This window comes from Drosophila arizonae, chromosome 4 (assembly GCF_054131065.1).
Source record: "Drosophila arizonae isolate 15081-1271.41 chromosome 4, UAZ_ARI_1.0, whole genome shotgun sequence".
Taxonomy (NCBI): Eukaryota; Metazoa; Arthropoda; class Insecta; order Diptera; family Drosophilidae; genus Drosophila; species Drosophila arizonae.
This window is the reverse complement of record NC_142924.1, coordinates 10,048,783-10,337,140: the sequence shown is the minus strand read 5'-3', so window position 1 is coordinate 10,337,140 and position 288,358 is coordinate 10,048,783. Positions and strand designations below refer to the sequence as shown.

Sequence of the window (288,358 nt, the reverse complement as noted above, 5' to 3'; positions counted from 1 at the left end):
CCCACTGCAAATAGGTGTTGGTCTTCAGGTAGAGCCGCAGATCCGGGTCCAGCTCCTTCTGCGGCACCTCGCCGAGCACAATGACAATGAGGCGTCGCCGGCGATCGCGCAGCACCGACTGATGCGCCGACTTGAACTCGAAGCGGCACCACTCGGACTTGATGAAGTTCTCGGAGACGACCATGATGGTGCGTCGACTGCTGTCGATGGCCTGGACAATGGTCTCGGGCAGGTAGCCGCCCACGGGAAAGTCGCGCTGATGCAGGCACAGCTTGTAGCGGTGCTCGCCCAGCTCCAGCATGGGCGCCAGCTCCTCGTTCACGAACAGCTCATCCTTGGACGAGTACGAGATGAATGCATCGAAGAGCTTCTCCCGCTCGTTCTTGTCCACATCCTTCTGGCCGTTGTAGAAGAGGCGCACGCCGAACCGCGAGTGGCACCAGACGCGCATCTCCTGCCGGAAGATGAACACCAGCAGCGTGCAGATCATGATGAAGATGAAGGCGGTCAGTATGGCCACCAGAATGGGTATGTAGTCCTGCTTGGGCGGCTGCGTGAGTATCATCTTGGTGGAGGTCATATTGCCGCCAGCCGCTTCGCCAGCGCCAGCGCCCGCTCGCTCCGCAGCGTTGAAGCTGTTGTCCAGGCCCAGCTGCAGCGTCTGGCTGCACTGCACCACGGGCAGCGTCTCGCCGGCCGCCGCGAAGATCGCCATCTGCACGGCCTGCTGCTGCGTGCTGTTGCCGGGCATTTCGCAGCGCAGCTGCTGGCGATCCAGCACGTACTCGTGCCGGTTCATGTAGTCGCGCAGCTTGTCAATGAACTCGCACTGGCAGCTCCAGGGATTGCCAGAGAGACGCAGCTCATTGAGGTAGCTGGGCAGGAAGTTCCACACGGCGAAGGTGCCAATGGCATTGTAATCGAGCCGCAGGATCTTCAGATGGTACAGATGGGTAAAGGTGAGCGTGTCTATGGTCGCAATGGCATTGTGCTGCAGGTATAGCTCTTGGAGATTGTCCAGGCCCTGGAACTCGTTGCCGTTGAGCGCGCTCAGCTGGTTGTTCTGGAGCTGCAGCACCTCCAGCTCGAGCAGGCCGTAGAAGGTGCGATTGTGCAGCGTCTCGATGCGCGAGTGATTCAAGTGCAGCACCTTCAAGCGCTTGCGTCCGATGAACGCATGGCTCTGCAGCTCCGCAAAGTGATTGCCATCCAAGTAGAGCTGCGTGGCGTCCATGGGTATGTGCGAGGGCAGCGAGCGATCGTAGCTGGCGCGACTGCAGTCGACCACATTGGAGGTCCAGGACTGATCGTGATAGCAGGAACAGCGATCGGGGCACTCCATTTTGCAGTCGCAGGCCTGAAAGTCGCAGCAGTGGCAGAGGGCAAAGCAGTGCGACTCGTATTTGCATAAGAAGTCATTGGACTTGGCCTCGATCAGCGAGAGATGCGTGGCGCCGCGTGCATAAGACAATTTGCAATAGATCTGATCGAGATCCATGAGCTGCGGCTGCGTGCGTGACTCCCGATTGATCTTCTGCAGCCAATCGAGATTGCAATCGCACTGGTAGGCATTGTGGCCAATGTAGAACTCGGGAATCTCGCGATCCTCGGCAATGGGCGACAGTCGCAGGGCGTTCGGCTCCAGCGTGGTCAGCTTGTTCCGCACGAGATCGACGCGCGTGAGATTGGGCTTCTTGAAGAACGTATAGGGCTGTATCTTACTGATCAGATTGTCGTTCAGATAGAGCACCTCCACGCTGTTCGGTATCGAGCTGGCCGTGATCTCGCTCAGCAAATTGTAGCTGGCATCGAAGGTGCTCAGGCTCAGCTCGTTCTCGATCTCGAAGTAGTTGCCCAGCTGCGTGATCCGATTGGCACGCACATCCAGCCACTGCAGTCCGATGGGTATGTGCGAATAATCGAATTTCTCCAATCGATTACCCGATATATTCAGCCACACCAGATTGGGCAGCTCGGTGAACAGGCCGGCGATGCTCTTCAGCTGATTACCGTCCAGCCGTATGGCCTGCAGTTGGGTATTCCGCTGCAGCGCACCCGCCTCGATGGACTTCAGCTTGTTGCCCGACAGATTCAATATTTGCAGTGAGCTCATGCGTTCGAAGACGCCTCGGCGTATATGCGTCAGCGAGTTCTCCGTCATGCGCAGCCCATAGAGATTCTCCAGTTGAGTGATGCTCGTGTTCTCTATTTGCGTAATCATATTCTCGCCCACATCCAGCGTCTTCAGCAGGGGCACATGGGCCAGCGCCTCTGGCACCGTCTGCAGCTTATTGTCGTTCAGATGCAAATCCTGCAGCTGACTGCAATTGATCAAGGCACGCGCATCCAGGCGCGTCAGCCGATTGTAGTCCAGGGAGAGCACTTGCAGATTGTTCAGGCCCTGCAGCGTGCGCTGCTCGATCACAGAGATGCGATTGTTGGAGAGGATCAGCGTATGCAGATTGCCCAGATCGGCAAAGATGCCAGCGGGCAGCTGATCTATGTAGTTGCCCTCCAGCTTCAGTACTTGCAGACTGGCCAGCGGCCGGAAGATGTGCGCCTCCAGTCGACTGATCTTGTTCGCCGACAGATCGAGCAGCACCAGCTGCTTCAATCCCACAAACGTGGCCGCATTGATCCACTGCGAGTTGAGCTCATTGTTGGCCAGGTCCAGCACCAGCAGCTCGGCCAGCTCGCCGAAGATGCCCGGTGCCAGCACATTAATCGAGTTGTTCTTCAAATATATCTCCTGCAGCTGCTTGGTCTCGGCAAACAGCTCCGGGGGCAGCGAGGTCAAGCGGTTCGCCGACAGATCGACGACGCGCAGCGATATCAGGCCCTCGAATGCTCTATCTGCCAGAAAGCTCATGCTGTTCCGCGCCATGTTCAAGTGGGTCAGCCGGACCAGCGCCGACAGCATGGCCGACGGCAGGCTGACCATCTTGTTGGCACTCAGATCCAACGACTGCAGCGTCGAGCCGCAAACGCGCGACTTCCTCGAGCTGAGCGAGGCGCTGAAGTAGAAGTTGCTGATGTCCTGAATCTTGTTGTAGGAGGCATTCAGGTGCTGCAGCGACTTGAGCGGACAGACCATGCCATCCGGTATGAGCCAAATATTGTTGAGACTCAGATCGAGTCGCTCCAGCTGCCGGAACTCCACAAAGCTGTTGGAGGCCATCTCCAGCGACATGGTCGACCAGTCGCCGTTGTGCGTGCGAATGGTCAGATTCCTCAGCTCCTGCAGGCCACGAAAGGAGCCCTCCGTCAGATTGCCCAGCTTGCAATACTCGATGGTCAGATCCCTGAGCTCCACCAGCGAGCGAAAGCTGTCCGGGCTGAGGCTGCTCTGGAAGAATAACGCATCGTTGCACTCCAGACGCAGCCGGACCGTATTATGCGGCTGGATCACGCTGAAATTTGTGTTCTCCAGCTCCGAGTTGATGGTGCGCAGATGGCAGACGAGTGTGATGTCGTGCTCCCCGCCGCCGGACCAGCGGCATTCGTCTGGAGCCTGATACAATACCGTTTTGCTCAGCGCCGCCCCAAAGATGGGCATGACACAGCTGGCAATGAGGACGTAGAGCATGTGGCTAGCCAGCATTTTGTGTTTGGCTTATTTCTAGCTACAACTAGCTGGAAACCCCACTCGCGAACCTGGCTAGCTAGCTAGCTGTTTTATGTGCTACTACTGCTTCTTCTTCTCCTTCTTCTGTAGGGTATTCAGATTTTGATAGTCAGGGGGGGCTGCAGTCGCTCCGTCGTTATATGCAGCCCATTTTGTGAATATTTTGTAGATCTTTTATCGATGCTTGCACAACAATCCACAGTGTGTTGGATGTAATAATAATAAAACACAGCACACAACACATAAAAACTGCTCTTAATTTGCTTTATATATTTTTATCCATATAAATTTTTATTCAATTTTCTCGTTTCTTTGCTCTCATTCGCGCTGACCGTAATCCAAGTGGGGGGTGTGCGATCGCGATACTTTTTTGATTTTGTTTGCTTTTGCTTTAATTTGTAATATTTTTTTTTTTTTCAGCTATGATAAATATGTTTTCGTATAACTTTCAAGCACTCTTCGACTCAGCTTCATTACGCGACAGCGTCTCGTTTCGTTTCGTTTAACCGACAACGCGTGCGTTCTCTTCAAAGTCTGCTCAAAAACTGATCACACACTGCGAACGGCAGAGAGCAGCAAGTGCCGCTGAGAAACCGAGCGGGCGAGCGCGCCGAGTCGAACATTGAGTGAGTCTTCGTGCCGCTCAAATTATGCCTTTGGGCGAGCACTCAATGAACACGCACACGCTCACAAAGACTGTGACCGTGCATGAGCAAGAGTGAGCGAGCGAGCGGGCGAGCAATAGAAATGTATATAGAACGAGAGAGCGCGCAGGGTGAGCAAAACAAACAAAGCAAAACTATGCAATGCAAAGGCAAACGCAAAACGCAACGCATTGCACAGTGGGCTCAATATTGACAATGCAATCTTTTGCATGTTTGTGTATGTGTAGCTTGTAAAATGAAGGCAAACAAATATTGTGTGTGTGCGTGAGAGTAGGAAGTTAAGATTAGGCAGGCAGAGGAAGTGAGATCGAGAGATAAGCAGGTGATCTTACAAGTTGCGGATTAGTGAATGAAGAACAATGCTTAGATATGTGATATGACCAACTACACTGAACTCGGATTAGTATATCTTGTATTGGTATATATAAAAAGAGATCATTTAAGGTAATATTACGTAGTTAGGTAAACAGCTGATAACTGATATAGACATACATATTTAAATGTTTATTATTATTATTTTTCTTTTTTATTTATTTACTTTACTTTGCTCCTGCCATTTGATGGCACCCACAGCTTGGCTGCACTGTGCACAGTGTCTCCCCTGTCTGCTTCGTTGAGCGTCAACGCCAAACGAACAATTTCCAATGAGACATTGACACTCGTCACACCGGTTAGACGAGTTTCTTTTTGTCCAGCTGAGCCGAAAGTCAAATTGAGTGAGTTTCATATTCAGCGCCGCACTGTGTGAGCGCAAATCCGAACAAAGAGAGCCATTGAGCGAGAGCGATGCTGAATTACGGCGAACCGCCTTGAGTGCAAGCGTGAGAGACTTTAACGTTGATCTGCAACAGCAGCAACGGCAACGGCGACGACGACGGCGGCTTAAGCGACGAGAGCAAAAATAATAATAAAAAATTATTGAAATCAATTGTTAATTCAGCCAATGTCAGTTTGATATACGCGCCATATGTACGTAGTACGTACATACACGCACGCACACACACGTATGTGTGTGTATAAAAAATTGACTGATTTTTCTTGATTTATGAGAGCAGTTGGCTGGGCCTGGGCCTGGGCCACAAACTGATCGCGCTGATCGCTGATCGCGCAACCTGACCGGCTGCTCAATCAGCGCTCAAGCTGCCGTTGCTGTTGCTGTTGCTGTTGCTTTCTGCCTTGGCTAACTGGGCGATCTCTTCTGCTTGTTGTTGTTGTTTGTGCTTTGCTTACTCATTATGCTTGTTGGGCTTGAAGCGTTGTAGGCAGATCTCGTTGCATGATCATTGGACCCATATGTCTTAAGCTACACTTTCAAACTTTCCCAAAACAGAAACAAACCAAAATCGTTTCCCGCTAAGTTAAGTTTATTTTTGCTCACTGCTCACAGCTCACAGCTCACTATGTACCTGTGCGCTGACGCCGTTGCTCCGACAGGTGCTGATTAACCAAACACATCCCCAGATCAGAGTCCGCGTCGCATCGCAGCCTCTGTGCAAGCGATGCGTATCTGTCAGCCAGCCAGTTAGCAGGCCACGGCCACGGCCACTGCCACGGCCCGTTCTCAGGAAAACCCACACCGAAAATGCAGGTAGCCTACAAATTGTCGAAAGTTGACCGTGCAAACATCTCTTGGCGTGTTTCTCAGGTACATCTCATTGCGTACACCTACATACATACATATGTGCAGACGTGCAAGTGTGTGTATTTATCTTTCTTTGGCTAGGATTTTGTTACAAAGGAGTCCTCAATTGTTTGTTCCTGCTTTGTGCCTTTTATCGATCGTACGATCGATCAACTCGGGTGTAAGCCAGGAAGTACTGCAACAAAAAACTGGGCTTAGGCCTTGCCATTGCACAATATGTATGTCGGTTCTCTGTTTGGATTCTACGGGCACAAGGTAACTATATACGGAGCATTGATTCGATTTGATTAGATTAGTTGAGTTCAGTAACATTTGCCTCGATGCTCGATGACGGATCACAATTCCCACTCACTCCCTCTCACTCTCACTCTCACTCTCACTCTCACTTTGTTGCTCTCCGTCCCTCTCTTTCTAGTTTATTTTCTGCTTTAAAATTTGCGCAAATTATTTTTCTTTGTAATCGCTTTGCTTGTCTTGGGCTTTATTGTTGCCCAACCAACAAGACCCAAGTGTTTCTTTCGATTATTGTTGTTGTAGGTGCATATTGCTCATTGGGTCACACTCACAGACCCGAACTCCGTTCCATTATGACTCACGGCATCTGTATAGAGATTTTAATGCCAGCTGCTGTTGCTGCTGCTGCTGTTGTTGCCTGCGAATATTATTCGCTATATTGTAATTGCTTTTGCTCTTTATCAATGACAATTGCCGCACAATCGATAGACAACCCTAAAATTGGCTGCCTTTGATGTTTATTGTGGATATTTAAGTGTCTCTTATAACAATCACTGCTGCGCCGAGCCTAGCTGCTGAGCAACGAAGTCTAGCAGGAAATGTTCCAATATAATCTGATATGATGTTATCTTGCCCAACTTCCTTTAAGCTAGCTGCTGGGAAGGGCTGCTGCTGCTTAGCATTTTTTATTGAATGAAGCAAAGCGTTTCCATTGACTGTTAGAGATTAACTCTACTTTGCTGAAATAGAAAAAATCATGATTAATATGTAAGATCCCTGCTGAATCAGTTAGACCAGCACTTTTAGAGAAGGTCTCTAGTAATTAGCAATGTAATAGCTCCCTTCCTCTTATAGTGTGTAGTATGTAATATAACCAAGCATCGACTTTGGATGTAGGCCTAGTCTAATCACTCTTAGACTCGAGGACAGATCCCTCTCAATTCATCTGCACCTTCAACCTCTTCAATCTAAAGCTATGTGTACTGCTCGGCATATCGCATGATTTTCGAAATAATCTCAATGAAACTCAAATGGAAACTGCAGGAAAAACCTTGCTCGAACAATTAATATGTGTCATGTCAGTGGAATTCCTGAATGCCCAGTGAATGAGTGCCTACAACTCTATATGCTTAAGTAATCCATCTCTCTCTCGCACCCACACTCCTGCCCTCCCGCTCTCCCACTCTCTCGCTCTCCCCCTGTATGGCTCTCTTTGAATAAGTTGGCATTGTTCTTAATTATAAAGCGTTGTCATGTGAGCTTCCCATTCATTCAGTTTGGACAGCCGTCGGAGCAGCTCAGCTCGGCTCTCAGCTGTTCTTTATGTTCTTTATGGCTTGACGCCTAATAAAAATTAATTTAATTTGTCTGTATATGCGACTTCACTCTCTCTCTCTCTCTCTCTTTCTCTTTCGCTACATACATATATGTATGTGTGTGTGTGTGTAAGTGGGTGTGCAGTTAACGCTTATGTAAACAGATTCACTTGCAATTCTCGCGTATCGCTACGTATCTGCTGTGCAAAACATATTAATTAGCATTTCCAATTTTGTATGCATATCTTTTTAACTATCTCGTAATGCAACGTTGCACACACTGCACAAACACACACACTCACACACACACATGGAAGAAGGAACAGCAGCAGTGCAGAGCTGCCTCAGTGTGTGTCTGTCTAGTTGCTTTTGCAGTTCGTGTTGGTCAGCGAATTTTACTATATTTGAATTTCTTTCATATGTATATAATAATACCAGGTAAAAATATAAAGCGGGTATATATGTACATATTACTGAAGATATTTATATTTGTCTAGTGATCTATCAAAATAGATATTACAGATTATCATGATGATAATCTCATTAATAATATATATGTATAAGCAGATACATTTTTCGTCGTAAAACTTTCATTAAATTCTATATATTATACTACAGAGTATTGGTTAGTCCAGCTAGTCCTGCACATTCAAGATCGGATAGCAAGTCCTCTGGTAGAAAATGCTATTTAGGATATCATATATGTATTATGGAGTAACATATTCCAGAGATTTTAAGACTTCTTTTACAGGCACTAAATACTACTTAGCATATTATAACAAATTGTCAGCTTATAGCAAGCAATAATACTAGGTATAGTACCTACAGGGTACGAGCTGGTCTCGCACTTCTATTTTCTGAAACATTCATTCTTGGCTTTAGTGCGCTTTCATACATTTATCGTATGAATTTTCGCGATAGTTGTGTTGCTGGAACTTTGGCATTGCGTCTGGCGCGGCTTAACGAGAGCGTAAAAGCGAAAACATCAAAATAAATAGCTAAAAAAAATTAACAAGCCAGCGTCGCTTTTTTGTCTGCATCGACCTGGCCATGGGGCCCTCACTGACTGACTGCCTAACTGACTGACTGACAGATAGACAGACGTAGAGACGGACAGACGGACAGCCGTTGTGGCAACTAATCGAAACGCGTTGCAGCTGCCACAATTCGAGTCGAGTTGAGTCGCGTCGCGTCGAGTCGAGTCGAGCGGCAGTGGTTGCCCAAGTTGTTGCACGACAAAGAGCTTATAGATACTTTTATTTTTAGGCGCGAGTGTGTTTACCTACAATGCGCTCTCCAAAAACTTGGCGGCACGACTCGGCTACGTTCCAACTGGACGCACAGCAAACACAGAGTCAGAGAAGGAGATGGGGCAGCAGGAGAAGGAGTAGACGGAGAGAGGCACAGAGAGCTTGTCAGGCGACGCGTTGAGACGACACGGACAAACAGGCAGCTCGAACAGGGAACACTGCAACGCTCCTTCACTTGAGTCCATCATGAGAGAGAGAGAGAGAGAGCGAGAGAGAGCGAGGCGGGTTCGGGCCTGGGCTTTTGTGTTTTCGTTGAGCCAATTGTTAGTTGAGCGGTGCCGCAGGCTGGCAACGTGCACATATAGCATGCACAGGATACACAGAGAGTAGCTCGACTGGTAGCTCTATATAATTTGATGAACAAACAACGACAGCAGCAGCAACAACAACAACGAAGCAACATCAACGGCAAACAACCTTGAGTCCAAGCTGACCATCAAGAACATATGCAAAGCATTCGCCCCGCACACAGGGCATTCGTATATTTGCTGATCGTAAAAGACAGCCCACGATATTGTACGGGGCGTAACGCAGTTCCAAATTAGCATAAGAGAGATACTACGACTACTTCTCTGCGGAGCTGATTCATTTCGAACCCATTAGAATTTGTCAAATTATAGAACTGATTCACTAAATGGCAATGGCGAATGAATGCCAATTCATGTCCAATTAACAATGGGCTGGACACAAGTCTCGCACAGGAAACGGGCATGAATAAGATCTATAGACAGTTGCTCCTATGCGCAGAGAGCGCAAGACGGCATGTAAAGAAGTAGCTCAATGTAGGCATGGAATGCCAAAGAGAGAGGGGGCAGAGGAGGGGCAATTCAATTATGAATTCCATTGAAGATCAGCAGATGATGAGATCAGTTGGCAAAAGAACAAAAAACTCGACTTATGTTGCGTATAAATTCAGAAATTCAATAGTAAAACTTAGCCAAAGTGAACAAAGAATGCCTAAAAATGTCAAATAATAGAAATTCAAAGAGTTTCCTAAAAAAAACCTAAGCTCTTTAGCTTTACACACAACAAAATACCTACTCATATGCAAATTGAAGTCGACCTCATATTAATAATCAGCTGATTCAAAATAAATATATAGTTAGTTAGGTTCGTTTGCTAGCCCAGAAATAATGTAACTAATTACACGCGATTTAACACCAAGCCCAACGTGAGGCAGACTCAGCTGGCTCATTAAGTGTTTCTTCCACTCTGACCCAAATACCAGAAACTAATCAACCCACTCAATCTTGAATAATGAGCGTGCCCGATAGCCAAAGTGCACTATATCTCACTAATATGTCATCAATTTGCAACTAAAGACAATCAAATCGAAACAAAACAGCGTCAAAACTGTTAACGATCGATAAGAATAAGGCGGAGGGCGATCTAGAGAGAAAGATAGACATAGCGACAGAGAGGGAGCGAAACAATCAAGACACAATATTACATTTTAAAGTTGCATAGACAGCGCTTGATGAGTGCCCAAAGTGAATCAAGATTCCAAATCAGAATAACGAATCACAGATTAAATTACCATGTTTGTTCTTTCAGCTCACGATCAGCCCTATATACATATACCTCTCTGTCTCCGTCACTGTCTCCGGCTCTGTCTCTGTCTCTTTCAAGTCCAAGTGGACTGCTAATTAAAAGCGAGTAAGACAAAGTCGAAATCAAATAAATTTCTAGCCCAAAATACAAAAAAAAAGGGTAATAATTTCACAGACATTTCACATAAATAACATCAATAGAGCGCGCTGGTCGAAACTTCTTGGAAACGTGGGCCAAAACGTTTTCTAAAACATTCGTATTGTCTGGCTGCTCAGCTGGCCTGCTCTCTCTTCTACACTCTCCCTCTCTCTTTCTATTTTATTTTTCACTCGTTTTTATCAAACACCTAAGAAATAAAAAACAGGTATGATGATAGTAGTCGACTGCGTAATACTCGTTCGGGATTTAAAGGAAGTCAGAAATTAATTAATTGTCCAGAGAAGGAGAGAGAGAGAGAGAGAGTTTGTGTGTACGAGAGATATATATATATAGAGAGAGAGAGAGAGAAACGTGTTATTTTTTATCAACTTAACGAGCTATCAAAGGCCTAGCTGTTATCTAGCAGTGCAGACGTATCAGAAATATCCCAAAAGAGTCAACACAAGCATATATGTCTAAGAAACCAATATACCTTTTTTACTCGCATGCACCATCATCATGAAAAGAAAACAAAGCAAGAAGAAGAAGAAACATCATTAACATGTCGTAGATACGCGCCGAGATTCAAAGTTTGATTCTTTTGCTGTATTTTGTTTTATATCTAACTGATTAACAATCGACGGACTGTTGCGCGTTGTTGTCGTTGCTATTTGTTATTGTTGCGTGTTGCTGCTGTTGTTGTTGTTGTTGCTGTTGTTATTGTTGCCTCATATCAGTCAGTCAACGCGCCGCAGCTCAGTTTTGAGTGAGGTTGCAGCGTGGTGAGGTTGCCCCCATAGACTCAAGATCTACGCGACTTCGGACCTCAATCTCGATCGCTGTTCAATCGAGTGGTTTCCCCCTGCCACTGCCACTGCCTCTGCCCCGCAGCGCCCTTTGCCAGTTGATCGTGTGAAGCTGCAGCATCTCAGCTCGAGTTGTATCTAAAAATTTCAACTGTTGCGTGGAAAGACGCAGTCGCAGCAACAGCAACAACAACAACAACATCAGCAGGTTAACACGCCAGCGCAGGTTAAACTGACCTGCCGACTGGACCGCAGCTCTTTTGTGTTGTTGTTGTTGTTGCTGTTGCTGTTGGCTTGGCCCGAACATTTTTGATTGCTTTTTTAATGTTTCCAATTTATACGAATCATTGTTGTTCTTTCCCCCTCCTCAGTTCTGGCCTGGTCATGCCACAGAGAGCCAGAGAGTGAGTCCATAATTTAGCCAGAACACATGAACAGCGCAAATGTTAAGAAAAATTACAAAATAAATAGCCAACTGTTACCTCTACCTCTCTCTGTCTCCTCCCCCTCCCCCTCATCCGTCTCTCCGTTTTTCTGGTTTATTGGAGATGTCATAAAGTCAAATGCTTTGTCGGCGTTGCGACTCTCATCGATTTCAGTTACGCATTGCGCTCAATGTTTTTAATTAGACAGTTTTGATGTTGCGTCAATTGTCAATTGGCGACAAAAAGGGGCACGCAACAAGTTGGCTGCGAAATAGACGCCTGGGCCTAAAAAGGCGACGACGTTGTCGCCAACTTTGGCCAACAAATCTGTGTCAAGCCATGGGCAACATTCAACAGCACACATTCAATATCAAACGTTCAACTTGCAGCATTCAACGGGCAACTTGCAGCAGGCGGAGGCAGCAGGCGGAGGCAACAGGCGGATGATCTGAAGCGCGACAAGTGATTGCCATCAGTTGTCAGGCCGCTATCGTTGATCACAATGTCAACAGCAGTAGCAACAACAACAGCAGCAGCAGCAACTGCAGCAACAACAACAACAGGCAGTCAGTCAGACTGGCGACGGCATATTCCCGTGGGGAGCTGCATTTAAAAGGCATTTAAGCCACAAAATCTCAAGACCAGCAGCAATATCAACAACAGTTGCCGCAACAATTACAAAAACCAAGCCAAAAACTGAAGAGCCTAAGCGAATAGCAAATGCACTAACTGCCTGTCAGTGGAGTTAAAATATAAATATATTAATATATTTTTTCGTCTCAGATAAATATCATATTAATATATGTATTTAGTATTAAAATTTATTTTTAATTACTCCAATAAACTAAACTGAAAGATTGAAGAGATTAGTAAATATGTTTCTAGCAATGTTTTATTTTTAATTTTATTTTTAGAAAATATGTCATGTATATATAGAAGGCGCACATTAAATAATTTTTTTTTTTTTTTTTTAATACAAAAATTATGTTAAGCGGAAGTTTTCTAATATTTGTAGTTTATAAAATACATAAAAATTATATAAAATAAATTTGTTGTTAGAATTAATTTAAGAGAATAATTTGAGACAATATTGTAAAAAAATTGATATATAAAATGGATTATTATACTGATTAAGCGGGATTAAAATGATCAGTATCCAAATCTAAATGTGTTTCAGTTGTGAGCCATGAAAACAATTGTTTTTCTTTGTTTATGTGACTCATAGGTATATGTATGTAAGAAATAATATTTATCTATATGAGCTGTTTAAAATTAAAACAAAAATTTTGATTAGTCACCAAGATATCGTTAAATTTTACTCTGTTTCTTTAAAAAACAAATCTTATCAAATTTTATTTGGCTTATTTGGGCTATATATCAAATATATATTATATTTGATTATTTTAGTATTGATGTCTATAGATTTATTTTGCCAAAATGAGGCTACATTTCTTTGTGCATTTACTTCAATGAATATTAAATCATACATATATAATTATTGCTGCTTTATTCAATGACTAACTAAATCACAACAGCTTCCATTTATTTTCCGACCTCTGTATAACAGCGCATAAATTCTATAACTCAACCTCGCGTTTCTCGCAGTGTAAATTAAAACAATTGCCGCTAATGTTAATTTAGCTATTCACATGCAAGAGTTTGGTTCGTCTGATAGCTGAAGAGCATATCTGTTAATAAAATGCTTAATTGCTCGTGCGCACACACTCACACACACACACATACTCGATGAGAAAACGATGATGCCCCACCGGCAAAAAAGGGCTGCCTTGCGGCATGCCACAGACGCCGCCGCAGCCGCAGCCGCAGTCGCAGCCGCAGTCGCAGCTTTAGCCATAGCAGCTGGGAGCCAGGCTTTCGTGACATGACAATTTCGATGATGACGATGATGAGCCGCTGCTGCTGCTCTTGGTGCTGCTTCTGCTGCTGCTGCATCTTGTGGCTGATCAAGATCAAGGCAGCTTGCAGCGACTCCATGATGATGTTGTCGTTGACATTGACGACGACGACGCACATTGACGATATGATAGACGCACTCATCACATCAGATCACATCACATCATCTGGCGGGACGTGCGCGTTGATTGTCACAGCAACTGGAACTGGGATCGGCAACAGCTACTGCCACAGCAACTGTTGCTGCTGCTGCTGCTGCTGCCACTGATGTTGCTACTGGCATGCGGGTTCCACTCAACGTTCAACGAAAATTGCAATTTGCCGTCATTTTGTAATGAGGGAGCGCCGACGTCGACGACGCCGACGACCTTGACGTTGACGCAGCTCGAAATTATGGCAAATTGTTTATGGGGTGTTTAAATGGCCAGCAAAGTTGTTGTTGTTGTTGTTGTTGTTGTTGTTGCCGGCAGTTGGCTACGCCAAGGCGAAGCTATAATTTTATTTGTAAATAAATTCACGAAAAACCAACAAAAAGAGATAAAAAGGGAGAGAGACAGAGAGACAGAGAGAGAGAGAGTGAGAGAGAGAGACAGATGGAGCTAGAAGTGGACCCGCCTAACGCGCGCTCTGGCCATTAATCATTTGCACCCTGGCAGCGGACAGCAGCAACGCCTGCAGCCAAAGGTTCCACTACCTCTCTCCCTCTCTCTATCAGCCTCGTTCTCTCTCTTTCTGTCTCTATTCTAGTCGTTCAGTGCGTGTGTATTTAACTAACTCATTATAAATAAGCTGGAATCCCTAACATGCAATTAAATAACGTGGGTCTAATCCTAATGAGACGACAGGCACTATGTCATGTAGTTGTTGTTGTTGTTGAAGTGGTTGTTGTTACGTTGCTCGTTGTTCATTCGGTTGTTTGCTATTCGACGTTCGCTGCTGCAGTCTTTGGCTACCCAACTTGGCCATGCAACATTTGCGTTTGCGCATTTGCCCATTTCCTCCAGGCAGAGGGACCCAAACACAGCGCGCTACGCATGAGTGAAAGCTGCGATTTGGAGAATGTCAGAGCACAGCAAAAGAGAATAGAAGCAGAGAGACAGAGAGGGAGAGAGAAAGGAAGTAAGGCAAACAAACACGTGTTCCAAGCCAATTGCAAATGGGCATGACACCAGCCCAGGCACTACGTTTCGCAGCAAAACCCAAATATTAATCATACTCGCGGGACAGAGAATATTATGGCTTCACATACAACACACACATATACAATGTGTAAGTGTGTGTGCGTGTGACATTAGTCTTTTCAATATCTGGCGTTGGCGTCTCTGGTGGGCATTCTAGGAAAGTCAGCGTTGATTTCAGCAGCGTCTGCGCTGAGTTCAACGACAGCGATTCTTGTTTTTGTGTCGAAATACGCCGTATATCAGTTCCATTATCAGCGGGCGCAGAGGAAGTGATCGAATTTCTCATAACTCCGAGACTTGATGTAGAAAGTGAACGAATGAATGACTCGAATGCGGCGCTTGCCATGGCAAATCTGCTCTTAATTGATACATCAGAATCACATAATTGGATTACGATTACAGGCAGGCAAGTGTATACATATGTACATATGTATGTATGTATGTATGTTTTCATAGTTCTTCAGATTTCTTGTTAAACTAACTCAATTTGAGCAAATTTTAGGAAGGACAAAATTCTAAAGCTGTTGACGCCACTCAAGCAGTGTGGACTGCCTATGTATGTATGTATGTGTATGTATATTTATATGTATGTGTTCATAGCTCTTCAAATTTCTTGTTAAACTCACTCAATGTGAGCAAATTTTGAGAAGAAAAACTGCTAAAGCTGTTGAAGCATTCCAAGAGTATTAAGCAGTAAATGTATGTATGTATGTATTTACGTATATGTCTTCATTATATTTATAAATATGTGTATACATACATATGTATGTATGTACATGTTTATTTCTGAAAAATATTTTCCTAGGCTTGGCAGGAATTTTGTTTGCTTATTAAATTTGAATATTCGTGTACTTCCCCTAATTTATTTGTGCTCGAAATTAATTTCTTCAATGAAATCAATTGAGCTTGCCAATTCATTCACAATATTTATACTTTAAGGCCACCCAAAGCTCATATAAATATTGCCCTACAAAATGATTTTTATAAACAAAAATGGATAACAGTTTATTATGCTTTGTCTTCCCTCAAAGAATTCTACTCTGATAAATTCTATCTCTGCTCATACTCGAACTGTTCCATTTCATAATATTCCATTCTATTCCATTGTCTGCTCTTCTATTCTCTGCTTTCATCCCAGTGCAAATTGTTTGTTGATTTTAAAACTGAGCACTAAAAACGAAAGAGTTCTTGGTAAGCGTAGTCTTAGCCTGGATTGCATTCTGTTCTCACCTGTAATTAGGAGCTGGTCAACCTCTAGACAATGCAGACGATGATGCTGCTCAGTAGCCTCAAGTTTTGATCTTTAGCTAACAGCTTATCCCTCGATTTCCGAAGGCTTCAGCCCACGCACCTTGAAGCTAATGAACCGCGGCTCGACAGAGGCGCTCTTTCGAATTCCTAGGAAAATCTTTTATGATCTTGGAAAGAGAGAGGAACAGAGTGAGAGAGAGAGAGAGAGAGGGATGTAGCTGTATATGTAAACCCTTGTTCAAGCAGCACACACACTCTAATTGCCGCTGCAACCATTCCAAGTAGAGGCGAAGGGCTATAAAACTTATAACCGCAGGATTTTCACTGTCAGCACAGCCATTAATCCACTCGGACAGCAGCGGGCGGGTTTCTCTCTCGTCTTGCGTCTCTGCCCCTTCCCCTGCTCGATGGCTCTCTAACAACCTGGCAACGCCCTTGTAAAGAACAACTACACCAGTCCAATCGCAGCTCTGTGAAGTTCGAGTTGGAGTTGGAGTTGGAATTGGAGTTGGGGCTCTACAGGCTAGGGGGACCAGTCGTCGTCCGTCCATTGACATTGGTGGACAAGAGTTGGCTCTAATAATTTCGTTCATTATGAATTAATTTAATTTGAGCAACGGCCGCGGGATTGTTTAATATGCGAGCAGACGGCAATGGGGCATTGAGTGAAAAGGTTGCCCTCGAGAGCACAACGGGTGGGCGCCACGGATTGTGTCAAAGATATGCGACGCATGTGGCGCAAAGTTCCGCCAAATGCACAGTTGGTAGTCGTTCCCGGTTCGGGGCTTTTGGAATTTTTATATCCATACACATACGTACACACATACATACATATAACCCATTTACTACAGGTTTCTTAGAGCGAGAACCCTAAATGCTTCTTGATTTGCCTCGGAAAAGGTCAAACGCAACGCAAAATTGGCTCAGAAAGTTTCGTCAGATCAACAACGGCTAAAAGCTTATCGATAACTCGAGTCTCTGTTGCAAGTATTTTTAGAGTCTCAGGCCAGGCCAGACCAGACCAGATCAGGCCAGGCCAGGCAGGCAGGCAGGCAACGTTGCGTGTTTGGTCGGCTTTGACCTAAAATAAAGTTGGCATTTTGAGTGTTTTATTGCATGGACACAAGTTTCAAGCAATCAACAAAGCGACTGATCAAATGCAAGATCATCCCAATGGACAGACATGCCATACACACACACCAGCTCCAGCTCCACGTCAGTGTGAAAGAGAGGGAGAGCGAAAGAGCTCTGGCTGGAGAGAAATATGTTTATAAACATGCACATTTGGCACGCGATCATCAATTTTCGATGCCTTACAACTGCGTACTGTAAGTTACTTTTACCATTTTGGCCCTCAACAGCTCACAGCTCTCAGCGTTATCACTGTGCAACAAAGACGCTGCCACAACATCCACTTCTGGCCAGCAATGAATAATGAGAGGAGGTGTGCACACTCATATATTACGCTCGAGGGGCAAAGAACACGAAATCAAATGAACGCATTTAAATACACTTTACTTTTTCTTTTCATTAAACATACATACATACATACATATGTACATATATGTGTGTATATTTATGTTTGTGTGTATGTGTACTTATATAAAATAAAAGTATTGTAAAAGAATTTTGGCTGTTTTTCTTTATAATTTTTTCAACCCCCCAAGGAAAAAATTAAAATATAATTAAAGAAATATTAAAATAAATAAAAAAAATAAAAAATACATATATAAAATTATTATTATTATTATTATTATAGTTTTATATTATGTAAATACATATTCTAGAGAATCAAACGTTATTTCTTTTACAACGAACTGGCTGGCAAATACTTTTCTGCTTTACTGTATATCTTCTCTTTCATTTCTATTTAAATATTGCTTAAGGACTTTGTAGCTTTGCCATAATATTTCCTTATCATGTAACAGTTTTTAGTATCATATTGCTTAATCCCTATCCTGTTGTGGTCTTCGCTATGGTTAGTTTAGCAATCTTTCATGGTAGGGATTTAGGTAAAAACAATTCGTTCTGCTGTATTTGAGCCAAATTTATGAGGAAACCTTGAAAATATTTGCAGATAATTTCGGTACATTTGAGTGTACCTACTGTGATAATTTGCAGGGTGTGAAAATACAAAAATACATACATACATACATATATGTACATGCATTTTCATTGAAACGGCTAGCAATAGGTTTCAATGGAATTTACCGAGCTTGAAATTTCAGTTATACAGACATACATACATACATAGTACATACATACATATAATCTGTATATTCGCGCAATCGATAACTCTTATATCACATTAGACTTACATATATTTAGCAAATTCATCATTCCTACTTATCCCACTGGCTACTTCCTTTTGCTGTCCGTCGATCGTCTGTCTAGCAACATTGTTGCTGCTTAGGCTCTAGGGTTCTGAGGTTGCGTTTGCTGCTGGCCAGTGTTGATAGTTTACCTTAATTGTTACACAATGATCGCGCTGATTCTGCGCCTCGTTGGTTCCCAATTATAAAAGCCGATTAGATAACCAGCGTGCCCAAAAAGCAAGCCCGGACCAAACAGCAAGTGGCCCATCATCATGTTTTATTATGCCCAGGCAGCCGCATTGGCCGGCTGTCTGCGGCGGCCTCCTGCCTCCGGCCTCCTGCCACTGGCCTTTGCTCAGGTCTGTGTGTGTCGGTGCTGTTTTTGGATTATAATACCGAAGAACAACAAACAAGAGGGAAAAAAGTTTCGACTCATTCGCTGCCATTTAGAGCAACAATAGGAGACCGGCAAATGTAAACACCGATCGATACGAAAATGAGCAATAACCAAAAACTGTACCCAGTGTATCCAGTGTACGCGGTGCCCAGTGCTTGCTGAGGATCGATCGACCTTCTCTCCAACAGCAGCACTACCACCAGCAGCACCGCCACCACTACCACCAACAAGCAACAAGTATACCCAAATATGCGATCATTACTCATGCGCGATTTCACAATAAATCAACGAGACGTGTTCACAATAATTTTATTCAACTTATTTTCTTGTCGGTTGGTCTCGGCCCGGTCTGGTCTGTGGTCTGGTTTGAGCTCTGTTCTTATGTAGTATGCAATGTGCGCATGTGTGTGTCTGTGTGTGTGTCGATTGTTATACCCTGTAAGCAGCCGAGTTCTGGGATAGCAAATGAAAGGCTTGGCAATTGATTGGCCTTAACAAGTGAAGAAATCTAAATGAAAGATGCAATTTACTTAAATTACAGTTGGGTATTGAATTCTTCAGCATTATATATAGAAATGGTATCCAATAACAATTATAGTCACTCATAGGAAGCTAGTTGCAGCTTGCACTAGCATATACTATGATTAGCGCCATCTATTGTTCAGTAGACGCAAGCTGCTTGCATTCCATGTTTATAGCGTTTATATAAAGGGTAGCTTTTAGTCTTTAACTCTCTGCTGCAGCGTTCTAACTTGTTATTAACTGTATGAGTGTGTCTGTGTGTGTGTGTGTGCGTGTATTTGTTGGCTGCTCGTTGGCCCGGCCAACAGCTCTAAAGGAGCGCAGGCTTTTATGTTGTTGTCGGCGGCGTCGGCAACAATGAAACCGTTTTTCGTTACGAGCATCGGGAATGTGTTGCTAAATATGCAAAGCGACTTCGGAGTCCACATTGGCCAATGGTCGACTCACTGCATCGGCAGCTAGTTCAACCTGGTGGCGTTGGCGTCGGCGTCGGCCTCAGTTTTAGTCTCAGCCTTAGCTGCAGCGTCGGCGTCGTCGTCGGCGTCGACTTCGTGATGTGACGCTTCCCACTCTGTGGTCTTTGGGCTGGCGCTGTGGCCGTCTCTGGTCCGTTTCGGCAGTGCGGAGTGCAACTATTTTCATGTCGCGGATCGTGATGAAGTTAGGTGCATGGCCACGCAATGGGGCATCCAACCAAATGCCTGCCTCCGATCATTTGCAAATTATGCATGTATGTGTGTGTGGATGTGTTTGTTGGAAAAAGAAGAAGCTACACGATTTAATTGTTACGCACAATGACAGTCAGCAGAGGCCAGAGCAAGAGCGAGAGAGAGAGAGAGAAGGTGGGTATAGCTACAAGCAGACAGCGGAACTAGCATTGCATTGTATTGTTCCTGAAGTAGCAAAAAGGGTTATGAGGCCCAAAACATTTGCAAGCTGCGCGGCGGCTGAGCCAAGGCTTTGCTTAACCATTGCCCTTCAGCTGCGAACGGGTCCAGCGCTGAGATTGTTTCGTTGGCAACGTTTAGCGCAGGGCCCCGAAGCAGCTATAATTCAAACCGTACAATTGTCTTTTAATGATAGGTTTACCTGGTATATATAGGAGAGATAACTATTTGCTGTCGAGAGCTGCAGTTGTTGAAGAGTTGCAGTTGGAGCTGGAGTTTTTCACAAATTGATTTGCTAGAAATCATTAAGTAGAATTCATTTTATATATGTGTTTTGGCTGCTCTCAGGAAAATTGATTTATGATCTTCATTAGGGCTCAAAGCGTCCTTAAGGATTATTGTGTTTAAGAAAAATTACACTTGCATCATCATTTATCATTTCTTTTATAATAAATTTAATTTGAGCGTATTAGAGAGGCGCTTGAACGAGCAGATACTCCAGCTGGGGCGGAATTTCAGCTATGGCGATATACGCGCAATATTAAAAGGCAGCCTCTGCGTCGTCACCCCATCCTGAGTGCTACGGGTGAGTGGCTTACTGGAGATGAAGCGCAAGCCGAAGCCTTTGCTGACCACTTATATGAGCAATTCTCGCCGCTGCTAACTACCGAGCAATCAGATCTTAATAGCATCAGAAGGACTGTGAACTCTCCTACCCCAGAAGGTATCCCCATAGAAGCATGCACAAAGGCAGAGGTTCTCAAGCAGATGAAAGCTGTAAAAACAAAAAAGGCGCCTGGACACGACCGAATAGATGGGAAAGTTATCAGGGCATTGCCTGATTCAGCTATTGACTACTTTGTAGTACTATGCAACGCCATCCTTCGCACTCAGCACTTTCCGTCCTGCTGGAAACGTGCTGAAATAATCATGATCCTGAAACCTGGAAAACCCGAAAAGGAAATTGCTTCCTACAGACCTATCAGCTTGCTACCGGTACTCTCTAAAGTATTCGAAAGAATACTCTTGCGAAGAGTACTGAACGAGCTGAGTCGAAGAAGAATCATACCGGAGCATCAATTCGGCTTCAGGAGGCAGCACGGTACGCCAGAGCAAGTGCATCGTGTGATCAACCACATTCTCGGCGCGTTCGAAAGCAAGGAATACTGCTCCGCAGTTTTTCTCGATGTCAAGCAGGCATTCGACCGGGTGTGGCATGTGGGTCTCCTTGACAAGATTAGGAAAGCCTTACCTGTCTCCCACTTCAAGTTGCTGGCCTCTTACCTGACAGGAAGAAGCTTCAAGGTCCTAAAAGGACATGCAAAATCTTCGAGTCGACCAGTTAGAGCAGGCGTGCCCCAAGGTAGTGTGCTTGGGCCAACATTATATACACTCTACACCGCAGACATGCCGTTGCCTCCCAGTAACAGCGACATGCTTATAGCGACGTACGCGGATGATACAGCCATACTGAGTCGCAATAAATCGCCCGAAGTAGCCTCTAGTCAAATGCAAGATTACTTGCATGATCTCAATCGGTGGCTAACTCGCTGGAGCATCGGAATCAACGCCCAAAAGTCCACGCACATCACATTCGCAACCAGAAGGGGAGCCTGCCCCGAAGTGACTCTAGGAGCTCCAATACCACGGGCAAACAAGGTGAAGTACCTGGGAGTCACTCTGGATAAGAGACTGACCTATGGCCCGCACGTAAGTGAGACAGTCAAAAAGTGCAAGTACAAATTAAAAAAACTCGACTGGATGCTAAGAAGCGACAGCCCTCTGTCACTACGAAGCAAGAGGCACATATACAACGCAATAGTGGCACCTGTTTTCACTTACGCAATGCCTTTATGGGGTTCTGCTGCAAGAACTCACATAAATAAAGTTCAGACCACACAAAACAAAGCACTAAGGAATTGGACCGGAGCCGAATGGTACGTCAGAAATGAAACCCTGCACACCGACCTCCAGATGCCGACAATTGCTGAGCTCATTGGCCGACACAGCACAAGATACGCGGACCGAATATCCGCCCACCCAAACCAGCTTGCAGCCAATTTAGCCACCAACACTATCAACAGAAGGCTGAAAAGATCGCATCCCCTAGACCTGAGAAGTGACCTAAATTAAAGTAACTTTTAGCAATAAAGGCATTTAGCCACTCCATTAGTTAAGGTACCCTTATAAATGCGCCATAGAGTTTACGACAAAAGCTGCAATAAAACTATATTGAAAAAAAAAAAAAAAAAAAAAAAAAAAAAAAAAATTTAATTTGAAACGAAACAAAATGCTTACAATTCATCAAATTTATAAAGAGAAACCTGCTAGAAACAGAAAGTATTATAAATATCTATATATTCTCGCTCTATGCAATGATCTCTGCTCGTGCTCATAACTCAGCCCGAAATGGAAATATTTCAATAAAAATTTGAATGGTATAGCACATAAATCATATATCAAAATATGAACTTCAGTCGAGCGCAATTGCTATAAATCATTTCGAAAAAATTCGAACTCATATGCATATGGAAAACAGTTTAACAAATTTGTCCAAAATTAAAGCAGCCGGCCTCAAATGGGGTTAATTAAAAAATGCTACCGAAAAATAAAAAACGAACAGAGTTGGAGGGGGTAGAACAAAATTACTGGAAAGAACTAAAATAATCTGTCAACGAATCTGTGCTATGCGGCACTTGTGTAAAAGGGCATTGGAGGCTTCGTCGTGTCGCATAGTTTGCATTTCGAACATGTTTTATAAATAACGCTAAGCAGCTCGACGAACCGCCGACAAGTCAATGAAGTGCTGGGCGCTCTTTAATAAAAGGCGGAGAAGAAGACGCAGATGAGAGAAGAAGCAGAGGGGGAAGCAACAACAACAGCTAAAACAAGTAAGAAAGCTCTAGTCGAGACTACTCGACTACGAGATCCCCTGAACCCTTGGAGTAATAGCTATTTCAATAATTTTTCGCGACTTTCAGCTTACACAAGAAACACGCACACACACACACACACACACACACACACACACACACACACACACGCACGCACACACGGGCATACATACACACACATACACACACATACACAAACAATTACATACATATACACACACAAGCATATACACGCATGGGCGGCAGTGAGCGCTTACTATGAGAACTTAATTGTTTAATAACTTTTTTTGTGGACGTACGATCTTCATGAAACTTTTAGATTATGTTTATAACATGGATATGCATGTAATTGCTAAAGCACAAGTCTCTAGTATTTGAAATAAGCTTTTTACAAAAGTGAGGGTCAGGGGGTGAATTTAAGGGTGGGGGGTTAATTTTAACAAAAACCGAAATTGTATAAATTGCATATAAGCATACATTAAAAATTTGGAGACTCTAGCTATACAGGTGTAGAAGATATAATTTTATAACTGGGTTTCGATAAGGTTTTTTATCGATAAAAAAAGATCGGGATGAGTTATCGATTTTTAATGATAAACTTGATATGCGCGCTATAATTACGGACATTTAAAAAAAAATTTGAAGTCTCTAGCTCTTATATCTTCTGAAATCGACGCGTTCATACATACGGACAGACGGACAGACGGACAGACGGACGGACGGACAGACGGACAGACGGACAGACAGACGGACAGGGCCAAATCAACTCAGCTCGTCGCCCTGATCAAGAATATATATACTTTGTGGGGTCTGCCACGCCTCCTTCTCCCTGTTACATACATTTCAACAAAACCATTATACCCTGATTTCCCATTGAAAATGGGTTCAGGGTATAAAAAAGTGCGATCCACTCGGTAATCCTCATGGTAACTAAAGCGCAAAACATGGATTTCGTTTTAAAAATCGTGTCTTGTTCTTGCCACGGTCAGGCCAACAGCAACAGCAGCAGCAGCAGCAACTGCAACAACAACAAAAGCGGGGTTTATTCTGTTTAGAACTTGGCTGTCTCTTGGCTGATGGCTATGGCTAATATGCATGCAATCAGCCAGGAGTGCAGCCTATGGGCTCCACGAAAATATGTTGCGGTTGTTTTTGCTTAGTTTTTGCTGTGTAAAACGGCTGCCACGCAAAAACCAATAGATCAGGCAACAGCTCAGCTAGCTGCTTGCCACGCCCCGCCCCGCCCCGCTTAGAGGGGCACATATTTTGCTTAACGAATGTCACATAGCCAGCAGATGACTGAATGCCTGGAATGAAGAGTAAAAGAGAGCGAGTGTGCGAGACAGAGAGAGAGAGAGAGAGAGAGCGAGAGAGTGGCATAGGAGATGCTTCATTGCATTTACATTCACTCAGTCTATGTGTTGGCTCACGTACGTTTAGGACATGCTGTTGTTGTTGTTGCTGTTGTTGCTGTTGTCAAGCCAAACTGCTACTGTCAAAGTCACGTTTTAATGTAACGCTGGCTCTCGATTCGGCTGCCTGAAATATTGAGATTGAGTTACGAGCAGCCAACAACTTTTGTCAACACGCGAAGCTGCATAAATGCCGCTTAAATGGCATAAAATATGCATATGCATTTTGCCCAAGGAAGTCGCTGCAGTGCATCGCAGTGCAGTGCATTGGAGTGCAGTGCAGAGCCCGTTTGGCTGCAACTTGCTGCAAGTTTAGCTGCTGGCAGCAGGGCCCGGTGTTACCTGGCCAGTTATCGCAGCGCGTTCAACATATTTCAAAGTTACACGACTGACGACTCGACTTGCCTGACACGCCCTTAGTTAGTTAGTCGACTCGCCAGCGTCTGTCTGTCCATCTGTCAGGCCTTTCAGTCAGTCTCTGTTTCAACTATGTGGCCAGTTTCCTGCTGCTGTTGTTGTTGTTGTTGCTGCTGCTGTTGTGGCTAGTTGGCTGCAGGGCCTACGCTTCGCTGCTTGCCTTAGACAACTTAAAAATTCTTTGTAATTTGCGTTTTTCACACCCATTTGATGTAGCACCCAGTTTTAATCTTAATCCCTGCCACCGAAATTGCTAACTACTCATAAATGCCTCTGCCTTCGGTGAAGGGGTCGGCCCGCTGCAGATCCCTATCCGTTGCGCGAACAAAGGAAACAACACACACGCCATAAATCGATCGTGGCTTTTCCAACACACGCCGGACACTGGGAAAAACTGTCAAGTTTTTCATGTTGCTGTGAATGCCTAACTATGTATAAGCTAGCCATAAGGAAATGTTTCACTTAATTGTGGGTAGTGGTAGAGCTGGTCTTTCAAGTAAGTAATTCAATATAAATTTAAGCTGGAGTTAAATAATATTTAATGTTTAGATAAGGCAAGTAAGGTAACTGTACAACAGCTCGTGGCATAAAATATGATGTTTACAATGAAACACATATGTATTCAATAATCTTCTGCATAGTCAGAAAGTTCAGGGTCTTAGAGAGGGTGAGGAATAGAAAAAGATAGAGACATCAGTGGAGATATGCCGTAAGAGAGAGAAAAAGGGAGAACGAAAGGAGGAAAAAGAAAGTCTGCTTTTCCTTGTCATCTTATGTTTTTCCGTATGTGCCTGTCTCTTTCTTTTTTCCACTTTCTTTCCTTTTACCTCTATCGCTGCCTCTTTCACGCTAGCTCAATCTCTACCTCTGTCTTAGCATACTTACAATCATCTATCTCTCTCTCTCTCTCTCTTTCTCTCTCTCTCTGCCTTCGTCTCGCCACATATGTACATAACTCTGCTGTAATATCGACGTCAGACCATATCCGTATCCCAAAACATAATGTCTCGGCTCCATTTAGGTGTCAATTATCAAAAATGCCTGTCGCTGATTAGATGTCAACGGGGCAACAGTTGGCATGGCATGCCATTATAATTGCCATATGATTTGCTATAAAATATTTATGCATGTTGCTCATGAATTTATCTGGCTGAAAACCTTGGCCAATTTAAGAGGCTCATCAATTGCTTTGTCAAATGCGAACCGCAAGCTAAAAACCACTTTTCAGTTTTCAATCCGCGCCCGGTTATCAAAAGCAATTTTCGACGCTTCACTCGTGGATGGGGCCGAGGTGTGAGGGGGATGGATTTAGGCGCTTGGCTGATCTGCAGCACTCCATATAGCCCGCAGCTGATAAAACTCAATACTTTTGTGTGTTTATGGCCAATCAGAAATCATGCCCAGGCCCACCTCAATATAAACGCAAATATCTATGTGTATATACATATGTATATAATATATATATATGTATGTAGTATGCATAAGCAGCAGCTTCTGTCGCACATGGCTATTCCCCCCGCCTCTGCAATGGAAACGAGTGTCATTTTTAGCCAATTTCGCTGCGTTGCGTTTGCGTGGCATGAAAACTCAATGGAGTGGACACGAGCCCATGGCCAGGCCAAGCCAAGCCAAGCCATGCCATGCCGGGCCGGGCCAGACCAGTCGAGAGGACTGGCCAGGGAGTGTGGAAAAAAAAGTGCGAACGCGTTAACTACATGGCGTCGCCAATCTTAGCTGGAAAACGTACGACAAGACAAGACAAGCCAATTGCAGGCCCTGCTGCTGCTGCTGCCGCTGCTGCTGCAGTTAGAGGAGACTGCAGAGAGTCGGCTGCTGCCCACTTGGCATCGAGAGGCAGGCGAGGAGCGCACAGTAGCGCCTGCGGGCCAATAAGTGTGTGAAATAAACAATGTGCACACGTAGCTCTCGCACCGCCATCCCCATTCGACTGCTTCGTGTTGCTTGTACATTTTTGTGCTCAACCAGACAGAGCAACAGCAATACCAACAACAATAACAACAGCAACGACAACAACAACAACAACAGCAGCGACCTGTGAAGCGTGTATGAAAAAAAAAAGTGAAGAAAAATAAATAAATAAATTGCAACATTGGCAGCATATTTTTACACTTTGGCTTGCACCAAAAACCCACGGCCCTGGCACTGTCCCTGGTTTAGTCTGAAGACGCACTTTTTACCACAAACAAACATACATACATAGACATATATACATATATAAGAGACGATTGCACTTGGGCATACTGCATTTTAAATGCAGTTTGTCACGTTTTCCAATTCATTTCAATTGCCATCAAAGCAAACAATCAATCAAAATTAAATATAAATTGGGCAGCTGAATGATGCGCAGAGCAAATGCTCAAGACATTTCCGAGTTCTGTATATAGAAAGTATGTATCTGAATATGAATATGACATGTAGCTGAGCATATTCATATTTCTATTTATTTATATATGATACTTGATATATATATATATATATATATATATATATATATATATATATATATATATATATATATATATATATATATATATATATATATATAAAGTTAGCATAGACTTTAAAAAAAACAATTTGATTTTAGACAGATGTATTCCTTATTAATTTTCTGAATTTTTGTTAAATATATGTGATAAAAAAAATAGGAATATTTAAAAATTATATATGCACACTATTATTATCATACAGATTAATATCATAAATCATAAACAATAATAGAAAATAATAAATCAAAACAAATCAGATAAATTTACAGATGTTCTAGCCGACTACATTATTATTATTAAATAAATACATATGTATATTTAAAAAATATTTGGTTCAATTATTATTATGATTTACATTATTATTGCTAAAAAAAATATATTTTTTTATATAACAAATATATGTTTATATATTTTTTATTTATATACATTTTTTGTGTCTTCATTATTTATTTGATAATATAATATTATAAATTTGACATATTCTTCAATATATACTTTTTCTCTATATCCCAACATTACCTGCAATGCCATGTAATATCCACAAAAATTCTATTCCCAGAGTATTTACAATTCGACCAACTAAAATTAAAGCGCTGCTTAGTTGGTATTTTATTTTTGCAGCAACGTTTAAGTGGCGCGGCATGCCTAGGCGACGTGTCCAGCTTCAGTTCCATAACCCAAAACCCAACTGGAGCCCGATCCCAATCCCGATCCCAGTCCTGGCTGTCAGCGCGTCTGGCGTCAGCAGCGGAGTCTGTGGAGTCCAAGATCTGAAGGTCTGCTTTTTATTTTTATTAGCTGTTGTTGTTGGCATCCTTTTGGCTTCTCTCTCTCCTGCTCTGTGTGTGTGTGTGTGTCTCATCATCAGGCGCTGCCCTTTTGCTGATTAAAACTGCGAAATCCAATTTATTTCAAAATTTATTGTGTCTCACACGCGCAGCGACGTCCAGGAATTGAAAAATATCAATAAAGGCATATGAATTGTTACCCAATAATAAATCAAGTGCCCCAACTCCAGCTCCAACTCCAACAACAACAACACCAACAACAAATATGCTTTTTATTGTTTATATAAAAAAGAGCTGAAAGAGAAGAAGCTGAAATAAGACCCAACTCTGGCATTTTTCGCACCGGCCAACGAGCGAAATATTTCAATGCGAAAATCACCGAAAATCGTTGCGAATGTTGGTTTTATTCTCTCTCTCACTCACTCACTCACGCTCGATCTGTCCCTCTCTCTCGCTCGCGCTCTCCTTTGCTCTTGCTGCTCAACGATCGCGAACGTCATTTCATTTCAATGAGGACGGCAATTTTCTAAGAACGAAGCGCATACCATGGAATCAGAGGAACAGACAAACAGAGAGAGAGAGAGAGAGAGAGAGTGAGTGAAAGAGATAGGGAGACACAGCAGAGGCAGCCAAACAACGCCGGCAATGGGCAAATGGCAGCTTTGGTGTTTCAGAAATATGTGCAAACAATTACGAAGCATTTGCCAGATCGGGATCGTCACTCCGATACAGTAGAGAGACTGAGACTGAGACTGAGACTTGGGACTGAAACTGGGATGGAGATCTCGCGCGCTCTTGTCCGTCTCCTTGATGATATTTCGTCAATTAGAATGTACGAAACGAGCTGCGAATGTGCGAAGATACATTTTTGTTTTGCGCTCTGTTCGACTCGGTTGTATTTTTTATTTTTTTGGGAGCTACTCTTAGCCCTGGAAGCATCAGCAGGCAGCTCAAATTAATATCTGTGCGATAACTCAAAGTCCGACTTCATGATGAGGAAGAGAAAGAGGTTGGGTCTTGGTGGCAGAAGACGCGGCACTCTTCCCAGCGCCGTTTTGTATTTCGCTTCGTTTTCATCTGCTGCTGCTGCTGCGGCTGCCCCTGCTTCTTCTTCTTCTTTGCAAATTTCGAACTCCACGTTCCAACATCCTGTTTCGTGCCGTTCATCTTGTCTTTTCAATTGTGGGTCTCGCTTTGTTGTTGCCGTTGTTGTTGCCAGCTAGTTAAGCAGTTAAGCAGTTTCGCGTAAACGTTTTTCCAATATGATTTTGTTGTTGTTGTTGTTGCTGTTGTTGCTGCGGCTGTGTGTTTATGCTGTCTTCAGGGTTGTTATTTTAAAATTAGCACTTTGATTTAAGTTGTCTACACTCTTGGCGGCCTGTCTCTCTCTCTAGTTGGCTGCCTGGCACAGGCAGGCCAGCTGCAACGGCAGCAGCAGCAGCAGCAGCTAAGGTGTTGAACAGCTGAGTGAAGGGCCAAGCGGACAGCGGAGGCAGGTGGCAACAGGTATGTTGTTGCCTGATTACTGCGCTTCAGCGAAAGGTTGAAGGTTAGAGCAGATAAACTGTTGCTGTTGTTGCTGTTGTTGTCAGCAAACCTATTATCTACATATCATACGAACGATGAGAGCCAGCTTGAGAAATGCCCAAAATATTGTATTGCAAAATCTGTTGGCATGTTGCGCGGAGCTATTTACCATTTCCTGGTATCAAGCATCAATTTGGGAGACAATCATATGTACATATATATAATATATGATTAAATTTATGATTTGTTGTCTAAGCAAGCGTCAGTCAAATGTGAGACTGCGCAAAAATATTTTGATGACATGCCAAGTTTCTATGTACACAAAGTCAAAGCTAGGTTCTTCCCAAGCGGAGATCAAACCCTGATCAAACTTTAAGGGAAGGGCAGAGGGGACGGGAGCTTGAAGGGGAGGGTAGCTTGAAGAGTAAGGGGTAGGGGAAGGAAGCTTGAAGGGAAAGTAGTTTTAAGGGATTGGCAGCTTGAAGAGGAAGGGAAGTGAGCTTGAAATTAAAGTTAAAGTTAGTTTATCTACACATTTATCTAATCAATAAAATTTTTATTCAGCAATTGCAAAGCTTTTTTTGCCTTTGTTTAAGAGCGTCATTTATGTGCTGCTTTGGCTTAATGAAACACCTTGAAAGAGCTGTAGCCAGGCAAGTCATCAACTTGATTGGATTAGAATTCTGTTGCTAAACTTCCTCACTTGTGGCTCATAAGCAATTCATTAGGCCAAACTCTCAACAGGATTTATCAGCTGCTGCTGTTGCTGCTCCTGCTGCTGCTGCCCCTCCTGCTGCTGCTCCTCCTCCTGCTGCTGCTGCTGCTGTGTCTATGTGGATAAGTTAACGATAAGTTGACGCTAACTTTCACGTCTTTAGCTTTTGTGGCCTGTTTAGCAATCAACGTGCTTATCTGTCCGTCTGGTCGTAATCAATCATTAAGAGTTGCTTATCTGATGCGCAGCTGCAAGCTGCAATTCTTCATTTTCTTCTTCTTCATCTTCATTTTTATTTATTTTAACGGCCTTCGCAGCCTCCCAATGTCAACACGTAAGTGCTTCCGGCTAGCTCTTATCACACTCATTTATACCGATGGCGATGTTGTTAATTAAAGTCATCTTTTGAATAAATTGTGTGAATGCCATAAACTGCATTCGCTGGCTAATCAGACCACGGGCGCCCAAAGTTGATACATTTTTAATGCGCTCTGCGGCCGGAAGGAAGCGCAACACGTAAACGTGTTAATATGGACAGCACAATCTATTAATTTGTCAACAATAAAATGGGAACGAGACGAGACGAGACGAGACGAGACGAGACGAGACGAGTCAAGGCGATACATCAGCATCGACAGCGGCGTCAATGAGAGCAATAAGAGCGTTGGAGCCAGCGCCGCTGCTGAAGACTCTGGGCTGCAGATAACGCAGCTAAACAGCAGCCGGCATACGTCTCCAGTTGGCCAAGACGACAGCTTTAGGCCCGACCTGGTTGACTGGCTGGCCGGTTGACTCGTTCGCTGCTTGTCAGCACAGCAGGTACGAAATTAATATGCGAGCAACAATTAAGATAAGCGCGCAAAGTTGTAAAGCTGCGGCGGCTGCGGCTGCGGCTGCTGCTGATGTTGCTGATGGGAAGGGGGCACAGTCGGTGGCCAATGACTAAACTCGGGCCAAACCAAAACATTTTTTCTCTCATCTTGTATACTCGCTCATGGAGTGAATCAAGAGTATATCGAGCTGTCTGAAATTTGGTATATATAAGGCCGTTGACTCACGTCGGATATGATAAGTGGGAGCAACTCTTTCTTTGAGTCTGAGTAACATAGATCGATTACAGTTGCTCTCCTATTCGTCCATTCGTACGTGATGTTGTAGTCGAGCCCTGAGCGAGTATTGGCCAGTCGATTGCTGCCGCTTGTTGTGCTCTGAGTTGTTTTAATATCATTTTGGGCTGGCACCTTCGGTCCAGCAGACGCAGCGACGGCGACTGCAACTGCAACGGGGACTGCAGTAGCTCCGACAAAAACTTTATCCATTAACCGTTGTCTTTGCGGTTGTCGTTCTTGTTGTTGTAGTTGTTGTTGGAGTTGCTGTTGCTGCAGTTGCAAGGTGGCCTTGATGACAAACGGCGGCATGTTTTTTAAACGATAATAATATAAATTTCATATAAACATATACATATACACATACTTATACAATAATGTACATATATTTTATGAGCTTAAAAAAATATATTAATTGCGAATTGATTGTAAAAATTTTACGCAGGAATTTCTTTTTATTAAAGCTGTATTTTTATACCCTGAACCCACTGAAAAAGGGAAATCAGGGTATAATGGTTTTGTTAATTTTAGTAAATGTCATTCCGATAAATGTTAAGAAACTCGAATGGTTTAAATTAACCGACAGTAGATTAACAATTTTATTAAACTTAAAAAAAAAAAATAAAATAAAAAATATATTAAATATAAATTAAAACTTATGATTATTAAACCATGAAACGAATAAATTGGTTTGAATAGATTATAATATATATTATATATTATTATAGTAGATTATTTTGAACAGAGTTTAAATTTATTTATTTTTTTAAATTTATTGATAATAATTTTTTTACTTTAGTAATTAAAATATTATTTACATAGTTTTTCCTTGCAAAAATTAAATAAAAAGAAAAAGAACAATAAAAACTGTTTTTTTTTTTTCCCCCTAAAATATCCAACTGATTGAATAAATTGAGCAGCTGCCCCGCTGGCCCATCAGTCTCAGCATTTTTGCCCGAGTCGTCAATCAATCGAGGGGCCAGATTATTTCTCTGTTGCTCAAATTCATCAAATTTTGTTTGCCTATGTAATTGGTCACAGTGATTATATTATCAATTATGAAGTTATTAGTATATTGTTGTTAATTGGCAAACAAATTATTATAAATTAAGAAACTAATATTGATAAGCGAAAAACAAAGCCAAATACGTTAACAAGAGCTAAGATTTTAGCTGGAGCAGAAATACCAATAAAGACAAAGAAATTCACATATATGTATGCAATATGTATACAAACTAAAATTAAATAAATAAAAAACAACAAAATAAAACTAAAGTTCTGCCTGAGCTCAGCTGTGATGCGCTCAATTATGAGGCAGGCCAATCAAGTTCTACTAAATGCATTTATTTTTATCAATTATATGTGCCAATTTTTTATATGTATAGGTACATATAAGTATTTATAGACATAAATCAATCAGTCAACAATTCAGCTTGCAATAAAAGCAAATTATTTTGATCATAATTCGGGCAATTCCTCAAAACTCGTTTCGCATAACACGAGAACGTGAGAAATTTCATTTAATTTTTATATTGTGTTGTCGTCGTGTGTTTTTTTGCTTTATTTCTTTAAAAGTGATTTTCAGGTATTTTGTCATAAAACACCTGACAGGTGAGCGTAATTTGAGCGCTTTACGAGCTGTGCGAGCTGCTGTGCGGTTGACAATCTGTTGATTAATTGATTAACGATTTCTCAAATTGATGCAATTCTCACCTGTCTGCAATTCTCTATCTCTCTCTCTCTCGCTCTGTGTCTGTCTCTTTCGCTGTGCCTGGGCGTTAAGTTTAGCATTTTGACAACTTATTTGAGGCACGTCAATTACAGCTGCCCACATATGCTGACAGTTGCAATTAAAAGCTAAAAAGTTGTTGCACCATTTGCAACAACTACTCGAACAACAACCACTCGAACAACAACAACAACAATTCGTTGTTAATAGACATGTAAACTGCAATTAAAACACGCGCAGCCACCAAAATATTTTGAGCCGAGTCTTGTTCTTCTCCGCTCAGTTTTTTATTTGTATTTTCTTAATTAAAATATTTAAGCACGCAAATAGTGGGCCTGGCAGTTGGTTAGCTTTACAACCAGTTAGCCATTCGGCCAGTTGGCCAACTCGACTGGCTGGGCGTGGCTGGCGCTGCTGCGGCTTTAATCAAAGTTGGTTTTTTGTTGCTATCTCTCTCTCTCTCTCTCTCTCTGTCTCTCTCTTGCTGACTCTTAACTTTAGCCAGCGGGGAATCAATCATTTGAAATTTAAACGTCATCGTGCGTCAGAAAACTCATAAGACAGAAAAAATAAAGAACTCCAACAGCAACGGCAGCCAACTACGAGCTTCGAGCTGGAAATCCAAACTTGAAGACCCGTTGTGAATGCGAATGTGGCGTGTCCGAGTTTTTAGCGCGGCCAGCCCCGAAAGCCCAAACGATCCGCAACGAGCGCAGCCAACGCAATGCCACAAAACACAAGTCTTGTTGTTGTTGTTGTTGTTGTCTTAAATGAAATCCAGGCAAAATTAATGCGTGTGGCCAACGCCATCAGCAGCGCCCCCAGCTTATCACTGTCAAGCATCTCTTAGCCGCGGGGCCTCCAAAAACTCTTAACTCTTTGCCGAGTTCATCCAAACTGGATTTGAAACAGTATCCGCTAGAAAAAACCAAAGCCAAAACTGAAACTGAAACTGAATCAAAAAAAAAAAAAAAAAACCCCAACTGGAACTGGGCCGCTCTTTGATATTGCTCAAAAGGTTCCGCCTAATGACAGCTGGACGATGTTTTAGTCAAATTTATTTGCGGAATATCAATATAAATTTGATTATTTTAGTGCGAAGCTCGTTCAGCGCCTGTTCATGTTGTTCGATTTGAATAGATTTTTCATAAGTGATAAACATCCTGGGCAGACGACAATTTCAAAGTCGTTTAATTAATTAAATGCCAATTGAAATTGCCAACAACAATGACAACAATCGGCCATAAAATCCCAAATTGATTGATATTCGCTTTATCTATTCGCATTTTTTATATTTTGCTGTTCTCTCTCGTGTTTTTAGTGCGAATTTAATGAGAACATTTTGTAGTTTGGTTTGTGCATTTGCATGTGTGTGTGTGTGTGTGTGTGTGTGTGTGTGTCTGTTGGTATTATTTACGGGCTGTTGTCGCCAATGTGATGAGATGCTATCTGACAAAAACAAGTTAAGAGCCAAAGAATTAGAGCTGCTCCAGTTGGGTGGGATCGATTGGCAGATATACCGTATATGGTGTATAGAGATTTCGAGAACTAAATTGCTTTTAGTTTAAGCATGGAATGGGCGTGTGTGTGTAAAGTAGAGCAAAGGAGATTTATTATTGTTGTATATGCTTTGAGATAAGCTAAATATTGCATTTTTATGAACTTTTAGCGCTTCAAAATTTGCTATTTTAGACAGAATTCGAATAATTTATGCATGAATTAAAAGCTTATATATGCACATATGTATATATATTTTTTTTTGCTGTGTGGCTGAGGTAGCTACAAATGCTTTATAGCTGCTCAGTCAGGTCTTCATTTTGTACTGAGTTACTGATTAACTTCTTCTTCTTCTAGGACTGCCTCCCACCATGTCACCAGGATCTAGTGTCATCTCTGTTCCTGACTCAAGGTCATAGCTTAGCCGCCGTATTACCATTTCGGTAAAGCTCGTGACTTTTATCCAAACATCTATAATGCTACACATCTGATATACAGGGCTGTGCATATTCGATGGATCCTTCTGGCAACCCTATATCTTTTTGGGCAGCCTTCTAGTGTTGCCAGGGTCCGTCGAATATAAACAGCCCTTTACTATGCTCTCTACTTTCATTGCATTTTCACTGCAGACGCAGCCGGGTTCAGTAGCTTTCCCTATTCCATACATTTACTCTCCAGAGCCGACAAGGACTGTTACAAGGACTGCAAGGTCAGCGCAATATTCGATTCAAGAAACTTATACGGGCTAAGCAGTTGCAATTATAGCTCAAAAGCTTGGTCTGCCTTGTGGGGTAGGCTTTAATTTCACACACACACACACACACGTACATAGTTTTGGCTCACGCCAATTAGTCTTGCGCATAGCGGTCGAGTGAGGCTATCAATTAGTGCCGAATGAGAAATACGCCACATTAACGAGATATGTACTATATATATGTATATGTATAGCTATAGATAGACATAGTTGATGCAATGCTCTCAGGCTCTATCACGTCATATGCATTGCATGATTACGGCACATTCTAAATTTCTATCTCACGCCCCGTGAAACGATTTAAGTTCAATACTTGAACTCTTTTTAATTGATCTTGATTAATCGCACACCAGGCTCCAAAAACAACTCCCCAACCAAATGCCACACACACGCGCGCAGTCCGGCCATTAATTACAGTTTAATTGCCCCGAAACAGAAATAAAGAAAAATAAAAACCATATAAATAAAAAATAAAAAATAAACCAATATGGAGAAAGAAGGCAAAAATAACGTTAATAGTTTTTGTCTTATCAGCATAAACAGTTTCTCCTAATTTCATTAGTTTAATGGCGAAAGAAAACTGAGGCCAATCCCCCAGCAGATGGAAGACAGAAAAAACAAAAAAACAACAAAAGGCAAACAAACGAGCTACCAAGCTACGCAAAACGTGCTAGCGGAAGAAAAGCAACAACAACAACAACAATAACAAAAAAAATTGTTAACAATTGTGAGAATAAATTGCTAAATAATTAAGTGGATCAACGGCCCAGACCCAGGCCCAGGCCCAGGTCCAGACTTCAGACTCGACTCGAACGGCGTCTGGGCAGAGACAGCCTCAAATGCATATGATTAATTAAAGGAAATAAAAAGCTGACGACGCGAATGAGTAGCAGAAAAATAAAAAACCAGAAATAAAAATAAAAAAAAACTAAAACAAGAACTGAACAAATGAACAAGCGAAAAGACGAAATCTTTCTTTCTTTAATTAATATTGAAGTGAAGTAGCGCTAGATCTGAAGCCGAAAGACTCTACAAACCAAATGAACGAACTGAAAACACTGAAAACAAAGACAGGAGGCGTTTTTCAACTCATTAACGTTCAAACGAATTCATTTACATATCGCCTAGCCCTCGCGCGGCATTACCTGGCCCAAATTAATATTCCATGGCCATTTTTTTCCCTACAGCTACTTCTGCTTCTTCTTCTCTGCGACTTCTCTCTGGCGGTAATTCGGAAAATTTGAAACGCTTAAGAAACGAGCTGAGAAATGGTCTCACACACAATTTGAATGCACACGGTTTATTTATAGGTATATTATTTTCTGTTTTTTCATTCTTTTTTTTTTTTTTTCTTGTCTAAATGATTTTTATTAACGTTTTGCGCCAGGTACACTCAGGTGAGGGGCAGCAGCACCGGCGGTGGCAGCTCGCCTGCCCACATTTCCATTTGGCTGTGTCACTGAGAGACGCCGGCGCATAGTTTGCGCCCCGATCCGAGCCATTTCGTTCCGTTTCGATCGGATCCGATCCGATCCGAGCCGCAGCGAGCCCAAGCTAAAGAAAACCTCACCGAACCGGGCGTCAACTGCATGCCATGCGTAAATGCCAAGCGACCCTCGTCGTACCCTGTTGGCCCGCCTCTTATCTTCTGGTATTCATCTTGAAAATTGTTTCTAGTTGAAGTTTGCCTTTTAATTGTTAGGCGCAAACAGCCGACCGACTAAATTAAATTTATACACAGCCTAGCCTGTCTGTCCCGTGTTCAGTTTTGGTTCCATCTGGTTGCGTGTCTTGGTCAAAAACTAACCCCCGTCATCGTCATCATCATCACCATGATCGTCATGATCGTCATGATCGCCATCATCATTATTAAGCGTCACATGAGCATGTGCAGCCTTTGAGGTTACAACGCAGACAGTTGGACCAGCAGGTCAGCTCAATAAATTCCTCAAAGTGAATTATTATAACGTTTTTATTAAAGCCCAGAGTTCTACATCTCACATAATTAGCATATTTATAGGGGTACCTAGGGGTATCTAGTGGTACCTAGGGGTAGTGCCGCATTGCGGGGCTAGCAACTGTCTAATTTTTCACTCAACTGTCCACATTAGCGCATATCATGCGCATGAGAGAAAATTTATTAATTTGTTCAATTCCACTGACAAATGATAAAAAGCTCGAAAATTAATGAATCTATCTGCCAAAGGTGTCATTTTAATTAGAGCAACGCGGGGTGTACGACCCACAGGTCGACTGCGGGCTGGACAGCGAATCAACGGCCACGCATAAATTAGTATTAAGCTAATAAAAACTCTGGTTAACATTTTGTGTGTGTGATGTATGGACACTCAATATTAGGCCGCAATGTGCATAGATAAACATGCAAAATTATTGTATATATTTTATTTAGAATATTTCATTTTATTCACTGCAGTGTTAACCTGCCTGACAGGTGCACGATGTGTGGCCTTTCAGCTCTCGGTTCTATTTAGACATATTAATATGTTAATTGAGTGCATTTTACATGCAAATTGCTCGAGCGCATAACTATGATAAGTCAACTGGGAAACTCTTAATCAGCAGTTAAGAGTGTTTCGAGTTAAATACTTTTGTTTTACCAGCAAATACAGATATGAATATTTATGTTTCTCTATCATATAGAAATGGTTGCCTTTTCCTGTTGTTTTTAATATCCGTTACATATTATACAACTCTCATAAGTTTATCTTATGATAATATGGATTATCTCTTGTAATCGCTCTTAATAATGCTCTCTCTGCTTATGATATAACTCTTGGTCACTTTGCCTTTCTCTAACTCTCACTTAATCTATATTTCTTTTTTGCCATATTTTTTGCCTTTCGCTATTAATCGTTTTGTCTCCCTATGCATCGGTCTGATTCTCTCTCGCTTATTCACTCTTTTTATTTCTTCCTTTCTTTATATATTCTCGTTTTCCTTGGCGCTCTCGCCTTCTCCGCTTCTTCCGTCTCTTTCTGTGGCCATTTTTAGTTCTCTCTCTCTCTTTCTCCGTGCTTGTCTCTCGATCTCCTGCACTCCCTTTATATTTGTCTGGCGCTCTCTCTCTCTCTTTCTCTACCGTCCTCTCTCCTACTGTCTTGAGCTTCCTCTCTCCTGCAGACTTCCCTTTTCTCACTCTCTCTTTCTGGTATGTCTCTCTCTTTTTCTCATTTCTGTTTCTCATGTACTCAATCCCCTTCATATTCTCCATATCTCACAATATCGCTGTTTTGCTCTCTCTCCCTCTCACCCACCCGCTCTGTTGCTTGTGCCTGCACTTTGTAATTCCCATGCATTTTGAGTGTGGTAGATCTAATATAAACCCAACAAAGCATCTTCAGTCAGTTAAGCACACGTTTCATTAGTGCGCTCATAGATCCCCAAACACATTCGATTCGTAAGCACGTTTTCCAACACTATAAATTACCATATCAAATGAAGTTTATACATGTGTACGGCACAGTCATTCATTGCTTTTGTGGCATTGTTTCTCATAGAGCGCTTTGTACAGCATGTTAAGACCTTTTGGCCATTGTTCAAGGCCCCCACCAGAAAAAAAAGAAATAACACCGAAAAAAAAGAGCGCCATTTAAGCCGCTTGTTGTAGTTCCAAGTGCTGATGCTGTTGTTGTTGTTGTCGTTGTTGCTCTTTTCACAGCTCAACACAAAAGCGCACAAGTCGCTGCAAGTCGAATATCTCCAGCCGTGAGGACACGATCGACTTGCCTCAGCTCGATTCGTAATATGTTTTGTGGCTGTTGCCCAAAAAACTTTTCTTTTGAGAAAAGTTTCATTAGCGTTTTGAATGTATACACCTGATATTTGTTGTTTTCCCTTTTTGGATTTTTTGTTCTTCTTGGGATAACCCATTACATGTGCACAATGGAGCCCACAGGAGGTGTGCGCAACTATTTTGAATAACACCCCAGAGTCGCAGCGAGCAATCAGCGGCAAATGCAGCCCAACAATGGCCAGGGTCAAGTGAAAAATGTTGTTTGTGCCTCGGCTCAAGAGACGGATGTGCGTGCAGTTTAGGGTTCATTGCGTTCAGCACACCGCACAAGTTGTTCACATTCACATTCACATTCACATGACTCGGCAGATGAGGAGCAGCAGTCAAAAAGCAACAAAAATGCAAGACAATTAAACAAATTAACAAAACATAGAAAATGTTTGAGCATGTTGTACTGCGTGCGGCTGGCTCACAGCAATTTTACACATGAGAAAATCGAAGAGCATTAAAAGCCATTAGCCATTGGGCATTGGCCATTGGGCATCGACTCTCGGCCCTTAACTGCGCGGGTGTAGCCCAACTGTCAGCTGCTTTTGTTGCCAGAAACTTTCCGGTGCCAGTTAATTAAGTTTCGAATTTTTACTTTCGAATGGGCCATAATGCTGACCTGTCTGCCGCTCGGCGTAGAACCCTTTCGGGGTCACATGTGCGCCAGCCCGACTCCGAGGCAAGTTGCAAGAGTCGCATCTAATTTCATGGCTGTTAGCGAAAGGGCCACGGCCAAAAGGTCGCGCAAGATGCACACACCACGCATTCAATATGCACGTTGCCTGCCACGATAGAGGATGGACACATTTTTCTGTTGTGTTTTCTCTTTCTCTTTTTATTGACAACACAAACAACAAGTTGAATTATCAGCATGGTCGGAACAAGTAGAAAATGTTTGCCCGCACATTACATGATTAGCAACATGTGAATACTCTAACAAAAGAAGTTATAGTAGAGGGAATTGAATGATTTAATCCCATCAGCTTGAACTTGGAAATAAGCTGAACAGCTTTAATTAATTTTACCAGCATCAAACCTTTCTTCTGTGTGATTCACCAAAAGTGACATAGGTCTGCTGCTCTACGTGCCTTTATATACGGTAAGAAATTGATTGACGTATGTGTATGGGGCTGCTGACAAGAGAGAAGCTATCGCTTGAGTGTGTTTGTAAGTTTTGCCTTACTCTGTGATTCTCATAAATTCAAGTTTGTATGCAGACTATAATTATAACTCATCTGGTCTTTGCCTCTCTCTCTCTCTCTCCTTATTGATTCGTGTCCCCTCTCTCACTCTCTCTCCATTTTAATTTTACAGTCTCTCTGTCTTACTATTAGTCCCTCTCTGTCTGCCATTTTCAAACTCATTCTGTTGTTCCGCCTCTACCTCTCTCTATCAGTCGGTCTCTCTCTCAATCTTGCTCTGTCTCTCCCTGGTCTGTCTTTCTCTCTCTCTTTCTCTCTATCTATCTCTTTCTCTCTCTGCATATATTCTCTCTCTCTTTCTGCTCTGCCTCTTTGTGCTTCGCTATCCTTTTCTTTGTCTCGCTCAATCCTCTCTCGCTCCTCTCTCTCTCTTCATCACCATCAATTTATCTCGTTTTCTTTGCAATTCTAACCAACGCCAAAGCTCATCATAATTCGTCACTACCCTCAATACTCTCAGGCATCCGCACATCTTTTTATAAAGAACGCAGCCAAAGTTCAGGCACAAAATAGCGTCAAAGCAGAGCCATAAAAACGTTTAATGATGTCACAAACGCAATAAAAATGCAATAAAATGTCAAAATTATTGAATTTACGATACGAAACAAGTTCAAAATAACAATAACAACTGAACTGAACTGAACAGAACAGAACAGAACTTAAACAGCGCCGAGCAGAGAACAACAATGTGAATAAAAATGCGAGTAGGGTCGGAGACAATTTCGGGAACACCTCTGCAGCAGGGAGCAGACTCTTCAACTCTTTCACTGCCTGGATGGGTTATAACATTATGTTCCATTGTTATTTTTGTTACCATCGTTGTTGTTGTTGCTGTTGTTATTGTTCCTTGTTGATGTTGTGCGCTGTTGCGTTGCATGCAACGTGCGTGCTTTGGGGCAAGGTGTCGCACTGCGAACTACTCTACCATGACCTTTGCTCATTTAAATAAATTTTAGCTTAGTTTTTTGTTTTTATTTATTTTTTTTTTACATATTCTATATATACTTTTATTTTTGATATTCGGGCCAAACATGCGTGCATCTTTGTGCCGAAGAGCACCGAACCGATTGATTGTTATCTAAAGTGAAATCAAATTGAGTTTCCATTGCTGACCCGTTGACAAAAAGAGAAACAGAAAAAAAGAAAAAAACAAAAATGAAAACGTTCTCTTCGCCTTCCTGCAGCGCGGGCCACATGAAAGATGATTTTCGGTTCAGGCCATGGTTCCAGAGCGTCTGCTGCGGGCTTGTCCCGGTATCATGGTGGGGTTAAGGATCAGAAAAGTGTTTGAGTAATGGACTACATGCGTCGCCACATCGATAAGGCCGCCCGGTACCCAGGGCAATTAACATATTTATGCCATAGACACGGTGTCTGCCCAGGAGCCGAGAGCGCGCCGAGTGTGAGTGTGAGCCAGACAGCTCGACTGGCTCTGCCTTGATTTTGATTTCACATTTGGGAGCACCTTCACCATCATCGTCGGGATCCTTTTGGCATGCAGGTCGCCTCATCATCGCTAGCTGCTTTATATGCAGGCATGAGCGGGCATACTAATTAGCTCGAGGGTCTCTCTCGCTCCCTCTCTCTCTCTCCCTCTCTCACTCTCCTTCTCTCTCTCGAGGTATGTGCTGCAATACTTTGATTTACTTACCGAATCAATAAAAGTGTTGCTCGGGTTCGAGTTGGATTTCCCATCTCCCCCTGCCACTCTCCCTCTCTCTCTCCTCTGCGTGCCCAAAAGGAAGCATTAAACTCACATTGTTTATTATGGCCAAGCAAGTCAACTGACGTGAGTTTTTAGTCTTTTTTTAGTCTAAGGTGTAGCAGCTGCTCCATGGGAAGATTTTGTGCTCCCAAAAACTGAAATTTGAGTGCAAGGGCAGGTCTTTGATGCGTAGCTGAGAAGGCAGAGCAGATGGTATTGATATTGCTGTGAATATTGGATTAACCTGAAAGAATAACAACAAAGTGAAACATATTGAAGATATCGTACTGAATTGGAAGACTATCTAAATAGCTGAAGTATATATAGAAATGGGGCTATTCAAATACTGAAGTAGTGCTTAAATGGAAAGTGGAATAGCTGAAATTACTTAATAAGAGTTTCTCTTATTTAAAGCGTTGAGCAGAGAGTAGACTCCATCGGCGGACAATATAAAAATAAAGTAATATTCATATCTTGAAGAAAAAATTTAAATATTTAATAAGATATTTGTACAGTTTAGTGATTCGAAATGCAGGAAGAATAGCTTCTTATCATATACGACTGATAGAAAGAGGCTTAACTGAATTCATAAAACATATATACGCTTGAGCTAGACTTTTGATAGATCCTTTCATAGCAAAGGAAATTTGTGCCAGAGGCAAGTCAACTTCGTTTTTAATAACCACTAACCTTAATAGAATGATAAGAAACCTTAGCCATATAAATACCACTCAGAGCTTCTTAAGAGCTAGAGTTACTGTAGCCAAATCTTGATATAAAAGCGCACACATAGATAATGAATAAGTCATTTTCCGTATACCTGATTCACTCCATCTTTCAGTGAAGCATACCCGAGTAGATCACTCATATTCTCATAAAGACAATTGCTGCATCTCTGATTATTTGCTCTTATTAAATAGCATTAGGGGTCCTTAAATCATTCTCTATTAACTCTTAGCCAAAGGCTCTTTGCAGCATCGTCAATGTAAGACTAACTAAATAATGGAAAGACATTTTAATTAACAAATATGTTTACACAACTTATTGAATGAAATCCCATTTAATTTTGAGTGAAAACTTTTCATGTTGGCCACAATGGAATTGTGTTGTGTGTTGTGTTGGCCGGCTGATGCCGCGCTGCATGCCCCAATTGTAAATGTCAAGCTATCAGCAACAAATTAACTCAAAAACTCAAAACAAAGGAAGAAAGCGAGCGGGTTGAAAGAGGCTGTGTCCAGTCTATAAGTAAGTTGCCGCCTGCTGATTGCTGCTGCTGCTGATGTTGCGGCTAAGACTGTTGATGCATGCCACAGCTATGGAGTCAGAGTCAGCCTCAGAGTCAAAGAGCCCTGGCTAATATTTATGTACCACAAATGTCAACTGTCAATGTCAATTTATATTATGCTGCTGCCACATTGCGGATATGTCAGCGGCGAACATATGTATCTCAAAAACTGAGAGCCGACAACATTTTTTCCTCTTTTGTATTTGTTGTTGTTGTTTTTGTTCTCGGTGTGTTCGGGTTTTGTTTAAGCCCTAACCGGGACAGCTCGAGCTCTGCCTACGCAGACCCCAATCTGGACAACAACATATTTATAATATTATTTTCGCACTCGGCTCGATATTGATGTGTGTGCCCGTGCGTGTGGGTGTGTTGTACAAGTACCCAGACACACACACACACACACATATATATATATATAACCTATATATACCCAACTGATCCGATGCCATTTCCATTTAATTTGTGTGTTGTCAATGCTGTTGTTCTTGTCGCTGTTGTTGTTGTTGTTGTTGCTGTTGTATTTAATTTGCAGCACGTTAAACAAACAACATTTAAAGCGAGCAACATGTCTCGTTTTTTGTTTTTTTTTTTGGGGGGTTTCAACTTTCGGTTTACGGGGTTGCAGCTCCTATGGCATCAGGCAAATAAATATGTATACCAAAATATAAAGCAACAACAATAACAAGGCGCACATTAATAATCTTGTTGAACCCGGCAATTTCGACCCTATAATCAACGAGTGAAACGCATATGCACATATAGACAGCCGGACAGATCGGTCAACTGGCGTAGTCGTGGCTCGTTTGGCTGCTTGGTAGTTGGCTAACTGGCAAACCTCTGGCCTGGGTCTGGTTGGCTGCTTGGCTGTTTGGCTGCTTGGCTGACTGGCTGAGTTAGCCTGGTAAACGCCTCTGGGGCAACGCCTGCTCATTCCATTGTTTGTTGCTTGATATTTTTGTTGAAGACGTGGCTAATTTGAATCAACCGCCTCTCGCTCATTTGCGCTGCTCCCCAAAAACGAAACTGAAACTCTGCATCAGCTTCAGCTTCAGCTCCACTCTCCACTCGCCAGTCAAGGCAAATTAAACGCATGCGCAGCGCCCGCAGGCCACGACGCATTCGCTCTCTCTCTCTCTCTGTCTCTCACTCCCCGGCAGTATATAGTGGAAGCCTGGTGGCCAGCGCTTCCGTGGCCCGAGCGCCCCAAAAACAAGCATGTTGATAATTGTTTCCTGGACGCGGTAACCCGACCCGAACCCGAACTCGAATCCCCCCAACAACAAAATAAACCTGAACCTGAGCTGGCGGCTCTCGCGACGGCGGCTGCGGCTGCTGCGTCTGCGCCGGCGTCTCAAGACATAAATCCAACAGTAAACATATAAATTTAGCTATGCTTAAGTGCAGAGAGAAAAATTGATGATCGCATGGGCCATTTGATTATTCAATTATATATTAATAATAAATCACTTTAAGGCAACAGAAAATTAAGAAAAAAGCTAGATTTGATTGTGAGGAATATGATGGAGTAGCTTAAGTGAGATGAAAGAACACCATAGGCAATATATAGAATAACACATAGATATCATATCGATTATGCATTTGATATCTCTACTACATACACACAACTAAAAACTTATATTAAGATACATGCCTAAGTATATATATCGTATATCTAAAATTCCTAAGCTAAGAAATTCATACATATTCATGCTCCCATTGGCAAATTTGCATAATAATAGATGCTTAAGGGCATCATGTAGATCGAATTTTAACAGTTTGTTCATCTAGAAACCTGAATTTATAGATATATAGAAACTGATAAAGAAGACATTAGCATTGAAAACAACATTTCAATAATATAAATCATTTGAAGTTTTAAAATAAATCAATATAATGAGAAATAGAATGAGGTAGATTGATATCTAAGAGATGAGGATTATTAAAGACGAGAAAAAGTTTATAAATATGTAAGCAATTTATTTTCCAATTTATAAAACATAGATATGAATTCCAATTAAAAATATATTTATAAATGACAAACTAGTTGTGATATTCACTTAACTTTATAGATCCGATTTTTAAGTGTATGTCAGCTATTATAATATTCAGTTTAAATATAAAAATTATTCTTACAATTAAATGTATACTATATGGAAACACCCTAAGGAACAATATGATCTTCGCCTGTCTATCTACTCATGTTGTTCGCTCAGTGTAGCCATATCTTTGTGGCGCTGTCATATGAGCTTGTATTTCGGCTTGTTTAGAATGAAAATTATGCAATTATCATAATTGGTCAGCGAGGCATTTTTTGGCCAATTATGAGAAATATTTATGAACATTTCTAGCCATGCCCCTGCCTGGCCCTGTCACGCAAACTCTAATCACAAACGCCCACAAAATGAGAGAACCAAAATAATATATTTAAGAATAAGAAAAAATGTAAATAAAGTAGTCACAAAAAAAAATTAAAAAAAAAAAAAAAAATGTTGTCTGGCTGCACTTGTCTCCCGGGTCGTAAGTCGCCAGTCGTAAGTATTATCATTGTGCAGGCATTGTTCCAATTATGCGCCTCTGCACGCACTTTGGCTCCATCAATATAATGCCATATAATAGCTGGACTGCCTCTATTCTCTCGCTTCTCTTATTTTGCTTGTATTATTGTATTATTTTTATAGTTGTTGTTGCCCTTTTAAATGCCGATAACCTTTTATGCGCCCGCCGAGCGGCCATAAAAGCGAGGGAGACGGAGAGGGAGAGGGAGAGGGACAGGGAGCGGGAGAGTGAGAAGAGACGAAGACTTGAAATGCATTAAATTGAATTCTTTTCGCTGGAAATTGTTGACTGGCCAACGCGTTTTTTAACGCCATGAAAACTAATTTTATGTTTACACACACACACACACACTCGCGCACACAAACACTGGCACACACAATTCAATTACCGGGCCCGAAAAGTGTTTTTTGAATAGACGTAACTTCATTTAAATTGTGGAGCCCCAGTGAGTCGCCGCTTAGCAATGCATGACCAGGCCCCAATCTATTACCCCGCAATATCTTCGCGCAAATGTCTTGCACTTTTTGTGCATGCTAATTGGCATGGGGAAAATTACAGTCTTTATATATGTACAACTGCATACTTAGGGTTCAGCTTAGCATAAACCGTTAGCCTGTCTAACAACACTCACGACTCCGGCTGGCCATCTAATATATGGCAGCTATAACTATCGCACAAATAATCGTCAAGCCCCTATGGCTATAGCTCGTACGTTTTATCGATTGCACAAAACGCATCGCAGAACTCTTGCGAATAGTCGTAATGAGTTATGTTAAAGACGACTCGACTCGCACCTAGGGTGAATACTAAAGGAGTAACTTGCTCATGGGAATTTCGTTGAGAAGAATATATTTTATCAAAGGTTTTAGCGAAGTCTAAATGTCTTAGAATTGCAAAAAATACTTCAAATAGCTTGCTCAGTTTTATTTCATATTCTTCTCTCATGAGTCGATTATAATCGATCATGATGATGATCATCAGAAACAAATATTTGGAATTGATTTTATATTACTTTTATATTTTTATCGCCCTCTGCTATTAAACTTTGCTGTCCCATGGTTCGAGATGTCTCTACTTAGGTCACTTTTTGCTTGAATGAAAATTGCATAGAAAGGCGCTATTTGGCAATAAGCCAATTAAAGTTTCAGTTGCGTGTGGATTTTATTGTTTTGGATTTTTCGTATGAGGAAATAAAATATTTAATAAGCCAATTAATTTTATATTATCTAACATAAAGTTTACATACACACATGCATATATATGCATATATTTATATATGTAAATATACGTATCTCTATTTACATATTATTTGCCATTAATGTTGTGCTCATTTTATTATATAGTTAAGATAATATAACTACGTTTACGATGCCATAAAAAGTGAGTTGCAGTATCTGAATTATGCTATAAATTACAAAATATATCAATTGCATTGTATAGCGATGACAGACTCAAGTTTCGTTAGATGTGTAATATATATAACATATATCTTATATATGTATATGACCTAGTAACCATATCAAGATTGTCATGCAACTTCCAGCACTATCTGCAATGACATCTTTAGGCCTTTACTTAAGCTGAAAGTTTACAATGTCTTCGATCTCCTGATTTCAACAATCTGTTTCCAATTGGATCTCACACCAACACACACACACTCACACACAGACACCACTGACCCATGTGCCACACATCCTCTTTAGCGCGACGGCAAGGCCAAACAAATATGAGAATTGGCAAAACGCGAACACATGAATTATGAAATATGCAAAGCAATAAACAATTTAAAATCAAATAAAAAGACAACTTCATATTGGGCATCGATGCTCCAAAAAAAAAAAAAAAGCAAAAAAACAATATATGTGTGGTATATACATATATATACCAATATTTTATGCTTTAAGCATTTATTTGCTTAGAGCGACCCCCAAAACAAGCAGAGACGGATCGAGCTGGCGCAACCAGCAAAAAAGTCTGAAGTCAGCCGAGCACATGGACACGGCCACTGGAGCTGGGAGCTGGGAGCTAAGAGCTGAGAGTTTGGGTATCCGTTTGCTCGGCAGGCTGTCTGCCTACTGTTGGCGTACAAAAATGTTGCGGCTGCCGGTTGCCGGCGAATCGTCGTCATTGTTGTTGTTGTTGTTGTTGTTGCAGTTGTTGCTGTAGTTGTTGTCTAAATTTATGATTATTGCCCTGCCAAGCATCTTACGAGCAGCGGACTCAATTCGCCTTAGCCCAAATGGCGCTGCTGCTGTTGCTGCCGCTGCTGTTGCCGCTGCTGATGCTGCTCAGCTAGTGGGGGAGGGTGAGCCAAGTGATTCTGCAGTTATAAAAATTGGATTTTGCGCGCAACTTAATCACATTTTCGCCTTCAACTGGCGACTCGAGAGTCGACTCGACTCCACTCGAGTTGGCTTGACTCTTGCGACGCTCCGCCAGCTCTCTGCTCAGCTATTTTATTGCCGTCGACTCTTTGTGACTTTTTCCTTGTTTTTTTTTTTTTTTTTTTGCCTGACTTTACTTTGGTTCGGTGTGTGGTGCGCTCTGCGCCTGGCGAAAATTTACGATTATATCGAAATCTGATGGTTTATACGCGACCGCGACCAGCCAAAAATAAAAAATAAAAAAAAGAATATATAAGAAGAACCATAGCAAACTACTTTGTATGGAAGAGACAGGCGAGAGTCAGAGTCTGTGAAGATTTACGGAAAAAAAATTAATTTACGATTCTAGGGAAAATCAAATTACGTAGTCGTTCGTACAGCTGAAATCGGCGCTGCGGCGCTGCAGCCACCAACAAAGTTTTATTCAAATTACGATTTAGTAATTAATTTCCAAATAGGCCGTTTGCTAATCCGTGTGACTCTAACTGGACTGCAGATAACGCTGATACGCGAGAGAGCTGCAGGTGCATAGATGGGAGCAGTTGCAGTGGCAGAAGCAGAGGCAGAGGCAGTTGCAGTAGCTGTGACTGTGGCATATAGCAATGAGTATGTCTGCAGCTGATTAAGGCACACGATGATAAAACCCGTTTGAAATGCGCTGTTTGCTTTTAATGTTATGGCACAGCCAGCAATGATTAACCAATAATGATAATGGATGAACGGGAACGGGAATGGGAATGGGAATGGGAGTCCGAAATGGGGGCACGGGACACTAGGCCTGGGACACGGAGCGAAGTGTGGAAGGGCAGGGGCCATGGGACGGGATCTTCCACTGACTAACTGCCCCTGACACTGACTGACAGCTGAGCCTAGCGAGCTGTGTGTGTGTGTGTGTATGAGGGAATTCTTTACGTATGCAATTGCATCGCGTCTTCTTATTTATTTTTCTTTATTTTATTTTTTTTGTTTTATGGCCCTCGAGCAGTTGGGAAAGTGGAAAAGGCGGTCACACGACAGCAATTCTAATTAAAATTGAGCAACGTTACGTACGGGCAATCAAATCAAATGTAAATGAATAACTATTCAAATGCTAAAAGACGATTCACATTGGGTGTCGAGCTTGGTGGGAATTGCGTAGTTAATGTCGATCATAAAACCGCTTAAGTACTGACTGCTATCAAGAGTTACAGCACAGACCTTACTCAATAATCCTATACTATATATGCATAATAAATGTTTAGACATAGCGAGGTAAACGAATTCCAATCTTATGTGAAATGCATTTGAAGAGGTGAATCACATAAGTCATGCTGAGAAGCACTGAGAAGGGCATGTCAAATGAGGCGAATGTGTAGAGACAGAGAGAGAGAGAGAGAGAGAGCGACAGAGAAAGAGAGAGAGAGAGGCAGACAATGAGAGTCGTATGTAGATAGGTAGAATGGGACATAGACAGGATGAGGCAAAACACATATAGAGAGGGTGAGAGACAGAGAGAGTGAGAGAGAGAGAGAAATAAAAGAGAGACCTATTTGTTATGCCTAGTCCAGACAAGCATAGGCAGAGAGACAATTATGAAAGAGGCAGAAATCAGATAGACATACAGATTGCTTACATTTCATTCATATTCGCATTCTAGATCTTGACTTGATTTCTCCATCAGAGATTCTCGCAGTCGAGTTACGCATTTTTGATTAGACTTTGCCTTTAGCTGCAGCCTTAATGCAATTAGTTCAATGGCATTCATCAGATGCCACAGAGCGAGTGCTCTGGCCTTGCTGCAACTGCTGCTGTTGCTCCAAATATTTACCTAGGGGGGCCCTGCTGTCAGCTCATCTTTTTCTGTGTTTTGTTGTTGTTGTTGTTCTTGTTGCTGTGCCTAGCGCAAGGGGCGTTTGCTCCAAATTGGCTAAATCGGAGGCGCTGCCAGCTTATCAAAGGTGTTGTGTACACGTGTGTGTGTGTGTGCAAGTGTTGTGTGCTCGTCTGGGCCAAGACCCACCTCAGACACAGCCATTTGCCAAAACCACTTGGAATTTGTTGCAGCAACAACAGCAGCAGCAACAGCAGCAGCAGCAACAGAGATTGTATCGATGGCAAGGCAAACGACTGTCAGCCAGAGGTTCAAATACTAACACTTAATGAACTTAACTTGGCAACAACATCAAATTTCCATAAGAAAGGCAAAAGCTGCTGTTGTTGTTGCTGTTGTTGTTGTTGGTGCTGCGTGTTGTAAGTACGAGTATCTATTAGATACGCAGCGTTGCAACAAACTGCAATATGCAAGGCTCGTACGATTTAGTGTCTACCTGCCCCACACACTTGTTCTTGTTGCTGTTGTTGTTGTTGTTTGTGCTATAGTTGTTGTTGCTGGATGCTGCCTGCACAGAGGCATCAAGATACAGGCCCAAACAACATTGGTAGCAAGTAGCTGCCGGGTTTTGTGTGTGGCTAAGGCTGCCGCATCGGCATCGAGTTCGAGCTCTCTCGGGCTCTGGAACAGTTCGGGCTCCGGCACCGTTCTCTGTTCTCTGGCTCTGGTACTGCGAGCGACTTTGGCAATCAGCAATTAGCAGATATGTTAACTTCATGTTAACGAACCAATTTGAAATTTAAATGCGGCACAAAGTCGGGTGCTCATACGTCGTTGTTGTCATCACTTCTTCAACCGGGGGCCTTCCTGCCAATGTGTCCGTTTCACTGGGTATGTGTGTGTGTGTGTGTGTGAATGTGTGCGACAGTCTGAAAACCCGCCAACGAGGCTGTGGGGCTCAGGTTCCTTCTTGCCTACCGCTCCGCCAACCATCAACACACATACATACACACACACATTTTTTTAGTTTAGCAAAATTTTAATACAAAAACCAAATCGAAGCCGCTGCTTGCAGCGATCCCAGACGATACATATGCATAAAACAGAAAAAACAGAGCTGGAAAAATGAAAAGAAGCAGCAAAAACGAAGAAGAAGAAGAAAAAAGATGGAAAAATAAAAAGCAACCTTGTCATCATACCCGAGTTCGAGTACGAGTACAAATGAAAAGAGTTCGTTAAAAGCTTCTTCATGTTTCTTGGCGCTGCGACTGCGATTGTATGAGTGTGTGAGTGTATGTGTGTATGTGTGTGAGTGTGTGAGTGTGTGTGTAGCTGCAAATTCTTTTGGGCCCAACGAACGTACGTCGAAGAATCATTCTACCTTCTGTGTGCTTTTATAAATCACAGGAACGACGACCGGCTCTGGAATTCAGCGCTGACGACTGCGGCAACAGACAGGAAGGAATATAACGACGACGACAACTTAAGCGCGAAGTAAAAAAAAGAAGAGAAATAGTCAATAGCTGGACCGGCAGGGAGTGGGGTACAGGTGTGCAGGCCGCAGTCAGCAGCAGGGGGTGGGGGAGGAGCTGGCACTCTCTCTCTCTTAGCCATGCAAAAGATAACAATGCAAGTGCCTTGGCCGGCCATGGACATGTAATTGTTGCAGCTTGAAGCACGGCGCAAAATTTAAAGCGCAATTTCAGGCCGTATGACAAACAATAAATCAGCTAAAACCATCGGCTATATCCAGTGGCAGCAGCTTCGGCAGCAGCTTCAACTGCAGCTACTACTGCAGCCCCAGCTGCTGCCATGTGTGAAGGAAGTGGTAAATAGTTAAATAAGCCGAGCTGCCGCCACAACAGCAATAAGCAGCCAGGCCATACCCTGTGCCAAGCTGCGAGCGATCAAACAGTCCATAATGATATGCAGTTCTGCTTAAGGTAACCCGATTCTTCTCCATTCTCCTATCTGGCATGTGAAATCAAAACTAATTACTCCCGCCCAGTTAATTTGGTTAACTCGCATATCTGCAGCTCTGCTCTCGGCTGCAAGTACAGGGTATTTAAGCGAATTCAATGAAATTATCATACACATGGCAGCTATAGTCGCCATAGTCATTCATTGCATTGCACGTTCTCAGCTCAGCTCTGCTCTTAGCTCTCGCGACTCTCATGTGTATCTGTCGGATTAACTAATGCGATTTGCGGTGCTCATAAAAAGTGTAACGACTCCAGAGACTCTACACAGAGCAAGGCTGCGTCAGGTAAATGAAGTTTTACTCTAAGCGAGCTGAGGGTACTATGAATTTCAAGTATTACATGAAACGTGAAGTTTGCCAAGTTTATTATATTTGCTGATCTTTATCAGGCAAGTAGTAGAGTCTCCTACTACTATTACTATCACTACTACTATCCCTACTACTACTCCTACTACTACTATCCCTACTACTACTCCTACTACTAGTATTACTAGTATTACTACTATCCCTACTACTATCCCTACTACTATCCCTACTACTACTAGTCCTACTACTACTAATAGTACGATTCCAACTGCTACTACTACTCCCACTACTACTCCTACTACTACTAATAGTACGATTCCAACTGCTACTACTACTCCCACTACTACTCCTACTACTACTAATAGTACGATTCCAACTGCTACTACTACTCCCACTACTACTCCTACTACTACTAATAGTACGATTCCTACTGCTACTATTACTCTTACTACTACTACTAATCCTGTTACTACTACTACTACTCCTCCTACTACTACTACTACTCCTCTTACTTCTACTACTACTCTTACTACTACTACTACTACTACTACTACTACTACTAATACTACTACTACTACTACTAATACTACTACTACTACTACTACTACTACTACTACTACTACTACTACTACTACTTCAACTACTCCTACTACTACTATGTACTACGACTACTACTTCTATTTCAAGTACATGTAAGAGTATTACATATGCGACGTGCCGCTGATATCGGTTCAATTCTACATTTCTTTTACACCCAGGCAGGCTCTAAAACTTGGCCATGGGGGGCATAGGCATAAATGTGTTTACAGGTAGCCGAACAGTTGATCGTTGATATTGCCCGGAATAATGGCCGATTCGGATGGCAATGATTTCTGCTGACTCAAATTCAAATTCGATTTGAGAGCTGCGCCCGTGCCTGTATGCTTGGCACTAAATGCGGATAGCCACATACCGAACATACCAAAAGGGCAAACCTTTATGACCTACCTCATAAAAACATAATCGCCTAATGAGTTTTCATATCAAGTTTGTGACATATTAAATTTTATATTGCCAGTCAAAGGAACCAAAACAGAGAGTACAATAAGAATCTCTGTTGCTAGTGATAACTCAATTAACAAAAACAAAAACTCAACTAGAAACTGGAGAACTTTTCATAATCACTGGCCGAAAAGTTGTTCGGTTTTCGTGAAAAACTATCCGAAATGAAAGAAATTGTGCACTGTTGCTTGCAGGCGCATTGCATTCATCATAAATGCCACACGCATTGCCACAAGAGATGGAATTAAATTGCAATTCAGGCAGTTATGCACAGATGGAGGACGCACTAAACGAACCATAAATGTCAGTTAAACTAGCAAAATGTCTATTATGGCATTAGCACGAAATTTTTTAATTGCTCGACAAAAAATACAACTGCAAAATCAAATACAAACAATGAAAACACATCCTGTGTCTGTATGTGTGTGTGGTTGAGCGATTCAAGAGCAAAAGAGAGCTGACTGGATGACGTGCCTTAATTTGAGTTGCAAAATATGGCTAAGAATATGGCAAGGTTGACTCAATTAGGTATGCAGATAACTGACATAGACAGATAATCATGATGCTGATAATGTTAGCAATGGTAATGAAAATGATTATGATAATGCTAATATGCAGGACAAACATTATGATTGTGATAGTACCATGATCATGAGAGTAATAGTAACAACTAATGCTAATACTAATGCTGATTATATTAATAATGATGCTGCTAATAATAATGATTATCATAATTAAAGTTAATGTGGCCATGAATATAATAGAAAAAGTCCTAATGCTATTACTATAATGATGATGCTAATAAAAATGATATAATTAATATAAAAGTGAAAGTCATGCAAATAATAGTAATAGTAATAGTATTAAAACTAATTGCAATTATAATGCTAATTATAAGAATGATGAACATTCTGATGAAAAATGTGATTCTGATGACAATGGTCCTTATTATGCACGATCATCTGTCTGTTATTATTATTCTTCATGATCATAATATAGGCAACACATATTTTAATATCAATTAATCTATCATGATTATTAATAAAATTTGCATGAATATAATCAAATGATAATGATTCGAAGATTGACATTATAATATTGAGCTGGTAGTAGTCATTGTAATTCCTAAGGATATAAATAAATAATATATACAATAAGTTAACATCTTAAAAATTTATAATAATAATAATAAGCACAGTATAGCTCTCATCTCTATTTGTAACGGCACTAGATTCAATACAAAAATATAATTTACTTTGTCATTGACCAGAAAACATGAACATGGACATGGTTTGGTTTGATTTTGGCGTTTGGATCTGATTTCATTTGAAGTTTCTAGATGTACATGCGATGGCGATGTGGAGCAAAAGCCGTCGCCACTGATGGGGTCCCCAGGTTGAGCGAGCAACAAATAAAAACAGTTAGTTCTTGGCTAGGTTTTCGATTGTTCGGGGGAGGCCTGTGGGGTCCACGCAAGTCGAAAAACATTTTGTATTCACGAGTTTGCACAATTTTTGCATTGAATACGAAAAATTCTTTAGGTCGTTCGTTGTATTGTTACGTTTGATGAAATCACGTACCAACACAAACAACTCATATGCGCACACATAGACAGATATGCATATATATGTATTTGTGTATATTGTATAGGTAGTTGAGTTCTGTGCATAGTTGGGTAGGTGCAACATGCTCGTAAAACAAGCCAGCTGAATGTCTGGTCTCTCTGGCTCGTTGTAGTGCCAACTGCTGCCAAGCTCCAAGCTAACGTGTCAATTGCCACAGTGAGCGGTGCAGGGGCGAGGTGTTGCTGGTGGTGGCGGTGGCGGTGGCGGTGGCGGTGGCGCTGGTGGTGGTGCTGGCGGTAGTGGTGTCGGCTCGGACGTCGGCTGTGCAACTATCAAATCAAATTGGTGGCACAGGATAATGTTTTGAGCTGCGGTTGAAGTTTTCCCCTTGTTGTTTGCATTTTGTTGTCCGTTGTTCGAACAATTTTTCTCTCATTTTTTGTTTTTTTGTTGTTCGTTGTTTTGTTTTGTTTTTGCTTTTTAGCTTTGTTGTTGTTGGTTTTTATTGCTTTGTGTTGTGTTTGGTTTGATTTGGTTTGGTTTTGTTTTGTTGTGTTGTGTGTGCTGTGTGTGCTGTGCTGTGTGTTGTTGCAAGTTGTCATTTTTCGTATTTGGTAATTGGTTGCTGCTTTGTCACACCAACACCAAGAGAAACAGCAACAACAACAGCAACTGAAGCTGGAGCAACATGCAAAATGGCATTTGCTGCAGCACATGGAAGACCAGCTGCGCTCTCCACCGTTGCCTCCACAGCTCCCAGTTTGTCTGTCCCCCTTTTGGCGCTATTGTTGCTCAACTACGTGCTCTTTCATTTGTTTTTATTATTATTAAACAACTCTCGTTGCCCGCTGCCCGCTGCCCGCTGCACGTTATTTGTTGCTGGTACTGGGAACTGGGAACTGGACAGCGCCGGGTCCAGCCATGTGCACGTGTCATAAAAGTTTACAGACACTGAAATGGCACGAGTTGTTACCGTTACAGGTCGCTGGGTCACTAGATGTATATATATAAGTGTGTGTGTGTGTGTGTGTGGGTGGGCGGGGCTAACACACACGTGTGATAAGTCGTGGCCCAATATGTCGCGCTTTTTACGAGCGCACGAATCACTGAGTTCTGATCTAAATTAAGTTGATTCAATCAAGATTTGCGTGTGGCTGTCCGCCAATGGATTTGTTTAATGCCCTCGCACAGCGCCAACAATAACAACTCAATATGAAACGTGGTCCCGATTCACTGCGAGCTTAGCTCCAATTGTGCAATGCTTGTAAGCACTTAATTCGTAGCTTTGCGCCAACTCACACAATGCTTAACTCGACCTGAGGCTGGCATTGTGCCTTTAAGAACTCGATGTGCTCTGTGGTTGCAAATATTAAAGCCGAAGAATAGCGCAAATAGGCTTATGGTAATTAAAGTTCTCTTTATTATATGCCTCAATTATCGTTTTCAATAGGCTCTTGATGAAATCTATGCATATTAATTTTTGATTGGCAATAACAGCTCAGTCGGTCTAGCTCTGTCCGTCTGTTGGTCATTCATTCTCCTATCCATTGTCGGTCTGTCCTTCGACTGCCTTTTACCCATCTCTCTCTCTCTCTCTCTCTCTCTCTCTCCCTCTCTCTCTCTCTCTGAGCACCTAAATTTGTGCAATTGTACTACTCTCATCTAGCCTTACTCATCATACCAGTAAAAGGCTACTAAAGGTAAATCTTACAATTTTTACTATCTACATGTACCCACATAATATTCATTGCTCTGCTATTTAATCTACAACTAGTTTAGGTTACCAAAAGGCAGCTGTTGTAGCTGATAAGCTCACAGGAAATAAAAAAGCAGCTACAAGCACAGCTGAGCTTCGAGTTCGACTGGCACGTATTGCATATTCTACATATTTCGCCATATAAAACGCAACTCTGCTTATCAACAGGTGTTTCTATAATACTTCATATTCGTCTTCGCATTAGCTTAATTAAATCAACTTTTAATTAATTATTTTACAGTTTTCAAGCTGAAATCCGTGTCCGTTTAAAACCTGATTTATGTCTTACTACATGCCAGGGCAGAGAGTAGAAGAAACACAACAACAACAACAACAACAAAACGAACACAAAACATTCGAAAGTCCATGCGAAATTATGCTGTCCAATGCATGGTCATAAATTTTTATGTTGTACGCAATCTTTAGAACAGACCCGTTAGAATTACTTGGGAGACGAGGATATGCGGAGTTTAGTACATAAAACAGACGCAATTCCGAGATTTTATTTCTGTAAAATCTGACAGTAATTTCATTTAAATGACAACTCCACACGCCCACCCCCAAAACCCAACCAGCTAACAAGCCAGATGGGGTGGGCAGCAGGAGGCGCTGGGGGGCAGCAGGAGGGACACCTACGTGAGAGGGTAACGTGGCCAGCAAAACGTTTATCCCTGTCAGGTATTAAATCTGCCTGGACGGGACTTGACTTGAACGTTCTCTGGGCTTTGGCCTGTACTTTGTTATTAACTCATTTCCGTTATGCCATAAATATGCGAGCACGACGGGCCCGGACAATTAAAACAATTGCAAGTTAAAATTTACTGCGGCATCAGCCGCTGAGTCATAAAACCAACAACAGGCACATTAAACAATTGCCAATGGTAACTAAGGGACTGAGGACGGCGGACGGAGGCGCAAACAACTGACCGAAAGGGCATTAAACATTTTAAATGGCAATACGACTTAACAAGGCTTCAATCTCCGCAAAGGATTAGCCAAAGGTAAGCGACTCACCTGCGTCAAGTGCGTATTCAGCTCATTCAGTTATTTTCAGCTCAACAAGTTCAGCTCTCGAATAGTGCTAATGCCACATCTCAATCGCCTCGAGCTGACTAATGCAAAATGTTGATATTGATTCATCGAAGATGAAATCGAAATGTTTGCGAATGTCAATTAATTTAATTTAATTAAGCGCATGCAGCTTAATGTAACGGCACTGTTAATGATCCTGACATAAACGTTTATTGAATGAATTTATATTTATATACACGAAAAGAGAGAGAGAGAGAGAGTGGGAGAGTGAGAGAGAATACATCTCTTTCTGCTGCTGGCTAAGTGCCTGCTGCGCACTCTGTTTATTCCAGGGAATAACATCAAAGTCCATTAAAGTGAAAAGATTGGATTGGATTTTGTGTCACAGGCGATGCGAGACGAGTCGAGTCGACGGGCTTAGCCAAGAGGCGACAGCGTCTGTTTGAATTCTTTGCCTTAATTATCAACGCATGATGTTTTGGTGATTTCATCTGCATATTTCTGCGATGCCACAAACAACAACAACAACAGCAACGTGAAAGACATTGTGTAAACATTGTGAGCGACCAAAATTTATGTACAATACCAAAACCAAAACCGTATCGAGACGAGGCGAGGCCAGACCAGACCAGACCAGACCAGGCCAGTCCGAGTCCGAGTCCAAGTCGCAGCAAGGCAAGCCAGAGAGCCGCACAAGTTCGAGTTAAAGTCCAGGTCCAGTGTCGCTTGCAGGTGAGAAGTGTCCATCTTAATCGAAGCAATAAATACACTTAATGAATTTCCTGCAGTCTCTGGCAGAAGGCCGCCAAGCCCGAGTGAGCGCGGAGTGTGAGGGCAGTCGAAGTCGAGGCTGTAGCTGTAGCTGTAGCTGTAGCCACATTCTATTGGTCATACAATGCTCGTAGCCCGTTGTCCATTGCGTGGCATTTTCGCACCCATGACTGCCTGCACTTGGCCTTGGTCTCTACTGCTGCTGCTGCTTCGACTGCTTCAGCTGCTGCTGCTGCTGCTGCTGCTGCTGCTGCTCTGTTATGCGTACTTTTAGCAAACAATTCGAATTCGCTGCGATCGTTGCCGCCATCGTCCAAAGTGTCATTAAAGTCCTTTAATTTATAGCAGAAAATCAAGTAAGAAACATGCAACGACTTTGGCACTGGGTCCAGCTACACTCCAACTCCAAGTCCAAGTCCAACTGCAGCTCCAGCTCCAACTTTAACTTCAACTCAAGTCGGAACCTGGTTCTGGCACCGCTCGCAACGGTTGTTTGTTAGTCAGTGAAAATGGCAAGAATCGAATTTTGCTTTTAGCGCGGCCTGTTTTTAAGTTTTTATTAGTGTTTGTCGTTTTCACTGAACATATGGCTTGATTTCCCCCGCTCCGGCTCCTGCTGCTCCTCCCTACCGCTTGGTTGTCACCTTTGGTGCGGAAGTCGTCCCTTGACGGCACATTTCAATGGCAGTTAAGTTTATAAGTTATGTTTTCTCTTACTTTCAGTTGGAGTGCAGAGCGTAGCAACTTCTAAATGTTCACTGATCAGCCAAAGGCAAAGGCAAACTCAAAGGCAAAGGCAAATGGGAAGGTAAAGGTACAGGCCTGGCCCAATTCATTTGGGTACTGATCTACAACAACAGCAGAGACCCTAGCCAGCTGTTGCTCAACTTTTTCGACTCTTGTACCTTTCCCAAAGTCGAGTTTTTTAGGGTTAAACATTAAGTGTGTGCCTGCCCTGCAATTAGATGTACATCAAATCGTTAACGAGCTACAACACTCTCTTTTAGCTACCCACTGATAGGCAGATCTCTATCTAATTGACAGCTGTAATCGCCTAATGAGAACCTATCAACACAATCCTTCACCCTACGGCTACGATTGAGATCAATTAAATGCTCAGCTCATTAGAAAGGAGTCATTATATGGAGAGTTGCTTTACGAATCTGCTCTTGTCCAATCACAGATGGGATAATTCTGATGAAATTCCAGGAGTAAATTGTAATTTACTGAGAGATCTGATAATGTTAATCCTTTTCAGATAAACAGTCTTTTATATCCAAACAGAATTCCATATGCTCTGCCTCCGCCTCTGCCTCTGCTTTTAAGTTATTTCATCTAGCTGCCTCCGCTGCCTAATCTCACTCTAGAGAAACTCTCAACTTGTATACGCCTGGGATTTGGTTGTAATTGATATGCGGCGACCCCTTTACTTAAAGTCTTAAAGAACGCATCATTGAAGCTGTGGGCTATTAGCATCTTTATTAAGAACACATTTCCCAGAGAGCTGTGCTCCATTTCTGATTGTTTACTTATAATATATTTATAAACAACATTGAAGAGCTACTTGTTTCCCACCATAAATTCACGCCAATAAGAGCAAACAGACGACCAACTGCGAAATGGAATTCCCAAAAGACATCTCCGACTCGCTCTCGCCCACGCCCCGCCCCTCTATCCACTCCCCCTCCACTTCAATTTCCAGTCGATGCGTAGGAAATTGGATGCCTCACGTTAAAAATTGGTGACCTTTGGCAGCGACGGCAGCTTCGCTCCCCAAACTACTAAAAATCGATGAGAATCTGCCACAGCCCATGTCTAGAGCATAATGGAAGACAAACAGCTGGGCGAGAATATTCGACAGGCGAAGGAAAATCTTCAATGTTAAAGTAGAACGACTCACGGCAACAACAACAAGTTGATTTTGAATGCCTGTTAAATTGTAATTATTGTAATTAATTGCAGCCAGGCATAAACAAAGGACAATCAAATAATGTTATTAATTGATTGAATTACGATTGCGACTTGCTAAATTGTCGGCAACAATTTGTGGCATAAACATTCGGCAAGTTTGCAGCACACACACGGACACACAGCCACACAGCCACACACTCGCACATAGCTCACATGGGAATTTATGAATGCTGCGACCGGGCCAGACATTTGTCCAAAAAAAGAGTCGAGCCAAACGTGCGACGCCCAAAAATAGACATCGAAACATGGCAGCGCACTCGAAAATCTCGCAACTGTTGACGATTATTGAATGGATATGGTGGGGGGCCAGCCGACCGCCCCCGCTTGCTCCCTCTCTATGCCTCCATGTATCTCTCTGGGCACAATCATTCCCAATCGCTGGCGATTCATGTTTCAAGTGTTTCGTAAGCGTTCCGCTTATGCCTCGTATATATTTTTGGCATACGAAAAGGAAAAGTGTAGACAAGGCGACGTTTTTATGGTAAATGATTTATGCCGCGGCGGGCGCAGCGTCGGGGTAATTGAGTGGGAAATGTTATCCACAACGTAAAACGCAACGGGTAGCTGCTGCCCCACACACCCCACAACTGCAGTGCCCTGAGTCTGGGACCGAGTGTGAGTCCCTGCCACGTTGTTACCCGCTTCAAAGACAACAGCGACAACGCGCTGCAAGTGTAATTAATGCTGTGAATTTTGCATATTAAAAGATTCTTTCGCCCGCTCAGCCATCGAACTGCCGAGCTACAACTAGCTGTGAGGTACTTTGGCTAGCCAATCAGCTATGCAGCTCGAGATCGATAGATGGATGGTGTAGAGTCGGCTATGAGCTTAGTGGTAACTCTACTTATAATTCTAATTCTAATGTAACATCCATTTACATCCATAGATCTACGATGAAATTTTAAATAACAGTAATAACTAAGAGTTCTAATCGATTGGGTCTCTATTATAGCCTTTATTAACTCTGGAATTAATTAAGGAGTAGAAATATTAATGCAGTATGATATATGATAAATCTACCTTAACTTACACCCAATCCCTTATACATACAAATATAATAAGATTCTGCTCTGGCTAACTGGCGTAAGGTTTGGCCCACTTTAATATATAAATTTAAATTCCATCTTCAAACTGGTTTTGCATTAAGAGCCTGATTTATAATCACCTAATAATCTTGATTCTCAGTTTTCTGTTATGTGATTAATGTGTGCTTTTGTAATATAATTTTAATTTATATATTTATTATGTAGTAGTTAACAACTGTGCACAAACATACGAAACTGTTGAAAATATATTTTGTATTATATAAGTAAATGTACAAATTTTTATACTCATTCACGAAAGTGAATCAGTATATTGGTTTTGTGCAATGTCCGTCTTGCTGTCCGTCCGTCTGTCCGTCTGTCCGTCCGTCCGTCTGTCCGTCTGTCCGTCTGTCCGTATGAACGCAATCTATTTCGGCGCTATTGAAGCTAGAGACTTGAAATTTGGAACACATACTCGTGTATATCTCCGATTTATAAAGTGTTAAAATTTTCCCGATCCGCCCACTAGGGGCGTGGCAAATCGGAAAATGCATTTTCCGATATACCAGAAATCATGTTTGTTGAAGAGCTAGAAAGCTGAAACTTGGTATGTAGGTCCGCGTTGACCACCCAAGATCACGAGCTATGGCGGATATATCTACGCCCATTGGGGGCGTGGCAAATCGGATAAAACTGTATCTCCTAAAGTTGTAAACCTAGAATGCTGAAATTTTGCACGTCAGCTAATGGTATGATTCTGAATGAGTCTGAAGATAAATTATAAGTCTACGCCCGTTGGGGGCGTGGCAAATCGGACCTGAAGATATAGTGATTTTTTAAATTCTCCTATATTTTGGACACTATTGATGGCAGAGACCTCAAATTTTGTATATATACTCGGACTGATCACCCAAGACCAAAAAGTTTTGTCGGATATATGTCCGCCCACAGGGGGCGTGGCAAACCGCAAAAGTTTATATCTCCTAAAGTATAATAGTTAGAAGCTTCAAATTTGGATAGTTGAGTTACTGGTAGCCTCCTCTATCGATTCCCCAAAAATAATTTTTACGCCTCTTTAGGGGCGTGGCATATCGAAAAATACCCTGTAATTTTCACATTTTTTTAGGGTAAGCATTCAAACTTTGCAGTTAGGGTAACGTTATCTCTTTCTAAAAACTGACCAAAAATGAGGTGTCTACGCCCAGTTGGGGCGTGGCAAATCGGAAAAACCTGTATATTCTACAGTATTAGAAGGAAACTTAACTACTAAATTGTTGATGGGATGTGAATGAGTATTCCGCAGTCGGTAACGCCCGACTGCAACGTTCTTACTTGTTTATTTTATAAATTTGTTTAAAATAAGTAAATAATATTATTAAATAAAAATATTCAAAAATTTTAAAAGAATGTTTTTTAATAAAAATAAATTTTTATTAAATATTGTATAGCATTTAAAAATATCTAAAATATACAAATAATATCTTGTTTTCCAAAGAGTTCGCATAAATATAAAAACAAGATCTTCGTCAATAAAACATTCGAAATTAGTTATATTTTCAGCTCTAGTGTACAGGATATTACCAAGTAGAGAGTATTGTGGAAGCGACAATCTTGTAGATCAGTTGGTGATTGCTTGTATATTTTATATGGCCACAACTGCAGCTGATCCTCATAAAAAGCCGCGACACCAAATCCGTGTGGCGTGGCAAACGAGCCGTTGCCTCAGTGTTGCATGCAACCAGACACACACACACACACACACACACACCGACACACGCATATACAAACGTGTCAAGTTAGTCGCTCGCTTTGGTTGGGGACAGACAACCCAAAAGACGAAAATTTATTACGGAAATTTCATTGACAATTGTCACTGCAAGCTGGCGGCTGACGCAGACGTCGACAGAGACGGCGACGTCGACAGCGCAGTTAGCGCTAAGTGCGTTGCGGTGTTGGGGATTCGTTGCATGCTGTCTTATAAACCAAAATAAGCAACATGTGTGTGCGAGAGTGTGCGTGTGTGTGTGTGTGTGTCTCCTGGAGGGGGATGGGAGCAGCTACTTGTCTGCGGCAGCCGTGGCAGCTTATGGAAATCATATGGCAAAATGTCAACAAACAGAGTTTTAAACATATTTGGAATGAGCGGGTTTTTTCTCTATTATTATATTGCTGTGCGGCATGCGGCCCACAATTTGTTGTCTACAAAAAGTGGGCGTGGCCAAACGCCATAAAATGCGAATGCCACAGTGCAATGCAGTGGCAATTAGCAGCTCGCTGTTTTCGTATGGCCAAATGTCAGTATTTGGCTGGGAAAATGATATATTGATAAACAGTTGACCAATTGGGAAATCTTGTCACAGATATCGTTAGCTAACATAAGTTGTTAAACTTAACAAATAGTAGTGCCTTATAGCAGTCATTCATTCGAAGTGCGGAATCTGGCCTGGGCTGTCTATGCCTTGACTCTCGCCCTCCACTCCGCAATCCTTTGCCTTCAAGTACTTAATCATGTCTTAAAGCTGACGTTGTGTTGAGTTGACACTCAAAAGGTAATAATCACATCCCCAGCCAGCTCTAAATATAATTCCAGCATACCGAAATAATGCAACATAAAAATCCATTGAGTAGCTCATCTTCAATGCCATCACACGAGGCGTCATGCGATATTAAGTGAAACACTTTGTCAACCCAAGCGGGGGGGATATACGAACGAACGAGCTCTCTGCCTCTGGCTCTGCTGCTCCCTCTCTGACACTCTCTCTCTCCTTTATATAGGAGGGGAAAGTATGCAGCCAGTAGAAGGGGGGCCTTAGGAGACTGACAGCCGCGTTATGTCCTCTCGGGGCACCGGATGTTGTTTGGTAATTATTTAGTGCTCGCTGCTGGCTGTTTGGTTGGCGTTTGATGTGTTTTGCTTTTTTGATATATATAACAACAAATTGCTGGAGCGCGTCCAAAGACAACAACAAACAATGCGACAACACACATAAACAAAGACATCATCAATAAAAAGCAAACCAAGAAGAACAAATAAACAACAACAACAACAACAACAACAACAAGAGCGAGAAGTTCGAGTCGGAGTTGGAGCTGGCTCTATACAAGGCATTAACTTTCAATTGGTTTTTGAAGGCAGGGACCGAAGTCATGGGAATGTTGATGGGATTATAAGTGATTTTCATCAAAAATGCAGCGCACGACACGACCGCGGCTACAGAACTGATATATAAATATATATGTAAACATATATATATATATATATATATATAGTATTGCTTATATATACATACATGTTATACAGTAATTCTTTGCTATATGGCTTGTTAAAGATTTTTGAAGAGCAGCGACGTGATAACTCAAAGCGAGACATCAATCGATTCGTCACCGTCCAAGCCAATCAGCCAGCAGAACTAACTGGGCCCCTGCCTTAGTTGGCTGCTGCTGCTGCTGCTGCTGCCCGGTGGCCGCAGCCCTTGGGGCCCTCTTTAAAATATTATTCATAATTCCATAAATTTAAGACGCAGTCGACGTCCAGGGCCCAGGCCCAGGCCCAGTCCGAGGCCACGCGACTTCCACTTGCGCCTGGAGAGCGCCTGCGCAGCGCGGCTTTTAAGCTGCATTTGTCATATGCAAACGTCTTGGCCCGGCTCGCATCGTTGCCTTTCAGTTGCTGCTGCTGCTGCCGTTGCAACTTGCTACAGCTCGGCTACATTAGGCCTAATGAACGTGTTCAGTTGTATGGGTGTCGGTGTCGGTGTCGCTGTTGCTTGGTGTCACTTGTCTTGGGTAGCCGGGTAGCCGGGTAGCTGCCCCCAAAAGGTGCTGTGATTACCCTGGCCGCTGGTCGACGGCATTAGCGCAGAAATATTTAATTAATGGTAATTTATGTGCACGTAAATTGTGCAAAGTGCCAAAGAGAGATAGACAGAAAGAGAGAGAGAGAGAGAGTGATAGAGGAGACTGAGTGAAGTAGAGACAGGCAGAAGCAGTTATGCAGCACTTGGCTTAGCGTGCACCCCTGCCGTTTCTAGTTAACATACGAAATTTAAAAGGTTAATAGGGTTTCTCTCCCTCTCTCTCTATATCTCTCTCTGTCTCCTTTCCTTCCCTGCGCTAGCTCAGCAGGAAGTACAAGTGAGCTATCAGCGTAGCCAACTATGCGCGCTGCTGTTGAAAATATGCTAATTGACTGCACTTAAATGTCAACAATAAACTTACGCAACGGGCAAGGATTACAGCGCAGGAAGTGGACTAATTTACAGCACATGGGTGGAACTGTTAAAGAGCTCGAATGGCAGTAAATACTCTTCATAGTCGAGTCGAAATGGAGTCGAGTCGAAAATGTATACAAAATGCAAACCAAATTGAGATTTAGAAACTCTCTATGGATCGCATCTGACGTCGTGCATACGAATCACATTACAATTCACTGCAACAGTTGCTGTGACTAAACATAAGCAACTTCTAATGGGCAACTGTTGTAACGGAGCTAAACAAATAAGCAACTAAGCAAGGCAAAACAAAACAGAGCTCGGCGAGCAACTTCAAAAATGGCCAACAACAGCAGTTGGGCTTGCAGACCGTCTTTAACTGTGCTGCAAATATTTTTCGAGAAATTGAATGTCAAAATAATTTGAAATGCTTTATGGCACTCGGAGTTGTTTAGCTTCTGCAGTTTGTATTTGGCTAACGGACAAGCGGATTACATGAAGTATGCTAGAATGCAGCAGCTCTAAACAGCTAAATGCCATATGCAAATCTGCAGCAGGTGCTACTGCTGCTGTTGCTGCTCCTGCTCCTGCTGCTGCTGCTGGTGGTGCAGTAGCCAAGGCAAACATATTCCAGCACTGCAAACTAATAAGACGGTGTATCTCTGGCATCGCTGTGTATCTGTGTAGCTGCAACAGCAGGAGCATCTCGAGCTTGGGGGACCGGTAGTCAACTCCCTGATAGCTTCTCATTTTATTTCACCTTGTCACGTGCTGTGCCGCAGCGTTGGCAGCGTTGGCAATTTCTAGCATTTCAGCAAAAATATCCGACTACCTACGCTAGCAATGTATCTGTATTTGTTTCTGCTGCTGCCGCTGCTGCTGCTGCTGCTGCTGCTGCTGTTGCTGCCGTGGTGCTGCAGCTTTTTCATTAAACGGTAATTTCACACCGCCAAGAGACCAAGTGTGAGCGAGAGAGAAGGAGAGGGAGAAAGAGCACTGTGTACGCGCTTGGAATTTTTTCGGACATTTATCGGCAGCTCCATGTCCGCCTGTCGACAAGATCCAAACTTCTAGCGCCAATCTCCATCGCTGCCCAATTACAAGCAAGTTAAAATCAAGTACGAGGCATTGATTAGTTGCATGAACCGAAACCCTCTTCAGGCGGAGCGGGGGGGCCACCGAGATTAAAATGTAATCTTTAGCGCCGCAGTCATATGAAACGTGTTCGATTAGGCTCCGCTTTTGCGGCCTGGGATTGCGATTGCTATTGCGATTCCGATTCCATCTGCTCGCTCCTTCTTGGCCAGCCTGGCCAGCCTGGCCGCTTGGCCAACTGCTGTGCACCATGTAGGTGTGGAGTGGGCTAACTAAGACCCCCAGTGGTCAGTGCTGAGTGCTGAACGCTAGAGTTGCGTCCTACCTACGCATTAACCAAAGACATGTATGGAATTTGTCTATTAACTTGGCCAAGCGACAGAGACTCCAATGGCCTTAGTAGGTTTTACTTATGCGGCAATAGAGACAACTTTTATGTCTATGTGATTATTATACACATATTAGAAAAATAAGAGTTGCTCAGTTGAAAGTGCTTGGCCAGCAGAAGTCTGTAAGAATTACATAAGAGTGCCGCACCTGCAGACCTGCAATTATTCAGGTCAAGTGTCCTTAAATAGTTTGCTTCATCTACTATGAGGATGGAGTTAAGTGTGAAGCAATTTACTGTAAATCTCTTAAGTATCCTGTGCATAATGAACACTCAGCAGCCAAATTATGGTATGTAAATGTGTCAATCAGCCTCCCAGGCACCTCTGACCCCTGCTGCTCCATAGTTCCATTAGAGCTCAGGCATCCAGCTGGCAGCTAAGCTCTGTATTGTCCTGCACATCCACTTGACAGCCTGGCGAAAGAGCAATAATATAATGCACGATGTATCCGATTTAATCGTAATGCAGCAGACAATAGAAATTTGAGTCGCATTATGCTGCTCCCATGCTCTTAGACAGCTTTGCGCCTGTCTTGATAATGCTTTTCACTTGTTTACATTGAGGCTTAACCAAAGCCCCAACTGCTCCCCTATATGTAGATGTGCAGGCGCTTCCCCGTAGCTTTAACATGGCCTTATTCAATTTCAGAATATGCGTAAATGTAATTAAAATAGCCTTTGTAAAGGCGCCGAAAACTCCACCTGGGCAATGTGTAAGCCATTCTGTGGCATTAGTTGACCACACAGCCCAGCTGTTGTTGTTGTTGGTGGTGGTGCTGCACCAGATGTTGTTGTTGTTTTCAGACACAGCCCGGCACATTACACGCTCTTTTGCATATTGTGCAATGGCCAAAGCCCAAACAGGCACCCAATCCGAGTCAGCAGGCGAGTCCGAGTCGAGCTCCAAAAGAGTTGCCGCTGCTGTTGTTGCCGTTGCCGTTGCAGTTGCCGTTGCTGCTGTTGCCTCTCCACTTTGCAGCAGGTTAATGTTTGTTTATTTGTTGGCCCCACTCGCACGCACGTCTGGCCTGACCTCTGGCCAGGCGAAGTGCAACAATCAAGGCGCACACAAACTGCTTACTGTCAAAAACACGCAGCAAGGCAAACAAACAAACAAACATGCAACGACGAACGCTCACAACTGTGCCACAGTGGATCAATTAAGAGAAATTTTACACAAATTATGAAATGCTAGCAAATAACCAATCAAATAAGAGTAGCTCTAACTATTACAGTTTTATTCGTTCTCTCTTTTTCTCTGTTGACGCTAGTGTTAGTGAATGCCGTGGACTGTTAACACAAGTGTGAGTAAATATATAATTCTGTTATTGCTATGCTATCACTTACATCGATCTGTTAACGCGCTATTAGGCTGTTATACTTAACATTTTAGTAATTTGCTGTGCTTTAGCCATTTGTGTTCTGGCCATTTGTGCTCCACTGTGTCTGGCTGCCACAAAAATGTTGCAACATGCCGTTGCTGCAACTTCTTGACAATGATAACACACAATGCGAAGAGCGCTGAGGGTTGACATGCGGCGGCAGCAGCAGCAGCAGCAGCAGGACTAAGGACACGCCGCTTTAGTGTGTAATTTAATTGAACGGACATAACAACCAACGCAACGGGGCTTTTGCACTGTGCGAGTGTGTGCGTGCTTGTTTCTCTCTGCTTGTGTGTGTGTGCGGGTCTAAAGAGGACTCTTTGCTTAATTGAAAGCAATTAAGTGGAAAATTGAAAACTTTGGCAGCCATAACGGTTGACGTCTGACCACCATGCACGGCCCACACACGCAAACAGGCGCACACACTCACACACACACACACATACGTGCGCGCAGACAATGGCACATTTGCATTTGATCGCCACGCCCACTTTGCACACTCGTAAAAATGCAGAGGAGAAAAAAATGTGCAGTCACGTTCATGGCGGCGACGTTGACGCTGGCAGCGACAGAGACAGCAGCAGAGGCAGAGGCGGCGCCGCCATTTTGTGTGCTTCTGTCACTTTACATGCCACAACACACAATTGACAGCGCGGATATTTATGTAAATAATTTTTCGTGTTGCCGCAGCAGCAACAAAAACAACAACAACAACAGCAGCAGCAGCAGCAGCAACAGCAAAGGACGCACAACAAAAAGAATCAGAATTTATAAAATGCATTTCGGTTGACGTGACCATCACTCCAGCCGGCCGAACGCCCACGCCTGACCCCGTTAGCCCTTGAAACCCCTTTGAATAAAGCGCCCAAACACAAAAGGGCCAACAGTTTGATTTCTCTCACTCACAACAGCATTGGCCAGCAAATATGGGGCTGGCTATCCCCTTTCACAAGCCAATGCAGTGCAGCCGACAAAATGCAATAACGGTGCGCAACAGAACTTAAAAAAATATGCTTAAATTTGCTGTGATACGCGGTGATTGAGCTAAGCTTAAGTAGCTTTCAATAAATGAATGAGCTTTCGCTTAAGCGAGGCAGCTTTTGGTTTAAAGGTAGTATTTAAAATGATTTCGTTATGTTTTACTAAGTGAGAGAGCGAAAGAGAGAGAGAGAGAGTGCGATTGAATGATATAAATATATTACATATTATAAACATAGCCATAAAAATAATTTAATATCGATTTTAAGCAGCTTTTAGCTAAACAGCTTTTTTGTTTACAACTAGCTTGAAAATTTAGTTTAGAAGTAGCTTGAAATGAGTCATACTGATAAAATGGCAAACATTTCATTCAAGACCGGCGTTTTTTGGTTGAATCTGAGTCATGTGAAAAGATAAAATAAGTTTTAATTAAATTCATAAGATATTCAATAAATAGCTTAATTTATGCAGTCAATGCGAGGAAGATTTAATGACTCAATCATTTTACACGCTAAAAGCTGTAAAAGCACCTTTTGGCTAACCGCATTCATTCATGAGATATAGCTTAAATCGAACAGGTTTTGCTTTAAGCTAGTGCGGAATATCATTGTGTTGGAATAATGCATGCATTCTTAGTAGAACTTTTAACAGTTGTATATATTTAACAGTGAATATCCAAATTCAAAAGCCAATAAGAACTAGGTTACTCTTAAGACAGACTTAAACATATCAAACTCTTCTCAGACCCAATATATGTATGTAGCTGTCATTTAATGGTACTCTCACAATTTTGATCTGTAAGGAAGTACACACACACACACGCACACACACATACATAGAGAGGAAACACACCTAAGCTTGTTCCTCTTGGCGTGAGCAGATAATTTGCAGTAATTATGACGCATTACAAATGCAATTAATGCGCGTTGACAATTAATAATGCGACAAGAAATGTGATGCAATTAATAGGAACTTTACGCGCTGCATCCGATGGGCAACACCTCGCGACATGTCAATCGGCAAGGTGGGCAAAAAGGTGGGAAAAGCTTCAATTTCAGTTCAGATTGCCAGAGGAGATAGCAAGGAAACAGCCAGAGGGACGAACGATCATTTACCTAGGATAAGAGACTGGGGTACGAAACTTAAACTGAAGTCGGGTAGCGAGTCATATATTATTGAATGTTCTTGGCTCGTAAACATGAAATGGGTCTATAACATGATCTGGGTAGATATCATTTATGTGTGAATTTATAATTTTTTTGAGTGAGTGCACAATAAAAATGAAAAGGGTCTTGAATTTTCAGAGGTAATCAAAATTGCCTTAATATTTTTGACTGAGATGAAGAACACTTTCTTATCTTGGCTTTAAGTATTATTTGAGCTATGAACTGTAAAAAATATTTAATCAAGCGAAATACATCTTTTAGTGGGTCTATGTTGAGAGCATTTGTAATTTATAGCAAGTCGCTCAAAATATTCCCCTTTTAGGGCAAAAGAGTTTTCCAAATTTGTTAGCTTATTTAACAACTAGCTTGGCTAACAATATATTGTTTGATTTTAGCATTTCGTGACAATAGTTTCCAGCAAATGCAATATATCTTATTGGCTGAAATTGTTAGCAAACGCAGCTGCAGCGGGCATAAATTGAATTCACCTTTCGATTTACGTAAGCGACGTTGAAATTTTTGTGGGTGGCCCAGCGTATTTTGGCCAATATTGTAGTACCGGCCATAGCTAACGGCTAACGGGCGCATTTTTCGTCTAACACAGGAAATATGCTCAAAATGCGGCCGTGTCGGTTGTTAGTCGCTGCTGGCAGTTAAAATACAAAATACAGATACAAAATACAAATTGCACAGTGCAGAGCAGAGCGGAGCAGAGTGGAGATGTGGAGCTAGGCGAGTACAGTTCAGTGCGATATTACGTTGTCGGTCGACTGGGCTAATTTGTCGGAAATGACGTTTTGGGCTTTTAGTGCGGAAGTGAGTGCCACACTCCCACACACACACACACACACACGTGCATAGAAATATGCAAAAATGTATGAGGAAGTGGTTAGAGTTGGCAAATGTTCAGTGCGTTTGCCATTTTTGGGCTAAATATTTCAAGTGCTCGGCATGACACTTTGCTTAATTGCGCGCTCAAGTGACGCCTGCTAATTTAATTAATTTCCACCTGAGCGAAATGGCAGAAACTTTGGCAGGCCCTGCCTCACTCTCCTCCCTCCCCCCCAATGCGCTTACCCCCTTCTACCATTTGCCGTGTAATACACGTAATTGAAACATTCCTTGACCGAAGAAAAAGAATAAATAAAGAAATCTAGCCAGAAAGAAAAGTTACTTTTACCGCAATTATTTGGCACGTCTCCACTAATTAATTACGCCTTTTCGCAAGAGAGACAGAGAGGGTAAGAGAGAGAGAGAGAGGGTGACAGGGAGAGGGAGAGCGAATGAGTGGAGGCAAGTTTAAAATGTCCACATTTAATTAAATATGGCCAAGCGGCTCTATAATTAATTTCGGCAGTGCAATTTTTGTTTAAAGAACAAAATGCCGCATAAAACACCGAGCAGGCCAAAGAGAGAAAAAAAAAACAGCGAAGAAGAAGAAGAAGCAGCAGCGAAACTGAGGCAAATCTCAGGACGAGAACTGCACACGGGTTGCTGTGGAGGAGTCGGTCGAGTCGAGTCGCCGCCGTCTATGTGGGCCTGGGCATTAAAGTGTCAATATCCATTAGGCGGTCCTGATTGCTTAAGCTGCTTTACGCCAAGTTCTTTTCTGCTTTACAGCTGCCAAGTTTCTTCCACCCTCTCTCTCTCTCTCCTCTCTCCTGCTCATTCTTTCTTTTTGTCCGAGTCTCTTGGCTTTTATTGTCCAGAGCACAATGACTCTCGTTGTACTTGGGTTCATTGTTTCAAGTGAGAAACGACGCGAATTGGTTAGAACGAAATGGTTAGAAATGCAAATTAGTGCGGCTAGCGATAGCACGGCAGATAAGCAGCTATTTGAGCCGGGCAGCCTGAGCAGGGAGTCTGGCAGCATGACAAAGCCCAAATACTCTACTACGTCTGACCCACAGAGACAAGTGTAATATATTTTAGTTTAGCTGATATTGGGGTTGGACTAGACAAATAGATTAAAGAAAGAACAAGTATGATGGAAGAGATGAAAGTCAAATATTTTTGAATAGACCAAGAGAAAGTGTGTGTGAGAGGGGGAGAAACTGACGGATTGAGAGAGGAGCGAAGGAGAGACGGACAGCAATTACCTTTGTTACTTTTACAACACATTCCAATATCTAGCAATGATTATATGCGGGTGATTTCACCATGATTGCATGCTCTAAGGTCTACTTCTATAACCAACGTAGTGTCTCCAGTCTAACCACTCACCCACTCTCCCGATACTCTACCTTCATTTCAGCTCGACAAAAATAAGAAAAATTGCACGTAGCTAATCTTTGTCATCTGGTGCCGTGCCTGATTTTGGATTACTGGATAAAGTAAATGGAAAAAGCTTTTAAGTTTCACTCATCTTAATTGGGGACAAAGGAATCGCGGGTCCAACGCAGCATCAACGGACTTTCAGCTTAATTGCTAATTACATAAATTCGCGGTATACGCGTATCCGCATCTTGGGATCGACTCTCGCTCGTTCTCCGACGCATCACGATGGCTTCATATAGGGTTTCTGCCGTCGCTTCAGTCAGCCGTCAAGCCATTTGCTGATTTATATTTAAGCACAAACTTTTAACTTTAACCAAAATCCCTTGGCTGCTGCCCGATTAGGCTCCCTTTCTCCTTGCAGTTGTTGTTGTTGTTTATCGTCGTGGCTAGGGCAACAACAATAGCAGCAACCCTTAAAAGCTAAGCGCTGCGTGGCCTGTCGATGCTTGTGGTTCCCTTCAATTAACCTTTCATCTGTTTAACATGTATTATAAAATTAGACGCGGTCTGCTAGACCACACCAGCGCCCAAGTGGGCGTGGTGAGCTGAGGCTGCCTAATGTATGCGCAACCACAGCCTCAAGACATGACAACACTATTAAACAATATGTCCCTGTGCCACGGACATATGGAGCGGGTAACTCCATGGGTCGCCGGGGTGTTTTGTTAATTAAGCGCAGAAGACGGAGGAACAGAAGCACTTGTCCCGCCACATGACATTAACGAAATGCACTTAAAGCCCTTTAATCACCTTTATTTATGACTAACCAAACTGGTAAAAGTCGCTAGTTACTTGCAAATATGTGTAAGGTGAATCTAATAATAATAGTTTCGTTTTATACAATTTTTGTATATTTTTACTGCATATCCATTTAACTACACATTGAAAATGCTATAAAAAATTATATTTTTGCGAATTGATTTCAAAATTATATTGTTCTCAATAATTATTTCTTCCACTATGTAGGTAGCCCAGCAATTTTTAAAAAATTGCGCGCAACTATTAAGCAATTTTAGTCTTAGCCTTGCCCCGTGGCTAAATATTTAAAACAACCTATGGAAAAGTTGTACAAGCAACTAGTTTCCAGCGATGTGGCAGCTCTTACAACTGGGTGGCAACTGGGCGACTTGTTTTTCTTTTGTTGCTTTCAGCTGTTTACCAACCACGTCACTTAGCCAATCACTCGTCTTTTGAAAAAAAACATGTAAATTCTGTTTTTACTGAAATTTCCCGTGCTATAGTTTGTTCTGTGTATAAAATATGAAATTCGCTGATGTCTTACGTCGTCTGGATGCGTATCCACGCACCCTGGATGACTTCAGCGTACGCACAGTGGGCGGCGCCGCCGGTAAGTTTCGTGTTGTGTAAATAAACAAATTATCTATCGTTGCACTATTTTTTTTGTGTAGTGACTATTATTAGTAGCAGTATTATAAGCCTGCTCATCTTTCTGGAGTGCCTGAACTATATGCGGCCTACGCTGACTGAGGAGCTATTCGTGGACACGACGCGCGGTCACAAGCTTCGCATCAATTTGGACGTCACGCTTCACAATTTGGCCTGCAATTATATATCGCTGGATGCGATGGACTCCTCGGGTGACACACACTTGCGCGTGGATCACGACGTGTTTAAGCACCGCCTGGATCTGGACGGAAACCCACTAAAGGAGACGCCCATCAAAGAAATTGTTGCCGTCTCGCCGCCAAATAAGAACAGCACCTGTGGCAGCTGCTACGGCGCTGAGCACAATTCAACTCAGTGAGTTCGTCTAATTACAAAATTATAAAGAACTCTCTAACCACTGGTAAACTGTTCTAACAGCTGCTGCAATACCTGTGAGGATGTCCTGGATGCGTACCGTATACGCAAATGGAACATGCAAGTGGACAAGATTGAGCAGTGCAAAGGCAAATACAAGCGGACCGACGAGGACGCCTTCAAGGAGGGCTGCCGCATACAGGGCCATCTGGAGGTGAACCGGGTAAGCTGCACAATCAGAGCTTAGCTAGATCTCTGCTAATATATATGCTGTCTCGTTTAGATGGCTGGCAGCTTTCACTTTGCGCCCGGCAAGAGCTTCTCCATACGCCAGTTCCACATACACGACTTCCAGTTTACAAATGTGAAGCTCTCGCACACCATTAATCACTTGTCGTTCGGCGAGAAGATTGAGTTCGCCAAGACACATCCGCTGGACGGGCTGCGCGTCGATGTTGAAGGTAAGTAGTACAAAGTTCATATTTGGCTTAACAACGTGTCTATTGCAAATACTTATACATAGCATAATTTTGTAAAGCATTTTGCATTCGTAGGTAACTTAGAAACTTAGCCTTAGCTATACAGGGAACAGGGGGAGAGTGGGAGGAGGCTGGGTATAATCTAATAAACATAATCGAAATGCAATCCAGTTGAGGGGAGAACGATATATGTGTGTATATCAACAGCGTATGCCGGTGCCTATGGCCATGAATGTACCAAAAGTGCCGCCGCCTTGTATCATCACCTTGCCAACGTTGTTAATCAGCTCGCGACCACGCAGTCCGTATCTAAAAAAAAGTTAGTTTCACTCATTTTACCGGTAATTACATAATGCGGGCCAGGCGCTTGCGTCACGCGACGGAAGCTGCCGGAATGTAATCTCAATCAGTCTTACCTGAGCGCGGAGAAGCCACCAAATAGTGCACCACTGGCCATGCCCACGCAGAAGCCAATGGTGAAGCCAGTCTTCATCTTATCAAAGCATGTGGGCCCACCTTGGGTGGCGGAGAAGGATCCGCTAGGCAACGGCATTTGGCCTTCGTTGCGTTGTATTTGTTAAGGTTGTATGAATATAAGCAAAAGTATAACTTTTGCTACGATGTGAATATTTGCTTCTTAGGCGTCAGTTATCCAAATTGCCTAAAAAACTAGAATTTGTATATTTTTGTCGTCGCCGACTCAAAAACAACAATTTGTATATTGGCTTATTTGTAGCTGTCAGAAAGCCAACATGTGTGCCAAAGCAGCCCTGTGTTAGAAAATTTCAATTTTAGCCGCCAGCTGGCGCTAACGCATAGAGCTTGCTCCAATGATAATTCAATAGGTAGATGGCGCTTGTGTGCTGTAGCAGAATGACACTCAATGGATTTAGTTAGTTTAGTGATAGCAATAGGAATTATAATTTAAATTTAATTAAATTAATTGATTATTCTGTGGTATTTTTATTTCCAGAATCGAAGAGTGAAATGTTTAATTATTACTTGAAAATTGTGCCGACGCTTTATGAACGCCACAGTGATGGCAAACCCATATATACAAATCAGTTTTCCGTTACGAGGCATCGAAAGGATCTCACAGATAGGGAACGGGGCATGCCCGGTATTTTCTTTAGCTATGAACTGTCTCCACTGATGGTCAAATATGCCGAGAGGCATGTGTAAGTAGCTGATCAGGCTTGCATTTAATAAATAGTGATTTCAATTATTATTGATCCTCAGTTCCTTTGGCCACTTTGCCACCAACTGTTGCTCGATCATTGGCGGCGTCTTCACCGTGGCGGGCATCTTGGCTGTGGTGCTAAACAACTCACTGGAAGCTATACAACGCAAACTGGAGGTGGGCAAACTTAGTTAACGCAGCTATCTAGTTGAGGACTATTCCAGGAATCTCAGCAGCTTTATTAGGCCTAACTCATTCCGTGTCGATTCGAGTCTCTTACAATGCCGACAATTCGCTAAATAAAAGTGCATAATTTTACATATATTTTATATGGATATATTGTAGTTGTTTTAAGTGGTTCGCTTGCCCACAGACAGAAAACCGGATGTATTCGAGAAGTACTTGGCTTCTGTGTGCGATCTCTCGGCCGCTTGTGGATTTACAATTTCCAGACCCTGCAACGGGGTAAATGCGACGCTGGAGGCTGTGCCAGAGATTTGACGCTTCACGGTTGTGTTGCCTCCGTAGACCTGTTGCTTCTGCAGATTCTTCTGCAGCGTCTTGCTAATGCGCACCTTTGTCTTCTCATCCAGCTGGGGCAAGCGAATGCGACCAGTGCCGGTCTTGCCAATGGTGCCGCGCGAGTAGCCCAGATCTCCCTGATAGGCGTCCTCCTCGATCTGAATGCAAAGTTTGGATATATTTAATACATATGTAAATATGTAGCATACTCAGTATACGCACATCGCCAAAGTTCATGCGATTTGCCTGCTTGCGGAACTCGGTCAGCGCGTATCGTTCCTTCATCTTGCGCACGCGTTTGCCGCCTCGCTTCTTCTTGCTGCCCTCGATGGGCTTTGGCAACGGCTTGATGAACTTCACTGGCGGCGGCTCCTGCAGCTTGTCCAGTTTCTTCTCAATGTCTTCCTTAAACTTCAAACCAATCTCGCCGTGCACGCTCTCGTGGCACGCATCCACACGTGCCGCCAGCACCGACTTGGCAGCCACAAGCCTTGCCGCTTTGCGTCGCAAATCGGGCGCCGTATCCTGCACAATCTGAGAGTAGTAAACGTAGCCCGTGTGTGGCAACATTTGGGTCTGTGAGAAGCCCGACAAGGTCTTTTTCTGCGAGCCGAGCACCTGCACATTGCAAGCCGGCATTTTGGAGAGCTTGGTCAGGCCGCCGGCAATGCCCAACAATTTGGCAGCTGTTGAGGCGCCCACAATCATGGACAGGTTGGGCGCTATGAAGGTCATGCGACTCTCAACGTATTCATAGATCTTGGATTTGAAATTGTTCAGCTCAATTGCCATTTCGCAGGCTTCATCGATCTTCGCCTTCTCAGCGGCGGTTAGCATGGTGCTGCGAATGGATTGTAATAGATTATATGGGATTATTGGTCATATACATGACAACTTACCCCTGCGTAGTGGACGCAGTCACAGAGACAATCATAATTGTTGCCTGAGTGAGTATGGCCTGCAGCTTCTCATTGTTCTTGACTTGATCCAAATCGTTGCCCAGCTCCTTGACAGCCAGCAAGTACTCGATTTCGCCCACAATGAGCGAGTCTAGCTCCGGAAAGCGCTTCTGATACTTCTCTTTGGTGAACTTGTGTATTATGGAAATCTCGTTGTCAATGTCTACGGCAATCGCGTTCGCATCCACAATCAAGCAATATTCCGGATCTGATTCCACGCTGCCCAACATTTCGGCAGCGCTGCGTTGCCGACTCGCATAATGCTCGATTTGCTTGAGAGTGTTCTGCAGACGATCCGAGTCACGCAGCTTGCACAGTTCTCGCACAGATTGGACCTTGACGTCGACTTCCATGAGATTGGGCGCCGGCTTGAGCAACTTTTCTGCCAGCTCGTGGTTGAGCGCTGCCTGCTCAGCATCGTCGGCATCTGCCATTTCGGCATCATCAATATCATTGTCATTGTCCTCCTCCAAATCTGCGAGTAGTTCGTCTGCTAGTGACATTATTTATATTTATATATTTGTTTCTTTTCCGGAATAATTTTAAACGTTTTCGTTGTAAACAAAACTTTTGCTGCGTTGCCAACTGCAGCGTGCATATGATCTATACAGCGTTGCCACACTTTTCTGTGTAGCTATGTAAAGACGTCTAATTGAAAAACATATGTGCGCTCTGCTATCGTTTATTTGCAAATTCAAACGGTGGAGAAGCCAGTTTGCTGAGCAACAGCTGTGCCCTGTTACGCTGCTGTTATTGCTCTGCTAATTATTTGCCGCTTAATTTTGGCGCAGATTTTTGGCGTCATTTGTTTTCTTGGCATTCGTGATTTGGTAGCCTGGTGAGGCGATTGAAATATGTCGAAGAAGCTAAATACTAGTGCAGGTGGTACGCCAAAGAACACGCTGTTCAACTACTTTGCCAAATCTCCAGTCGTTGACAAAAAGAAACTAACGCCAAGCAATGGGAGCAATGGAGCTGAGCTCCAAAAGGAGAATGTGCAGAATGGGAATCTTAAGGAAGTGAAAAAAGAATCCAAGCCAGTTGCCAGGCGCAAATTGCCAACAGCTACGGAAGACAGTGATAAGGAGGAGGAGATTGGCAAAGGTAAACGTAAGCGCATTGTATTACCCGAATCAGAGAGCGAGGAGGAATACGAATCCAAATCGGAGCCAGACTTTTCCGATGATGGCTCAGACTATCAGCCCGATGCCAAGGAGTCTACCTTCAGCGAGGAGAGCGCTAGCGGTGAAGAGGATGATGATATAAGCGAGCCTGGCACCGAAGACGAGCCTACGCCCAAGAAGCAACGCAAAAAGTCCGCTAAAAACTTTCTTAACAACAATAACATTGAGGAGCCTGCTAGTAAAAAGGCTAAGATAGAGACGCCCGCCTTGGTTGCAGGCGGCACATTCATGGAAAAGCTGCAGCAGCTGCAAAGTAATGCCAAAAAGGATGCCGCTTACGATGAGATCGTGACCACCACATCGAATCTGGACGAGCCCACTGTCTGGCCACATCAGAAGCTGGACTTCTTGCAGCCGGACAAGATCAAGGACAAGGCTGGCAGGCGACCAGACCACCCTGAGTACGACAAGAGCACATTGCATGTGCCCGAGAAGTTCCTCAATACGCTGTCGCCGGCCATGCGCCAATGGTGGGTCCTCAAGGCAGACAACTTTGACTGCGTGCTCTTCTTCAAGGTGGGCAAGTTCTATGAGCTGTATCATGGCGATGCCGACGTGGGTGTCAATGAGCTGGGCTTTACGTACATGCGCGGCGAATTCGCGCACTCGGGCTTTCCGGAAATCTCTTTCGACAAGATGTCCTCCATACTCGTAGACAGGGGTTATAAGGTGAGTAGGGATAATCTTAAGGGAGTGCTCTTATAATATTTGCGACTTTTCGCAGGTCGCTCGCGTGGAGCAAACGGAGACACCGGACATGATGACGGAGCGCTGCAAACGCATCAAGTCCACTAAATACGACAAGGTTGTGGCTCGCGAGATCTGTCAGATCACAGATCGAGGCACTCAAGTGTTTGGCTCACAGTGCGCCATTGGCCCCAATCATCAGCCCAACTATATGTTAGCCATAGTGGAGCAGGATGAAGGCACCAGCAGCAAATATGGCATTTGCTTCATAGACACCTCCATTGGTGATTTCCATGTGGGCGAATTTGACGATGACAAGAGCTGCTCTCGCCTCTTGACACTAATCTCCCACAACATGCCCGTGCTGGTGAGTCCTCCCAATGCTCTTAAGTTAGCTCTATATTGTTAACCGTATTTCTCCTCTCAGTTGCTCCACGAGAAAGCGGCGCTTAGCTCTCGCACTCAGCAAATTCTACGCACTGTCCTGGGCGGCATACAGAAGGAGCAGCTGCCGGGAGCTGGCAACCAGCTCTGCAGTGCAGAGAAAACGCTGAAGCTGCTAGCGGAGCGCTACTACGCTGGCACTGGCAACGAGGACAACTGGCCGCTGGTGTTGCGCACCATGCAGTCGGACACGGATCACTTGGGTCTCACTCCTGCAGAGCCCTATAAATTGGCACTCAAAGCTCTGGGTCAATGCATTCACTACATAGCCAAGTGTAAGCTGGAGCCCAAGGTGCTGCCCATGGCACGCTATCAGCTGTATGTGCCGCCCGATGAACAGCAGGAAGAGACGGCGAAGCCAAAATTAACCTCCACACCGCTGCAGCGCTCGCACATGGTCTTGGATGCAACCACATTGTCGAATTTGCGCATTGTTGGCGAGGAACACTCGTTGCAGTCCACGTTGGACCACTGCTGCACCAAGTTTGGAAAGCGGCTGCTGCATCATTGGCTCTGCGCGCCCAGCTGCGATTTGACTGTGTTGCGCGAGCGGCAGGAGGCGATTGGCGAGCTGCTACGCCAGCCGGATGAACTGCAGCAGCTGCGCGCCTTGCTGGCGCCCATGCCAGACTTTGAGCGGCATTTGGCTCAGATTCATTTGTTTGGCAACAAATACATAGGCCAAACTGAACATCCTGACTCCAGGGCTATACTTTTCGAGGAGAAGCTCTACAATAAGCAGAAGCTGCGCAGTTTTATGAGCATACTCAAGGGATTTGAGACATTGATGCAGTTGCCAGAGATGTTCCAACGATGTGAATCAACGCTACTGCGGCGCTTGACTCAGCTGCCAGCCAATGGCGGCAACTATCCCGACCTCAGCAAGCAGCTGAAGTTCTTTGAGAATGCCTTCGACCACGAGGCGGCTGCCAAGGCGGGCGTCGTTGCACCGCAGCCAGGCATGGACGCGGACTACGATGAGGTGCAGCAGCGCATAGCAGAGGTCGAGGAGCGTTTGCAGGCCTATTTGAAGGAGCAAGAGCGACACTTTGGCTGTCGCGTTACTTACTTTGGCTCCGACAAGAAGCGCTACCAGCTGGAGGTGCCCGAGACGCATGCCCACAAGGCCAACAAGTCGTATGCGCTGGAGGGCCAGGTGAAGGGTAAGAAGCCAGCTCGTCGCTACATCACTACGGAGACCAAGGCGATGCTGAAGGATATGCAGCAGGCCGAAGATGCCCGCAACGCTGTGCTCAAGGACTTGGCGCGTCGTCTCTTCGAGAAGTTCTCCAATCACTACGAACAATGGAAGCAGTGCATCGACTGTGTGGCCACGTTGGATGTGCTCGCCGGTCTGGCGGAATATGCGCGCCAGCAGCTGGTCATCTGTGTGCCAGAGCTCGTGTCGGGACAGGCTCAGCCCTTTATTGAACTGGAGGAGGGCTATCATCCGTGCGCCAATCCATCGACTTATATACCCAACGGCCTGCAGCTTGGCACAGAAACGGAGGCCCCTCTGTCGTTGCTCACTGGCCCAAATATGGGCGGCAAGAGCACTTTGATGCGGCAGCTCGGCTTGCTGGTCATCATGGCACAAATTGTGAGTAGCCGTTGGGAATGAATTGACTTCAGTAAATAATTCTAATATTTTGCTTAGGGTGCTCACATTCCTGCGGCCAGCTGTCGGCTGTCGCTTGTGGATCGCATTTTCACTAGGCTGGGCGCTCAGGATGATATCCTGGCTGGCCACAGCACCTTCCTCGTGGAGCTGAATGAAACCTCGCTGATACTTAAGCACGCTACACCGAATTCGTTAGTACTGCTCGATGAGTTGGGACGCGGCACGGCCACATATGACGGCACCGCCATTGCAGCGTCTGTGGTGAGCTTTTTGGCCAATCTGAAGTGCCGCACCTTGTTCTCCACGCACTACCACAATCTGATTGACTTCTTCCACATGGATAAGCGCATCACCCTGGGCCATATGGCCTGCATGGTTGAGAACGAGGACAATGCAGATCCCACCCAGGAGACGGTCACCTTTCTGTACAAATACACAGCGGGCGCCTGTCCCAAATCGTACGGCTTCAATGCAGCCAAGCTGGCGGGCATGCCACATGGCATTATTAAACGCGCTTATGAGGTAGCTATTGCATTGATTTCCATTTGATGATATACTATAATTTCTTATCTTTCTAATAGCTATCGAAAAAAGTTGAAGCAATTGCACTGCAACGCAAAATCACAACTAAAATTGTGACAGCAACGGCGCTTGGAGATAACAAAAAGCACGACAGACTTAACAACTTGAAAGATTTGCTTATGCAGCTAAAAATGTGCCATGTGTGAGCTGCAGCTGCTGCTGCTGAAGCCAGCTATGAGGGAGGCTAAAATTTGAAGAGTCGAGCGTTAATATTTGTTCAGTATCGTTTCAATACGTGTGCACAGCTTGCATTGCTGTCGTCGATAATTTAAGACATTTTATGTATACGTCTGCTTTTTAAGCTCATCCAAAATACTCGGAACACGAATGCCATAGGTTTATCCATTCACCTGATAATAGTACTTGAAATATTAATTAAGAATTGAGTGTCATTTGTTGTATTTGTTGCCATTGTTTATTTTCTTTTCTTATTTTTTTTTTTATCACAGTAAAAATTAAAAATTAATTAAATACATAATCAAAATACACATATGATATTAAATGCTTATAAATTAAATATTACCGAATAAATATATATATGTAATGCTAAATATTGTAAAACACACACAGTTCAATTAAGTTCACAACTAAAATTAACAGTTATACACATTACTGAAAATATATATAGATACATATATATAAATAATACCGAAAGGGTATACATAAGTACATTGGCTAAGATAATATCCTAATATTGCAAAACAATCTAAACACAAGTAATAAGCTATATATACCAAGTCAGCTCAAGATACTAGAGATCTGCTATATAGCACTGGCTGCCAATGGAAACTAAATACATAATATTCTCAGCAAGTGTATATATAAAATAGGAATGTTTGTTGTTGTTGTTGTTGCAGCCTAAAAGCTAACGTACAGATTAAGGCTCAGACTAGTCTGAGTATTGCGCTTGTTTGTTGTGCGATGATTATCTACGATATCTGCTGATCCAACTAAGAGCAAATCTATGCAATCGAAACTATCTAAATATGCAAAATATAAAAAAGAAATGATCTTGACTTTGTTGCTTACAAAAATGCTTACAAAACGGTCTATAATTATATATTTGGTATATACGTATGCAACCGACTTACGGCCTACATATATATTGTATATAAGCTATATATCGCATATAGTATATATACCGCTAATGAACATTCATTATGTGTGTCCGCATGTCTGTGCGTCCGTCCGTATCGTCCCATACGTCTTTGGCCTATGCGCTAAATTGGACTTGCTCTTTGAACAACTGAAATATACATTGAGTACTATATAATTTGTATAACTAAGCTAATTTCTCTTATTTATTTTGGATTTTTACTTTCCTCGTATTGTATATGTTACAAATGATCTTCGCGGGATCTTTAGTCTATGTATAGGCTAGTTTCTATGCGCTTGTCTCTGTCCTTTTGCATTTGACTATCCATAAGCGATTTCTCTCAATCCTGGAAGGAACATGTTTATTCCTCGATTTGTACCGAGGCTATTGCCCCATGCTCGTTTGATTTTCGATTTGCTCATGCATATGAATATATATCTAAATACATATACATACAAACGTGTTTATGTGAAGCACTTAGTTCTAGCTAGAAAACCAATTTGTTTCGGTTCTTCGTTCAAAGCGAAGGGGAATGCTTGCTGCTTGTCTTCTTTCATGCTTCGTTTCTTACAATACAGTACAAACAGATTCCTACAAAAACAACAACAATATACTGTATAGCCAGCCACACATATTGGATTTTGATTATGTAAAGACACCTGCGCCGTCCACTATCTGGACCACGTCATGCCCTCAATCATCGCTAATCACGTCCATGCGCGCCTTGAAGTTGCGCCACGAGCCCGAGGTGCAGACCCCAGGACCCCGCCACCATTCGTTAATGTCCGTGTACCAGGTGGACTTACGCAACTGTTCCTCGTTGTGGAGCGTGGAGCAGACGCGGCACCAGAAGTACGTATTGATGAACTCGCCGGTGCCCTTCCACTTGAAGTACGAGTTATAGAGCTCGTCGTCCTTGTCGAGTATGTGCAGGTACTCGGCCAGCTCTCGGGGCGAGGCAAACTCGTCCACATGTATATAGGAGCGACGCGGAGCACTCACCTCGTAATCCTCGGGCCGGGCGCCCATCACAATCGGCAACACCTTGCGATTCAGTGCATTCACAAAGAACTTCTCTGTGATGTAGTCCTTGCAGTTGGAGTTCTCGAATGCCAAGTAGAACTTGTAATCGTTGTCCAGTATGTCGAAGCACTTGTCAGCGGTGCTCCGAGGGCATTTAAAATTGCCACAGCCACCATAGATATCCACCTGCAAGGGAGGATTAGATTAGAATAAAAGAGATAGGGAGGAGAGAGAGAGAGAGAGAGTTTTTTTTTCCGTTTTCCCACACTCACCTCAATGTGCTTTTGGAGCTCGTGTGCGTACTGCAATCGGCCGTTGCGTGCTCCACAATTGGAGACGAACCAGGCAACCTTTTTCGTTTTGTTCAGTGCATAGTTGTGATCCTGCTCCTGCTGCTGCAGCTTCGTATCATAGTATTGCCACTTCTCATAGGGCGCCATCACAGTGCTGTCGCGTCTGTGAAGAGGATTTAAGCAAGGTCAAGGTCGACTTGACTTCTCTTATGTAACCCACCTGTATGTGGCCGTCCAGTTGATGGCGTCTGGCACCTTGACGTTCTGTGTGTGGTAGGGACATTCCAGGTAGTACATCATGGTCACCTGCTTGCGATTGCTGGGCCGACGTATGCCCGTTGGAATGTAGTTATCCTTATATAGTATCATGTCTGCCACGCTGGCCAGATCCCGATTGGCAGTCAGCTCGCAGGTGTCCACGGGGCACTTGGAGCGCAGGAAAACCTCGCGCCCCTTCTTCACATTCCACGGACCCAGTCCGTTGTAGAGGAGAATGGTTTTCAGCTTGCCGCTCGCCTTGATCTGATCGTAGTTGTGCGGCACATACATCAGCTGATTGATGACGCGGTCGTTGTGCGGATCCTGGTGTGGGAATAGTTTCGGGGCATGCTGCTTGCGGGCCTTGCGATTGCTGAAGGTCTTCGCTGGCCTCGGGTAGTATTCTCCGTTGCGAAAGAACCAGGGCTTGGCTGTGGGCGCTGGCTCAGCGCGCTTATCGGCTGCAGTATCGGACTCCGCCTCTGCCTCTGCCTCCTCGCCCTCCGCCTCCAGCTGCTGCGGCTGTGACTCAGCTGGGTCGGGCAGGGACTCAGGCGAAGCTGGCGGCGCTGAAGCATATATCACTGTGGCATCCACCAATGACGAAGTCTTCACCTGATTTGTATTAATCTCACGTCGCTGCTGGTGCAGCGGCGACGCTGCGGGGGCTAGAGCGGGTCGCGTGATTCCCGACTTCCATATCTCTTTCTCTCTGAAATCGTCAAGATAAGTGTTCATCTGACGTGGATGCTCCACGTTTGTATATTATGCTTTACTCACCTGAGATTGAACCCGAAGATTAGAAGCAGCGCACAGATCAGCGTAAAGTAGAAATATTTTTTCAGCGAAATTTTCGGACGTCGCATTCTGAACACAGCTCTCGGATGTTTCCCGCTGGTGTCGATTTCTCAATTAGCTCGCGGCTTACAGCTGGGTCGCTCACTGACTTTGCGAGGCTCAAAGTTGGCTAACGGTTCAGCCAGATAACCGGGCCATGTTGCTGTGCAATGTTTGTAAACAATTTTATAGGCATTTCTTTGATCTACTTATACTATATATGGTATGTGTATATGTATATTGACTAAACATGCAGATCAATTCTCTTGATAGCATATAACAACAACATTCGACTAATTACCTTTGTTAATGATCTGTACGATGCGCTCGCTTCTGTTTGTCCGTTCGTACTCCGTTCCGTCGATCTATGTTAGTCCGCTGCTCTCGCACGAATAACTGTGCTTCGTACTCTAGCCCTATATCGAACCGCAATCGAGTCGCGGCCACGTTGCGTCACCTTTTATCTGCATAAATTATGACACATATATATACATCCAATGGGGGGCGTCTAAGAGACCCTTTTGATGATTACGCTTTTAATTGGAGTAGTGACCACGCCGTTGTCATGCCCTCGGGATTGGTAAAGTACTCCACTTTGCACTTCTATGTAAATTACAAGATAAATTGTAAATTTCATTTATATATAGATATTTAACTCTCAATTTATTATGGCGCATTTAAGGCTCTTGTACGCACATTTTACGCTTCATTTGGGAGACTGTGACAAATCTGTTTTTTATATGAAATACTCCATAAAAAATACCCCTGCAGAAGTAGCTGACGGGAAAAGGAATTTACTGGCTCTTAAGAGATTCTAATTAATAAAATATATAGTTTCTCTATGCAGGGTATTTCCTTCTTTTCATCTCCAGCAGCTGCCTCGAGGAGCTGTGCTCAATAACACAACGGGGCGTATGCGCAATAAAAGAAACCTATAGCCAGATAAAGTCTAAGCAAGCCAGCTTTTTATGCCCCTCCATCCACTCCCCCTACCCTCTCAGCCTACCCCCACCCACATAGGCAACTAATTACAGTCTAGCAGCACTTTGCTTGGACTTAGCCCAGGCAGCTTCATTAGACGGCATTCAGAAACGGAATGGAATGGAATGCAGAACTAATCAGAGCCATAGACCAGGCCGGGAAGTTATCTATTCAGCCATGCAGCCATCTATCAAACGTCATTTACGAAACTATTTTGCATACTCTGTGTGCTCAGTGCTCTGCCCTGCGGCTGCAACCAGGAATGGGAATCGGAATTGGAATCGGGGCTAGGGCTGGGGTTGTCATTGGTGTTGGTGTTTGTGTTGGTGTTGGGATGTGCTGTTAGGGGGTTGCAATGGGGTGCATGTCAGGGCAGTGTGGCTTGTTGTGGCGAGTCTCTTGAGTGCTAGTTTTATAGTGGCTAGCAAAGGACGCGAGCTGACTGACTGACTGACTGACTGGATGACTGACTGGCTGGTTGCTGGCAGCTTGTCTATCGCTGTTTTTGACGGTTTTGACAAGCCAAACAAACGAAGACGAATAATGCCCACACAATGCGACTAGTGCGAGAGAGCGAGAAAGAGTGAGGGAGGGAGGAAGGCAAGCAACTTTATACTCCAGAACTCATAAAAAATGTAGTTATAGCCTTTCATTCATGTTGCAAAAGTAGGACTTTTCTGGCATGTTGCATAGAAAGCAAATGTATAAAGTATGCACTGTGTGTGTGTGTGTGTGTGTGTGTGTGTGTGTGTGTATTGGGGTGATTACGCTATTCAGTGGTTGATTGTAGCTACTCGCATATTGCCTTTTATTCAGGTACATTGCAAACTTCCCCCTTAATTATTGTCTGATAGTTCTGCTGCTCTAACAAGCTTTCTCGCTTTATCACTTTAATTTTAAGCTTGAGCATGGTAGCGTTATGTTTGGCTGATATGAAATTACAATCGTTCGTTTCCTATACACATATTCTCCAAAAAAGCAACAATATTGAAAAGTTTCCAGTATTTCTTCAGAGTTGATTACCAAACCCGCAGCTAATCAGTTGAAAATGTACAACATTTCAAGTTTAATCTGATACAAAGGTTTCCTAATGGAATACTGTTACTGTTCCTGAAGCATACATACACTATATATTTGTATTAAAAGATCTAGATATGTATGTGTGTTATATCATTAATTCTACTATGAAGAGCTGATATTCCAGACTTTTAATAAAGGAAAATTTGAGCCAAAAGTAGAGTTTCGTAATGGAATATATATCGAGAGCATTCTCTATATTATATCTTCATGTGTATGTGGCATATCATTAACTAATTGTCATTCCTTCATAGCTATCTATAACTTCCCTTAGCAAATCAAGCACCTATACAAAGCTTACTCAATTTATATTTATTTATATATTTAGTTGTTGTTGTTGGCTCTGCTGTGTGGTTGGGGAGCTTCTTGTCAAGCCACTTGATCCCCTGCATTTAGTATGTCAATGGGCTCATGGACGGACCAGCTCTTGACTTGCATGCATTGTTTTCATAAATATTCTATGGTTCGTTCGTGCTTGAGGCGGGGGCGTGGCAAGAGGCTCCCACGTTGTTGTTGTTGTCTGTGCTTCGCACGTTGGCCCACTCGACTTTGCCGTTGGCTGTGGGCAGGAGGGCCTTTCATAGGCAAATAACCAAATGATGAAATGGGCTTTCTATGAGCCCGTTAGTTCTATACATGCGACTAGTAATACGCTTTTATTTTTAGCTCCACACGCGCCCTCACATGTGAGTGGGGCTTACGCACAATTTATGACGCTCGCCCTGTCGCTGACACTGGGGGCGGTAGGGGCTTTCCCTGCTGGCATGGAATGTACGGCTTGAACAATAGTAGAGTAGAGCTTTAACACTTGCATTGCCACCCCGTTCGGGATAAACTAACGGTAACGCACGCACATGTCTGTCTCTCGCATATATTTTCATCCATGTGTGTATGTGCGTGTGTGGAAATTACTTTTTCCTTTGTCTTAATCAATAATGCCGTTGTTTAACATTCTGACTTTTGGAGGTTAAGGATACGTTTAACCCAACCGTATTTTTTAAAATAATGGCTCAACTTTTGAACTCAACTTACACAAATTTTGTTAGTTGCTCTGATTTCCGTTTGATTTACGCTGAGATTTGTATTTCAGTTAGTGGCAGTCGCCAATTTTGGTTGCACTCAGCATATTTTGCACGTTTCTGCACATCGCTTGATGTTGTTTTTCTGTTTGCACAACACACACACACGCGCGCACACAAATTCACGCACAGACACGCCGTTGCTGAAGAAGGCGCGCCGTTTGTCCTTTACGTTTTCACGTAACTTTTGCAACTGCGCTGCCAATGTATATAATAATTAGACTCCGGCCAGACAGCTGGGCAGCAGCCGCAGCGAATGGGAGAGGCAGCGCGCGGGAGAGTGAGAGAGCGGTGCGGCAGAGAGAGCATGCAAGATGTGGCTATCACTAAGCAATGACAATGCATTTATACATGTATGCATGTGTGTATGTGTATGCTTGATAGCATAAGTAAGCTTAGTTAATAATCAACACATTTCGTTGCGCCTAAAAGATACTTCGGCATTCGCATATACGTATACATGTAGACAGACAGAGTTCAGCTGCGCTTGCAATTTGTTTAGCAACTGATGCGCAAGCGCTGCCTGCGCTATATGAAACGAGAGAGGGAGAGCGAGAGAGCGCAGTAAGACGCTGAGCAAGAGCTATGAAATAAACAAATGAAGCCAACGCGACTGAGACGCGTCGCCAGCTGTCGGTGAATGCGCGCCTTATCAATAGAATGCATAGGGCGGTTTTTCCTATTCTGTACGCCACCCCTTTTAGAAGCAGACCACTTCGGTTCGTGTCCCAGCTAGGTTTGTGTATCGACTTATCGAATTATGGTTCTTAGATAAAAACACACATGAATAGAATTTTCTTTCAATTTATTATAAAATTTATCATAAATACTATTCCATTCACATATTTATATTTCGAAAGGCCTTCACGTTGCTCATTTTGTATATTATTTTCAATTCGAATCACCAACGACTTAGCCCGCTGCCTTAATGTTTATATACTCTGATCTTAGCTATGAGACTTAGGCATAGTACAAATAGATATTCATGCATACACACACATAACACATGGTTTTTCTAAGTTGAAATAAGTCTCCCATTAAAAACATATGCGTCTATACTATAATCTTAATTTGCAAGTGTCTTAAGCTAAAATTAAATATACATATAATTATATATCTATATACCCGTTTAAGTATATAAATATATATACATATTTATTCTGACTGTCGGTTAACCAGAGCTGAAGGACTCGTAAACATTGGCGCCCACCATCTTCGATTTCTCGGACACTACATAGAAGCTGAGCAGCTGCGTCGGCAGATTATGTGGCCGGGCAGCGCTATTGTATCCATGCGAAGTGAGTCCACTGATGATGGGTATCAGCTTGGCCAGGGCCAGCAGCACCTTGTTCACGTCAAACAGATTATTGTTGTTGCTCTGCTTGGTTTGTCCATTCAGGGACTCTTGCTGTTGCAGCTCGCCGGGCGCTAAATGCTGCAGAGTTTCGCCCATCGACTCGGCAATGGCATCACAGCTGAGCACAAAGCCGCGACTCACATTGTGCGCGCAGACACCAATGCAATCCTCGCTCTCGAGCAGATCTAGCGTCTCGTTATACATCTGCTGCAGCAGCGGAGAGCAATTGAATCTCTCTTGCAGGCGGGTTAGGTCTGGCAGCAGGTATTTACTCATCTTCGAGTTGGGATCGTGCCGTGTGTCACCATTGATGGCCATTTGCAGGGACCAGAACAGCTGCTCCGTATCAGCCAGCGTCAGTTGACGAGAGAGCGGCATCGACTTTAACACCTCCACAACCTGGCTACGTATAAATCGAGCTAAGTCTCGTATGCCATCGTGTGTGATGAAATGGCGGATGAGTGATAAATATTGCTGCTTCAGTTCGTCCGTTATTTGCCGCTGCTCTGTCATGATGTCACGGTAGATATAGCCACCGAGCAGGTTGAGCTGCACGCGCAGCGCAATCACCAGCATGGAGGAGGCATAGACAAAGGTGGCTAGACGCGTGAATGCAACGATTTTCATTTGCTCCCACAGCTCCAGTTTATTGGGTGGATTCTGGCGGAGCTGTTCTAGTAGCTCGTCTGTGCTGCACTCGTGTAACACTGCTTGGCACATCTCCTCGCCCATTCCTAGAATCACCTGGTTGCAGGTGCGTTCCGTTGACTCAAAGTGGTGCATTCGCCGTGTACGTTCGAAGAATTCTCTCGCCTGCTTCTCCTGGTATTCCACTAGCTTGCGCTGCGCATAGCGCGCTGCATAGATGGTGCCACCCACCAGCGCACCAGTTACAATAAATTTACGTCGATGGCGTGACAGAAAGTCTTGCAGCCGCGACAACATTATTATGAGTTCCTTCCCTCGTGTGAGGCCTTTAAAGTTGGTTGGGAATATCGACAGCTGCTGCCCTTGCCTCCGCCTCTGCAATAGAAAAATTCTATTAATTCTTAATGTGCAAAGTTCAAATATGCGAGTTTGAGTCTACCACGTCGGCGACTTTGGTCCGAATAGATTAGATTAGGCTAATACCGACGAAATGCTTACAAATGGTTTGCGTTGTATATTGGGGACACCTCTGTGCCGTGTATTTGTTCTATGAAATCGCAATTATTTATTGATTTCAGTTTTGATCACTTCTTAATTCGTGGTTGGCCCCTTTTGCTGGTTTGTAATTTGTTGTGCAGTTTGCACGCGTGGAATGTTTTGTTTATATGTGTCTGTATTAAATTTTCTCTATTTAGGTCAGCATACTTGGATTTATTATTTTTTTGCACTAATGTAATATTTCTGTAACATTTATTGAAACAGTAAAACACTTGTCTGCAAATTCTTTGTGTATTAGCGCCCAAACAGGGCTGGCATACGATTATTACACCAGGGCTATTATCCATGCGGCGTTTCCTAGCACTACTATTCTAAATCAGCTGTTTGCCCTTTAGACACTGTTAACACTAACCAAAATGATTTAGTTGGTTATGAATGGGAAATTAATTCTTATCATCTAAATTTTAAGTAAAGTGTAAGCCCTTTTGGTTTTCAAAAATAAACAGCATGGTTTAGCCAGAATATCTGTAAGCTTGGCTTATTATCTTTATTACATTGGATAATTTTAATGAAACGTACCGGATGGTCCTTGGCAAAATTACACAGCTATTCAAGAATTACATTCAAATTGAAGATTTATTCAAAATGGACAAGAAGAAGTCCCAATATTGTAAATTTATTATATTTATTTAGTTGATTTGCTGAATCGTCTTATGTTATCAGCGTACTCTACTTTATTTGCTATATTTTCTAACACTAAAATATATATTTACATGTGTGTGTGTGTGTGCGTGTTTGATTAATGCGCTCCATTGTAGTGGGCGGCAGTGTTTACAATGTCGTCAACGGAGCGTAAACGAATTGTAGTCACTGGATTTGGACCATTTGTGGGTCATGAAGAAATTAATGCCAGTTGGGAGGCTGTGCAACTGCTGCCCGAAAGTATTAGCTGCAATGGCGTCGACTATGTGCTGGAGCAACGAATGGTGCCCGTAGAGTACGGAGCTGTTGATCAGGCAGTTGAAGAAATTTGGCAAAGCCAACCAGAGGCAAGCAATAAATAGTATATCACGTTGAATTGCGTGGTACTGACATCATCATCATATCCATATTTACACACAGCTTGTCGTGCATGTCGGCGTCTCCGGTGTGGCCAAATGCGTGCATGTAGAAAAACTCGCATACAATCATCAATTTCGACGTCCCGATAATGCAGGCAAATTTCTAGAGAATAACACCTGCAGTTTACCCCAGCATGGAAGGGCAAACGTATTGCGTTGTGGACTTGACGTAGATACGATAGTGAAGGTTGTAAATACCATTTGCAAAAATTGTGTGGCTGCGGCTGATAGCGATAAGCCTCAAAATGCCGCTATAGCATCGAAGAATGTTGGCAGCTTTCTATGCGGTTACATTTATCTCAAATCCTTGGACATGGATTGTAATAAATGCTTGTTCGTGCATGTGCCGCCCATTGATAAACCTTTTAGTACGAGTCAGACAGCTGATATTCTCTACAGAATAATTGAGCAATGTATTCAGCAGATTTCACCTTTCGAACGCCAGTGAGTTATTTAAGTTCGAGCATTTTTACGCAGATAGCGTATGTATTATATAATTGTATACAACATTGATTGTTATGAGGATTCTTAATGCGGTACGCGCAAATGTTTTTATCTAAAAATAAGTTACAAGTAAATAAAACTACCAGCTGGGCAAACTAAAAACATTCAGTTCTGTTTAAACAGTTTTCGGAGTAACATCCGTGTAATTGTATTAATTTAAAGTAAAAGAAAAAATAATAAACTGAAAATGTAAATCAACAAGTTCAAGATTATCATTATTTTGTTTTTATTATTATTCTTTGTTAAATGCAATTTTTGCCTACAATAAAAGGAAGTATGGAATTCAAACTTGAAGGTATTGTTAACAGTGGCGCATAATGTTAAGTCAACAAACAATATAACATAAATGAACTAGCTGAAACAGTCGTTCTTTTTGTCCAGTGATTCATGTAATCGAACAGCTCGATATATGTATATATGGAGCCAAGTTCTGTCGCTTGGACGTAGACGATTTCATTTGGATTTTAGCTTGCAACTTGTGCGGTAGTAATTTTTTGTCTTTGGAGTTGCGATAGTGTGTGTCTGTGTGATATACATCTGCCTACATATAAGCATTTATATATACTAAATATTAAGTGCCCGCGATGAAATTCCTAATCTGTGCATTGCTCGCGGCGTCCTACGTGGCGGCCGCTGATATTAAATTGGAGGAAGGTGTCATTGTAGCAACGGTAGACAATTTCAAACAAGTGATTACCGACAATGAATTTGTACTCGTCGAATTCTGTGAGTATTCTTATTTGCAACGCTATTAACATAACATAAATAAAAAGGTGCAGCGCCGGCCGCTTAATCGCTACCGCTATTGTAGATGATTCATGAAAATCGGCAAGAGGCTACGTGGTCTTTTCTCAGCCAGCCAGCAGTATGATGCTCTAAGCAAAATATGTCTGCGTGGCAGTTTAGCCAGCAGTCACATTGTTGTTGCTAGTCGTGAAGCTTCCTGTGGCTTGTGAAGGCGGGAAGAGAACAGAAGTCTTAGTTGAGAGAGAAAATTTATTTGTCTATAGTTTTTTTTTGTTTTTATCCATTATCGTATATCGCATATCGATAAGATTTTGCGGATATGTCTTGCGCCCAGCTCCTCTCCCTGTCACTCTCTGGCTCTCTGTTCAGCGTCAATTTCTCTCTTTGTATATGACCATCTCTGTTGCGCACACTGGGCTTCCACCTGTGAAAAAGCGAGAGCAGACAAATGTGCTGGCATTTGTTGCGCCTAAGTTAAATGTTAAAGTGCTAAGCAAAGCAAAAGTAGCGCGTCATCAAAATCGTTGAAGATAATTCTTCGACACATTTCCTAAGAGGGTCAGCATTGTTGGCATTTGGCAGTCAAAGTAGTTGTTGCGTTCCTACTCTTATCGTTATTTCTTTCAGGCCGCACGGCGTCCTCACAGCGAGATAAGCCCCGCAGCAGTTTCTATTTTCATATTTCTCACTTTTATCAATACGGCGTGTCGTATTGCATTGCTTTCGCTTCGTCCCGGGCGTGGCAATAGCTATAGCCTATAGTCGCCTACTCGCAACTTGCTTGCTTACATCCGTTTCATCAATTTCGTTTTAGAACAAAAAAGTTGCCAAGCAACTGTCGCTTCGGAACTGGGTTAGCTAAATAGCTCTTAAGAATGTTGTCCGTCTTTCTCTTGTGCGCTGCTTTCTATTCTGCTTTGCCCTTTTTAACACCGTACGCAACGCTTAATGCGCTCGCGCTTGCGCAGCAGCCGAAGTTCATTCAACTCGTTCGTTTTGTATTAATTCGCTCTCAGTTTTCGTTACACTCTTTGTTTGTGTTTTGTTGTCTGTTGTTTTTGTTGTAAAGCGCGTGCCCAAACAGTGCGTCAATGTAGCGGCTGTTGCTGTGGCAGCGACAGCGGCTATCCCTGTGCCTGTGGTTTGCATATGCCAGCAGTTCAGCTATTTACGCTACGTTTCACTATTCGACAATTTGGCAATGTGTCAACGTCAGCAACAGAGCCGAGTGCCGTTACTTGGCTTCGATCAGATAATGCTCTTCGCGATTCACCTTGCGAATCTTATCATTCTCTTGACTATATATCAAGGCCACGTCAGCTTAAGCCATCGATAAGAGTGCAGTTAGCATCAACAACACGCAGACGTTATGTCATTGTGTCTTTGTCTCTCTTCTTGCCTCGCCTCTCTCATCTTCGTGCGCTCTCGCTCTCGCCTGTATGCACCTTACAGCTCTTCAGAATTCAACACGTGGAATTTGCATAATTTCCAACAGCTGCTGTACCATGTTAAATGTAGCGTAAAATAGTTGAATGCCACGCCCACTCCTACGCCTACGCGACAATTTGATTTTCCAAGCGAATGAATCGTACAAATGGAGAACAAAATAAAATATACAGATATAATCTGTTTATAATAATAAAACCGATTGTTAGAGCCTTTGATAAGAGCAACTATTGAAATTTATTCGTTAAAGTCGCAATTTTCTAATAAACTAAATTAATATGATACGCTGCGATAGGCTCAATTATATTTCATAAATTATTCATTTTAAAGTCATATTTATCGAATTTTAACCTTCATCTTCTTCGTTTTAGATGCACCATGGTGTGGACACTGCAAGGCTCTGGCGCCCGAGTATGCCAAGGCTGCCCAACAGTTGGCCGAGAAGGAATCGCCCATTAAGTTGGCTAAGGTTGATGCCACCGTTGAGGGTGACCTGGCCGAGCAGTATCAGGTGCGTGGCTATCCCACGCTGAAGTTCTTCCGCAGCGGCTCGCCTGTGGAGTACAATGGTGGACGTCAGGCCGCCGACATTATTGCCTGGGTGACCAAGAAGACTGGCCCACCAGCCAAGGACTTGACCAGCGTGGCTGATGCCGAGCAGTTCCTGCAGGACAATGAGATCGCCATTATTGGCTTCTTCAAGGACGTTGAATCGGCCGAGGCCAAGGTCTTCACCAAGGCTGCCAACGCCTTGGATTCGTTCGTCTTTGGTATCACCAGCAATGCCGATGTTATTGCCAAATACGAGGCTAAGGACAATGGTGTCATTCTCTTCAAGCCATTCGATGAGAAGAAATCCGTGTTCGAGGGAGAGCTGAATGAGGAAAACCTCAAGAAATTCGCTCAGGTGCAATCTCTGCCTTTGATTGTGGACTTCAACCATGAGTCAGCTGCCAAGATCTTCGGCGGCTCGATCAAATCGCATCTGTTGTTCTTTGTTTCCAAGGAGGCTGGCCACATTGAGGCTCATGTTGACCCACTGAAGGAGATTGCCAAGAAATACCGCGAAGATATTCTGTTCGTCACCATCTCGTCCGATGAGGAGGATCACACTCGCATCTTTGAGTTCTTCGGAATGAACAAGGAGGAAGTGCCAACCATCCGTTTGATCAAGTTGGAGGAGGATATGGCCAAATACAAGCCTGAAACGAATGATCTGTCGGCCGAATCCATTGAAGCATTCCTGCAGAAGTTCCTCGACGGCAAACTGAAGCAGCATTTGCTCTCACAGGAGCTGCCCGAGGATTGGGACAAGCAACCCGTCAAGGTTCTCGTGTCTAGCAACTTCGAGAGCGTCGCCTTGGACAAGAGCAAGTCCGTTCTGGTTGAGTTCTATGCTCCATGGTGCGGTCACTGCAAGCAGCTGGCTCCCATCTACGAACAGCTGGCCGAGAAATACAAGGATAATGCCGACATTGTCATTGCCAAAATGGACTCCACTGCCAACGAGCTGGAGAACATCAAGATCTCATCCTTCCCAACAATCAAATACTTCCGCAAGGATGACAACAAAGTCATCGACTACAATCTGGACAGGACTTTGGATGATTTCGTCAAGTTCCTAGACGCCAACGGTGAGGTGGCTGATGCCGAACCCACCGAGGAGAGCGAAGAGGAGGAGGAGGCGGCGCCCAAGAAGGACGAGTTGTAAACATACAACAAGAGGAGCAATGCAAATAATCCAACAAAAACCACAGCATGCACACACACACACACATAAACAAAACACAACAAAATAACAAATAGCAACGTACATTCTGTAGTTTATTCTTGTCTTCGGTCGTGGATCCAATTCCAATGAGTTTTTATCATTGTCCCCAAATCCTGGCCGTGGCACTTTTTAAGTCCCATTTTGTTTGCATAAAAATATATAACTTAAATTAATTTGTGATTTGCAACCGCGATATTCATGAATGGAAAAGTGTAGCATTTGGCATTTGATATGCCTCTAGCTTAGAATTCAGGTTTATTGAAGATGTGGTATCCGAGAAATCAAATCTATAAATTTTAAATATGTACTCTTCTAAGTTTTCTATTTGGAATTTGTAGAATCATTTGAGAAAGAACTGATTATGGACTTAATAAAAAAGTTGGTAACAACATTAAAAAAAAAAAAGCTTGCGTTTTATTTAATATGTAATATTTTATTAAGCTCCAATTAAATGAATTTCAGTAGTAAATTTTATTTGGAGGCATGTAAAATGCAAGTAACAAATCGTATAATTGGTATTAAATGTTTTGAATATATGTATATTTAGAAACAAATAATAAATTCTTTTTTGTATGATTCAAATTTCGCGCTATTCTGTTTGCGTTTTGCAGCACTGCAACATTGGAATGTTGCGCCATATTTGGTAATTTGACGCTTCCCCTATACAGTCACACTGTAAATTATTTTGAGGCCAAGTGTGACCGATTAAATGCATTTTCGTGTGTATTTTAGCATTCAACATTCTAAAACACAAATAGTCTGCAAAGCATATAAATTACAATGCTCGTGCAGAAAGTTGAGTAAAACATGTTGAATATAAAGCAAATGCCTTGTGAACTCGTAACTGGACTCAGGGCACCCGCGATATTTGGAGTGTAGTGTGCGAGAAGTGTGCGCGCCGCTTTTTCATTACAGTTAACATTTCTGCGGTACGTGTGCGTGTGTGCGTGCTGTGCTGAGCGTGTGTGTATGTGCGCACATTCATATGAGCATATGCATGTAGGGCCAGTCGGGCTAACGGGACTTTCTCTTCAAACAATGCAAAAATTTGTTGATTTGCGACCTTCTCTTGCATTGTAGAATGATGAGCACGACACGAACCAACTGCATGAATGTTGATGAAAACAGCACAGTTCCGACCGCTGCCGCTGTCGGCGTCAGTGGCGCAGCGTCAACATCGGCGACGGCTGCGGTGCCGGAATTCGTGCACCTGACTGAGACGCGCCGTTATATTTATAGAGCGATAGCCGCCATTCATGATGACAGCTTCAACAATGTTATGAATCGACTACTCAGACAGTTCGAGAGGTAAGAGCTGATTCATATGTTAAAATAGCCCCTCCCTCTCTGATCTTATTTTACCCGCTTAATCAAAAGTGCCATACGAGAGGAGCTGGAGTACGCGCAGAACTCGCCAACAATATGTCGCAAATTGGCGCGCAGCATAATCGGCCTCTCGGACCTGATACACACTCTACTCGGCCAGCGCCTTTCGGCCACCAGCAGCTGGAACCTGAGTCGTGATCGCTGGTGCTACATTGTGGCCAATTATATTGCCTGTGAGCTGTGCGCTGCACAGGATCGCATCGAGAAGGATCAGTGCATCATTGAGAGAATTGGCAGCATGCTCAGTCTGTATGTCGAGGCCAATGAAGAGAGTTCCGCTCTGCACAAGGAGAACACGCTGCGCACGCTAATCGCCATACCTAAGCTGTATGGCCAGGCCAATATAATCACGGTCTTCTACAGGTTGGTAGCGGATTAAAACGCGTTATCAAGAGTATAATTTATTATTGCATACATCTTTATTTAAGCCGCCTTATTCCGGAATGGTCCTCAACAACTGGCCTGTTCAGTCAGGTCGAGCTGCCCGATAAGATATACATTCAATATATTATTATATTTTATTATTGGCAACGACTGGAGCGTAATGAGTCGACCAAGCAGCGCATCTTTGAGTTTGCGATCAAGTTTATGCGACCTGCTCGCACGCTGCCCTACAATCCCGCCTACATAGAGCATCTGCCTAAATACAATACACCTAACACGGCCACGCGGTGCATTTTGGAATATCTCAGCCTTAAACAGTGCTGCCGAGGATTGCATTCAGCAAGCAAAATGGACAATCGAATGATTCATCCCAGCGAATTGGTAAGTCAGCTACTATAAGAAAATCGCTCAATTTCCTTCATTTTGTCCACAATGATGTTTTAGTAAAAGGTCTGAGTTGAGCAGACGGTTCACGTCTTGTCCTGCACCGACGCAGTTAGTCGCGGTTGGTGTGCAGGCGAACGTGTCTCTGCTGCTCATAAAATGACTTCAACATTTAGCTGAGTAAAATATATAAGAGTTTTGACTAGATTTACAAAAGCAGAATTACAGAATTGCTATTATTATTATTTATTTCATTTTTGCCATCAGATCCTTGACTCGGATGAAGAGGACACTGATTCTGAATCTGGTTTGGTATTGATCAGCACTTTGTTCTTATCGGCGAGTGCAACGCAGCAAGAACCACCGCCACCACCAGCTCCTGATCCGCCCGACTTCCTCAAGCGCTTGTGCCGCAATGCCAGTCGCTTGGAGCCTGTAAAACGTGCCACGGCCTTGTATCGAGGCATTGACAGCACGTGCGAAGTTGTGGATCTGTGTGAATCGGACGAGGAGGAGGAAATGTTCTCACTTGACTTCAGTGTGCCCGCGAATGTGGATGGCAGTGGCTCTTCTAACTCGAACGAGGCGACCGGAGTGGGCGATGACGACTATGTGCCCATAACTCGCATCTATCCCATTAATTTGCGCACATATCAGCGTGCCACCAGTGGTGGCGCAACAGTATCTGCTGCCTCAGCGTCCTCCGCTTTTTCTGCTGCCCATGGCTCTCCTGCTGCCACCTATACAATGCCGCGCATAGTCAATAGCTACAGTTGCCGCAGGGACAGCCTGCATCTGGTATCCACAACGCAGACACCGCCACATCTTGTGGATCAGTGTGTGCAAACCGCTGAGCAAGATGAAGAGGAACGAAACCAACAACAACTGTTGGAGCTAGAGGAACAGCAGCAGCTGCATTTCAATGATAATGCCATATCCAGCTGCATGCTCTATTCAGACACAGGCCAATCAGCCAGTCCCACAACCACCGAGCTGCTCTACGAAGCGTCGTTCAGTCGCAGGAAGACCACTCCGGGGGCTAGTACGAAATTTAAACCCAATGACAATCATCACTGCCATCAATCATCTAGTCGTAATAGTTATAGTAGCGAAGCCTCCTTGCAAAAGAAACAGGTTACATTTAGTACACAACCTTTGGTCTCCTCGAAGAAAGTCCAGTTAACCAAATCCCCCAAAAATATTAAGCCGTCTATTAAGCGTTATAATAAAACAAAGTATACATCACTAACGCATCTGACGAAACCCAGTTCAAATATGGACTTTATCGAATCTCTAAAGTGGATGGGGCGTAAAGGTAATACTATCCTACACCTGTTATAAATATCGATTGTAATAGTTTGATTTTTCATTGTTTTAGAACATTTACTTGCCGGCCAGCGAATGTTTAGCAAACTGGAATCGAAGAAAAACTGTGATAAACGGACTAATGAATCGTTGTCTTCCTGCAATCGACGTGACCAAGGTCGCCAAGGTCAGCAGTCACGCTCGCCAGCCGCTATCACGCCCACACCTACGCCCACGCCCACGAGTCAGCTAACGCCCACTACGAGCAATGCTTCCAGTGGCACACCGACACCGCAACCAAAAAGGCTGCCGCCTCGAGGCTCACAGCGTGCATTGCCCACTCCGCCCGCCTCCACACACAGCTCAATTGAGACATCTCGTCATCGAAAATCCTTTGATAGCATACAGAACTCCATAGACGTTGAGGTGCAGGCCTTGGCCAAAAAGTTCAAATTTGACCGACGTAAGTTCTCAGACAATTCCAAGGAGCACGTGGAATTCTACAAGAGTCTGCTGCAACTGCAACGTAAAAGAATGGACGAGAAGCGGCAACTGAATGCTACAATAAAATCTCAATCGGTGTCAGACCTTAAGGTCAAAAAGCAATTGTATGCAGCAAATATGAAGTTACGTAATGATATAGATAAGCTAGAAAGAGATCTGGAGGTAATAAAAAACTTTGCGGTGGAGACGAAAGCAAAGACAGCAGCAACGACAGCGACTACGGCGCTGCTTATGCCTATTGTAAGACTGAAGCGTGTCCACATTGACAATTTGGAAATGTCACGCAGCAACATTGAGGACAGTATTAACGTAGGTGCACATCATAGCTCATTACATTTACATTTACATTTACAGAACTTGTTTGCTTCTTCTTTTAGAAGGAATTGGATCAGCCTAAGCAGCGAAAGCTAGGCAAGCGTCGTCGGCGAAAGCAGCATTGTTGGTCAAGGATTAAGAACCTTAATAAAAAGAAGAAACTGTTGCAGCAGGAGATTTTGAGCTATGCTGACGGTCCAGCTCCGGTTGGTGATGCAGGTAATACTGTTACTACGGATACTGCTGATAATACTGCTACTGCTGATAATACTGCTACTGCTGATAATACTGCTACTGCGGATACTGCTGGTAGTGCTCACACTGCTGACATTGCTAATATTGATACTCCCACTGATTGTAACACTACTCCCGTTGCTACTTCTGTTCCTGATGTTCCTGCCTCTTCACCCACTCACGCTGCTTCATCGTCACCTGTGCCAGACTGCATTGCCGCCTATGTAACGTTGGCCAACAATGGGGAATCGTGCAGCGAGGAGGATGCAAGCGTGAAGCCCAGTGCTATGCAAGCGCGTATGCCCACTCCCGAGCTGGAGCCGAGCAGTGTAATAGCCGCACACGAGATTGAAGTGGCGTCCAGTAATGTACCTGTCTATTTGCTCAACGGCGAAAGTCGCGATTTGACAACGCCCGTGCCAACAACTTTGGCTAGCGATTTGATTGCATATGAGCCGTAGCATTCGAGTGAGGATTGTAGGCGCGTCTATGTGGAATCTGAATCTATACTGGCTCTTGGCCACTTTTAACTGTAGTCCATACGTATATATATATATCTATATTTTTGTTGATATTTTAAACGAAGCCTGTTGAAAGAATTTTGAATCACAAAACCAATATTTCATAAAGTAACTTTAGGTATATTCGAATGACTTGTTGAATTTTACAATTATCAATTGCCAACCATTTTCGTAGAGTATTTGCCTATTGGACATTGCAATCCAAAGCTTTAAGTTTATAAACCTTTTATTTATTCATACTATGATATACATCTATTTGTATATATATATATGATGTGCATGTTGTTTTTAGTTTTAAATTGTGCATAGCAATTGCTCAATACGAGCCGCAATATTAATTTATCTTTATTTGGTTTAAGGACTTATGTTCAATGCAATAAACTTAAGCATATAGTACATGAGATTAGTCACAATTGTTCAGATATAAATAAATATATATATATAGGTATAAATATATATACATATATATTGTATATGTGAATTATGTGCATTACTTTACAAGTTAAATTAAATAAATATATGGTGTTTTCCTTTTCGAGACTTCAATTAGTGTTTCATTTTAGCTGATTCGCGTATGTTAAACTTCGGCACACGATCCTTTCTGGCCAGTATCCTGTTGGAATTATCCTCAATGTTAATGGTGCTGATTATAATATTCACTCGACGCTCGATGACGCCTATGAAGAGCTTCACGTTGTGCACCGTGAGGAAGGTCTTCGAGCTGAGCACATTCAATATCGGCGCATCGTCACAAGCCAGCAATCTGAGGGAGTTATAAAACAAATGGGTAAAATATACATACACATATATATGTACATATAATAATGTCTCAAGTAAACCCACTTGAATATATCCTCTATGCCCTTGAGCAGCTGCTGCAATCTGTTGCTCAGATTGTGTTTCTTTTCCCTCGTCTCCTTGGCCAGCTGTTCTATGCGCGCCAGTTCGTCATTTAAATAGTCCAAGGCCTCAGTTTTGAGCTTCAGCTCCTTCTCTGTTTGTTCAGACTTCTGACGCTCTACAAGAAACAATAATATCATCCCTTAGGCATCTCTCTTCATACAAGCTCATAGCTTACCAATCTCTTCTGTTAATTCTTGTGTGGTATCGTTGAGCACCTCCACTTCGTGACTCAACTCGTTCACGTAGTTGAAGAGCGCAAAGTTTTCGTCTTCCTGGCGCTTGAATTGTGCCACCAGACGTTCGGTGTCATCCTCGCCGTATAGCTGTTTGATTCTCTCTATGATCTCTTTATACTCGAACAGCTGGCGCTCATAGTTTTCCTTCTGGCTCTGTTTCTTATCCAGCTCACGTTGCTCCAGCTCCGGATTGAGCCGTTTCTGACCTTTGATGTCGAAGAATTTCTGCAGCTTGGCGTCGTGCTCTAAGCGACGTTGCATCTCTCGCATCTCCTGGATGTGCATGACTTTGTCATTCTCATTGCGATCCTTGAGCACGGATAGCTTTGTGCAGAGCTCCTGCCGCTGATCGAATGCCATTGTGGACTGATCAATGAGGTCCATGATAAGCTTTTTGCCATCGTTGAATTGGGTCACCATTGATTGCCACATCTCGTTGAAATTTGCACTAAATTGATTTAGGTGTAAATGTATGCTTCAAACATCATATCTCATTAACCCTTACCGATCTTGCAGCATATGATTGATGGCATCTCTCATCTTGCTATTCTCCGTTAGGACATCGCTGCACTTTTTGTTGACCACATCAAGGCGGTTCTCAAGTTTGACGACACTCTTCTGCACCTTGCAGATGGTGTCCTTGTAGCAGTTGTCGGGCACTTCATTGCGACGCAGTGCGTCAATCTCTTTCTCCATTTTACGTATGTGACCCTCTAGTTCCCACAGATTAGTTTGCTCGTTTTGATAGGCGCGCTGCAGCTCCGATTGCTGCTCTTGCAGATTGCTCAACTGTTTCTCCTTATTGGTATTTCGACGAGCATGAGTGCCGCCCTCCAAGGTTTTGATTTCTTCCTTTAGCTTCTCGTTTTCCTGCTGCAATACGTTAATCATGTGATTTTGCTTTTTCAGGCGCTTCGCCTTTTCCTCGAGCAGCCCACGCAAATCTAGCTGAAGCGAGCGATGTTGGCGTTGTAAGCGCTGCAGCTCAGCGGCAGCTAATTGATCTAGTTGGTCAGTCATTATTTATATTATTATAATTTTAGTTATTTATTTAATAAATTAATTTTTAAAATGCGAAAATTTTTGCCTGCAGTCAAATCTTCGTTATTTACTAGAGCACAGGGTGACTCGTTACCAAGCAACTAAGCAAACAGTGCTGCCAGATCTGCGCATGCTGGTTTACTGTGCTAAGCACAAAGAGCTGCCGGATGTGCGCATAGATGTGATACCCGCCAAATTTAAATAAGAAATACCAGAAATTTTTATGGTAAAAGTTTATTATTTGTAACTTTATTTTTTAGTTTGTTCTTTGCATTTTGTTTTCATGTTTAAATGTCTATAAAGTATATATAATATATATTTTTCTGCATTTTTGTAATTTTACCATTTTGTTTTTTTTTCTTTCTTAATATTTGTTTTTTTTTTGTGTTTTTTTTTTTATATATTAAACTTGCCAGTTTTTTGCTTTTTATTTAATATATATATAATTTTTGTTTTTCACTTATTACATTTGCATAAGTTGTCATGTATAATAATTATTTATTAATAATAATTTAATTGTTGTAATTATAACTGGTTTACTTGTTCATTTATATATTTTCCTCTCCCGCTCTGCTCCATTTTTTAATTTCCGTTTTCTTTTTCTGCTCTGCTACCTGTACGATAATAATATATGTTTCTCATTCTATGTCGCCCATATACGACGCCCAGAGTATTGGCCAACGAAACAAAGTTTACAAGGTTTCCATTGTATTTTTCCCGTTTTAAAACTGTCAAAATGTAGCCTAAAACCTTTTGATATTTATTTATGTATATTTAATTTCTTATTATTTTTTGTTTTCTTTAAGTTTTTTTATTTTTTAAATTTTATATTATTGTTAGCTTCTGCCGCGCGTTTGGCCTAACTGCTTTCTCTTTTGTAAACATTTTATTCAAAATGAAATAATACAAATAAATAATAATAATATATATCTATTTGCATATATAAATATATATAGAAAGAATGGCAAAAACAACAATATGATAAATAGGCGCAAATAATGTAAGTATGTAGTTTTTGTTGTTTCTTTCTTCTAATTGTTATTGTGTTTTATTTTGTATTTTTTTTTTATTTTGTTAATATAGTTACTTATAAATATATATGTTTAGGTTTATTTATGTATGTTTCTTGTATGGCATAAATTATTAATAATTATTGTTGTTTAAACTAGAGTTGTTTTGTTGTTGTTTAATGTTGGGTTTTTGCTCTTTACGCCTGTTAAGTATTAAAATATTTGCATAGTTTTTGTATGTTTTGTTTTAATTTGCTTGCTTTCATAATTAATTAATAATAGTTGATTTGATAGCATTTCATAAATGTGTTTTTGGGCTTCAATCATTAAATTGAATATAAATATAAATATAAATATATATATACATATACATATAAATATATATATATACATATATATATTTATAGATATATTTCTTTGTAATGTTTGCTTTTTTCGGTGTTTACTTTCATCCTTTTGTTTTTTCCCCATGAACGAATGCACAATTTTTACACACTTCGCCATTGAGTTGTTATTATTTATAAATAGTATTTAATATACACATATGTATAGTATATATATATATATATAAAGACCTTTCTCTTTGCTATTTTAAATTGTTTTTGTTTCGCTATTTACTCGTATGCTTTTCCTTGCTTTTTCAACTACATTTCCTATTAGTTCTCCTCCTGCGCCTTTCGCTTTATATGTACTATGTATATGCCTGTATTATGTATGTATGTACGCATGTATATAAATATAATTTTTTTTTTAAATTTAATTAAGTACACGAATGTATGTGTGAGTGTGTGTGTGTTGGTGAGAGTTGTGAATGTATTTTCCTTCATCTGCCGTTGCGCTGTGCTTTAAGAATCGAATTGCATTTATCTCAAATTAAGAAACTTGAGAAACAACATAAATATGTCAATATTATTCAAATTGTGCTTTACATATTTGAGAAAAAGCTTGCATCGAATTGTGTGAAATTGATTTGAACTTTGATGTAAATGTTTTGTTTTCTTTTCTCTCTTATTTGCTTGGAAATTTCTCTGTTTTATTACTACACATTTATTTTATTTCATTTTGTTTTGATTTTGAAACCATTTTACATTTAACATTTAATTCTGTTTAATATCTTAATCAATTTCTGTTTGTTTTTTGTTGTTTGGAAACATAGGAAACATTTGACAAGAGCAAGCATTCAATTATTTATTTAGTATAATCGCAGAAAGGAATGAAAGTTGATCTTTAAATGAAACATGTTTGATAAATTTACATTTTTAGCTACAATTTGTTTTGTTTTTCTTTTCTTTTATTTATATGTTTTCCTCTTACTTTTATATGGCATTTAACCGCATTTTTTGCTGCTAATTTATTTATTTTCTTTTCTTTATTGTTTTCGGTTAAGGTGCTCTTCAAAAATTCCAAATAATAACTTATCAGCTGTTATAATCTTATTTACGTGTGAGCGTGTGTGCATGTGTGTGTGTGCTAACTAAATGTGTGTGTGCTGCGCATAAAATCTTCAAAAGTTTTTTCTTTCAGATGCAAAACAATTTGCTTCGGTGTGAGTGATCGCGTGTGTGTGTGTATATATGTGTTTGTGTGTGCTAGTGCATAATGCTAATTACGGACGGATTTCTAAACAGAAAGTAAAGTTTTTGTGTACTAGAATAAGCTGCTTTATAGGGTATTAAACGCAACAGAAATATTACTTAAATTGTGTGTGAGTATGTGTGTATGTCTGTGTGTGTTAATGTCTGCTAAGGTCTAGACTAGCAACTATTATTCAATAATTTATATTATATGTATTTATTAAGTAGCATTGGGCTTTGTGTCTTGTATCTATTTACAATATAAATTCGCTTTGATTTTTCTGTTTTTGTTTTACACTTAGCCTCAAGTGCCTTAAGTGTCGCCTTTGCATCTGTATTAGTATCTAATATTTGGCTAAGTTTCTAAAAGATAACATTTTTATCTACAAAAAATAACCGTGGGCCTTTTTCATTTTCCACTTTTCCACTTTTCGTTTTCCTAGCATTTTCTTTCCTTCCGTTGTTTACCTTTTTGTATAATTGCAAAAAATTTGGATTTTCATAATGTTTTGTTCTTTATTGTAATAATAATAATTGTCATAATAGTAGAATAATATACATATATATATATATACATATGTATATGTTGCCTATTTTTTGCAATTTATCATTATACATATATATATTTTAAAAACGTTTTGTTTTCATTAAATATATATATTTATTCAATATTTTTTAAATGCACTTTCTGAGCTTCTTACAAGCGCCGCCAATTATTGTTGCTGTTGTGTTTCAACTATATATATATGGATGTATATATAGAATATATACTTGCCTACTACTGCACTCATGTCCCGAACTATGCCCATTTCTTGCTCCTAAATATATTAATATACTATTACTATATGTATATATATATTTATATATCAATGCAAATTCTAGTTGTATGCAAAGCTTTAAAATGTTTCAAATAAACGTACATAGTGCAAAAGCTTGAATAGGGGAAGAAATATAACAAAAGTTTATAATATCATATATTATTATCATTATTATTATTATTATTATTATTATTATTTTATTAGTATTATTTTAATTCAAGTTTTATAATTGTTAATTGCATCATTTACCCTGTTTCCTATAAGTTATTCGTGTTTCGATTTCAACAAAAACCCAAATGCTATCAAGGCAAAAATGTTCTCCTGGCCTAGCAAAAAAGATATGCACCCTCCATTATAAACTTGGGCCCGTTTAACTATGTGTGTCTGTATGTGTGTGTGTGTGGAAGTGTGTATGTGTGTGTGTGCTAGTCGTATGTGTATAAAAAACTAGTGTATGAAATTTAGTAGTCCTTGGTTTATGGTGGGGTCAATGTTGAATGTGCTTTGCTCTATAGTTCTATGGTTTTTCGTTTATATTATTATTTTTAGTATAATCTTTCACGTTTGTTAATAATTTAGTTTTTAGTTAAATACCTGCAGAAAAGTGTATCTAAATATATTTTTGATTATTAAGTTCTAAACTTGGACTCATGTGTTTATATTTTTTGGTTGTTTTTCTTGTTCTCGTTCTTGTTGTTTGTTTGTTTGTTGTTGTATAAGTGTTGTAAGCTTCATTCACTACATTGTCTAGCCTTCGTTATTAACTAGCAATAGAGTAATTAATTAATAAGTTAGTTAGTTTAGTTAGTTAGTTGATTTCTAAAAATAATAATTCAAACATTCTATAAGAATGCCCATCTCACAATAAAAATACTATTTTCATATAGCACTAAATCGAGATATATATGTATATATATATATATCTTGTGTAGCTACTATAAGTAAGTATTGTTATGGTAAATCTTATGATTTAAGTTTAAGGAACGATCATCGATAAGAGACTTCATTTTCTTTTAGTTAAATATACAATGCTTAATATTAAGATTAATTTTTTGTTTTCTTAAAAAAAAAAATGGAATTTAAATAAGCGAAAATAAAAAAAAACGTAACCATTTAAATTGTGTTTATGCCTGTTCGCCCTAAGCAAAGTATCATCTATGAGAATTGCCTAGAAGAGCGCATGTGCTTCTGTCTGCTCTCTCTAAGCAAACTAACATCTATGAGAATCGCCTAGAAGAGCGCATGCGTGGATGCTTTAATGATCTACGATATACGCGCTTGATATGATGAGCTTTGTATGTTAAATTTGCAGTGCGTAGGAACGCGCCATAATTTTTTTCTTCTTTTTTTTTTTTTTTTTGAATTCAACAAAATCATGTGGAAAATTGAGCAGTAAACTGTATTTTGGCAAAATTTGCAAATGCAATTGCCAATCTCATGTGAAATCTTTTGTCGTGGCTGCCTTCATTACAAACAAATTGGACGAAACCGGGCGCATCTTTCTATAGGGCTTTGCCTAGCACTTCATAGTTGTTCTCTTAGTTTTTGTTTTTCTCTTTTGTGTTTGGTTTCTGTATTATTCCAATTTTTACGCTTTATGCTCAAGGTACAATTGTTTTTCTTTTCTCTGTTTTCTTCATTAATTTCAATTCGATTTATATTTATTTAACTTGTTTTCTCATTTTTTTCATCACATTTCATTTCGAATTTAAAATAAGCGCTCAATATTTAAGCATTAATTATTTATTCTTTTTTTATTGATTACTATATTTTTATTTTTTAAATATTTGTTTTTGTTTTTTTTTTTTTTTTTATGTATCTTTGCGTTAATTTTGATTTGGCTTCTTGGTTGCTTTTTATCACCGCTTTTGGAAACGAAAAATACATTTCTTTAAGCTGAATTTAAAATTAAAAGTATAAAATATAAAAAATTAAAGCAAAATGCAAACAATTTGATTTTTAGTATTTTTTTAGTTTTTCTTTTTTTCAAGTCACAGCCTTTTTGTGTTTTCTTTTGTCTTTTTGTTTTTGTTTTGAAGTTTACAAATTGCGAACGAAATTATAAAATTTTGGATAGATATATATAGAAAGTGATATGGGTATGTAATGTGCCAAATTGTCTGTCCGTCCGTCAAAGCTCTCTCTTTGTCATTCCGTCTGCCAATTCACAAGCCACATCAACGTCATCATCACACTTGAAAAAACAGAATGGAAATAAAGAAAAATGAAACAAGTTTTCGTTTTTTTTTTTTTTTGTATTTTGTATTTTTCTCAATTTGTTGATCGCTTTTATTTGTTCATCCGCATCTTCTTCTTTTAGTTTACTGTTGTTTTACGTATTAGAAATAATAATAATATGTATGATAATTTAAGTTTTTCTTTTCATTTTGATATAGTATAATTTGCATAATTTTGCCAAAATCAGTTTTTTGCACTAAGTTGTTAATATTTTATTTTAGTTTTTATTTAAATATTGTGTATATAGTCTAAAACGTTTTTCCTTTTGTATAATAGCATAGAATAATAATAATAATAATAATAATAATACATATATATATATATAAGTATATATATATATATATATATATATATATATATATATATATATATATATATATATATATATATATATATATATATATATATATATATATATTTAATTTAAATACTTTTTCGTGTATTTTCAATACAAAATCATAATAATAGTAATAATAATAATAATTTGTATTATTTTATTATTATCTCAATAGTTTGACTCTCTTTTAAGTTGGTTTTAATTTTTGTTTATTTCATGTTTGTTTTTTATGCAATAATTAACTTGAATTTGACTAGATCGATTCATACAAGATCGCAAATACATATATGTATATAGTGAGAGTGTGTATATGTGTGTGTGAAGGGGTGTGAGTGTCAGTGTGCGTGTGAGTAGTGTAAGTTGGTCTAGTAAAAATCTAGATTAGCATTTCGAAGCTGCAAAAATCTGAGGGCGTTACTCAACTGTTACTCAACTGTTGTTTAACTACAGAATAGTTGCTAAAAATCAATTATTGATATTAAATTATGCATTTAAATTTAAGTAAGTATGTATGTATGTATGCATGAATGTATTTATATATAGCTATATTTAAGTATTTGTTTTTTAATGTATGTATATAATGCACAGTTGCATTTGCATCCTTGCGTGTGTTTTCATTTTATATTTTCTTTTCTTTTGCAGTTTGGGGGGACTTTCATCCGCCTTCGAGTTTCGTTTATATTTACAAGATTTCTAGGCGTAACATTTCATAAAAGAAAACGTACTTAATTGAAATTAGTTAAGCTTTGAGACAAAAAGACTTTTGCCAAGAAATATGGGACTGGATTTGGATTTGGATTGGAACTAACTAACTACGTAATACTCTGTTCCAACTCTTCATGATTTCTGGCTGCTGTTGCTTTTGATTATATTTCCTCTTTGTATGACTGTGTGTGAGTGTGCTTGTGTGTGTGTGTGTGTGTCTGTGTGTGTGTGTGTGAAACTGAAATGTAAACAAATTATATATTGCATTGGTAACAAAAGTAACTTTAACTTTCATAACAATTTGTTGTATGCTTAAATATTCTTATATACTTTAATATATATTTATTTATTATTTAATAATTAATTGTGTTTTTTAGTTTTGGTTTTTTATATATATTTTATTTTTATCATTAGTATCAAATATGTGTTTGTCGCGAGCTTTAGTTCCAAGCCCGCAGACTAGGCGCTAAACGTATTTCAATTTTATTTTACCTCTTCTTCTTCTCTCGTTTACACTATACAAACTGCAAATAATTGTTAATCAATTATTTGATGCTTCTTCTTGTTCTCTCGTCAACTTTTTTTTTGGCATATTTAGCTGTAGATTTTTGACAATCTTTCACTTTTCTTTGTTTTGTACAGATATAACTTTTTCATCCTCCTCCTCTTCTTCTTGTTCAAGATAATGTCAAAAATGTTTTGTAATGATGTTTCAAACAGAGTTGAGTAAATATATTTTAGTAAGATATTTTCTTGCAAGTATGTGTTTGTGTTTGTGTTTAATTAAAGGCAAAAACATATCAATTGAAATATAAAAATGTTGTGTTCAATTTTCTAGTTTCGCTAAAAATGTTTTTGTTTTAATTGTATATATAAAAAAATGCTAAATATGTATATATGTATATATATATTTTTTCATCAATAATAATTTATGCACTTAAGATTTATTATGTGTTCTTTATTTTAATGACTGTGTAAATTTTTGTTGTGTTTCTGTTAGCTTAGTTCTCTTAACAGGGCTAAGGGCGCGTTATATGGTCAACATTATTCTTGTTAGTTGCTTTTTTTTTACTGATTGGAGCTTCTGAAAATAAGTGGCCAAAATGTTTAGTTGTCTGTCGTACATATAGAAATGTATATATGTATATATATATATATATGTACCCTGGCAACTTTTTTTAGTTATATAGTTTCCCCATATAAATATATATATATACATATACATATATGTATATATACAGTTCTTTATTTCAATATATACATATACATATATGCAAGCATATATATACATATATATTCGTAAGTACCTGTATTGGTTTTTTGTTTTTGTTACAAGCAGCTAAGATTAAGTGTAAAGTTTTGTTTGATTTCCTTTTGTAATATATGTATATATGTATACATATATATATGTATATATATTATATACATATATATTAATGCTATAAAATCGTTTACGATTTTCCTAGTTGCCTAACTCAAAAGTGTTTTCCGTGTAAAATGAATTGAGTTTATCCAACTTGCGTTGTTTTTCATTTTCTCTTTTTCAAATATGTATTTCTAACAAATTTATTATTATAATTAAATTATTTATTTGTGTTTGTTTGTTTTTAGTTTCTCATTTATATATTATAAAAATGATATTTGTTTTGCTTTGTTTGTTGCAGGCTACACGCAAAAACCATTTGTGGTTCTCTTTAAATTGTTGGACTTAAGTGTATTTCTCTCAAAAGCATATCGCAAATATGTATGTATATATATATGCATATATATGTATATATATATTGTTTGTTTGTTCTTTTTTTTTTTTTTTAATTTTCTGCTTACTGCTTTCACCTAGTGCTAAGTTATTTTTTATCATCTTACAATTAATTAAATTCGAATTTTTGTGTTAATTTTTATTTGCATGTATAGGTTTATGTATATATATTTATATATCCATCGCCAATTTGCTTAGTACTAAATGCTAAAAAGTTGCAGAGCTACATATCAATCAATCAATCGATCGTCCTATATCATCCGACTACGCTCTATCCATAACGCCTCCTAAACTTTTTCAACTCATTTGCATATGTTTTCTGTTTTTATTACTTCTTCAATTAACAATTTCAGTTTTTCTGATTTTTTTTTTGTTTTTGTTGGTTTTTTATTTTTTATTTTCTTTTGTATTGATTTCTGTGTATTTTTTTACAGCATATAATTTTTTTTTTTTTTTAGATTTTAATAAATTCCATATTTTATTTTGTGTATAAAAATGGTTGCTGCAGTATTCTCTTTTTTTTTTAATTTTTTTTTTGCTTTGTTTTTAAGATTATTATTTAATTTCATTTTTTTTTTATTTGAAAACCCAGATAATTTTGGTCTCTTACCAGTCAGTTTTTGTCTCAAGTTTTTGGTATGTGTGTGTGAGTAGATGTTTGTGTGTGTGTTTACAGTTGCTCAATATCAATGTTTGTTGCTTGCTCTATAAATATATATATATATATATATATGTATTTCGATATATATATATATATATATATATATATATATATATATATATATATATATATATGTACATATATGTATATACACATATACTCGTCATTTTGGCAAAAAATTGTTTTGTGTGTGTATTGTTTAATTATTTTTTTTTTTTGTAGATTTTTTTTTGGTTATTTTTTTTCTTATTTTTTTTTTCAATACATTTTGTTTAAGTACTGCTTTCAGCTGCCTGTATAAATACATGTGCATATATGCTCTGAATTTTTTTTACATTTTCTGTTTACTATTTTCATAGCTTTTTCATTCTTATTTTGTTCTTAGCTTTTCTATTTGCTGCGGCTTTGCTTCACTTAGCATTTGCAAAATTCATTGTTTCAAGTCCATCTGAAAGAGGTATTTAAATATGTTAGTCAATTTGAAATTTCGAATGATTTGAAAATTATAAATAATTGAATAACTGCTAGTGAATTAAGTGAATTATGCTGTTCAATTTGGACGTCATTGGTATTAGTGCAAGGCTTGGAGCATTTACATTTGCATGTACAGAGCTGTAGAAGTATTTGAGTCTTAGTGGCATGCTCTTCTTTCTATAGTTGTCAGCATAAGAGTGAGAGAGGGAAGGATAGCTGTTTAACTGTGAGCTGCTAAAAGCTTTGCTCAATGCTCAATGGTGGCTGTTAATTAACATAGTCTCGTGCCTTGCTGAGTAAGAGTGAGACGGCTACTGAGGCTCGATATGAATTCGTGAAATGAAGACAAAACATAAGTGACAATGCTGACTTTAACAGTGCAATGTAAACGAAATAGTCTAGTCTTTTGCCACTAATGTGAATTATTAATAATAATGGCAGGCCACTAAATTGATACAGCGTTGGTTTATACAAATAAATGGTATTTATATATTAGTAAAAAAAAAAGATTTAATTTTCAGCTTACCCTAATAAAAAGTTGATCCATGTTGTTGCTGTGGTTCGTGTTGCTGTCGGTGTTGCTGCTGCTCTTGTTGCTGTTGCTGCTGTTAGGCTTTTCGTTTCTGTTGTTGCCATAAGAACAACTTCTCGACGAGCTCTACTTTGGAATAGTTACTTGTATCATGAGAACAGGGAATGTTCTCATTGCTATTGTTGTTGCTGTTATTGTTGTTGTTGTTGTTGTTATTGTTGCTGGCATTGGTGCTGTTGCTGCTATAGCGATAGCAATAGGTGCCATTGCGCCAGCTGGCAAAGGTATAGGGAATCGTATTGCGATTTGCATTGCGATCATTTGCCAATTGTGGTCGAAAATTGTTGTTGGGATTGTTTGGTGATGTTGTTATTGTTGCTGTAGCTGGTGCTGTTGTTGTTGCATTATATTGATGATGCTGATGGAGGTGATGATGTTGTTGCTGTTGTTGTTGATGTTGTTGATATAGCTGATGTTGCTGCTGTTGTTGTTGCTGTTGCTGCTGCTGGTGATGTTGGTGTTGCTGCATCATTTGTTGTTGCTGCTGTTGTTGTTGTTGTTGTTGCTGTTGCAGAAGCTGTATCTGTATTTGCTGTTGTATGTGTTGTTGCTCTTGTATTTGTTGTTGCTGCTGCTGCTGCTGTTGTTGTTGTTGTTGTTGCTGTTGGTTACGCTTAAGGAACTCCGATTGTTAATAAGGTCGACTGGCATCCTTTGGCCGCTTCAATTGAACTTTCAGTCTTTTCATGCCAATCTGGAAGCCATTCATGGCCTGAATGGCCGCTTGAGCGCTGGTGGGATTATCAAATGAAACAAAACCTAGAAAATTGTACAAAGTTGAATATTGGAAATCAATATGCGAAAATTGCTATAGCTCTAAGGATCATTTGGACTTACCGAAACATTTGCTTTGGTTTGTTGCACGATCGATGAAGACCTTAGAGCTGATCACATTGCCAAACGGCAGGAACATTTGCATTAACTCAGCATCACCAAATTCTTGGGGCAAATGATAGATGAATAGATTGCAGCCCTCCGGGCCGGATATAGAACATCCTGGGAACATCAGAAAATCTTAAAAGAAGACATCACAAGAAAAGAAACAAAGTAGAGAAAACAAATTAAACGATGAGCTAAATCATAAATTCGAACTTTATGAGTTTGTCTGCTGTATAGATTTATTCATGGCTGTTCTTGAGTTTCTCTTCAAATATATATAGATTCAGTTCTTTGTTTGCTTTGTGTGTTTCGTGTTTTGTGGCTGATTTTGTAGACGATTCAACTAAAGCTAATGCGTTGCATAAAATTCAAAAACTAAATGACAAAACAATGATGTAGAAAATATATTCGATACATATATATATATGGGGAGGGGGAACAGAAAAAAATCAAACAAACAGTAACAAAATACGCTTGCATAGGCTAAAGTATTTATGTATATATATAGTTTATTAGACATAGTCGTATATGCTAAGAATGCTTAATGAGCTACCAGTTCTCTAATGCTATATACTTAAGTTATAAGCTTATGATAAATCGTCCCGAATTTCGCATATCCTGGTACAAGGATTGTATGTTTTATGAGTTCAGCAAAGCTGAGTTTTATGTGTGTCTATGTGTGTGTGTGTGTGTGTGTGTGTGGCATGCAGGTTAAGTACTCAGTAAATTTATTGAAAAATACAATTAACAATTAGCTACGCGCAACAAATTGTATATAGAGAAACAAAAATGATAAACACGTTACGAACAAGTTAGGCTTAAGGCTAGATACATATAATACATATACACACGCACACACACATACAGAAAGAGAGAGTGAGAGAGAGAGAGAGACGATGTATATAGACATTCTATATGCGCCTTATTAATGGCTGTTCTTTTATCTTGTCTCGACAACGTTTACATAGTTTTCTCTTGGGGGCAAAACAAAAGAAAAAAAATATATATATATAAAAAAATATAAAACAAAGCGAACATAAAATTTTATGATTTTTCATGTGCCTTGGCAAGCCTTTCCGGCGAATATCTTTGCTTTTTATGCGATTTTAAGCAGTTTATATGCAATTTTTACGATCGCCCATAAAATGCCTTTAAATGCAGCCATTAAAAACGATTTACGCCCTTCACGAACCTTTCCAAAAGGGTTTTTGAATACACAAATTGATACAAAGAAGGAAAAAAAGAATCTATGTAATTAATTTCGCTGGGCCTTTCAGTTCAATTTCAAGCGTTTGTGTGTGTGTGTATTTATATGTCTGAATGATTAGTATGTATATTTATATATATTTATATAGCTATATATGTAAGTCAAAACATTCATTTATAAAATTGAGAGCTCTTCGCTTGAGCTCTTCGTCACATCTCTCATCAACAAAACTCAAATACAATATTGATTTACAGTAAGGAAACTAAGGAAAAGTTGGTGGAAGGAAACAGAAAAGAGAGAGAGAGATAGAGAGAGAGAGAGAGAAAGAACAACCGACGAAATAATAATGAAAAGCTTACCTTCACGCTGAGTGGGTGCAACCGCCGCTAGGGGAGGTGGTAAAGCTTGTGGAAACTGTCCATAGACGGCGGGAAAGGCTGCGTTATATATAAATAATTTTTGTTTTTGGTTTTTACACAAAATCCGAAACATTTATAAAGACAACACAACAATTAAGATACGTATATATATATATATGATTTTTTGTTTTATGTTAAAGTAAGTTCTCTTGTAGGATTTTTCAGTTTAACTAAATTGATATAAACGAAACAAAGATAAATCAAATTCATAGATGATTGATAAACTACGACCAGATCAGATCAGTAGAATACTTAGTTATATATTCCAGTCAGAAACAACATCGGAGAGTTAAGAGACACCAGCTAAAGTGGGCAACTGGATTTCTAGAGTGAAGTCCATTTGACTTTCATAGACAATAACAAAATAAGGAATACAAGATAAACCAATTTCAGATCGTGTTTTCGCAAAGAAATGTCAAACGTCAAACATTGAAACAACAAATTTTGGGTTCGAATATATTCAAAATATAATTAAAAACAATGAGAACAAGTTTTCAACATAAAAGCCAAACCAAAGAAATGCAGATTTCAATTCAAGTATAGCTCGCTTAGGTGAGTCTGCCTTTGATTGTGAGAAGCACATAGAAGAGCGCTGCGGCGAGACTTGACTTGAATTCTGCATTTCTTTTGTACACAAATTAAATATTTATGTATATATAGAAGTTAGAGTTATATATAACACTTTACTAACAATATATATATATATTTATGGCATGACACAACAATTATTAATTATTTCAATAAAAACAATTATGAATGATTGAACTGTTTATTCTGTCTGTTGTTGTGGTTGAATTACATTTTATTTCCAGTATTATTTTTCATTTTTAAGACAATGATGTTATGAGAGAAACTGACATGATAATGCATGAGAGACACAGAGAGTGTGAGAGAGGGAGGAAATGGGAGAGAGTGGGTCGGTAGGTAGGGTCTGGTGGGAGTGTGTGGTCCTATAATGAATGATGAATTGACATTTTGTGCCTAAGGGACTTGTTCTAAACTATTATTAATATTTTCCTTTTGAGCACAATCAGATACGTAGTTCTCTTAGCCTAATGCATAAGTTATATATATATAAAGATTTTAAGAGAGAGAGAGAGAGAAAGAGAGAGTGTCTAAGGCTAGGCAGAGCTTGGGCACTTACCAACTCCTGGAAATGGTGGCAAACCAGGGAAGGCATGTTGCAGTGCAGCAGCATCGCCATTTGGCAAACCTTGTGGTGGTATGGTCAGATGCAGCGGATCTGGAGCGAGTGTGAGATCTTCATATGAATATCAATAAATAGTGATCGTTAGCTGGCTGCCAATATACCCTGTAATTCGATGTGAACACTTACGTGGAAATGCCGTTTGTGGAATGCCATTCGTGAAGACACCGTCGGCCACCGAGGCAGCTGCAGCAGCGGCGGCAGCGCCTCCTGGCTGCCCATTGGGCGTATTGGCGCCCATATTAAAGTTGGGCATCGTCGGCGAGGGCAGCGACGGCGGCTGCCCGGTGCCATTGAGGCCATGAGGTATTTGCGTTGCCAGGGCGGCCATTGGGTTCATGTAGGCAGCCGCCGAGCCCGGCGCTGTGGCCGCAGCGGCCATCAGAGCCGCCTGCTGTTGTTGCTAATGAGGCACAGAGGATTGCAATCAAGCTGACTGAAGTGACTGGGGGGCTGTGTGTGCGGGTGCACGGCTACTTACCTGCGCATAGGCGCCGTACGGTCCAAATTGATTAAAGACAAACGGATTCAATAGGTTCATATGACCGGCCATTTGCTGCATGCGTCTTATTTGTCGCTCCTTCTCCGTGTCGGCGTATTTGACAACCAGGCTGGAGGATGCGCCCTGCAAAGGAAATAATTGGATTCACATCGTGAGCTCACTGAGTGGCATTGCATATTTATTGGCGGCTCTTCCGTTTCTCATTTCTCGTTTCACGTTTCCCGATTCCCGCTTCCCGGTTCCCCGCTTCCCCGGTTCCCCTTCCAGCGCCTGGCACCATTCAATGGCAAATCCTATTACAGGCCATTATTTTGTGCCTTGTCACTCGACGGCGCTGGCAACGTTGCCCTATTTTTACCTGTGTGACGGCGCCGTTCCTCACCACACCTTGTCTCAGCTGACGCACAGCGCCCCGCCCAACCGTCCAATCGCCCGCCGCTGTCTGTGCACTTTGGCGCTTGGCTTTTGTTATGCGAAGCGGACTGCTCATTATTATCATATTACATTTTATATGCCTTTGTGATCCACAGCCACAGCAACAATGATAAAAAGCAAAAATACTCGTAAATAACAAAATAATTGGCAACGCACTTCAATTTGCATTTCCATTGAAATCGGCTTACAAGCTGCGCGCTCTTTATAATATATAATATAAGTACCTCCTACCTGGCTGCTCCTCCACATACATACATATTATATATATGCATATATATATACATATATATACAGCTGTCTGTGCCTCGCGCCCTATCTACAGTCAAGTACATTGAATCACGATGTTATCTATTGTCGGCTGTCATTGATTTTGTAACATTGAGCAACAAAGATGTTGGCTCCCTTCCTCTTCCTCTCGCTCTCGCTCTCTGTCTCTATATCGGTTTCTCTATCTCTGTCTCCCTCTCTTTGTTGCTTTCTTTGATGTCAATTAATTAGCATAATAATGGACGCTTCACATTTCGCACTTCCGCCTCGACTCCCACACCGCTGCGAGCTGCCGTCGTATGACAATTGAAGCGACAACATTTCATGTGCCCTGGCATTTTGTTTTGTTATAATTAAGACGTTTTGCAGATGAGTTGACTGTTTTTGTAATACAAAACCCGAAACAGGGAGGCTGGCCGAGGCGAGCCCAGCCGGAGCCTGGGAGTGGGTAGCTTTTATGATTTTGCAAATCATTAATCAATGTAACAATGATATTATATTGCATAATTTCAGCTGTCCGGCCTGCGAGTGTGTGTGTGTGCGTGTGCATGTGTGAGTCTGTGTGTTAATGAGACTTTAGCTAAACAGGTGCTTCATGTACATAGTTAGCAGCCCCAGCAAACACAATTTTAATTAATGAAATATGAAACTCAAGTTTATGCAAAGGCCAAGCTAAATATCCAGGGAGCAAAGCAACCGCAGGCAGGCCAACCTGCCGGCCATCTGAAACTCCTGGCACCAGGCGCAAGGAACAAGGCAGCCTGCACTCTGCTGAGCATCTTTGTAATGTATTTTAATGAGCCAACAATGAACATTGGATATTACATAATTATGTGTATCATGTGTATCTCTGCTCTGTGTCTATGAATCGTAGAAGCACACAAATGCTGCTCAGATGAACGCCAACAGCTTTAAGCTGCAAATGCTGAAGTCGAAGATAGGCGAGATATATGAAGAGTAAATAGCAGATCGAGTTGGCAAATTATAGAAATTACAGAACATAATTAAATGTTAAAGTATATGAAAAGAGCTAAAGAGTTGCTTAAGTACTTTAATTAAAAATTAAATATAATTTTAAAATATTTTAAGCAAGGTAACAGCAATTACGGCAAATAAAATCTTTAAGAAATTCGGAAGAGCATTTTCATCAACTTTTAGCTCATTTGCTGCTGCTGCTCATGAAATTTTAAATGAAATGCCAAACAGCAACAGCAGCAACAGCAACAGCAGCAACAGCAGCAGCAGCACCAAAAACAGCGAGAGGAACAACACATAATTATTGAAGTGCACTTCCTTTCAATTTTCGCCAACAAATTATAGCATATCAACAGCATGCCACACACTGGCGCACACCATCGCGGCTATGTGGCAGCAACAATGTGAGCGCTTGCCGCTTGTCCTGCCCAGTCGCGTCGCTTCGCCGCCCGGCTGCCTGTTAATTTCATATTTCGAAACATGACACTTTCACACATTGGCTAATTTGAAAGCATACAAAATGGTGGCCAACACACACGCACGCACGAGCTGCCGCGCTGTAGAGTTGTTGCCTCATTTCGTGACGAATGTGCTTTGTAGCAGCTGCCGTTGCCGTTGCCGTTGCTGTTGCTGTTGCTGTTGCTGCCGACTGTGTTGCATGTGGCACACAAAAGGCGAATCCTTTTCGCGCATATGCAGCGCGTCTCGTTAAATTGTCGCCTGACACCTCACTAATGTCATCACCAGTGTCGAGAGTCAGCCACATTATTACTGTAATTATGTTGGCCGTGTAAACGTCATTAGGCGTTTTAGTGCCAGCCAACGGTACGTGCCCCAATCGCGCGACAATGTCGTCTCCTGCTTCTGCTCCTGCTGCTGTTGTAACTGTCGTGTTGTTCGTGTAAATCTTTCGACATGTTTCACGAAAATTGCACTGGACAAATTGCAGTGCAACAAGAGCTGAAGTGGAAGTGTGGAGCGCAGTGTAGCATAACGAGCTCCTATCTATGGTTGCTAAATTACATGCTTATCATATATCTGTTTCCCATATACACATTTACTAGGTAGTACTAGTATATAAACTTTAACAACTTTAATTTCAGTTTTCTTTTATCTTATCATTTCGTTAGCCATATATTACTATCAACTATCAAACATTAATTAATTTTATGAACTATTAAAGACTATTCAATTGAATTGATTTCCTTAGCAGTCTTCTCTTCATTTCATTCATATCATATCATATTATTTCATATCTTCCTTCAAAAATCTCTTCATCAAAACTCATTTTCCAACTCGTTCCATGAACAAATACAAATACTTCATCAGCTCTTCTGCTTGCTCCTGCCCCTGCTCAGCTAATCCCTGTCATTTCCAATTACGCTCCTACATCTATATCGGACTGCCTCGCTAATTAGCGCTGCTCCTCAAATAGTGCAACAGGCTCGGTTAGAGCCGCAAGAGCTCATAAATTAATTCATTAACGTCAATTTGATAGCCATATAATCCCGAACCGCAAGTCTTGTCTCTCTCTCTCTCTCTCTCTCTCTCTCTCTCTCTTTCTGTTCCACTCTGCACTCTGGGGGCGGCTTGGCGATGGCCCCTAAAAAGGCAAGCCTTCGTGAAATGATGCCTGCCTGCGGTCGTAAGTCAGTTGAGTCGAATATGAACGTTTATTATATGCTATGTGTGCAGTTGTTTGGCTGGCACTTCCGCTTCCTGAAGACGGCGACACGATATTCCCATTCAAGTGAATTGCTGCGCCAAATGAAATGAAAAATTCAACACGACGCCGAAGGCAGGCAGCACGCCTCTGACTAGCTCTGAGTTTGACTCTGACTCTGACTCTGTGTGCAACAGGCTGCCACATGCCGCATGCCGCATTTGCCGCATTTGCCGTTTGCCGTCTGGCAACTAACAAGCCAAACTATACGAACGGCAGGCTTGGACTTGTGCCAGGCGGCACTTTTGGCAGCAATCGCATGTTGCATGCCACTTGCTTTTGCGGCAGGGTCCTGCAAACGTGACGCCATTAGCTTGCGCCTCTTCCCCGCCCTCCCTCTGCCTCTCCCTCTCTACCTCTGCCAATCGCTTAGGAGGCAAGCGCAGGCTTTACCATTTTGGCACTTGGCAATCTATATACACACTTATATATATATATATATATATTTTTTTTTTTTTGTGGTTCGCCTTATTGTTTTTTAATGCGCGTCGCTCAAAAGTTTTTGCTCGCCTCTTTGGCAAAGTTTCAAACCGCAGCAGGCCAATCGCACACAGGCAACGGCGCTCGTCGTTGCCCAATTACAATTGAAGGCTTACAGTGCATTTAAAAAGTAATTTGTCTGCCAGCCGACCCCCAAAAGCTCTGCACGTATTTATATTTAAATGCAAATGCAACCAAACCCGGATCCAGACACGAGCTCTGCACGGCACAGGGACGGAAGGCGTGGAGGGGAGCCAGGGGCCAGAGGTTCAGCAAGTGCACATGATAAACCTGTTGGCTGTTTGGGGCTCTCTTCAGACATGGCCGTAATCACAGTTACCCGGACTGGCAGTCGTGTTGCCGTTGCTGTTGCCGTTGCCATTGCCGTGTTCACTAATGGTGGCTACAAGCCGCAAGCGTTGAGCTCCAGCCCCGAGCGCAGAGAGTCAGGACACATGCACATAATAAACTGCAACGCGTGTGCTATAGCTACCACTAGAGCTGGAGCTGGAGCAGGAGGAGGAGCAGGAGGAGGAGCAGTAGCAGTAGCAGGAGCTGGAGCTGGAGCAGCAGCAGGCGCTGGAGTCGTTTACGTGTCTGGGGACATGTTAACATGGCAGTCGTGCCAAAAAATTATTATTCCCGCCTCGATGCCGCTTTTTGTGTGTGCAACAACTGCGAGCGTCGATTTGTCAACGCCTAAAAGGACAACATATTTCTCTCTCAATTTGCAACGAGAACGTAACACACAAAAAAGAACAAAAATAACAAAAAAAAAAAAAAAAAAAAAAAATGTATAATAAATGCAAAAGAAATACTAGCAAATAAATGGGCGGCAAATGGTTTTAACAAATGAATTATATATATATAACTATATATATGTATGGTAGTCTGTGCATGATTTGCATATAATAGTTTATTTTTATTATTATTTTTTTTTGCTATTTGTTTTTTTTAAGCAGTCGCCGGCCGCAGCTTGTTTTAATTGCTAAATGAATTGGCCGGGCGCGCATTTGTTTAATGGCCAGCCATTTTTATATATCAATTAAAGCGCCAGCAAGAAAATGCATTTATTTATTTAACATAAAAGCGCATAAATTTGAGCGCCAAATGGATTTGGCACAAATAAATATAAGCCTAATAGCAGGTGTTATTTAAAGGTGTTAAATTGTAGAAGAGCTCGCGATTCACGCGAAAAGCGAGTATAATATCTATATATGTATAAATGCATTAAAGGCTGTTACAAATTATAAATAGCTGACATATATTTATATAAATTATATATGTTAATAAAATATGATTCGGTCTCGTTTAGTCACAGTGTGTTGTCTAACAACATAGCGTCTCATTCTTAGAGTAGTGTGGCAATTTTTACTCAGGTTGGCAGCACGCTCTAAGCATACTCAAATGGTCACTCCATAAGAGTGAGACAAATATATGTAGCTGTTGCTGAGAGAGACTGAGATGGCACGTAGGCCTCCTGTCAAAAAGCAGAGTGTGACAGTAGCTTGAGAGCGATGCAGAAGAAGCTGCTAAGAATTGTGAGTTGACTCTATTTAGAGAGCAAGTGAATTACAGAAGTAGAGCAATAAAGGGCACTCTTTATGTAGGACAGCTCTATGCATATGGAAAGCTAACATCCTGAGCAATATAAACTCACAGTAAGTCCCTCCAATCAATACCAATAAATATTGATTCATTGGCAGAGTCAACTATTTCTCTAAAATATATTATCTCCTTTCCGACTCCCATGGCCAAGGACTTTTCCAATTAATTTCTGCTTATTTAAAGCCTCAAACTCTCAATGACAGCTGTAAAGTGTGCAAAAAAAAGTAGCAGAGTAAAACTAATTACAAATTCATTTCCACATTTTAATTTTGCTGTCAGCTGCAGCTTCAGCATCAGCTTCAGCATCAGCTTCAGCTTCAGTCAAAACAAATCTTCAACTGAGGCCAGAGAGGGAAGTCCACTGAAAACCGCTTCAGAGCAACCGCAAGCCGAGTAAGTAATCTTTTCCGGCAAATAAATCACACCATCGAGCGGGCGAGCGTGGACAAAAAATAATAAAGAACTCTGACTGCGAGTCAAATTAGTGTAAAATGCCACTAAGCTACCTAAGAGTATGCTCTGCATTAAAAAATGTACGAGCCATGCGAAAAGTTACTTACTTTCGGGGCCAAAGTTGCGACGCGCTGTTAACCGCAGCCCGCCGGGATCGAGAAGAGAGGCGGACAGACGGATAGGCGGACGGTCAGACAGACAGGCGTTGCATACATTAAACAACTTTTGGCTCATTGCATTTGGCCGTAGTCCAAGTCCGGCACAGAGTCCTCTCCCGTGTCCCTCTCCCTGTCCCTGTCCGTATCCGTGTCCGTGTCCGGGTCGGCATCAAAAGGCAGCCAAATGGAGCCGCAGGCGAAGCGTAAAATGCGGGCAAGCAAAAAGCGCGAGGCGAACAACGGCGTTGACAATGCAACTTGCCAACGTTGGCCAAAATGAAAAACTTATTTAATTTACTTTGCTTTTTGCCCAGCCCACCGCAGCCGAGCCGAGCCATTTAATTCAATTAGTCGCTGAGAGCACTCTTGCCCAAGGCTTAAAGCGAGTGCGAGAGCAGGCCTAAAACACAATCAGGCGCAGAAAGGTCTAAAGAAAAGCCATTGCAAAGCCAGCAGAGAGCTGGAGAAACTTATGCATTAAATACATTATATATAAGGAAAATAGATATACTTAAAGTTTAGTTAAAGACTTCTAATAAGCAATCAACAGGCTATAGAGAGAACGAGTGGGTGAGACCGGGGGCGAGGGCGAGATATGCTTGGCATGTGACAGCAAAGTTTTAATGCAAGTTGTTGTTGTTGTTGTTGTTGGTGTTGCAGCTGAGGGACTTGACTTGGACAGGACAATTCGTAAATAACGCCTTGAATACGCCCCATTTTGTCGTATCTGTCCTTCGCATGCCTTGTTGCACATGTCTTGCATAGTTCACAGAGCTCCAACTGCGAAGAACTTGGCATTTTGTTATCATTGTTGTTGCCACTGTTGTTGTTGCTGTTGTTGTTGTTGTTGTGGGTATAAATGTCGTGAGGACCGCACAGTTTACTCAAGCAAATGGCTGGCTCAACACGGCAGCAAAGGACTGGCAGGATATTACATGCAAGCATGATTGAGTTTCGAGCACTTCTCGTCCTGCATAAGGACATACACAGCCATGCAGCCAGGCAGCCAAGGCTAAAGAGAGGAAGCGCACAATTTCATAAATTTAATGTTGGCTAAAAGTTCTTTCCCTTTGCTGCCCACTGATTTTAGCATAGGATTGCAACAAATTGAATTTCGACTGCGCCTCTCTCTAATGCACTTAAAATCAAAGTGCGTTCACACAGTTCACAGCTGGCAAAAAAACTACAAAAACTGAACTAAACCGAGTCTAAGGACGGCCCGGATAGCCATAGCCAGGCTGGCAGCCCTTTAGACCGTCTGTCTGCAGCGTTTTTTGTGCTTGATTGAACAGAATGTTGCCAGGGCCAAATTTAATTTACGACTCTCAGTTTGAGAGAGTGAGAGAGGGGGAAAGGGAGAATCTCTGCTGAGACTGTGCCGCATGAATATTTCATTTGCAGTTGGTTGCCAGGGAAAGGCGCAGCCGAGACTTAAGCCGAGAGCACTGCAATCGCAGTCGTAAACAATTTACAATCCAAATTGTTAATAAAATTATCAAATATTATATTTATGGGTGCGCATTATGGTCAGTATGGTCAGTCGTGAGAGCGAGAGGGAGAGAGCCGCCCACAAACTTCCAAATTCGTTGGCTTTTTATGCTCGCAGTTTAATTTGCTGCTTTGGTTTTACGAGCTGTTGATGCGATAGTTGTTTTTACGGATAAGCACAGCAGTAAGTGCCCTCGCACATAGCTGCCCTGGCCAGAGCCAAAACTGTGCCACGCCCATAAAGCGCAACTCTTTAAACAGGTTACGAGTCACGTCCCAGCACTATGCTGGCATTAAAGCAGTTTTTGATGAAACAACTTAATAGAGGAGGTCCTGTTAGGCCATGAACTGTTAAGGATACTAAACAAACATAACAATAACAACAAAATTTATGAAGTATATGTTGGTATTTTCTGATAACTGTGTAAGTTACAGAGAGAGAGAGGGAGAGAAAGAGAGAGAGAGAGAGAGAGAGGGAGAGAGAGAGAGAGAGAGAAGGCTAGAGGTAGATGAAGAAGATGATTTATCTGACCACAACTTAGCCATTTCAGAACTTTTTTAAGCCGAACATTGAACACAGAACTTAAGAGTGGGTAAACATAAATACCTTGGGAGATTAGGATGTCACCCAAACAGCCTGGCTAGGCATCTACGTCTAGCTACTGTAGAGCTACGAGATCGAGTCTTGAGTGTTACTCGATCAAATCTATGTTTAACTCAATATAAAAAAATATATTTATTTAATTTATATCTAAGAAACTTTGTCTAAAGGCAAGCAATTCACTCAGGCATAAATATTTGCTGCAATATAAACGAACTAAATATTTCTTTGCTCTAGTAAGCCTCAACAAACGTTGTCATTATATCAGCTGGCTCAACTTTTAGTGCAGCTCTTTAAGCAAACGAATCGTGTCTAATGAAAGAACATAAAATCAACATCAAATGGGTCAAACAACAACAATAACTAAACCAATGCCTTCTTTGGGCAGTCCCTCTCCCTCTCCCTATCCCTATCCCTGTTTGGCCATGTGCTGACCAGTGCTGTGCCAATTGCCAGCCACAAACAGCAAAACATTTCAAAGGACACGTCAGGAACAGGGCACAGCTGCAGTTGCCGTTGCCATTGAAGTTGCGATTGCAGTTGCAGTTGCCGTTGCAGTTGGTCTGCTGAAAATTGCGCAAAAATAGTCTCTGGAAAAACTAAAAACTAAAATCCAAATGAAAATATTATTAAATTCAATTGGGCAAACATTACAGAAACATGCGACAGGCACGCACACAGAATGGGAGAGAGCGACCGGGAGAGAGTGAGTGGGAGAGAGTGAGAGGGAGTTTAAGGGTCAGCTGAAACATATGTGGATGCAACATGGCGTCCATTTGGCAACGGCCGCCGCAACAAACGACCAAAAATTGCATTGCCATTTTTACGCGCAATTTGTTTTGCGGAAATATTGTGAAAGTTTTTCGGGGCGAACCGGCAATGCGAAGAGGGGCGCGGTGCGGGGAGGGGGCTGGCCAGGGTGAACCGGGGACAGGCTGCCACGTTGGCGACATTTGGCCAAATTGCACACTAATGTGTGTGTGTGTGTGTGTGTGCGTGTGCAATTGCCAACAGCAAATGGCCGCAAATGCTTGAATACACACACACATATACATATAGAGAGAGACATATATATTTTTATGTGCGTTGATTTCTGATTGTTATATAACATTTCATTTAATGCCCAGTTTAAGCCGTGCTAAAAAAATGACAGAGACAGAGCTCGACTGAGAGAGACAGAGAGAGAGAGAGAGGGAGAGCTGTATGCCTTAATTTAATCATGCGAAATCTGTGTTACGCCCAAATGCAGTAAGCACAAATCGCTTCGGCATGCCTTGCCAATTGCTGTGGCAGAAAGAAATGCAACCGAAAAGTAACATCAAAATCATGGCAAAATCTTTTCTAACTATTTGCAATTCAAGCATAAGTCTTGCAGTCTCCAGTGGCACACAGGCAGCAGCATATGCAAAAAAAAAAAACAAAAAAAAAAAAAAATAAGAGAAAGAGAAATAGAACGAGCAAAGTAGAAGAACGAGCTCCGCCCATTGGCAACAAATCTTGCAATGAATATATTTGGCCAAAACGAGTCTCTGGCAGGCGCATTGCAACTTCTAGGCGCTGGCGTGAAACATTTTACTCGACTCTACCCGACGCCGCGGCGTCTCCTCCTTCTTTGTTGGCTTGGCTGCTTGATAAACGAGCATCGTCAAGTGGAGAGCGCGCTTGGTTACCTGCCAGACTCCTTAGACTCCTTAGACGGTTCGGCGGTTTATATTTTGACAATTTTTCTCGGCGCAGTCTAAGTTTCCAGCACACAAATTGCTAGCGGAAATGATAGACGGCGGGCGGTAGCAACTAGTTTTCTAGGCAATTTATACAGTCACATGTTCCTTTGTTGTCTGATAGCGGCTCAAGCTGACTAAAGAAGTTGAGAGAAAGTGCTTCAATTTGGCTTTGCAGGATAAAGTGTCCTTAAGACCTGAGCAAAGCCTAGAAATCGATTTCAAAGCGAATTTAAAGCTGTGGCTGATCGAAGCAGATTGACGCCAAGAGATGAATATAAGTATAATTCGGATTGTGCTCTCTGGCAGATACTTAACTCCTTTTCATTATTTAAATAAGTTTTTTTTGTGCAGTTCGTAACTTTACTTAAAGCTGCGTGGATCTACATTCGTATTTGTCTTTAGTTAGTTTTTTTTCATTTTCTCCTACTTGGCCATTCTGCTTGACTTGCTTATCATAACAAAAGTTGAGAAACTAACTGAAAAGTAGACATAGATAGATACAGAGTGACAGCAGAGAGAGAGAGAGAGAGGGAGAGAAAAAGAAACTGTTCGTCAAAACGAAATAATATGCCAAAGCATTCTTCACTGATTCGGCGCTATGCGTTTTTGCACTTCAAAGTACTTCAAATCAATTTTCTTCACTTATTTTCATAAACCGCCAGCCGGCACGCCTCCCATCTGCCACCGCGCGTCGCCCGCCTCCTGCCCTCATGTCCTGCGGACGCAAAAAATTTGCCAGAGAAGTTCAATTTTTGAAAAATATTTGCAAATTTCATTCACTGCGCTCGTCCATTCAAATTTCCTGCATTTATGTTGTTGTCCTTTAGGGACGCGGCCAGAAATATGAGAGCGGCAAAAGGCAAAGCACAAAAAAAAAAAAAACGAAATGGAGAAATAAATGGAAATAAAGGACAAAACAGCAGCATGGCCCGTAGCCGAGCAGGTCCAGCAGCTGAGCTGTGTACGTGCCCCTTTGCCGCCGCCCCTGCTGCTGCTCCAGCTCCTGCTGCTGCTTCAGCCCCTTCTTCATTTTCGGCACATTTGGCCCGACGCAAGGACCTTTTGTTATATTGAGAAGGCAGCAAGAAATTGCGCTAAGATGCTTATCCTTTTTTTCTCCTTTTCTTTTTTCTCTGATTTTCTTTTCTTTTTTTTTGGGGAAGCAGCAGGAATGGTAAAAATGCTCCATTATTATTTTTATTACTTATTTGCTTTTAATACTTGACGATGGCTAGGACGAAACGTCATCCAATCTCAAAGCGGATGTCGTCTACTTTGCATTTTGAGCCGTTCTACTTGTATGCTTCCTGACGCTAGCCAGGATCCAGCAATCCGGCATATTTTAAACGACGTCGCGTCGACCCACATCCCCATGTCCCTCGTACCCGAAAATTATTATACTTATGGCCCGGTCCTGCGTCCCGACGCACTTATTGAAAAATTCGCATCTCACATCAGTGAAAAGAGAAAGAACGGCGAACAAAAAATCGAAATGGAGAAAATTCTTTGGGCAGCTGAGCTTCGATGACTTTCGCTTGGCTTCGATACTTCGTCTTCGACTTAGACATGGACGTGGCTGCCTCTGCTGCTGCCTCTGCCTCTGCTTCTGCTGCTGCTGTGCAGTGGCTCTTGTTTTAAGTGCAGTCCCTTAGTTGGCTTTGTCGTCTCTGTTTATGCAAAAAATTTGTCTACTGTCTATGGTCGGTCCGGCTGGTCGTCTTTTGTTATTTCTTGTGCTTAAGTAGTTTTTGCTGTTTTTCATACTTTTAGCTTGTAATCACTGTCAATGTCGACCATCCTTTCGCTCGTGTTTTGTTTCTGACATGCTGCTTAAATGGTTCTCAAGATTTAGCTACTTGATCTCCGCCACCCCGAAGTTATTAATAATAAGCTATACAAATTTTTCAGTGTCTAGTGCATAGATTGCAAGGATTGCCAAGGATTTGTCTGCGACACTGCACTTACATAAAGGATGCCCCTCGAAAGGGTTCTTTTTTACTCGATTTCTTTTTTTTCTATTTTTTTTTTATGCATTGTGTTATGCAAATTTGTTGTTGTTGGTACATACCTGCAACGATAAAGAAGAAGAAGAAAAGTGATATGAGTAAGTAGATGTTGTTTCTTTTTATGATTAAGGGTTGTCTGGACAGGGCTAAAGGGTTAAACTGTATAGTGCGTGTTGATGCTCTGATAAAATAAATTGGCTAAAAGGGTTAGCCATATTGATTTATGCTTCAATATATAAGATTCCCAACTCTAGTTGGGATTTACATACATATAGAGACTCTCTCTTTCTAAAGAAAACATATATCGTATTCTGGTTTAATGTACTTAAAGTCTCAGGTTCTCTAATATGTTCTGATTTCTAAATCAATTTGCCAAGTCTCTTTTAAGCCAATTTGAAATGTGCTAAACATTTACAAAATGCAATTTGGACGGCAAGCCCCGAGCTCTGAGCTCTGGCAGTAAAATTTTAATAATAGCAAAAAGTTCAATTGGCATTTCAATATTGTCTTTGACCTTAGCCTTTTATCAAGAAAATGCATTGGCACAAATTGTGGGGGCGGTGACACGGCACGCACACAACTCAACACACACACACACACGCGCACACTCATAAACACCCAGACAGACAAACACACAGATAAACGAACTAGACTTTTGCCTAGGCACTGCCAGCTTCAAGCCGAGCAGAACTGGCTTAAGGAGCCGACGGGTGGAGGGCATAGGGTGCTGATATTATGAGTGTTGCTGGCATTTCAACGATTTTCAGTTTTCTTATTAAATATTCTAGAAATGTTTCGGAATCCAATGATTGTGCAATGGCATGTACGCGCAGCCGTGCCCCTCGAACTACTCTTGGCCTCTGCCTCTGGCTCTGCCACTGCCACTGCCTCTGCCAGAGCCTTTGCCTTCTCGGCTGCTGCAAAGCATTTTTCGCTTTCAAGCAGCTGGGCGAGGGAGCTGCCAAATGTTGTTTGTCATTTTAAGGCAGTGCCATGGGTAACTAGTGAGCTGGAACTATGGAGTAGCAGCAGCAGGAGCAGCAGCAGGAGCAAATGGCATTGCATGGGTAGCTGGTAGCTGAGGCAACAACAAAGTGAAAATGAAATGACTCGGAACGAATGACAAAGCAAGCATTTAGATGGCAGGGAATGCTTCAACAGAAAGAGAGAGAGGGAGAGAGTGAATGAGAGAGGGCAACGAAGTAAGGGGTAAAGCCAAGTGAGAGGAGACCAGCACACACACACACGCACACACACGTACGTTATGTACCTTTTGGCAGTCAATGAAGCATATCCTAATTTGCAAGCCAGAGCTTTAAGCATTTGGGCATTTTGCATTTTAAAGTATGCTCTTAGCCTAAGCGAAAAAGGAATTTGAGGCCCACTTGCATAATTCAGAAGCTCTGTCACACTTTTCTATCCGTTTTGGTCAAGCGAGTGCAAAGCATAGATAATGATTTCTGTATCAATCACTTAAGCGAGCGCAGAGTTTCCATATTAAATTTTTAAAGCGAAATATATTTATTGCTTGCCTGCGGCCAGACACGAGTCTTCCATAACAAATCAAAGCGTTTTAGTGATGATCATGATGTGAGTGTGAGTGTGTGTGTGTGTGTGTGTGTGTGTGGGTGTGTTTGCGAGTCTGTTTACCTTTGGGGCCATCAACGAAAAACAGCTAAATAAACAAACGTGCGCCCACCAAATTATGCAACACAAATCAGCGCATTTTCCGCTTGAACAAACAACAACTCGCGTCTGCGATAAACAGCCAACTAATTTGGCTGCACAGCAGCTAAAAAAAATCACGCTGAAAAAATTATTAGAGAGACAAACTAATTTACAATACGCCCAAAAGCCAGAAATGTCAAGCACACACGCACATGCAGAGAGAGGGAGAGAGAGAGAGAGGGAGAGCGGAGAGAAAGAGAGACGCAACAATCGAGTGCAGTGTAAATATCCTGCGGTTTTTAGTTTATTATTAATTTTTGTCAACGAGTCCTCTGCTCGAAAGCCTGCTGCTGTCTGTCTGCTCTGTCACTGATAATAAATTTTGAGCTGTGCAAAAAAAAACTAGCTAAATATATATATGTGTACAATATATATGCACCTATAGTATATATGCTAAGCGCGTGTTTAAGCGACATTTAATTAATAACACCCATATGCCCAGCGGCGACAATTGTTATTTAATATTTTGTTATTAATTTCAGGCAAGAGTATTCGAGCAGTTTGTATAGACGAAAATATACTAAAACAAAAATCTGTTAAGGATATCTTTAGCTAGCTATCAATGCAAGAGAGGAAGAGAAGGAGTAGATCGAGAGAAGTTTGAATCAAACACAATTTGATAAATACAGAACGACAAGCAGATGAAGAGTGAGAGAGAGAGAGAGAGAGAGAGAGGTAGATAGATACAATGTGATATAGACTTTCTAGCATTAAAGAGTATATTCTGTGTCGGCTTTAGCCAACAACTTTCCATTGCCCGTCGTCAGTTCAATTTTTTTTCTATTGTTTTTTTGGCTTTGTGCAGCGAAAAGCGGAAATCACGCACATTGCGGTTAGAGTTGCTGTCCACACGTCTATGGCTCTGTGTGTGCGTGTGTGTGCTCAGTTATTTACTTGATTAAAAATTAATAATTGCATGCAAAACATCGCAGCTACATATATATTAAAAAAAATCCCTATAGCAGAGCGCATAGCTAACGGGCAAACCAATTTTTGCACACGGATGCAATTTAATATTTTAAATATGTCAATTATAAGCGCAGGAGCTCGGCTGGGGCAGCGGGGCGTGGCGCGTGGCGCTGACAGTACGCCCTGGCGGCTGCTGTTTATAATAAATTATACAACATTTTGCCGACCGGCAAATAAATTAAACAAATGCAACAAATTTTATTGCACAGTTGATAAAATCCTATATTATTTTTTGTTTTCTTTTCTCTGTTCGTAAATCGGAATTAGATTTGATGCAAAAATGTTGGCGAGAATTTATGGAATGCTTAAATGCCAGACGAAATATTTAATGTAAATATCAGCAAATATATTTGGTTTTCAGCATTCCGAATGCTCTATAAAAATGCAATTAATTATAAGGCAGGGCAGGTAGACATGCATATATAAGTATATACATATATAAGTTGGCTGGATATAGCTGCTTTTAGGCATTATTATTTTGTGCAGCAGACGCTGCAGAGTGCGCTATAAAAATATTGAACTTTACGACTGTGGCACAGCAGCACTCGTTCGTGGCACTTGTCATAATTCCATCAGCTGCGAAAAATCTTTAAGCCAACATCGCAGAAAGGCTGAGCCGAGGCTGAGTGGTGGCTGAAGCTATCTAGCTGTGTGAGTGTGGGTGTGTGTCTGTGTGTGTGTGCTGGGTTTCCATGGGCTGCACTCTAGGCAAAGTCAAGTGCTTAAAGCAGCTCAAGAGAGCGAAGGAGCAGCAGCAGCATGAGATGACGAGTGCTTCATAATGCACATGAAAGCAGTGGAAGCAGGAGCAGGAGCAGGAGCAGCAGGAGTAACAACAGCAGACGTAGTCACTCAGCCAGTCGAGCCAGCGGAGCCAGTCGAGGCGGTCGTGGCAGCTGAAGCAATAAAAAAGCACGCTACACGCCCGCCTCGCCTAGTCAGACACAAAAAAGGCGCTCGTTGAGTTGTAGAAGGACGTCATCGGGTCGCAGTTTAAACGACTTAAGCGCCAAGGAAATCATCATTAAAGTCTCGCCTGTGCCCGCCCAAAAAGCGTAGGCGTTGACGCTGCTCCATGCACTTTTTCTGTTTCTTTGCTCTCTCTCTCTCTCTCTCTCTCTCTCTCTTTCTCTCTCTAGCTCTCTCTCCCTTTCATTCTCTCATTCTTGCTTTTTTTGTGGGCGTGCACCGCCCACAATGCAATCGACAATGCTGGTTAAGTCAAGTGTAGGTCGTTGTTCGGGTCGCATAGAGTTCGAGCGGCAGCCCTCAGTCCTATGCTGCCACAAGTCATCAAGTTGATTGTTGTTGCACGAACCGAGCTTCGTCTCCATTTTGACGCTGCTCGGCGAACACTTAAGTAAATAGAGTTCAAAATGAAATGCGCCCATTGAGCAGTGAAGTGCTCGGGCCTTGGGCTGACATCGATCTGGCCAAGAGTCAAAACGGCCAGCGGCGAGGGCCCCACAAAAGGCTTACAATGTTCGGTCAGCTGTTAAGCGTTGTAGTACCAGACTGCATTACGAGCATACTCTAGCCATATACAGACAGCTACACACACATATATCCATATACATACACGCATGCTGCATACCACTATATGCTTTAATGCTCTTGTCTCTGCATTTGTTTTCAGCTGTCCGTGCGTGCAGCATTTTAATTAACATGCAAATCCAGTTGAAATGCCAATTTATGCTTGACATATAATAACAAAAAAAAAAGCGAATAATACATATATATATATGTATATATATTTATAGAGAGAAAGAGGTACAAATAGGAGTATGTACAGAGCATACAATGCTGTTCAATTTAATATATTCAACTTAATTCGCACAGCGTTTAATTGGGTTTTTAAATAAACATATATATACATATATTTTTATTTCAAATTTAATATACAAAATACATATAAGGCAAATTAAATGTTGCAAAAAATAAAAACAAAATTAAATTAATAATTTATATATGCGAAATTAAAAATTCTTCAAATATTTTAAGAATATTTTTCATTGCATAAATCAAATTTAGTTTATGTGTTAAATACTATTTTTTTTGCCTTAAACGCTTTAAGCCTTTTTATACCCTGAACCCATTTTCAATGGGAAATCAGGGTATAATGGTTTTGTTGAAATGTATGTAACAGGCAGAAGGAGGCGTGGCAGACCCCACAAAGTATATATATTCTTGATCAGGGCGATGAGCTGAGTTGATTTGGCCCTGTCCGTCTGTCTGTCCGTCTGTCCGTCTGTCCGTCCGTCCGTCTGTCCGTCTGTCCGTCTGTCCGTCTGTCCGTATGTATGAACGCGTCGATTTCAGAAGATATAAGAGCTAGAGACTTCAAATTTTTTTTAAAATGTCGTAATTACAGCGCGCATATCAAGTTTATCATTAAAAATCGATAACTCATCCCGATCTTTTTTTATCGATAAAAAACCTTATCGAAACCCAGTTATAAAATTATATCTTCTACACCTTTATTGCTAGAGTCTCCAAATTTTTAATGTATGCTTATATGCAATTTATACAATTTCGGTTTTTGTTAAAATTAACCCCCCACCCTTAAATTCACCCCCTCACCCTCACTTTTGTAAAAAGCGTATTTCAAATACTAGAGACTTTTGCTTTGGCAATTAGATGCATATTTATGTTATAATCATAATCTGAAAGTTTCATGAAGATCGTACGTCCATAAAATAAGTTATTAAACAATTAAGTTCTCATAGTAAGCGCACACTGCAGCCCATGCGTGTTTATGCGTGGGGGCTTGTGAGTGTATGTGTTTGTGTATGTGTATGTATGTATTTGTGTATGTGTTTGTGTATGTGTATGTATGTGTTTGTGTATGTGTGTGTGTATGTGAGTGTGTGTATGCGTTTGTGTCTGTATGCGTGTGTGTGTGTATGTATGCCTGTGTATGCGTACGTGCGTGTGTGTGTGTGCGTGTTTCTTGTGTAAGCTGAAAGACGCGAAAAATTATTGAAATATCTATTGCTCCAAGGGTTCAGGGGATCTCGTAGTCGAGCAGTCTCGACTAGAGCTTTCTTACTTGTTTTGGTATTAAATTCTTTTATGTACATATATACTCTTCTCGGTGCAGTGTAAGCGGTATTAATTCTTTAAAAATAATTATATAATAATTACTTATGCATTGAACATCGAAATCAATGCGTGTCCAGATTATTGTTATTATTATGCAAATTACATATACATATATATATATATATCTACTGTATATGTATGTATAGTATATTTTGTATATAATTAATTTCACTGTAGAGAATTTTTACATTGAGCTGACGTCTTGCCTGTTGTCAGAGAGTAAATATGAAAAATGATAGCAATAAAAAGTATAATAATAATAATAATAATAATGATGATTATTTTATCATAATCGTATGTGCGAGGCGTTGCATAAATAGGTTTTAATTCGGTTTTATAATCAGAAATGCAATGCATAATAAACATTTTAATGAGACGACCTGACAACGATCTCAGCCATTCGCCGAACAAAGAGACAACAGCAGCAGCAACAACAACAACAGCAACAACAACTACAAACACAATTTATCAACTGTCAGTGGCAAAAGTCTGTTTGCCAGCGAGGTAAACTGAAAGTCAAGTCAATTTGGTAAAAATTGAAACACCTGCTTGATTTCACGCCTGATTTAACTTGGCCATTGTCGCCGGCATTGTCCAGAGTCCCTTTGTGTGTCTGTGTGTGTGTGTGTGTGCAGAGAAGCATGTGTTTGCAATTTAGCAGTCAGTCAGCTAAATTCAACAGCTCCAACTTTTTCCTTTGCCTGCTGCTTGGGCAAACACGGCTACTTGACGTTCGGCCAAGTGCAGCTTGGCCAAGACGTTAGATCGTCGGCGTCTGATAAGCAACGAATAAAAATCCTGCTTGCTTGCCCCCTGTAGCAATTTGTCTTTTGTTTGAAGTAAAATTTGTTGTTTGTCAGCGCGCAACATTCAAGTTTAATGTTAATCAACTAGTTTAGCTGGCAAATGCCAAAACGCCTCGCGGCGTCAAAGTTTCAATCGAGATAGAGAGTGAGAGAGAGAGAGAGAGAGAGAGAGAGAGAGAGGAAGAGGGAGAGGAGGGCGAGGCTGCTGGCAGACAGGAGAATAGGCCATAATTAAGGCAGCATAACATTTGGTTTTGGCATAAGCCATAACAAGCCGGCAGGAGATCTAAAGGCAAGCCGAACTGTGAATACACTGAGAGAATGCTTGAAGAAAGTTATAGAAGGAAATGTAAAGATTTTGTATAGCCTTATATAAAGCCTTGTACATGTATATTGTATAATTATAGTAAATTAATTTCATATTTTATAATATTTTAAATCAGATTTACTTGTGCTTCAGCTTCCATCTCATATTGCATCTCATATTGCTTTAAGACTCCTTAACTACTGAAATACTCAATTTAAATTATTTCTAAATGACACTAAGCCTACTTTAAGGCATACATATGAATATATTCACAATTCACTTGTCAACAGCTTTGTCATTTCATAAGCTCCATCAGTCAGTGATGAGACCCCATTTAAAAGGCCCCAACAACAACTATGCACAATGTCGCCAACTGCGAGTGCCAATGACATTAGCCATGGCAAAGCTAAAGACATGGTAATTAGTGGGACATGCACGTACACACACACATGCACACATGCGCACGCACACAATTTATGCATTCGCTGAGGCCGCAGAACGCATGTGGCTGGCAGCGCGTCTATTGCTAGGCTATGCTTTATTTTAAATGCTTTTAATTGTTCTGTCAACACACACACACACACACACAAACACGCCAGCTGGAGGCTGCACTATGGGTCAAACGCCCGATTTTTTGGAAAAAAGTCTTATTTTCAAGTTGAAAAAATGTACAAAATTTTAATGCGAATCCATTAGGAATACGCTATATGTAAATGTTACATACTCAGAATTTTAACAGAGGCGCGATCTGCTAACAAAACTGCTGTTAAACCGAGCTGTTATGCATGACACGCACATTATCAGTTTTGTAAAAACTTTATATGAATTTCAATCGCCAATTGAAATAAAAATAATGGCAATTAGATCAAAATTTGTGGTGGAAAATATAGAATCGGGCTTGTTCTTTGTTTTTACGTGTTTGTATTGTCCAAAATCTTTGTGTGATATCAAGTTTTGTGTAAGTCAAAAAGTTGTCTTTGACAGCATTAGAAAAAAAAAAGTTTTGTCTTTGATAAGGGAGAACTTGTGTTTGTAGCATTTTGTAGCAATGAAACTACGCCCATTTTATAGAGTATTCAATTCCGAGCTATGACCTATAAGTTCAACGTGCACTTTTGCGCACTTTTTACGCAATTTCATTTTTCAGCAACTAACCTCGTCGCAGGTGAGGAAGAGGAAATAAGCCTGTTCGAAAGGCAGGACACTTCAAATTTTGAGGTTTATGGCATGCTAGCTTCAGATAATGAAGAATACGCTGATTAACAATAAAAGAGATATATTTTAATGTTATTTGTGCTTAAAATCATAAAATATAACCTTTTATTCCTTGAAAAAGATTTTTCTCAACTTCTACATATAAAAACTATATGATATAGTTAACCGATTTTGATAATTTTTTTACAGGGTCTTTGAAACATGAAAACACATCTAATATGTGAATTTGGTGTAAATTACTTAAAAAGCTAAAAAGTTGGGACATCTAATAATATGAAAGAGGGGTGATGTCACGCCCATTTTTTCATCACAAATGCATGTTGCAAACAAAAGTCAAATGCAAAAAAACAAATTGAACTATCTTTACTGATTCAAAAGTTATTAATTAATTCCAAAAAATTGGGCGTTTGACCCATAGTGGGCTGCAGGCAATGTGTGTGAGTGTGTGCATGTGTAGCCCAGTGCCTGTCAAACCGCAGCGCGCCTAAATGCATGCTTTAAAACTTGTTTGCGTGCTAAGCTAATGAGCTTTGCCATTACACAACAAGCCTCAGCAGCTCCTGCCAACCCCTTCTCGAATTGTCTCCCTCTCTTCCTCTATATATATGTAATGATGTGTGTGTGTGTGTGTGTGTGTGCACTTTGTTTGCGGTTGTGTCATTAACAGCAGGCGCCACAGCTCTCGGCCTGCAAAAGTTATTAGCAACAACTAAACATAAGTAAGTGATATTTGCCCGGAGCATACAACTTGGTTGAATGGGCGCTGGAAAGGAGTGCGACGTGGGCCGAAGAGGGCGAATGAATGGGGCGGGGGTGTGGCATCAACTTACATGCCAGTCCAAATATTAACTCATTTCGGTTTAAGTGCGTGCTGCGGCACAAATTACTGGAAAAACTTTCGACATTGAAGCATTCGATTATAGGTGTGTGTGTATGAGTGTGTGTGTGTGTGTATGTGTGTGAGTGGTTGTTTGTATTATTTGTTTGTTGAGTTGTTGTTCGAGAGAAATGAAGAGTTACGGGGGGCTGTTGAGAGCATTAATTAAATTAAAATTGATTGAAGCACATTTGGCACAGAGAACACAAGGCATTGACAGACCTCAAATGTAATAAGGACCCTGTTTATTGGACTAATTGGTTCCAAGAGGCTTTCGTAAGAGCTGAGCGAGAGTCTTTAGCTAAGCACTCTAAAAGTGACTGCATCGATGTATATACATATTTAATAAATTAAATATCCCCATTATATTCTTTCAATCCGTATTAATTTTAATTTTCAATGCAATAATTATGAAAAAGAAAATATTAGTAAAAAAGTGTATATAAATTATATTTGTTCTATTAATTTTTTTCTGTGAGACGCTTCACACATTTTTATAATTATTTAATTTAATTTAATTTCGTGCTTTTCTTTTTAGCGCTTGTTGCTTATATTTCATATTAATTAATTTTGTAATTAAATATGCATTCATGATGCATGTGCAGCGGCATATCCTATTTATCTATGAATTATGCTATATTTATTTATGCCATTTTCAATATATATATTTTATCAGAGCTCTCATTTATTTATATATCTATATTTATTTGGCTAGCGCACATGTTGACACATGTTTCAAATGTAAATAAATAATGCAAATGCAGTGTGAACAACTAAGAGCTTTGCAGTGGGCATAATCGAATGCTCGAATGCTCTTTCCTAGTTCAAATAACATGAATTTATGAAAGTTGCAATAGGTAGATAAACCATATAGATTAGAGTTTTGAATGAGTTCTGAATATATAGTAGATTTCAATATATAATTATATATATAGAGTCAGCGCAGTCTATTGGCCAATATACAGAATTAATAAGCTTTATTCATTCCATAAGCACACATGAGAGGCATCAAAGGACAGCATATCCCACATATAAATGCTATACTACATTTCGTATAAATATTTATGAGGAAATGATTTTCATGTAATTAAACAAATAGCTAATTATTTTTGATTTTTAATTGAAATGCAGTGGCCGCAAGCAAACGAAAAGGAGAGAAAGAGAGAGAGAGAGAGAGAGAGAGAGAGACAATCGCCAAATACAAAAATTATTAACTAATAAATAGCATAGTATATATATTTATATACAATGAATATATCTATACATATACGCACAGCATAGATAATAAAATGAGCTTCCGTTCTCTGCCAATGCCAATTATATGAAATGGGGAAAAAATTGCAAGAAATTAAATACATTTCACAATGATTAAATGAGCTGCTCATCAATTTTATATCATAAATATGTGCATACATATATATAGAACTGCATTTGCATTGCTGTTAAAAATGATTTTCCATTATTATTATAATTTCTCGTTTATTTGTTTTAATGAAAATGCATAAATAAATGCCAAATTACATTAAACTCATTTGCTGTTGTTGTTGTTGTTGTTGTTGTTGCTTTTCAATTGCTAATGCATATCTATAATTTGCAATATATTTGCGTATGTGCGTATATGTACTTATTGGCATTTGCCATGCTCAGCCAATTGGCAACAACGCTCGACTATAAGTTAATTAACAATGACTTTAATGTGCTGCAATCAAATGCAATTCGCTGCACTTTCTATGGACTATTAAAAATGTATTTAACTGTGAGTTTTTAGCATTTAAATGGCTAACGGCCTAGGACTTTAAGCCCGGCCAACTGCAACATTTATCAAGTACTACCGGCGTCCGCTAAGCATAGAAGATTGATAGAGAAATAGAACATAATAACTGGGATCTAGCGCTAAGCTAGCCCCGGAATATTTCATTGCTATGAGCTTATATCATTTTTTTTTATTATAGAGTTCGGATTTGGCGCTCTTTTGTTATACATTAATCAAATGGCTAAAAAAAGGGACGCACCTAGCTAATATTTAATCTGGCTAACAACACAGCCTGCTGCAGCGCCAGAGCCAGAGCCAGAGCCAGCTCCTCTTTCTTCAGTTGATTTGGGCACTTGCTAAATAAGCAGCGGGAAATATGAAATTTGAGTAATTGCTCGGGGTTATGTCGTGGCACATCATAAATCATGTTGCATAGTTTTAGGCGCGCGCATAAAACCCTATTAAAATGTAAAATTAAACCGAGCAAAACCGAACCGAAGCGAACCGAACTCAACTCGAAAGGCGCAACAAAATACTTATTAAAAATGTATGCGCTGCCCTCAGCTCAGGTGTTGCACTAGCTCTCGATGTGTGTGTGTGTGTGAAGGAGTGAGCGTGTGTGTGTGTGTGATAAAATAGCAACAATCACCATTAGTGTCATATGCCATCATCAATCATCGGCGTGCAGAAGGACAACGTCCAAGTTGTACTCAGCCAGGCGACAACGACAGGCGACAGGCGACAGGCGACAGGAGCAGACGACAGCAGAGCCTTTGTTTGGCCAAGACGCTCGTCGTTGAGCCTGTTGCCTGTTTAAAGCGCTCTTAAGCAGTTAGAGGTAAAGACAGAGACTCTGAGAGACTCGGAGTGGGGGCTATACAAAAACCTAGGCTGGCCATTGTTTTCCTTCCATTCGGGTTGTTTGCTTCAGCTGCCTTGTCATTGTCAGCTGCTGCTGCTGTTTGCTTGGGACATGTACTAATATTTTCATGTTCGGCTTGTCAGTGTGCTTAAGGATGCTTAGGGATGGCCGGGCGCCACTCCTAGCCAGGTGCTAATGAAGTGTGTGCAGACAATGCCAATGTAGCCAGTCGAATGTCATCATTTATCATAAAATAATTAAAGAGCTGAATCGTGCATTGAAAAAGAGCAGCCAAACTTGGCCTGCAGTTGCCTGCGGGCAGGGGCAGGAGCAGGGGCTAGCAGGAGACGTGGCAAAAACTTTCGTTTCAGGTGCGCTTCAAAGTCGTTGTAAAGTCGCAAAAATGTTTACTGATATGTTGTGCAGTTTGGAGAGAGAGAAAGAGAGAGGGAGAGAGAAGTGAGTCCAACTGACTCGGGAGACTCTCGTAGAGACTGCGACGACAAAACACTTGGTAATAACTGCCAGAAAGTTTTTTGTTTTTGCCTTACTTTGAGACTTGTGAGTTCCAAAAAATATAATTTATGGCCTGCTGTATAGCCGCGGGTTCAACGGGCGCGTCGATAAGGTAAAAGATACTTTTTTTTAGGGCCAAAGCATTCGCAAGATACTTTTTAGGGTTGTGTGTGGCTGTGTGTGTGTGTGTGTGTGTGTGTGGAAAACACTTATGGCTGCAAAAGTTGCTCGTTTGCTCTTTCGAGCAAACATTGTTGCATAGTTTTTTGAAGGCCAACATTGCATTGCTGTCGGCTGGAGGGGCACAGAGGGGGGGCGAAGGGCTAGCGGAGATGCAGAGGTTGGATTTCAGTACGCTGGGGCGCTAATAGAAATAGGAAATGTTTACAAAGTATTTTCATAACTTCCGACACTGACACCTGACACTGTGTGTGTGTGTGCGTGCCATAAATAAGGCAGCTCAAATATTTCAAGACGCGACTGTAGCCAGGTAACTGGCATTCTGACACTATGGCCTCTAAATAATTTGCACACACGCATCCTTTAACCCCTTTGCAGGACACAGCACAGGACAGGACAATGCAGATGTATATATATATATGTATATATATTTGGAGGATGGCAGCGCTGCTGGATATGATGGGACAGCGTTGCGTCGCGCTGTCTGGAATGCGCTGACTCTTCTGCTGCTCCTGCATCCTCTGCCAGGATAAATATAAAAAACATGCAAAGTTTGCGTCTGCCGCTGTTGCTGTTGTTGCTGTTGCTGTTGTTGCTGCTGTCTCAGCAGCATTTCTTATGCCGCCCTGCTTATGTGCCTCCGCCTCCTCTCCTGCTGTTTATTTCTCTTATTTCGCTGGCAGACATTCCTTAAGGTGCAACATTGCAGGTGTAGCTATGCAACACAAGTTCTCTTCTTCTTCTCACGCTGCTCGCGCGCTTCGTTTTTTGCATAACAAAGTGCAAACTCATTTTGCTGCTGCAAGCGCGTGGGCGTGGCAGATATGTTGCGTTACGTTCGCCTCCATTTTGCTTTTCTTTTCTTTACTATTATTTTGTATTATTATTTTTTTTTTTTGTGTGTGCATGAAATTTAATGGCTTCCACTTTGTTGTCGTCTGCCGAGGAATACAACGCGCCGGCCACGCCCACCACACGCAGCCAGTGGGCGTCTATGCAAAACATTCCGTGCTGTTTTGCCATGTGAATTATGTATCAGCAATTTTTGTCGTTGTTGTTGCTACTGTTGTTGTTGTTGTTGTTGTAAGCGTCACAAAAAATTATTATTTTTTGCTTAATTTAACGTAAGCATGAAAAGTTGTGGCAGCTGGCAAAAGAAATGTTTGCCGCCAAATGCAACACAATCTGCTTGCATGACTACTTAGTAGATAACACACCAGATACTTGGTAGATAAACAGAACATGCACTCAATGAGCTGTAAAATGATTTGTTACAATGCCAAGTTCAAGTTATGTTTAATGTGAATTTACAGTGATACACTTGAAATTAAAGAGCTAGCTATAAAGCAGAATTTGAATGAGAAAGTGAAGTGAATTAGATGGGGAATATGAGAGAAATAATTCTTGGAAATCGATGTAAAAAATATGCAAAATTTCTGAGAAGAATATATGGGAATAAATCTAAAACAGAGCGAATATTATATCTAAAGAGAAAGTCTTACTCTTGCTTCGCGTAGTCTAAAGGCTGTGAAGAGCATAGAAGCACAAAATTGAGCTGGAATTTGGGATAATTTTGCTCAATTTATATACCCATAATCAGCAGCCTTTGCAAGATCCCCAAATGGTGAGCCTTTTTATATGATTCAGCACCCCGACTTTATCGATAGCCTAAAAATCAGCTGTACCATAGTTATTTCATATTCCTCTTGCTGGATCACTTTCCACAATTCAAAAAGCTCAAAGATTTTCTCCAAGAACTTATCGTCCATATCCACGCCCATTAAAAAAACAGCCCAAAATGATTCACACAGATTAAATGCTAAAAAATTGATGAGTTCCCTTGCAGGTAAAACGTTTGGAACAACAAAACTTAACGCCTCTGCGATATGATTTATGAGGCCTTCGTCGTGCGGCGCTTGGCCAAAGTTTCGTGAATCAAGGTGGAGGAGAGCGTTGAATTCCAATTGCCAGCTCAAATTTTGTGAAAGGCGGCGACATTTTTGCCAAATTTATGTATTTGTCAGGCATGTGACAAAAAAGGCGGAGATGTGTGTGAAAATGGCAGGGGAAAAGTGTGGAAAAACAACAGAAAAGTTTTCGTCTTTTTTCATTTTTTTCTATTTGTTTGTTGGCTGTGTGTTGTGGGATTGTTATTGTTGCTGTCTCTCTGCATATGATTTATTGCAGGGAAATGCATGTGCGCCACGGACATGGACTCGTTGCCGTCTCTGGGCATTTTGTTGCAGCCAAACGCAAATTTGTCTATTTCGTCAAAAGGGACGACAGGCGTTTTTCGGGAGCCTGCGCTGCCTGCGCTGCCTGGACGTCGGCATCGACATCGGCAGCGGCATCAGCGTCGTCGTCGTCTGCTGCTGTTGACATTTGCCAGCCAAAAACTACCACAGAGCAGCCCCCGACTCACCGACCCCAACTCCCCCGCCGGTTGTTGCAACCAAAGACAAATCACACGCTTTTACAACAGGGCCAAATTGTCAGCGCTGACAAAAAACTATGCACAAGCGCTATAAATTATGCTGCTGCAGTGTTTTTTCTACGCTCTCTCTCCTCTTTCTTTTACACACACACTCTTTCTCGGTCTCTCTCTGTGGCCTGCAACATTTGCATACTTGGCATAGTCGCTTAGCTGGAAGCGGCGGGCGGCGGCAATAGCATGCCCAGCATGCCACGCCCACAAGGTCATGGCTCAAGGGCAGCGCGCACAGCTGAATATTGAAGCCTGCCGCTGCGAGGGCTAAGCAAACTGGATTTTTAATTTTTAGCCCTGGCCAGGAGCAGAGTAAGAGCAAAGAAAACTGCGTAACTCCCTCGGGGACAAGAGCGACGCAATTCAGGACACTCGAACCCTTCCGCTGCCCCAGCTGGAGCGGGGGCTGGCCAACCCAAAAAGGGGTTCATGTGCAAAGTTTGGTTTGGCGCAAAATCAACAAACACAAGAGGCAAAAGTAAAAAAAAAAAAAAAAACGAACAAGAAAATGTTATTTGTTGTTGTTGTAGCGTTTGCCTTTCGTTTGCTATACATTATAAGCAAACACATACACATCCATATATGTATGTATGTATGTGTGTGTGTGTGTGTGTGTGTGTGTGTGTATATAGAGTTATGTATATACACTTATAAATATTTGCCATGCTGTTGTGTGAGATATGTCGACATCGTCGCATTTAGTTGCTGCCGTTCCCTGTTTGTTTGTGCCTTAGTGCGCAAAAAGTAAATTATTTATCTACAAGTATATGTATAACAGTGCGCGAGAGGAAATTGGAAGTGCACAAGGCACGCGGCATGAGGCATGTGGCATGTGGCATGAGGCATGAGCCACACTCTGCCTGCCAGTTGGTTGGAAGTCGTAAATGTTAAGACAAACACAAGACAGACACAACCAATACACACACACAGAACACACACACACATAAAGTACACACAACGCGGCTTTCAATTAGAACAAGCGAAACGCGCAAAATTAAAAACACGCAGCAGTGCAAGGCAAACAAAACAGCAAAAACGCCACGCCCACTATGCCAACTGAAGAGCAGCAGCCTCACAAAGGCTACAGCTACAGCTAAAGCTGCCATATACATACATATGTGCATACATATATATTTATATTGTTTTGAATTCAGCTTTTTAATGAAAAACTCAAATAAAAACTTTTCCAGCAGATTGTTAAAGAATTTTGTGTTTTTTATGTGTGGCTGGAGTGAAGATTACTATGCTGAGTGCAGAGTGTGATCGCATATGTATATATATGATATGGCATACAATATAACACTCTTATAGCATGGGAAATTTAATGAAAGTTTCTTGCTTTCAGCTCATTTTCTGAAAAGCTTAAAGAGCAACTGAGGAGAAGAGATAGGGAAACTCAAAGAAGAAGCTATACCTAATTGTGTAGCAATTGCTTCGCCTGGCCATCAAACGACTAGCGAAGCGGTTTAAGTGTGTGCAATTACTACGTAGATGCAGATAGAGAGCTGCAGTGCCGTCCTGCCGTCCCGCCGTCCTGTCGAGCGCCATGGAGAGCTCAACATTCAACGCTTACTTGCGTTAACAAGCTGCAGAGTCGGGCAGAGCCGAGCAGAGCTGGCGGGCAGCCAGGTTCACAGCCAAGACAAAGCTGATAACCCACTTGGGCCAGCAGGGGCAGGAGCAGGGCCATGAGCAGGAGCAGGAGCTCAGGCATTGGCCAAGTTTCCGGAGCTGTGGGCAGTGCAGTTACAATTACAGCTACAAGTTTTTGGGGGCTAAGATAAATACACTTGGACTTTGGCTTAAATTGAAGCGGCTAATGAAAAAAGGCCAAGAATGGGCTACGAAAAAAATGAGGGGGCAAAAAAAGAAGAAAAGAAAAGAATAAATAAAAGAAAAAATATGAAGCTCTGCTTGGCTGGGCCCTTTTTCAATTTTCATTTTCGCAGCTAAACTGTGAAACAATTTTTAATTAACACTTTTAAGTTGGGCGAAAAAGCAAAACAAAATAAATAAAATTAAAAAAAAAAGAAGAAAATCACATAGATACGATATAAGAAAAGACAGCAAAGAGAAAAGATGCGAAAAAAATTGCTCATTGTGTGTCTCAAGTTTCATTTTTTTCTATTTTTTATTTTTTATTTTATTTTTTTTTTTGGGTTGCTTGAGTTGGCTTTCTTTACTTTTGGCCCTGGCGTTTGCCTTGGCGCTGTATTTTTTAATTAATTTGGCATTTATTGGAAAAAAGGGTTTCACACAAACACACATAAGCACACACACACGCATACTCGTATCTGTATTTCATTAATTTAATGCAGCGATCGCTTGGGGAATAGCTCCTGTGACTGGGCGGGGCAGCGACTTTTGAGACAAGAATCAGACAGCTGGTTAGCCACTTGGCCAACGGCAGTTGCCCGGCAGCCTTGGCCATTTGTCTACTTACGGCCACGTCACATGACAAGCGCCGTATTCATAAAACGCAATTAGTCAGGGACAGCGCATTAGCTCATGTTATTTAGCTGCATTCATATGCGCTGACTTTAATTACCCAAAGGAGGGGGAGAGAGCGAGAGAGAGAGTCAGAGAGAGGGAAATAGAAACAGCTAAAAGACATTTACAATTCTTTTAATTAAATTCCGCGAGTACTCAAAGTACACTACGTTTTATAGCAGCGCAATGAATGTATGTGTGTGTGTGTGTGAGTGTGATTATAATGTGAAATTCCAGCTTAATTCAAAGTAGAGGAACAGAGAGAAAGAGAGAGAGAGAGAAAGAAAGAGAGAGCGCATTTCGACTAGTGCGCGTATGCCCAACACGTTAAAGCTTTTTAGCCAAAATAGAAAAAAGCCAAGCTAAGTGGCTATAAATGATGGGCGTGGGGGGAAGGGCAAGTCTTAACGAGCTTTAGCTTGCTCATGAGAGCAAAAGATCTCTTTTTGTTGTTATCCAAATGGAATGCAAACATTTATTAATTGTTATTTATTTTTTGAAACTTAAAAAGTTTATCAAAGACTTTATTTAAAGCAACTGATTCTTGACTTGAAGAGCTTCTACAGTCACTAAAAGAGTGAGCGAATGGAATAAAAAGAATTTACTCTGATGACTCTTTTTCATCTCGAAGTTTTGTTTCTTTGTTTTTTGGAAGTTTTTGTCAAGTTCACTTAATTTCTATCTATTTCATCAATTGTTTTTCTAACTACAGCTGCATTTGCCAGTGGCAGTGTCACTTGAGCTGGCTGAAAGCATTTTCTTGAGCCGTCGTCAGTTTCGTCTAGATTTCGCGCAGGTAAATCGCTGATGGACTGGGTCTTTGCCTTGTGTGACTGGCACTTGAGTTGCATTTGTAATTGCACTTTACTTCAGTTAAGTTCAGCTCGTTTTGGTTCACTCTAGTCGGGTTCAGCTGTTCGTCTGGCTGTCCGCCTGTCTGGCTGTCTGGCAAAACAATTGCGAGCGTACCTAAAAGTACGCTACAACAGAGAGACAAATTGATGGCATGCTTCATTGGCGCTGCTGTTGGGGCTGCTGGGGCTGCTGGGGCTGGTGGGGCTGGCAGTGGCGCTGCTAAAAGCCGCAAGCCCTGTCCAAATCTTCCTGCTGCAACTGATGTCTGCAATTAATTATCGAAAGTGGGCGCGGTCGTCAAGTGGGCGCTAGTAAGTGAGTGGCTCTCCATGGGCTTGGCTATCTGTTACGTGGGCGGCTCCGCGCGAATTTCAAGGCAATCAATGTAAAGAGCGGATATATATTTTGTTTTGGCTGGCCAAGAAGTGCAGCATAGAGACCCAGACACGGACAGAGACAGAGAGAGAGAGAAAGAGACAGAGACAGAGTGAGTCGCAGCTGGGGCACGTGTCTGGCTGGGTTGTTGCTGTTGCAGCAGGTGTAAATAATTGAAAGATAGTTGCTTTGTAATTAAATACACAAGACAGCGCAACAGAATGAAGCAGCGGAACAAACTGTGGCTTAGCTCAAGTAGATTTGTTCATTAGGCAAAAGGACTTACTGTTTACGGTTTATTGCGGCACAAGCTCAAGCACACTTACCTGTAAAGAGAACAAAAGAGAACGAGCGATAGTTGAGTAAAATGTTTTAATTAAATGGTTTTTAGTGTGGTGCATGTACAGAGTGTGTGTGTGTGTGAGAGAGAGAGAGAGAGAGGGGGTCCCTCTATTTGTGCAGAAGCAATAAAAATTCTTACAATATTATGACACTTCAATTAATCATCATGGCAAACAATATACAGAAATATGCTCATATTTTATGTCAGCCAAGCGACAAATATCAAATGGCAAGCGGAAGCCGCTGCATACTTGAGGGCGTATGTCGTGTCATGAATGCAAAGCCAAGAGCGAAGGCAAAGGCGAGCGAAGTAGGAGAAAATCAACCAAGTGGCAGGCAGCAAACAATCGAAACGAAGCCTGTGGCAAAGCAATAAAAAGAAGCGAGCGAAGCGGATAGGAAAACAAATTAAAACATTCCTACGCCGGGACAAACACACAAACACACAAACACACACACATACAGCAAAACACAACTGCAAGACACACACTCCCGCACTCACACCCACACTTACAGGAAATACATATTGCACACACAAAAGAAGCAGAAGACGTCCCTTATGGCCGTGCACCACACACTGGCTCAAAAGAATGCATGGCTCTGGCCAAAACAAAAGGCCAACCGGAACTGCGCCGCTGAATTGAGTCACTCGCTAGGCTCGTTGAACAAAATCAAAAGGACATTCATTTATAGAGTTGCCAGTGGCCCAACTCCTGCTAGGTAACAGTTGCAAATACATTTTTGTGCCATTTGTTTGCCTCGCTGCTGCGGCTACGGCTACGGCTACGGCTACGGCTGCTGCTGCTGCCGGGCGTAAATATGAAAGGCTGTGCAACAGACACAGAGCAAAAAGAAAAAACTGTTGCATACCGCACGGCGCACCGTTGCTCATTTTATGGCTGGCTAGCAGGCAGCTCCTGGCCGCCAGTTCGCCTGGCTGTGCATTGTTTGAATGCCGGTGCGCAGCAAAAAAAAAAAAAAAAAAAGAAGCAAATAAAAAACAAGAAAATCAACCGTGTAGCTGCTGCCACGCCTCCACCGCGCCACAGCCCCCGCGCCGGCAAGTTGAGCAAATATTTGTTTAAAAACTTTACGTTGAAATGCATTTGCGGTTGAGTGCCAAGCACTGTGATGCTGCCAGAGTGCCCAAAAAAAGAAAGAGTGGAAAAAACTGTAAAGAAACGATGAAAATGCTAAAACTGAAGGCGAAAAAAAAAAAAGAATTCGCTTTTGACTCGCAGCCTGGCGACGGGCTAAATGTATGCAAACAGTCGAAATGTCTAAAGTGTTGCCTACTTTTTGGGGCTGCGGATGCGAGCCGAAGTGCAACAGCTCTTAAATTGTAGACAGCCACACTTACTTGCACTGAGAGGTAGCTCTATAATTGAGAGAGATACATAGATGATAGCATGTGGAGTATCTCGGCGATCTATCAGCAGAGAGAGCTATGAATGAGCACATTCGCCTCTATTCCGATTGCCACATGAATATGATATCAGCTGTGGGCAATGTGGTTGGCATAAGCTCTGCATGCGCCTAGATAAACATGCTTGATAGATGGGGCTAAAAATAGGCGAAACTGTTTGCAACTTGCTCAAAAGTTCGCCTAAAATGTGACAGCAGATCAAACAACTTTTGAGAGTCGCCCTGGCTGTGGAGTGGGGAGAGGAAAGGGGGGGTGGGCTAGCAAGACGTAAGCTTTGAGGCCTGCTGATAATCCAAGGCGAAAGCCCAAGCCAGCACGTCCTTCCATGCATAATAAACTGAGCTTTACAACGCTAAGCTGTCACTCAAGATGCCCGCGGACACGCCCACACGCCGCCTCCCCACCCCCGTCGCCAGCCACTCGACGGCAGCTAGCTCGACTACTTCGCTAATATTTGAACGAAATTTTATGTATCAATTAAAAATTATGAAGTTGACTAATATGTAAGAGCACGTACCAAAGTGGGCGACTAGAGTGAAGAGAGTGTGAGTGGGAGTGGTGTGGGCGTGGCGGAGGGGTGGTGCGGGGGTGCAAGAAACATGCCTTGCATTAGCGCCCAACTTGGTATGCCATGGCTTTTTCTGTGTTGTTATTGTATAATATAATGGCATGGCCGGGTCTTTGGTCCAGGACCCGCCTTCTCTGTGTGTGTGTGTGTGTGTGTTTACCAAAGGATATTGCTGTGCATATTGAAAAGCAACAGCGGGATGAAGGCATCGGACGTAGCTTAACGTTGGCCTGGTCAAGGCATACTTTCAGCTATCCTGCCATCCTGGCTGGCAATTATGCTGTGTGCGTGTGTGTGTGTGTGTGTGTGTGTGGCGGGGTGGGTATGGAATTATCGTCAGTGGCAGGACTTGCATCTTAATGGAAATGGATTCAACGGCAATTAACATAAGCAAATATATACAACGGGTTCGCCTCACACAGACATCTGACTGCGCGCCTGAGTGTGTATGTATTTGTGTTTGTGTGTGTGCCTACGTGCTAGGCGTTTGCGGTTCAAGGCAGATAACTGCCAGCCACATGAAGCATACGTGTTCTTGCTGCTGTAATGGTGTTATCATAAGGTGGGCGGGATCCTTGTGGTTAAGGCCTCTCGCACCACACACACATACACACACACACACTCGTCTACACATGCAGAGGCAGGGACTCGCCTGCACACACGAAGAAAAATGGCTCTTTTAATTTAAATGCAAACACGTTTGGCTTGGCCTCTGGATTTATGTGATAATCGTTTAAGTGAAAATTTAATTGCATACTTTATGTATGGGGTTTTTGCCAAAGATCTGATCTAAGGCTTACGGCTCTGGCTTACGTCTGCTGCGTCCCACACAAGCGCCACAATAAAGCAAAATTTATGTAATTTTTAAGTAAGCCTACGAAGTGGACGTTGTTGCTCAGCTCACACACACACACACACAGACACACACACACATACATGTACAGTTAGCTGCCTACCTGGGCTTAATTGTAATGACAGCGCGCCTAAAAGTATGCAATAAATTAATGCAAAAGTCATTTAAAGGTGTGGCCGGGCACTTAAATAATGGCCACATGAGATATGCGTATCCCACACCCCCACACGCCCCCACACGCCCCAACACGCCCCATACACTACGCCGTACCCTGCCTATTCCCATTTTCTCGCTCACATGCTTCAGCTTAAGTCGCATTTAAAGCTATGCAAATATTTCAAATTGTCTTAAGCTCGCATATATATTGATGGCGCCGGCGCTTAAAAGTCTGCAAAGGTTTTATGCATTACGGGGATTACATGCAAATAGCCGTCGGGTCGGTCCGTCCGTCCGTAGTCCGTCGTTCCAGTTTCCGTTTATATTAATATGTTTTATTAATATTTACTTAGGTCAGGCCACGGACCGACAAAATGCGAGATGAAAGCTCCGCTGTTAATATATAATATAAGACTCGTACATATTGCTGTTAGTAATGTGGCACCCCCTCCAGCACTCACTCAGCACTCACCCAGCTCCCACCCTCTCCCACTCTCCGGCACTCTATGTTAGTTCTCTGTTTGGGGCGCCCTTCGTGTTTGTTTTAATGTAGCTCGTAATTGCTTGACCAAAGGATTTTTTAATTAAAAACATTGTAAGTCGCCGTCGAACCCCTCCTGGACCAGCCAGCAGCGACCCACCTAACCCACCTACCGCATCGCGTGTGCTAATAATTTTTGCGCGCTCTGTTTGTTAAAATAATGAAATTTTTATTATAATACTAAAAGACGAAAAAAAGTGGGCAACGCTGCTAATATTTGCTCAGCAAAGGGCCAAATGCTCGACATTACATTGTAATGTTATCCATAGCTCAAACAGTCGAATGAGCTAATGAGTGTGCGATCTGGCTTTAGTTGCTTAATCAGCCCTGTGCGCTCGACCCTAAACGAGCTTCGCTGGGAATGGAAGAAGAGCTGCAGCTTAAAGTGTAGCACAAAATTGGTGAGCTAAAAGATATATTATATAGTTTCGTATACTTGCTCAAGAATATTTTTAGAGTATATTGGTTTTCATATACTTTTTGACCTCTGAAAATCTTGGAAAAACTTTTAATTATTTATAAGCTATGGTTCTTTACATATCTATCATTAATTTCTATATACTGAAGACAAGAGCTACATTCTGCAAGACTTTTTCAATACAGATAATTTCAATAGTTTCAAAAATATAAGCCATATTTTCATATTTCAGATTTTGCATTCTTTTATTTTTTTTTTTACTTTTATTTTTTTTTTAATTTATTGCAATTGCTCTTTTTTTTATATAATTTTTTTTTTATATAAATTGTTTTTGTTTGAACTTTTGCAATACTGATCGATCTATAGAATATGATTTGTAATATTTTTGAATAGTGGGTCAGAGTTGTTATTTTAGTTTAGTTGTAGTTTTTCAACACCTCAGCTAATACAACTGCATTTTGCAACACTGTCAACGTGTTATTGCCTTTGTATTTGCTTCTGCTCATCAAATTAATTTGCATATTATTCAGTCGCCCACCCTTCCATTCCCTGGCGCTGGCCAATCAATTTGTTAAGCCCTTGATGGCCAATAATGCCTAGAACAGGAGCGGCACAGCAGCTGCGCAGCTGGGGCCGGCCAATAAATTATGTGGCAACGCCAGCGCCTAGGCTTTGTGTAAATAAAAAATAAAACGAGCGAACTTAACATAATTTTTGCAACTAATCCTGCGGCCAGTCGTGGAGCCGTATTGATATGTATATAAACAAATTTTAATGGCAAAATAATGGACAGACAGAGGCAGGATGGGGACGTGGGCGTGGGCGTGGGCGTGGGCCAATTGTTGTTGTGCGGCACATGCAGCAGACAAATGTCGCACAAATTAAAATCAAACGCTAAGCCGGGGCTTAATTTAATTATACAAAAATAAAATGTCAGTTACTCAATTAAATTTTAATACAATGCGCTTTGACCCGGCGTGCCCCACTGCCTGAGCTCGCAGAGCTGGAAGAGCTCTGAGCTAAACTAACATTTGTCCTGCCAGGCCAGTGCCAGTGGGAGTGGCAGGAAGCGAGGCTGCGGGGGGTAGTGGAGTACGCAGTAAAAATAAATTTTCATTTGCAATTTCAATCAGCGCTAATCCTTGGCAAGCGCATGCGGCCGCTGGCATCGTATCCTGCGCTCCGTATCCTTGTGACCCGGCAACGCCTGCTGCGTGATTTTTGTAGCCTAACTGCAGGCGGCAGAGCAGCTGGCCAGGACTGTGCTGGACTGGGCTTAAAAGTGCAAACAAAATTAAGCACGTACGCTATGTGAATCCGAGGGTCCGAGCGTAACCCCAGATTAAAGCTGTCCAACTGCGTGAGACACAATATATCCTTATCAAGGCCCGTTGCCTCAGTGCTTCAGTGCTTCAGCAATGCGATTTCTGTCCTGTGCCTGCTGCTGCTGCTCCTGCTGCTGCTGCTGCTGCCCAGACAGTTGTTTGCGACAATAATTCTCAATTTAAAGTGGCCAGCACACACAAATGGAAGCATTCTAGAAGCACCCTCAGCGCCCCGGCACCCTCCTTCTGCAATCTGTGCAGCTGGTGGCTGGTGCAACCTAATCCCTTGTCGATTAAGTAAATGCCTGCGACGTTTGTTTTGGACACGAAACGAAATCCACGTTGCTGTCTGGCCGCGTCGAGTCGCAGGCACTCGAATGGACAGCCACAGTTCATTGGGATTAAAAGATTTCGTGTTAAAAATTTTGTGTTATTTGTTGCATACTCTGCCAGCGCCGGCGCCGGCGACACGCCCACTCTCTGGCCCAGTCACTCACAGCGCCCAAGACACAAACAGCATTTGACAGTCATCAAGCTTGTCTAAATGAAAATTGAAAGCGCGCTATACACAGATACAAACACACACAAACACACACACACACACACAAACACAGATACACAGCTGTATATATACTGACAAGTATATCCCGTAGGGTTTGAACTAATGTATTCCATGTTGGTTTCTGCGTTAGCATTTTACATTTTGAAACAGTCGCGCGTTTTGACAGCTGTCAGTTTTTGCGGCTGCCGCCTCATGAAATATTTATGGCATGCAAAAATGCGTAAAACGGCAAATTATTTTAATTTTCTATTTGAGTTGTTCCCGCAGCTAATTTCTAAATGATTTCTCGCTTCTGGCCGCATCTGAAATCGCTCGGAAATCTTTACTATAAGTACGAGTGCTTGTGGCTCTCTGGCTCAGCCCCAGCCTCAGCCTTTAGAGTTATAGTAATTTATACTCTGCTATTACTAATTTTTGGGTAATTTCCTTAATGTCCTCTTTTTTTTTTTGGTGTGTTGGTATCTATGGAACAAGGAAGTGAGCCAAGCTGAAATAACAAGCTGTGCCCCAGGCGCTGATAGTTGCTTTACATGGACGTTCCCAAAGCTCGGCTATGTTGCTCCACTTGTTCTTCATGGAGGAGGAGGAAGTTGTTGTTGCTGTTACTGCTGCTGTAACCCTAAAAGTATGCTTGCTGTGCCTGGTTCGGCATGGCGTATGTTTGATAAAAGTTCAAACCCTGAACTTTGCGCATGTTTAAACAACGCAAACGCAAAAATGCTGCTGGCTATTTTAGTTGCATATACCCGATGCTGTCCCGCTCAACCCACTCGACAGCCATTGTTGTTTGGCAAAAGTTTGTGAGCGGCTCATATGTGTGGGTGTGCAAGTGTATGTGTGTGTGTGTGCATGTGCTTACGGTAAATGCTGCTGTAGAGCTTTGGACACAGACACTGAGACCGCCCCAAAAATTTAATCTCTTAAAAAGTGTCTAGGCTATGCCCAGCGCATCCTTTAGCTATTGCCATTGTTGTTGTTGTTGCTGCTGTTGTTGTTGATACGGAAATATTGTTTGTGACGCACTTTTGGCACTAATGTCTGCCGACTTCCGTCTATAGCTTTTTTTTTGTTGTTGCCTGCAGCAGCAGCAGCAGCAGCAGCGGCAGCGCCTTAATGCTTTTTAGCAGCTTTTGCTTTTAGTGTGCTTCAGCTTTAGGCTACACAACTTGATTACAGTTGATAGTTTTTGGACTGCCTGCTGTTGTTCTTTCTGCCCATGCGTGTGCGTGTGTGTGTGTGTGTGTGTGGGTGTGTGCTAAAAGTCAAAAATGGTTTTTGTACACAAACTTTACTGGCCAGATAGCGCCAGAGACTTTAATTGCATGCGAGCATTGCAAATCGTGGCTGCGGCTTTTCGGTTTCTCGAGTGGTGCAATGCATTTAATGTCGAATTGCTGTGCCACTTGGATAACAGATTAATCCTAGAGTAGTCTACCATATGATTGCAGATGTAGTAGACGACTTTCCCTGAGTAGCTAAGGCCTTGATCTGCTAGCTGGGCTGAGTTTAAGCTAGATTTTAAAGCTAATTAACATTTATTTTAATTGTAATAAATTTATTTGGCTATGCTTTAAGCACTTTTAAAAGAAGATTTCCTTGGCAATACTAAGGTTTTTCCTGCAGCGTACTTGCCCACTTTATTTCTCCCTTCCTTTATTCAGCTGCATTACTCATACGCAGCGTTGCCCCAGGCTTTGTCCTTACACTTTTAATTTATATTGCACTTAGGAACTGTGCACATAAATTTCGCCAGCTATTTTGCATAGCACGGCTCGCCGTGGCGCCCAATAAATTCGCCCGATGTGTTTCACTCTATTAATAATATCGTCTCAAGACAAATTTCTAGTGCGGGCCAATGCTAATGACATGCCCAAACGTTTCCGTAAGTCGTTATCGCAAAGGCAAAGTCATTATTATAATGCCAGATATTCCCGCGAGAGTGCGAGAGGGAGACGGCAGCAGTGAGTGTGAGTGGGAGAGCGCGCGCACTAAGCACATCATCTATTTAAAAAGTTGACATAAATACAATTATAGATTTGAGCGCGGTCGCTGCGAAAATGAAGATGAAAATAATAAAATTGAGCAAAAATTGATGTCAACTTTCGGTAAGCTGAGCGAGAGAGAGAGAGAGAACGCGAGGGAGAGGGAGAGGGAGAACGACGCTGGCGACGACTGGCAAACGGAAATGCCGCCATTAGAAGGAAAGAAAACTGCTGCGCCATTGAGAATTGAACTGCGGGCTTTCAACTTGGCCCCACCAGGGGCCCCTCCCGAAAGCGCAGCCGTGGAGTGGGGCGTAAATGACAAACAAACAAGCGACGTCCGCCTCCTCAGCCGCGTCGCGTCGTCGTCCTGGCGCAGATAAAAAGAATTGTCAAAGCGCCTTAAAAGTATGCATTGCCAGCAAAGTAAGCTGCAAAATCGACAAGTACAATGCTGACAGGCAATTGCTACAGTTGCCGTTGCTGTTGCCGTTGCCGTTGCCGTTGCCGTACCCGTTCTGATTGTTGTTGTTCGTGCAGCGCTGCGTTGTTGTTATTGTAATAATAATATCGATTCGGCATTCCGAGTCGAAGGTATAAAAATTCGCATGGACGCCGCAGTCCTGCCTTGTCATCGCCGCCGCCGACCGTCGCCGGAATTCGTTAATAAAATTTTATTGAAATTGTAGACAAGCGGCGAAAAACCAACGAAAACGATGACGACGACGTGCAAAACAAAAAAACGAAAAAGAAATAGAAGCCGAAATAGGAATGAAAGAAAACGGGCCAAAGGCAAAGCCCAAGTCGAAATCGAAGCCGCGCGCGCTCGGCCCCCAAGAAAAGCAATTGTCATCATTGGCACGTAAACGTGGCCAACAAGGAAGGGGTAAGACGCCCGCTGCTGGCTGTGGGCGGTGGGCGGAGGGCGGAAGGCGGAAGACCGGAAAAAGGCTGGCCCTTTAAGTTGAAGTGTTTTGGCTGTGCGATAAGAATCTGAAGCAGCAGCCAAACAAAAATTAGCTAGCAGCACTAAGAGCGCAAGATACCCTAAAGCCGGGCTCAATTGCTTGCGAAATATTTTGAGAGTTTGCTTAGTATGGGAATAATTTCATCTGAATATTGATTTGAATTAAGGGAAATATGTAGAAATAATGTGATTCTGATCTAAAGTTAATGAAGAGGGAGCTTCAAATAAAAGCAAGCTGCTAGGTCTAGTCTACTCTCCTGGCTCCGATCTTCACCTAGAGTGTATGAAGTAGCCCCTTAAACTTTAAGTCTGTGTTTCAGAATTTAAGTAAATGTAAGGTTTCCATATCTTGATCTTGAATTGAAAGTTTGTATCGAAAATCAGGATGCATTTTTACTTGATTTTAAATTTCTTTATTTATGCATTCCTTTAAAAGTCTACAAGAAATTGTCTGCTAAGCTAAGCAAAGCCTTAAAAATAAATTTATATATCCATATTAGTTAAACAAACAGACAACCCCATTTAAACGCTCTCAGTCCATGCAGGGCATAGGAATTGGAAAAGAGTTTGGCTGTGAGCTCAGTTGGTTGCTTTAAAAGCATGCGAAATACCTGCGGGAGTAGTTGCCACAAAATATGCAGCACTATTAACTTAAAAGCAATGCCACACAAAGCCAGCTCAGCTGACAACGCCTCGAGGCATGCAACAGCGGCAGCAGCCGCAAGGCAGCGGCAGCAGAACAAACAACTCAACAAAACTTGACAAGCAGCGCAGAGACAACGCCGCAAAACTTTTGCCACAAAACAAAACACAAAAAAAAAAGAAAAAGAAAAAACAACAAAATCAAAATAAAGACAAAAAACAAGAACAAAAATTGACAACATTTTTTTGTATGAAGGTAAATGGGAACAGAAAGCCAGACATGCCGGAAATGATATCGTCGAAGTTCTACGTGTTTCCACTCCAAGCCAAAGCGGAATTCTTGTCGATTTTAAAGATTGAAATGTTTTCGTTTACTGCTGCAATTAACTTGCATTTGATGGCAGCTAGATTATAGTAGGTTGACTCGAAGGGTTTCCTCTTCTTCTTTGAAATTCTTAGACAAATCACGTCAGCTTTCAATTTCTGGCAAATTCGTGTGGCTCATTAAAGTTGATGCTCAGACGTTGTCTGCATTCGCATCCGAATCGAAGTTTGCTCATCATTTGCACTGCTGCTGCTGCTGCTCTTCGGCTGCTGCTGTTGCAGTTGCAGCTTGCTGCAGGCAGCGGAACGTGCTCATACATTGATGATGCGTTCGCCTTTGGAGTGCGCGTCGTTGTCGATTCAAAAAGGTTTGGGCTTATGCAAACAGACGTGCATTAAATTAAGTAGCCGCCGCATTGGACGCCACTTGCAGCACGTAGACAACGACAACGACCAGCGCAAGCTGAAGAAAATGCCAAAAAGAAATAAAGAGAGAGTGAGTGAGAGAGAGAGAGAGAGGGCAGTATGCAAAAGACAATGAACGCAGCTGCAGCTGCAACAGTCGACAATGTTGTCCAGGGCCAGTCGAGAGGTGTAGACGGCTTCAGCTGGATTGGCTGTTTGGCCAATGCTTGCTCTTAAGCAAGTCTATTAAAATTGTTTATAACGTGCTGTTTGGCAAGTTGGACAGCCAGACAGACAGACAGGCGAGAGACAAGTAGATGGCAGCAAATTGCAGCGCAGCTGCAAGCATTTTTATGTTGCATACTTTTTCGGGTTGCCGCCGCACGCGACACTCGCGATGTCAGTTTTAATGATGCACGCAGCCCGTTTCCGAACACAAAAAGCCGGAAGTTTTGCGCTTTTAACAGCCATCAGATTTTTATGTGGCACGCCGAGCCAGCAGCAGCCATTACGATGTGCCTTTTATGCGCCTAGGAAATGTGAGATTTTTATTTCGCGCAAAAGGACACTTTCTGTTCGAGCTCTCCTTTTTTTACTGTTTTCATTTTTTTTTTTTGTGCTACGACAAGTTTTTAATAAGCAACTTGGCGACTTGGCTTAAATTTCCGGTGACTAAACCAGAAATTTATGGCACAGCTTGCCGTGGCTCGCTCTGAAGAGCTGGGCGTGGCTCAGTGGCTCAGTTTTTCCTCATTTTTCCTTCCTTTCTTTTTCCTTTTTGGCTTAAACGAAACGTGATGTCAATAGCAAACAGTTGGGCAAAAGGTAGCAAAGGTATCGCCACCTTAAAAGTATACACTGCTTATTTATATACCAATACACACACACACACGCACACTGGGTACGCGTGTGTGTTGGTTTGATTGCGTTTTGCCAGCGTCGTGCCAATTTCACTGTCAAGATATTGAAGCAAGAAAATTAGTTTACCGAAAAAGTGGCTTTAGGCAGACGGCGGTGGCTGGAGTGGTGCGTCTGCAGGCAATGCCGGCAAAATTGTGTGTGCGCCAGGCAGCGGTGTTTGGATTTGCGCCGCTGGAGCAAAATTGAAATTGTTGGCAGGCTGGGCTGAGCTGAGCTGAGCGGAGCGGAGCGGGGCGAGCGACTCGGCGCTGCCAAATCAATATCGAGAGTGGGTGAGTGCGAGGCAGCCGAGCACAGCAAACAGATTGGCCCCTGTGCATGTGTCTAATATGCTAAACATCACTGATTTAGTGGTGGTAATGGTCTGCCCATCACCCCTGCCCGCCGCCCCCTGCCCAGCCCTTGCAGCCGCAAGAGTTATGTACTGTAGCCAGGCTGTGGCGGCATATGGTTGCCCGCTTATTGGCCAATGTGTTGAGCGGCAACAAATGAGTTGTGAAAATGTCAGAGACACGGCCGAAACTCGATCGATTTATAGCGAAAACAGAAGTGAAAGAAAAGCAGACAGAAGATTTCGTGTATGAACTTAATGGAGCCACAAGCCTATATAATCTTCTAAATTCCATATTGAATTTTCTCAGAATATAGTCACATCTTCTTCTATAGCCATCCAGTTCACCTCCGTTTAATGTCTCTATATCAGCTTTTAATAAAATTTCCGGCACTTCAATCAAGCAAATGGAGTCCTGGTGCTACTTTGAAAAATAACAGGGTGACACCTTGAAAATATGCAATGAGGAATTCGCTGTCACGCCACGCTCATTATGCAGCACAAATACGGCCAGAGATACCACTACCAATGCAAATACAAATACAAACACGAGCGCCGCAACACAAATACAAATGCGTGTAGCACATGCCGTTTAAAGGCAAACGAAATCATCAAAGACATTTCGCAGCTGCCAAAACGCGCATTTAAATTTCAAATTAATTTCACATCGTCATGTGTAAAAAGAAAAAAAATGAAAAGAAAGCAGCGAACGAAATCTGCAAGCTGACAACACACGGGAGAGACAGAGAGAGAGAGAGAGAGGTGGGTGAGAGAGGTGGGAGGTGAGTGAGAGGGGAGGCTGGCGCACATCGTTTGCGGGGCAATAAAAGAAACTCAAGCTGAGCAGCAAAAGAAGTGAAAAATGCCAATGCCAACGCATCGCGGCACGTAAATACGCTGCGACGAGCCAAAAATGATATGCGCGCTGCCAACCTGTTTTCGTAGTCCGTTCAGCCAAACGAGCGCCCGTAAAATATGCAAAAGCAACAAATTTGTGTGCGCGAGTGGTTGCTTTTTTTAAACCCACTTCAGTTCGGTTCGGTTTTTTATACCCAGCAATCAAAAGTGTGTTAAGCTGGCAATGCAATGGCCATGCGCTGCCAAGAGCTGAGGAGCCAGGCCAGGCCAAACCAGGCCAGACTAGCATTGCCTGAAAGACAGAGACTCTCACGGGTTTTAAACACATTTCAGTTTCACTCATTTACAGGGCATCGCCTAGTCCATCAGCCGCAGCTTTGCAGCCGCATAGTTTGCGCTCTGGCTCATGGCTGAATTGGCGCAACATATGCCAAGCGCCAAGTGTTCTGCTTGGGCTGCTTTTGTTTCTGGGCTCGCATCAATTATGCTTTTATTTATACAACAATTTTCTCGCGTCTTGCGAAAGCGTTCAATTTTCGTCAGGCAGACGCATCGCTTAATGTGACTTGACAAAAATGGCGTCCAATATGGCGCCGCTGGCTGTCTTAACGCTTGAGCGCCGATACACACACACACACACACACACCCACGCACACACTCACAGCGCTCGCACCTTGGCTGTGTTAAGATGTCGACCAGCAGACGCCCGGACTCTGTTTCTATTTTAATTCACACGCCATTGTTTGGCTGCTGTTGTTGTTGTTGTAGGTTGTTGCTATTGTTGTTGTTGCTGTTGTTGGTTGTTGTTCAGCGCCTAAAAGTAGACGAAGTTGAATTTCTAATGTGCAGCAGCTGCGAACAATAGAAAACAGCAGAAAAACTCAGCAGCGCGTCGCAGCCCGATATGCGTATGTATGTGAGTGTGTGTGGGTGTGTGTGTGCTGTCGTTCTTGTTATCGTTGGCATTATTGTTGTTGTTAGTTGTGTGTGTGTGGGTGTGTGTGTGAGTTTCTTTTTCCTTGTAGCTCCCGTAGCGTAAGCAATTTTTAAATCTGTGCACCCAAAATGCCTTTAACATGGACTCACTTCAGCAGAGGCTTTAGATGTTATGTATATAATTTGTATGTATTTAATTTGTGTAGTTGTCTAACGATCTATTTAGGCAGTGGCAGTGTCGATTTACTCCCCAATGCTGCTGCTCATTTGCGTATTTTTAGCCTTCCTTGTAATCTCGTCATTGTATATAAATAAGCCGCTCGGCCTGCTTGACTCATATTCGCGCTTATTAATTTGCAGAACTTTGCGTTTGATGTGCTTTGAGGCAGCTTCGCATTTCCTAAACTCGGCCTTCACTCGACTGGGAGTTGGTGTGGGGAGTGAGAGAGGGAGGGGGAGATTTCCAGTTAGAGTTGAGCCTGAGCATCTCTCGTGCTTTTTGCGTTCTTAATTCATCTAAGCAAACAGTTAGTTTGTTGACTTTCAACCAGCTGGCAAATGCAAATGTCAGGCCCCGCCCCACTGGGCTGTACAAACAATTACTGCCCAGCGAAAAGCAAACAAGAAAAAAAGTAACTGAAGCTGAAGAGAGAGAGAGAGAGTGAGAGATGGAGAGAGAAAAAATGCTAATTGCCTAATTTATTCGGCGCTGTGCGGGCGCTTCGGTCTAAGTTTTTATGTCACTTTGACTGTAATTTAAAATATATTTATTTATGTATTTGACTCCACCTTCGCCGCCTCCTGGTCAATCTCTGCAGCAGCTGATGGCCATTTTTGCTTTTGCCGGGGCGCTTTTGCGCTTCGCCAATCAAAAGCATTTAGAGAGCAGCTTTAATGCATGCGCGCGCTTTCATTAACAAGCAGCCACGCCCACGCTTCTAAGCCGCATTTACACACAACACACACACACTCACAACACTCACACATACACAACACTCACCTAGTCGGTGAAGCGACAGCGAGAAAAAAAAATCGCATCAGCGGCTTATGCAAATGTGTGGAAAAAAGCGAATGTGTTGTGTTGAGTGAATACGAAATTATTGTTTACAACTGTAAACTTTTTTAATACCCTGCAGCACAGCGTGTGGTCCATGCGACTAGCTGAAGTCGCGTGGCTGCGGTGGGTTTCATATTCATATTTTTTATGACTTTCTACTTCAGTTTATATTTAATGAAAACTTTGCCAGGGCTTTTTCAGATTTCAATTCTGCGCCATTCGTATAGGGTATGCACTGCGTCGACTAGGCGCTGCCACTATTTCCTTCCATTTTTTTGCGACTGTGGCTGTGTTTAGAAAACGCTTGCAAAACCGCACTAAAAGCGACTTATAACATGTTGAGTGCCAGAGGATTAACAGCGGCCAAACCGAATGGGCATGTTGTGCCGAGCCGGGCCAAAATAGAAACTGTCCACGTTGGGCAGCTCGGCGAGCTGATTCTGGTCGCACGATTGTAAATTCCTTTTTAATGAGTGCTGGTCTGGCCGTGTGCGGGGGGCGTGCGTAAGCTGCTTAAGGTTTGGCGTAATCAAAAAATTTTTAAAAGCTTTTTGTGGTACATCAAACTGAAAGCCAAGCCTCAGCGTCCGAGCGGAGGTGCGAAGGTGCGGAGGCCGAGCCGAGGCCGAGAAAAAACTTTGTTAAGCTTGAAATTAACTTGCGGTTTGTCTGCTGCTGCTCCTGCTGCTACGGCTCCTGCTGCTGCTGCTGCTGCTGCCAACTTTGACGCCTGCAGGTAGGCAATCAATTTTTTGCTGCTGCTGCTGCTCTGCAATTGTTGTTGTTGTTGCACTTAGCAATTTGGCTCCGGCCCGTTGTATAATTAATATATGCAGGAGCAAAAGTGTAGCGTACTTTTGTGCAAGCTACTAAAAATTTTATACAACAGCTGGCGCGTCGTTTTGCGCTAATTACCTGCTACCTGGCTACCAGCTACCTGCTACCTGCTAGCTGCTACCAGACGTCGTAATGCCAAATTGCAATTACAACTGCCAACTTGCCAGCCGCACAGTTGCCATCCCTCGCCCCTCCCACTTCCAGGCCCAGGCCCACACACGCCGACCTGCCTAACTGACATTAAAATGCTTAATGTGCAGGCAGCTAAAAAAGAAGCAGAAGAAGAAAAACACGCGCTCTTAAAATTACAAAAAAAAAAAAAACGTAACAGAAATTGCTACGTTCATTTTCTTGCCCTGCTCCGTTCTGAATTTTTTTGTCTTGCCTTCACGCTAGCTCGCAATTTGCCAGCTTCGTCTCTTTGGGGGGCGTTCTGGGTGCTGCTGATGCTCGCCTGCTCATCTGCTCAGCTGCTCATCTTAAAAATTGGCCAGGTGAAAAATTGCAGCTGTCGCTGTTAAGCTGTACGGCCCGTGGGCGTCTACATGGACATGGGCGTGGCAGGTCAGAGCGACATGGCTGAAGTGCAGTTGATTGTAGGCCTGCAGCAGTGCCGAGTGCGTCTCACCGAGCTCCATCCCGCCTCGCAGGGGCGGGCCATACTTTCGTGAGTCGCTAATTAGAAAACAGCCGCAAAGCAAGCGGAGCATGTTAAATGGAAATGGAAATGGCACTGGCAACTGTGTGTGTGTGTGTGAGTTTTTTCATTCTCTTTCTATAGTAAAAAAAGGAGAGGAATAATAAGTGCTTGGGCCAAAAGCAGGATAAAATTAGCATTGCATTAGCAGGGAGCTGCCTCTTCAGATCTGTATCTCTATCTCCGCAACACACATAGCCGCCCTCGGGACATGCTTTGATTTTAGCCGGATTGACGGCAATCAGCTGTAAAATGTGACGTTCTGTGAAATATTGAAATTGACTTAGGGCCCGGACGGCGACTGTTTGCCTGATTTCGATTGCATTTGGATTTGTATTTGCGTCGTATTTGTTTTGGCCTCTAGTTGCGCCTCACTTGCGGCTATGTTTTTGAAGTTTTTATTCATACGTGCGGGCGGGCGGCTGGTCGGGGGGAGGGCCCGCCTGCCTGAAGTCATCGTTTTAGGGTTGCGTTACCACCGGAAAACTTGTGTTATCGTAAAGGGGAAAAAATGTGTGCTTGTCCTGCGGCGTGGTTGCATTGATTTTGCTATTCCTCCTAAGCAAAGCCAAGCCAAGGCAATGCTATGCGTTGGCGTCAGGCAGCTGTAATTACGCGACTGGCGCCATCATCAACGTCATCATCATCATGGGCATCATCAGCATCTTCATTATCAGCAAGAAGTTCCGCCTAAGTAAACACATGATTTGGCTAAAGGGCTAGGAGTAGAGAGGCAGAGGGGCAGAGAATGAGAGGGAGAGAGAGAGAGACGAGGCTCGGGTAAACCGGGTCGTTTGTTTAAAAACGCATCTAAATTGCAAATTAAGCAACAAATTTCATCAACAATATTTGAATTTGAATTTAAATGCGACAACGAGTTGGGCAACGCGACTGAGAAGCGCGTAGAGAGGCACAGCACGCAAATAGATACACTCAAACACTCACACACACACGCACGTAGCTACATGAACCGAAAATGGAAAATTCGCCTTCGCCTTGCGTAAAGCCAGGCAAGAATCTGAGTGGTAAATAAAGCAGCCGCCAGAACTTGAAGCGGGCTAGCAGGAGGCAAGCGGACAGGATGCTCGTGCACGGCTCTGCACTCTTATGGAAAGAGACAGATAGAGTGTGAGTGAGTGAGTGAGAGAGAGAGAGGGAGATGAAGTTGACTTGGCAACGTTCTGTTCGCTGCACTGATGTAAACACCAAAAATACAACAATGGCAACCATTTCAGTTTGCTTTAATCCTGCTCTCTCTCTTACTGCTGCGCCCGCCTGCCACGCCCCCCCTTGCTGTCCGCTCGTTGACTGGTTTTGTATATTTGCCTGTGTTGTTTGTCAAAAGAAGCAATTTACGTGCAAAATAACTCAAGTGTCATGCAAATTTCATTTATTTTCGCACAAGAAAAAATAATTCCCGCACCGCGATGAGGCCAGAGCAGAGCAACGTTGTCATAGAGCACACACACACACACACGCACACAGATATACATTTAAATATATATATATGTAGTTATATGGTATTTTCTTACAAAATGTCTGCATAATGAAGTCAGTCATCGGAACAAAATCGTTGCACAAAGACTCAAGAGAAAAAAAAGAGAGAGAGAGAGAAAAAAAATGAAACGAAACGAAAAATGAAAGAAAGAGAAAAAGAACTTTTAGGCGGCTTCTCGGTTGTCAAACAATTTGATGCTGTGATTTGTATATTTATTTTATTTTATTTTATTTCATTTTTGTTGTTGAGAAAATTAGAGCCGAGTGTGCTCCTGATTTCCCATTGAAGTGGCGCCAAGGAGAGCATATTATAATAATAATTTGTGCTCGCTATTTAATTTAATTCGAGTTTATTTTTAAGACGTGGCCAAAGGAAACTTGGGGCTCCTGCCACTTGAAGCTTAAATGAAGTTTGTTAAGTACTTTTCCACGGCAACAACAACAACGATTGTTGTACAACAAACAACAAGGCAGCTCCTTAAGTACTTCAGGTTGGAAATTTCATTAGTTGGGTTCTCTCTCTCTCCCACACACACACACCACACACTCAGGCGCTTGTTCATGACAAATGGAAAACAAAATTGTGTGTGAGAAATAAAAGAAAATACTCGTATAGAAGCTTAAAAATTATTTAAGGCTTCAGATTTTTATTTGCCAAACTTGGTCAACTAACACACAAAGAGGCGTGGGAATTGACAGCAGCGCGCAAAAGTAAAAAATAAAAAATAAAAACTTCCAACATCAACTTCAATTTAGAGCTTAAATTTCCATTCAAATTCAATTGTTGTTGGATTTACAAAGTGAAATTGAAGATCTTTATGTAAACTGAAGCCTGAACTTTGACTTCAAAATCTCTTTAGCTATGTATAGCACAGTTTATATATATATATCTAGGGATAGACACTTACCGGCATAGTTTGGCTTCCGTGCAAATTGGTTATTGCAGACTGAGCCTCCTGTTGGGAACCGAATTTGACGAAAGCGCAGCCTGAAAGTAAAGCAAACAATACAATTAAGTAAGCATACACACATACACATGCATATGTACAACTCTTCTCGATACACGCTCGTTATCAAGAGTATTTCAGTTAAGTTCTGCTTCAGCCCCTTGACTTCGCAGACGCTTAACAAGAATCGTGTGCAATTGCTGGCAGGCAGCTGGCGCATGTGTGCGTCGCATTTAAATAAAATTTTAAGTGCAATTAAAAAGCATTTTCTGCCACGAAAGGCCAATATGGAGCAGGCACAGCAGCCGTTATATAAAAATAATAGTCGGCCGGACGCTGAATGTTAAATTCAAACCAACAAAAAAATATATATGTATATATATATATAATAATAAGAATGGAGAAGAATAAATAATAATAATAAAAAAAACATCGCACTTGGCGCTCATTATTTTGTAATTTGTGCGCCAGCTGCTCGCAGTGTGGAGGCGGTGCTGCCGCTGAAACGGGGCGTGGCCAGGCCACAATGATGAGCGCAGCTTCATGAGTATAATTATTAAAAATCATTTATGCTAATTTAATACACAGGCAATAACCACAAAAGATTACAGAAAGCAATGAGCGTGTGTTTGCTGGGGTATGCACGACTACAAGATACCCTGACTAGCATTAATTTTGACCTCATGAATCTCCCACTATTTGCTCAACCTGTTTGACAGCCTTAAACAATTAAACAAATTATGTTTCTGCATTTAAAAGTCAGCTTGCCCCATTTAAAGCAAGTTCGCACTTTGAGAGTCTGGCGGAAACCCTCAGGAATTAATCTAGGCCTTTGAGAGTTGATCTCCGCGTAGAGCTTAACCTTCACTCGGGCTTTGGCGCTTGGGGGAAATAGCAACAGCAACAGCAACAGCAGCAACAATAGCAACAATGGTAAAAATTAAGACCCTCAAGAGAAGGAAAACAACAACAATAGAAGAGGAGGAGGGGGGAGGAGAAATACCATTCACCCGCCCATCTATTTGTCAGGCAGTTGCGCTGCCTAAATTGCGAACTCCGGCTGTTGCTGCCGCTGCCGTTGCCATTGCCGTTGCCTTTGCCTTTGTAGTTGACGCCGGGGCATGTGGCATGTGGCATGCAGTGCGAGCGCGCAACAAATCCCGCCTAAAACCGTGCAACATGCGAGCTGACAAGCCGTAAGGCAGACAAGCGCAAATTTCGCGTGCAAACAGGAACAAGATTTTTATATTTTGTTTCTATTTTCCCTTCTTTTTTTGTGTTCCCTTCTGTGTTTTTTATCGTGTTGCAAATGTACAAAAAATACAGTGTAAAAAATTCAAGTGGATTTTTGTTTTGCTGCCACTTTTGCACTTGTTTCATTTTTATATGTATTTTGTGTGTGTGTGTGTGTGTGTTGAAGTGACAACAAAATCCTGCGCCCTACAGACAACAGTTGGACAATCCCACAGGCCGGCCATGCGAAGGGAGGGAGGGGCTGAGGCTGGGCGCGAATCAGCGCTGCTAAACAATACAAATAAAAAAATATATATTTTGTTGCCTGTTAATCCAGCAACATTGCGACGCAGAAAAAGAGCTCAAAAGGGCGACGGAGGCGGGGCAGAAAAATGCTGAATGCCAGGCCGAGCACGAAAAAAAGAAGACCGAATAAAGTATATAACAAAAGCTAAAAAAGCAAAGCAATTGCTAAGCATTTTGATTTTGTGTGCTTTTTGTTCATTTTTTTCAATTTTTTTTATTTAGCTTTTGTTTGTGATTGTGTTGTTTTTTCTTTGTTTTTTTTTCTGTTTTTGTTTATGTGAAATTTATTTTTCTTAGCATAACTTGCGTAAAAGAAAAATATTTTCCTAAGGCCGTGGACTTTGGAAGTTATGCGAGCCCAAAAAGACACCTTCGTTAATTGTTAAAGCATATATCATTATAAGCATTATTATATCAGCCAAAAGCTGACAGCTCTTGAGCAATTTGTCTGCCTCAAATCAAAGTGCTCCAAGTGCTCCAAGTGCTCAACTGATTAGCCTGAGCTAAAGTACTTGAGCATTCATTAAACATGGACAGCCTGAACTCTTTCTTGATGTCCTGTGCTGCGTTGATTATTTACCTTGTGCAGGATGTCATTTGTCTGCGCTGACGCACTAACTCGCATTAGGGCCAATTTGTCGAACTTCAAGTCATTATAATAATTAAAAGTAAATTAGTCCTGCCAAAGCCAGGCAAAGTCCGAGCTGAAAGACAACTTTTGCTTTGAGGCAGAGACATAAAGACATTCGGATTGCATTTACATACAATCAAGCGCAGAGCCGGACACTTGCTACAATTAGGCAGGAGGCAGGCAGACTGGAGGAGCCAAGGACTCTCGCCCTTTAAAGCTAACGAAGTGCAAGCTTTAATTACTTAAGCGTCGCCTGGCTGCATGCTGCATGCTGCATGCCGCATGCCGCATGCTGCAGTTGCCAGCTGCTTCGCTATTTACCTGCCAGGTAACAGCGACTTGGCAATTAGTTGAAATTAAAATCTGTTTCTCGACTCTCAGCTGTTTTCATGCTGCTCTGCTGTATTCTTAAGCAACTTCCGTTGAGGCGTGAAATGATGCAGCCAACTGTCAGCGCGCGAGGGCTCCGCACTCAAATCCTAATGAGACTTTTTAATCAAATATGCTAATGATCATAATTATGCCGAAGACAGTCAGAGCTCTCATTTAAATGAAACTCAACTTGCCACATTATAGCGGAAGAGGTCAACAACTAAGCTGGCATAGATCCGCAATGTCTGTATCGCATTTCACGTGGCATGCGAATAAAGCTGGGCGATTGTGTTTGTGGTAAGGAAAAACACATGTGATTATATTTATGGCTGGGATTCATTTGGCCGACCCTTAGTGACATTTGCAATACAAATTTCGCAATGCCATTAATGTATGGGCTCTACACCACCACCACAACAGCAGCAACAACAACAACAACAACAACAGCAGCAGCAGCAAAAAATATAAACTGGGCTCTGCTATGAAAAATCGCCGCAGGTCAAACACGTAACCAAATTGTGCACAACAGCAGCAGCAGCAGCAGCAGTAGCAGGAGGAGGGAGAGCAGCAGGAGGGACAGCAGGAGCAGCAGCATCAGAAAACAAGGATAACGAGCGTGTTGAGCCCCTGACTGCTGACCAACGTCTGCTGGTCGATATGTTCTTGCTGAACCATTGGCTGAGAGCGACAGTGGAGCAGGGGGCAGAGCAGCGGGGAGGAGGAGTCAGAGCTGAGGTTGATGCTCGTGTTATGGCTATGGTCATTGCTGGCTGCTGCTGCTGGCTGCTGCTGTAGCTCTCTGGCCAGCCTGCATGGGACAAGTATTTTAAAATCCAATTAAAAACGCCCAAGTGGGATTTTTCAATCGCTGCCCCAACGAAGCTGACAACAGCAGCAGCAGCAGCAACAGCAGCAGCAACATCAACCGAGCAACAAAGTTGCATTAAGCGCGCTTCGTTCGCAATTCGCAATTTGCCATTCAGTCGCGTCGACGCTTGACTGTGTGTGTGTGTGTGTATGTATGTGATTGTGTGTGTGTGTGTGTGTGTGGAAGTGGACTGGCGACGTTGGACAGGACACGTTGATGGCCATTGCATGTTTGCCTCCGGGGCACAACAGCGTTGCATGAATCTTGTTAGCCAACGTTTACGCTTATTATGCGGCAGCAGCCTTGGCCAGTAGCCAGAAAGCAACGCTATCGAATTTGTTTGATGCATGTGCCACTGTGCACCAATGATGAGCCCTGCCACACTCACACACAGATACACACACGCACAACCATATCAACTATATGCACACACACATACACACAAACAAGGTAATGCCATACGCAAAGGATGTCACCAGTTGTTGCTGTTGCTGTTGCTGCTGCTGTTGCTGTTGCTGCTGCAATTGCAGCTCTGCAAATTGCATTTGCCTCATGACACTCACAGTTGAATGCATTTTACCATAAATGGACAACATTTTTCGTAGCGCCGCAACAAAAATCAAATAAACTCAACCAAACAACATGGTCAACATATGCAAGCAGCAACAAAAACAAGCTGCAATGAAAATAAAGCAAAAAAACAAAAATCAGTCCAAATAATGAGATTGGCAAAAGCGAATTAGTTGCTTTAACTTTTGCCAGCAGACCCATAGTAAATCGCTTTAAACAGAGTTTTGATTGCGTATTGCTGCATGTTGTGTTTGGCAATATGGAAAATTGACTGAATTATATTGATATTTGGGGCACAATGAGGGGAAGAGCAAGAAAACACTTTAGGGTGGATTGGGTCTCTTTTATCTGATATAAGAACTTCACGTCGCTTTGGCTTTCCCTACTACGAAGACTTTCCATATATCTTTCTCATAGTTCAGGCCGAGTTTTTTCTCATCAATTTGCGCAGCTTTAAGTGAACTCCAATCAAGAATTGATATATGATGTTGTTGCCACAAATCCATTGAAGCCCAATTTATGACTTCGGCTTGAACTTTTGCTCACACAAAAGTTTGCTGGGGAACGCACGTCTCTAATGAAGTCTGTGGAAGCTTATCAATATGGTCAACTACAATTGCAAATAGACTCAACTTGCAAAAGACAAACAAGCCAATTTCTCTCCTTCGTTGTGCTACGAGTGGAGCTGAAGCTGAAGCTGAAGCGGATGCTGAAATTGAACTCCTTTTTTGGCTTAGCATGAACCTTAACACTTTGCATACAAATCAAAAAGACAGCATACATATGAGATTCCCACACACTCGCACACACACGCACAGTATCTGGAATCTGCAATGGGACCATTATTCTTGATTTGGGAGAGAGCAAAAAAGTTTTTGGCTAGCACATAAACAAAAGGTAAAAAGTTTTTCCGAAAGCCTACAGAGCCGGCATGAGCCAATGGATTTAGCCAGGATTTGCAACTACAGTTAATAACATTTGGCAAAAAACAAAAATGAAATGAAAGAAACTTGAGTTCGGGCTGTCCATACAAATTTAGTTCATAATACATTTTATTGCCCAACGAACTGATAAACTGTCAAACTGACTGACTGAGTGAGTGAGTGAGTGACTGAGTGAGTGAGTGAGTGAATGGCTCAGCTGTCCACTTGAACTGAATATGCAAAATAGTTGAAATTTATGCCGTGTGTCTCATGTAATGTAATACATTTTGCACTCACTGTGTGTGTGTGTGTGTGTGTGTGTCTCTGTGTGTGGCCACACATACATATTTTGTGGCATCCGTAGGCGAAATTAAATAAAAATCAGTGACCAGCATATACAGAGTGAGCTCAAATTGCAATTTCATAAGCAATTTACCGCACACACACACACACACACACACAGACACACACAGTCACATGCACGGCAAGAGAGATACAAAACTTTTTGTTTGAATGAAATTTGCCTGCGAGCCAAACAAAGAGAGGGAGAAAGACAAAGAGAGAGAGAGAGAGAGAGAGGTATATATATGTATATGAAAAGAGCAGCTGGACAAGCATTCAGAGCTGGCATTGCATTTGCTCTGGCCGCAGGGATGTGTTTCGAAAAAAAAAAAACATATATATGTAGATAAAGGAGAGCTGCAAATTACATTTGAACAAGGCAAAGGCAAGTTGTCTATGCTTTTTGTTGTGGCCCGAACAATTTAATACTTGGCCAGAATGCAGCGTTGACATTTTTATGGCACTCTCGAGTGCGTAACGTCTCCAAGTGTGAATGTGTGCGTTTGGCCTTTACAATACAAATAAGTGTCGGTTTGTGTGTGTGTGTGTGTGTGTGTGTGACACACAATAAACACCAATTAAGAATATAATATTTTGTGTATACAGGCAAACAAAATGTCTCCCCTGGCTGGCAAATTGAAAAGCCAAGTCGGACTGCTTTTCTGCAAGTGCTTTGCAAATAATGCACAAAAGTATGCTACAAAAATACAAACAGCCAGGCGTTCGCTGCGATCTGCTGTTGCCAGCTTGAAAAACCTATAACAAAAGCTAAAATATTATTGCTTTCGGCTTTTTTGGGTTGGGTTGGGCCACCCAAGACTCAACTGCCATCGGCCACTTTACAGGCGAAGCAGAGATACAGTTGGAGAGCAAACCGTAGCCGGCTTGTTATAAGGCATGTTGACAAGCCTCTTTAACAAATGACACCAACAGAAGCAGCAGCAGCAGCAGCAGCAGCAGCAGTAGAAGCAGAGCAAGCAGCTGTAGCTGGACTCGAAGGACGGACGCAGTCAACCAGCCAGTTGGCCAAATAGTCAGGCTCAGTTGTTGTCCTCCGGCCGTCCATTCGTCCGTCTGATGCGACGCTTTGTGTAACATTTGTTAAGCGCAGCCGAAAAATTTTGTTGCTCTTGTTTAGTTGCCAGTTGCCAGTTGCCAGTTGCCGTCTCCAGTTGTTGTCTTCCACTTGTTATTTACTATTTCGTTGACTTATACGTAAAAGTGTCCCTTTTGTTGTTTGTAGGATCGGCCGAAGGATGCCGTTGGCCAACGATTCGAGCTGACTGATGGGCTGTTAACCCTTTTTTGTTCGAGCCACTACAATGTTGTATAAAAGGATTAAAATGTATCGAAAGAAGCAGAGTGAAACTCGCTTCGCCTGCGTTATATAAGCAGCATTTCCTTGGCACATACAATTAGTTACGAATTCCTCAATCAACAGCCATTTACAAACACAGTTTTGGAATAGCCTCGGGCCGGCAGGGACAGACTTTAAATACGCTTTAAAGCTTTGCGAATGCGGGGCGGCGCAAAAACTCAGGCCATGAGGTTTGGGAATTGGGAATTTGGGATTGGGGATTGGGGAAAAAGCGTAAAATCAACCGCCTAAATAAACTCGCACAGCAAAGATTTAAAAGCCGCTCAAACCAAAGTAATTTCAGCTTTCTGCCTGGCCAACAGTTTTTGCCGGCGCTCAACGCACCACAAACAAGGTAAATGCTTTTCCAACAACATCAACAACAAATTCAACTCTGGATCGGTGGGGCTGCAACCGCAACATAATAATTATGCAACAGAAACCGCAATGCATGCGGGGCAGCAACAGCAACAGCAACAACAACAGGAACAGCAACAACAACAACAGCTCCACTCGGCTGGTTGCAGGTTTTCTGATTTGGTGCCCCGGCCAGCAGGAAAATTGTTTTGCCAAGCGAAAGTGTGAACAAAAGCTGTTGCGTGTGTTGCAGCCAAAAAAAAAAAAAAAAAAAGTGAGAAAGAGAGAGAGAGAGAAACAACAAAAACAAGGAATACATAAAAACAACAACATCAGGCAACGCAACAACGTCAAACCGCAAAGTCAAATGCAACTAAAGCCACAAAGCACAGCGAGTCGGAGAGAGGGAGAGATAGAGTTTGGATTGGGTTTGGTGTTGAGGTTGGGGCTGGAGTTGGAGTTGGGTCTCAGTCGGGTGTTAGGGGTGCTAGCTATAAAGCAACGCGTGTTATTAAAGCGACTTACTGAAAGTGGAAAAAGGTTACGAGAGTTTAAGGGGTTGCTGGCTGCGCTGCAGTCAAGAAGTTTGCTGAAGGAGCAAAGGACGAAACTGAGGAGTCGAAATTAATTGAAGAAATACTATAACAAAAATATAATTATATATATATATATAAAAAAAAAAAAAAATAATAATAATAATAATAAATTATAATATACATTCAATTCTATAAATAAAAATATTAAAATATTATTAATTGATTAGTTATAATAGTAAAAAAATCTTCTTAAATTATTAAACATAATAAAAGTATTATGCTGTAAAATTATATAAAATAAAAATAAAAATATTTAAAACAATAATGATTAATTAAATAACAAAATAGTTTACAATAATAAATAATAAAATAATAATAAATTACAAAAATAATTTAGTTAATTTTGTACTAAAAATAAAAAATCAAAACTGGAAATTTTAATACATTTTTATTGCTTGAAAAATTAAGAAATATTTGTTATGTTTTAAAAAAATACTTTTAATTCAAACTAAGCTTCATAAATAATAAATAATCTTAGCCCAGTTACCAATTGGATCTACAGCTAAGCCTTAAGCATAAACATAGCCAAAAATCAAGTCTCATAAATAAACAAACGAATTAATAAATTATTTTCCGTTAATGCATAGCTTTATCTCAATAATAAATATTTAAGAAATACAAGCAAATTCCGTTATATTATTAAGATTGAATTGCCAATAGATATCGCTTGTAGAGACAAATCCTCCTTTGGATTAGCCGAGTTAGTTGAAATACCTGCTTTTAAGCACCTCGCAATTGCCACACTTTTTGTTCTGGCTTCTGCTTTGCTCTCTAGAAGTCTGGGTCGATTTATTTGTGCACTTATTTAGCAGCAAACAGAGCAAAGCTGCGCAAATAAAGCCGCATAACTTAATAGCGGCTCGCTTCATTTGAAGTTTATTGCTGGCTGTATGTGTGTGCGTGTGGCCAGGGAATAGCAAACGGATCCACTCGCAGCAGACCAAGAAAAATCAATTTAGCTCGGCTTAACTTGAACATCAAAGCGTAAGGACATGGCAAGGGCTGCCAGAGTCCAGGTCCACGAGCTGCTACCTGGGACCAGGTAAGCACAATACGCTTTAAGCCTAATAAAGTGCGCGCCCAAAACATTTTCTTGCTTCGGCTGCTGCTGCTGCTCCTGATGCTGCTTTTGTTTTATTTGAGCCCAGGCGGGGGCCCAAGCTAATTGTATTGCGCAACGGAATTTGATTGCATGGATTTGTATGATTGAAAAGGGCAACTAGTAGCCCAAAAGGTAAAGCCAACAGCCGCCTGTCCTCTAGGAGCAGCACCAGCAGCAGCAGCAGCAGCAGCAGGAGCAGCAGGAGTGGCAGCAGCTGGCAGCCAGTGCATAAATTGTGCGCCCAAGTCGCGCACATTATTCATTTTTAATGCGCCCGTGAGGCGACCACAACAATTTGGCCACATGTAAGCACAGCTACTTGGCCATAATTGCCCCGATACGGGAGTCCAGGGGCAGGCGCAGGGCTAGAACAAGACGACATTGCTGCACTTAAGACAGCAGCAGCAGCTGCCAGCTAGAGAGATGTAGAGAGAGAGAGAGAGAGAGAGAGAGAGGGGAGGAGGCGAAGCATCATTGAAATGAGTTAGCGCTGTGGGCACAGAGAGCAGAGAAGAGCAAGAGGATGCTGAAGAAGAGACTCTGGAGTCCGTCTCGTCTTTGGCTGCGTCTGGTTGGCCGCGCTGCCTCTTGGCCTTTTGGGTGCAATTTTCAGGTAGTGGCAGCAATTAAGCCAAGAGGTAGATTAAGTTTAAGCTGCGGTGCGTTGCGCCACACGCCTTGGCCGCCTGCGTTTGACGGCTTGAGCCTGAGCAGCGCACAAATGCGCATGCTTTGAGCCAAAAGTCCAGAAGCCTTAGCAAAGAAGCATCTCCAAATTGCTGTCAGACAAGCGGAGGCAAAGAAAAACTAAAGAAAAACTAAAGAAAATTAAGGCAAGCAAGTATTCTTGCCTAGTTTAAAGTTCATCAAATACATGTCTATATAGAGCTTCTTTTTCTGCTTGTGCAATTAAATTTCAGTTTTCTAATTGTTGCCGCTGCTCAGAGCTCGGAAAATCCTCTTAAAATCTATATACCGAAACGAACTTCAGCTGCATTTTAAATGCATTACGCAAAAATATAAAACAATTGTTGTTGTTGCTGTTGCTGTTGTTGTAGCACGCAATGTGTGCTCGTATTTCAATTCATGGATCCATGAATCCATATGCATAATATGCGCTCTGCTCGTGTCCTGCGTCCTGTGTGGATGTGTGGATGTGGCAAACAAAACGTGCCGCTTGCAAATTGTACAACAACCAATTAAAATGCATAACTCGATTTAAAGTTTACATAACATTTTGCTAAATTACAGGTTGGGCACCAACTGCTGCTATCTGGCTTATATAAGTGGCCTGACAGACAGACAGACGGACGGACAGCCAGCCAGTCCGTCAGCCAGTTAGTCAACCAACCATGTTGCCACGCCCACACCTTTGATGCCTGCCCGCTGAAATCCCAGCCGCAACTCAACAGCTCAGCTTGCAATGGGGCTTACAATGTCTGTCAATTGTTGTTGTTGCTGTTGTTGTTGTCGTTGTTGTCGCTGTTGCCTGGGAAACATGCAATTAAAAGCGATATTGAATTTTATTACGTTATGCGCTTGAGTTGTTGTTGCTCCTGCTGTTGTTGTTGCTGTTGCTGTTGCTGTTGCCGCTCTATGGCGTTTATTTAATTTGAGTAGAAGCTAAAATATATTTCATTTACTGATTGGCACAAGTTATACAATAACTAACCAACAACTTTGCAAATTATGAAATACATACATATATAAGTTGAAGAGCAACATTTCTGGCAAATAGAATATACATGTATATAGGTATGTATGTATGTATGTGTGCTTCGCCTAAAAGTTTCCGAGTTGCCATGGGAATTGTTATGCAGTGTGATATCAAACAGATATCAGGCATATCTCTCTATGTTTATCATTTAATTATCTATCTCTCCATCTTCAATCTTGTATCTAAATATATTTCGAGCTTGCCACAATCTACTTTTTTCTCTCTTCTCTGTTTCAGTCTTTCATCTTTTATCAAAGGACATTGCCTTTATTATGAACGCTTGCATGAGCTCTACATAATCTGCTGCTCCTGCCAAAAGGATGATTGCAATCATCATCCAATGATCAACGACCTCTCGCTCTATATATGCGCATACACACACACACACACGCACACACACTCGCATAGAGCTGCCCTCATTTCTATTGTTGTTGCCAAATCGTTGTTCTACCCTAATTTATGGCTATTATGCCATACAGAGTACTTGACAGAGGCTAAAGTAGACTGCCACATGTTGCCTGAGCGTGACAGAGATAGAAATAGAGAGGGCGGGAGGGAGGCTGTGGGTGTGATGCATTTATAAATCTTCATTGTTGGCCAGCTGTAAAGTAGCACAGACAACAAACCAAATGCGCCAGCAGTAGCAGCAGCAGCAGCTATTTTTCTGAGCCATATGACCAGGTCCCCCTTTGTGTGTGCTAAAAGCAACATCAATTTGCATGAAATATATATATATGGGTGTGTGAGTGTGCGTGGGTGTGTGTGTGTGTGCATGCAATTACAAAAGCACACGAAGCGTTGAGTACGTGCAAATCTGACCAAAAATTTAAATTGAAGTTTAAATTCTGGCAAATATTGTTGCCAATGGCTGCTGCTGCTGCTGATGATGATCATGTTGATGATGATGTATGAAATCTCAATCCACACATGTGCATATGCATATGGGTGTGTGCGTGTGTGAGTTGTGGTTGTTCATGCTGTTAGGGTGTTTGTATAACTCAACGCAGCAGCATCGCTGTCATCTCGCCTCGTCTCTGGGGGCCTCTTTTTTTTGGGGTGAAAACAAGTATATCGAATTTTAATTACATTTGCTTCGCATGCGACTGCCGCATGGCAATTGCTCTCTCTCTCCCCCTCTCTCTCTCTCCCCCCCTCTCCCCCTCTCTCTCTGTCAGTGCGTGTGCGTGCGCTTTCATTGCCGACCAACAGCACGGAAATGTGATTTTTGATTGAGTGCCCAGGCATAGGCATAGAGACAGCAAATAGAGAGAGCTGCGACTCAACTCAAGAGTCTTGGACAATTTTCTACTGATGTTGGCGCATATGTTTTTCACAAAGACGAGAAAATGCATGTTCCTCGTCGTTCGCTCATAATCTTGTTTATGCACTCTCATGTGCGAAATTTCCCTGGTCTAGCAAATGCCATATTATTTATTGCAATTGCAATTGTCCTGTGGCCAGCCAATGTGAGCTCTTTGAGTCAACTTCATAGGCCTACAGTTGACACTATGTGCGTGTGTGTGTGTGTGGGTGGGAGCTATCATTAAAGCTCTTCCTGTTCATTCACATTATTATGCAGCATTGGCTGTCAATGTGGCCTCGCAGTTCGAATTTTTTGTGGCCAGCCGTTGGCTACGTGTGTAAAAAGTGAATTGCATTGAAGTTTCATTTGCCCTGGCAGTGGATATCGAATGGGGGGAATTGTGATATATATTGTATATTGTAAGACAACTGCTTACCGCCACGTGGAGCACGTGTCTTGTTGTAAGGATGGAGCCTAGTGCACTTACCTAAAAAGAGAAGAGAATTCAATAAATTAATACGATATAAATCACACAAATTAGTTAAAATTCATAATGGGCTTAGCTAAGACTAAAATTCTCTAGGCTTAAATATTTATGCATATATAAATAAGTGGATGCTCGAGGGCCTTTAAGCCTCATTTGTGCGCTTGTTTTTGAAGCGCAAATATCAAATTATTATTTGCTTTATGGCCAGCTACTCTGACAGCTCAGTAAGTTGCCTGTCGACACTTGATGCAGATGCTGCTGTTGTTGTTGTTGTTGCTGCTGCGGCTGCTGCTCTAGAGGCAGCCGCTAGTTGGTTTAATATTATTTTGCTTCATTTTGCGTTTGGGCTGGGGAAAAGGATAACAGCGGCGCACAGGCTGCTGATGCCTTTAGACATTTTCATTTTCATTAAATGGCTGCGCGACGGCTGCTGCTTGTTAGCCTTGCTGCCTCCTGCTTGCTGCTTGCTGCTTGCTGGTTGCTGTCTCGTATCCCGTTACGCTCAAGTCAAAAGGATATTGTCTAACAACAAAAGTGGAATAAATTAATTTGCCGCATGTCCTGCCCCAGCTCGACTCGCTCTGGCAATGAGCTAGAAAATGAGCTTCAGAATGTGTGCCTTATGTGTGTGGGTGTGTCTCTCTGTGTGTGTGTGTGTGTGTGTGTGTGTGTGTGTGTGTGTGTGTGTGAGGGTGTGTCTGTGTGTGTGGTATATACTTATACTGCCTAAACTGATAATAACAAAATATGTGCTGCTGACAGGTGGCAAGGCAGACCCCCCTCGGCCCGCCCCCTAGGCACTAAATAAGGCGGCAGGCGTTTATTAAAAAATAAGCAAAAATTAAAGCCTACCTTTATGCGGCAGCTGTTCATAAACACAATAAGGCATTAAGTGTGCGTGTGAGGGTGTGCGGGTGTCTGTGTGCGTGTGTGTGTGTGCGTATGTGTGTCTGCACATCAATATCCATTATATCCAAGCTTGGCTGTCAATTTCATTTTCGCCTAATTGCGCTCAATACAGCTGCAGAGCTGAGTGCTCTTCGAGCAGTGGGGCTGGGCTTTGGGGGCTTGGGGGCGGCAGCAGCAGCTTCCTCTATCGCTTATTGCATTAATTTTTCAATAATTCCTTCAAGTGAAACATATATCTGAAGTGGCATACTTCATGGCTGATAAGCTCCTATTACACAGAATGCGCTCAAGTGAGTTAATTAAATTTAGCCAAACAGCAAACTCTGGAGTTATGCCACACACACACACACATACATCGATTCACATACATTCATGTAACTTTCTATATATATATATTATTAGTTCTGCTCAAGACGAACCCTTTTCAAGCGACTTTTAGTTAATGCTTAGGCCCCCCCCCACACACACACACACACACACATACACACATAGAACTTTTTGGACATTTTTATTGACAAGGCAGGGGAAAGAGCTCAAAACAAGGGTTTTTCGCCCTGTACTCGTATAATGTTCTTTTTATTTTTCTTGTGCTGGTGAAAAGTTTGTCTGCGGCGGAAATAAGCTGGGCCCACAGACTTCTGTTTTATGCCGGAGCCAAGTCTGAGGTCGCCCGATGCCGGTGTGCGGTCAAATCTAATTTCCGCAGCTTTACTACTTTATTAAACTATTACAACTAAAGCCTTGGCAAGCAACCGACTGGCGACTGGCGACTGGTATTAAAAAAGTTATGTACATGTACATGCACACACAGTGCTATAAATGTGAATACACACACACACACACACGCATACTCACACATGCATGCATTAGGTTGAAATGTGTTAATAAAGCACACTTGCTGCCACTTTGCCACATAATGAAACAAAATTGTGGCAGCTACGTGCTGGGCCCGCTTGGCCCCTAAAGAGTCCGTTACTTCCGTGTGAGATTTAGTCGCAACGCTTGAGCAGAAGTCGGCTGGCATATATAGTAATATATATACATATATTTATTTGGTTATATATGTAAAAAGAAAAGAGTTAAGGTACAAGAATATTTGACATGTGTTAAATATCTGCTCCGTTTTCTCATATATTTCCTTCTGTATATTTTCTATATTTTTTTATGAGCTTCTTTTGTGAAAAGGTCCGCATGAGATTGAGACTTGTTAAATATTTAATCAAACAAGTGAACAAGTTAGGGAAAGACATTTCGAAATTAAAAAATTCAGCTCGATTCATAATAAATTTGAAAGCTTATGCATTTTCTCTTTTGGGGTAGCCCCATCTGTCTTTGTCTTCTGTTGTCACAGAAACTTTTCAGTTTTTAGCAAATTGTGTTTCACATATGCCATATAAATATATATGTGTGTATATATATATTATATATTGCATTGCAAGGCATTCAAACTTCGAGAGCTACCAGCATATTAGTTTCAGTCAGGCTCTTGGCTGGCATAAGTTGAAAACATTGTGGCTTTTATGAGCCTTGTCGCTGTTTGTCGTCTCGAATTTCAGCTCTCTCTCTCTCTCCCCCCTGTCACCCTCTCTTTCTCCTGCTCTGATTGCGTATACGTTTAATTGCTTTGACCTTTGAAATGTGTTGCATAGCTTTCGGGCGTGTTGCATGTTAATTAGCATTAAGCAGGAGGCGAGGCCTTTGTCAAGGCTGTCACTTGAGCGAGTGTGTGATAAAAATTTATTAGCTGCTGCCACTGCTGCAGCTGCTGCTGTTGCTGCTAGTTTTCTATATGAAACTTTTGGCTGTACTGCAATTAAATTTAAGCTGCATTAAACAGCTGAGCCAAATACTTAAACACAGAGAGAGAGAGAGAGAGAGAGAGAGAGAGAGAGAGAGTGAGCCAGAGTGCAAGAGGGATCGCAGCAAGTTTGGACGACAAAGTTTTTGGGGGTTTTCTGGTCTATGGCAAAAGTTGCCGCTGCGCCTTTTGATATGTATTTTAATTCCAGCTTGTGGGCCATTTTGCAGTCAGCCTAGCACTTGTGGCAGCAACAACAACTGGCGACTGGCTTAAATGGCACTTATGAGCTTATGCCACAACTTACATTATTATTATTACCGAGATTTTTTCTTTATGTTTCTGTTCGCCATAAATAGTTATGTGCGGCTGTGTATTGACTGCAGTAGCTCGGAGTCTCGCAGTCTCGCAGTTGGAATTTTCATTTTAATTAACGCTCATTTTACGATGACCCGGGGTGTGCTTAGCTAACGGAGCATTGGCCGGAGGCGACTAAATAAAATATATTATTTGAACAGTAATTTCGCTGATCTCAACTTTACTTTGGTGTTGCATCATTTTGCCAGCTAAATGTTATTTATTTGATTAAGCATTTATCAGCATTATTTCAAATGCAATAAACTGAATGCAAATCGCATTCGCTCGGCTCCTGCCGGCAGGAGTTGAGCGCGTGTCATAAGCGTAAAATTCAATTTGGTTTTTACAACGCGACGGCCTTGTTTCAATTTCATTGCGTTTCATTTTCAATTTCGTTTCGTTTCGCTTGCTTTTGTTGTGCACATTTATTTGACAGTTTTTCAACACTCAATCAGCACTTGTTAGAACTTTCAGTGTAGTTGAGGGCTGTAAAATAAACATGAGCGGAGTTTTTATGCCATGAAAATGAAATGAAATTTAATAAATGCAGAGAGAGAGAGAGAGAGGGAGAGAGCGAGGGAGAGAGAGAGCAATATAGAGAGAGGCAAGTGCGGGCCAGCAACTGGCAGGCATGACATGCACTTCATAAAACTTTGCTCATATAAATTGAAATTGAAATGAAATGAAATGATGATATGTAAGAGACAGAGTTGACAACAGCGGAAGTTCACGCAGAAGCAGTATAGATATATAAATGTGTGTGTGTGCTGGTGTGCCTATCAAGCGAAAGACACAATGCCGCCTCGCCGTCAGTTGTAAAAATTGTTGGCCAAACAACAAGTGGATCAGGAAAGCCAGTGGCAGCCAGACCAGACCAGAGCAGGTCGAGGCCGAGGCCGAGGCCGAGGCCGGGCTTCAGTTTGGGCCACGGCAAAAACAGCTTAAACTGTCATTGGAAAGTTGGCGAAAACCGTTTGCGTTTGCATTTACGTTTACGTTTGTGCCTGCCGCCGCTGCCAGGTATTAAGAAACTTTTGTTGTGCACAGCTCTCAGAGCAATTACGCAGGTCGCTACCTCGTTATATAAATTTTGCTTTTCCGTTTTGCTGGCAATAAATTTAAGTACCCAGTGCGAGCGAAACAAATCGTTGCTGCATACTTTTGGCAGAGCTGGCTGACAAAGCGACGAGCCGCATGTTCGTTCCGCTGCGCAGCAATGCGCCAAATTCAATTAGCTGGCCTCAAGCGCAGCTGGAACGCTTTCAAGCCAGTTGCCATGCAGCATGCGTGTGCAGTTTTGGGAATGCTTTGAGCAGCCACACACACACACACGCGCGCGCACTCGTATGTAGAATGTATGCGGTTGTATTTGCTGCATAGCTGCTTCAATTACGCCGAATATGTCACATTAATTATTCGCATTTATGGGGTTGCCGATGCTTTTGAGGGGCTGAAACAATGCATGAGAAATGCAAGTCTACTTTATGATGAGCATTCGCTTATATTGCTGTTGTTGTTGTTGTTGTTGTTGCAGTCATCTGTGTGTGATAGGAGTGTATGTGTGTGTGTGTGTGTGTGTGGTATTAATTGAAATTTGTTTTTGTATGTCAGCTGCACACAAGTTGCTTCTAGGGAATCTGTCTCAGTGCCCCTTCCACCACCCCCTCTCTCACTCTCGCTCTCTCACTGTCTCTTTGGCCTTCTGTCTGTCTCAGCAGCTTGCAGTTTGCGTCAATTAAAACTTAATTTGACAAAGCGAGACATTTCAAATTAATTTTGGGTGTAAACAGCGTTTTAATTCAATTTACAACTGATTTATGTGGCTGCTTTCAACTTTCAGGTGCTTCAGGTGCTACGCCGAGTGTGGCTCAGTTGTGTTTAATGCTTTTTTGCTTAGTAACGGTTTCAATTAGCGTAACGCTAAAAACTCTTGCTATTATACTAAAAATTATATTCAACTCTTTTTAGATTCTACTTTTAACTCTCTCCTGTCTCGCATTGCTTTCAACTTTAATGCAACTTTAGCCATTTGTCTTAGTGCCAAGCTGTAATTAGGCTCAAGTCCAGTGCTCAATCAGTGCTGTCCGTCATTTGGCCACTTGATGCCCATCCGTGTAAGTGCGTGTGATGCAATTACTTAATGACAGCTTGAAGGTGGGGCCGAGCCAAGTGGCAAGGCTTAATGTTTGAATTGCCGCCTCAATGCCGACTGCAACAAAGCCACCGACTGTGGCCCGCCCGGCCACAAACAAACGGGCGACGTCAACTTATGCCAGCCGCCTGTCAGCAACAGGATTCGTTCGGTCAGGGCTGCAGCAATAGCCGAGGCCACTGCCGTAGCTACTGCTACTTATGCAAATGCTTTGCAGCACGACTCCCACTTGCCGCTTGCCACATGCCACTTGCCACTTGATGGATGTTGTTGCTCGTGTATAGAAAGTTTGATTACCGCCATCATTGCAGGCACCTAAAGAGTGCAGTCGAGGTGGGATTGACACTGCATCTCCCTCTCTCTCTCCTTCTCTCTCCTCTTCTCTGCCACTGCACTGCACAATTGTGTTGATTGCGCAGATGACACGACGGCAGCTGCTCGCCTTGATGACAATGAAGTGCATGCATGAATATTCTAATCAAATGAGCCCGACTTGCCTGCCTGCCTGCTAGTCTGTCTGCCTGTCTGCACGGCCTGTGTCTGCTGCAGCGGCTGACACATGCTCGGCCTGAGCCATTGTCAAGCTGTACAATTTTTGCATTACCACAGCACATGTGAGCAAGTGTGTGTGTGTGTGCCCGTCCCATGCCAGTTAGTCAAGTTAGTCAGTCAGTCAGTTAGTCTCGGCAACCACATGCTTTGTGTTTTGTTGGGGCTGGGCAAAGTTTCAAAGTCAGTTCTCGACCCGCTTCATTCGTTTCGTTTCGTTTCGTTTCATTCACTCACTGAAATCGAATTTGCATAATTTAACATGATGGTTGCGCTTATTCCTGTTGCCTGTCAGACAGGGCGTCGAGCCCCCGCTGCCTTCGCCCAGCTGTTATTGTTGTTCGCCCCCTTCTCGAGCTGCTGCTGCTGCTGCTGCTTCTGCTCTTACCTCCACATTCACCACATTTGCCGCCACATGCATCATCATTTGCATACATTTTTAGTCAGTCATTCAGTCCGTGAGTCAGTCAGCCAGTCAGGCAACTCTTGCTTGTCCTTTGCCTTCATTACTTGCTAGCGCCGTTTACACATTTGATTTGCCATCCGCTGGCGTCCCCCCTCGGCTTGACTTGATTTTCTTTGAATATAATTCGCAGCAGCGAGAAAAAATTGACGTTGATGGATTTTGGCACTTACACAGAAGACTAGCGCCCTGTCACTACGCCAAAAACTTCGTTGGCTGACTGCCTGCCTGCTGCTTGCCTGCCCGACTGACTTTGAAGCGCATTTTAATGAAGAATGATATGTTCGCATTGCCATCAACATCAGACCACATCAGAGCCCATCAGAGGCCACAACAGCCCCAAGCGCACGGACCGCAAGACCACATCAACTGACAGTTTTCGCGGCTTTGAACTTTTCCCTGTCGATGGGCGACATCGACAAGTTTTCTCTTGTCTTTGGCGAGCAACAACAGCAACAATAGAGTTCGACAAATTATTCTTATAGCTGTGCTGTCATCGTCTGCCCTGCAATTTTCCTTCCTTTTCCTCCATTTTGTAGGCTGAGCTACATAAAAATATGATTGAACATAAATTTATTGGCTCATCCCTCGGGAATTTGACAGAAATTTGATTTAGCTGTTAGATAATGATTGGATTAGCGGGCCAATAAGCCTTCAAGAATATGTTGTATGATAATAACGTGATTTGCAGATTTCAATCAGACGCAAAGTGTTGAGCGGCTGGGGTGGCAAGAGCTTTAAAAGTGCCTGGAGTAAAGAATTGTTGGCTTTAAAAAAGCTAGATTTGAATATGTATTTTTTGTTAGTGTTATTCTTTTGCATTCAGTTTGTTTGTTGTTATTCTAATGTGGCCCAAAAGTAAAGTAAAATGCTTCAATGCAAACAAGCTGCATGGAAGTGTCGCTTGGCAAGTGCCACGCCTACCGTTTGCTGCCCAGCTGTTCGCTCACAGGCGCTGGCCCAGGCGCCTTTTCATGCATATCAAAATGGCAACAATAAACGACAACAAAAGAACAACAATAACAAACATTAACATACAACAATAAGCGACGCCGACAGCGGCAGTCAAATGTTGCAAATGTAAGCAAAATAAATGCATGTGTGTGTGTGTGTGTTTCTGTGCTCGCGCAAAACCAAAACTTTTGACATAATAAAATGAAATGTTATTGTTAAAAAGTTGCTTGCATATTAAAACAAACGCAACTTTTTTCCTAACGGTTTTTTGTTTTTTTGTATACTTTCTTTGTTGTTTATTCTGCGCTGTGACTGTGTGTGTTGTGTGTGTAAATATGCACACAAACACACACAGCAGCATTCACATAAATGCAAATGGGCAGCGTGTGAGCTTGCAAGCAGCGCTGTGGAAAAGCAAACAACTTTAATTGAACTGTTTACCCGATTTTTATTTTATGTATGCCACGAATTTGAATTCTGAATACGCTGCCTGCTCGCCAAGCTGTATAATTGTTATGGTTATGCTTGTGATGATTATTTGGCTCGTTGCACAGCTGCTACAATGTTAACTGGCCGGCCATTCAGCCAGCATTTTATCTGACTGTCTGCATAAGCAGGCGCAGGCCATAAACCCAGATGTTTGTGTGTAATTGTGTGTGTGTGTGTGTATGAGGTGCAGAGATGCAATAACTGGCATTAGCAGCTTATGGAAACATCATTTGCTGTCGATTGTTGTATTTTGCGAGCACTGCAGCAGTCAGCCTTTGTCTAAGCTGTCTTGCAAAAATTGTAGCATACTTTTGAGCGCATCGCAAATTATTGGTGAAATTTCTTTGAAGCTCTCTCGACATTTATTAAACAGCATTTTATTTGATTCTCTTATAGATTAAACATGTCAAATAACTCAAGTAAGGTCCATGTGCATTTCTTGTACCCTTACGCCTGCATTAGCAAAACTTACTTATTTGCAATTACCGGAGTCATGTTTATAGCATTATAGATTCGTTTAGCACTACATATATAAAATAGGAAACTATTTAAAACGTCAACACAATGAAAACTGGCAAACAACAAATAACGAGCTCAACACGTTACGTATACGCAATATTTGAATAACTTGATTTAAGTACATACTGTTACTGAATAAAAGTTTTGGGGGCGTACTTACCTTTACTAGCACCGTCCGGGCCACGCAATATGGTGCACTCCTCTATAGTGCCAAATGGATGAAATATTTGTCTAACATCATCTTCGGTTTGTTGTTTGCTGAGCATGCCAACGAACAGCTTGCGATCTAGATGCTCTGTTATTTTAGTTTTTGTTTTTTTTTTTTTGTATTCAATTTTTTTTTTTTTTTTTTTTTTTTTTTTTTGTATCAAAAGAGGCAGCAAAATGGAAGAGTGGCATGTGTGAAAATCAAATTGTAAAAGCCATAGCATTAAAAAGAAGTTTGGCCAATAATGCAAATCAAGCGAAAGTTACCGAAAAATGTCAGAAACGAGAACGAGAACGGAAATGTAAACGGAAACGCAAATGGAAACGGAAACGGAAGTGGTAAAGAAAGTTAATTCCGAGTACGAAAATCAGGCCATATGAGCGTCATAATATATATATTGTGACATATATAAAGATGTAAATGCAACAAAGTTACACATTACGCAACAGTTTTTTGTAACGAGTAACAAACGCAGCAGGCACATTGAATAAAAATTTAGTTTGGTTTTTTTTTTTTTTCAAAAATTTTAACGAGCGCATAAATACGGAAAGAAATCAAAATGAAACGAAATTGAAATTTAAATTGAAAGCAACAACATTTATTTAACAAAATTTGTTATATTTTTGTTTTTTTATTTTTAATTATTGGTGTTGGTTTTTGATATCGACACCAAAGGAGCAAGTACAATTACAACATTCATTAATGTGGGGAACATTTGGGAGATTTTGGAATTTCGGATTTGGCAACACGCCAAGGAATTAAATTTAGTTTGATTTTAAAATTTATTTTTGTGTTTTGTTGCAGGGGTTGCATTAAAAAATTTTGGTTTTAAAAATTGAAAAGCAAAAAAATGAAAATTTCAATAAAAAGATTAAAGAAATTATTGTCAGTTTTCCAATTTTGCCAATTTTGATGTTTTTTTTAAATATATTTTTTTTTTATTTTTCAATTATTTATATATACGTGAAAACATGTATATATATATATGGAAATATATATATATATATATATATATATATATATTTTTATAAAGAGCACGAACAAGTGTTACATAAAAAGGAAAGAAAAGAAGATAAAAATGGGTGATATTTAGTAAAATTGTCGCACATTTTTTTTTTTTTTTTATGTAACTTACAACTTACAAAATGGAAAATTTCTTATAACAATAATTATAACAGTTAGCTAAATATTTATATATATATAAGTTTATATGGAACACACACGATACGTAAACACGCACACGCACACACACATACATACGAACTGACAGATGCTACAAGTTAATATAGACATTAAAAGGTAAATAACATTTTAGCCACTACTTGGAAAAATATTTAATATATATATCAGATTATATTTATACATGAGAGCCTTAGCTTCTATGGGGGTATATAGCGGGTATAATGAGAAAGCTGGATGGGTGGGGAAGGCCCGATAGTTCAGTATATTCAATTATAACAAACTTAAGAACTAAACTCTTAGGCTACGCTCTTAGATACGTATCGCTTTAAGCTAAGAGTCTGCTGCTTCGTCTGCTCTCCATGGCGCACTTATGTTCCAAATGCCAACTGTGTCTCATATCGAAAATTGAGCGTTCAATTATAGCACACACATACACACTCATACACACACATGTACACATAGAATATTAAGAGGTGTTTGCTGCTGCTGCTGTTGTCGCGTTAAAGTGGCAAAAGCAATCGAAGTAGAAAATAACTAATACGACACGTTAGCCGGCCGTGCAGACTCAACTGGCCTGCAGGCAATTGTCTTGCCGTTCCGGGGCACGCCGGGCCACGCCGGGCCGGATTGGGCCGTAAGCCTAATGGCATTTGTGTCCTCAACTGAACTAAAACCCCATCAGCCCCGGCCCATCTATTCTTCCACCTACTCAACTGAGGCTAAGCACGTGCAATAAGCCAAACAACGCCACTGGCATGCTAAACAACACAGCAAAGGGGGTGGGGGAAGGGGAAGCCTGGGGCAAGTGCAAGTGGCAGCGATATGGGGCCGAAAGGGTTGCCCGCACACGGTCCAAACGGGGGCGAGCTGAGCTTAATAAAAATGTAAAGCACGTGGCCAGAAGGTAAAGGGTAGAGTCCAGGTGGGGCAGGGCCCAAAGGTGCAGGCGAAATAGTGCAGCATTCAACGTACATATGAAATGGCATAGTTCAACTGGCTGTTAACAGTTGCGGCGCCAAAAAGCAGACAATGTGGAATAAAGAGTCAGCAGCAAAGGCAAAAGAAACCACTCGCTCGACAGGACACGGCCAGGGCAGGCCAAACAAAGCCGAACCAAAACAAAAAAATGAAGAGAGAGAGAGAGAGTGAGAGAAGGGATTTGCACAATGTTTAGTCGCTGTTGCAGCAATTTTCTAGCATTACCCGGGGGCACAGGTGTGCTGCGAGCCACAGGACGTTGGCAACATGACGGCATAAAATGCACACAATTTTCAGTGATTCCTTTTGTCGGGGGGGACGCTGGCATAGGCGAAGGCAAAGGCAGAGCCAGGCCAAAGCCAAAGCCAAAGCCAAAGCAAAGCAAAAGCAAAAGCACTGAAAATAATATTAAAGGCCATTAGGCTCATATAGACAAGTTAAGTGGCTCTTTTTAGTGTGCCCCGCCTCCTGCCCGCCTGCTCCAGCTGCTGCTCTCGTTCTGCTCACGTTGTCATGTGCGCCATGTGAGTGTACAGCTGTGTGTGAGTGTGTGTGCTGGCAGTTTTTAGATTTTATTTTATGCCTGGGCTGTTGCCAAGGCAAAAGAAGTCATTAACGTGTCGTTGTCTTTGATGCTCATGCTCCTCATGCCTGAGCAGCAGCAGCAGCAACAAAACCGAAAAGAAAACCAAATTAAATTAGTTAACCACATGGCAACTTTTGTCTGCCAAGCGACACAAAGAGTCAGAGAAACGAAGAGAGAGAAAGAGAAAGAGAGAGAGTGTGAGAGATAGACTGCTGAAGGCAGGTACCACTAATTGTTGCATGTTATGTTTTTTGCTTATCTTCGGGGCTAGCCTCGAGCGCAGTCAGCTCGAAATGCGCCCTAGACAAGTAATTGTATTTTAAATGTTAGCCAAAGGTGAAAAGGCCAGCCAGCAATGTCGCGTCTATAAATTATACAAGAAATGATTAACAAAAAAGCACAAAGAGAGAGAGAGAAAAAAAAACAGAGAGTAGAAACTGTTGTCAAAGCTCATGTGTTGAGCAGGTTGCTTTGCTTCTATATTATTCTTTTTACTTTCCTCTATCCCATTTTTGTTCCCTTTTTTGGCTTTTGGCTGGGCACTTTTGCCAATTGACATGTAAATTGACATTTAATGGTTGCTAATGAGCGTCTGAGGATTAGCTGCGCGCCAGACGAAGCTGCAGCCATTAGCATAGGTGCCAAACAGCCAAAGTAGAAGTGGAATGGAAACATTGTTGAGGCTGATGCATAAGAGACAGAAATCTATATATATATGCATATATATAGGCATACTTAAGCAGGAATAGTTACAACTGACACTTTCAGTTATGCATTAAGTCAGCTTAGCAATATTTTGCCATCGAAGGCCTTTAACATGACAAACAGCTTGCTGCAGCTAATAAATCATTAAGCAAACAAATAAATAGTCCATTAATTTTCACAGCTTAGCAGAGAGAAAAAGCGACTCAAGAGGACGTTGCACGTCGCTCTAATGCGACCAATTCATATTGAAAACTCTTAATCAGATTATGATGGATGGCTGCTTGAGAGAGAGAGAGAGAGAGAGAGGGAGAGAGCCTAGGCTAGAGCTCCAAATGCAATGTAAATATATTCAAGTTATTAATTATTTTGTGGCCAGGCCCAAAAGCTGTTTTCTAATTACAAACTGAGATCTTTCGGTAAAGTCTTCAATAACATTTGCTTAGCAAGAATTGATTGAAATACGAGCAGGAATAACACAAACACAAATGCCTCGTTCTCCCTCTCTCTTCCTGTCTGCATTTTGTTTGTTTTGCCATAAATTATTGAAATTGTAATTACTTAGGCCACGCAGGTGGGCAAAATGAGCAAAGCCCCATTATAAGCAGCTATTTGACAGCATTTTAATAACATGCTCAATGTTATCTCTCACATATTTATTTATTTTTTTGATAATGCATATTTAATTAGTTGCACGCTTGTGCATTTTAGCTACTTAATTTTTGATGTGATTGATGATGCATTAGCTATGAAAATGCTTTAATGTTATTAGGCATTGAAATTGAATTCAATTGAAATAGGTTTCTCGTTTCCCAAACTAAATCCTCGGAGTATCATATTCTATTCATATGCCGCACTGCCACGTCCAGAAGCTGGCGCTTCTGCACTCTGATATCATTTTTATGACAGTCTGCCTGGCATCCTGGCTGGCACTCGAGCTGCCGAGGTGTCAGTATTTATACAGCAAATAAGCTAAATTTTTCCTTTATGACTCCCACAACGGCGCAAACAGTCGGCGGATGAATGCGAATACGAATGTGAATGTGAATGTGAGTGCTGGCTACGTTGCCAGACAATTGTGTGGCAATTGTCAAAAGTCTGCCCTGTCAAATGACTGAAATTGCCTTGCCTTGCCCTTGCCAGCGCCCGCTCCCCTCGGCCCGAGTCGTCTAAACTTGCGCTGACGTTTATATATGACTAGTGATAAGTCAGCGTCAGCCAAGACGTTGACACCAACTGCAACCGGCTGCTGACTGCTGTCTGCCTTTGTCCCTTTCCCTCTCCCTGTCCCTTTCTCACTCCGGCCTGTGTTTCGTGTCTCATTTTGCGCTTTGTTGTTATGATGCCATGGAATCCTTTGGGTGTCTTTGGGGCCTTAAAGCGCACAGTTTATTTGTCAGTTGGAAATTTACAGTAATAAGCGCAAAGTTGAGCATAGGCTGGGGACCCGAATGACAACGGGAATGTCGTGCAGCTGACATGTAGCATCCTCGAGTATGGCAACGAAGGGCCTAGGCTGTTCCACCTCCTCTTGGCATGGGCGTGGGCTGGCCGGAGCTCTCTAAGTAGTTCAAAAGTTCCACAGAGTTTTGAGAGGCATCGGCATTGGCATTGGCATTGGCATGCCGAAAACGAGCGCTAAAATGCGCCTAATTGTTAATTAGTGTCAGGGTGAATTAGTATTTACAGCGTGGCAGCAGACAGACAGACAGTCAGTCGGACGGATGGGCGGATGGGATGAGAGTCCACAAAACATTTCAATGGACGCGTTTTCTTCTTCACTTTTTTCACTTCCTCAGCATCTTAGGCATTTTACATGGCAAGCCCGAAGTTTTTGTTTTGGGCGCAACGGAACAACGGAAATTGTACAAAAGTCAGCGCCAGAGATGCGCCAAAAGTTTGTCTTCAGTCGCTGCTCTCTGCTCTGTGGTATTGAAGTGTTAATTAATATTGAAAAGGATCAAGTTTTGTGTGTCTTTGGCTTTGTGAGCGCCAGGCAAATGAAACTGAAAATGAAAATTGAAAAGGAATCCATGGAGACGCCCAAGGATGGGGTTAAGCTAACACAGCGAAATGCCAGTTGCTCATGAATTTCATTTAGTTGTGGAGACTTCAGTTTAAAGCAAAGAAGTTGGCCAATAGCAATTACTCCACGAAGCTCTACGCACATCAGCTGTTTCTTACATATATATTTATAATTACCATAAGGACATTGAGCGCCTGTCAGATGGCACGGCTCCGCGTTTTCTTTTGCATTTTTGGACAGGCGCTGGAGCAATAAATATGCAGCAGCGCGACGGTAAGTGGGCGAATGACTCTCAATGGAGCAGGCAATCTTGACATGCCATTAACATTTCATGTGCACCTTGCCGTTCGTTGTCTTTTGCCAGCCGCCAAAGACGATGAAGCTCTGCTGCAGCCACAGCCACAGCCACAGCCACTGAGTCAGAGCCAGAGCCAGAGCCACAGCCACAGCCACAGCCGGCGTTGACTATCACACTAAAAGTCAATATAAAGTAAAATTTTTTTATGACCTCGGGATTATCATTTTGCGCTGCAGCTTGACATGAAATTGGCTGCACTGTGGGTAACCAGAAATTGGCTATAAAAGCAAAGAGCGACGACCAAAAGGTGCTCGCCTCGCGCGCTGTCTTACCGCCCCCTCTCTCTCACAGTCTCTCTATATCTCTCGAGTCTCTCTCTCCCAAACATTCTGCCGTCGTTCTATAAAAAATATAGAAATTTTTATTTTAAGTAGTGACGCGTCAGGGATAATGTTAATGGCACATAGCATTTTCATTTCAAACGCATAAAAGTGTCCAATGTCTGTCCACGGGAAATGCTTAAAAGAGAGGTAGGATACGATATGGGAGGAGGGCAGCAGGGCAGCAGAGGAGCAGGAGAACCACCAAGTGCTTCGAAAGCAGTGCAAAAGAAATGTCCACCCACTCAACGCTGCGCTTCGCTGGCTCTTTGTGGCTCTGTCGCTTTATGTGCGCAGATTTTCCATTTTTATATGTATTATGTATATTTGTATATATATATATATATATATCTAAATAAATGTGTGTGTGGGGGTGTGTGGGTGTGTGAGCATATAATAAGGGAATGTCGCATATCTCTCACGATAAAGTGGAATTTAAAGTTTATGAGCTAGACAGAGGGACTTGAATTTACCGTATGCTTTATAATTATATGGCCGGCATTTTTTTACAACTCAACAAAATGTTATATGCGCCTTGACCCAGCACAGCCATGAAATGAGCCTGGTTTGTGGCACTAAGATAGCTTGTAATAGGCAATAGACACGCACATTAATTTCAGCAATGAAAACCCACGCAGAGCAGTTAGCGCAGCCGAAGACGGCAGGAAGTGAGTAAAAGCAGCTTACAGATAAACTCTGGACTAAGTACTCAATGCTGTAGAAATATGAAAGAAAATATCTATAAACATATACATATATTGATAACAAAGCACTTTTTAGCTAGGACTACTTCAATCAATGCATAACATTCAGGGCACACACACGACACTTTAGTAAAGAAATTTTGCTTACTTTGGGAAACTTTGTATACCGCGCTCTGCTGACTTCGCAGCTTGGCAATTGGAATGTCGAGGCTTTGCTTCAATTGTGTGTATGTTCTATATGGAGAGTATATTAGCTACGTAGAGTTTGTCTAGGCGAAGGCCTGCTCTAATTGCTATCCCTGTAGTCAGATTGTTGCTCTAAGAACTTAAGACCTTAACACATTTGGCGAGTAGTTTCAGTGGCTTCAGGTTAATGTTTGTGTAAAGCTAGGAAAAGCTGAAACTACGTTTGAGGCACGCTTTAGTAAGCTAAGCTTGTTAATTGTTGGCTCTAATTGATCACGGTTCAATGAAACTCTTTGCACTACGCGGCGTATGCGTAATCTTTAGCTAAAACTATTTAAAGAGGCAGACGAGCTAAGCTATTGCAACAGCTAATTATTGTTAATTATTGATTGAGTTTCGGGTTTCTTTTCGCTCTCCAATCAATGTCCTCAAGCGCATCCATCGTCTGTCTTTAGTTCAGTGCCGCCATTTTGTTGCCATGTGTGATGTCGTGTGCTAGAATTTGGATTTCCGTTCGTGTTTTATGTTTTTGAGTATTAAATTTCGTTTCAATTTTCACGTTTTGCGAAGAAAGAGAGAGAGAGAGAGAGAAAAAAAGAAAGAGAAAAGATGGAATAAATAAAATTTTTATAATCTCCTTTTGTTGTTGATGTTGTGGGGACAGTGTAAATGCCGTTGCATTGTTTATATAATTATATTTTATTACAATTATGATTGAAAGTTGTTTATGTTTAAGAACTGATTTCGTTTGCACTACAACAAAACTGGAGCATCGCAAATTACGCACAACAAACACTGTTTACGTGTCAATAACAATAACAATAACAATAACAAATTTGTCATTAATTTATTTACTTTGATTTCTTTTCAATGCTGTTTGTATGCCTAATTGGGGTAAATAAGTACAGAGCATAAGTTCAATTTAATTGTATTTTTTATTTTTTATGTTTTGTTTTTTGTTTTGTAATTGGTTTACGCACAACATCAAGGAAACAACAACACAGAGATATAAAAACTTTATTATATTTTCAAACACAAGACAAATGAAAATATTTATGTTAATTAAATGTTTTAAATTACAATTGTTCAACGTAATATTTGATATATGCATATATTATATATCTATGAGAAACGCACGATATTTAATTGAGAAAATACGTATATAATTATTATATAAAATACACGACATCAACACGGAAAAAATAAATACTTTTCATAATTATTTATATATATGTAAACTTAAATGTATTCAGTAAACTAACTAATTTAAAGACTTAAATGCAAATATATATACCGTTATGCTATCTATTGAGTGCAGCAACAAATTGATTGCATTTTGAATGAATTTCCGAGCATTTAGAATGTATCTTGATGAAGACACTAATTAAAGTATTTTGGCCTCTGCCATTCAATTCGCAACTAATTGAAAATATATTGCCTGACTGCACAAATACCGAAATCAATGCAAAAACTTGCTTTTCGAGTCGAGTCGAGCCGAGTCGAGTGTTGGTTGAGAACAGCTCAACACCTTGACAGCAAATGCCACAAGCAAACAAATGAACCGGAGAAGCGCAGCAACAACAACAACTGCAGCAGCAGCAACAACAGCAACCTTCAGTCAGACGTCAATCAAATTGCCTGGCAAGTTAGGCAAAAGGCTTCAATAAACATGTCTTACATAAAACATTTTAATTAAATTATATTTTATATACTTTTGTGTGTGCATGTGTCTGTGTGTGTGTGTAAATGCCAGTGCATGTGTGTTTGTGTGCAATATTTATCAATTTAGTCGGGCTGGGGGCGGAACAAAACAAGAGTCATCACAATAACCATACATCTTCGTCTAACCACACACACACACACACACACACATAGAGCAGGAGAAGTAAACAAAAGTGTTTTAGCGCTCTCGATGCACATCACTCATTTACAAGCACACAAGAAAGGCGTAAGCCAAAGGGGCGGCATATAGGACGAGTGAGCGAGAGAGGAAGAGACATGAAAAAGAACAATCGAATGAGCTTGAATGATGCTAGGCGATAGAAGCAGCTCAATTGTTGGATTAATCTAGCTGCACAAGAAAATATTGATGGAGGCGATTGGCAACAGCAAGAGAGATGATCAGAGATCAAAGAAATTATAGATACATATTAACACTATAAATAAATCGAAGAACAAGTCCTACATAGAGCAGATAACTTTTAGAAATCAGCCTCTAAATTCCTTGCCTTGCTTTTTCATATTCCATGTTCGTTTCAGCTGCTGTCATTGAGGCTAAGAGCTAACGCTAAGCGTAAGAAAGAGACGGTGAAAGTGAGATAAGCGAGAGAGACAGCGAAAGAGAGAGAGAGCTGAAGCTTCTGCTCGACTTTAATTTAATTTTTGTGGTGGCTGTTGTTGTTGTTGCTGTTGTTTATTTTGTTTGTTCGTTGCGCGCAATTAATTGAACTTGCAGCACATGCCGACGACTCGGCAGAGCTGCAGACTATTGACAGCCTTCAGGGTCTGGACTATTTGCGGAAGATGCTGCAGGGGGGAGGCAGGGCGACGCTTTTTGTGTATTGGTGCGGTTGAGTCGATGAACACTTAAGCCGCACTCAATGCAGCCAGAGTTGACGTCGCTCTGCTCGTTTACCCGTTACGCTTTTCGGAATTTAACTAAGACAAACACCACAACGATAACAACAGAGTAACCCAAGCAACAACAACAACTACAATTGAAACAACAACAGACAACTACACTAACAAGTTGTATAGTTTGTTGCCTCTTGTTGCGGATCTACTTTTCTGTTGCTGTTGCTGTTTCTGTTTCTGTTGCTGTTGCTGTATGAGAAACGCTTGCGGGTCTTACATTGGCTTAGCAGCAAACTTGGCTAAGCTAGGGCAAAGCGCAGCAGAGGACTGGGTGGGTGGACGAGTGGTTGAGACTGGTGGGTTTTTGCAATTACAATTACGCATAGAAGTCGGCAAACGGAAATAACAAAGAGGAGAGCAGCAAGTGCCAAGCGTAGAATGCTCTGAACAGTAATTGTAATGGCTGACAAAGTACCCAAAGCATTTAGCCATCTAACGGATATTTAGGCACTTGCCCAAAAAAGTATGCTACAATTTCTGTGAGTAATTCGCGAATAAGAAATTGCTTTGAAATTTAAGAGATATGCAAGCGGAAGATAGCTGAGCAATATGAGAAATGGAATAGGGGAGTAAAATGGCAAAGGAAAATGGACAGAGAAGGAGAGAGTGAGTGAGAGAGAGAGAGAGTCTATTGCCTCTTCTCTCACCAGCATCCCTAAATTACGCCTGCAGCCCTCGTACTGCTGGCAACATCTTCGACTTTGTGGTCAAGGCCTCTTGCTAGCCGGAGCTAAGTAGTTACCAATGCTGCCTCTAAAACATATTGCACAATTACTTGGCACACACACACTCACATTCACACACACACCAAATAGCTAACAAAATTTATGTTATTGTTTGTCTGGCAGCGGACCTGGACTAGGACTGGCTCTACCTTTTATAGTCGCAAGGACTCCCATATTATTTGCACATACCTATATATACATTTTTTGTGCCCCTCGCATGCGTGTGTGTGTGTGTGAGCTGTGTTGCAACATTTTATTTATCGCACTGGCCATAAAATGCACGCTGGGGGCATTTGTAACAATTTTCAGACACACACAACAATGGCAACTGTTGTGTGCGAGGCCCCCTCTCTATCTCTCTCTCCCTCTATCTCCCACTCTCTCTCTCTTTCTCACGCTATGGGTGTGCGGCGCCGTGTGCAGCCATTCTTAGTCAGGTTAAAATATTACAACATCATGCTTAAAAGTCACGTTTAAACGCTGACGACGTCGGTGCCGAAAGATTATTGCATTTTAGAGCCCGCCTGTTAAGCGCCAGCTTCGGCTCTCTCACTCTACACTCTCTCTGCACACCTGAGCCGCACATTCACACACACACACACACAATAACAAAGCAATGTAGTTCATTTCTGCTGGCGTTGACGGCGACGGCGACGGCGACGTCGGCGTCTCCGCCTGTCTGAATGCTATGCCAAATAAGTAATAGTGTTGCAACGTGCCTGCCGCATTTTATTTCCCTTTTCAAAAAGCGAAAAAGCAAGAGCGAGTGAGAGAGAGAGAGACGAAGGTGAGTGGGAGGTGTGTGAAGTGCACTGCAGTTGGTTGGGTGATTGTATGATTCGTGTGTCTGTGTGTGTGTTGCGAGTGAAAATTTTATACTCATATATGCTTGATGCTTGATTGAATTGAATTGATGCGAGTGCCTGCTGTGACTCCGCAGACTCGATTCAGACTCCACTCTGTCTCTGTCTCTTTTTTTTTTTTGGCTTTTGCGGTTACGAAACCAATTTATTTGGCTTGTATGTGTGTGTGTAGGTGAGTGCGTGTGTGTGTGTTTCTGTGCAACGTTGTTATTTATTTTAAACAGGTAACTGGTAAGCCTGTGATGAGCACAGGCAGCGCTGACTCAAAAATCCTTGAAAGCCAGAAATGATTTCATAAGATGAAAAGCGATTTTTCGCACACATTTCTGTGGCATACATCGAAGAGGGAAAGAGAGAGAGCATGTAAGAGTGTGTGGGCGGTGCTGAATACATGTAAGCCACAAATATTTTGTATTTTTGGGCAGCTTTCCGAGTCGGCAGATTGCAGCGACGGCTAAATTTTGCTTTTAAATGCAATCAGAGATGCAGACAATTAAAGCAGGAATGTGGCAATAGAGAAGACAGAAACAGAGAAAGAGAGAGGGAGCACAAGAGTGGGGCAGAATATTATTGAATTCAGGAGAAATATTGTATAAAGACTTATCTATATATTATTTTCGAAATAAAGCCCAGGCAAAGTCTTCGAAATGGCAGCATATGTAATTTGAATACCAGCTTCAATTTCAAATGAACTTTTCGCTCGGCTGCTGCTGTAGTTAATAGCGAATTCGGAAAATTGGTTGCATTAGTTTTATCAAAGCTGTGCATAACTGAATTTGGATTTTCGCTGAAATTTCAATATACATATTTGAAAGACGACTCAAGGTCTCTAGAGCGCCCACGCACTTAGCACACACACACACACGCACACAGAATCGCTGTCACGCCCTTGTTTCCTGCCGCCCTTGGCCCTGTCGCTGTCTGCTTGTCACACGCTGTTATACCATTGTAAATGGAGTCAAGAAAGCAAAAGTCACTTTTTCAATTTTCAAAATTAAAAAAAAAAAAAAAATATTCCACGCACACACGAGTAAATCACTAAGTTACTGTGTCGCATTGATAAACCCTTATCAAGTGGGGTTTTTTTACTCGCACACCCACACACACACATGCAGAGGCCGTGCGACACGTTGACACATTGTCATAGGGCTACAAAAAGTCACTAAACGAAATGTAGAGACCTTTTCTGATGAGGGTGAGCGACGCCAAAGAGCATTGCCTACTTTTCGGCGTGAATTTAAAAAGGCTGCCAAGCCAGGCGAGGCGTGGCGAGGCGAGGCGCGGCAAGTCAGCGCAGACGGGGGCTGGGCAATGAGGGAGGCCTGTTATGTTGCTCGCATATTAAAATCTATAAAATATGCTCATGACTGCTTTACGACTTGAAAGCTCAAAGCTAAGAGCAAAACCAGAAGCTGGCAGCAGCAACCAGCAAAAAAAAAAAAGAAAAAGTTCAATATTTGTAAATCTTTTACTTCTGCGCTCTCACTCTGCCACACATACATCCGATATCGCTTACTCGCTCGCACCTACAGTGCCGAGCGGATCTCGTTCTTTATGGGTTAATGGTGCGAAAACGTGACTTAATGTGCGTGTGTAAAATTTGTTTTTTTTTTTTTTTTGCTTGTCTCATTCGTTTTTTTTTTTTCTCTTGCGTCTCCATAAGAGTTATGTGCGGGTGCGTAGGGAATCGGGGATAAATGGCTGTAGCTACTGCTGCTGAGTGGAACTGGAGTGTAATGGAGAGTCGCAGCTGTTGTGCAAAGGTCAAAGCAATTTGGGGCGCTCATCGTGGGGCGATGGCTTTTAATAGAAATGTCAGACAATTGGGTGCCAAGGCAAACAAGCAGCTTTAAAGCCAGAAAGCTGCGGATTATGCTGAAGTGAAAGCCAAGCTGGGCTGATGGAATGAAAATTGTTTATGAGTTGAGTATAATGCTTGAAGATTAGGTAAAACAGATTCTTAGAAATCTATGCTTGATATTCTCTGTAAATATGCATAAATTCCCATTCGTTAAAGGCAACTCGAAATATTCATTAAAGAACTCTCTCTACTCTCTATTCTCTAACGAATTGTAAAATAAATTTGTTGCCCCGGAGCGTTGAAAAAATTTCATTAACTCACTTGACTCGCCAAGCGTCATTTAATTATCTCTCTGTGTGCGCTTTAGCGTAAATGACAAATCCTTATGCTAAATATGCTTAATGCAACACACACACACCCACACACAGACACATATACACACAGCTTACAACGTGCTGTACATATGCTTAATGAAGCTTATAACTCTCGACGTCTCGCTGCTCCTGCTCTCTCTCTCTCTCTCTCTCTTTCACACTCCCTATTCGCCGCGCACTTTCTATCGTTCATTCTCTTTCACACCCTGGCCGTCTGCCCTCCCCTTGGCCCACATGCAACACGTACACGTCCTGACAATCCTGGCAACAGGCAGCATATGCCAAGCACGAAGGCCCGCCAGGCGAAATAATTATAAAGCGCTCGCAGCGGAAGCTGCAACGGAAATGTTACCTGCAAAGCACGTGCTGGCCAAGTGAGCAGTATGTGTACGAGGTGTGCGAGGTGTATATGTGTGCGTGTGTGTGTGTGTGTGTGTGCCTGTGTCTGTGTCTGTGGGTGTTTTAGCTCGTTTCGGGTGCAAGTTCTAGCGCTGGCTGCGCTTAGTTTAGCATAATGACAGGCATAGCCGTAGCGAACGAACGCCTCCAATCTAAGTTCCAGTTCCAGAACCAGCTCCCATGCCCGCTCCCGTTGCCGCTGCCCTCACAATTTCCTTTCCATGTCGACGCTGCCGCACGGCAGCCACTAAACCAAAGCCACATTAGCTCGGAAGCAAATGTGGCAAAGCGTGTTAATAACTCACTGTGTGTGATTGCCTCTGTGTATGAGGTAGGGCGTTTATGTGTGTGGGTGTGGGCGTGCATGTTTGTGTGTGGCACTGAGTGCACTCTCTGCACTTGGGGCACATGCATTTAAGTTTTGGGATTTCATAATAAACTTGCGCCTGCTTCGCAGTCATAAGTATATGTGTGTGCGAGTGTATGCATATGTGTGCGAGTGTATGCGTGTACGTCTTGCCTTGTCGTCGTCTTCTTGGCGTGTAATGGAGCATGCTGCTGTTGCAGCTGCATAAAGACGACGGCAAGCTCGCATATTTACATGCATTATGCATAAATTCGTTTCATCAGCGCGGAGTCGACGACTCCTTAACTCAACTTGCCAGCGTCTTGGGCCTAATTTGTTGCATAATTAAGCGTGCAGTCGTCTGTGCGGCAATACTTTTCTGTAACCCTATTTATGAGTACAAGTTTTGTTTAGGAAGCAATTTGGGCAAAGAGCCGGAACACGTTGTGCAAGTGAGTGCGGCGTTTTTCTCACTGGCTGCGCTGTGTTGGCTAAGTGTGGTAGGAGAGAGAGAGAGAGGGAGAGAGAGAGAGAGCGAAAGCGAGTATAGTGTTTGAGATTGCATTTTTTGTTGAGGGACTCGTGGAATTGATTGGGCTTCTTGTGGCAGTGTTGGTAAAAGGACTAATTAAACATGGCATTGAAAGTACGTGTACCTGCAATGTTGGTAAATTTTTTGAAATTTTATATAAGTAGTGTTGGAAAATTATTATTTATTTTTTAGAATACTCGAACATTTTAGTCAGAGTATTTATATTATTTGAGTGCAATCTCTTTATTATATCTCCTTCATATTTTGCTAAATGTTAAAGCTGTGAGGCAAACGTTGGAAATTTATAGACTGAAATTTTAGCAGCTGTATGTCTAGTAAAGCGTATTACAGAAATCTCAATCCAATGTACTTAATGGCTTTATTTAAATAAACTGGTTATTCAAAGTGTATGATGTCCTCCCTCTCTCTCTCCCTCCCTCACTCGCCTTCTATTTGTCTCTATAATTACAATAAACTTGTACATTATTCATTTGAATGGTATGCTCCTTAATAGCATATCAATCAGGCAACCTGCTGTCTATTTTCTGGCTTGACATTTACCTCAATCAATGCAGAACATTTTCGAATTTGTTAAAGCTAAACAGGTCGCCTTCGTATCTCTCGCACTTAAAGCTCCAGCCATGGCTGGCTTTTCTCCCCTCGTTCCGGCCCCGCCCACCCCCTGCCATTACTGTTTTACCTGTTTCCTAGCTTTTGTTAACATGACGCCACAGAAAACTAACAAAAATCTAAACACATACACAGACACACACATGTAAACCGCAGAACACCCATAAGGCAGCTATGCTACACATGTGTATGTGTGTGTGTGTCTCTCCCTCCATGTATGTGTGTGTGCTTCATTATTATTATTGTTGTTGTTATTCGTTCTTCCTGCTCTCGACGCTCTGAACACATACGTGTATTATTTTTGTCGCATTGTTTGCTTCTGCTTCCGTTTGTCGACGCCATTGTTGTTGTTTATACGGAGCTGTTGTTGCTGTTGTTGTTCCGTTTTTTTGACAGCGTCTCCTCGTCTGTTCGCTTTGATTAAGCTCCGTTGTCGCTGAAGCCATCGTTATTGTTGTTCTTCTTCTTCGATTTTGGTCACTAATGAGCAGCGGTAAAAGCGCAGCGAACTCGAGAAGGGCGTGACGAAAGGTGGGCGAACGTGGGACAGACGGTCGCTCGGTCAATCCAAGGACATTCTAGGACTTGAGGGAGTTACGTAAACATTGTTTTTATTTGTGTTTACGTTTTTAACAGCTTTGACAGGTTGCCGTTATCCTTTTCAATACACACACACAGATACACAGGCACACGCACACGCACACATGTAGACATTGACAGACTGCCAAGCATTGTTAGCACAGATTTGGGTCAATTTATGTTTGCGACTGGGCTAGAGCACAGAACCCATTGGCATTGGCCGTGCGCCCGGGCATTGACAGCATTTTTCATTTGCCTAATGAATTCAATTATTTATTTACCTTGAGTTATTTCTCCAGCCAGAGCACTGTTTGTTGCCCTATCAGCCAGCCAGCCTGCCAGCCTGCCAGCCAGCCAGCCATCGCGCTCTGATCTGATTTTGCGTGCCAGAGTTTATTTAATTTGATATTGGACTAGGCAGCGACGTGGGGCACTGCCAAGTCGGCATTTCTAATTAATTCAGTACAAATTACACAGCCTTGCCAAGGGCGTTACGGGGCGGAGAGGGTTGGGGTGCGTGCCGGGGCAAGGCGAAAATAAAAATGGAAATTTAATTAATGTAAAAGCTTATATAATTGGAAATTGAAGTCTAATTAAAAGTGCGCGACAGCCAGTACACAGCCAGCCTGCAGTCGATTGCATGCAACTGACATCGCTTCAAGCGCAATATTAATTAACACTCTCCAACACACACACACACACACACACACGCACGCAAAACTCTTTATGGGATTTGTATAGCAAAAGTTTACAATTAAATTTGCAGCGCGCGCGTTAAAAATCGCGACGCAAATTATTAACGACAAATAAACAATAATAATATAGCATATCGCAGCCCGCACACACACACACACTCACACACACACACATCACAATGGCGAAATAATAAACTAATTAAATCAACAGTCGCCGGCAAAAGGCCTTTTGTATCGTCTTAATCTGACCGTGGCGCCCTCTATGTGTGATAGTTTGCATAATTATCGAACAATATAATTGGATTTGTTCATTAGGAAAGTATGTGAGCGAATTGATATTGAATTTCATAGGAAAAATCGACAAATTAAATCGAGCTAGCCTAAACATATTTCCATGTGTGACTTAAATAAAATATATATTAATTTGTATTTATATAAATATATGAAATATACATAACAAAACTTACTGTGAACCTAATTTAGCATACATTTATTGTATATATAATTATACCAGAGTGGAACTTCACTTACCTAGAAAGATAGAAAGAGAAAGGGGAAGAATGTTTAGTTGAAGTTGTTGTAACTGCAGTTTAATCTTAGTTTAATAATAGTTTTCAAGCCAAACAACTGAAATTGATGATGTGTGCTTTGTCAGCTGTGGCGCCTGCCCTCTGCTCCTCTGACAGGACGAATTTGACACGGCTGGCGTTATTTGTATTTATGCAACGTGTTGCTGGCTGGGCTGCCGCACAGTCAATGCCACACACACACACACACACGTACACGCACACTACACACTCAATAAAAAATAATATTTGCTGTGTGTAAATGCCACACGTTTATAGGTAACCAAATTTGTTTTACTTTATTATTTATTTTCCCGTCCTTTTTCCACCCGCTTTTTTTCCCATACATATTTCTGCCAGCAGACACGCATATCAATCCAATGCTGAGTTCTCTCGCCTGTTAGGCTGCCCTTTTTGCAGGCTTTTCAATTTCACATATAGCAAATATTTTTTTATGTTTCCCCCCCTCTCTCCGCATCTCATCGAAGTGTTGTTCTTCATAACATTTTCTCTCCTTTTTTTTGGCTCTTGTTGTTGTTGATTTTCTTATTCCTTTTTTTTTTTTTGTATTTTGCTGTGCCATATTTTACATGCAAATCGAATTTTCCTCAATTTTAATTGGATTTTTGATTGGTTATACTTGTGTTTATATACGCACAACTCGCTGGCTATATTCAGTTTGTGCCCCTGCAGCCACCCAACGCATTTATTTGTCGATTTCGCCTTTGTTTGGCTTCACTTTAACATTTTCTCTCTTCTATTTTTCGTCAGTTTCTATTGGTCAATTTATTTTTGATTTTGTTGAGTATTTTGTTGTGCAATGACATGCTGTAAGTTGTCAATTTACAACAAAATCACAGAGGCTAGAACAAAGCGCTGACTGCTAAAATATGCAAAGCCAACAAAGTTACGGATTAAACAAAGATTGCCCTCCTATGTGATTCTCAGAGTTCATTTAGGTGGTGTTCAAGTGAGAGAAATAGCACGTGAGATAGAAAATGAGAGTTCCCGCTAGAGATATAATAAGCAAGAGAAAGAGAGAGAGAGTGAGAGAGAGAACAGCATAAGAGATAGAAGATGGAGGAGAGAAGGATAGAAACCCTCAAAGCCATGCAGAGGATACACAAAGAGATATTCATTTTGGAAATAGAAAGAGAAAGAGAAATTGAACACTTTTAGCCAGGTGTTTCATGAAACTCATGGACAGCATCTGTCAATTCTCAATACGACATTTTATAGCCGTGGGAGTTATCTTCAATTTCCACTTCCGCTCACTTAGACAATGACATATTTAACAACAAATATGACAGCAGCAACAGCAACAACAACAACCACCATAACAGCAACAGCAAACCGAGCAAAAGTTGTTCAGCTGAGCGAGTCCAATTAACCGAGTCGCGCCAGCAATTTGTACAAAGTTTTAATTGCACAAGACACGACAAATGTCTATATTCGCACTCGAACTCGCTTTCAGCCCGCCTACTGCCTACTGCCTACCCCCGCCCCCGTCTCCTGCCACGCCAGCAAGGTGCTCGTATGTCTCTGTGGGCGTTGCTGTATGTAAATTTAAAACACACTTTTGAGTTGCCTCGCGGGCATTACCAAAAATGATGGCGCCCGCATCCGATCCCATTACCCACCCCCACCACCACCACCTCCATAACCAGCTCCACAACCAACTCCACTCTGTGCCACGTAGTTTGCCTTGTAATTACAATAGAGACCACCGCCGCAATGATTATAATTATGTTTTAAATTGTCATTTGGTGGGTTTGGCAAGTGGACCACCGCGCACCACCAACCACCATCGGCTTACAGCCGGAGTGGCATTAAAGTAGCTACAGGTAACAAGTAGAATTTCAAATAAATCATTTTCTGCTTTCTACGCCCCTGTGTGTGTGTGTGTGCGTGTGTCTGTGGAAGGACTTATGCTGATTAGTAAAAAGCGTCACAGGAAATTTTGAATGTGGCATTCTATGGCATGACTACTAGCTCCTTCCCTCCGCCACACACCCGCAAACACCCGAAACCTGTGCGCTCAGGCATTCGGAATGATTTATGCAATGAGCTCAAAAAGATGAAAGTTGTACATTTTCATATTTTAATTGCTTTGCTCTCTTAATACTTTTGGGACAGGCTCTGTTTGCCCGCCTCGCATTCATCTTTTTTCTTTATTTTATTTTATTTTTTTATTATTATTACATTTTTTTTTCTTCTTTGGCTACGCTTCTATGGGTCTTTTGAAGTGCCAGGCACAGGCGAGCAGTGCTCGGGCGCGGGCGGCGGGGATTTGTCTTGTAGTTAATGTAAATGTTTGCTGAGAAAATTTTACTAATTTTATAACAACTTGTGGTTTTCTGCTTTGTGCCACGTTTTCAGTTTCAGACTCGATGCCTTCGTCTTTACTGCTCCCCCGTCTGCCTCTGCCACTGCCTCAGCCACTGCCTCTGCCTGTCAGTTTATTTTCGCTGCTTGCTTTGTGGAAAAGTAGATTTCGTGTATAAGTAAGTATTTCGCATTTATAATTTATGGCTTTATATTTGTCAATGGCATTATTATATCACACTTTTGCGTCCACCTTTCGGATAGTAATATTTATGGGACATTTAGCATTGCGGCTAAATGTAGGTTTATGTTATGACAGCTCAATGAATTACTGAAGTACTCGGAGGTCGCTTAAAGCCTCCAGCAATATATTCGTGATGCTTTGAATTTCGTTTAAAGTTTTCATATAAATTTTATTTAAATTGGGACGCTAGAGTTCGAGTCATGCCACAATTCCCTAAACATGCTTTAACCCAGCCAACAATACGTCCGGTTTTTGGCCAGTTCTCGACCGTTTTCCATATGCAATTTGCCACTAATTATGCGCAAAATTTCTAGCTCAAGGGCTCTAAGCAATTAGCAAACACACACGCACGCACACACGCACACACAGACACAGAGCAACTGCCATTTGCTCGCTGCTATGCCCTGCTCAAGTAATATACATTGAAATTAAACAAAAACTATGTGTGTGTGTGTGTGTGAGTGTGGGCTTGTGATATTTTTCATATGCATGTGGCCAACATTAATGCAACAAATTATGTTTAGACCGCCGCCGACGCAGTGGAAAAACTGTAAATGAAAATAAACCGCAACATTTTTCATTTGTGCAAAATGAAGAAGTAGCAGCAACAGAGCCAGAGCCAGAGTCAGAGCAGGAGCTGGAGCCAGGAGGCGGCAACGAGACAACCAACTGGAAACATTGGCGGACTATCACACGGGAGCAATATAACCGGTTTGTATGCCACAAAAGCAATTTTATGATTATAACAGCCGAGGCCCGGTCGAGGCCGGGACTTGTGGCGGGGGCCGGGGGCAAGCTGAGGCGCAGTTTGGTCTGGGGAGCGAGAGCGCAGCGCAATTAGGCGCCATAAAAATGGCTGGTGGCCCCCGAATGGGCGTGGCCCGGCCACAGCACGAAGAGCGCTTGTTGTTTGTCTTCTTGTCTTTGTTATTGTCTGTGACTGTGTCGGTGTGTGCTGTGTGTGTGCTTGTGTGTGTGTGTGTGTTTGTTGTAGACCCACAACCCGCACACGGCAGTATTTTTAATTTAAAATCCACAACGAAACGTGAAAAAAGTGATGCGCGTGAAAATTGTGGTCAGCGGGAGGGGGAAGGAGGGAGTAGAGCAACAGTATATACATAAATATCATACTGAAAATAAAAGAGGAAACAAAAAAGGGCAAGGAATGGAATGGAATGGAACGAAAGACAAAGCGTATGCATAGTTGCGACTTCAAAGAGTTAAGCAGCAAGTGAAGCAATTGCTCGAGTCGGTAATTTATGACAGAGTAGAGTGTGAGAGAGAGAGAGGGAGAGAGGCAGATGTCTATATGAATGTATAGTTGCAACTTCAAAGAGTTAAGTACAATAATTTATGGCTAAGCACAGAGAGATTTCTATGGGCATTGGTGTAATTAACGAAACCTTCAAAAGAATTTTCGTTTTCGCTCTTCAATTGGTCATTTTATGATATCGTAAGCGAGGCCTGTCCAACTTTTACAATATCATTGTGCATATTGTAGCCATAAATTCAGTTAGCAAATAGACAAGCCCCAGCCCGGGCTGGCTGGCTGACTGTTGGCCATTTCTTTCGAAGTTTGCGCTAAACTTAGCATACAACTTGCTCAGCCACCTAACCACATTAACGAACACATTTGGTTGGGGTTAAATTATGGTTATTGTTTATGGTAAAAACACGGTAAAGGTCGGACTGGACTGGTCTGGCCTGAGCTAGTCTGACCTGGTCTGGGCTGGGCTGGGCTGGTCGACTGGATATTATTTGGACAGATCCGACAGACTCTCGTGTCTACCTCTTTTCTGCGCTTTTGTGTACTATTTAGCGAAATTTATTTACGTTATATTGCGCCGAGCCGCTGCACAGCAGTCAGGTTATATAGAAATTTATGAGCTTTATAGTGGCGTGCCATTTCATTTTGTTGTTGCCCCGTTCGCTGCCCGCCAGCCCCAGTTGGCTTGCTTAAAAGTCCCTTGAGATGTAATCAATTACTTAATGCTATAGAAGCCCGTCCTCGCCCTCGCTCTCTCTCTCTCTCTCTCTCTCTCTCTCTCGTGCCGACTCGAGTCGAACGTGGACCGGCAACGATGCCGCCAAACAAAAGCCATTACGTTGGAAACTTTTCAATGAAGCGTTCGTCAGTCGAACGCAGCCGTTGACTATTAGCTGCCTGCTGGGGATGTCAGTCAGTCAGTCTGTCCGTCTGTCCGACTGTCTGTTTCGCTCTTAGTGCTGTCCTGCTTTGGGAGGGAAACCCTTGCGGAGGCATTGGCTCAGCTGATGTATTATTATGGCCCTGCCGCTGCCTCAGCCTCTGCCGCTGCCTCTGCCTCTGCCTCTGTTGTACTGTTATTAATATTGTTTTTACCGGGTAGCTAATACTGACGAATCCCTAGCGCATTACGTGCTGTAGGTAAGCAGGCGGGCAGGCGAACGGACGGGCGTGTAGCCTGGCAGCATGTCATCAAAACACGCCCACTTGAATCCTGAGTGGGTTTCAACGTTTGCAGTCGTCGCTGGCAGTCGACGTGGCTTTTTAGGTTGAGTTTACAGTAAAATAAATATTGAAGTGGGCCCGGGGAAGTCACTTGAACGTTTGTTGGCACGTAAAAGACATCATAATTAGCCGTTGGCTGGAATTAGAGCGGCGGCACCAAAAAAATACAAGTAAACCAGAAGAAGAAGAAGAAGCATGCTTTTTGCCGGCTAACCAAGTCAAGGCAGGCTAAAAAGTGCCAAAACGAGAACATCAGGCATTAGAGAGAGAGAGAGAGCATGAAATGTGACTAGAATATACCCTGTTAAAGGAGTTGGTAAAGGAAGCTTTCTCGTTCTCTCTGATATATAAAATTCGGCAACAGCTGTTTCGGAGCTCATGCACTCTTGGCTCACAGTTTCAGTCTAGGGTATCGAACAGCCTTCTGGCCAGGCAGCCACTTGCTATGAGCCAATTTCCGTGTCATAAAACTTAAAAGCTTTTCGGAGCCGGCTTCCCAAAAACAATTTGCATGCGAAATTCAATTTAATAATGGCAGGCGAGGGGGAGCAGCATCTGAGAAACTTCACACACACACGGAAACAGAGAGAGAAACTTTTGGAGCACACACTTTTGGAAAGTCACACAAAGCCGGGCAGGTGAGTCACAGCTAGCAATTGCAGCTAATTGGGTCAGCTTTGGCCCATGTCCGAGAAGCCTTAAGCTGCCTGCCAAGCCGGCAATGCATTCAAAGTTGAAAGTTATAAAGTCTTCAATTGGCAGGCCAACAAAGTTGCCAGCTCGCAAGTCGCCCGAGTGCCAAAGCCGGACCTGAGTTCAATAATATTTGCAATGGCGTTAAAACAAAAGAGCGCAAAGTTTTAAATTACCAGCGACGCTGGGCGACACTCGTGTAAACATTGTGTATAAAATTTATTAAGCTAAGGCTATTGGCAGAACTGGAGCTGGAGCTGTCGCTGTAGCTGTAGCTGTAGCTGTAGCTGTAGCTAGATCCACTTTCGCATCCATGATGCAGAGCTGTGGGGCCAAAGCTGAAGGCAGACGTCGCCGGCTGGCAGTCAATGGCTTTTGTCGCCGCAACACCCGTAGAATTTTGTGTAATTTGACCCAAAGCAAATGTAAATAGAACTCCGACAACGTTGCCCAGCTGAAAGGGCGTTAAATTGTATAACTTAATGAAACGCTGGCGTTAACGCTGCCAGCAGCCAGCCAACCAACCAACCAGTCAAAGCAAACCAATCCGATGCCACTTGCCCAACCTCAAGCCCGAGCCCAGGCCCAAGCTCAGGCCAACTGCGAGCAGAGACTAGACCTAACCAGAAAACCAACAGCAAGCAAACCAACGATAAAGTCAAAGAGTCAGAGCTGGAGTGGGTAGCGGGGTAGTGGGGTAGCGGGGCAGCGGGGGTAACTCGGTAGTGTGAACAGGGGCCAGAGATTTAGGGAGACATTTTGACTGCTTTGTCTCTCTGTGTGCTTTGCCTTTTGTGGCTGGGCCATGTGCGGATTACGTTTGACTTAATGCAATGAGTGTGCAAGAGAGAGGGAGTGAGAGAGAGAGGGAGAGTGAGAGAGAAACGTGCAAAAAATAAAGCAGACTGAGTGAATGAGCAAAGCAAAGTGAAACTGTTGCATGCACTGCGGCCACGCCCACATTAAATTTAAATTAAAATGCTAAAATTTTTGCGCTCAAGCTGCGCTAAAAGAGAATGAGAAAGAGGAAGAGAGAGAGAGTGAGAGAGAGAGAGAGAGAGAGCTGGAACTGCGGCTACGCCCAACGCCACAGGCCCTAAAAATGCAAGCAGAATAGTTTTTAATTAAAAGGTCTTGACAATCCTAGTCACAGTCTCTACACTGCTGGCATTTCGATTGGGCACGGCGCATGCAATTGCTGAGCTCGGAATTGATATAAAGTTGTTTGGCTAAATGAAAGCTAAGTGCAGATAAATTGCAAGTCAGAACTGTTTTCATACAAGTGGAGTATAGAGTAGCAACAACAAGTAGAGTAGAGTGAAATCTCCCCAACAGTTCCATACGTAAAATATGTCCCACTTCATGAAATGCCTTGCACAAATATGCAATCTAACCTTCGCACATATAAGGCTCTCTGCTCTCTGTCCTTAGAGTTCTCATGGGTGTAAAGTGAACGTTTTAACGTTCGACTTGGCCTGAATAAAAAAGCGTCATATAACGACTTTTCAATGCGATACGCGATTCGCTGCTCATTCACTCATTCATTGAGCCTTTCATTTATTTTGGTTAGGCTGCTCTGCTCCATTCAATGGCAGCCGTTTTTTTCCCTGTGCTTTTGCATTCCATGAAGCGCCTAGGCAGCGGGTCTCGGCTTGATTGAGTGACATTTTCATCGGCGGGCAACAAACTTAATCAATTTCAGCGCCAGTGTCCAAACAAAGGCCGCACCTAAAGGCAGGAATATTGCACTGGGAGACAGGCGGAAGGTCGAGTGCGCTGCATAGTTTTAGGCGCCGCAGACAGAACGTAGACGGACGGACAGCAGTGACTGTGCCTCGCCGTGTCAAGTGACTCATCAAGTTGCCTTTTCACTGTGACTCCACAGCTCTGGCTCTGGCTCTGGCTGCGGCTCTGGCTCTAGCTGACTTTCGTTTGTTTGTGCAAAGCAAACGCCATAAAATAATTTTGTTTTCCACACACACACACACACGTGCACACACACAAAAGATCAGACAGAGACATATTTGTGCTGAACAAATACACAAATGTATATATTTAATTTGAGCAAATAACTATTTTTGGGCGCAGACAAACAGAGAGACAGACGGAGAGACAGAGCGATAGACAGGCTGTTGCTTGGCTGGCTGGCTGGCTGGCAACCGCATGGAAAATATTTGAAATAATTAGTGTAAAATATTTGCATAGAAATTATTTGTTGACTCAAAGCACGAGGCAGGAGGCACGAGGCATGAAAAATCACAAGCAGCCACTTTAATTGAGCCGAGCAGCATAGTTCTGGCATTAGTGCAAATAGAGGCACAGCAAAGTTGAACTCAAATCTAATTATCTAAGCCTTAATCGAGTGGCGTGGGTTCGCCTTATAAATCTGATGCGAACAACTTTCGGTTATATGAAAAAGCAAATTCAATTTGCATCCGAGCCATGGACGAGGGTGCCACAGAATGATTTTCAGGCAAATTATGGCGAATTTTCACTTTGGCATTTAGTCGCATGCCTGGCAGCATTTAAAAGGCCCTAATAAACAGAGAGAAAGCGCGGCAAATCACTTTTTAAATTTAATTTGACACTTTTTTTTCACTTTTATTTTCTCATCTCTTTGGTTTCTTTTTCTTTTTTTGTGAGTGCACCTCAAAGACGCGACTACAAAGTCTTAACTTTGGCGAGCAGAGAAAGAAATAAGAGGACTTTAGAAATTTCAAATTCATTTTCGCTGCCCGACAGCAGCGCCTCAGGGACTGCCCAATTGGGAGTTGGCATTTAAATTTCGGCTGCTTCTCTGCTCTCAGCTCGAAACTTAAATGTTTTGTAGTTTTCATTTAAGGGCAAAGTTTGCTTTCCTTTTTTTGTTTTTTGTTTTTTTTTTTTTTTTTTTTTTTCCTTTGTGGCGCTGCATAAACTTTGCGTTATTTCACACGCAGGTATTATATAGCACAAAAGCACAATGCAATAAATGCACAGCGCAATGGGTGAACGGGGAAAATGAGTCGGGACATCGAGACTACGGGACAGTGGGCCACAAACTGTTTGCGCTCATATTAAATGGCAGCGGGAAGAGCACTCACTGCATCAACTACAACTTTGTGTCCTCTGGCCAAAGTTTTCGTTGCTTATTATATTCAATAAAATATTTTACAGTGGCACTTCATGCCAAGCCTCAGCCAGCCAAACGCGCTGAAACTTAGCCAAAAAAAAAAAAAAAAAAAAAAAAAAAAAAAAGTAAGAAAGCTCTAGTCGAGACTGCTCGACTACGAGATCCCCTGAACCCTTGGAGCAATAGATATTTCAATAATTTTTCGCGTCTTTCAGCTTACACAAGAAACACGCACACACACACACACAGGCATACATACACACACACGCATACAGACACACACACACACGTATACATACACAAACGCATACACACACACATACACACACACATACACATACACACACACATACACAAACACATACACACACAAGCACCCACGCATAAACACGCATGGGCTGCAGTGTGCGCTTACTATGAGAACTTAATTGTTTAATAACTTTTTTTATGGACGTACGATCTTCATGAAACTTTCAGATTATAATTATAACATGGATATGCATGTAATTGCTAAAGCACAAGTCTCTAGTATTTGAAATACGCTTTTTACAAAAGTGAGGGTGAGGGGGTGAATTTAAGGGTGGGGGGTAAATTTTAACAAAAACCGAAATTGTATAAATTGCATGTAAGCATACATTAAAAATTTGGAGACTCTAGCAATAAAGGTGTAGAAGATATAATTTTATAACTGGTTTTCGATAAGGTTTTTTATCGATAAAAAAAGATCGGGATGAGTTATCGAATTTTAATGATAAACTTGATATGCGCGCTGTAATTACGGACATTTTAAAAAAAATTTGAAGTCTCTAGCTCTTATATCTTCTGAAATCGACGCGTTCATACATACGGACAGACGGACAGACGGACAGACGGACAGACAGACGGACAGGGCCAAATCAACTCAGCTCGTCACCCTGATCAAGAATATATATACTTTGTGGGGTCTGCCACGCCTCCTTCTCCCTGTTACATACATTTCAACAAAACCATTATACCCTGATTTCCCATTGAAAATGGGTTCAGGGTATAAAAAGAGGGGGAGACAGGAGAAAAAAGCAAAGAAAATGAAAAGAAAATTGATAAGATTTTTCTCTGCCCCGTCTTAGCAATTTGGTAGCCCTTTGTCAGATTGCAAACTTATATTGTAAATTCTTGGAGCCAAACGATTTTGTTTACCCGCCAGCACATTTTGCCAGCCAAAGTTGATGGCACGCTTATTACGCATACGCCGCAGTGGCCGAGCCAAAAGGAATTTGTCAATTTATTATTGGCATTTTTTCGTGAATGGAATTTCGCTTCATATTGATAAATTTAAAGCTAGATAAAGTTAGAATTCCCTCTCTCTCTCTCTCTATATATATATATATAAATAGTGTGGAGCTACCTTAATGCCTGGCTGCAGCCAGTTATTCAAGTTATGGCTCGTTTATACATTTTACTTTTAGCCACACACATTTAATGGCCTCAACTGCGGGCAATCCACAAAAATATGAGCTGTTCAACTTATCTGGCACAAAACACTCATTTAGATGGAAGCCAAAACCCCACCCACTCTTCGCACTCTCCGCACTCCCCGCTCTCTCCTCTCTCTACCCACGCAGAAGCCAATGATGAGCTCCGACTGTCATTGACCAGCGCAGGTGTGTTTGGCTTCAGCCAACCCCCGGCTACCTGCCATGGCTGGGAGCCGTGGCAGACACCGCTTAGCCTTATCGACCCACCCCAAAGAGTTGCCGGCCGTCGTCCGCAGCTGGACGCAGCTCTCGTCTGGCCTGTCATGATTGACGGTCATTTGTCATTTTCTGCCATTTGGCCATTTATTTGGCCACAACTTTTTTAACCGCTGGCCACAGAAATGAAACCAAAACCGAAAGCCGCACGCAAAAGTTTCAAAGCTGTTGCCGTTTGTTGTTGCTGTTGCTGTTGTTGTAGCTGCTGCTGCTTATGGCACATTTGTCAGACGTTGACGTTATGCAAAAGCTCACAAAAAAAAAAAAGATGTAGAAGGAAGGAATATAACAAAAACAATGGGAACAATGAATTTGTAGGTGTTGCTCGACATGACGCCTTTAAGCGCGTATAAATTACAAAAGCCAAAAGTCAGTCGCCTGCCCAGCAACAACAATAACAACAAAGGGTTCTTTTTTTATATAAATGAAGTTGCATGCGATGCGAGAGTCGCCACTCAGCCTCAAGCTGCTATCCCAAAAAGCTGACATGTCACGCCGCCAACTTTCAAACTGGTTACAGTTGGAGTCGCATTCGCTGTCGCTGTCGCCGGCACGACGTGTTATCGTTGTGACCCACGCCTTTTTGGGGGCGTGCCGCAGCCAGCCGCTGTCACTGGCATTCATTAAAAACCGGATATTTGTGATTTTTGGTTTGCCTGTTTGCGGCCGAGCTTAAGGCTCACTCATTTGTTTCGTTTCATGGGCGCCGGACAAGAAGAAAAATTGCTTCAAGTCAAAGCATTGACGGCAGGTAGGCCTTGATTTTTGCTTCGCACTGAAGCCGAGTAAGCCTGGTAAATTAATTAGCATTTGAATATCTTTGGCACAGCTTATGATTTACTACTGAAGAGTTTGAGAAGGGTCTTGCTGAAGCACTGGTGTGCATGGACTGAAGCATGACTGAAGCAAGGGCGGTAGGGGATAGGAATCAAGTGATGCTTACTGATGCAGTAATCATGGGTCGATACAGCTAGAGTTAGGAGAACTGATTGGCAGCACATCCAAAGCAGCTCGCATCTCAATTACGAAGAAACAATTGGAAATGCAGAAATGAAAAGTCTATAAGCAATGGAGCGCAAGGATAAACGAAAAATAAAATGGATTAGGAGCAAAAAATTGAAGAGGTATTTAAAAACCTGTAGACTGAATTTATTGCTTTATGAAAATATTGCAAATGCTCTATATATACGGGCTTACAGTCCCAATTAATACTTAAGGCTAAAAGCAACAGAGAGAGTGAGACAAAGCTAATTGATTAAAAGATTTTAGCAAATTTACAACAATTGGAAGCTGTTTCAAGTTCCAAGCCTCTTATTAGAAAAAATCATTATATTTACATTATTTATATTATTAAAGACTTTATTAGTTTTCCCCTATTTTTCATCCGTTTCAAAGCTAAATTCCAACTGCACAAGTTTCATTTGATAAGTTTCTTAATGATCATCGCACTTGCATGGCATTCGTCTTTTCATAAGTGTCTCTTAATGATCTTTTAAGTTATTTAGAAAAGTGACTTTAGTTAAGTTGGATTGCCTTTAGTAAATTACTTGAAAGTGTACTAAAATTTAATGCTTAATGCCGTTTGCTGGCAAAGTTTTTAATTTCTTGTATGGCTGTTGTTTTTATTTTCGTTGTTTTTGTTTTGACTGTTTTTTTTTATTTTACATTTTTACTTGAGTGCGCAGAAAGTTTAAATGCAGCTGCCTTAACTTGGCCCAAACTTTAGTCCAGCACACATACTCGGGCGACGAACACACATATGTAAATTTGCGCACACAAGCACACGAAATCAGCAGGAGCAGCAGCAGCAGCAGCAGCAGCTCGTAAACTTTGCAGCTAAGCAACAAACAAGACAGCCGACTCCTGTGGAAACCCACTTGTGCAAGGCACTCGACTGGCAGGCAGGCAGTCAGTCAGGCAGTCAGGCGGGCAGGCAGCCAAAGCAATCCATCAAAATTGCACCTTCTTGCAAAATGGCCCCACTACGGCGCCTCGCCTTCACTGCCCCTGCTCCTGCTGCTGCTCCTGCTGCTGCTGTTGACTAAATTGAATTTAATTTGTTTTGCGCGTCGCAGTCGCAGTCGCACACATGAAGGCAGGCATTGAAATTACGTCCCTGAGCGGGCCAAGTTAAACACTCCCACGAGACGAGAACACATAACAGCATCAGCAGCAGCAGCAGCAGCAGCAGCAGCAGCAGCAGCAGCAGCAGCAGGAGCAGCACTGAGAGCTACTGCTAGTAGATGCTATTGTTTAAACCCTTCTTGCTGCGCTGTGCTTTTGTTAATTATTTGATGAATTTTTAATTGATTTTTCGCGCACAGCGTGGTGGTTGCAGAGCAGCGGGGCGCCCAAAAAAAAAAAATAATAATAAAAAAAAAAATTAAATTAAACAACAAAAAAATACATACAAAATTTAAATACAAAAGCGCACATAAAAAGTACTGTATGTGTGTGTGAGTGTGTGTGCAAAAATTGTTGCATACTTTTAGCTGCTTTGTTATTTAAACAAAGGGGCAGGCAGCAGACGTCGCCAGCAACCAGCCGCATGCATTGTTGCAACATTTAAATTAAGATAAATCACCGCAAAATTTATGGTTTTAATATGTGTGTGCCCCATGGGTAAGGGCGGTGCAGCGGTGCGGCTGGGGGTGGCAGCAGCGCCGCACTCTGGGGTAGTTGCTTGTTGCCGGCGTTGTTATACAACATGGAAAACAATTTACTAAATTGCAATTAAGTGACATTTTATACCAGCAGCACAGAGCGAGGCGGGAGGCACGAGCACTCACTCACACACACACACACATGCAAAAGGTAATGGCCGTTGAGTGGACGCTCCACTGGTTGGTTGACTGGCTGCACCACTTGGACGTGCGGGTTGGCTGCCTGTGCTGCTGCACTGCTGCACTGCACTGGGTAATAAATTTGAAATTGCGGTTTGGCAGTTTTAAATATTCAATTAGTTGTGCAGTTTTTGCGAAAAGAGAGCAAGCGAACGCGCAGGCCAGCCGTGTTGAGCCGTGTCGAGTTTTGTCACATTTCAGGCAGATTTGGCCACACGTTAAAGCGTTTGCAAATTGCCTGCCGAAGATTATTAGCATTAGCAGCGCCATGGATATTATGTTAACAACTATGACAGATGAGTCGAGTCTGGGTTGAAGCTGTTCTTGGCAGATACTCTCATGGCTGCTGCAGGCAGCTCTGCAATGCTGTCAGCATCAGGCCATCCACTTGCCATTGTCAGCAGCCCTCACACACACAGGCGTAAAATTTATGCAACAAAACTGTCAATTGCCTTGTCTCGCAGCCAGCTGGCCAGTGTCACACATGAGCGAGCACAGCGCTCGGCCCCTGCCTTGCTTGCTTTACGTGCTTCATATTTATGTAACGTTCGAGAGGCGAAACATTCCCGACAGTGACATAAATATGCAAGTAAGCGCCTTAAAGGCACATTCTACCAAAAAACACCCCACCTCCCCCTCAAAAAAAAGAGAAGAAACTGAACTGGACAGAGTGAAAACTTGTTAAAATAATGCGCAGCATACGTGGCACTGGATGGAGGGTTTCTTTAAGCTGATGTCCGCCTCCTGCTCCTGCTCCTGCTGCTGCTGCTCGCCTGCTCCTGCTCCTGCTGCTCCTGCTGCATAAGGCATAAACTGGAAATGAACCGTAGTGAACCGAAATGAACATAAATTTTGCATGAGCTGCGTCTGCGTCTGCGTCCAGGCGTTGTAATAATTGTATTTTAAAAGAATTATGCACGTGCAATTAAATAAGACGACGGACGCAGCTCGGGCGATATATATGTATATATGTATATAAATAAATATGAGCGTGCAGCCGCACTCAGATAATGCAATAATAAAATAAAATAAAAGATACCAAAGCCGTCAGTCGACAGTTATTGTTGTGTATTTAACTGTGCGGCGCCTTAAACTGTGCAGCATGCAAATTAACTTTCAATTTCCTGCCACAGAGCGAGAGAGATAGAGAGAGAGAGAAAGCGGGAGGGCGAGACAATCAAAACTAATTTGCATAAATGTTGCCAAAGCAAAGCAAAAACCAGCAAGCAAACCAAAAGCTGCTGTCAGCTTTGGCTACAGTTCTTGTTGCTCTCGTTGTTGTTGTTGTTGTTGTTGTTGCATAGTTGGGCAACGACCCAGACGCAAATTTGTGAACAAAAAGTCTAAATTAATAAGTTTTGCCCGGTCGCAGCAGCAGCAGCAGCAGCAGCAGCAGCAATAAAGAAAACGTTGCCGGAGCGCCCAAATAAATTACAACTGAAGTTGGACAACACAGCAGAGCAGCTATTCGCCGTCTCCTCCTGCCAGGCAGCCCAGCCCAACCCATCCCCGCCCAGCTGAGCACTATCACAGTGAGTGACGCGCAGACAAACGTTCAGCTGACTTCAATGGAAAACTGCCTCGGACTGCGGGCAGTTGTCTGCTCCTGCTGCTCCTGCTGCTGCTCCTGCTGCTGCTCTTCTGTTTGCAAACTGTTTTGTGCGCGTGTCCTGGCTGCAGTACAGCCTCTGCCCTGCTCTCCTGGGCCAAAGTGCGGCGTCAAAAGACATCAATAAAATGGTGGCTCGCCGCGTGGCAGCAGACGAAAAAATGAAGGCTTTAAATGATATTTAAATTGCAGCTGCAGCAGTGGGAAATACCTGAGCTACTGTCAGCTATTTAATGCGCTTTTAAGCGCCTAAAGAAACTCTCTCCAAGAAAAATAACACCGACTTAATTACAATAAGTCAATTAGTTATAAATATCTGTAAACTTTCTGTAAGCCAACTTAAGCTCTTATCCTGCTACAATGCAAAGCCTTGCAAAGCTTGACCAATTGCAGTGCTCAAGCAGTCTATCTGGCTGCTCTCATTGGCGCATTTATCTTGTAAATTGCAGCCAGGTGAAGGTGGAGTTGCACCTGCCAGGTGCACTAAGCCAGCGGCTGGGCCATTACCCTCGTCGTGCTCGCTGCCTGAAGGCTAAGGTTACGTGATGAATGCTTTTAGTTGGGATCTGGATCATATGTTTGCTCTTTGCTCAACTTGGGCCATAACTTGCAATTTGTGTGGAGCGCAATTATGAGTTTTCTTCGGTTAGTTTTTCGTGCTGTGCCTGCGACTGGGCTGCTCGTATTATGTTGCCCCACGAGCAAAACTCTTTGGCATTAAAAACAATGACAATCATCGTCGTCGTCCGGAGCCAGCTTCACTTTGCCAGCAAATGTAATGTAATATATAAAGGGATAAAAAAAAAGGGGAGTGAAGAGGAGAGGAGAGTAGAGAAAAGGGAATGCTGGCATTAAAGGAAATGCTCACTTGCAAGTTGTTTGTGTTGTCGACAAGTCTGTCTGGGTAAGTGAGTCCTGAGCGGGACTGGGGCCGGGTCTTGGTTCTATCTGCTGTTTGCCTCGAGTTGCGCACTTTCTTCTGTTGCACTGTTTGACGTAATTATAATTGAAGGCGAAGTCATGAGCGAGTTTCAGTTTCCTTTCTTGCTTCAGCTACAGCTTCAGTTTCTTTTTTTTTTTTTTTGCCTTTGCCTAGTAATGAGCATGTTAACAGGCAGACAATGGCACTTAATGTGGCGACTCCATGCCACGCCCACACCACCATGCACGCCCATAAGCTACATCATAATTTTGTTACCATGTGCTGCAGTTGCACATTTGCTGTTGCTGTTGCTGCTGCTATTTCTATTGCTATAGCTGTCTCTTTCTGGTTGGCCACACATTTGAATGTCATTTGAAAGTCACATGCAGCAAAGTTTTCAATTAAACTATATGTTCGAGACAGCTTTAAGCGCCCTGACAACCCTGACAAGCATATCCAAGGCGCTCCCTCTCCCTCTCTCACACTCTCTCTCTCTTTCTCTCTGTCTCTTGCCCTTGCGAACCACAAATTTAATAACCTTTAGCGACGCCCTTAAGCAGCACATAAAATTTCATTTTTATCGCGCTTTCAGCATTGAAAATTGTGTAGCATACTTTTATGGGCAAGCAGCTCAACTTAACTCCCTTCTTCCCCCCGCTAAGACTGCCTCAGTTATTAATTGCAAACCACGACTCGTATTTACGTTACGAAATTTATATATGAAACGCATCACATGACTCTCTCTCTCTCTCCGTCTCTCTCTATCTATTTGGCTGTCTCTCTGTGTGGAGCAATTTTTAATTATCATAGTAAATTTTTAACTATCCGACAATGTGACGTCGTCGCTTCTACTCAAAGTGGGTAATTAAACACATGCGCGCGCGCATTTTGATAGAGTTTTAAAGACAACAGGCAACAGCTGTAGTTGTTCTTGTCATTGTTGTTGTTGTTGTTGTTGTAGTTGTCATTTTCATTACGCTGACGAGTTTATAGTGTAGCCAAATTGTCAGCAGCAGTTGTCTTTTATAACTAAAACACTTTGCGCTAATAATAATGATGACTATTTAGTATTTTGATGTGCTTTGAGCTGAAATTAAAACTAACTTGATAGATAAATGGGTTGAATGTGTATATATATCTGATGAGCATATTCTTAAAGGAAAGAGAGTCCAATTTAATGCGAGTTGACATTTAAGTGACTGAGAGTTAAGCAGAAGACAGTTGAGTTAATAAAGAATATCAGCAACAGTCTCCAATTGTAAACGGAGTGCTTAAAGTCTATTGGCTTGCTAAAAATCTGTCAGATGGCATCTGTGCTGGCTTCAATTTCGCAGCAAACACCTAGCCAAGGCAAGTGAATAATGTTTTGGCAACAGCTTTGGGCCATGCTCGCCACAGCAGTCAAGTGTAAAATGCATTTGCAGCTGCAGACAGAGGGAAAACTATTCGAACAACGTCTATAGTATATATGGAACTATAGCATAGGCTCCTTTGTTGTTTTTGTCTAGCGTTGATTTTGTTTGTGTGCGTGAGCGTGTGTATGTGTGTTTGTTTGCTTAGCACAGGCAGAGGCTAACTGACTGAATTACTGAGTGGCTGACTGACTGACGGCAAAGCCTTCAATTGCAGGCCGAACAGCAAGCCAACATTTTTAGCCTTTTTGTTATGGCCAGGATCAGAGAGCAAAACAGCAGCAAAGCAGCAAAAAAACAAGAGCAGAAAGGCAAAAAGAATAACAAGCAGCCAGAGAATTTATATGATAAGCGTGCGACAGAGGCAGAGGCCTGCAGCAACTGTGGGCAGGGGCAGGGGCAGGGCCAGGGGCAGGGGAGGGCGAGGTCGTCAACGTGAGCTCAGCTCGGCTCGGGAATTCAGCTGCAGAGAGCTCAGCGGGTCGCTGTGGGAAACTATGGGCCGGCACACAATGGCGTGTCATGTAGGCAGCGTGAGAGCACGAAATATGACAGCCTGGGCAACGCTGGACAGCCGAGGGTAGCAGAGGGGAGCAGAGGGGAGCAGCGGGCGGCCTTTTGTTGTAGCCGGCGAACGGTTGCAGCTGGAGCTAGAAAGCAGATGCTCTAGCTCCCTCTCACTCTCTCTCGCCGTCTCTAACTCTCTCTCTCTCTCTGCATAGTGCTTGTGTACAAACAACATCAAAAATAACAACAAGCAACAACAACTGTAAGTCCAATATGTACGCTTTAAGCATAGCATATTAGTTTGTTTAGTCTTCGGTGTGGGAGCCGGGGCTGATGGCAAAAGTGAAAAAGAGGATTCAAAATAGACAGAGCTCAATGGGAGTCCTGAGTTTGATGTAGTTGCTGTGTGAAGCGAGCAACAACAACAACAAATATTGTTTGTAAAGCCGAGTGCATGCAAGCTGGACAGTTAGGCAGAGAGCGAGAGATAGAGTGGGAGAGAGAGAGAGAGAGACATTTGGAGGTAGACAAAGGCATCGTGCGGGTCAGCGAGCTGCGCTGCATGACTTGCTGCATTGCATAGATGGATGGCTAGATGGATGGATGGATGGATAGTTGGATGACTCGCTATATAGCTAGCTATATACATACATATATACATACATATATATATATATATATATATATAGCTATGACTATGGCCAGGCCAATGGCCAGCACTTGTTTTGTTGCAGGCACGTTTATGCCAAGCAAATATACAAACACACACATACACACATGCACACACACACACACATAAACCTGGCAAAGTCAGAGCAAAATCTGAGCCTCTGTCGAGCGCATGCAGCAATGCATTCCCAGTGCTTTAAGTTTGTTTCTAAATAACAATGAGCAACTTGTGCATCTTGGGGTCATGCCTCGCATGTGCTGCAGGGTATTAGAAACAGCCAACATATTGCTGGGGCAAGAGAATGTGGCATATGCTGGCCTAGAGTTGCACAGAGATGAAGCAAAGCTGCTTGAGTTTGGCAATATGCGAAATATTTCTGATTTTATAGTTTTTATTTAATATTTCGTTGTGCATCTACTCCCAAGTTTCCTCTGGCCCTCAGCTAACTCGACTTCATTCGCTCGCATGCAGTCGTGTGATTTGGCCAACTCAACTCACTTGGCTACTTTAAATGCAGTTAACAGCGCTCTGGCTCAGCGAGACGTGCACATGACTTTGAGGCGACTTTCAGCAGAAAAAATGAAAGAAAAATAAAGAAAAACGTAAAATGCGCTGCACAGCTGACAGACAGAACGATCTTCTCTTCTCTTGCTCCCACGCAATGCGCCTCTGTTTGTGGCAGGATACGTGTGCTGTGGCAACAATGCATTAATCTTGTCTACGCCTCTGTCTTGGCAGCAGACACTTGCCACAGTTTCTTGTCGATTGTTGTTGCCTGCCTAATGAGCTGTGCGCTGGCCAAGCATTAAAAATTATGAACGGAACGCAACGAAAAAAGCAGAGTCGCCATATATAGTGTATAAAGTATATATAAATGCATTTAAAATGCAATAATAAAAATGATAATGGCATTATAATACTACACTGTGACAGACAGACAAAGAGAGAGAGAGAGACAAAGAGAGAATTATTAATTAAGGCTCAGACTGGCAGCAAGAGAGTGAGAGAGGGAGTGGGGGAGAGAGATGGAGGGAGATATCACGCGATTTAGCACATATGAAAAACGTAGCACAGCAGCAAAATATTTCGCTCTTGCCGCGCTGCAGTCGTCCCGCTGTTATTTTTATGACTTTTCATATTATTTTAGCTTTTTGGCTTACGCTTTGGCTCTTTAATGTGGCAGCATTCTTTTTGGCTCGCCCGCTGGCCAAAACATGTCTTTGCTTTTTAGCTCACTCCCTACCACACCCACACCGCCGCCCCCCCGTTCGTCGCTCTGCAGTTCGTCTTACTCGCTATTAAGCTATCAAGATTTGTAAAGTATATGAGCCAAGCAAACGCCAGAGCTTTGCATTGTGCTCGCTTGCTCAAGTGTGCTGCCGGCAGGGGCGTTGGGGCCAGGGCGTTGGGGCGCTAGGGAGCGAGTGCAAAAACATTCGCATAAAACGCTATCTATCTCTTTTACACGTCAAGGACGACAGCAGGAGGGGCAGGCGGGCGGTCTATATATGTATGTGCCAGATATGGCTAGATGGCGTGTTGGCAACTCACAACAACAACAACAACAGCAACAGCAACGGGGAACTGCAGACTTTTTGACGATATCTGTGGCTAACCAGAGTTTACGACGTTTCACTTTATATATATTTTATACAATATATTCGGGCAGATTAGGAATTGCTTTAAATGCTTAAGTCAAATGCTGAGTGAACTGACTAGGACTAAAAATAGAACTCTACAAGCATTGCTAACTGAATCTGAAGAGTTATCAAGTATAACTATGTTAACCCTGTCTATCTCTCTCTCTCTCTGTCTCTCTCTCTCTCTTGCTTTCACCTTTTTGCCACTCATTTGCAGTGCAATATCAATTTTGTTTAATTGCGCCCGCTGCAGCTGCCGCAAATGTCAGTGCATTACATTTGAAGTATATTTTCGAGAGCTGTGCCAAATGGGGCAACACTTTGTTGCAGCCACAACAAAATGCCTCGACACATTCATGTGGCAACTATTACCATAACATTTATGATTATTAACCTACAATGCAAGGCACTCTAAATGCAATTAAGATTACAATCTTTTATGGCTGAGCTGTTTGCTTGTAAAAATACAGCAACAAGAGCAGAGTGGACGCCGGTGAAGGGGGAGGGGAGGGTAGTGAGAAGGATCCACAACAGCTGAATGGCAGCCCTGGCACGACAAACAATTAAAACATTGCGCCGCTCGCAATAAAATGCTGTTCCAGATGCTTATCATACGCCTCCACACCTCCCTGGCTGAGCCCCCATCGAGCCTGTGGCTGTGCCAGCGGGTTATGTTGCATAAGAAATAATGACTTTTTATATTACACATACGCCCCGCCAGCCGTCGCCCTGTTGACACTATTGATTGCCAGCTCTGCCGCCTGCCCACACCTTGCGTGTCGCTTATCGTACGCTGTCTTCCAGCTCGTCCCCCACCCCCGGCCGTAATGAAGACACAGCAAACAAACAAAGGCCGCGGCCAAAGCGTCAGACAATTGCCGGCTTGATAAGATCAGCAAAGTGTTTTTTGTGTTTGTCCAGCGGGTCAGGCAGGTGGCAGACCGCAGACCACAGGCCGCACACAGCCGTGGAGTAAATCAAGGCTAGACCTGCGCGCGACTCTATTCAATAAGGTCGAGCAGCAGGCACGGCGGGCGACTAATGCTCCGCCTCGAGCAGCTGCTCAGGCTTATTTCCTATAAGAATTTTGATATCTTTGAGGCATTTCACTTCGGCTACATAATCTGCGTTTAGCAGCATCTGCAGGGTATTTGAGCTTTGGCTTTGTTTTGTATTCTTCCTCAAGAAAGCAAACATCAAAGAGCGCCAGCCATCAATGTCAACAGCTTGACTTGAATTTTATGCAAATGCTTCAAGTGTCACGGACTAAAATGGCAATTGAAACGCTAATGATGACATTTGGCAGGCCTAAACAGGCAGCCAGCCCCCAGTCCGGCAAAAACGAAAAAGAAAACAATAACAAACTAAAAGCAACACACACACGCACAGCAGCTGCTCTCTCTCTCTCTCTCTCTCTGTGTGTGTGTGTGCTTTTCCGTTTCCGGCGCGGCCAAGAAAACATTACAAATCGTTTTTGGCTGGCACTTGGAGCTGCTCCTCCTGCTGCTGCTGCTGCTGGTTGGGCGGCGCCTCCGTCTAGGCCTCTGGCATTTTTACGAGGCATTCAGCCAATTGACAGGCTTCACTCGCTCGTAAAAAAAATCAAGCAACAACGTAAGAAAAATGATGCGCAGGCAAACTACGTAAACGAAATGAAACGGAACGAGCAACGAAAAAATCTTGCCTAAAATGTGCTTAAATATTTAAGATGCGACGACGACATTGCCAGACTCGAAACTTGTTTTCTTTTGGAAAACATTAAAACGCATTTAGCAGCCTCTATATATACATAGAAGAAGAAGAAGAAGAAGCAGAAGCAGAAAATGTGCTGCCTACATTTTTTTGTTGTTGTTGCTGGGCATATAAATACTTATTATCGCTTATTTGAACTTGTGAATGTGGCGGCTGCTGCTTTTTCTCTTCTGATTTAGTTTTATTTGGGCTAAAGTATTTCCTCAACATTTTCGCCTTGCTGCTGTGCGTGGGCTGGTGCGTGAAAATCGATTTTTGTTGTCAAAAAAAAGTGGGCGAAAAAATAAGGAAAAGGTCAAAAACAATAAAAGCCTAAATACACATACGCGCCTTTGAACTGGCTTTGATAAAACCAGCCGCAGCAGCTCAAAAAGAAAAGTAAAATGGGTGTGAGAGAGATGGATAGATTGAGAGAGAGTGGGAGTGAGGCCATACACAGATTGTTAGGGAGAGTCATTGTGTGTGCGTTTGGGACTGGGGCTGGGGCTGGGGCTGGGGGAGGACTTGTAAGCCTCCAATCAATGGCTATACGTCGCTTTTGGTACGTGTGAATTTAAGCTGATTAAAGAATTTGCGATGGCTGCGTCAGGTCGGGGGCGTGGCTGGGTCTGGGTCTGGAGTCGAGTCGAAAAAGATGGCAAAGAAAGAAAGCAGAAATTGATGTCTGCTTTTGGGCGCTGCCTTTAGCCTCTTTGGCCTTTATTTATGCCTTTTGTCTGTGTGCGGCTTTGTTATTGGGCTTAGTGGTGAATTTTTTAATTTGCGCCGTCTGCTTTTAGACCAGCCGCTCGCCTGTCGAAGCCAATCATCGCCGCCTCGCCCGACAAGTTCCAATCTACTGCCAAGCAATATATACAGTAGTATATACATACATATATATTCATTGTACATTGACGCACAATATAAATTCAATTGAATTTGTCGCCTTTCGCTTTTTATTGGGCCCATGAAATGTACGCATAAACATTTCGCTGCGTACGCCCGTTAATAAGCCAGCCTCGCAAGGGCCCAGGTAGTGTTCGAGGCCCGATAATGAAATTGGCCAGCATAAATTGAGCGCCAATACAATTCAAATGCGTAATCATGCGAACTGCCAACAGCAGCAGCCCTTAACAGATATCCGCAGATGTGGGCTGGAGGAGCACAGAAAAAAAAAAAAGAAAAACGAAGAGAACTGTGTACAAATGAGAAAAGTTTTTGCAGCCAACGCTGCGTATTATTATTATTAGTTTTTCGCCTCTCACACTTGGCCCGAGAAAAGTTTTGTGCCTTGCGCTTATTAGGAGCGTCGCTGCTGCTGCTGATGCCTCTGCTCCTGCTGCTGCTGCCGTTGTACATAGTAAGGGTTAGTTTCTCGCTGTCTATTCGAGCTGTTTCATACTTCATTGCTTTTCAATTTGATGAGGCGTTGTCTATAATAATCAGGCTGCCTGCGCAGCCAGAAAATGAGCCGCTCAAAGTTTTTGTTGTTGTAGTTGCTGTTGTTGTTGTTATGCTATTGATAAGAAGAGCGAACCGTAAGGCGAACATTTTCACATACGCTTTCCAGCCGACTGACTGATGGATGGACTGACAGAGCAATTGTATGGCAGTTCTCTCTCTCTCGCTCTCTCTCTCTCTCTGTCTCTCTCTTGTTATCTTGCTGCCTCTGCTTTTGTTAATTTACTTTGTAATTTATCAACGCTGTTTGTTTGGGAGTGCGCGCATATTTTTATAGAGTTGATTTTTAATCTTTTGCAATCATTTTTGGGCAACAGCGCGGCGTAGGAAATGAATATTTATAAGTATGATGAATGAGCGAGTCGGTAGGCAGGCAGCAGTCAGCTGATTTACTGATGTATGACACACGAAAAACAGATACACACAGAAACACACACACACACACACATATACACGCACAGGGACAGCTCAGGATAAAGGTAAGGAAATTAATGCGCATTTAGAAACATAAATCTGTGTTGCGCTCGAGGAAATGGCACGGATTTCACAATTTATTTATAAATGAGAGAGCGAGAAAGGGCAGCAGCAAGACAGAGAGAGTGAGAGAGAGAGAGAGAGAGAGAGAGAGAGAGAGAGAGAGTGAGAGAGACAAAGAGTGTGTCAGCTCTTGGCCACACACAAACACCAGGCATGGCAGACCTGGCTTGAGGTACGCTGCGTATGAGTAATATTAATTTGACTTTAAGTCGCTCACTCGCTCGTTCGCTGGCTTGGCTCAATTTGCTCGAGCTGTAGCTGTGTGTGTGTGTGTGTGTGTGTGCGTATGTATGTGTGCAGTTTTAAAATACGCAACGCAACGTAATGTCAACGTATGCAATTTACGTGACATCATTACGTGTTAGACAAGTACAAATTACGCGTAAAAGCGAGAGACGAAGACGAAGCTGGCGACAATATGAGTTTGATAATGATGAAACATGGATGTGTGTGTATGTGTGTGTGTGTGTGAAAGAAAGAGAATATCAAGATAAATAACTAAACGTGTGCATTCGTGTGTGTGTGTGTTTGTGTATGTGTGTGCTGAAGCAAATGAAATGAAAGTCATCAGACTCTAGATATGGCACAGAGAGAAAATTGCGTATGCGACACAGACAAAAGGCGACAAAGGACAATGTGCAACAATTTCGTTTCATTTAGAATGTGGAGAAGGGGAACTGGTCAACATGCGTTGGAAATTTGATGAAATTCCAGCTCGTTTTTCTGCTTGATTTAATTTTTGCAAATAAACAAATCAAAAGAAGTGGAAGAAGAGGAAGAAGAGCGACAACAGAGGAGCAGAGAAGCAGAGGATGCGAAATTTGTTGTGGCTGCGAATGCAAATGTCAGCGGCAAAGTTGCACTTGACTTCTGAGCTGAGCCTTCTCAAGGAAGCAATTAAACTTGTCCCTGTATAATTGCATTTGGCCTAGGCTTTTTGGCCCAAACAAAAGCCAAAGTCAAAAGTCGGCTGCTGCTGCTGATGCTGATGCTGCCGTTGAGTTGCCAAGTGCGCTGCTGAGCTGATAGCGGCCAAAAAGTTGAGCACTTTAATTTCTTCGAAATTTCTTGGCCAAAAAGTAGCGGCAGCATCAGCATCAGCAAAGGCAGTAGACAAAGCAAAGCAACAAACAAAAATGTCGACTTGATTGCGTTGCTGATGGGCCGATGGGTCTGGCAACGAGGCAACGAGGCATCGCAGCAGCCAGCGAGCCACACAATTGTGCGGACAGATTGCCGACGAGTTGCGACTGCTGCAGCTTGAAGTTTGAATCCCCAGCGGATTAGAAAAGTTTAAATTGTTGCCGCCAAGCGCTCGCAGAGCTCAACATACACAGAGCTCTGTGAGCTGTGCGCTGAGCATTGAGCGCTGAAAAGCTAAAGTAAAATCGAAGCAACTGGCAAATGAACGTCGAATGAATGAAGGGAGCAACGTAACGATTAGTGCTTTCATGTCCTTTGGCAAAGTTTAAAGGTCATCCGTTTGTACGGCTGTTGGCATCCTGCGTCTCTCTCTCTCTCTGCTAGCCCTGCTAGCTCTGCCTTTGCTGCCCCGGCTCGACTCGCCTTCTGCTGATTTGACACATCAACTTTGTCAAGTTTTTGCCACAGCGACAGTCGACGGTCGACGGTCGACTCTTATGAGCAATGGCTCTGCATTTCCTTTCTCCCTCTCGCACTCTGTCCCTTGCTCTTTGTGCTGGTGTGTGCGTGTGTGTGTGTGTGCAGAAGCAATTTGTGCAATGGACATTTTTGGGCGCTGCGTTGCTTTGATAAGCGTTGCCAGCTTGAAAATGTCTTAAAAGATTGAGCGCAGTGCACTGACTTTTTGCGGCTGCCACCTGCCTCTGGGGCATCCTCGATTCGAGGGGCAAACTCTTTTGCGACAGCTAACGTGAACTGGAGCTTACGTAATGGGGTAACGTAACGTGGGCATGGTAATAAATCTCAATGGTTACGAACGTTTTCTTATGCAACAATATTGCTCAAACTTTTTACGTAATCGCTTACGTCATTTCTTACGTAATTGCCACTGTTATGTAATTCTTAACGTTGTTTCTTACGTTATAGGAATGACGTATCCTTGCACCATAATAATAATTTAATATTTAATCAATTTATTTAATATTAAATATTTATAACTTCATAAGTACTGATTTTATATATTACGTAATACGTAATTTCTTGCCTACACCATTGTTTACGTAATCCGTTACGTCGTTGCTTTTGTTGTTGTTTACGTCATTCTTCAGTCATTCACTTCAGAACACTATTGCGTATAATATACTCGTATTATTATAATATAATTATATGATATACTCGTATATACGTTTTTTGGAGTATTGCCTACGTAATTGCTTACGTTATGTCTTACGTAGTTTCCATTAACGTAATTCTTAAATTGTTTACGTTATTGCTTACGTAGTTGCCTTAGTTACTGTCCACGCCATTCTTCACTTACACAACACTATTGCTGAGCCTGCCTCTGCGTAATGTACTTATAATATAGGATAATATACTCGTATGTAAGTTCTGGCGTATTTCCTACGTAATTGCTTACGTAATATCTTACGTCATTTCTTACGTCACTTCTTACGTCCCATCTTACGCGGTTACATTTTATATATTTCGTATATTATTTATATATACCATTGTATAATATATAATATGCTTATAATATAGGATAATATACTCGTATGTAGGTTCTGGCGTATTTACTACGTAATTGCTTACGTAATGTCTTACGTAATTGCTTACGTCATATCTTACGTCCTATCTTACGCGGTTACATTTTATATATTTCGTATATTATTTATATATACCATTGTATAATATACTTATGATATAGGATAATATACTCGTATGTAAGTTCTGGCGTATTTCCTACGTAATTGCTTACGTAATATCTTACGTCATTTCTTACGTTACTTCTTACGTCATATCTTACGTAGTTACATTTTCAGCTCCCGTCGGACCGATTTTTAGGTACTTTAATCAGATTTATTTCTGGCTTTTGTGCTGCTATCTACATTATTCGTAACTACTTTATAGGGATAAGGAATTAAAACTAGTTTCGTAAAAAAATAGTGGCACAATGTTTCGGTATACGTTCTTGTAACGTAAGGGACTTCGGTTGTTACGTAGTTCTCAATAAGTTTATGGCTAAAAGCCTTGTTTACAGTATATATAGGTACATGTCCAGACCTATGCTTCCTTCTGTTGCCTTAAGTAAATCTTATCAAATTGAACGAGTATTTTCTCGTCCTCCCTTAAGTAGAGTTTTCTGATTTTAACAGTAAATTGACATTCTTTTAAAAAAGCATTTTGCTGGCTCATGCATAATGAGCTTGTCAATAAGTTTATCAATGCAAGAACTACTCGAGAAATGACCCAAAAAGAAAAAATCAAGTGCTGTGTAAATTATGCAAATCTTTGCCCATTTTTTTTTCTCCCGTCGCTCTGTATATCAAAAGGCTGCAAGGGGCTGGGCACTTCGGAGGTGTGGAGTGAGGGGCGCAGTTTGCTGGGCTGTCAGAAACAAGCGTGAAACATGACAACAGCGGGGCAGCCCAGTAAAAACAATATGGCGCCCTGACCAGAGCCGGAGTCAGAGGTGGAGTCGGAGCGGGGCGCCCTTGTCCGGCAGCCATTGCCTGCCTTTGACAGTTCTACGTTGTTTTGCTATAACTTTTTTTTCTGTTCTCCTCGAATCCCCCCACACACCGATCTCTAAACCAGTGCTGTATATTCTTTTCGAGGTGGTATTTTTATTATTTTTGTTGTTTTTCTTGTTTTTTTTTTTTTTTTTTTTTTTTGTTAAATGTCAAATTTTTGCAGACAGTTTTGACAGTTTATCGAAGCGCAAACGTAATTTCAGCTGACGTGTTTGTAGGTGTTGAAAATAAGAAAGAACGAGAGATTTCAGTTTTGGGTTCGTGCCCGAATGCTCACACACACATATACACACACACACACACACTCAAGGTGTAAATAAAAAGTTTCGTTGACGCTGCACTTTGGCCAAGCCAAGAAACTTAACTTACATAAGGAGCGACGGGTCAAGTTTTGGGTAGCTCTAAATGTGTTTGGCAGTAAAGTAATTATATTTCTGTGGCACCTATGGCGACTTGATTGCCGAGTGGCAAATTGAATTGCCAAATGGCAAAATAAAATTATGTATAAATGTATGTATGTATGTATGTATAGTATAGTATACAAGTTTGTTTTTAGTTACTTACCGCTGCGACTTTCATTTTCAGCTGGCTTCAGCTGTAAAGCACGGTTCATCTGCAAGAGACAGAGCAAAGTGAAATGTGATGAAAAGTTTGCGCTAACGAGTTGCACTTCAGATAAAGCTTGCGCAATTGCTATTGACATATGCTTATTATTATGTTCGAGCAGTTTTAAAAGCAAGTCAACAGAAAATCCATACCCAAATTGAATTTGGCCATTTCGATGATGTAGCACTCTTCATAAACACCTACAAACAGCAGCATTTCAAGCATTTAAATGCCACTCAATATGCAAGCCCATCTTTGGCTCACTCTCTGTCTCTCTCTCATTCACTCTTTCGTTCTCCTCTCTCTCTCTCGCTCTCTCGCCATGGTAGTCTCTGCACATTTGCGCTCATTGCCTTTTACCCACGACTGGGCAGCCACATCCTGTGCCGCTTCATGCATCATTAAAGCTTAAATCTCACCCAGGCGACCCATGTCGACTGGCGGGCAACACTTAACGCCCATCCACAGTCCACAGCCATATCCTCCGACCCCGAACCGCTGGCAACCCCAAAGGTTGCCACTGACTCTGTAGCTCTGCAGCTCTACAGCACTACAGCTCGGCTACGTGTTGTGGTCACCTTTTGGGTTTATGGCAAATGAGTTATTTGGATGGTAGCCATACGAAAAATGCCATTAAAAGACGTTGAAATGAAATGCATTAAAATAAAACTTAATTGAAGGCTTTATGCCAAGCAGAGCCGAGCAAATCAATAAACCCGGACCGAAATTCGCATTTGATGATTGCTTTTTATATGAAACCAGGTGTCATTTTGTTTCGCCCCGGCCCGGTCCGATTCGGCCTTAGATTGGCTCATCAGCGCTGGAGCTGCCAGTGGCCATGTTCGTGTCATTAGTGCGATGAGGGACGACAGCTTGGCCGGGTTGGCCGGCTCCGGCCTGCTGCCTGTCGCATGCATATTTTATAATCAGCCATTAGTTTGCGGCAATTGAAAATGATTGAAGCTTTTAACTGCAAAATTCAATTGCTTTATAGAGAGTCTCCGCAACCTGGCCTCACCTGGCCACGCTTGGACGTCATGTCGTAAAATATTTAATGCCCTGGTTGGCGCATAGCGTTGCGCCTGAATTGTTATTGCTTGTTACCCGAAATTTTCGGGCCCGTTGGGCGGGTCTAGTAACTCTTTTTTAGTTGCTGCTAGTTGCTGTAATACGGCTGCCGTGGCCCACGATCCATTAGGCGGGCGAGTAATTAAAATTGCGATTTATGCATGCGCATGAACAAGACCCCAATTTGGGCGCCCGCTTGTTTGTAATTCAATTATGTTAATGATTGGACAACATTTACCGTATTTACATTAATGCATAATGAATGAACGCAAAGGTTCGCATCGACTCCACTGGACACACACACACACACACACACACTCTCTCTCTCTCTCTCTCTCTCTCTCTCTCTGTCCTTCACTCTGCTCTCGTGCCTAAATGCATCGTCAGGCTGCATTTTTTTTTTTTTTTTTGCTTTTGATTGTAAAACTCGAGCTGTTGCTAAACAGTCAATGAGTGGGCTGGCTGATGGCAATTAAGTGCATTTCTCTGTCTGACCAAAGGCATGCCAGCCAGCCAGCCACGCCTGCCACGCCTCGTTGCCCACAGGCGCGCCACAATTGGCGTCGAGCATAAATTCGCTTTTGCCTTTTACTCAAAGCTCAGCTGGATAAATTAAGTGGTCGATGAACTGAAGCCTTGTTGATTTTGTATACAGCGACGCCAATGCCACCATGTTGTTGACAGTGACAGCATGCAGGACGACGATTGTTGTTGTTGTCGTGGTTGTTGTTGTTGCTGTTGTTGCGACTAGGAGTGGGTCTGGCGATGACGCCGCAAAATTTAAACCAATGTTTAACCAAAAATGTTCATTTAGTCGCACGTACGTTGGCTACGTTGCTGCGGTCTGGCAGCTGGAGTATTAATTTTTTTTTTTTTTTCTGGCTAGCGGGGCCGGCGTCTGTGTGGCTGGTAAATGATTGATGTGGCCGGGGTAATAAATTGGAAAACGTTTTCCAGCTCAAGCAGCAGCATCTTGGCTCAGCTCTGAGCTGCATTGCATTGCAAGTTTCCAGCTGCCTGCTCCTGCTGCTCCTGCTGCTGGCTGCTGTTGCTTTTGAATGCTTTATCAACGTCGACACCCGCAGCTGCTACGCACACAGCATGCAAAAACAACACTGAAATGCTCACATATCGAACCAGGCACACACACACACACACGTACTCACACACACATGAGGGGTTCGAAGAGTCTATGGCATAATTGTCTGGCTTCTGTGTGCAGTTTTTCCTGCTGCATTTTTGATTGCAATCGTTGGTTAATGAACTCAATACACTCTGGCTCCCTCTCCACGCCCCCGCCAGCTCTCTGTGGGCTCTATTTGACCTCAATTTGATGTGGCTCTATGGACTGTAACAGTTTGCTTTAACACACAGCCTTTGCAAGCCAAAACAATTTGTTTGCTGGCTTTAAGTCAGCTCGTACTCATCAAGCATCGCTATTCCCCCCCCCCCCCCACACACACCTCCCCTCCTGCTTGTTTAGTGTTACTTAAGTGTAACAACATTGCTAAGGCATCTGAGTTGTTCTCAGCCTCTGTTGTTGCTTCATCTGCGGACATCGGTTTTTGGGCTGCAGGCTTTGCGTTCGCTCAACACAAAGGCCCTGCTAATTATGGGTAGCAAAAAGGTTTCCCTCTGTGTGTCAGTGTGTGTGTGTTTGTGTGTATGTGTGGGAATTGGGAGCGTAATTAGCGCACATAATTTGAAATTTAAATGTAGCCAAAAATGCGCTGCGAACCCACATCTTTTGGGAAGCCTTTGAGAGTCAAAATGTTAATTAAATCTTTTGCTGGCGAACCAAAAACAAAATAAAGAACAAGAAGAACGAAATACAGCAACAAACATTTCTTTTTTTTTTTTTTTTTTTGTTTGCCTTAGCACACAATTAGCTTTATGACAAAGTGTTGAGCCGTTGACAAGGAGCGAGAGCAACTCGGGCTGGACTGTAGTCGGCGCCAGTGGGAACGTAAAACCGCAAATTTTAGCGCCTCGCCAAGTCGTGCATGATATGGCGGACTAGTCCAGGCGACGCCGCCTACGCGTATGCAATGCCAAAACCGGCCAAGTGCCAAGTGCCAACTGGCAAGTGCCAAACTGCCAAGCCAACAACAGCAACCACTAGAGTCGCCTAGTCCATGTCTATATCTGTTTGTGTGTTTGTGTGTGGGTGAGTGCATGAACCCCACATAAACTGCGTTAGTTTATGATGCCCCAGCGCCAAAGTAGGAGTTGCCCAGTCAAGCCATAAGTGCCTACATCTGCATCCCTTGCTGCAATTAGAATGCGGCGCCGTCTATTGAACCAGCCAAGTCACAACTGCCCATGCTCTTACTCTGTCTGTATCTCTCTCCATCTCTCTCTCTCTCTCTCTCTCTCTGTCTCTCACTGTCTCTGGTCAGTTGCGCTTTGTTGTTTTTATGCATTCGCCAACTCAACTACATAAAATGGAACAACGAAAATGCAATTAAAACTACGTTTTATGGCTTTGTTATGGCAGCAGCAGCAACGTCTAATACAGAGAGTGACTGTGTGCGAGAGAGAGAGAGAGAGAGAATCCGCCACATGAAAAGCGATTTTTATTATGCTTTCGACAAGCATGATGATGATGATGATGATGATGCTGCTGCTGCTGCTGCTGTTGGCAATGATCATTATCGCTGGTCTCGAATTGAGTGCGCTGCAAGTTTCTGTTGATAGAACAGTAATACTCCTCTAAGCAATGTTTGCTTATTGAAAACGCAGCTTAAGCTTCACTTTCTTTATATCGAAATTGTATGGATTTAGTTCTTTCGAAAAATTTATCAAAAATCATCAAAGTTTTACGCAAAAGTTTTTTGTGTGCAGCTGCTGATAGAGAGTTGCAAGTTGAGAGTTGAAATTTTGTCACTGGCAAAGCCAGCAGCAGTGGCAGGAGGAGTAGCGGTAGCAGGACCAGCGACATGTTGGTGTGGAGCTGGCAGCTAAAAGCAAAGACAATGTTGCGCCTCGAGCGTGCAACAGCAAAACAAACTAACGAGCTAGCAAGCAAAACAATAGCAGGAGCCCCGCCATCCATCTCACCTACGCTTAGAGCACGCTTTACTGCTGCGCCTGTCTCTGTGTGAGTGTGTACGTGTATGTGTGTGTGTCTTCTCGTAACAACCTGCCATAACTGTAGCTTAATCAAAAGTTTTTTGCACTGCGCTGTAGGGCAACGGCGACTATCAACCGCAACTAACACACCAACACACACACACTCATATACGCACACTATATCATCCACATCCACAGCCTTGGCATCCTTTTGATACTAATCAGTGGTGCTTCTCATGCGAGGCTGCTTTTTATGTTCATTCTCACCCATGTTGCATACGTTTGTTGTGGCTGCACTCTCTCTCTCTCTCTCTCTCTCTCTCTCTCTCTCTCTCTCTCTCTCTCTCTCTCTCCTTCTATCTCTTTTTCTCTGTAGTTTTTCTCTATATCTCTGATATATGATATATAGCAGCTGTATATAATGGTCGCCATGCTCGTGTTTGCAATTAGCAAGTGGCAATTAAAGTTGGTCTGGCTGACCAAAGATACATTGAGCCATTGGCATTGAGCGCGGCATAACTGCAATCTTTATTAATGCCATATTGTATGAGCAGACAATTGCTTGACCATTATACAGAGCGCCAGACAATAGAAGTCACCACTAGATAACAAATATTTTGTTCGATTTTTAAATTGGATTTTCAACAGAAAAAACAATGACTAAAGTTTGTTTACTTTAAAGCAAAAATCCAATAAAAATATAGAGTATATAGAAGCCGAATTCATAAAAATTGAAGTGAGAATAAGCACTAAATAATAAAATATATATACTATACAAAACAATTTGATTTAAAATCAAAGTAAAAATGTTAATTTATTATTTTTTATTCTGCTCGAAATAGAAATTCTGAATATACATTTGAATTAAAATTAGTAAAATATTCCTAAGATTGGTTATCCAATCCTTAACTGTTCATTAAATATACATTATTATGTTTGTGTTTATATTATACCCGCTCTTCACATATTTACATATTTTAATGCGCGCTCAAAAGTATGCTATAAAATTTGTTGCTTCGCTTGCAGCTTTCTCCTTGGCGGAAATACGACGTATTTATTGAGGTTAATATTTTAAAACATACCTAAACACACACCCTCACGCACAGCACACACACACAGGCACGTCTATTACGCCAGCGAAATCAATATTATTTTATGCCCGTCTCGAATGACAGCCCACATGTGGCCAAAATCTTGTCACTCTGCTATGGGCGCCAACGAATTCATTCATTCCAGATCTGTGTCTCCCGGCTTGTTTAGCTAATTCCTGGGCTTCTATAAATACATGTATGTATATACATACAGCTCTGCCCAAGCTAGGCTAATAAATTAAACAAACTAATGTTTTGTCAGACGCCGTCGTGTCGAATGGCCTCTAATTAATGGCAAACCTTTCAAGGGGCTACACCTTGCTTTTGCTGGGGCCCAGGGGAAAGTATTTCGATATGTTTCTGGACAGCCCAGTCATTAGCATGCGTTAAAATGCCGTTAAATGTGTAACGGAAACTCGACGCGAGGACATGCCATATAAATTTTCCGTTTTCCTTCGTTTCACATTTTATTTTTGTATTTTTACATTTTCACATTTTGTTTGCTGCTTCGTCGCTTCGCATAATAAAAATGTCATAAATATTTTATTTTTTATTTTTTTTTTCGGCCTGCTGTGTTAATTTTTTCTAATTGTCTAAAATTTAGATAATTACATGCCATTAATTATTTACATAATAACATTTTTTCGTCATCTTCTGCCATATTTTCATTTCTTTCTCTATTTTTTCTTTTTGACAATTTTGTGGTTGACTTGGCCTAGCCATGCGTACGTACGTACGTACGTATATAGTATATCCAATATATTGCTGCTATATGCGGGGCGTAAAATTAAATTTACATAATTTATGACTTACTCAGCTCAAAAGTGTGCCAGTGTGTGTGTGCGAGTGTGTGTGTGTTTGCGGCATGTGCCGTGTTGCATAATTTTAGGCATTTTTGTTTATTGTGGCGTAAAATTTGAATTATGAATAGGAATACACACACACACACGCACACAGACACATAAACTGTTTGCTGCTTTGGATATACTTATATATATACGGTTTTTTTTATCCGTGTTAGGGTTACATTCAGGGGTTATTAGTAATTTATTTGCATATTTTGAGGAGCGGGCGCTGTGGGCGCAGCAGGCAGCAGGCAGTCGAGCTGATGGACACGCCTGGAGCTGCCGCTGGCATTCGAGTGTTTGGTGTTTTAGGTGTGTGTGTGCGTCTGTGTCTTTTGTGTCAACTTGGCCGGGCACAAAAGTCAGTCAAGTGTCGTTTTCGGAAGACATAAATTTTGAGCCGGGTGGCCGGAGTGTGAGTGCTTGTAGCACAGGACAGGTGTCCTGGATGAAGGCAAGTATAATTGAATAGCGGAAAAGGTTTCACATGGATTTCAAATGGCGTCTGCCCGTGGGCCACAATGGAGCCAAAGCCAACTGAAGCACATGAAATGAGCTTAGATGATTTTATTGCTGAATGGATTCATGTGCTACACTCACACACACACACACAGCGAACGAAAGAAATAAAGAAGGAAAGAAGTGATATAAAAGGTGGCTTAAGCACATAATACAGATATACAGGCCATGAAAAGCTTCAATTATAAAATACATAAATGCATATATACAGATATAAAGATATACAGATATAATTTTAAATGAGCCACGCTTTAAGCGCTGCTTGACGGCAAATTTATGAGCCTCTATCGATTATTTGGCCGATATTATTTAAGGAATATCATTTCAGCCCGTCATGCTAGGCAAACATTTCAAGCATGCGTGGCGGGAGTGTCTCGAGGGCTGAGCATTGATTGGTTGTTGCCTAGTCAAAGCGACGTTTAAAGCATACCTTGTCCCGAGCTGAAGCCCACTCAAAGCGGCTTATATAATGGCCAATACAACATTTTTGTTGCATACCAACGGGCGCACGCAAGAAATGCTTATAAATTACATAAGCCAAGAGGGAGAGAGAGAGAGAGAGAGAGAGAGCGAGGGGAGACAGAGCGAGAGTGGTGCTGAGGCAGAGCGAAAGGGATGGCCTGCCAGCCGGCTGCTGTGCCTGCTCCAACAAAGCACTCAACTGTGAAAATGTCTGTTAAGGCCAACACACACTCACAGCCTCCACTCATGTGTGTCCTATATAGGGCTACCTTGCTGTCAACAGGATGACAGTTCATATAGTATATGGACATATCTATATATCTATATGTATATATATGTATATATACATATATGTATAGCCCTGCCTTCAACTGTCAATTGAGTTGGCATGTTGGCAGTCTCTTGACTTATGTTCAATATGAAATGCGCATAAGCACACACACAGATACACCAGCACACACTCACACAGATAGACATATTGCCAAGTCAGCCCAAGCTGTAGGCCCCTTTCTAATGCCTGGCACGTATTTTAATTGATTTGTGCGCACAGCTGAAGCAGCTCATTACATGACCAAAAGCAGGGCTACAAATTGAAAAGAATAAACATAAAAACAGACAGAGAGCGAGTGAGAGAGAGAGAGAGAGAGAGAGAGAGGGAGAGGGAGAGAGTTGGAAATCACTTTCAACAACGTTTCACAGGCAATGCAAACAAACAAACATAGAGCCAAACGAGTGAAAGAGCTGGCCGCGGCCAAAGGATAGCCGTGGCATCATCATCCTCCTCGTCGTCGTCGTCGTCGTCATCGTCGTCTATTTGCTCAACGAGTTTGATGTCTGATGATGATGCTCCATTTATTATTAACTTGAAATGATTTTCGGGCTGGCCGCGTGGAGGTGACGACGCAGCGATTGAATGCACGACTGCATCAAATGGCAACTGTGCGCGTTCTCTCTCCCTACCTCTCTCCCTCTCTATCTGTAGATGTATCATTGCTAGAGTATCTCTCTCTCTCTACGTGTGTGTAAACACGTGTGAGCTCAATTGGAAAATCGTGTGCTGCATACGCTGCTTCTTCTTCTTGCTGTTGCTGTTGTTGTTGTTGCTTTTGTAAACAGCATCGCGCACATACTATATCTCAGCGCAATTCGAGCCTGTGCGCCAGTGTGTACACACTTTAAGCTATATTCGCGCTGTTTATACACAGCTGCAGTTGCAGAAATTTACGTGCGCTTAATATTTAAATTTAAGCCGTATTGAATTATATGTGAAGCGCTGCGATTGCAGCTGCCATTCGATGCGCGAAGATTGAGGAAATTGCAAGAAATTTTAATAGAGCTGAAAGTGAAGCGAACTGATGAGAGAAATAGTGATAGATGAAATAGCAGTAAGTAAGCAAGGTAAGTTTCTATTTTGGTTAATGTAGCTGCATAGCAGTTCTAATGGAATGGATCTTGGCCAGGCTGCATGCTGGTTTTGATTACGTTCTGGCAAATATTCTAAATTTTCCAATAGAAAATTTTCTTCCTCAAGTTCTCCATAGAAGCTCAAGCAAACATTAAAAAAAATAAAAATAAAAATAAAATAAAAAAACTGAGCATTTCGATTATATATATTTTTTATTATAATATTTAAATTATATTAAATTATTTATTTATTTTTATTTTATTTTTATTTATTTAAGCTTTTTATCAATTTTCTAAGCATAAAATTGCAGGTTCAAAATACAAAATTTAGTAGCTACGTATTATCTATAATACGTACATATATATACTTCCATCAAAATACCTTTTCCCTGGTTTTTTAGCCTACATTTGCATGTCCGCTCAAATTTAATTTATCCAAGAGCTTAGACACTCACATTCCAGAAGAGTTTAGCAGCCTGCATTGCTTATTGGTATTTATTCAAATTATAACAGTCTCTTTACACGTTTTCTATCTCCTGAAAATTTTTGTATCCCCCTTTTTTTTTGGGGCACATGCATAAATTTAGAGTGTATGCACCCATGAAAACCCAGAAAGTGATAAAGAGTGCGAGAGAGAGAGAGAGAGGGAGATGAGAATGCTTAACTTTAGCTACGGCCGTTTGTCAGCTTTAGCCACTTGACAGTCGCCCCGAGGCTGTGCTGAACTCCAGGACTCCTCCCCCGAGCCTTGCAAATTTATGCACACATCCCCGCTCCAGCAGCCAAAGTCCTTAGCTCTTTGCCATTTAGCCAACCCCAAGTGCAATCTGCTTTGGTCTCTCCGTCTCTCGCCCCATCTGCCATATATCAAAGTAACGCCAAATGAAAAGCGACAGTCGAGCAGTCGAGCAGTCGAGAGTCAAGCATTGCTGCCGCCTGGCTTGCAATTTATAAATTGCAAACAAACAAAAAAAAAAAAAAAAAAAAAAAAAAAAAAGGAAAGAAACGGGAAAGAAAAGGAAATGAAACAAAAGGACAACATTTGCTTATATTTTATGCAATATGCCAACCGCGTTTTATTAAGCAAATTACGAGAGACGAGCAAATCTCGACACGGCGTCCCCTCAAGTCCTACTTATGACCTTGGCAAACAGCCTAACGCGCATTCTCTTAAGCAATTTGGCAAACAGACTCCACTCGACTCGACTCGACTCGACAGAGACTCGCTGCTCTTAACGCACATTTTCATATATAAATTATTAATTTTGTATGCCCAACCACACACACACACACACACACACACATGCACACACAGAAGTCGGCAGGCAGGAGTCTCGTGTAGGCAATGGCGAGTAAAATGCATTTTGTGCTCCATTAAATAATAAAAGCAAACGTGGCAGATAGCAGCCGCCAGATAGCGGCCCATATACGACGCTGTATACACAATAAAAATCTTACACGAAGCGCATAAAAATAAAGCAGAGCAGAGCAGAGAAAAAAAAAAGAGAAGAGGAGCAGCAAAAGGAACGACTCGAATGTCAGGTCTCATGACTTGGCTGCTTATCTAAGTCGACCTCCCCCAGAAAAAAACCCCATTGTGATTTTTAAGTTGTGTGTACGTGTGTGTGTGTGTGTGCTTGTGTGTGTGCTTGTGTGTGTGGGCGAGAGTGCATAAATAAGTAAAGAAATGCCTGTCGCTTAAGATTACAGAGCAAATAAGCAGCGTCGAGGACATTTGAATGTTGCTACCGACACGCACTTACTTATTCATAGTCAGGTCTGTTGGCTGGCCCCCGCTTCGAGCCGGTATAAAAATCAGCATAAACGGCAATTGTTATGGCCTGTGAATGGAACACCGTGCAGTTTGTGAGCTCTGTGCGGGCCCACAAATCAATGACACAGACAACTGCCAGAGCTGCCAGTCAAAGAGAGCCAAAGACTCAAAGAGTCGACAGAGTTAGACAGCCAACACTTTAATTTAGTTATGAATTACCAAAAAAGAACTTGACTCAATAATATTCGAGCAGCACTTAACAGACAAGACTTGACTGCTCTAAGAGTGTGTGTGTGTGTGCAGGGCTGTAAGGGCGCCTACACGCACGTGTCCTTGTCAATGACAAGGGAAATTTTACAACTTTCAAGTTTAATTTGCCAAAAGTAGCAATCAAGCAGGAGGCGGCAGGAGGCAGGCAGCAGGCAGCAGGGGGCAAAAACAGAAATAACAACAAGGGTTGATTTTTTAAGTGTGTGTGTGTGTGTGTGTGAGTGAGAGTGTGTAACCCTTTCGACCTAATTGCATGGAAGTTGTTACGCTGCCAGTTAAATTGTAAAAATTAAAATGTATAAAATGTATACAATTTATATTAAATCAAGAGCTAGAGAGACAGAGAGAGAGAGAGGGAAAGAGAGAGAGTGAGAGGGGGAGTGAGAGAGCTGCTGTGTCAGTCATTCAGGCAGGCCGTCAGTCAGCCATTCACTCATTCAGTTGGAACGCTGCCTGTTTTATGAGGTGTTAAGTGGGCTTAAATTAAAAGTCGTGTCGAGATGCGGGGTTGCTGCACTTAAATGTGTTGAAATGTTTGCGTATTTGTTCAAGTTAAGGCAAAATACCAAGAGAAACAAGTGTGTGTGTGTGTGTGCGTGTGTGGCACTTGAGCGCTGAGCTTGTGAACCCCTGAACTGACAAACGACCTCTCCCAGCTCAACCCAAACTCTCTGCCCACCTCTCTCGATCTGGCTTGTTGTTTCATTAGCGCCCTAAGGGCAGAGCGAAAGAGCGAGAGAGAGGGAGAGCCAGGGAAGATAGAGAGAGCAGACGGAAAACTTGATTTTCGTTTGCTTTTGCTTCTGCTTCGTCTTCCTTGAGTTATTCACATGTGAGTTATAAATTTGTTTTTAATAAACTTTTGTAGAGCAACGATATGAGTGAGTCGTGTGGGCGTGGCTGGGCCACCTATGAGAAGGTAGCATTTGCTTGATTGTACGCAAACATTTTGTTATGTCATCATTGGCCCAGAGACAGTCCATGATAAGGCCATTTGGTATAGCATTTAATCTGATTATCACGCCCGGTCACTTTCAGCCGCTGACCTCAGCCAGCAGAGATAAGAGATCTCAGATAGTTAAGGCTCAGGCCGAGTGTTACCTTTCCAGGCGCACACGCTGCATATTCTCACAGGCAATTACGACTGCATAATAGACGCTTTCCCACTTGGCGAGGAGCGCGGGCCAACACGTGTTCGTATTTTGTGCCAACGACAGCCAAATTGCTTATTAAAATAATAATATGGCCAAAAATTAAACATCGAACTGCAACCCTCGAGGGGGCAGACAAAAGCCACCCTGCACATGTACAAACTCTCAGCTGATAATGAAAACATTCAAGCACACACAGGCACACACAGGCACACACACATACACAAAGGGGATACAAGCTGAGCTAAATGAAAATCTGGGGACTAGTCAAATTTGATGGGCACATAAAACGCGGCGCGTCTTAAACTTTAAAAACACAGAAACAAGTCAAGCAGAAGGCAGACAGAAAGACAGACAGAGAGACAGACAGACTTTGGCCTATGCTTTGATCATAAAATGCAAGTTTTTCGGCAGGACACGAACTATCGACCCAAAAGGACAAAACGCCTAACCAAATGAAAAGCAAATTAATACAGAGAACCTCGGGTCGCAATTTATTGACAGTCGAAGTTTGTCAGAGATCAAAAGATGCTCATGGAATTTGCACGGGCTGTGGCAGGGGGCGGTGGGTGTGTGCAAAATGGACATGTACCAATTTTCTACATATAACAGACTGCTTGTGTGTGTGTGTGTGTGTGTGTGTGTGCGAGCAAGCAATAAAATAAATGACAATGAATGACTGAGCAAATGAATAAATGAGAGAACATTTTTGCTTTGAAATTCAAATTTCAAAAGTTGTCATGACATTGTGTTTATGACAGCGAGTGTGAGAAAGAGATACGGGCAGCCTGCTCTCTCTCTCTCACACTCTCTTGCTCGCTGCCTACATTTGTCTATCTCTTTTTGTTTTATACTTTATTTGGCTGCATATTTAAAATTGAATATTTGCACGCCTTGAGCATTTCAGATTACAAAGATCTACTTCACTTGTGCACACACAAACAAACAAACATCTCTCTCTCTCTCTCTGAGTGTGTGTGTGTGTGTTGTCATTTGCATGCATTAGATGCGTTTCTGCTATTTGCTCTGCTCAAAGCCATTTTAAGCGGTTTATTTTTTGTGTGAGCAAAATGAATTTGCCAAGTGCTGAACTTTTTGCTCTTAAAGCCAATGCGGAATATGAGTTTTCTTTCAGTTTTTAGCAAAATGAAAGTGAGCGAAGATGTAGGTAGGTTCTGTTAGGGCATTTGAGTGCTATATATAGCAATAAGTAATAAGAGTTAATAAGAGCGGCATTTCAATTAGGTATGTAAGAGCAGCATTTGCAGGGGGAGCTGTAAGATAGGGAATGCTGCTTACTAAGTGCTCGCTCTACCTGTGCTCTCTCTCTCTCTCTCTCTCTTCCACTCTCTCTTTTGCTATATGTCTATTACCACCTCTTGAATCTCCAATATTTCTGAAGCTCAATATCTCACACTGATATCTCTCTTACACTGACTCTCTCATGTACCCACAGTCCCAGAGTCTCTTCCTAGGCGATAAACAATTTGTGTTGCTTAATTAGGAATTCCAATGAGTAGCGCGAATTCATCTAATACATTTTCATTTAAGCGCAGCTGCCCGCACTTGACTATGCTAAACAGTTCAATGGCTAGCAATTAAAGATGATGACGCCTCCTGCACTCGAGACCGGATGTAGACTCTGCTCTCTGTCCCTCTCTCTCTCTCTCTCCCTCTCTCTGTTTGCCCACAGGCTCGAAACACTTTGCATAACATTAAGCTGCGTCGATTCATTTTGTTGTTGTTGATTTTCATTATTTATTTTTTCGTTTTTTCGTGTTTTTTTTTTTTTTTATTCTCTGTGGTCGACCGCAGCGCCATAAAATATGCACCCGGCGCTTGCTGAAATTTCACACAGCAAAGTAAAAGCCGACGCTGAAGTATGCAAAATGTGTAGAGAGCGCGGCACAGAGAGCAAAGCGCCTAAAAGCATATTTCAATTAAGCTATCACCTTGAATTATTCTCAGGCCTCAGCTTTAGCCAGGCAGCCACCCATGCGACGCCTAAAAAGCAGGCCACAGTATTTGTCTTCTCCCGGGGCTCCGTCTCTTTTTTTTATTTTTTATTTTTAATTTTAATGTTTTCATTCAGCAGAGCAGCGACAGCGGCAGCGGCAGAGTGCGCTCGCAGAACGGTAAAACCGCTCGTCAAAATTTGCATTTAAATGAGGCGCAGAGGCGACTGACGGACGGGCACCAAATACAAACAGACACACTCACACACACACACATACATGTGTATATATGTTAACTTTTTTTGGCTGTCTTGCGACTGGGGTGAAATTTTTATGATTGCGGTGACTGCCAAATTGTCAGTGGTTGAGCGTGAGTTTTCCAGAGGGGAGGGGGAGGGGCGACGAGTTTGGGAATTGAACGTGGGTGGAGTGACGTGGCTTGGTCGTTGGGGGTTGGGTTGGGGATGTGTGTGCTTGCGCCTGACTGCATAAACTGTAAATATTCATTAATATATGTGTAAGCATTTGAGTGTATCTGTATGTGTGCACGGGTCAAAGCACCAACACACACACACACGCACACCCACTCAATCAACGCCAAAGAAACATGGCTGTTAATAAGTTGCCAGCGAATCGAATTAGAAAATGCTCATAATGAGAGCTAAAAATATTTTGCATAAATATTTTTTATTTTTTATTTTTCTATAAATATATAAAATTCTTTAATATACACTCTTTGATTAAGACTCTGAGAATTCGCATAAGCTCAAACAAGCCTCCATTTTATTTATGGCATTTGTACCTTTTCATATTTGGCATCTTAATTAACAAAATGTTGGCTGAAGTCTGGCATGGCGCAGGCATTGCCTGGCTTTGGGGCATGCAAAAAATTACAATTAAAATGCAAGCCAAGCCTGCAGACATTGGCTGCACAGCTCATGTGGGGAGCATGCAAAAATGCACAAGCACACACACACACATACAGTCACATCCACACACACTCACACACACACACACACACACTCACACACACACACACACATATACAGTTGTGCACTCAGAGCAGCAACCATTAGTCGCCTCATTCATCGTCATCCTTCATCCAGCTGCCTTCGCTTCGCTCCGCTTGGCCAAAAATTTTTGGCATAAATGCCATAAACAGTTTATTTAGCAACGCAAAATTAACTGCAAAATGTAGCAACAACCGACAACGGCAAAAAACTACAACAACAGCAACAACAATGCTGAGGCAAGCAGACGACGGATGATGCTACCCAAGGCAGCAATTGCCACAGCCTGCCAAAAAAAAAAAAAACAAAAACAAAAATAAGGCAGGAAGGAAGGAAAGCTGAGGCAGCTGGAGGAATGAGCTCAACTCGACGCTTTATGACGTTTTACTTCATGTGCAGCTTCATAATTAAGTGGCTCCCGAGTGGGTGGCTGGGCTGTGGTGCGAGCGGCTACCGTTGTCTCCTGCACTCCGGGGAGCTTTTAGTTTTGAGCCACGTGAGAAGCATCAGCGGCGCTTAGGGCTTGGCTCTTGGCCATAAAAACGAGCCCCAAACGAGGTCAGCGGAGGCCACTAAAATTCAGTGGCCTGACCCTCTACATAGGTGTAGAATTCTTATATGTACCACAGCACACACACACACACAAACACACACATGCACACACATATATATAAACATAGAGATATACATTAAAAGACGCACATAAAAGTGTTAGCAGCTCGTTTTCTGTACTTACTAATTTGATGGCTGGTGGTATTAATGGATGATGGCAACTTACCTGCAAGAGATGGGAGAAAGAGAGAGAGAGAGAAGGAGAGAGTGAGTGAGAGGCAAGATATTAATATTAAATGTGCAGTTGAACAGATATTCAAGTAATTGGTTTATGTTATTAGCCGAGTCATTAGGGAATGCTGATGATGAGGCATGAGGCGGGGACGGGCAGGCAAAAGAAATAAAAGTGAAAGAGAAAGATTATAACTTTAATTGGAGCTGAGATAATGGCCGAACTATTAAGCTTATTAATAAAACTGTGCGTAAGCAGAGCAAGAAAACTGCTAAATATATATATAAGTATATATATATATATATATAAGTATATATATATAATTTATATGGAATACTCCCCAAACACATGCACATGGAAATCTCTATACATGTGAAAACTTCCTTGTCCAATATATTCTTTAATAAAGTAAAAGCTTTTTCAGCTGACAGTTGGCAATGTGTGTTGACCCTTTAAAAAAATTGATTGACAGCCCTTAAAGCAACTAGAAAATGTTTGTTGAGGCAGTTAGCAAATGCTCAAAGGAGCGAGACAGCCAGAGAGAGAGAGAGAGAGAAAGAGAGAGAGAGAGAGCTGAATAAAATGTCATAAAAATTCTATTTTCGTATAAAATTTCGAAAGTAATCTAATAAATATTGATTTTCATTCGTCATCGACAACGTCAACGCTGGCGACGACAACAACATCATCATCAAAAGCAGCACCAGCAGCTCGAGCTGGAGCAGAAGCAGCAGCAGCAGGAGCAGGAGCCGCGTTGTGTAACCCTACACGTGCACACACACACACACACACAGACCCAGGACACGACACGAGCGAGGGCGAAGGCGAGAGACAGCAGGCGCAGTCAATAGTCGTTATTTGATATAGTCGAAACCAACAAGCAACCCATGATGAAACGTGCCTGGGCGGCTGACCAGTGCGACCACACGCAAGGGCCAGCAGGGCGTGCGCGGGGGCTGTCGAGGAGGGGGGGGGGGGCGATCCCAGCGCTGCAAGGGATGAAATCATGCGCGCAACTCGTTTTTGGTACGGTTCGGCTCTTGGCCGTAGGGCGGTCAGTGGACGCCACACACACACACACACACACGTAGTACAAACAGCACACACTCACACACATACAGTTCATTCAATCATTCAAATGTCCTTTGAACTATAAAAATACATGACACTAATAAAGAAAACGAACAAATGACACGACACTCGCTGCGCGCACGGACCTGGACCCCGGTACCGGACCCAGACCCGGACTCGAACCCGGACCCGGTCACGATAAGCAAGCCAAAGACGTTGCGCGACGCTCTATAACCTAAAAAAAAAAGAAAAAATTGCTATTTAGAGCAATTTATAAGCATACTTTGAGTCGCCTTCCCCTTGGCCCCAAACCAGCTCGACATTTGACATTTACGAGTGGAGATACTGTAGGGCGGGAGTGACAGTGGCGGGCCAGGGCTAGGGGCACAGGGCTTCGAGTAGAGATCCTCGACCACATAAATTTCTGGTGCGCTTCCAAGCGCTTTTCTGTAGCTATTTATTGCATTTTTATGTAAAATGCGCCGTGCGGTTTGCTATACGGTTTACACTGTGCCCTTTCCCCTCTGCCTCTTCGTCTTATGCTTCTACTACTTTTTTGTTAGATACTTAGAAGGGCGACATTCCTGGCAAGTTGTTTACGAGCCAAAGAGCGTAATACGTAATACGTAAATCGAAAATGCCGCCCACGCAATGACCAAATTTACGCAATTAAAGACATTTCGGGGATATATTTTATGGCCTACTTTACAGCCAAACTGCCCGAGTGTGTGCGTGAGTGTGTGGGTGTCCCTTTATGCGTAAGAGTGTGTGTGTGTGTGGGTGCAGGTAAATTCGATATAAAAACAGTAAAGAAATACGATTCAGATTGTGTAATATGGGGTAAATTGTTCCCGTTCCTTGGCAACTGTCTCTGAAGTTTAACCCAGAAATTTGATATTTTTTTAAACGGAGCAACAGTAGCTGAGAACAGTTTGAAGTGAGCATGATATTTAAATGCGAGTGAGCTTGAGCAATACCTTGACATTTCTTTAAGTTGTTTATAATGTTAATGTTTTTGTTATAATATTGAGAGCCACAGAAGAAGATGCAACAGAAGAAATTGTAGAGACCATATTCCAGATCAACTATTGCTACGTACGGCTGCCTGAATATATGCCTATTCCTATATATCTCTCTCTCTTCCTCCCTCCCTCTATCTTCTGGTCTCTGACTGCATTTGCCTGTCCGTCGCTTCAATCTATATCCACCGTTCATCATATTACCCCACACTTCCTTTTTGCCTCTTCAATACCTTAAACTTTGCACCTCTTATAGCAAAAACAAGTTCACATTCAGAAATAAAATCCTAAGACAAAACCAAACAGATCAATATGAAAGTCTTGGTATATTTGCACACCTTAATGCCTCTCCCAGCGGGCATTGCCCGGTCGCATACTTCCAGCTCTGAAACACTCTTAACACGTTTCTTATCGAAATTCATGTGCTGAGGCCATATGGGACTGCATTGTTATCGCTGGCAAAGCTGTTGCCATTGCTACAAGTATTTTTATGCATTCCCATTCGCATTCGCATTCGCATTCATTCTCGCATAGATAAATGTATATAAATAAATAACTAAACCTCTATACATATATGTTTTCGTGCATAGTTTCTCGGTTTAATATGATTTATCAGCGCATCTGCCGAGCTCTGCACATTTTTATGACCATATGCTGGACACCACACACACACACGCACACACAAAGAGACCAACCACAACAACTGCAATACACAACAACAAAGAGCAACGCGAACACAAATCAAAACTGAGCACAGCGCCTAAAAAGCAGCTAAGGCCAAACAGCACGGGGCAATAAACTACATTGAAATGTGTTGAGGGGGGAGTGGGGTGTGTTGAGGGGGGAGTGGGGAGAGGAGGTATACGGGCTCTGGTCTAGTCGGGCGGTCGGCCGGCCGGTCGGTCGGTCGGTCGGTCGGTCGGTCGACGCTGGCCCATGTAATCTCTGTTGACCATAAAGATTTATAGACTATTGTAGCATGTCGTGCTCAACGTTCGACTTCGTCGCGGTAGCCGCAGCAATGAAAAGGAAACTTTTTGCAACTTAGCGCCAAACTTTATGCAATAATTTATATATATTGGGCGCAACGCGCCTTGCTTTGGCTACATAAAAAAATAAACCAAAGGAAAGGAATACAAAATAATAATAAAAAACAACAACAACAACAACGGCAACAACAATATAAAGCCGAGCTACACAAAAGGCAATACACATAATAGACGTGACAGCAACAAAGGCAAACGTAACGCATAAGGCGGGAGAAAAAAAAAATGAAAGCAGAAAATGAAGGGCGAGAAATGCAAGGCTTATTATGTAACTGAAATGCCCTTTTGAGTACTAGAGATATATAGAAATTAAATAAGTGAAAATCGCCTTTGTATGCAGTGGATGATGAGAGAAGTGGAGATCAGAGAGAATCAATTCTACAATCAAAGTAAGCCTTTAAGGTATGATCTTGTACCTAATGAGATTCCGATATAGACAAATGATATCTTAGTATAATACTTGTCAAAAATATTAGTAAAATTATAATATATATCATAAATATATTGAATATCTGTCTCATATATCTTTAAAATCATTCACACAACTTTTTCTATTTGTCAACCAATGTGTTCGTTCTCTAGCAACTTCATCTAAAAGCAGTTCCCCTCTCAGTATACCCTATCTCTCATAGCTTAACACCTCAGCTATATGTTCAACTCCCTAGCTCATCATTTATTTCTATACCCACCCAAACATCAAACACCTTTAAAGAAGTGAATTGCGAAATCAATCAGCAATTCGCAATTCCCTGCAGAAAGGGCAGCAGCGAAACGTTCGCATAGCTCGCAGCGCGATAAAAAATTAAAAACTTGCTCCTGCGATACACCTAAGCGGTGCAAATAGAGAGCGAAAGAGATAGAGAGAGTTGGAAGTTTAAACGTAAGCGGTAGAGTCCCGTTGCACGCAAAGTGTAAAAGAAAAAGTTTTCAATGAGTTTTTCCTGTTGGCGGCGTCGGCGGCTCATAACCGACGCCGTTGCCGCCTGCCACGCCCACTAGCCCACTTGTGTTATTGTTGTTTGCGTTTTAAATAGACTCAAGTGCAGTTGTTGTTGTTGTTGTTGTTGTTGCTGCCGCTTGCAGGCATTGTCTGAAGTGCGTTTCGGTTTGCTACTTTGGCTCATTGTTGCAGCTGTTGCTGCCTCTGCCTCTGCTGCTGTTGCTGCCTCTGCTGCTGCTGCGGGATGCTGGGCGTTGCAAAATCAATCGATAGTTAATGGAAAATCGTTATTAATGAAAAGTTTGCCACCCACGCCAGCATCGAGCGTGCGCTGGGCCATGCCAAAATGCTTGATAAACTGCGCAGCAAAAGAGAAAAGCAACAAAAGCAAAAAAGCGAAAGAAAAGAAAAACAACAACAAATGGGAGGAAAAAATTGAAAGCGTAACATTTAAGTAGCAAAGTTTTTTTGTACCCGAATTGTTATTGTTGCTGTTGTTGTTGCTGTGCGTAATTTCATTCGAGTGCGAAAAGTTGCACGCGCAAGTGTGGGAGAGAGATGGCACGAGAGGCGAACAGAACACATTTTTTGCTGCATATTTGGCGGCGCATAAATATTTTATGCATGCAGGCAACAAAAGCGTCATCAAAACACACAATGGCCAAACGTAGACAGAGTTTTGTTTGTCTGCCAAAGCTCTATCGCCATCTCACTCGCTTATCTCTGTCGCTCTTTCTCTTTCTTTGTGCTGGCGCATTTGCACCTCGGCGAAAAGTTTGGCTTGGGCCAATTTATAAGGCCAGGCGACGCTTTTGCATTGTCGCAGCGTCCTGATTGAGGCAGCTTTGAAAACTTTCGGTTCAATAGTCGCAACAAAAGTTTAATGACAGTTTAAGTTGTTTGATAGCAAACGTTGCCACGGGCAAAGCAAAGCAAGGCAAGGCAAAGCACAGCAGTTTTTACGAACAAAAATGTAAACAAGCCGCGCAATGATAATATTTATATGAGAGCTGCTCGAAGAAGGTTTTTAAAATTGAAAGAAAAGATAGGTGTATGGGTAGTAGATAGGTGTATGGGTAATATTTCTATGAGAGCTGCTCGAAGACGGCTTTTGTATTATTGAAAAATAGATGGGTGTATGGGTAGATAGGATAGACAGAAAGCTACATAAATATATCGAGAATTGGTAGATGGGCAGTTTAATAGATAGATAAAGGTATATAGATAATTCCATCAGACAGATCGGAACAATAAATACGTATAAAAAAAGTTTGTTAGTTGGGCAGACAGAGAGATGGATCGATTAATAAATTTGTCGATCGATAAATATTGTATATATATGATATATATGTCGATAGATCAACAAAAAGAAAGAAAACTATAAATTCATAGATAGACAGATCGCCCGAATTGGTGGATAGATAGATAGATAGATAGATAGATAGATAGATAGATAGATAGATAGATAGATAGATAGATAGATAGATAGATAGATAGATAGATAGATAGATAGATAGATACAAATGTAGTAGATCGATAAGCGATGGATTGCCAAGTCAATAGAGAAAGAATAAAAGACTAAAAAGAAGAGAATGATAGCTAGATCGATAAAGATCTATGAGAGTTGTGTAGATAACAATAGAGAGCAGAAAGATAGATTTGTACATAAATCGATCAAGAAAAGGCAGTATTGATGTATATCAATAGCCAATTTCAACTTAGGAACCAATTTAGTTACATCAAGCTTTCACATTCGGCAAAAACGTAAGCTTTAAGCGCGCTTCCGCTAAATGCTTTACTTGCTCTCGCTCGTAAAGGCAGCTCAAATCGAATTTTAGTTTAGATTTTGGCCTGCAAAATGTTTATAGTTGGGTCACGCAGCCTTTTACGATCATTGCAAATAACATAAATGTATATACAGAGACACACATACACCCACTCGCTCACACACACACACACACACACACATGTTAAACTTTGAGCGCTTTCAGTAATCACATTGAAGGCAGCAAAGAGCGTTGCATACTTTTCGGCTGATGCTGATTTATTGCAACAACAAAGTTTATCATGCATATTTTATGCGTGTAAATGTTGCCGTCATAAAATGTCTTAAAGACTGAGCCAACCACTCCACATAAGGGGTCGTTGGCTGCTGGGGCGCTGCTGTTGAGTAGAGGGAAGGGGGCGTGACTGACGCATGTGCGTGGTCGCCCAGCCTGGCCGGCTTTTTATGTACGTACGAGTTGTAATGGCGGCCAATAAAGCAGCCATTCAATGCAGCAAATTGGCATTTTATTAGCCTACACTCCCCTCCCCCCTCCCCCCTTTCACTCCCGCTTCGCTCCCTCCACAGCCTGTTCCATTACTAATTTGCGCGCTTGCGTATGTCATAATAAAAGGCGAGTGTTGAAAACTTTTAACAAAACGACAAAATAAATTCCAGTCACAGTCCCAATCGACTCGTCGAGCTCTGCTCAGCTTCGATCGATATATATTTAGCTAAAAGGATGTCCTCCCAAAGTCCTGGCTACGTTTTGAGGTCGTCGCGTTCGCGTTCGCCTCGCATCTAAGGCATAACTCAAAGTTTACTCAAGTTACGACAAGACACAAAACTTTGTACTTTACATCATTAAAAAGTTTCATTTCTTTCTTTCGCTCTGTGCGCCGGCGTTTCGCCTTGCTTTCCTTTTTCTTTGCCTTTATCGTTTACTTTACTTCTTTTTTTTTGTCCTTTTTCTCCCTCTCTCTTTTTTTGCTTTCACTCAACTTTCAATCTAAGTACATCCATAGACTGGGTTAAGCACTGACTGCGACTCCAGCTTAGCAATTGACAGTTGGCCATCAATCCGTGGCTCCATGGCGGAGTCGCCCGAGGCGGGGGCGTGGGGCGTGGAGCGTGGGACGCCTCTGCGTCGAGCGTTGCTTAATTTGTGCATTTTGTAGCAATTAGAAGCAAAGTCTGCCAAAGATATCTGCCACAACTTTTTCACAATAGATTCAGCGGCTTATATAATACAAAAAAAAAGGGAAAACATCTGAGAGTTCAGGTGAGTTGCTTGACTCTTTGATCATCTGCTATGCATTTCTTACGGCTGCTCATGGAATTTATTTTCAGTTATGGAAGGGATTTTAATGGAGCTCAGCATACTTTGCTTAAATTTGGATTAAATTTGATTTGTTATATTGGATTATTTTAAAATTTTCAGTCAGTTGAGTAATTAATTTGTATATATTTTTTCTCCTTTATAGAAAGAGATAAAAATTAATTTGTATATTTTTTTCTCTTTTAAGAAAATATACAAATTCATTTCATTTTTATAGACAATAGATTGTATGTTTTTATAAATCTATTTATATAGTCAGTTCTAATGTCTCTATCTTCAATTTGATATACCCAAAAATAGTTTTGCCTGTTTACCTTTGCTATTGTAAACATATAATAAAAGGTCGATGAAAATGCTAAGGCTTTTTTATATCTCTACATAAACAATAAAAGATGAATGGAATTATAAGTAAAAGTGAACCAAGTAGACTTCAATTGGGTAGCATTTTACTACAAATATCTCATTATTTTTTATACAAATACCCATATCTTTCATATTATTCATATACTTCACATCAATTTCTTTTTATTCATATATATTTATATCAAACATCTCCAATTGATGCAATCCCTAAGTCCATAGCATCTCATCCCATGAACCTGCTGCCAATACAAACTCAACAATTTCCCCATCTACCCAACTTGAATTCTCACATAAATTTAAGAAAATAGTAGATGCACCAACAACCAGAAAGGTAACAAAAGGAAGTAGAAGAAGAAGCGCAGCTTTACTATATCGTAGCATACTTTTAGGTGGCGCTGTCAGCGTGTTAAAATCGTGTAATAAACGTGCGCATAATTGAAAAATCCCAGCAAAACTGTGCTGAGGGTTGAGTCTTACACACACACAGACACACACACACACAGATAGAGCCACAACTAACAGTAGCCGGCACAAATAAATAGTAGCAATGCTCCAGTTGCTCAGCGCCTCGTTCTGGTTGGTTATCCAGCCGGCGCCGGCTGCTTGTCGTCCCGACGCCTCCCCCCCCCCTGTCCCCACGTCCCGCCGCTGCACTCAGCGGCTGCTGCTAGTGGTGCGGCTGGTGGTAATGGTGGTGGCCTGCAATGCCCATGCGCATGGAAAATAGTTACACAAACTTGCAAAAAAAAATGGGAAAAAAAGAAAGAGGAGCCGAAGCGAAGGCTTATACAAAACACACAAAAAAAAAAAAACAAAAACGAAAAGGGTTGGAGGAAGAAAAATAAAATGTAGGGGCTGCAAGCCGATTGTCGGCGGACGACAACGAGAGCGAGCGAACGAAGGAGCGCCAGGCGGTTGGCGTCTAAGAACTGGAGCAGTGGAGGAGTGGAGCAGTGGAGTAGGAGGAGCCACTGAATGAATTGTGCATTGTCCAGTTGCAGCTGTGAGCTGGGATTTGCATGCAACTGCCACATGTGACGCGTCGTGTGGCAAAGTGCTGCTGTCCCAGCTCCTGCTCCTGCTCCTGTCCCGGCTCCTGCTCCTGCTCCTGCTCCTGCTGTCAGTTATTAAGCGAAATAGTTGCTTTTTTTATTACACGCACGCAAGGCTGAGCACAAGTCGGCGTATTAGTGACGATTTAGCGGTAGCTCTTGTGGATATATGGCGAGGGGAGAGGAGGGTGCTGCTAGGTGTAGCCCATAGATTGCAAAGGGCGACAGTGCGTGTGCGTGTAGCGTTAAATTAAAGCAGTTGATGCCCTTTTTTCTGTAGTTGCACTGTGCGAGCTAAACACAATGAGAAGCGCCGAGAAGGGTTGGCAAATTGAATAAGTGGGTAACAAAAATAGGAGCTGCGTGTGTGAAGCGAATTGCTTTGGCTGCAAAAAGGTGTTTTAAAGCCCAAATGGAAGAGCTTAAAGCTATAACGGATATATGAAATATATGAAATTTACAACATCTCAAAGATGTGATATAATAAAATATATAGGATAAGTAAGATATAAGATATTTAAAATGTAACATACAAAAGATAAACAGGATATCTTAAGATGAGCCAGATAATTCAGTAAAACGAGATAAATATCATATATCAAATATATATAATCAATCTATCATTTAAATGATATATCAGATAGGTTATAATCATCTCTCATTTATACATATGATGTTATATATACAAAACATATCTAATATATAAAATAACATATAAACTGACATATACCATGTATGATCATATATCGATTATCGATTTAACCCCACAAAAAAAATATCGTTTACATAGCAAAGTTTTAAACCTGCTCTATTTATTCCTTGGTGCTTCAATATCTCCGCTCTAATTCCATGTGATCTAAACAACATAAAGTGCTGCTGCCACGCCCACCAGCGCCACATGAAATCTGAACTACAATGAACAAAAAATATATAAAATAAAATGAAATACAATAAAATAAAATAAGAGAAGCAAAGCTGAAATAACTCTGAAATATTGCTAAGCTACTGCGTATGCAGCAAGTCCAACTAGCTGCTACCACATGCCACATGCCACATGCCACTAGCGCCCACCGCCACCACCAACACCTCCACCACCACCTCCGCCTCTGCTGCAAGAACTTCAGCTACATTAGACGCCGCCACTTCAATGCGCATTCGAGTTTTTTTTTTTTTTTTTTTTGAGTATTGCATTTTTTTTTTTTCTATTTTTGGTGCAAAAATACAAAGCAAGAAACGGTTGCTGCCCCTGCACCGCCCCCGCACTAGATGCCTTTCAGCATGTGCTTTCTATTTTCAATAGACGTCGTCGTCAGTTGCCAGTTGATGTTGTTGCTGTTGTTGTTGTTGTTATGTTGCTGTTGCTCGCCGACAAACAATAAAAATGATGCGTTGTATTGCGCGCTGCTGCTGCTGTCCACACAGCACGCCCCCTGACCAACTGCCGCCTCCTGCCAGCAGCCATGTGTTGTGGCACGGCCAGCAGGCAGGCTGGCAGTTCGCATATGTTGCAACTTGCAACATTCGCCGTGTCGTTGGCCCCGGCCGCCCAAATCGCCCATTGATATTGATGAAAACGACGTCCAGTTACAGTTCGTTGGCTTTTGCTGCATTTTTCAAGGGAAGAACTACCAAAGAGCAGCAGCAGCAGCAGCAGCTGCTGCCGACTGCTGGGAAAATGGGAAAACTATTCGGGGAGTGGGAGCGCGAGAGAGAGAGTAAGGAAAATTTGCCAACTGAAAGACTGATTGGGCGGGTTTGCTGGGTGGCTTTTGCGATATGCAAATGTCATACATTTTGTCAAAGCATAAAGATGATGTTGGAGGAGTGTATAAAAAATACATGACGCATGTATCTAGCAGTTGCACATGCAGATGCAGTTGCAGATGCAGATACATTTCGACACTGACACAGAAATGCATATGCATCATTTATGTGCAAGAAATTATGTAGCTAAGGCATAAGGATTTGCCCAGATTTACTTTAAACTCGACTAGAATATGGAAATATCCCAAAGGAATGCCAAATTGAAAGGAATCAAAAGATATCAATCAAATGTGTGAGCGAGAGAGAGCAATAGAAAAGAAATGGCAATGAGTAGAAGGGTTTGCTATGTCTGAATATTATTATAATAATATGCTCTTTAATAATATTATACTAGCACTTTTCGAACTCCTCTCCTCCTTAATGAAATTGCTTCAACACTTCTTTAATTTGAGTTAATAGAACTTGATGCCCGAAACAAGCTAACGACAGTATCAACAGGCCAACTGCCAAATGGAACCTCGAAAGTTGTTCAAGTAGAACACTTCACTACCTAATAAGTCTCAATTAAATGTACATAAAATATAACACCTTATAGCATTTGCATGTGAACGTACGAAACGCACCCCATGCCAAGAAAACTAGCATAAATACAAAGCGAAAACAACTAAAAGCGAACCACCCTAATGGAAAACACTTTTCAAGCACTATGCGAGCCTCCTTAACAGAAACAACAGCAACAACAGAGCTGTGACACGCAAGCCTTTAAAAAGGTAATGCCAAAAACAACAACAACAACAGCAACTGCTTTCGTCAAGTGCAAGAACAACAACAATACAAATATTGGCGCCACTCACAAAGCAGCTGCGCTCGTTATGCTGGCAGGTAGAGTGCGAGGGCGAGTGCGAGTGCGAGAGCGAGAGGGTTAGAGCCAGCACGCCCAAGTGTGAGTGAGATGTGTAGCTACTGTCTGTCAGTCTGACAATGTCAACGGTATTTGCCTTCGTTTGTTTTGACGCGTTTTTCTCAGTTTTTGCGTATTTCTTCTGCCCCTCTCATGCTCTCCCGCTCTCACTCACTATTCAGCTGCATTTCAATTAAATGCTTTTGGCTTGCCTTTACCTCTCAGCACACCGCTTGCTCTTCACTCAACCAATACGTACGCAACCCACCGCTGTCGCTCGCTCTCTCTCTCTCACTCACTCTCCCCGCTCCCGCTCCCGCTCCCTATCTCTTTGCATGCGTGCGTTTCGAGTGCTTTTGCTGTTGCTTTCTGCCTGCTTCCTGTCGTAAATAAAATGAATTTCGCTTTTGGCAACCCCAGCAACAGCCTCAACCTCAAACATCGAGAACTTCCCACACTCACACAAACTCACACGCAGTCACACGCATTACATTGGCAACCTTAATGAATACGACATTATTTTTTATGAGCTGTCAAACACTATTTTCCATACACTTTGTCGTTTGTTGCTCTTGTTGTTGTTGTTGTCCTACTCTTGTCCTCGTCTCTGCTCAAAGCAGTTTGAGTTTCCTTTTACCATTTTATTTATCGCCCCTGTGCGTACGTGCGTGTGTGTGTGTGTGCCCTGGTTATTGTTATTATTTATATTATTTTTGATAAATGTTTTTGGGAAATTTGTATTTTATTGGTTGTTTATCGACAATTAGCGGTTTGTTTGGCTTCTCCCAAACCAAAACACACAAAAAGAAATGAGAAATAAGAGAAAAATTGGCCTTGCATGTAAATGTAAATATTTCTTTTTCTGGTTATTCGGTAACATAATTTAGTTGATTTATTAGCCAGTTGGCCAAGGACCTGGGCAATCAATTATGAAAATAGCAACTAATAAATTGAGTGTAAGATATTTACTGATGGTTCGATTGGAAGTGTCTGGAATATGATTTCATGTGCATTTCCACATGTATTGAGCGCCCTCTGTTGCTTATTCTTTCAACTGCTTGCTCAGCCAATCAGGCACTTGACTGCTCTAAGCTACGCTTCAACTACGTTGCTGTCTCGCTCACTCTCACAATAACGAATGATCGTAAGCTGCTACCTGCTTCCATTAGAGATGTGCGGCTTGTGACGTGAGTCGAAAATTCCTATGCAGGCACGAATATTGCTTTAAAAATAGGTTTTAAATATGCAAAATATGAATCATTTGAATAAGAAACTTAATAATCGAATTCTCGTATTGAACTGCCCTGGCAACAATCCAATCAAATGCTGTTCGATCTAAAAAATGCATAGGCCGTCTACGCGTACGCGGTAAACTATTTATTATACAAATTTGCAGCTAGCATTTTGCCGTGCCACATAAATAAACGCCGATTTATTGTTTAGGCGAAAGCACAAAACAAAGAAATATAGAAAAACCAAAAAAGAAAAATCCACTTCATGCGGTTTTGCACTTTGGCAAAGCCATAAAAATTATGCTAGGCAAAAATTAAGTATATGGAACAACGTTGCAGTGTGAAAATATACAAAGTGAGAGTGGGAGAGGCAGAGGGAGATGGAGAGTGTGTGTGTGTGTTCCGGATGGAGCATCTGGAAAATCTGTGCACATGACGCACGCAGCTGCTGGTCAGAAAAAAAGAGAAGAAAATTGTGCGCTTTTTGTTTACATTTGTGCAGCTATTTTTGAAGCGCTGTGGCAATAAACAAAACCAAGCAAAACAATAGAAAGCGAGCAAATGCCCAAAAGGTCATAAAAGTATACCAAGTATACAGGAATACATATATATACATATATAGCAGATATGCATACATATGGATGTTCCATTGCCTAATGAGCTGTGCAGATCGAAACTCAATCGAAATCGTAATCGAAATCGATCGATAGCCAAATGGAAGACCCACAATTAAGGCAGGCAGCCATAGATAAAACTAGAGAGAGAACGAGAGGCAGTGGGAGAGGTGGTTGGGGCTGGGGCACGACACGCTCGAGGGTGTGCGTTAATCACGCAAGTAATTTTAATGCCGCTCAGCTCGGTGAGCGATAAGAAGGCGACAGCTCGATAGAGGGTGAGTTTTTCCTGGCTGAAAGCACACAAAGCATAATCAACGCTAAACATGCCCAGCAAAACAAAGAGCAACGTGTGCCGCCGCTGGAGCAGGGGCGGGGGGGTCGACAGCGCTGTCACGGGGGGTGGTAGTTTTTTCGACCAACCAACAAGAAAAAATTGTTGGGCCTGTTAACAAAGCTATAAAAATGTCACCTCGCACAACGAGCGAGTCGCGTGGCCAACAATTTAATACAAAAGCAGAAGAAGAAGAGGAAGAAACTGTAATAATTTACTAGCATCATATATAGAGGAATGCCTTGGCTGGCTGAGCGGAATATGAAACTATATATGGCTATAATATGACCAGCAGATATATGAGTAGAGCTACAATTACATATTGATTGAGGCCGTCAAAGTTTCGTTTAAATAAAGAATGATTTGGGTTTTTCCAATAAGTCGAAGAGGTTTATGGAGTATATTTGAAATTGTTTGCTATATCATTTATAGATTCTACATATTCACATATCTTTCACTGAATCTATTTATTATTTTTTAAATACTTTACATTATATTCTATATCTTTTCCATATCATCTTCATCTACCTCATCTGTTCTCCATATATCTCATTAATAGCATAGCATTCTCAGATCACATTTTTTATCTCATTCAATCACGTATTTATCTCTATCTCTATCTCATATATTACATATATCCCATCTGCATTCATACTTCCCATATACATTCCATATTCCCTAAATTAAATTCCCCATCTGCCCATCCACACATTCATCTCTATTCCACATTAATTTCATATTCCGAATTTCATCTCTATCAACTCGAAATATTTGTTATATTTCCCTCACATTCCTCTATGCACATTCCAGGTGATTCGCTGTGGCATTCGAAAGTCCTGAGGCCTCTCAGCAATTATGCACACACAATTTAGCGCAACCTTTCGTAATTGCAACACTCCAAGGAATCGCCTTTCACAGGACCTCAACTTCGCTTCGCCTCTCCTCGGAAGGCGCTCACTAATCGTCCAGGACTTCATTGTCTGCGCCTTACCTTGGGCATAATTTGCCTGTTGACATACCTGGCTGTCCCACCTGAGGCGCGTCAACAGCTACTGTCACAGGCACACGGACAGTGGGACGTGTGTGCAGGGTTGCCACCGAGCTATTAAATTACATGCCTAGCAAATTGCTTGGGAAAACAAAACGACAGGCAAAAACGCCTCGGCATATGCAACAATAATAATAACGGGTTTGCGGTCGTTGTTATGCCTCGACTTCTGGTTCTGTTCTGGCTCCGGCTCCGGCTCCGGCTCTTGCTATGGCTCTGGTTCTGCATATTATTAGCGCTTTCCCCCACCGGTGGCCGGTGGCATAAATATTGAAAAGCGCCAACGCCTTTTGTTGGCTAGGTAATTGCCCAACTCTGCGCAATAGCCTGGCTAATAAACATAAATATTGTGGCAGGAGTTAAAGTGGAAAAGGAAGCACCGGCTATGGAATTAAAAAGTACAACTTTCTTTTGCCAGCTGCAATTTATGAGAATGTAATAGAAGGGCGCACAGTGCAAGACAATGGCAAAGTAAGAGAAATGGAAATCTAGTTTAAACTTTCAACTGGATTACATAAATAAAGCGGAAATAATGTGAGAATGCGAAATCGATAGAGAGAATAGACAATAGCGATAAGACAAGAGAAGGCAAAGAGACTATGGAAAGTTTACTAAAGTGAAAAACATACATATATGAAAGAGACTATGGAAAGTTTACTAAAGTGAAGAACATACATATATGAGTATTACACTGCTTAAATACACCCATATTTTATAATCAGATCAGATTCTGTTTACAGTTGCTATAATTTCAGTTGTTTAACCAAAACTCTCATGAATTCTATTGAAACTTAAATGGACTGGACTTTTTATCAGCCGAACAATAAATTCTCTTCTTTTCTTATTTTTCGCCACTTTTTTTTTTTTTTTTTTTGGTAAGCTTCTGCCTTTAAGTATGCCTGGCTTGCATTGTCCTTATGACACAAGCTTAACAATTGCATGCGAGTCAACAAAGAAAAGTTGCTCGTAAACGAAAATAAAACTTTAAAAGCAGTTCGCAAAGCAAAAACTTCGCTTCCTCCCATCTCTAGCTATCAGTCCGATGCCGTCTGTCTCGCTCGCACTCGTGTGTGATGTGAGAAGGAGCTGTGTGAGTCATGCGAATGCAATGGGCAAAGAGAAAACTGTGTCAACGACTCTGCTCCACTTAAGCATTTAACGAGCAACTTAGCGCGCACGTAATAGCACCAACAACACCAACAACAACAAGTAGTAGCAGAAGCAGATACGACAATGACAGCTGAATAAAAAGGATGCGAAAAATGTGAAAAAATTCAAAACAAGTGGCACAAAAATATTGAACAACAATACAAGCACAAGCGAAACGGAAAGAGAACCAGCGGGCAACAGGAATAGCGGATAACAGCAACAACAACAACAGCAGCAGCAGCAGCAGCAGCACGAACAAGAAGAACAAGAATGAAGGACAACAACATAACCCAATAAGCAAACCAAGTGGAGAGAACGCATGTGTCATCATTAGAATAAGCAAACGCAATGGAACATTGAACATCCCCATGGCAGGGATAAAAGTAAAACAGACAGACACACAGACAGACAGACAGCTAGAGAGAGAGTGAGCGAGGCGGAGAGAGAGCGAAAGAGAGAGAGAGAGTGGCGCACGCACAAAGCACAACAAAGAACAACTGCGACGCCGGCAGCGTAGTCGACGCACGCACGTCGCACGCATTCGCTTTATGCCGCCGCCCGCCGACCACCGCTCCCGCTCGAATACCCGTGAAGCCAGGAGTAGAAGAAGAAGCAGCAGCAGCAGCAGCAGCCACCCACACAAGCAACCACCATAAAAGTGAAACACACAATGAAATTTACGCAATAGTCGCTGAGACCGGGAACTAAAGAGACTGTGTAATAAAATCGAGAAGAGGGTGACAAGCAGACAACAATAACAGTAACAACAACTTACACGCACGCACACACTCACAGTCAGCTGCCATAGAATAGCGAAAATAGAAGAAATGTTCGTAAATCCGATTAGAATTTAAGTTTCTAAATTTTGCATCAACTTTAAGAAAGTCTTTATAGAGCAAAAGTAGACAGCGAGAAGGGGGAGTAGGCAAAGCAACAAAAAAAACAACAAAAACGTATAAAACGGGATTTACAGATAAGCCACGCCATATGCTTGAGCTTAAAGCAATGAAGAGAGAACGCAAATAAATCAAGAGAAACCTTAAAAGTAGGCAAATTTCGTATGTGTAATGTGGACAAGGAAGCAAATTGGCAAATTACACTTGGTACTAAAAGTTCGTAGACAAAATAGTTGAGCAATAGTTTGACAGCTAATTTATGAATTGATGGATATGGATGGAATTTACAGATATGCGATATTCTCAGGAAATGATATATAAAAATAAAGATAGATATATGAACAAAATACTGATTATATATTTTAGACTCAAATAAAATGAATTTATTTCATCTAGATATAGATAAATATGTGAAAAATTATTCCGATGTTTTGGACTTGAATGGAATGCAGAGTTTAGTAATACAAATTTTATAAATTACTCATTCTCCCATCAATTAAAATTTTTTATATAGCTGATCGGTAATTACAATAGAAAAAGAAGAAGAAGAAGAATATATTTCATAAATTCTTCTTATTATTATTATAATTCGAAATTCCACAGCTAGCAGAAAATGTGTTTCCTCTATTTTCCACATCTAACTTTAAGCTCTTTTCTTTAAAGAGAATATCAACTTGCTTCCCTCAAATTAAAGTAACTTCGCAGACAAAGCTGTAGCATACTTTTTCGTGCCACTTTCGCGGCGACTCGCAAGGACAAAGTAAGTCAATGCACTTGCTGGCGAACGACAATTATAACGGTAACAAACAAGGGGCACAGCTGTTGCCGCTTGCAAAAAAAAAAAAAAAAAAGGAACTGAGAATTGCGTGGCCAAGCTTTACAGAGATTCAAACTCACACACCCATCTACACAAATACGCACGTACAAATGCAGACAAGTCAGATTGACCTACACACATACAGAGCGAACAAACACTGCGAGACTGGCGAGGCGCTGATTTTTGGCATTTCGCCGCAGCCGCCTCACCTCGCCTTGCCTTGTCTCGCCGCACTGCACAAAGTCCCGAATGATTAATTGTCAAAATATGTTGGGCAAAGCGAAAAGTGAGGCGAAGAGAGCAGAGAAAAGGCGACACCCAAACAACATAATAAAAAGTGTGTGCTTGTGTGCGAGTGTGTGTGCAAATGAATTTCTTTCTCTTTTATATTGTTTTTGTAATTTTTTGCTGTTGCCCTTTGCACACACACACGCATACACATGTATTTGTATTAAGTTGTCATTACGTGACTACAGACACAAGATTTATTATCATTTGCGTGCGTGTGTGCGTGTAAGAGTGTATGAGTGTATGCCTCCCTCTCACTCTCGCCCATTCTCTGTGTCACTTTGCTATTGGAAATATACACACACTGCTGTGCTTTATAGCGGATACTCACAGTAACTTGTTGAGCAAACTCAACCTTCGGCTGGCCGACCAATTCAATAATATGAACCATATGGAACGATTTGCACTGGAACGTTGCGAGAAAAATTTTCAATTTTTATTATCGTTGTTAATTGATTTCTTTTTGCTTTCTTTTTGGCTCAGTTCTGTGTTTATTGTTTTTCTTCTTGCTGCTTATTAAATATATGTGTATGCATATATTTAAATATATATGTTTTTGTTGTATTTATTTTTGTTTGCTAATTTTTCAACACTTTTTTGATTTTGTTTCTTTTTTGTTGTTGTTGTTGTTTGCACTTGAGTTGTTTTTTATGCGTTTTCTCTTTTTCTATTTCTCTTATTTAATGTACATATTATAAGGTTTTTTTGTTGTCGTTGTTGTTGTTGTGCGTGTGTATGTAAATTTATCTTATCTGTGTTTTCCAGTATTTAAACACACACGCTTATGTTGTTTCTGTTGCTGTTTTTTGGTTTTTTTTCTAAAAATTAATATGATTATTATTATTGTTAAACGTTTATTTCGTTCTCTTCTTTACTGTCTCTAATGCTTAATCGAGTACAGTTAATCAGCGATTTCTTTAATGTGCTTTGATTTATTTTCGCTTTGATGATAGGAGAATGAAATGAATCCAAATTTTATTGCTTAGAAACTTTGGATATATGGGAAATCTAATGGATTTCTAAGAGATGAGCGTATTTAGACCTACGTGAAGTTAAATTTGCTTTTCATGAATTCAGGTACCTGTGGAAATTTGCAAACTAACATCATTAAATATGATGTATCTCATTTGTATTAAATACATTATATCATATATGAGCATACAATATATAAAAATATCTTTCTCGAATAACTAGTTTTTCAAAAATTTGTTCATGTTTCCAGATTATTTACTTTTCTTCAATTTAATGCATTTATTCAGAAGGTTCATTTTGCGTTCTATTACAAAATTCATTATATATATTAAAGAAATAATTTTTTTTTAATATAAGAAAAAGCTCAAAGGAACTTGTAGTAACTCTTTAAAAACATTTTATTTAGAAAATTTTGTTCCAATATACCAGTTTAAGCCTGTTTTAAATATAGTAAAAATGTAGACAAACATTTCTTTTAATCTATCTTAAAAAATCTCCAAGCACAAAATTGGGCAAAAACTATTCAAGTAAATAATTCAAAGCACTTTTTCTATACTCAATTTTGCATAATAATTTGAAAACTAATTCAGTTTTAGGGATTATATGAAACATTTTTAATTTTAGTTTCAAAAACCTGAGAAATCGAACAACTTCTAAAAATACTTGTCTTCCTCTTTAAAGCCAAGACAAGCTTGGCTAAAAAAATTAATTTGGAATATTTTTAAAAATATTAAAAACTTTAATTATTCTTTAACTATTTCTGAGTTTGAGAACTCAAGAAATTTTCCTTATTTTTACAGCTTAAAGAAAATATCTCTTAAAGCCAATTTTTCCTCTTTAAAATAAAAACAAAATTCGAATTCACACTTTGCACAAATTTTCCAAGAAATATTTTCACGCACTCACAATTTATAAACAATATTTACATTTAGCCCATGGAATAGAAGAGATATATTATCCGAAAATGGTAACAAGAAGAAAATTTCAAATATTCAGAGAGAGAGAGAGAGGGAGAGAACAACTCAGGCAAAAGCAAGATATTCTTGCCCAAAAATTGAGGAAAAGCGGAAAATTGCATATATGAAATCTATATAAATATGATTATATATGCATATACTAGCAAATAATTTATATTTAAAAAGATACGAATATATAGTCAGAAATTGAGAGCATTATTTCAAATGTACATGAAATTTAGGAATGTTTTAAGATTCTTCAACTCGGATTCAAGTTCAAATGCAAATTTAAAATTCCGAATTTTCATGTTCAATTTCTACATTCATTTTAAATTTCCAAGTTTCAATTAGAAAAAGAAAATCTTGTTTAACTCTTTTCCACACACTTTTCCATTTTTATGTGAAACAATTTTCCAATGTTTGTTTACATAGGAAAATTGAGAAAAAAAAAAAACAGGCAATTCAAATTCAAAAAAAGAAAAAGAGTAAAAAATAGAGCGGAGAGAAAATTCAAGTGATTTTTTTTCTCTCTTTTGTTTACAATTTGTTTTCCAATTATTTTTTGTTTGTTTATCAAATTTTTTGGTTTATTTTGGGCTCGAATGAAAGAAAAATGTTCAAACACGATTCGAAAGGTAGTTTAAAGTATTTGAAAATACTCTGGGAAATCTGTGTAAAGGTAAATTTGGAGCAATGGAATTTCTATTTTCGAAAAGTTTCGTTTCTTACTTAATTTTTTGTTTCTCTTTTTGGTTTTGTTTAACAATAATAAAGTTTAGTTATATTTGGTTTGTGATTTGATAAACTCTTCTTTGTTTTTGTATTTTGTTGGCTTGTAAAGTTGTTTTGTTTTGGTTGGCTGGCGAATTTGATTTGATTATTAAATTGGTTTGATATATAATTTTTGCTTTATTTGTATTTTTATTTTTGGAAATATTTAAGCGAATTTAATTTATATATATAATATGTGTGTGTATATTTATATTTTTGTGTGTGGGTTTTTTTTTTAATATTATTTAATTATTTAGATTAGTATTATTTCTTAGTGTTGAATATTTTTGTATTTATTTTGAACAAATGTCACACGACAGACAGTCGACGAGAATCATACGAAATATTCCGACTTAACTACACAAAACTCAATTTCATACTGAATACTGAAAAAGGACGGCGCTTGCCAAATGCGAGAAGTGTGGATAAAAGACGAGCCAACGGCTAACAACGGCTCGCACGAGCCGAACGGCCGAACGAACGTCTGACGCGAACGAACTTACAACAAATACGAACGAACGTACGTACGAAACTCACGACCAATTCGAACCAGCGAACGCAACAGCCGGCAACGAACGAGTAACGGTAAACAAAATACACGTTGCCCTTGTGTGTGGTTGTGTGTGTGCGTGTGTGTGTGTGGGTGGCAGTTCGGCTCGTAAGGCGAACGGTGCGAACCGAACGCAACGCGTTGGCCATTGGCGAGAGCATCGAACATGTGTGTGCGCTTGTGTCTGGTTCGAAGTCGAACCAAAACAAGCAAAAAGCAAAGCGCCAAACGAAGGGCACACGAAGTCACGTATGCTCTACGAATCAAATAAGTTTCTGATAAGAGATAAATCCTATACTATAAAGGTAATTCCGAGTAAAATAGTGCATAGGTATTGTATGAATTAATTAAAATAATGATGGCAGCTATACAAAATTCCAATTTCCAGATTAAACATATCTCTCATGCATTATTTTTAAATATATAACAAATGACTAACTAACATTCCTATTAGAATCTCGCCAATACTCTTCCACATTTTAACGTCCAATTAGATATTAATGTCATACCAATCGTACAATCTATAGAGCATCAACAAAAACACAACCGAAGAGCAGCGAAACGGTAAAATGACGAGACGAATAGCGGCACATTGCACATGGGCTGGCCAAACGAAAAACGGCGGGCGGCTGGAAAATACAACACAAGAGGCCTAAGGGAAAATCTACTACAACACGATGACGAGTGCACGACGAGTGGCGGCCAGTCCGCCTGTAGTCGTAGCCGAAGCAGGCGCATCTTACGCTCTGCCGCGCGCTCTCTCCGCTCTCTAAAAATGCCCGACGTTGGCTCCGCCAGCCACGGACACGGGTGCGAGCGAGCCGGCTATAGTTTAGTTTCGCCTTAGCTATGTAAGGTGTTTTGTATAGTTGAGCGTAGTGTATCTGAGTGGGAGAGCGCGAGAGCGAACGCGTGGCTGCCATGTGCCGGGCTTACTGGCTGGCTAGCTGGATGGCTGCCTGCCAGGCCACCGAGAGAGACAGAGCGCGCAAGAGAACGAGAGAGTGAGGCAACAGCGGGTGGGTGATGTTATTATGAAGCCAGCAAATATTGCGCGAGCGAGCGGGCTGCAAGAAAATAGCAAACATGTGCGCGATGCCTGATTTTGCGCTTGCCTTTGTTTTGCTTTTGCATTTGCCGTTGTGTTGTGACTGGAAAATGCCTTCGAATTTGCATCTCGACCAGCAGACAAAATGTTTATTAAGCACATGACTCAAATTGTGCGATCAACGTAGGCACGAATAACAAAAAGTAGAGTAAAGCAGCAATACAGACAAACATGCTGTTATTTTTGCTTTATTTTCACACTCACACACACACACACACATAGAGACGTACACGCGGCTGGAAGGTTGCGCCAATAAGAGCGCCTAAGAGAGCGTTAAGAGAGCGCTCGAAGAGTAACTGAAGGGGCAAGCCACAATATTGTAACACAGCTTATCAACACGACGATAATAACGATGATGATGATGATGATGACGAAGACAGGAAGAAATTAATATGCGAAACGCAACAATTTTGCCAACTACAAAAACAACAACAACTGCGGGCGGCGGCACACAGAAAGTGCGTCGCTTACAGCCGGTAAAAAAAAATAGAATGTGAAGAGTGCAAAAGCACAAAATAACTGTAACAAAATAAGAAGACCAGCAACAGCCGTGTGAATCGCTATTGAACAATTGGGGCGCGGTTAGAGTAGCGTTGCTTTTACTTTTTGATTTCTTACTTTGCGTAAGTGGAAGAGAGATGGATATATTGAGAGTGATTTCTGTTAATTGTATTTGCAATTCACTTGCCCTACTGTTCGTGAATGAACAGTTATTTCCTTGACCGCCTGCTGGCTAAGCCCCCGCATAATATGCTCCATCCATCAGCTTAGCCATTCATTGGAGGCTTCACGTTAACTGTAACCTAACAACCTGCCACATCAGCAATCAATGTCTGCTCAGCTGCCCAGACGCCCCAGTCGCCCGCTATGATTACCGTTGCCAGTTGCGTAGATGCGTGCGTGCGTGTGTGCGCTAGTGTGTGTGTGTGTGTGTGTGCGAGTGTATTTGTGTGTCACTAGGATACGCAAAAAGCATCACGCACCACAATCGCATCAGCGGCGGCAGCGACGTCAGCAGCAGCAACTAGACCCACAATTCCAGTTCACGTTTTTGAGACTCTTCGCTATCGCCTCATCCCAATCTGTGTCTCCGTCTCCTGCCATTCGCATCAGCGCGCGTTGCCTTGGAGTTTTTCAATTTGATATGCTCGACCGATTTTCGCTCATTTAAAGCGCGCGCCATTCCACAAAACGCGTTGCCAACTGTGTTTTTGTTATTGTTTATATTGTGTGTGTGTGTGTGCTCTATGTGTGTGTGTGTGTTTTTGCCCGCTGCGCTTGTCGTCGCCAATTTATCGCATTTTTACTTTGATTTTGCGTTAATTTTTCGGACAGCTCGAGTGGGAGCAGTTTTGTCCCCTGACCTCCCATAGCAGATCCACTCCATCTCCTACTCCCACTCTCCTTCTCCCTCTCATTTTGCTTGCTGTCCTAGCTTGTTGTGTGTTTAATGCTAAATGCCGTGTTGTTTTTTTTTTCTTCTTGTTTTTCTTCTGTTCTTTTTTGTCTTTGTTGCTTTTACTGTTCTCTATTGTTGTGCGTGGAAATATGGCAGGGCAGTCAAGTGTTAAGACGAATCAGCTCTGTCAAGATGAAACGAATGATAGGGTATCAATTGAAGAGATACATATTGCTCAAGACGGAACGAAGCTGTCGGATAGATAGAATATAGACAGACAGAATTCAAAGGAAGCGCCTCTGAATCGGCTCTAAAACGGTTCTGAATCAGTTCTGAATCGGTTATTAATGATATGAAGACAAAATTTGGTTTGAGATGGACAGAAGCTAAGGGATTTCCAATGAGATAATTTCCAATTAGAAATAGCCTAAAGTCAAACGGTTATGAATCAGTAACTGTTGAAGGTTGGACCGGTTACGAATCGGTTATGAACCGGTACAATAAAGATGAATGACTTTCGATGAACATATATTATGTATGGTTCGTGAATCGGTTATACCTATCTCATTTAAGGTTCTAATGTTAGTAATACAGCTTCAGCTATCGTTTTAAGTAGCGGATCAATCGGTTAGGAATCAGTTACGTTTGCATTTTTAGTTTCTGCTAAATTCTCAAATATCTTCCCAAATTCTTCACTCCCAGAGTATACCCTCACATTTAACCCAATTTGCAGCGCAAACCCGAAACGGTTAAGCATCGTTTTCCTTTCATTATGCGAATATATGACTCAATAAACTGCGCGCGAAGCCTTTAAAACTCCTCAAGTCTATAAGAAAATATATCATTTGCTTACGCATTATCTAAAGACCAATTTCATTTTTACAATGCACACACACACACTCAGAGTGAGTGAGAGGGAGGTACACCTACACAGCTACATGCATGGCTATATATGTGCTATATATTTGCTTATATAATCGTATCTACAAGTCGTTAGACCGGGACGGGGCACTCAAAGCAGAAGCTTTTATGCATTGCCAGGCACAAAAAAAAAAAAAAAAAAAAAAAAAAAATATTACTGACTGCGAGTGCGAGTAATAGGCGATGCCTTAATTCACAATAGCCCAACCCCACACACAGCCACCCAGCGCAGCCCCCAGCCTCAGCTCCAGCTCCAGCGCCAGCCCCCAGCATCCCTGAGATATGTTCGATATTTATGCGAGAATCAGGCAATAAATCTAAATTATATGGAAAGTGCTAAAGCCAGAAGCAACTGACACCGAAATGAACTGTAAACGCGTTAGGGTCAGGCCATTGTTATGATGATTATGCCTGCAGGCCGATAGGCCGATAGGCCGATAGCCCAAATATGGCCTACTTAAGTGGACAGCTAATTAAAATCCAAATGAACTCACTTTTATAACTGTATATATATATTGCTGTATACATATATAAATATATATTGAGTGGGGCACAAATGAAACTGTTGATGCTCCTTGATTATCATATAATTAGCCAACAAAAAAAGTAGAAGTAGGAGTAGAAGAAGAAGAAAGTTTTGTTACATTCGTCATCATCCATCAAAGATGAAGAGTGCAAGAGAGAGCGAGAGAGAGGGGAAGAGGCAGTGGTTGGAGGGGGAGAGGGAGAGGGCAACTATCGTGCGACAAATCATAGCATACTTTTTGACGTTGTCATAAGTTTAACCCACACACAGATACAAAATATCATTTGATGGGTTTCACACACAAGCACACACACACACACACACACATACATATATATATATATATATTTGTATGTATAATTTCTACAACTCTAACGCTTGGCTGTCATACATGTCGCAAATTTCATTAGAATTGCTGTGTCGTCAAGTTTTCGTACCGCTGTCAGCCCGAAGGGCCCATCATCATCAGCAGCAGCAGCAGCGGCGACAGCGACGGCGACGGCAGCGGCAGAGGCAGCATCAACTCTCTTGTGGTCGAAAATTAATGAAAATTTCATAAACTGACGGCCTAACAGACCAGGAACTAGAGTTGAAATGCCTATGCTACATATATACATACACATACATATATACACACATACATACATATATATATATATATCTGCTCTGTGGGCTGCCATCATAACTTAATTAACAGCCACAAGCCAAGGCGGCTTTCAATGCTTTGATAACAAGCACACACACACACACACACACACATACACACACATACACAGCATACCCATACATATATATGCATACTTAATTCGTGCATCTTCTCTGATAAAGTTATAAATAGTATTTCATATATCATATTTCGCATGAAAAACTATGAACCGTTGCCATATAGCATATAGCATATAGCGCAAAGCATATGTTAAGCCCAGCGACAAGCAACCCTTTAACCCTTATTTGCTTCTGGTTTTTTTTTTTTGTTTGGGTAGTTTTTACCCTTCAGCTGCTGCCCGAACACGTTCTCATCATAATATTTCACTTGAAGGTCCTGCCCAGACAACCTACGCCCAAGCACTTAACTGTCTCTCTCTCTCTCGCACACACACTCTGTCTCTCTCTCTCTCTCTCTCGCTCTCGCTCTCTGTGTTGATAAATTGGTGACAGCGTATAAATTAAGAAATTGTACACTAATTGCGTAAAAAACTTGCTGCTGCATACTTTCGGGCGGTTGCTACTTGAAAGCCGGTCTGGGTGGGCGAGGCGAGGCGCGGCGTGGGAGGGGGGTGTGGCAAAAAGTGCGTGAAAGTGTTGCCGCATTGTGTAAAAGTTTTATTTATCGATTTTGTTATTGTTGTTGGCCCACAGCAGCGGCTTCAATTCCAATTTGATGCTGAGCCATTTTTAAAGCATACATTTTGGCGTTTTGGCTTCTGCTTCGTCTTCTGCTTCAGCTTCAGCTTCAGCTTCGTCCTCGTCTTTGGCTGTTGCTGTTGCTGTTGCTTTTGAAGTTTGCACAACACAAAAACCGCAAAATCTAATTAACGTGGCGCCAGCTCTTGGCTTTGCCCTTTGCCCACAGGCTGCCTAGAGAGAGAGAGAGACAGAGAGAGAGAGAGCGAGAGAGAAAGAGGGACTAAAGATGGGGTTACTTGGCTTCTGTTGCTGGCGTTTAAGAAGCTGCCCGGTTTCCTTTATTTTCTTGCTTTTCCGATTGCAGGTGGCAAAGCCAAAAGAACCAAAAGAAATTGAAAGTGCTCAAGTGGGCGGCAGCGGGGCGTGGCATAGTGCAACTGCCAAAGCCAGTTAAGCAGCAAACAGTCAAAGGCCGGCCAAAGCAGATGTAGCCAGAGGCAGAGCTCATCTAGAGTTGATCTTCTGAAGTTTACTTAATGAGAACAGGAAAATTTGTATTTTTAATACTTAATCATTAATGCTTAACTATTGAAAGTAACTTGGGAACGGAAATATTTAGGGCTTGAAGTAAGTCTAAATACTAACAGAAATTCGCTGTCCTATTAAATATATGTTTATTTATTGTTTATTATTATAATTCCTGTTGTTAAATTATACATAATTCGATGCGATATTTGACCAATACTTAAACACATTGAAAATGACTTTATAGTCTTCATTAATTTAGTATTAAATCAGTTGCTATACAAGCATCAACATCTCTCTTTCATGACCCCTCAATCACAACGACTGCTGCACACTCTTTGCCCTCCACTTCACGTTCGATCTCTGCACTCACGCTGACAGCTAGACACAATTTTGGTTCCTCTTCCAACTTGTTTTACATATTCTCTGGCCCGCTCCTGTCCCCTCACCCCCCTCAGCTTCAGTCGGTCGGTGTCATCATAATCATTTTGTCATTAATATGTCTGACTGGCCACGGGGCGAACTTTAGCCGATTTTTGCTCATGTGAGGCGCGCGCGCTTTGCGGTTTGCTTTTTGTGCTCTGTTCGTTTGCTGCGCTGCTGCGGCGCTGCTGCGGCGCTGCTGCGGCGCTGCTGCCGCTCGAAGCCAATCCATTGAATTATATGGATTTTTGCCTGAATAATATATATGTGAATATATGTATGTGTGTGTGTGTGTGTGTGCGTATTCATTTGTATGTATTTTGTTGCCACTCTAGCCCAACATTTCCGCATTTTTATTTGTCTTTCGCTGCTCACTGTGTGTGTGTGTGTGTTTTGTTTTGCTTTTCACACACACACACACACTTACAGACACACTCATGTGTGTGTGCCCCTTCACAAAAATGTTGTTGTTGCTGTTGCTTCTTTTCAGTTTTGCGCTCTGCGCTGTGATTGACGTTCGTTGCCTTGGCTACATCAGCCAAAAGGCTCCCCTTAAGACTGCCCAAGCTCTTGTTGTTGTTGTTGTTGCTGTTGCTGTTGTTTGTTGGGGCACCTACACTGGCACAAATCATCTGGGCGGCACCCAACAACAACATTGAATGGCAGCCCAAACATCCAAACATTTCACATTTCACATTTTGCCTCTTTTGCCGTCTGCTTTATGTGCGCCACAAATACAAAGTAAATCTCTGTGTGTATGTGTGTATAGGGATTCCACACACACACACACACACAGTCAGACCCTATAGTCCATATATATATATATATTATATGTACGTAAGTACTCTAGGCCCTTTTATATAAGTACGTGCCCTCGTCTCTCAATCTCTGCGTATGTATGTGTCTGCGTGTGTGTGTGTGTGTCTGTGCTGCTATCTCTCCATGCATTTTGACATACTTATGTCGTTTCATGTTTTCGCTGATTTTGCACAAAAAGTTTGTGCCACGTTTTTCCATTTTTCGGCTCACATTGAAAATAATTCTCTTTTAGGCTGCCCTGCCCCGCTCCGCCTCTTCCAACTCATCAAACGCTATCGCCTTTGCCCCTCTTACTATCGTGCTCTTCTTTTTTAACCACAACAACAGCAGAAGGCTTTGAGGCGACGCTCTTAATACGCCTGGAACAATACGGCGGCGCCTGCCTGGAAAGTGCGCATGTGTGTAGTTAAGCTTGTAGGCAATTCGCCGCGTTTCAAGGCGAATTCACCAGTGGGGTAAGCAATATGCGAAATGCTTGTGGCTGGAAGGAAGTTAATGAATAGCGTGTGTTCATTAATAACAATTTAACGAAAATATCAGAATATTAAAATATATATTTGTAATTCAATAAAATTCAAGTTAAATTATTTTAAGGTTTTTATAAATATTTTCTTTTATTTTTGTATATATATATATATTTTTTTTTTAGCTTTTAGATTTTAAACCATTTATTTCAATACAAAATTAAATATTTAATTAAATAAAATTAATATTATTATTTTGAGTTTTTTTTTTTTTATATACTTTTATATTTATTTTATATTATATTAAAAAAATATATATATTTTTCAAATACATTTAAAAAATATATAAAATGTGTATAAATATTTTTAATTTCATATATGGCATACAAAAATAAGCATTTTATAAATTTATATAAAAATCATAAAATTTAACTATAATTAATATTTGAAAATATTTTCTTAACAATCCCCTCAACATTTAGCTAGGGGCAAACTCGACTCATTGGGATTCCCCAATAAATTTCCCTTAAATTTCCCCACTTGTCGTGAATCTGTCTTGAGGCTAGCTTTTACCCCTTCACAAGTTTTGTGGCATTTTTTCAAGAGTTTCCCCAGCGCTCTCTGCCCTCAGCTTACCCCTCTTGGAAATGTAAGTTGATTTTTTGGGGCACTTTTCCCCGCATCGCGCAAGAAATTAAAAAGACGTGTATATTGTGGCATGGTAAATGGGCATGGCAAAGGCAATGGCAATTGGTATGGATATGGTTATGGTTATGGCAATTGCGGCATCATTCATACATAAATAGCTCGAGACGCACAATTGCACGCTCTGACGCGCCACGAGCTGTTCTATTAATAGGCGACGCTGTTGCTCCGCTGTTGCTCTGCTGTTGCTCCGCTGTTGCTCTGCTGTTGCTCCGCTGTTGCTCTGCTTTGTGTTTTTTGTTGCGTTTCTTGTTTACAGGCAAACGCAGGCTGGCTAATGATTGGCATTGAATGCGGCGTCCGGTGTGTCGGAAACGAGAGCTGCGAACGTGCCACCAAACAAACTGTGGCAGCCGAGTCGAGTCGAGTCGAGTCGAGTCGAGTAGAGTCGACTCCAGTCAGCAGTCAGCTAATTATTCTAATCAGCGGCGGGCAAAGCAATTGAACTGCTGTTGAACCCAGCTGTGGCAGCAGCGGCAACAACTGCCACATGTGGCACACTCTGCTGTTTGCGGTAAAAAGTATGTGCCAGATACATGTTGTAGCTGTTGTTGTTGTTGTTGTTGTTGTTGTTGCTGCACACACAAATCACAAACAAACAAATTGCCACGATTCTCTGTTCAGTATTTTGTATAACAAAGTTGCGGCTGTCGTTCGTTTTTGAAGTTGAATAGTTTAACCCCTCTCACTCTAGCACTCTCTCTCTCTCTCTCTCTCTCTCTCTCAGGCAGGTATCCCATCAGCGATGCGTGAAATTTGACTGGACAAAGCATGCAATGAGCCATGTCATGTGGTGCGTTGTGGTTCGCTCTTTGCGGTGTTTGTTTTTCACAGCGCGCTGTGTGGTATTTACTTGGGAAGAACAACAAAAACAAAAAAAGAAGGGAAATGAGAATAAAAGTGGAGTGCGCCCATCATTAAGTAGTTCATATTATTGTTATTATTATTAGCATTAGCATTAGCATTGTGGGCCGGCTATCTGCAATGCTCTATTTATACACAGCGAGCGATTGGAAACAAATGATTTACGAATCATTAAAGCGTTTCGAGATGAATTCGAATGATATATAAATAGACATAAATCTGGTATATATAGCTTATAAAATGTATGGATTGATGAGTGTAGAGCCGACTAAACGATAGTACTACGGATGTAGATAATGTGATCAGATGAGAAAGTAATTGAGTGAGGTAGAGAAAATTAGGAATAGATGAAAGTATATATAAGTGAAGGAATGTAGAAGAAGAAATAGTAGTTATATAGACAAATAGAGGAGAGAGTCATTAGCAGAGAAAAGCAGAATTTAAAGGGAAAGACTGAGCAAAAAAGACAGGAAAAGTCTGATATTGAAAGGGAAAGAAGATGTAAATAAAAAGCAAGAAGAGTCATATATAGGAAGGACTGATTAAGGACAGAAAGAGGAAGAGAGAGGCAGACAGAGAGATAGAGAGAGAGAGAGAGAGAGAGCAAGAAAGCCAGAGATAGAGAGAGCAAGGCAAAAGATAAAGGGAGAAAGAGAAGCAAACAGCAAGAGAGCGAAAGAATGAATAAGAGAGAAAGAGAGAGAGAGAGCGAGAGAGAGAAGTCAGCAAGAGATAGAGAGTCGAACACAATAAAAGAATGTAAGAATGAAACAGAGAGAGAGTGAGAGATATCAAGATAGCCAGCAAGAGTGAGAGATTGGCACAAGTGATGAAGGGCAGTAGAGATATGTCAAAAAATATGTAGAGATGAAGAAGGAAAGGGCTTATATGAGAGAGAGAGAGAGAGAGAGAGAGACAGAGAGAGAGAGAGAGGGAGAGAGAGAGAGAGAGAGAGAGTCAGTAATATGAGAGATATGAAACAGAGGTGCATTTAATAACATGTGAAACATATGAAAACGAAACACAAAGAAACGGAAACAGATGAGCAGAAGTCTATTGAGAGAGACATTATGATATAAAAACATTTGAAATGAAAACGATAAAGAGAGAGATAGTGAGTCGTTTTAAATGAATGTATGAGCAGCTGCTAAATCTGAAAATGAAATGAAATAGTTCGCTCGTGAATATTGATGCCTATTTGACGTCTATTTGAAAACATGTGAAGCGGAATGCAGTCTCTGCGATCGTTTCACCTTGCTATAAATGAATGCATATAAATATACAAAATGCAATAACTCAATTGGACGTTCATTGTTTATTCCATTTGCAATTTGGTCGCATGTAATTAATATTCATATGCATACAGTAATAATTATTATAATCAAATGTAAGCGCTGGCCAAGGCCCAAATGAACTGCAGTCGAAATCGCAGCACAATATTTGATTATAGAAAACGATATGCGATGTGGTACCTGGCCTGGAGTGGACGATTGGACGAGTGGGCGAATGGGTGAATGGGTGAGCCGAAATGGACACGAAAATAATAAAAAAGAAAGAAAAAAACTCGGTGAAAAATCAACGCAAATACCAAATGACCATAAAGAACCAATACACACACACACACACACACAGATGGAAGGCCTATACGTGTGTGTGTGTGTGGAATTCGTGTGCTGCTGCAGCGCAGCAACAAATCAACAGTCGAAGCGTCAGTCACGTCAATAACACAGTTGAAAAATTGTTAAAATTGAATTACAGTTGCAAAACGCGACGGCGATTGCAGCTGCGACGTCGCCGTTGGCAGAGCAAACAGCCACGCCCACACACACACACACTCACCGATACACACTCACGCATGTCAGTCAGTCAGTTGGAGCAGCAGAAGAAGCAGAGAGAAAAAAATCATATCGATGCATATGAAAAACGACAGGCGCAATGGGCAAACAGGACATGGCAGGATGAGGGGCGTGGGGCGAGGGACGAGGGGCGAGGCGAGGTGGCTGGCAAATCTGCATATCCTTCAGCAAATAGACAACAAATTGCAATGTGATATACAGTTGAGCTGCCACTGGGCAAGGCGTAGGTGTGTGTGCGTGTGTGGGCGAGGGGGTAGGGAGTAGGGGGCGTGGCTGTGCCATGTTGGACAGCGGTGAAAATTGATAAAATGATATTGATGAATTGCACATGGCAACGAAATGGAAAACCAGGAAGAGAACCACTCCACCGCCCACTCCACCCACACATGCAACTAGCTCGGCATGGAGCAGTATTATCTTGCTGCCGCAGGAGTAGAGTCGCTGCCAGAATCCGATCCTGTGCAACATCGTCAACATGGCCATTGTCGCCGCCTCGACGCTGATGATGAAAAATTAGCGTGCGTGGACCAGGAGAGACCAGAAGAGCGAGAGAGAGAGATAGAGAGAGAGAGATAGAGAGAGAGAGATAGAGAGAGAGCGAGAGAGAGAGCAGCAGCAGCAGCCAGCCATGCGTGCGAATTTGCTCAGAGGCGCTGTGAGGCACGGTGAGGCACTGTGAGCTCTGAGCAAGATTAATGAAATTGTCCAGCAGGCCTCTGTCAGCAGGTGTGAGCAGCGGACTGCGTACCTCGAGTGCCGCCAAGTGCTTGCTGCAAGGTGCAAGGACATGACTGCAAACAGAGCGGCTTAAAGGACTGGGCCATCAGAGATGAGCTGAAGATAGGAGAATGATGAAATTCTACTTATAAGAGATGACATAGGCTGAAATGTAGGAGAAATGATTTAGAGTATGTTATGAATGGGATGAAATTGTTGCCAAAGGCAGATCTCTGATCAAATGTTGTTGGTATTTAGAGAACAAAAACTCTATAGTCTTTCTGTTTCCCAATTTGGGATAGGAAACAGATAAAAGATCAGATTTAGATGGGATCTTTGATCAAATCAATCATATATTTAAAGAGGAGATAGAGAAAGGGAAAAGTCAAATCTATGATTATATAATCTTAATTATATATTTAAAGAGAATAGAAAGGTCGAAGAAGGTCTATAGCCCTTTTGGATAACACCTTTGATTACAAATCTTCAAGCTGATATCCAATTGAGTGCTATAAAGACAAAGAGAGAGAGAGAGAGAGAGAGAGAGAGAGAGAGAGAGAGAGATAGATAGAAAGAGAGAGAGAGAGAAAGTAAAGAGCAATGGATCAAAATACAGTTAAAAGCCTTAGCTCTATTTGTAAAGGAAATTCCTATTTGCTAGGAATAAATATTATTGCTCCCTATACAAAGGTTAGCTGAGGTGGGAAGAGACTGTTAAGTATTGCGCTAAGCTGTCTAGCCTTGTGTGGAAAATGCCTTCGACTAATCCATGGGGAGCCTCACCTGAGGGCTTAAAAGCAAGCTTAGATCCCCCACCAGGCAGGCGGACAGCATTCAATAGATCACAGCAGACGCGAGCTTCTGCCCGTTTGAGCACTTCAGGCTCAACAGATACGAGCTGAATACGGAGCTCACTCCATTTGGCTGCGGCCTCAATTTATGATTATTTGAGCATTAATTCCGCTTAAGACGACAAACTAAGCAAATTGCAATTGTAAACAGCGTCGCGAATTGAATTGCAAGCCAAATTGCATCTTGGCCAATGCCGCACAGACACACGCACACAGATGTAGACACAAGCGAGCCTGAATCAACATGCAAACAGGGATGGCCTCGTCTGTGTGTGTGTGTGTATATCCTCGGCTATCCTGCGTAAGGCTGCGGCCCAGTCGCCAGAGCCAAGCCAAGGCATTTGAATTGTATTTATACGCGCGTGTTTAGCTGCTATGCAACGTGTTTTGGCTTAATAAAGTCAAAATAAGCAGGGCTAAGTAGATAAAGGCCAACATAAATACGCGCACACGCACACATGGACAGAAGGACACACACACAGAGAGAGAGAGAGAGAGAGACAGAAAGACAGTTATAAATTCGAGCGCTGTTGATGTGATTTAGTTGCACACCTCGCATCGCCTGTAAGATGGCAACAAATACAACAACAGACTGTGTCTGTGTGTGTGTGTAAATGACTTTATCTGCTTCTGTGAGGGAGGCCATGTGTGTGTGTTGGTGGGGCTCTGTCTGTGCGTGCAACATGTGCGCTGAATGTTGACGTTAATATTAAGAAAAATAAATAACCAAGCTGTTTGTTATCTAAGTTTATATAAAGTGCGCCACACACACCCCCTCTATAACGGTGTGTGTGTGTGTGTTTGGCTTGTTTTATTTATAGCAACTACCAACAATTGTGCCTGGGCTTTCTACGTATTAAATAACAAGCACAACAACAACAACAACAACAACTGGCGCAAGGCGCTTATAAATTTTTTGGCCACACAGCGCCAAATGGTTAAAGCACCCATTCAGGCCAATGCGGTTTTACCAGACACGCCCACACGCCTTACCTGAGCAGAAAAAAGAAATGGAGAGAAAACAAATGCAGCCAAAGATAATAACAGCGCAATGTGATGAAGTGCCAAGTGAGAGGGAGAGAATGGAAATGGCCTAAAGGCCATAAATTTAAGCAGAAATATTCTATATAAAACAATTTATATATGGACTATATAATGTGTGCTAAGAATGCGCTAGAATAGCTGGCAAAATATTTAATGGAGATTTTGGCTAAAGATTTGGGAGTAGATACAAAGCTCAGTTTGAGTAAGTAGAAATATTTAAGATTAATGATATTATTCGGATGTTTTATAGTTTATAAATAATTCGAGTAATTTATTTATAGATTTATTTATGAGACAGTTAATATAAAAGAAACTTGCCTAAAGTTTTTATGTTAGATCCATATTGAGCGTTTTTTAATAATACTTCGAGAAAAAACTGCGAAAGAAACTAAGAGAGCAATTGATTGCCACGAGTCCTTAAAAATAATATAAAAGTAACTAGAAAATTTATAATAAATTAAAAACATTCATTACAATTTAAGCCTGTCTCGGTCTTTAAAAATAACAAGAAAATTGATAAATTGATAAATTGATAAGATAGAGTTTATGTTTTGTCAAAACATTTTTCAAATTAAAAACAGTGAAATCTTGCGTAAATATCGAGAGCTGAAAGTGTTTAGCAAATTGTCAACAATCGAAATAAATCAACACAATGTCCAGATAGCAGCTCGGACAGATAGGTAAACACAACTAATTTGAAGATTTAAGGCCAGCTGCCAGATTGTCAAGCGAGTGAATTTATTTTCACACCAAAGCCAAATACAAAACAAGTTGAAGCAGTTGAAAATTTGTGCACACTTTGCAAATTGCCCAAAACAAATAGCGCTGAAGTTGCGTGTGAAAACAGGAAGACAAATTCGAATGACTCAGGTGAATCCTTGACACGCCCACCCACCCAGCTCAGTTCAATGACTTTGATAAACGTGGCCACATTTGCAGCTGCCTTTTGACAGACTAACTGACTGAGAGACTGACGGACTGAAGGACAGACTGAAGGACTGACTGCCTGCCTGCCTGAGTGATTGTCGACAATATTTGATTAGCATCAAAGGTGCGAAAATGCATTTTGCATTTGGCTAAAAATGACTTTGTCAACACGGAAATTTCGGAAAAAGCATGAAGAGAAAAGTGCATATGTAGACATTGTGACAGGCCCTAATCAATCAAACAAGCACATAAATATATAAGTATATGACAATCCAACTACCCAAAGCCTTGCGCACAAAACCTTTTTAATAATATCTTTGCCACCCTGCAGAGGTCTGAAGAGGGTCCGCCACTCCCGCCTTGAATCTTGTAGCGCTCACTCACTTACAAATGCCTTGTCAGAGAAAAGCTAAAAAAATCTTGTTGAACATCAGAAAACGAGGAGGTAAATGTAATGAAATCGAATTGAGAATACTCTTGCAATTTTTATAGGATTTTTTAAGAAAAGTTGTTTCGATTTTGTATTAAGTACAAATAAAATTATTTAATTTAATTTAATTTTATATTGATTTTATTTATTTTTTTATAGCTGTCAATTGTCAAACCAAATCCCTCATAGAGTCCTTAAATTTATTTTTAATTTTTTTTTTCTAGGGTATATTTACAGAGGATTTGGTTTAGGCATTGAGTATTAAGTTTCCTTGAATTGAATCCTAGTTCTTCACTGGAATCTGCTGCTAACTTCTTGGTCTCTTCTTCTTCTTCTCCTCTTTTAGAGTCGATAATACTAGTGCGATAGTTTACTATAGTAATATCCGCTTTGGACTACTACAAAAATAAATGCATTTTTCAACTTGATCTATAAACACCTCGCTTTTAACTATCACAAACCCACGCCCATAGTCAACATGCCTCTGCTGGGTAACATTTATCGAGGGTATACAAAATGGACAGCAGCATTAGGCACGCACTCGCAAGGGATTTGAGTGGACAGCCGAATTTCACTCGCCGTCCAGCCTGGTCTCAGCTCATAGGCAGGTCTAAGAAATTGCCAAATTTAATAAACTTAAAAGGGTGTGCGTGTGTGTGTGTGTGTGTTTTAGCTGTCATCTATACACACACACATATGCACACAAACGCAGGCAACACACTCATGTAATCAACAAGAACTTGAATTGTCAATAAAATTGTGATTTCTAAAGGCTGGCAGATTATTACATACATTGTTTGGGATGGACCATAAAAGTGCTCGCTTTAAAGAGCACCTTTTGCTTTTGCACCTGTAGCCGGCGCCTCAAAATATTTATCGTAATGCGCGCGTCTATAGGCTATAGAGGCTAGGCAGCAGCTGGCAGCGGTATAACACGTACCACACACACACATACAGCCACCCTAAAATGTTTATAATAAAGGAAATTGTTGGCAATTTGGTGGCTTTTGCAGTTGTCTAATAAAACTAAGTGGGCGCAGGAACAGGCGCACAGATAAACGAAATTGATATTTAATGCGAGCGCTCACATACACACACACACACACACAGAATCTACTCCTGCTCCAGCTCCTTCTGTCTCTGCTGCTCCTTCTTCTTCGGCCTCACTTTTTGTTTTTCATTTTGCGCCCGACTGAATATCCTGTCCAATGGCATTTCATGTCAATGCGAATGTCGCGTTAGTCGCGCGTGGCAAAGCATGTAAATCAATCAGTTCGGCCTGCCAGCTAACCCACGTCCTGCCAGCCTGCCAGCCTGCCAGCCCGCACATTCCTTTGGCTGCGAAGGGGTTTTGCAAAATGCCAGCCTAAATGTATGCATGCATACATTGCCATGATGTATTGATGTACGTCATGCATCATTGATGTAGAAAATGTTTTAATGTTATTATTGGCAGCACACTCAGCTAGTCTTTGGGGGAGCTCTGCTACTCCTGCTACTCCTGCTCCTGCTGCTCCTGCTGCTGCTGCTGCTGCTGCTGCTGGTGACAGTTCAGTTTTATTGAATTTTATTTATAAGCTCTCAGCAGGGCGCGCATATAAATGTATGTATGCGCTTGTGTGTGTGTGAAAGGGTTGCGCAACAGGCAGAACAGTGAGTGCTGAGAGTATGCAACATTTGCTTAAGCTAAACCAAATGGTTTATTGAGTTGGGAATTAAGTTTGCAAAGAGAGAATGGGAAATAAGCAGATGAGTTATATAAGAAAACGATGTGGACTGTACTAAATACTGCTATAAATACAGCTTGTATGATTACTCATATACCTGTCAAAGAATTTTGATGGATCCGCAGTCAGCCTTTCAGACTCCACTCTATTTGTTGTCAGTTTAGAATGTTGCCTCTCGTTCTACCTTTCCGATCTCGCTCTCAAATCTTTGCTGCTCACACGAATCGAATTGAAGGGAAAAAGAGAATTCAATTTGAAAGGCAAAGCTAAGAGGCACAAAGCATAGATAACAGTAACAAAACAGTAAAGAAAATTGATATAAAGCCTTTCACGAAATGCCGTTGTCCTTATTTATTTTATTTTTATGTTTTTAGATATCAAACCTTTTTTTTTTTAATTTTTTTAAATTTTATTTTATTTTATTTTTTTTTTTTTAATATTGATCATATTGTAGACATAACTCACAAAATAAAATACTTAAAGCATATGATTCATGGAGCTCATATTATTTTGTACCCACAGCTCTATAAATTTAATTTCCCACAAGCAAATAAATTTAAGGAAAATTCCACAATTTTTATTTAATTTTATTTTTATTTTTATTTTTTTTTTTTTTAGTTTTAAACATCTCTCAAACTCAAGGCTCGAGTTCAGTTGTGAAAGACAAACAGCAATCAAATGTGCCTTGATTTTCATAGCTCTCTTCATCAATTCTGATCGGGAGATCAAACGGGCTTATATTCAAATTAATTTCGCATTTCAGCCATTACAAGAGCATCAGGCATAAAGCCCTAGCTCCAGCAAAAGGCTTAAGTAGACTTTTTTTCCTCTTTTTCTGCCTTTGCCTTCTTCTTCTTCTCGTTGTTGTTGTTGTTGCTGGGGGTGCGTAGCAGAAAAAGTTTTCCTCGTCAAAGTTTGGGGCCAGCCCGAAACAAGCTACAATACAAAATATTGATGCTAAATATAAAATGCGTCTCTCTCAATATTTGAACTGGCCTGATAGAAGGTAGATAAAATACAAATATGAAAATCTAGAAAGAAACTCACACACACTTTTATAGACAGACATTTAGACAGACTTTGATACACAAATTTACAACTTTGTTGGCAATTTTTTTTTTTTTTTTTGGGGCTCCGTTTGTCGACTAAAAGTATTGATGAACAGTTGTTTGTTGTTCGCTTGTTGTCGCTGGGTGGCAACTTATTAGAAAGTCCGCCCAGCCACACACACGCACACTGACACAATCAACAACACCGACCATATGCAATGTGTGGGCAAAGTCAATAAAATAAACGTTGTATGTTTGCGGGTTGTGCGAATGCCAGAGGCAAAGTGTCTGTGTGTGTGTGTGTGTGGCTCGATTGGGGTTTGGCAGAGTGGCGTAAAGGTAGTAAAAGTAAAAGAAAATGTATTAGAAAGAGACAGTTAGAGAGCGAGAGAGGGAGAGAGAGGGAGAGAGAGGGAGA

At 41.8% G+C, this 288,358-nt stretch overlaps 12 protein-coding genes across 18 annotated transcripts in view; 5 read left to right on the top strand and 7 right to left on the bottom strand.

Moving 5' to 3' along the window:
* The window catches only part of Tollo (Toll-like receptor Tollo), a 5,929-nt gene extending 1,700 nt beyond the window's left edge, over positions 1-4,229 (bottom strand). The window contains exon 1 of the mRNA XM_018008572.2: positions 1-4,229. This exon is cut by the window's left edge and continues 1,700 nt beyond it. Within this exon, the coding sequence (XP_017864061.1) occupies positions 1-3,601 (3,601 nt within the window). The 5' untranslated portion in view covers positions 3,602-4,229.
* Positions 4,230-74,342: 70,113 nt separating this feature from the next.
* On the top strand, positions 74,343-76,963 carry LOC108613440 (endoplasmic reticulum-Golgi intermediate compartment protein 3). The gene is made up of 6 exons (XM_018006924.2): positions 74,343-74,562; positions 74,624-74,975; positions 75,039-75,198; positions 75,259-75,436; positions 76,428-76,632; positions 76,694-76,963. Exons 1-6 carry the CDS (start codon positions 74,475-74,477, stop codon positions 76,827-76,829), a joined length of 1,119 nt encoding a protein of 372 aa, XP_017862413.1. The 5' UTR covers positions 74,343-74,474; the 3' UTR covers positions 76,830-76,963.
* On the bottom strand, positions 75,458-76,219 carry LOC108613442 (reactive oxygen species modulator 1). Its single transcript, XM_018006926.2, has 2 exons — positions 75,871-76,219; positions 75,458-75,763 (listed from the first exon to the last, which is right to left on the bottom strand). Exons 1-2 carry the CDS (start codon positions 76,005-76,007, stop codon positions 75,655-75,657), a joined length of 246 nt encoding a protein of 81 aa, XP_017862415.1. The 5' UTR covers positions 76,008-76,219; the 3' UTR covers positions 75,458-75,654.
* Prp31 (pre-mRNA processing factor 31) lies at positions 76,840-78,770 on the bottom strand. The gene is made up of 3 exons (XM_018006886.2): positions 78,056-78,770; positions 77,379-77,997; positions 76,840-77,314 (listed from the first exon to the last, which is right to left on the bottom strand). The coding sequence occupies exons 1-3, from the start codon at positions 78,616-78,618 to the stop codon at positions 76,985-76,987; spliced, it is 1,512 nt and encodes a 503-aa protein (XP_017862375.1). The 5' UTR covers positions 78,619-78,770; the 3' UTR covers positions 76,840-76,984.
* Positions 78,771-78,814: 44 nt separating this feature from the next.
* On the top strand, positions 78,815-83,184 carry Msh6 (DNA mismatch repair protein Msh6). The gene is made up of 5 exons (XM_018006881.2): positions 78,815-79,968; positions 80,024-80,353; positions 80,414-82,030; positions 82,088-82,573; positions 82,633-83,184. The coding sequence occupies exons 1-5, from the start codon at positions 78,970-78,972 to the stop codon at positions 82,777-82,779; spliced, it is 3,579 nt and encodes a 1,192-aa protein (XP_017862370.1). The 5' UTR covers positions 78,815-78,969; the 3' UTR covers positions 82,780-83,184.
* On the bottom strand, positions 78,908-89,526 carry FucTA (glycoprotein 3-alpha-L-fucosyltransferase A). Of its 3 annotated transcripts, none has more exons than XM_018006885.2 (6): positions 89,231-89,526; positions 86,442-86,743; positions 86,084-86,303; positions 85,266-86,015; positions 85,025-85,208; positions 78,908-84,938 (listed from the first exon to the last, which is right to left on the bottom strand). In XM_018006885.2, exons 3-6 carry the CDS (start codon positions 86,167-86,169, stop codon positions 84,423-84,425), a joined length of 1,536 nt encoding a protein of 511 aa, XP_017862374.1. In that variant the 5' UTR covers positions 86,170-86,303; positions 86,442-86,743; positions 89,231-89,526; the 3' UTR covers positions 78,908-84,422. The 3 variants fall into 3 exon arrangements, with proteins under 3 accessions (XP_017862374.1, XP_017862373.1, XP_089322587.1); XM_018006884.2 differs by having other exon boundaries at positions 86,442-86,740; XM_089466461.1 differs by lacking the exon at positions 89,231-89,526 and adding an exon at positions 86,837-87,078.
* A 539-nt stretch (positions 89,527-90,065) lies between these two features.
* Positions 90,066-92,501, bottom strand: Pex3 (peroxisomal biogenesis factor 3). Of its 3 annotated transcripts, none has more exons than XM_089467252.1 (2): positions 92,360-92,501; positions 90,066-91,657 (listed from the first exon to the last, which is right to left on the bottom strand). In XM_089467252.1, exon 2 carries the CDS (start codon positions 91,577-91,579, stop codon positions 90,449-90,451), a length of 1,131 nt encoding a protein of 376 aa, XP_089323378.1. In that variant the 5' UTR covers positions 91,580-91,657; positions 92,360-92,501; the 3' UTR covers positions 90,066-90,448. The 3 variants fall into 3 exon arrangements, with proteins under 3 accessions (XP_089323378.1, XP_017862412.1, XP_017862411.1); XM_018006923.2 differs by lacking the exon at positions 92,360-92,501 and adding an exon at positions 91,722-92,129; XM_018006922.2 differs by lacking the exon at positions 92,360-92,501 and adding an exon at positions 91,781-92,128.
* On the top strand, positions 92,187-93,507 carry LOC108613441 (pyroglutamyl-peptidase 1). 2 transcript variants are annotated; one of them, XM_089467253.1, is made up of 3 exons: positions 92,187-92,450; positions 92,599-92,829; positions 92,903-93,507. In XM_089467253.1, the coding sequence occupies exons 1-3, from the start codon at positions 92,349-92,351 to the stop codon at positions 93,347-93,349; spliced, it is 780 nt and encodes a 259-aa protein (XP_089323379.1). In that variant the 5' UTR covers positions 92,187-92,348; the 3' UTR covers positions 93,350-93,507. The 2 variants fall into 2 exon arrangements, with proteins under 2 accessions (XP_089323379.1, XP_017862414.1); XM_018006925.2 differs by lacking the exon at positions 92,187-92,450 and having other exon boundaries at positions 92,617-92,829.
* A 327-nt stretch (positions 93,508-93,834) lies between these two features.
* Positions 93,835-97,774, top strand: Pdi (protein disulfide isomerase). The gene is made up of 2 exons (XM_018006887.2): positions 93,835-94,131; positions 95,970-97,774. Exons 1-2 carry the CDS (start codon positions 93,990-93,992, stop codon positions 97,307-97,309), a joined length of 1,482 nt encoding a protein of 493 aa, XP_017862376.1. The 5' UTR covers positions 93,835-93,989; the 3' UTR covers positions 97,310-97,774.
* Positions 97,775-98,033: 259 nt separating this feature from the next.
* LOC108613430 (uncharacterized) lies at positions 98,034-102,948 on the top strand. 2 transcript variants are annotated; one of them, XM_089467250.1, is made up of 7 exons: positions 98,034-98,298; positions 98,450-98,677; positions 98,747-99,118; positions 99,184-99,520; positions 99,791-100,838; positions 100,902-101,641; positions 101,713-102,948. In XM_089467250.1, the coding sequence occupies exons 2-7, from the start codon at positions 98,451-98,453 to the stop codon at positions 102,340-102,342; spliced, it is 3,354 nt and encodes a 1,117-aa protein (XP_089323376.1). In that variant the 5' UTR covers positions 98,034-98,298; position 98,450; the 3' UTR covers positions 102,343-102,948. The 2 variants fall into 2 exon arrangements, with proteins under 2 accessions (XP_089323376.1, XP_017862371.1); XM_018006882.2 differs by having other exon boundaries at positions 101,710-102,948.
* On the bottom strand, positions 102,855-110,628 carry Ccdc114 (Coiled-coil domain containing protein 114). Its single transcript, XM_018006888.2, has 4 exons — positions 104,047-110,628; positions 103,481-103,989; positions 103,246-103,420; positions 102,855-103,165 (listed from the first exon to the last, which is right to left on the bottom strand). The coding sequence occupies exons 1-4, from the start codon at positions 104,559-104,561 to the stop codon at positions 102,949-102,951; spliced, it is 1,416 nt and encodes a 471-aa protein (XP_017862377.1). The 5' UTR covers positions 104,562-110,628; the 3' UTR covers positions 102,855-102,948.
* Positions 110,629-113,045: 2,417 nt separating this feature from the next.
* On the bottom strand, positions 113,046-270,072 carry bru3 (CUGBP Elav-like family member bruno 3). The gene is given in 12 exon segments (XM_089467251.1): positions 113,046-114,129; positions 114,682-115,506; positions 115,585-115,761; positions 117,193-117,270; positions 118,397-118,495; positions 118,589-118,862; positions 118,941-119,084; positions 167,953-168,032; positions 188,506-188,640; positions 233,905-233,953; positions 267,321-267,807; positions 269,647-270,072. Coding segments are annotated over 10 exon segments (1,839 nt in total). The 5' UTR covers positions 267,381-267,807; positions 269,647-270,072; the 3' UTR covers positions 113,046-114,129; positions 114,682-114,763.
* Positions 270,073-288,358: the final 18,286 nt, after the last annotated feature.

What these genes read in the sequence shown, in the direction of transcription:
- LOC108613440 (XM_018006924.2), top strand. Translation starts at nt 74,475, where the DNA reads ATGAAATTCGCTGATGTCTTACGTCGTCTGGATGCGTATCCACGCACC. An exon ending in CACAGTGGGCGGCGCCGCCG is followed by an intron (nt 74,563 to 74,623) that starts GTAAGTTTCGTG and finishes TTTTTTGTGTAG; the next exon opens with TGACTATTATTAGTAGCAGT. An exon ending in AAATATGCCGAGAGGCATGT is followed by an intron (nt 76,633 to 76,693) that starts GTAAGTAGCTGA and finishes ATTGATCCTCAG; the next exon opens with TTCCTTTGGCCACTTTGCCA.
- FucTA (XM_018006885.2), bottom strand. Translation starts at nt 86,169, where the DNA reads ATGCGACGTCCGAAAATTTCGCTGAAAAAATATTTCTACTTTACGCTG. An exon ending in ATCTTCGGGTTCAATCTCAG is followed by an intron (nt 86,016 to 86,083) that starts GTGAGTAAAGCA and finishes TGACGATTTCAG; the next exon opens with AGAGAAAGAGATATGGAAGT. An exon ending in AGCTCCAAAAGCACATTGAG is followed by an intron (nt 84,939 to 85,024) that starts GTGAGTGTGGGA and finishes CCTCCCTTGCAG; the next exon opens with GTGGATATCTATGGTGGCTG.
- Pex3 (XM_089467252.1), bottom strand. Translation starts at nt 91,579, where the DNA reads ATGTTGTCGCGGCTGCAAGACTTTCTGTCACGCCATCGACGTAAATTT.
- Msh6 (XM_018006881.2), top strand. Translation starts at nt 78,970, where the DNA reads ATGTCGAAGAAGCTAAATACTAGTGCAGGTGGTACGCCAAAGAACACG. An exon ending in TCGTAGACAGGGGTTATAAG is followed by an intron (nt 79,969 to 80,023) that starts GTGAGTAGGGAT and finishes GACTTTTCGCAG; the next exon opens with GTCGCTCGCGTGGAGCAAAC. An exon ending in TTATTAAACGCGCTTATGAG is followed by an intron (nt 82,574 to 82,632) that starts GTAGCTATTGCA and finishes TCTTTCTAATAG; the next exon opens with CTATCGAAAAAAGTTGAAGC.
- Ccdc114 (XM_018006888.2), bottom strand. Translation starts at nt 104,561, where the DNA reads ATGACTGACCAACTAGATCAATTAGCTGCCGCTGAGCTGCAGCGCTTA. An exon ending in AGAATTAACAGAAGAGATTG is followed by an intron (nt 103,421 to 103,480) that starts GTAAGCTATGAG and finishes TGTTTCTTGTAG; the next exon opens with AGCGTCAGAAGTCTGAACAA. An exon ending in GGCATAGAGGATATATTCAA is followed by an intron (nt 103,166 to 103,245) that starts GTGGGTTTACTT and finishes TAACTCCCTCAG; the next exon opens with ATTGCTGGCTTGTGACGATG.
- LOC108613441 (XM_089467253.1), top strand. Translation starts at nt 92,349, where the DNA reads ATGAAACGTACCGGATGGTCCTTGGCAAAATTACACAGCTATTCAAGA. An exon ending in CAAGAAGAAGTCCCAATATT is followed by an intron (nt 92,451 to 92,598) that starts GTAAATTTATTA and finishes GCTCCATTGTAG; the next exon opens with TGGGCGGCAGTGTTTACAAT. An exon ending in TTTGGCAAAGCCAACCAGAG is followed by an intron (nt 92,830 to 92,902) that starts GCAAGCAATAAA and finishes ATTTACACACAG; the next exon opens with CTTGTCGTGCATGTCGGCGT.
- LOC108613430 (XM_018006882.2), top strand. Translation starts at nt 98,451, where the DNA reads ATGATGAGCACGACACGAACCAACTGCATGAATGTTGATGAAAACAGC. An exon ending in TGATTCATCCCAGCGAATTG is followed by an intron (nt 99,521 to 99,790) that starts GTAAGTCAGCTA and finishes TTTTGCCATCAG; the next exon opens with ATCCTTGACTCGGATGAAGA. An exon ending in ACATTGAGGACAGTATTAAC is followed by an intron (nt 101,642 to 101,709) that starts GTAGGTGCACAT and finishes TTCTTCTTTTAG; the next exon opens with AAGGAATTGGATCAGCCTAA.
- LOC108613442 (XM_018006926.2), bottom strand. Translation starts at nt 76,007, where the DNA reads ATGCCGTTGCCTAGCGGATCCTTCTCCGCCACCCAAGGTGGGCCCACA. An exon ending in GGTGGCTTCTCCGCGCTCAG is followed by an intron (nt 75,764 to 75,870) that starts GTAAGACTGATT and finishes ACTTTTTTTTAG; the next exon opens with ATACGGACTGCGTGGTCGCG.
- Pdi (XM_018006887.2), top strand. Translation starts at nt 93,990, where the DNA reads ATGAAATTCCTAATCTGTGCATTGCTCGCGGCGTCCTACGTGGCGGCC. An exon ending in ATTTGTACTCGTCGAATTCT is followed by an intron (nt 94,132 to 95,969) that starts GTGAGTATTCTT and finishes TCTTCGTTTTAG; the next exon opens with ATGCACCATGGTGTGGACAC.
- Prp31 (XM_018006886.2), bottom strand. Translation starts at nt 78,618, where the DNA reads ATGTCACTAGCAGACGAACTACTCGCAGATTTGGAGGAGGACAATGAC. An exon ending in ACTGCGTCCACTACGCAGGG is followed by an intron (nt 77,998 to 78,055) that starts GTAAGTTGTCAT and finishes ATCCATTCGCAG; the next exon opens with CACCATGCTAACCGCCGCTG. An exon ending in ATCGCATGAACTTTGGCGAT is followed by an intron (nt 77,315 to 77,378) that starts GTGCGTATACTG and finishes CTTTGCATTCAG; the next exon opens with ATCGAGGAGGACGCCTATCA.